Genomic DNA, 288,358 nt, shown 5'->3' with positions numbered 1-288,358 from the left:
TTCTACGTTTTCTTAGAAGATTCAGAGCAAATTATATGTTTTTAAAATTCAGTTTAGAGAAAGATGGCCCAGTTTCGCTGTGGAATTGTCCTTCCCCTGTGAAGATAGTCTGCAGTAAAACCCAGCCTTTGGCTCTGCGTCATGTAGGCAGGGCAATGTGAGGGCAGGGGGAAATGGTTTAAAGTACCCTTGAAGGCACACACGGAGAGAGAGAGAGAGTTCAAGATCACCTAACTGCTGTTCCCACAACACAATACTGAGTACATCATGTAACCTGTTAATACACCAAGATAGCTGAACGTGGGTATTTTTCCCCTCAATCTTGGATTGCACTCTGCCTCTGTAAATTTGTCAACAGAGTGACCAGCATATCTCCTAAATTCTTGAGCTGGTTAAGTTGCTGTCTCAGATTTCAGTAAGGAATGAACTAGGATTCCATTCTATAAGAGTTCCCCTGCAAAAGGGCAACTGAGTTGCCTTGAACTTGAGAGAATGGTCATGACAGTGTTCTTCTGCCTGAAGAAAACCAAGAATAAACACAAGTAAATGTTGCTGATTTTTTAAAATAAAGCAAACAGGAAACTGTACTACATTCCTGGGAGAAAATGACATGACCAGGAATTTAGGTATTAGTCTAATGAATTATCAGTGAGCGCTATTACTTACACTCCTGGAAGTTATTAAATTTCCTTTCAGTGCTATTTCAAACTTAACTCAAAGCCTGATCTTTGAAATGTAATAACCAAATTGCCTAAACTGAACTCTTTCTTTTATCTGTGGTTTATCCTTCTTATACACAGGATCATTTTCAGTCTATGAATAGAATTATGGTAACATTAAAGCTGAAATTATCCTAACTTTTTTATGGAGAAAATATTGTTCAAAATGTTAAGGGTGCAGTTTTGAGAATGCTTAACTTAGAAGTCCCATTTAAATCAGTCCAAGCAAACAAAGTTAAGTCTGGCTGTTAGCTTTACTTGGGGCTAAAAAGGATACTTTTATACTTGGTGATTAAAGTCAGACAAAAATATGAATAAATAGTTTTTTTGGAATACATGTTCTAGAATTTCCCAGTCAACATGGCTACTGCAGACTGGTGAGTTCTGGGATTTGTAAAAAAAAAAAAAAATCCAGACCAGACTACAGCCCAATTTTCCATTATTGAATGAGTTGTTAAAGAGTCCTAGTAGAGGAATTTGTTGTTAACAGTCCTCAAGTCAATCTCAACCCACAGCGACCCCATGGATGAGACATCTCCAAGACCAGTGGCCTCCTTAATAGAGTCCATCCATCCAGCATGCAGAATGCCTCCCTTTCTACTTCCATCTACCTTTCCTAGCATTTTTGTTTTTGCCTTCTCATGATGTGACCAAAGTACAATAACAGAGGGGTTCTTACCTTTCTAACAGTAGAGGGGTGGAGAGGCATTATTGGGAGATTTGCTGCACCCATGTTGGAGGAATTTAGCTAAGTCAGCTCTTAGGACTGCAATACTCAAGATACCAATATGTGAAATGTTGAATAAGGATTATTTTGTCACCGAACCAACGTTTGGGTCACACAGTATACAGAAAACCCACACATACAGACCGATACCTGCACAAGAACTCCAACCATCACCCAGGACCAAAAAAAAGCACAATCAAAACACTGGTAGACCGAGCAAAACGCATCTGCGAACCCCACTTCTTAGAAGATGAACTGAAGCACCTGGACCGGGTTCTACAAGCTAATGGTTATTCCAGCTCCAACATCAGAAGGGTTGCCAGGCCCACCCAAAAGGAAAGTATTTTTTACCATACATTAAAGGAGTCACAGACAGAATAGGCAAAGTGGTGAGGAAGCACAACCTGCAAATGGTTTACAAACCGACAAAGAAAATCCAGCAAATGCTTCGCTCAGCCAAGGACCAGAGAGACCCTCTCACAGCCACAGGAGTTTACCGCATACCATGCAGCTGCGGACAAGTCTACATAGGGACCACCAAACGCAGTGTGCAAACAAGAATCAAGGAACACGAGAGACACTGCAGACTGGGCCAGCCAGAAAAATCAGCAGAACATGCCACAAACCATCCTGGGCATAAAATACTGTTTGGAAACACTGAAATTCTGGACCATGCCAACCACTACCATGTCAGGATGCACAGGCAAGCCATTGAAATCCACAAACATCTGGATAATTTCAACCGGAAAGAACAAACCATTAAAGTGAACAAAATTTGGCTACCAGTCCTGAAGAATAGCAAAATGAGGACTCAGCAAATGCAAATGGGAAACCACTCAGAGTCAGGGGCTTTCCCAGCAGATAATGATCACCAATTAGCAGACACTAACCCTCTTTTGCATTAGCCTCCGAGCCTGAGGCCTGCCATCAGCACAGAACAATACACATGTAAATCACTCCTGCATTCCCAGGCTCACACAGTATATATAGACCCACTTTTTTCCAGACAAGCATTCTCTGAAGATGTCAGCCACAGATGCTGGTGAAACGTCAGGAAGAAAATCTTCTAGAAATGGTCACATAGCCCGAAAAAAACACAAAAAACTAAGGCAGGCATCAGTTTTCAGTTGATAAATTATAAGCCAGATGTAGGTTTAGAGGTGCAGTGTTGTCATTATTGTTGATTTCAGTGTTGCTGTTCTATTTCCAGCTCAACTTCCACCTCCTTGTATAACTTTAGATTATTCATAGAGATGTGATATTTCACATAACTCTTGTGCTTCACAAGTGTTTAAAGATTACTTTTTTACTGTATTTATTTAATGTTTTAACTTTCTCCCAGAGCTGGCTCCCAGTGAATATGACAGTTCAACTTTTTTAAAATCAAAGTTCAACTCACAAAAGGACTTTTTATAGCCAATAATGCTGAAACATTTACCAGGAAAGCAGAAGTTTGTGCCACTGGTGTCCACATCTCTTAGCAAAGAAAAAAAAGTCCCATAACTTTTAATGTCCCTCCTATGTTTGATAAATTATTTTCCTTATTATGAGAGAGAAGCTTTATTTTTTATGGCAAACCAGCCATTTTTAAATGAAAAACATGCCAAAATGACCAATTTCAAATCTTAAACAGTAATATTAATGTTATGTAAAGTTATTACTTTTACTTACCATAAATGACAGCTGAAAGAATTGTTCCTTACTTTGAAAAAAACAAAAAGGAGAAGTTAGCTTCTTTTCTTTTGTAACCTGGCTGTCGCTTTGTTCTGTCAATGTGAGTAGGTGACTGTGATGGAAAATGGCCCAAGTATCTATAGCCCACACCTAGCTTCTGCCAAAACAAGAGAGATAAGAGAGAAATCAGGATAGTGAGAGCCAGCTCACTATATTATCTACACAGAGGTTTCTCAGGATGGTATAGGCCCAAGTAGGGAATCTGATGAGTGTCACAGATGCTGTTCTTTGGACCAAGGGCAAAGGCAATCGAAGCCAAAGTAAAACATTCTGAAAACATTTTCAAATAATCTAGCATAAAAGTTAAGCACAGGAGACATTCTGTAGTAATTGTTCTCACTGGGCTCATCCACACTGGCAAAAAAACCCTTGGGATTTGGTAATCACTGAACTTGTTCTGGATGGTTTTATATATAAATATATACATATTTACATATACATATTGTTACTGTGTGCCTTCAAGTCTTCTCCAACGTGCCGTAGGGCAACCTTAAGGTAAACCTATCATGGGGTTTTCTTGGCAATATTTGCTCAGAGTCGGTTTTCCCTTGACTTCCTCTGAGGCTGACAAAGTATGACTCACCCAGTGTTATTCAGTGGTTTTCCATGGCTGAGCAGGGATTCAGACCCTGGTCTCCAGAGCCACAATCCAATGTTCAAACCTTTACACTATGCTGGTTCTCATATACATATGCATATGCACATACACACACACACACACACACACACACACACACCCAAATTGTTTATTCCAATATCAGACTCAACTTCTCAAACCCAGGGAGGGGTGTGGGTCCCCCCCCCCTCTGTTTTGGGAGTTACTCAGACAGTTGCTACTGAGACAGTTAATTTTTTCTGTCTATTTCCATTGTCTCAGTTTTCTCTCCCATTGATGATGTGTTACCTGGGGGAGGACACAGAGGGAAGGAAACCAGGACAAAGAATATCGACAAAACCCTCGGTATAATTACAACACAATTGAATATGGGGGCAGGAACAACCACAATGAGACATACAGTCAAGATCACTTTGCAGAGCATCAGGCACAGAAAATTTCAAGATTTTAAGGAAATGATGAACAGAAAGCAGTTGTGATCCCAAAAGACTTAGAAACCATTTTTATTTATTTATTTATTTATAAAGCGCTGTAAATTTACACAGCGCTGTACATACAATATTTTTAATTAGACAGTTCCCTGCTCTCAGGCTTACAATCTAAAAAGACACGACACAAAAGGAGAAGGGAGTGGTAGTGGGGAAGGGGATGAGGTCCAGCAGTTCTTCTCTACCCCCAAGGCCTGGACCAAGGCAGATGGACTAGAGGGAGGGCTTGGCTTCTTGGAGCTAGCCTGCCTCTCTCTCCCTCAGGAGGGTGGCTGAAGGGAGGGCTTGTGTTTGATAAGATGAACATTTTGCAGAACCATAAAAAATAATGGTGGTCTTTTGGCAGGCCTGGGAAGTAAAGATTTAGGTCAATATTAGTGATGGCTGTTCCCAGGGAATTATACAAAAACTGTCATGACATATTTCAAAGTTTGTTAACCCATTTTATATTGTACATTTTTTGTTATTTGATGAGATAGACTGAATAATCTTAGTTCACCTCCATATTCAATAAATCGCTACAGTATGTAATATACTCAGTACTTGGTAAACTCTTTTCTTAAAATGTTTAATTGCCTTGTTGAATTTTGAAATGAAAGATAGACTTTAAAAATGGTGCTGCATCATCCAGATGTTTTCCTTTCTTGGCTCTCTTCTCCTCTACTGCTGTCGCAGTTTCCTATTTGTATCTTCTGCCTCATCCACTGATGTCTCCGCTATGCTCAGTTTATCACTCATTTACCTACCATTTTTATTTTGGGTTTTAAAAAAAGAATAAGAGTGCTACATATGGTAGGAGCATGATTTGGCTAAAATGTTAAAGGGGTCTATGGACTTATACCTTTCCTCCTATTGGAAGAGCACTAAATACTGTATTTGCCTGGTGGATGGCTGCTAAACCTCAATTACAGTTCAGTCATTTTGGACCATAAGAGGAGAGATAAATATGGCTGCTACATATTAGTCAGCTGTTTAGCACACTTAAAAAAATTGCATTCCACTGGCCTATTAAAGCAGTTTTCCTCAAATTTATGTTTGAATGTGGAGAGAGTGGTGCTGCGTTTGTCAGTACACATAAAAGCTGGTTTCCTTAGCCCACATGCTACATAAACAATCTCTTAAATTTTCAATCTCTTAAATTTGTGAGTCTTTGAGAACTCAAATTTCACTAGAATTGTTCTTCTAACTGTTGCAAAAATATCAATTCAGGATCAAAACACTCTTTGAAATCCAGACATATGTACAGTTCAGGCTGCCAAACGTAATTAGGGCTGTGGAACTGTGCTGCCCTTACTATACTGACTCTCCTCTTGCATTTTTTGTAATAGTTTTGTTAGAAAACAACAGATAAAATTGTTTAAAATATGGGGCATCTAGCCTTCCAAGCTCTCTAAAGTGAGCAGAGTTATATCACCATGGAATTTTTTTTCAAGTCCCTGTGTGTCTTGGAAAACAACATCTTTGGTTTTTGGCATACCATTTTTGGGTGGAGTAGTCGTCTCACTTCAATATTGTTACTTTTTTAAAAAAAAAATGGTCATACTAGGAAAAGGACACAGAGTAACCAAAACCCAAATTTTATTTAGAACAGCTTCCAGCCTTTTCCACAGTTCTCTTAGTAAATTTTTATTCTTTCAAATTCAGACTTACAGATTCAAATAACTATCACAGATCAGTGAGTGTTTTTGTTGTTGTTATGTGCCTTCAAGTAATGTCTGACTTATGGTGACCCCAAGGTGACCCTATCACAGGGTTTTCTTGGCAAGATTTGTTCAAAGGTGGGGGTGTGTGTGTGTGTATTTGCCTTCCTATGTGGCTGTGAGTGTATGACTTGCCCCAGGCCACCAAGTGGGTTTCCATGGCTGAGCAAGACTTCAAACCCTGATTTCCAGTGCCCTAGTCCAATGCTCAAACCATCAACTCACTGGGTGTTTACACACACACACACACACACATGCATGTGTTGCTTTCCTACAAGTCATTTCCAACCTATGGTGACTCTAATGTGAACCTATTACAAGGTTTTCTTGGACAGTTTTTTCAGAGGGGGTTTGACATTACCATCCTCTGAGGCTAAGAGACTGTGGCTTTCCAAAGTCACTCAGTGAGTTTTCATGGCTGAGCGAGGATTCAAACCCTGCTCTCTAGAGTCATAGTCCAACACTCAAACTACTACACCATGCTGGCTCTCATATATCTATTTAGGGAAAGCTATTGCTAAAGAAAAAAGTCTCAATTCTCTGGATGCCATGGACTCTGATCTCTTACGGGCCCACTTTGTATCTGTCTTCTCACATGCTGCCAAATAAATCTCTTTTTACCTTACTGAACTAGCTTTCATCACATGATTAAATGAGATCATTTCAACGTGAGAAGCATCCTTTTGGCACTTAGACTGGATTCAGTACACAGTTTGGGTGCTGTTTATTACCATGAAGTCCTAAACCTCTTGGAACCAGGTTCCTTTAAGGATCATCTCTTTCTGCATAGCCCTGCTCCTCCACTAATATTTCTTCTTAGGAAGGTCTATTATTATCTCTACCATCAGTAGTACAGTCTATGGGGACACTGGCTTTCTGTTCTATCACCCAGACTGTGCTGAATATGCTGCAACCACAAAATTGCCCCCTTCTCTCATGTTCTTTAAACACCATACCAAAGTTGTTCTATCTAGGAAGCTCATCATTTGTTTAAGTTCTAAATCTCAGTGCTGAATAATGTGATGCTGTTGATCACCTGCTGTGTTATTTGTTTTGTTTTGCTGTTTCTAGTTCTCTAGCCACAGGACAGACAGACATTAATAGTGTCACTTCAAGAGAAGCAGAGAGCCAGTAGTTCTCAACAAATATGCAGTCTATCCATTCAAGTCCTGACTTCCGGTCAGTTAGTTACCACTAACTCACCATGTTTTCACTCATTTGACATTAATTTGTACCTTTCATTCTTGTGGAAAGGGAAGCATTTTGAAAACTGCAATTTTGCTCATCCCCCTGTGACCAAGGATGTCTGCTCAGTTTCCCTCTTCCCATTCAGATATTAAAGGCACTACATCCTCATTTGTCTTTCCATGGTTTTGCCACTCAGTGCCCAGCTGGTGATGCTCACTCACATACATGAATTAAAAGTCTGGCCCTGTGGTTCCTAGGATGGCTTCCCAGGTGCCAAAGGATATAGTGCAGAGCTCTGACTTCTTAAGGGGATGCCTGACCTTAGATATCCACACCTTGTCCCACAGATATAACTGTGGCTCCCAGCCTTCTAGTGTCCAAGTGGAAGAAAAGAAGGATTGGAAGTATGCTGTGTGGATGGCAGATGTAGCTCAAGATCCTCCACCAACATGGAGGAACATTCAGATCAGAGGCCAATTCACAAATTATAACACTATATTTCACTTTAACTGCCATGGCTTCACCCTATGAAAACCTAGGATTTGTAGTTTGGTAAACCACTAGCTCTCTGTAGTTGAGAATTCTAAATGCACGTACACCCCATCTGCAAAAGCTAGGATTTCATAAAATAGAAACAAGGCAGTTACAGTAGAATCATAGTGCTATAACTGTGTGATGTGAACAGCCCTTGCATTGGCATTGGTCGAAAGGATTTTCCTCCTAGTGTGGTCACAAGAAATTGGGGGAGAGGGAATCAAGTTAGAGGGAAAGCAGCAGGCCTTTGAAACTGTCACTGTGCTTTGGCTGAACTGTGCTAGTAGTACTAGTCAACATGCTTGTTCTGAAAGGTCTCAAAATGACAGCCATAGTTCAATATATGTCTTTTAAAATCATCATCATCATCATCATCATCATCATCATCATCATCATCATCTATGGGCCAACCTATAACAGAAACCATATGAAATCACGATGATATTCAGATCTTATATAACCCAAGGATGGACTTTAAAAATATCTTCCTGGACTTCTCAATATACACCCAGAAACAGAGAGAGGATTGGATCAGTTCCCAAAACAAATTAATCTTAACATCACAGCATTTGTTACTGAGTTCCTGGAACTTTATATAAATATCTTAATGAACTAAATGAAAAGTTTCTTTTATTTTCCTTCTCCCAGATAAATTCTGTTCTTGCTTTACCAGCTATGACCTATTTTTTAAAACTGTTCTTGTTAAAAGTCTGTAAACTGTGTTGTCCTGAAAGAAAACCATTATCCAAACATGTGCTATTTATAGTCAGTTCCCATTCCTTAAGCTTTTTGCAACATGTTTCCTGCTCAGACTGCTAGTCATCAGAAAGTGCCCCATGCAATATAGCCTGTCACTTCCCAGTCTTTGTGACAAGGAAAGGCATCCCAAACAGTGCAACCTTTTCATTTATATGATTGCCTATGGGAACTACTGTCTCCTTCAGATACCTATTTGTACATTTTGTGTAGGTCTAAGAGATGGTTTTAGACAGTTTTGCTATAAGCAAGGAGGTAGATGAACCAGAAAAGCATGTCTCCAATACAGATTTAGGAACGCTTTTAAAAACAGCACATAGCCCTTTCCTGGCTTGTGTTCATGTACTGCATTTTTAAATGTCTTTTGGAGCCAGAGAAGAAGAGTTCATCATATTCTGGCTCATGAATCTAATTATTTTTCTTCAGGACCAATCCCTTTCTATTAAAAAGATGCATTGTGAGTGTGGATCATGGGGATTCACACAAGCACTGAACATGTGACAATAGTGTGCTTCCCTAAATTCCACTTTGATCATAGGAAAGGGGTGGTGTGAAGATTTCATAATTGGCCCAGATTGTGATGGGATGTCCTGCAGCAAAACTTCCAAAGAGGGCTTGACCCAGCAAACCATCTGCTACCACCTGGGGCTGGGGTTCACCTTCTATAGGGTTTAGCCAAGCATAAAAGTGAGTGGATACGACCTACTTAGGGAGTAGCTATGGGAAGTGGTCTGGAATCATTTATCCATGCACATTGGAAAGAACATCTAAGAGGAAAATATACTCCATTACAGCCTCTGGAAACTTTTATTGCGAGCTGACTGGAAGAGTAAATACTAATGAAGCTTGAGAGAAGCTTGAAATGGAGAGTGAGCAATTGAAGCCTCCAGAGGTTTTTAGACCACAACTTCCACAATCCCTCACCATTGGCTATGCTGGCTAGCTAGGGTTGATAAGAGCTATAGCATAAACATTCCTGATTTAAAGTACTTACTTGCCACTTTTCAGGGCAAAGAAAGGTCTTACAAATGATAATTAGCTTCATCATCACAGCAGGATAATCTCACTTCAGGAGGACTGTGTATCCTATGCATGGGTTATTTGTACCAATAAGGAAACCATGGTGAAAGGAACACTTATCCTCTTACTTCCTCACTGTCACCAAGTTCTGCATTACCTCTGAAAAATCAGGGTTCTAAGTGATGCAAGGAACCATGAAAAATATAGAATTCCCTCAATATGGCAACAGCAGTGGCAGACTGAAAGAAGCAGCATGTAGGGCCCATCCCTGCTTAGGGCTCATGTTTTCAAATAATTTATGGAAGAGGTTCTTCTGGCATTTGATGTGGGGGACTAGCAGGGTCCCTTCCCCCTCAGTATGTCAGGGACTAACAGCATATTTGTGCCCATTGACTACAACAGTTTCTTCCTTTTCTAGAAACTCTCCATGGATTGGCAGCTGATGGAAGAGGTCCACAGACCGCCACTTTGAGTAGCATTGATTTATAGCAAAACAAACATAGTACTGCCTCCAGCTCAGGCTCCCAGTGATCCTCCTTTTTCACTTATACAGCCGGGACGCTTTCTCCCATGTCTGTTCTCTAGGATTCCCCTCTCTGATGCCTTGGGTTCCATGGCTCCACTTTCCACATCAGATGGATTATCTAGATCCAGTTCAATCTGTCTTCAGACATCATTATGGAATGGAGAGAGCTTTGGCCACCTTGGTGGATAATCTTTGCAGGGAAATGGACAAGGAAAGTGTGTACTTTTTTGTTCTGCTGGAGTTCTCAGTAGGTTTTGATACCATCAACCATGGTGTCCTTCTTGACTGACTGTCTGGGATGGAATTTGGAAGCACTATTATGTAGTGGTTCTGGTTTTTCATGGAGGGTCAAACTCAAAATGTGAGGCTAGGGGACTGATGTCCTGTGGGGTCCCTCAGGGCTCTGTTTTGTCCTCTGTGCTCTTTAACATCTATATGAAAACACTGGGAGAGGTCATCCAGAGTTTTGGGTTATGGTGTCACCAATATGCTGATGACTCCTAACTCTACCTTCTTCCCATCTGATTCTAAGCAAGCTGTCTTGGTACTGAACCAATGTGTGTTGTCAATAATGGAGTAGATGAGAACAAATTGAAATTTAATCCAGACAAGACAGGTGCTCCTGATCAGTAGTCCAAATGGAATGTAATCAAGGCATGTGAAAGACCCCATCTTCCCTTGTAAACCTGCCAGAGTTTGATATCTATATATCGAAGGAGGACTTTCTCTCGGTCCCACTACTATCACAGATGCGCAGTGAAGACACAAGAGAGATCCTTCTCAGTGGCTGCTCCCACCCTCTGGAACTCCCTTCCATGGGATGCTAGCCTGTGCCACTCTCAGCTTTCATTTTGCTGGCAGGCAAAGACCTATTTGTTCAAGCAGGCTTTTGATGTATAAGCAGGCAAGCTTTTAAATTGGAATATTTTTTATCTTTCTTTTTAAATTTTGTATGTCTTTCAAATAATTTTATATTGTTTTATATGATATTGCAACAGTTTTGTTTGTTTGTTTGTTTTAAAATTTCATTCTGGTTTTCCAGTGTCTCATTCTGACAGTTGCCTTGGTTTGTGGAAAGGCATCATGCAAATGAAAATCAATCAATCAATTTTTTAATGCAAAAATGAGCATCCTGTTGTTGTTGTTTTGAAAAATAAAACCACTATTTTTTTCTGCCCGTAAAAACCCTTTGAACTACTTCAGGATGTTGAAATATGGGGGGAGAACTGTGTAAAAATATTCGTTTTCTCCTGCAGTAGGAAAAATGACAGTACAGTAATTATTAGAACTTTATGCAAGGATGGGATAGTTGAAGATTGACATCCTTAGTATCTGGGAGGTGTTTGGAATGTGAGTAAGACAGATCTGCCAGGGGCCAGCCTAAACTAACTTTTTACAACCAAGGCCTGAGGACCAAAACAGAATATTGCAGCATGGTTTGGAGAACCTGGGAATTTTTCCTGTCTCTTGGATGAAATTGCAGAGTGACTCTAGATAACTGGGGGAAGAACTAGATTATTTTCCAAGGAGAGACTGAGTAAGCTGATATCAGATCAGTACTAGAAGCTGGACAAACTGCCTAGAGGGGAAAAAAATAGACAACACAGCAAGACAACTCAATTTGTCTTTTGACTACATAAGAACAAGCTGAAATTCTGGACTTGTGCTATTTTTGAAGCTCCAGATTCTAACCAAGGCTTTGCCTTAAGAAAATTCATCATCTTGTTCCAGATTAGTTGATTTACTTGGGGGCAAGAGCCCAGGTTGCTGAATTATCTCTGGACCACCACAGCTGCTCAGTTGCAAGAAATATAACATGCTTAAGACCCTGGGAAAAGTGGGGGATACACACACACACACATTATCAGTCTAATATTGTTCTCTGTAACATATTTTAATGAAGGAAACATATGGTTGCTATCATACTTCCCTGATATGCAAGTGAGGTAGCTGGTCAGGCAAGTGAGAAAAATCATTTGCATTTATGAACCTAAACCCTTTGGGTGGTCTGAAGGTTTTACTGTACACACAAACACACACCCAGTTTTTCACTCACACACACACTAACAGATGGGCTCCAGACGAACAACTACAGCAGATTAACAGTAACCAGATTTCTAAATTCAGTCAAATTTTAAACTTTGCATTTTGCTACAAGATAAGGCCTTATGATACTATTCAAGATAGTCAATTCTGGAAGGAATAGATGGTCTCTGTGATAATACTATTTCCCAAACCCTTTGATAAGAACACTCACCAGTGTAATGTAAGCTTTGTTTACGACTCACTCTCAAGATGTTTTACTGGAAGGGAACAAAATGTCATAATTAAAGGTGCTTCTTACTGCTAGGCATGTTAAGATATTAAGTGGCTTATTCCTGCACCTGTTCTTAAGATATTCAAAGGGAAACAAGGCAGCACATTACTTGTAGACAATGAGGATAGTATAGATTTTAGATTCTGCTATTGATTTAGAAGAATGGATGGAACATCTGCTACTTTCTTTTAGAATCATCTGCGTGATTCATCACAGCCTTCCTCAACATTGCATAATGAATTAAGAGGAAAAATATGTTCTCTCTTTTTTACAGCAGCAAGAGGCAGCACGCCTTCATCCCTGGATAAGAAGTTCTTCTAACCACAAACACTTCTGATTTGTTTGGATTTAGCCTCACTTTGCTTTCCCACATCCAGTCTGGTGCTGATCTCAGATCCCCATTCTGGAATGTCACAGCCTTTCTGGACCTTATAGAAAGAAGTGGGATATATTCCACATGTTGATTACATCACAGTGCAAATTTCCAGACATCTTATCTGAGTGGTTTCACATATTTGTTGAACTGTTATTGTTGTGTGCCTTCACATCAGTGCTGACTTATGGTGACCCTAAGGCAAACCTATCATGGGATTTTCTTGGCAGAATTTGTTCAGAGGGGGCTTGCCCTTGCTGTTTTCTGAGGCTGAGAGAATGTGACTTGCTCAAGATCTGCCAGTAGGTTTCTGTGACTGAGCAGGGATTTGAACCTTGCTCTCACAGTGTCCTAGGAGTTTGACAAGTCCTATCTAGTCAAACCACTACACTATATTAGCTCTCATTTGTTCAATAACATGAGGGGAAAGATGGAACTATGCCAGCAGTTTTCAGCTATTTTGTATTTCATTTTCTCGAAATACTAGTGAGAATGTCCTACGGTGAGGGTTCTGAAAGTTCTGGAGAACCAAAGGCTGAGAGCTCCTGGTATTGGCCAACACCCAGTTAGACTAATACCTTCTGAAAGTTCAACCAAGAATTATTTCCTTCTAGGTCAGTCCTACAAAACTATGGAACGACCTGCCAGAGGAGATACGTCACATTCCCACTCTGACAGCTTTTAAGAAAGCACTCAAGATGGATCTCTTCCAGCAGCCCTTTCCAACTTAGTTACCCTCCCCAGATATAGAGATATTTGTCCCCTCATCTGTCTATTCTTCCCCACCTATCTTTCTGCCTATTTTTTGTTTAATGTTTTTAATGTTTTTATACTATTACTGTTTAATTATGTTTTAGTACTGGGAATAGGGGGTAGGTCTAGGGTTTGATTTTTTTAAACCCTATTGTAATTTGATGTATTTTACTGTTGTAACCTGCCCAGATTCTTCATGATTGGGTGGGCTAGAAATAAATTATTATTATTATTATTATTATTATTACAAAGGACTCCAGGAAAACACTATTTTTTTGCTTGCTTGCTTGTTAGTTAGTTATCCCATCTTTCCTCCAGCACAAGATTTATGTTTGATGTATTACAAGTCCCTGAAGTACAGACCCCTGATCCGGCTCCCCTTAAGGTAAAAGTGTTGTTACAGCCCCTAAACTGAGGAGTTTATCAGACAAGGGAAATTGGAAGTATAATCCAATGGCAATCTGAATGCAATCATGGGGTTTAACGTTATTGCGTGATAGACTACCACATGCAGTTTCAGGCAATGGGAAGTCAGTCCAAATGCAATCATGGGTTTCATTTTATTGTGTGAGAGGTGATCACACGTAATTTCAGGCAATGGGAAGTCAGTTCAAAAGCAATTCGAATTCACGTAAATTTGCTAAACTAGCGAATTCACATGAATGCATTCTGGCCCCATTTTCTTTTCATTCGAAATTAAGAGAAATTCCTCCCATGTGATAAACTCCTCCATCAGAAAGAGACCAGACTGAAAATAAAACAGATCCAAACAGGATCAGGAACGAGTTTGGCAATGTGCTCATCTAGGTGAAACTCTGAGTGAAAGATGAATGGATTTCAACCCTTTCTGAACCTAACTCCCACCCTCCATTCTGGTAGTCCTGTATCTTGTTTTTAAAAGACCTTCCACCATTTTCAGAGTAAAATGAGGGGTTGAATATTATTTTGTTAAAACCTGTCTCAGAGTTCTTGTTTTCTTTGTCGGTAATGCACTTTCTTATCCATACACAAGAAGGATTAAGTCGTTAAGCCTATAATAATTTTACAATTTGCAAAGTAAGGGCCTGCTCAGCAGAGGCTGATATGAGTGATGTAGCATTTAGATCAGTTTCCATCTATTTATATTTCAAATCCTTTCCACTCCTGGAACATATATCTAGGATTGGGCTTCACTATGAACTGAGTGATCGAGCTTTGAGCAAACAAAGCATTCAAACTCACACCTGTGAGTTGTTTCTCCAAATCCATTCACATATAACAAATGTAACATGGGTTTAAAGTTGGTTATTGGCATCCCTGGGGTCTGATCCTTCAACACTGAATCCTATGGCACTGCAATGGGCTCAGTTTGTGGCTTACCCTTTTATCAGAAGTGCCAAGCCATCAGCCACACCAACAGCTCAGCACACTAGTTTGCAGTGTTTCGTTGTAGTAAAATAGTGGGGAACCTTTGGGATGTTGTTGGACTCTACTCTCAGAATAAATAAGGGATAAGCATGATGGGAGCTGCAAGACCCCTTCCACCCTCCCACTGAGTTAGCTGAATGCAAACTACTTTGCATTTTGAATTCACTTTGCAGCAGGTGGAATAAGTTGAGGACAAAGGGGGAAAGTGAGAGGGGGGGGGACAGAGAGATTGGGATATTTTAAAAGCAGCTGGGAAAAAGGGACAATTTACTTGTTCTCATGTATAGATTATTCCTTTCTAGATTAAGACCAGTGGCTACAATCCAGAAAAAGTGTATTAAAACATACCCACCAACTGTCCTGACTAGTTCTCTGTTGTCCCTATAATTATGTAGTGTGGCTATGCCAAAGTAATAAAAAGTTGTGACTTGAACAGGGGACAGAATTATTGCTGGGAGGAAGGGTGGATTTGAAATTCAGCCTGAAGGAAATCTACATGTGGCATTTGGTTTTCTGCCTCATTGCCTTTTTGCTCAATGGGGAATATTATCTAAATCTTGCCAGTGATTAACAATCATGCCAGCTGAGTTATACAAGGGCAAAAAGATGAAATATTATAAATGCTTCATATGTATGCTCCAATCCTGTATACAATGGGGAGGGTTATTTCAACAAATGTAAAAAGAATGAGTGGACCTGAACGCTTCTCAGTGTTCTGGCTAGGATTCCTTCCAGCATTAGAGCCGGGCTGGAAGAAAAGTGGCAGATGCAGCAAGATATGAGGGGGGTATCATAAAGTTTTAATTATCACATTTTAAAATATTGACTGAAAGTTTGTTTTGATTTGTAGTTGTTAACATATCTCTACATAGTTGCCATCCAGATTTAAACATTTTTCCAGTGTTTCTTAACCCTCTGAATATCTGATATTGTAGAAGTCTGCAGATTGCGCCTTATGAGGGGATATCGTAAAGTAATAATTATCACCTGGAAGTTATTATGGTATATTGATGGAATTTTATCAGTGTCATCATTGGTTCCTAAGTGCATGATGTTGAGAAAATCAGCTCATTGTGTCTTTTATTTTTATGACAGTATTTGGAGGGTCAAGAAACGAAGAGATACATCGAAACAAACTTTCTGTGAGATTTTTTTAAAGGTGATAATTGAAACTTTATGATACTCCCTCATAAAGTAAGGCAGCGGGGAAGGTAAGATAGAGAGGAAGGTTCATGCCATATGCACCGACATTCTGTTACATACCCTCCCAATTGTTCCACTTTGTCAGGTATAGTCCCAATTAATCCCCTGCCTTCCCTCTTTTTCAGATGCTTTACAAATATCCCAGTTTCTTTCTCCTTCTCCCACTTTCCCCTTTTGTCCTTGGTTTACTTAGTGGTTAAGATGCCAGTTCTGATGATCAGAAGATTAGAAGGTTGGCAGTTCGAGACCTGGGTGTCACATGATGGGGTGAGGTTCCATCACTAGTCCCAGCTTCTGCCAACCTAGAAGTTTGAAAGCATGCAAATTCAGGTAGATAAGTAGGTACCACTTAGGTAATCGCGTTTGGTGCAGTCATGCTGGCCACATGACCACCAGAGCAGTCCTTGGACAATGCTGGCCCTTTGGCTTAGAAACAGAGATGAGCACCACTGTCTACAGTTGCTTCCGACTAGACATTCACGTCAAGGGACTACCTTTATCTTTTTTTCTTTTTACTTCTGTTGCTGCAAACTGAGTTTGTAGTGGAAAAATCATTTGTATCCAATTAACAAATTTTGTATCCAATTAACTCAGCAGAAGAAGAAGAGATGAGGAGCAGAACCTTGTGCTTCCCAGTAGATTCAGTTAAAAGCAAACCACTGCAACATCTCCTACCTTGTGTATTCCTCCTCATTGGTAACTTTTGCCATCTTGACCCATCTCTGATGTTGCTTGGCCACACATGTCCTGATTTACATCTGTGAAATGTTGGACAATATATTGTTGAATAAAGTTGCCCCTCCACACCCTGTTTCAGACGTCAGTGGATCAGAAACATGAAGAATAAATGTGGTTGCTGCCGTCATCACATCTTGTTTGGCTCTTTGCTGAGGCTCAGAATCCAGTTTCTAGGCCAATAAACTGATTGTTAGATCAAATTGACCACATTCCTCCTGAAGCCATTTATTACAGAGTAACAGAGTGTACACAAAAGCAATACACTGTTTCCAAATGGCAGCCAAGGTTTGACAGATCAGCCTGATAAAATGTTCACCTCCAAGCATCACTGGTTTGACCTTTTACTCACAACACCATCTCTCAATCCTTCTGCAATGTTCTTCTTTCTCAGTTCACTTTTGTCTACTCTGTCCCTTAGTTCCCCACAGAAACTGATTTTTTTCAAAATATGTGATCACTGCAAATGTTAACATTTAGACTTTTTCCTCCCCTTCCTAACATCTATCTTGTCTGCTCCAGAACGTCATCTTCTTTGAGGGTGGTGGTAGCAGAGGTCGCTCTAGTTTTCCTTATAAAAATCTGCCAGGTGCCATACATTGATAGCACTGTATAATTAAAGGAGCATTTTTAAAAAAAAATCTGATAACTGTAATGTGAGATGAAACAATCAGAAATTTCTCAGTAAATGTACAGTTAACGCTGAACATTCTCTTTACAGCTCTTGTCTGAGATCGAAAATTGGGTTCAAGGAACCCACAGGATTGCTCTTCCTACTTCCAACCCTGAAATGCAGTACTTAAACAGGTGAGATTTTCCCAATTGTATTAGCAAAAGGTGAAATTCCTAATTTTCTGGTGATAGGGTGGCAATTATTAAACACAAAAGAAAGAACAGGAAATAACTAATAATGAAGACTGATTCTGTAAACATGCTGTAGCCTGGAATTTTTTGATGCAAGAATGAAGACTCCTCGAATACTTAAAAGATGTAGGGTTTATTTTTCTGTAGTTGTTTTCCTGTCAGAGCCCACAGGACAAATGTTCTAACCTTTCCAGGTACCCAGCAGAAAAACTGAAGTGCATTTTCTGTGGCTACTTAATCCAGGATGTTCTAACTAACCTGGTTTGGATCAAGAAATGGATCTGCAATAAACATTACACTCATAAGGAGATATTTAGCCTATTCCCATGAAAACAAATGTGGGGACAGGGCACTGTCTTTGTTTTCCCAGTGGTACAGGAGAAACTTCCAAAGCTACATACTGGGAAAGAAAACCCTTTTACACAAACTATTTCTAGTGAACAGTTAAATAGCAGCAAGGCTACATTCTACAGCTAAGTTTTACTGTCCACATTGGAAAATATGAGCTAATAAAAGGAGTGGGGGGAACCACATGAGGAGACTCCATGTTTCCAATTGGCTTGGTCTGACCATTAAATAACCTCAAGCAGTTCCCACACATTTGGTGCAAAGGGAAAGAATGTCCCGGTCAGAAAAGAAAAATCTCCCAGACGAGGATGTCTCATTTTTAAATTTAAGCACTTCTTACATTTGATGACTGTTCCATGCAGCTTTCCAGCTCCTGACCAAAGATTTGACCATGTTTGATACTTCAAAAGCTTCAAGGTGGTGAGACAGAGCAATGACTCCCATGCTGGTGCTGTGACACTCCATTTTTTGCTCTTTCTTTATACATCCCAAGTAACTGGAATGACACTTTTTGCTTCACTGATGCTTTTTAAAAAATCATATCCATAGATGTGCAATAGAATAAAAAAGCAGATCTGATTTTTCAACTAGGGTGAGAATCATGTGACCCTCCAGATGTTAAGAACATAGGAGGGTATCTTGTACTGAGTCAAACCAGTGATGCATCTTGCTCAATATTGTCAACTCTGCCCCAATTGGAGGTCCCTGGTCTTGCCTGATAGCTTTCCATTCAAGTATTAGCCAGACCTGACTCTACTTGGTTTCCAAAATTATAGTATCCTGTTGAATTGCAACTCTCAAGATTCCTCACAAGTAGGTATTTCTGGATATATTTGCAATTCAACATCTGGAGGGGCACATGGATCCTATGCCTGTTTTTGACTTTCATGTAAGTACACTAACTTTGTATTAGTGGTCTGATTTATTGGAAACACCAAACCATGATTTGACACTATGTAGAACTGCCCTGTGCTTACATTTTCCTTTGCCATTCACATATTTCACTTTATTGAATTGTAGCAAACCACAATTAGTTGTTAAAGCAAACCAGAAAACTATGGTTTCCATTCAGCTTGTAAACTAGAATCCTAATGATGATTTAATCCTGATTTACAGAGGCTGCATCTGCACTGCAGAAATAATCCAGGTTGACACCACTTTAACTGTAGTTTGTTGTGGCACCAGAACTCTCTGCCACAGAAGGCTAAATGTCTCACAGAACTACAGTTCTCAGAATTCTATAGCACTGAGCCATGGCAGTTAAAGTGGTGTCAATCTGGATTATTACTGCAGTGTGGATGCAGCCAGTGCAAACTATAGTTTGGCAGTTTAGTTGTAATGGCAAAGTATGGTTTGCTGCAAAACGGGAAGTACTATAACTGATTAAAATAAGTTTAATTCCCTTAGTATCAATGAAGCTTACCTGAGGTCCATGGCTTTCAAATAGGTGTGGACAATTCTGAAATGCCAGTTGCTGAATAGCAATTCCCATCAACACTAGATCTCACAGCAATTGGTGAATGATTCTGTGCGATGGGTCTAACCAACCGCTAGAATGGCACAGTTGCCCACCCCTGATTTAAAAGCAGTCCATGGTACATGATTGAGAATATACTGTTTTTCCTTCTCAGATTACAGACCTGATATTTGCAAAGTATTCTGAGAAACAAAAGAGGCCCTTTCTTCCTACATCTATAATAACCGTGCAGAAGACAACATTTCAGCAGGTGTAGATTTCCTCATTCCCAAACTACATGCTTCATCTTTCAATGTTTCTGCTTCTAAATCAGGGTGGGCAATTGCTGGATGATAGAGGGGTTGTGTTAGCCCCCCTCTCAATAGTTTGGAGGACAGCATCCCCTGGAAAAACTAATCTAAGACGTGAAATAGACTGCCCCAAAAGTCCGGGCTGGCGGTGGCCGGTTTTTCTGTGGAGGGACACCTCAGCAGCCAAACTGCCTGGCGTCCCTCCGTCCCAAAAAGGATCCGGAAAAACCAGGTTCTTTTTTTGGATGCTATGCGCACGTCATGAATGCACCATTGGCACACTGATGATGTAAGTGATGTGCAGCGACGTCTATATGCTGTGCATCACTTACGTCAATTGGCCTGAGGATGGCCAACATGATGGCAGCGGTGGCACATTCTAGGGTTCCGGAGCATGCGATTGCTGCGCGCTCTGGAACCCTAGAATTGGCCTGAGGATGGCGCTTCCTGCCTGTCTGTCCTGGGCCTAAGATGTTTTCCTCCCAAAGCTCTCTAGGGAATGAAGAGCATTTCCATCACATTTTCAGCCTCCACTGGTCTATTTAGGCATGGGAGAAGGCTTTTTCTCTTTACAAGAGGAAGTGACTTGAAAAATAGAAATGACCTGTGAAAAATAAAATATCATCACCTATAATTAACTAACCTAGGGCCCTTTCACACTATACACTTATAGTGTGATCATGCTGTTTTAACAGCCATGGCAACATCCTGGGGGTTTTAGTTAAAAGAGGGGCATTTAGTAGTCTCAGCCAGATAGCTCTAGTTTCTCACCAAACTATATATGCCAGGATTCCATAGGATGCAGCCAAGGCAGTTAAAATGGATAGTAGCACTATAATTGCATTGTATCCTCCAGATGTGACTCCCAATGCTGTACAGTTCACAGATTAAAACTGAGACACATGAGCAAGCAACATCATGGCAAACGTTATTAAAAAGAAAGAACAGACAAGTTGGGACAGCAGTTTGTTTTTATTTGAATCTACAAGGAACAGCAAGGTACCACCCACTCTTCTCTTCTGCTGTCCTCTCCTCGTTGCTGAATTTATTGAGTGGAAATTAATTTGCACTTTGGACTCAGTTTGCAGCAATTGAAGTACACAGATTTTTTATACACGGATGCAAGCATACATGTTTTGAAAATGTTCCAAAAAAGTATAAATTTCAAATATCAAACCTTGATTTTCCATGTTTTATAAGGGACATCATTTTACTATGTCATTATATTTAATGGGACTTGAGCATGCACAGATTTTGTTATACACGGGGAATCTTGGAACCAAACCTCAGTGTATAACAAGGGTCCACTGTATGCTAAAACCAAAGTGAGGAAGTGAGAGGAGAAGCTGGAACATTTTAAAGGTAGCCAATGAAGTGGGACAACAGAAGATTAGTTGGGGCTGTTCTTGCCAAATGAGGATAGTTAGAGGATACCCATCATCACAGACAGCTTGGAAATGGCACAGCGCTTTTGGAGGGCACCAAACTGGGAAAGACTGGGCTAAGTGTCTCTGCATGACACTTCCATGGAATTAAAAATGTTCTGCAAACACTCTAATACTATTATTTTATTTTACTGGGCATATAATGATTTTAGTCTTGTAGTTCAAGAGATTTTGGCTGAACATATTCTTTTATGTTAGGTTTGGAAAGGAGCCAAACTTAAATTGTCTCAGGTCTTTCTCTAGAAATAAGAAAGAGGGAGAGTGGACTTTGTTTTTTAAGCAACCCTAATAATAAACGTAAGGGAGAAGAATGGAAGGATCTATACAAGCACTCATTTATTTTAACAGTATTAGAAAATAAGGATTTGGATAGGTATTTGAGCTAATCACATTGTAATTAAAGTGCTGAACAATACACCATTCTGTTCAACATGGGGAGCCAAAGCCAGGCTGCTAGTTTGGAAGAGGGCCAACTATGGATAATAAGAAAAAGGAAATGTACTTCCATTTTGAAGTTCACATACAGTATTTTATTTTAAGGCCCAGTCTTGTGTATCAGCACTCTAGAAAAAAGAAACCTGTGAAATGGTGTGGGGTACCAAATACCCAATTTGATGCTGCCCAAATGCTTTGGACTACAACTCCCATAATGCCCCAACCAGCAGCTGTACACATCTATAGGACATCAGACCAGAGGATACTGCACTAAGATATTGCCAATGATCTCATCCTTAGCAATGTGTTGTAGATATGTTATTGTTGAGACACTATTTAAGGTCATTTCCTAAATGGTAACCAATAAGGAAGGAACTGCAATGAAATAGGTTGGCTAGAAATGAAGGCAATGCTTAATATTTTTTTTAAAAACTGAGTGAAAAATTCAGTATTATGCCCCAAATGGCAAAAACATTTTTTTAAAAAAATATAATGAAATGTTTGAAATATGGTTGTCATATGAGCAAGGTCCAAAGTAGCTGGATGTAAGTAGCTATCAAAGTTATCCCAAATAAAGTAAAAATAGAAATCAGTAAATCAGTAAATTTAGCAAGATTATATTTAGCAGTCTTGAGAGTCGCCAGTATTTTTTTTTACCATAATGAGTAATAGCTGAATTTCTTCAGTTCAACAGCACACAGACACAGACCACCAAAACAGATTATAAAATAATTCCTTTAATTGGTAGTTTTGTCTCTTTGTGTTTTTGTTTTGTTTTGTTTTTGCTCCTGCTTTTAGTTTGTTTCAAATGTAGTTTAATGTTTGGTTATTATTTTAATGGTGATTACATTTTATAGGCTGCTTCTATTGACTCCATTTTTCAAGGGGGGGGGGGAGGTAGGATATGCTTTTTTAAAAAACCAAAATGCTAATAAAAAGCCATTGCAATTAGAGTTGTTTACTTTATGTGAAGATATTTTTTGTTATAAAAAATTAACAGATCATTTTTGTCAGAATATTGGAATATTAAAGGAACTTAAATTTGCTTCTCTATAATTTACACATTGATTATGTTCAGCTATGCTATTACTCATGATCCATAATGGCAGGAGGGGGGGGAGAATCTCTGCACATTTATGCCAGTGATGCAGAAGATAATGAAGACAAGCACAAGATGGAAAATCATTTTTTGCCTTTCTGGAGAATGAGGGAGTGCAACATTTTGCTAATACAGGTAGGTGCCTCTTAAAAGACTTGTTTTGGGGTAGGTCACCTGTGGAGGGGTGTTGTTTTTGTTAATAAATGTTTTGGATTACAATTCTCATGAGCAACAGCCAGCATGACCAATAATTTGGATTCTGGGCATTAGGTTCTATTACTTAAGAATGGATCCAGGGTCATTAAAAGGGCCAGAAAGTCCCAGATCTTGTTCGTTCTTTCCAATTTTATTTTGGTGATCCATACATTTTTGTTTATCTTGGAATATTTTCTGTCTGCTCCTGGTAGGATCAGAGACTTTTTGCATCAGCTCAATAGGCAGGTTTATTTTTAACCTGGTATGAAATCATACTCACAGTGGCACTGCCCTTCTGTGGTTGTGGTACTGCATATTTGAATAAGACAAGAGGCTTTGCTGATGAGAGCTTGCTGGCATGGTCTCCCTTTTGCTGAGAAGCCTGACTAAATGTGCCAAACAATTCCTTGGCAGCAGCACTGGGGGGGGGGGGGGGGGGAGAACACTGGCAGAGGCTCTCTCAGAATCAGTGGCACCATAGCTAATGCTTGTTAGTGCTGCACAGAAGAAGGCACCAGTAAACCTGTTTTTGCCATAAAATCCTGAGACAATCTAAAATTAAACAAGAGATACTGCCAGAAGATGAGACTCCCAGATCTGAAGGCACTCAGTGAACTAATGGGGAAGAGCAGAGGACAAGTATGAGTAGCACTGTTGCTACACTCAGCTGGACTCAAGCCAAAAGGATGTTCAGTTGTTGATGTGTCCAGGGGTGAAAGGTAAGTCAGAAGCTATACAACACATATTAGAGGAACATGGAATGTGAGAAACATAAATCAGGGGAAGACAGACATTGTAAAAGAAGAAATGGAATATATAAACAAAAAAAGTGGACATGAATGGTACATTTTAGTCAGATAATTACACAGGGCTTGACTCAGAAAATAAAAATCTAAGAAGAAATCGGGTAGCATTAACAGTGAGGAGAGATGTAATAAAAGTAGTCAAGATATATAATGCAAAGTCTGACTGAATAATATCACTAAGACTTCATGGAAAACCCATCAGTATAACTATAATCCAAGTTTATGTTCCAACTACAAAGGCAGGAGCAGAAACAGAAAAAAATGAAAAATTATGTGCTGGAATCTAGGAAGAAATTGATCACATGCCAAAACTGGGCATGTTTCTAATCATATGCAACTGGGACACAAAAGTAGGAAACAGAGCTGAACCAAAGATTCTACAGTGGGCCCTTGGTATCCACTGGGGTTTGGTTCTAAGACTCCTTGTGGATACAAAAATCTGTGGATGCTCAAGTCCCATTACATACAGTGGAATACTAAAATGATGTCCCTTATATAAATTAGCAAAATCAAGATTTTTTTTTTTTTTGGAATTTATATATTTTTTAATATTTTGAAGCTGTTGATAGTTGAATCTGTGGATAAAGAATTTGTGAATATGTAGGGCCAACTGCAGAAGAACTGAAGCAGGAAATTGACTGATTAAATTTTGCTGGCTAAAACAGTTATATATACAATTTTCATTAGTGGTATCATCCATGACAGGTGAATTAATCTGTCTTCAAAGCTACTGAGTCAGTCAGAGTCAAACTCCTAAAGCTTTTGTGTTTAATGACTGTGTCCAATTTTTTTGCTGTGACATGTTTAATTTTTGCTTAACAATGAAAGGGACTAGCAACATTAATGATGTAAATAGCACCACTTATTATATTTGTGATATAATGAGTACAAGCAATTTCTCTTGTCTATCAGCAGTTGGATTGGACTGTAATGCTATATACACAGAGGTGGGCATAAGTCCCATTGAATTTAAATGTGGTTTACTTTTTCAGATGTGGATATTGTGCACAGTTACAGTATATATCACCCATTTTATATTAATTCTAGAAATTGGTGATGCCTTCCTTGGAGATGGTGTCCTTTTCTTTCTCTTGCTACTGATGGGACTTTCAGTAGCAATGAAAGCTAAAAGGAGCTGATTGGGCTGCATCTTTAAAAGAAAATTATAATACATTGATCTTCAGCCTTTCCAAATAAGCTACTCATTATATGTATCTTATAGCTTCCTTTCAGTCTTTTGGGATTGTGCAGAAGTTCAATATAATGATCCTGGCACAAGGGTTCTTGGCTTTCCCTAATGGCCAAGGAGTAACAGAAAAGGCTGTCGCCCGACTCACCAGGCAGGCAGCATTGCCGCTGGGGGTTTGGTACCACGGAGGTCTGGCGCACCCCAGCATGCTTTGCTGGGGCGCACTGGCCTCCAATTGGCCGGCCGAGGGGGGGAAAGGAGGGACTTCCGCCTCCTGAGCGATGCTCTAGGAGGCAGATAGTCCCTCTCTATGGTCGCCCCGGTCCTCTAGGGCAGCCGATTGGCTGGCTGCTCCTGGGGGTGGGGCGACTCCCCTCCTCGGCCCCCACCTTTGGAATAGGCCTATATATAGGCCATGCGGCATCCTGCTCGGTGACATTTCTGCTTGGCTCTGCTGCTGAGCAGAGCAGAGTTTCAGGGAGGCAAGCACAAGGGGCTTGCCCCCTCCTCCCCGCTTTGGAATTAGGGTCCCTGCGGCCCTGCACAAGACTGGTGGGGGCTTCCTTCCCCTCCCCCACCTTTACTGCAGTCTTGGGGGATAGAGAGCTGCAGCGGCCGCCATTTTGGGCTGGGCTCCCTGCCATGGGGCCCAGCTAGTGAGTAGTTTTGGCTGTTTTCCCTTCCCTCCTGTATTTGGATAGGGCTTTTGGTTTTGGAGAGTGTGTGGCTTGCTCAAGGACACCCTGTGTTGGGCTTGCTTGCTGTTCTCTGTCCAAAAAGTTTCAGCCTGGTCACACTCTCTCAGCCACCTGTTTTGTTATTTGCTCTTTCTAACTGGCAATTGCTGACTGTTTATTCATCATGCCCCACAAAGTGGGGCACAAAAAGACATCCTCGGCAGTAGCTATGCAAATTACATCTGGTCAATCTGAAGGACTTCAGCGTATGCCGGCCTTGAATTTTAATGCCACTTCCTCCTCTGATACTACGTTGGGCTCAAGTTCAGAATAGTTTCTACATCAGGATCTTCACATGTTGGGCCATCGCCAGCTGTTCATTGTTTGTCTCAATCGGCAATGTCGGAGCTGTCACGTTCCATTGCTGAGCTGATTGCAAAAGCCACTTCACCTTGCCAGCCAAGTGATCCAAAATCTCCTTCACTTCCGACAGTTGCCAGATCTCCTGGAGCCTCATCTTCCAGCCACGTACCTTCAGCAGACCGTGACAAGACCCCTGTGGCAGCAAAGCATTCTGTTGTCTTGACATCATCCAGCTCCAGTTCGAAGTCGTCATCATCTTCCAGTTCGGACAGCGAGGCATTCGGCAATGTTGATGGTGAGAACAGACGTTGACGGCGCAACAAAGGTCACAGAGCCAAGAAAAGACAGCGACGGGCTGAATCCTCACAAACTGCTCAAGATGCTTCCAATGCTGTTAACTCACCTTTACCTTCTGGCAGAGATCGCTTTTGGGTTGAGCATGCCTTGGCCCCAGGCCTGCCACACTGGGCCATCAAGTGTTGTAACTGGCGACCCGGTCTTCAGGGGGTTTGGGTCGACCAGGAAACACAAGGGTTTCCAGTTTGCACACCTGGAGAGTGCCCTCCTGGCTCTCATCTACCTCGCAAAACCAGGAAGCTGATTCTCAGAGGCTGTTTCGTTGATGTCTTTGGTTTGGTTCCTCCCACAGGTCAAGCAGCTTTGGCGGTTACCTCGTCCAAGGGAAAAAAGAAGGCCCCCTTTTCCCCTCCATTTGACCGCAATTTTGACAATTGGCTAGAAGGTTTCACCGTTTTTAGGGCTGTGATTTCCATGGCCTTCCCTGAACGGGCTTGGCAGCTCGACAGCCATTTGCTGCATGTCCTTAAGGCCAGAGAGTTCACCGGCGAGGCAGCAGCCATCACTTACAATACGGCGTTCCGCCAGCATGCTTCCCAGAATTCTAGAGAGGGATGGGATCACCTTCATTCCGAAATTTGGCTATTGGAAGTTGGAACTCAGGCTGTGCCGCCTGCATCTTTCACTTGCTTTGCTCCTTCCGATAGTCCAGGCCTTGTTTGTCGAGATTTCAATGTTGGCAAGTGTTCTCGCATGCAGTACAAATTTGATCACCTTTGTGCCTCTTGCAGAGGTCCTCATGCTAGGCTGTCCTGCCCTTTAAGCCTTCCCAAATCTCTGGCCTCGCAGTTTCCTTGCTCTGCCTCTCTGCACAGCGGGGGAACTGGCCCTGCTCCTAAATAGCCATGCTTGAGCTGTGGTTGGTTCACCTGGTTCACGTGGGTGTTCCTATCCCTTACCTTTCTCATGGCATGTTTGATCACTGGATCTTTGTACTGTTTTGCTTGCTGTTTTGCACATTGTTCAGTTCTTTCACTTTCAGGTTTGGACTGAGCACTATCATTGCGGTTTTAGGCTGAGCCGCTGCCCAGGTGGATGACTGCGATTACTGGTTTCCACTCTGACGGTGTTGAGGTTCAACCTGGCTTTTCATTGGTGGACATTATGCGTTTCTTCAATGTACATCCACTAGGCTGAACGTGTTGATATGTTTGCAGCTTCAGCTGATTTCGACTTAATTTTTTTTTTTGCATGGGTCAGGCCGGCTTGGCAGCTTCTCTGAACCCAGTTGGTGTTGCGTTCAGGGTAGGGTTGGCGGTGGCATTCTTTCGGAACGGCCCTTGTGGTGGCAGCAGAGGTTCTGGATCGGGTAGGCATGGTCTAGAAGGTTGCATAGCACTTTATCGGGAGTCCCTATGACACACAGGAGTGATGAAGGCATGCATTGTGGTCATTGCGGGGGCCATAACATAACACCGCTTCCAGGTGACTAGGGGCTTTAGTTAAATGCAATCTGTGGGTTGCATGAATACGAGAGGGCATTAATCTAGCCCCTAGCTCATCCCGATGCCTTGCTTTATATGACATGCCATTTACCCTACAACGGCGGGTTGTAAGATGATCCAGAACTCATGCTTTTGGCCAACCCTACCTTTTGCTGATGCTTGCGTTAATAAAGTTGTGGCCTTTCCTCCACATGCGGCTTTGCATTTTATTGTGGCGACGCCCTCACAAGCAACAAGAGTGAATGGATTGGTACTGGGTAGAAATTATGAGGTGCAGGCATAGATATATGCAGGACGACTAAATGTCATAACCGCAAAGGAGGACAAAGCACCACAAAATGTAGGACATTCAAGAGAAATATAGGACATTACAAAATACAATCTGAAAACACAAATATAAATATAAATTCATTGCAGATAGCTTTCATTTACAGCTATATTACCTATACTGTATTTTATTATGTACGCATCCATATTTTTCTGATGAACTTATAGTCATTTAAATGCTTTGTTGACTTGCAATATACTTATAAAGCACTGAACAAGACAAATGCTTAAACTTATACTTTACTAGCAATAAACCCTTGACTGAATCTACATTTAAATTATATTGCAGTGAAATTAAGGGAAAAAAACCTTTCAACTTTTGCATTGTGTCCTCAAGCAGCCTATTGCCTAAAATATTCCTCTCTGAGAAAGAAATGTGCTACTGCTGCTCATAGAAAAAAGAACTTTAGAAAGATCCATCCTATCCTGCCGTTTGCAGCAAAAACAGCCTGCCAAGTAGACACATTTCTCCAAAGGAAACAGCAAACATGGTGTTACTCAATGTGCTTCTTAGTCATGCTCAAATGGGGGGCATTTAGGAATTACTGCTGGACAGTAGGCTGAAACATAGGACATGTCATGGAAAAGAAGGGCATCTGTTCACCCTGGGTATGTGCAGAAATGTACCCATTTTGTCATTTCAGAGTGTGCAGATTGCTAGACCTAAACTAGTAGAATATAGATGAATCTGTACTATGTGGTCAGACTATCCACCTTTATCATTGGCCTCAGTTTGCATGTTTAATAGTCAGATCATAATCTCAGGAACATGCAGAATGTCCTCCATGATTGCACAAAGGAACATACCTTTCATTTTAAAGAAAGTTTCTAAGGAAAGGAAATGAGCAGTGGCACCACTGGTGCTCCTGGAGCTGTCAGGTTGGCTGAGAAATTCCAAGAGCTGTAGTCCTCTCAAAATAACTTTTCCAAGCTCTGGCTCTATTCCATATTAGTTCGGGCCATGAGCCGTCAATTGAAGACAATTGTGTGTGTGTGGGGGGGGGGGGACTGCTTTCTGTGGAAGACTTATTTGTGTGAGTGTTGTGTAGGTATGTTGTCCCAAGTTTTGGAATGGGGGTACTATCAGGTTACCTTTAGCATGGCTCTTTCTCACGATGAGGAAACCTGCTTCTAACAACAGTTGAAACAGATGTTAATAAAAATTTTACAGGGTCCCACACACCATAGCACTGTACCATGACTAAAATAGTAGATAGTGTTTTTGCAAAAAGAAAAAAAGGGAAAAAGTAGCATATAAACACAGTGACAGCTACTGGAGCTATTATAAACCATGAATGTTATGTTTATGTAAAGTGTAGGTAAGTAATAACACATGCTGTCCCACTTGTTCCAGTAGCTTAAGAAACACTCTGTGCTTGACAGAACTAGTTTATTTAAGTCGCTTATAAAACAGTAACTTCCTTTACTAATAAAGACTTATCCAATAATTCCTCTGACTTAAAGAGATTTCAGATCAAGCTTCAATAATTACTTAAAGCTTGTATTCACAGCCACGTATGCTGTGTCTCTTAATCCCTAGCATTGTTCAGGGCTGTTATTTTGTTTGTACATCAGATATTTTTTGAAGCCCAATAGAATAGGGAATTGTTGGCATCTCTTTGTAAAGTATGGTGGGGAATGTGTGTTGCACTGTAGGCTGCATATGTCTGATGTTGTTGTTATTGATGATGATGATGATGATGATGTGGAAACCTTACAACTCTGCTTCTTACAATATTGCCAGTTGAAACAGATGTTAATAAGTTGATTCTGACTTATAGTGAGCTTATCCTGGGGTTTTCTTGGCAAAATTTATTCAGAGGGAATTTACCTTTGCTTTCCCCTAAAGCTGAAAAAGTGTGACTCACACAGTAGGTTTCCAGGGCTGAGGAAGGACTTGAACACTGGTATGCTGGAGTCCTACTACAGCATTCAAACAACTACTCCACACTGAGTTCATAACCTTCTGATTATCTGGACCCATTTCAAACTGGCTTCAGGGCGGGATATGGAGTTGAGTCTGCTATGGTTGCCTTAGTCGATGATCTCCGTCTGGCTACTGACAGGGGTAGCGTAACCCTGCTAGTGCTCTTGGACATCTCAGCGGCTTTCGATACCATCAACCATGGTATCCTTCTGGAACGCCTGAGAGAACTGGGTATTGGAGGCACTGCGCTCCAGTGGTTCCGGTCCTATCTCTCGGGAAGGTTCCAGATGGTGAGGCTGGGGGACAGTTGCTCTCGCAAAAGAGAGCTAACATCGGGTGTCCCTCAGGGCGCCATTCTGTCCCCCATGCTGTTTAACATTTACATGAAGCCGCTGGGAGAGATCATCCGGAAGCATGGAGCTCGGTGTTATCAGTACACTGATGACACCCAGATCTATCTCTCCATGTCTCTGACTGATACAGTGACTAAGGAAGGCATCTCTCCTCTGGATGCCTGCCTGGGGTCAGTAATGGGCTGGATGAGGGGAAACAAGGCTGAATCCAGAGAAAACAGAGGTACTTGTGATAGGTACCCCAAGTCCAGGCAGGGAAATTTGTCATCCAGTCCTGGACGGGGTTACGCTCCCCCTAAAGGACAAAGTTCACAGTCTGGGAGTACTCTTGGATTCATCCTTACAATTGCCATCACAGGTGGATGCGATGGCCAAGAGTGCTTGGTACCAGCTTCGGCTGATACGCCAGCTGCGACCCTGTTTGGACCAAAAGGACCTTGAAACAGTAGTACATGCACTGGTAACCTCTCAATTAGATTTCTGTAATGCGCTCTACATGGGGCTACCTTTGTACCAAGTTCGGAAGCTTCAGTTAGTCCAAAATGCTGCAGCCAGGTTGGTCGTTGGAACATCTAGGGCAGACCACATAACACCGGTATTAAAATCTCTTCACTGGCTGCCCATTAACTTCCGGGCTCAATACAAAGTGTTGGTTATTACCTATAAAGCCCTATATGGCCTGGGCCCGAGCTACTTGAAGGAGCGCCTCCTCCCACACAATCCGCCCCACACTCTCAGAACAACAGGGAAACATCTCTTAGAGTGCCCGAGAGTGAGATTGACAACAACTCACAAAAGATCATTTGCGACAACAGCACCGACTCTCTGGAACAATCTCCCTGACGAAATTCAGGTCTGCCCTACCTTGGATGCCTTTAGGAAGGCTTTGAAGACACATTTATTTAGGCTAGCATACCCGTCTGACTCCTTGTAGATATCATTCCTGATAGAAGTTTACTTTACGGTTGTATTTTTATTATGCCATTGATATATGAAGATTTTATATTTTGTAAATTGTATGTAACTGTCTTTTGATGTAAACCGCTTTGATCATCGGAAAAGCGGTATACAAATAAAGCTTTATTATTTATTATTATTGTTATTCCACTATCTCCAAGTCCTGCCTGAAGCCTCCAGACCTACCCAACTGAACTGGAGATGTTTTAAAAAAAATCCACTTAAAAGGCCCAAAACTCTGCCTAGAACAGTGTTATGTATCAAAACAACCCTACAAGCCATCTGACACCCAGAACTTTTTTAAAGAAATGTACAAAACATTTGGGATGAAACCACCCAGAAATCAAAACTGGGAATGATTTGTAGTCAATTCCAAGTCACTTCTTCAACCAGCATTTAGCTAAGAATGCACAACTGTGGACTGCCTCTGCTGTACAGTGTAGAACAATAATGCACAAACTAAAAATGGTGGGAGAATGGCTTAAGTGCCTTTATGAAGGAAGTAACACACTGCATTTCAGCATCTCCGTATGATGTCCTGATCTGGCCTTGACTCCTTCTAATCCACTTTCCCAAGGTTAAGTAATTCTGCTGTGTCTCAGGAACCTTCTGCAGATGAAGTGAATGAGGACATACTCATTAGCTTCTCCCTGGGCATCATGCACAGCAGTTTCTTCTCTTCATCATGGCCTGTTACAGACAGCCAAAATAAATCTGCTTCGAGTCACAGTGGAGCTATGGTGTTTCAATGATGCATGTGTCCTAAGAGTCCAGAAGCCACACCAAAGCCACGCTCCAGTCCTTAGGGGGGGAGCGTGGCTTTCGTGTGACTTCTGGACTCTTAGGACGCATGCATCATTGAAACACCATACCTCCACTGTGACTCGAAGCAGATTTATTTTGGCTGTCTGTAACAGGCCCATGTCTCTATGTAGAGGGTTAACAAATTGAGACTGACAACTCTTGATATGCAAAGAGGGTCCCAAATCTGTGAGGAAAGGAGTCTTCAAAGAAAACATTAACTTTCACTTCATGAAGACAAAGGGAGGGGATATGCTCTGCTAAAGGCTGGAAAGACTAGCAGGCAGACACCTGAGAAAAACATTTTGCTCCAGGAAAAGCTTTGCAGAATTAGTTGCTGCCAAAGGATTTTTATTTATTTATTTATTTATTTTAAGGGGAGGAGATTATTGGCTTGACAGATAAAAGAGGAAAAGCCTGTTCCAGGTAAAGGAAACAGAGTGGCAGGAAGCTCAGAGGGAGAGCTGAGAAAATAAAGCAGAAAGGGAACTGTAACCCACACACACCTCCATGGAAAAGACAGAATGAGAGAGGAAATGTAGGGTGGATTCACATAGTCATCTTTTTCCTATTTATAAGGTTCTACATTTCTGGGGCTGCAGGTTAATGCAATCACAGCAAATTTATCATAAATAGTTTTACAGAACCTTTAGAATACTGACCTGTATGGTTCCCAACACAAGTTGGAACACTCCTGTGGCATACTGTGAGTGTGTCTACCATTGCACTTATCTGGACAGCCAGTTAAGCTATAACACTTCCAAGCTTCTCATAGAATGGTTCTTCCAATATATTAGAATATGCACAATCCTCCACAGTGAAGAGATGGGCTGTGAGAAGCACCAGCATTTTTCATAGAAATTGCAAGGTGTACTGCTGCCTGAGATTAAAGAGAAATTAAAGAGAAGGTGAGAGATTTGCCTTGCATCAGGACATAATTGCTTGCTTTGTTTTATACATTGCAAATGAAACCCATGGAAGCTTGCCCTTTGGAATGTATGCATATGCAAGTTAGGCATAGGCATAGGCATAGGTCTCACAGAGAGCAAATAAGGCAGTAAATATACTTCTCCATTGTTTGTACCTGGGATCAAAAATTGTTCAGAATGGGGACTGCACTCAGAAGAAGACTAGGAATGGGAAGGGAGCTATGAAAGAACTAGACATGATCCTAAAGAGTAAAGATATACAGTGGACCCTTCCCTTATGCGGGTGATCCATTCTAGACTCTGCCGGGTAAGAGAAATCCAGAGTATGCTGGAGCCCCATTAAAAATAATGGGGTTCATGTCTGTGGTGTGGTGTGGCGTAGCGTGTGTACCATGGGCACACACACCATTACTTCTTTCGGGACACGTGAGGGCTTTTTCTGGCACGGCTTTCTGTGTATGCTGAAAGTCGCATAAGACACACCTGCGTATGACACGGATGCACTGTACAACTGAGCACTAAAATCAGAACTGTTCATCCCCATCACCATGTACAGATGTGAGAGCTGGACATTTAAGAAAACCGATAGGAAGAAACTCAACTAAAAAAAAAGATAGGAAGAAAATCAACTCATTTGAGATGTGGTGCTGAATACTGCAGACAGCCAAAAAGACAAAGACAGAAGATCAAGCCTGAACTCTCCCTGTAAGTCACGGTGATCAAATTGAGATTGTCATACTTTGGCCACATAATGAGAAGGCACAACTTATTAAATGATACAATGATGCTAAGAAAGGTAGCGGGCAACAGAAAGAGAGGAAAACCACATGGCAAATGGATAGACTCAACCAGGGAGGACACGGGCCTGAGTTTGCAGGACCTAAGCAGAGCAGTGAAGAACAGGGTGCCTTGGAAATGTCTCATCAACAGGGTCGCCATGAGTTGGAGTCAACTTAAGGATAGCTAATAACAACAAATTGTAGTACTTTAGACTGTGCTGGGTAGGGAATATAATTCAATCTTCTTCATGCATTCCATCCCAATTCATATCAAAAGCAACAGCATGCATCAAATGTCAGGCATTGTTTTCACTTATGCATTGGGACTTCATCCTTCCTTCTGCCCCATTCTCAATTTGAACAAGGTTATCACAGGTTACCTGAGCGAGATGAAGGAAGAAACAGGGGAATCGTCACTGGTCACTCCAGAAGTCACTGCAGCAGGTCAGTAGTCTAGATACACAAAGCCAGGAAGGGGGAAACAGAATCATCAAAATGATGACTAAGAGAGTACTGCTAGTCAAAAAGATAAGAGCATTGTCAGCACCAAAGCTGAGAGGAAACGGTTGAAATATTTATGTATTTTTTTTTCACGCCACAAGTGTCTAATTAAGTCAATGTCTACTACACAAGTCATGGAGATCCCCGTTTCTCTCGTTGTTGCTTAACAAAGGATAGGGGATGTCATATTCGGTGTCTTTAGCCTCTACCATCTCCTGCTGGCGAGCAAGGTCCCTCACTGTCTAAGCCCCAGGTCTCCAGCTCTGTGGGAGCTCTATTACCAGGAGCTGCAGATTCCTGGCAATCTGCCTCCTCCTCCTCCTCCTCCTCCTCCTCCTCCTCTTCTTCATCTGAGTCCTCCAAGGAGTGAGTTATGACATAAATTAAACACTCAGTGTATTATGGTTTAATTTTAAACTGCAGTAGTTGCACCCTATGGAATCCTGGGATTTGTGCTTGGATGAGAGGGTACAGCTCCCTGGTTGACAATTCTAAATTCCTCTCTTTAAAATTGCAGGTTCCAGAATTTCATAGGAAGTTGCCAGAGCAGTTAAAATGAAATTATAGTGCTATAATTATATAGTATGAAAGGGCCAAAGGGGCAGGTATGCATCTTATGAGAAGTCTGTGAGAGTTTGGTTTTGGCAAGGTTGGGAAGTTCAAAGTCAACTTTCCAATGTGCTGCTGATACAAATCTTTTGAATCCCTACTTATTACAAAATTAATCTCCACACCCTTTATCTGTAAAACAAATTATATAATCCTATGCTGGGGTTTGCAAGTTATGTGGCTTATTAACAGAATCTATTTAAAGCAATCTCTGTTAGATTTCTTTAAAAGATTAACCCATATGTGTTGGGCTTTAAAGAATCAGAGGAAAGGGGATGTCAGTCATTCAAAACAGTACCTAACTACAAACAAAGTCAGCTTGACGTGTAGTGCCTACCGAGTTTTTGATAAAATTAGCCTCATGCCAAACTCAGAGGCTTTAAGATATGACGTTAGAGATCCATCCCAGCAGCATTGCGTGTATATGTTCTGTTTGTATGTGTGTTTAATTTTTCGTTATGTGCCTTCACGTCTGACTTATAGTAACCCTATCATACAACCAACTTGGTAGGTTTTGTTCAGAGAATATTTGCCATTACCTTTCTTCTTAGGCTGAAAGAGTACATGATTGGTCCAAGGTCTCAGAGTGGGTTTTCATGGCTGAGCAGAGACCTGAACCCTGGTCTTCTAGGGTCCAACACTCAAACTATAACACCACACTTATATTCACAAATACATACATAGATATATACATGCAAACACAGACAAGAGTTTCTTTCATTCACTGCATCTTAGACCTGAAATACAGAGCTGCAATTTTACTCACGCTGACTCATGTGTACTCACACTAGCAAGCCCTGAATCAGCTGGATTGGCAAACATGAAAGCCAATGTCAAGCAATAGCATTCCCTTATGAGTAGTAGCTCTTGTCTTGTGCCTGTGGGTGTTCAGGAGCCTTTTTGCTGATCTGGCAGGTTTGAGAGTGCATCCAGACAAGTGACTTTTATTCTGCGATCACATCACCTCATTCATTGAAATTTATAGGATCTCAAAGTGATGCTGTCTTCAGCTGGCAGCCTTTTTGTGTTCTCCCTTTGTTTCTTCCATCTTATTCTCTTAAGGAAAATCAGCCAGGAGAAGTGTAACATTATTTGTTTTGATTTGTCCTAATATGTGGCCCAAAGCTGCTGCTGTTGCTGCTGCTGCTTCTGCTCCTCCTCCTCCTTCAATGGTGCCACCACTGTACATAATGTTTTATGTGAGTGGTTTACTCCCTGCCCTTAGTCTTACAATCTGAAAAGACACAACACTCAAGGCAAATGGGATAGCAGTGGAGGAGGGGATTAAGTCCAGTGGATGTTGACTGTTCTTCTCTCCCTCAATAGCCACAGCAGGAGACAGGTAGATGAAAGGAGGGCTTTCATCTCCTTCTGGGCTAGGCATTATGGACCTGTGCATACCTGTTCTTCTCTCCCTCTGGAGGCCACAGCAGTGGCACAATATAAATAAAAACAAAACACACCTAAAACAATTTATGATACATGGGTTTTTCTTTAAAAGCAGCAAACAATCCTATTAAAATATTAATTTAAAACATTTAAATATATATTGAAAGCATTAAAAACAGTCTTCTGCCACAATCAGTTAAAACCAAAGGCCTGTCTAAATATAAGGGTACTGGCCTGGTGGTGAAAAAGGAACAGAGAAGTAGTGGCTGAACCTTCCATGGAGGGTAATTCCATAAAGTGAGAGGAGCCACCAAAAAGGCTCTCTTCCATGTCATCACCACCTGTGACTATGAAATAGTCCAACTAGGAGAAAGCTCTCCCCCAGAATCAAAAGTCAAGATGTGCAAATCTACAGTGCTATATTAATAATAATAATAATAATAATAATAATAATAATAAGACTTAGCCAGGCTCATGTGGGAAAATACAGTCAGTATCATGCTGTCAGACGTACACTTATACAATGTGTCTTCTTTTCATTTTTTTTTGTTATGAAAAAAAAGTGAGTAGTGGCACATTTGTGAGTGACAGAACACCTGTATATAAAAAGATGCCTTAATTTTCATCAGGGATGGGAAATATGTAGTCTGCAGTTGTTGGGTTGTGCTGACAAGGACTACAGAATTATGGGGCAATGACATCTGGCGGGCCACAAGTTGCCCATTCCTCATGTTAAATTTAGTAGTATTACAATAGGCTGAATTCATACATGACCTCACCCAAGTTGTGGGTCCAGGATTTGGATATAATGGCTGGAGTTGTAACATATGAAGTTTAAGTAACGTTCAGCTTTTAAAAAACAAAACATGCTTTCAAAACTGAAAGATTGTCAAATAATTTGACAGTTTTATGTTTATACACACACACACACACACACACACACACACATTTTTCTAGGATATCCTGGGTGCATTTGCCAGTTGCATTTAAAGAATTGAATTACGTATTTCTAATCAATATTTAAATAACATAGTTGGGGAGAAGGCTGAGGCTGCTACATCTAGAATTGGCAGGTTGGGGAGAGATGGCATTAAAATAGAACTATGTTCATGCCAAAGGGGAGAATTAGTTCTACCACTGTCTATGAACCACTAACTTGTTCCTCAGAAAACAGAAATGCAAAAATAGCTTTAGTCAAAAGTAAAGCTCAGTTAAAGTTTGCATCCGTATCTTATTAATTGAAATAGTTACATAATATTTATCAACCATAGAATTTACTTGCGCACAACCAACAGGTGAAGCAAAAATGGCTTTGCTGTATCTTAAAGAATACCCAGAAATGGTGGTTTGTTTAATCCCAAAATGACTGAATTCTGTCAGCTTTAAAGATAATTCATAACTGTTGCATAACAGTCTAAAACCTTTTTATAGGCCGCAGCGCTGTGTTACTTGTAAATCTAAGGTTATGAAACATCATTTCACAGCACCATGTGCCTGCTATCGGAAAGTCGCTTCAGCAGCAAATTCACATCTAAAAATGTCTTCTGCGTATGTATATATTGATTTCACTGCTGCTTGTAGCAGAGTGCCTGTTCACTTTAGGTTTATGTCAAACTTGGCTTCATGACACTGATAAACCAGTTATGCAATATGTTGTGTGTTTTGTTCAGAACAAACATGCAGTGAACTGTAGCAGGAAAACCATTAACTGTTATAGTATGTGTGGAAATGCTAATCTTGATTCCATAAGTCCAGTACAATTCCTTTATTATTTACATAAGAACAGCTGCGTAGACCAGATAGTCAGCCACTTGCCTCAGATGTCAGGGAAATATAAAATAAAATAAAAATAAAATAGAAACAAAGAAGAGGAAGACTGCATACACTTTTGACTGCTAGTGTATGAGATAAATACCTTTAACTATTAAGTATATAATGTTTAACAATATTTAATTGTTTGTACAATATTTGTCCAGATTTTTCATGTACTATCTTGATGTAAAGCTATGTTTTAGGACGATTGGATATAACACATTTAGAAAATAATGTAACACTTCTCTGGCCTGAGCATTTTGAACATCTGAAAAATAAAAATAAAGTACTTGTGCACACATAGCTATTTATTTATTTGTTTGTTTACTGTATTTATACCTTGCTCTTCAGCCAGAAAGGCTCTCAAAGTGGCTTACAGATAGTTATATTTTGTGGGTTTTTCGGGCTATGTGGCCATGTTCTAGAAGAGTTTATCCCTGATGTTTCGCCAGCATCTGTGGCTGGCATCTTCAGAGAGTGCTGACCTGGAAGAGAATGGGTATATATGATCCTGAGTAAGGAGGAGTGATTCCCATGTTAATGTGTATTGTTCTGTTACAAATAGTTAGACATTTTAAAGCCTTCTGGCTTACAATCTAAAAAAAATATGTCACTAAAGGAGAAGGAAATGGCAGTGGGAAGGGGAATATGTCCAGCAGTTCTTCTCTCCCTCCAAGGCCTGGACCAGGGCAGATGGACTGAAGGGAGGGCTCTTCTTCTTACTTTAGCCCAGGCCTGATAGAGCTGGCTGGCATTTCTCTTCCTCTGAGGCTATACAAGGTGAGCATCTTGTCTGAAACCAGCCAACAGTTTCTACATTAGAACATTGGTTGATATGTTCCCAGGCCTACCTTCCCTGGTGTATTAATGCTGTTTGTGGAGAAAGCCAAGTGGCACTGTTGAGTTTCTTAAATACACTTACCTAATCTGCAATGCAGAAATAATGCAGTTTGACACTACTTTAACTGCCATAGCTCATTGGTATGAAATCCTGGGATTTGAAGTTTCCCATGGTACCAGCACTCTCTGAGAGAGAAGGCTAAATATCTCACAAAACTACATATCCCAGAATTCTATACCATTGAGCACTTAGGGAGAAAGAAAAACATAGCAGGTCAAGGTATTTGGAGGGGTTAAGGCCAAAAGAAGAGCCAGCATGGTGTAATGTTTTGAGCACTGGATTACAACTCTGGAGACCAGGTTTGAATCTTCATTCAGCCATTTAAACCCACTACGTGATCTTGGGCAGGTCACAGTCAGCCTCAGAGGGAGGCAAGGGAATCTTATCCAAAAATCCAGTAATGGGTATGCCTTAGGGTCACCTAAGAAATCACTTAGAGGAACACAACAACAGCAATAGCATGTACATTTCTATACCACTTATCAGTGAAGTTGGCACTCTCTAAGTCAGGGGTGGGCAACCTGTGGCCGCGGCCCGGATGCGGCCCGGCAAGGCCTTGGGACCGACCCCAGCCCGGTCCTGCCACCGATTGCCGCCGGAGCCTTTGTCCTCTCGCGTGAGGGCCAGGGGCCTTTGGCCTATCAGGAGGAGGCGGGCAAGGGGGGGCAAGTAGCAAGCAAGGGGGGCAAGTGGCGGGCAAGGGGGGCAATAGTCTATAGAAGCCTCCGAAACATGCATTTATATTAACATTTTTTTAAAAATCAGCAATTTTTTTTTGCGTGTCCTCCATTTTTTAAAAAAAGTGTCCTCCATTTGAAAATTTTGTCCTACATTTGTCCCAGTTTATTTATTTATTTAATTTTTTGAAAAATTATTTAATTATTTATTTTTTGGCTTCGGCCCCCCAGTTGTCTGAGGGACAGCAACCCGGCCCCCGGCTCAAAAAGGTTGCCTACCCCTGCTCTAAGTGGTGTACAATCTGTAAACCAATTGCCCCCAACAAGCTGGGTACTCATTTTACCAACCTACGAAAGGATGGAAGGCTGAGTCAACCTTGGAGCCCTCTGGGATCAAACTTACAACCTTGTGGCTGCAGTACTGGCATTTAACCACTGCACCACCAGGACTTAATAAAAGGATGCTTGGGGTCACATAGGGCCCCAGGCTGCACTTTGCTCATCCCTGGTCTAAACCAATTGCTTAGACTTTAGGATTATAAACTTTGGGCCTTTTTTATCTATATTAGAATAAGTTGAACAGGCTATCTATTTTTCCATACATACCCTCATGCATATATGCTCAAGTCCAGCAGCTTATTCTTCATGATGCAGGGTTGCTTTTGTGTAATGCTCAGAATTTTGCCCTTATCAGTGATACAGTTGGATCTTGGTATCCATGGGAGGGGGTCTGTTCTGGACCCCCCACAGATACCAAAAAAAAAAAAAAAATGTGGGATCTTAAGTCCTGTTGTCCCTGATGAAGGCACAATGTGCTATGCCTGGTAGCGCAGCTGCGTGCATGAACTGTCATTGGGGACAACAGGATTTGCCATCCACAGATGCTGAAATCCGCAGATGGCAAACTTGTGGATAATATGGCCCAGCTGTAATTACTCTGGAGGTCCTCCACATGGTCTTGGAATCCAGTTCCCATTGGTAAGGGATCATGGGAGTAGCAATTACTCAAACCTGAGAAGTGGAGGCACAGGTTCTCTGGTGCTGGTCTGCCCTTTGACTGGAAAGGGGGATGTTTTAGAGGTGCCTTGAGGTGCTGCAACAAAAAATGTGCATGGTCAGGGTTTATAAATCCAGTAGTTTCATCTCCTTGTCCTACTTGCCGAACTCTTTATCTCAGCCTCACATGAGATGTTTCTACCATGCGAGAACTCAGTTGAAAGGTTAGTACCTTCGGAGCTAAAAAAGTGAACATACGTACTCTGTGAATTGTTTTGTCCAAGGAGAACAACTCTGGGTTCAATGCTGGACAAGATAAAAATATGTATATGTGTATTATACACTATAAATTTAGGACTGTCTCATCATAGGATTTTCATGGTAAGATACATTCAAAAATCGTTTACCATGTCTTCTGGGGAGTGCCAACAAGTGTTAGCTATGGTGCCACTGCCATTGTATTTGAGAGATCCTCTGTCAGGCCCCATTCCCACTGGGCAAAAAAAGTGGCTTATTTCACTGCAATTCTGACTCGGATTCTGACTCGAATCTGACCCATTGTTCCCATTAAAAATGGGTGCAAACAGACCCGGGTTTTTTTACCCCTGTTTTCGTTCCCATTGGTATTTACCCTATGGTAATTTGAAGTGGGTTATTTTGCTCCCTGTTCCCATTGCCCTCTGTAACCTCTTTTTTTTTTTAAAGCAACTGTCAATCAAGTGCTTAAGCGCTTGACATCACAGCCAATCAGTCGCTGAGGCGTTTTTCCCCTCCGGGAAAGGGAAAAGGGAGCCTCTATTCACGCCAAATCCCTTTGGGTCCCAGGCTCTTCTGTGTCTTCCCATAGTTCCTCTGGGAAAGAGAGGATAGGAGCCTCTCTTTGCCCCCAATCCCTTGGTGTCCAGCCTCTTCTGTGTCTCCCCAGACTCCCTCTCAGAAAGAGAGGACAATCAAGCAGGCATGTACTGCAAAGCCCATCTGCTGCTCAGGCGCTCAGGTGCTCAGGCAGAGGCAAAAAAGAAAATAATAATAATAATAATAGTTTAAAATGGTGTTCAATGGCTCTCCTCACACATTAGTTTATGAATGTGGAGCAGGGGGGAGGTTGCAGGGGGCATGATGTGTTTACTGTAGCACAATCACCTTACCCTGCTTCCCAATCCACTGGGGGAAAGGCTATGCGAATGGGAGAAAATGGCGCCTGTAATGCAGGAAAGAGAACAAGCAGGTGACACCCCCAGGCCAGCCCCTTGAGCACTGCTCCTCCCATCCCCAAGATCCCGAATCAGACACCCTTTCATTCCCATTCATTTGCCCTGAATCAGACTCAGGAGGCACAGGAAAACTCGCTAAAAAGCCGCTATTTTTTAAACCAGTTTATCAACCAATAATTCGGATTTTTCAGGATAAATTGATTCAGATTCGAATTCCAACGGAAATGATATAGGAGCAATGCAGATCAAATGAGTGCTCAAATGGAAACAATGCACCTATGATCCGCATCCTGATCCGCGTTATAAGCCAGTGGGAATGGGGCCTCAGTGTCATTCTCCCACTATTCCTGCTTCCCAGTAGCTGCTTGGTATATTTTAGTCTGGCTCCTCAGCAAAAGCCTGTCTGACATAGGAGGCCATACTAGCAGCATTGCTACCATCAGCATAGCCATCTTTGCTTATTTTCAAAGACTGCTGAAAAGCTAAGTCATACACATAACTATCAAAGGAAGTCAGTAAGCCTCTCAGGGACCTGAAGAGAACATGTACATGTTGCAGCTTTTTTCTGTATCACAGTTCTCAGATTTCCTCAGTTGGGAACCCCCTCAGCTGGAGGTTGTAGTCTTTTTAAAAGTATTTTTTTTACAAGATCTGAATCTGAGCATCTACCAAAGGTGAATAATAACCATTTAACAATTGGTAACTAGTGGTGCAACATGGCCTAAATAACCTAAAGGCACCAGATCCCATCTGATCTTGGAAGTTAAATGGGTTCAGCCCTGATTAATACTTAGATAGGAAACCATCAACGAATACCAGGTGATGTAGGTTAAGTTTCAGAAGAAGAAACTGGCAAAGCCACCACTAAGTATTTCTTGCCTGAGAAAATACTATGAAATTCATGGGGTTACCGTAAGTTGCTAGCGACTTGAAGGCACAAACACACGTAACTAGTAATGTATTGAAGGTAGATGGGTGTTCAGAGCCCCACTCAAGGTAATAAACATAGGCTGTATGCAAATATAGCAAGATTGTCTCACCATCTTTTGAAGTAAGTGATATGTTATGCATTACCATCAAAAGCCCAGAGTCAAAAATCCCTAATTGCACTACTTGTGCTAACTTTACTGTTGGCTTAGTAAATTGTCATCTACATTTGCTCAACTGCATGAGAACATGTGGAACAATATGATCTTCAGCACTGTTTGCTTGTTTTCACTAGCAATTTCTGAATATTTAAAAAAAATTATTTACTACCATTCCGTCAGTGAGAGAGAAAATTAAGTAGGCAATAAGCAGGGACTGTACTGTACACAGCAACATGAAGAGGAAAATAGAAAAGTAATCTGAGCAGGTGCCACTTTTATTGACAAAATTACCTTGAACCCTCATCACTTGATATCTCTCAAGTGATCTAAATAAACAGGCTTCATCAGTCACCAAGCATCCTGCAGCTACTGCAAGCTCCAGTACTCTCTCGCAAGCCAAAGGGAGAATTCTTGCCCAAGAAATGTGTTTATCAGTTTCAGTTGTACATTGTTTTTATCTTACACACTAAGCTCCATTTGGTTCCACAATGAGAGAAAGGCAGGATGATTGATACATACACACATACACAATGTAACACATGGTTAAACCATAGAATACATAGATACATGGGCCTTTGTTCCCACAGATACAACTCTTCTTGCGAGCTTCCATTCTTATGTAAAACATCCAGAATACCAGTAGCCTGGCTTTGTAGCAGTGGGATGAAGCAACCCTTCTAGTAAGCATGGCCCACTGGCACCCTTGAACTTTGTGTTTTATTCCTTCTTTCAGTGACACAGGGAGCAGCCACTACCATCAATGGGGAAATGCTACTCAACTGAAAGAGTTATTGATCTGGATGGCCATGTGTTGGTATCTCTTCAGTTGTTGTATAAGTTGACAAGTCACAGAGGTCCAGCCACTGGATCCTCAAGACCTCAGAATAAGAAGGGTTTCAGCAACGGTGCCCAACTGGCTCTTCTGAACTTTGCTGGTATGGAGTAGTCTTTGGGAAGAAAAAAAACAAAGAGTCTCCTTCACCCTTCTGGCCCATCTGCCCTGAAGCAGTGTGATGCATCATTTATTTACTACTTGTAATTACTTGTAATTTTCTGGATGTCTCCACACATTGTTCAAAGAATGCTGGAGAGTTAAAGAAATGCATAATGTGTAAGGTCTATGAAAGTAACCCACCCAATATTTAATGTCAATCTTGCCTAAACTCTGATCAGATATGCTATTTTGAAAAGTACTGTACACACATATTTCAATGAACCATAAGCCCTGTGACTATTTACACTTCAGGTTTTACTTTATGTTTGCTTGTTTATCCTGCTTTGTTAGTAATGCCTATCTTATAATGTCTTTAAATCTAACTTGTCAGTCACTGCATATGACTGTGGCCCAAGTTACAACATCAAAAGAAATTGCAACGCATACTTATTCTTCACCTTGAATTCTAGAGTTTTGTTTATTTCTTTACCTGTCCTTCAAACAGGTAATTTTGATGTTATATTGCCTGTTTTTATCATATAAAGAATGTAAAAGCATCCCTGCTGGATCAGACCAAAGGGTTATCTAGTTTAATCTTCTGTTCAAAATGGTGGCCAACCAGTTTTGTATTAAAAGCTCACAAACATATTATGAATGCAACAGCACCTGCTGGCACATGTGACCCAGAAGTTGATGCATGGAGACATACGATCTCTGATACTTGAGTTAATATATACCCAGATGACTAGTACCTACTGGTAGTCCTATTCTTCATAAATTTGTCCCATCCCTTTTTAGAGCTGCCCACTTTGGCAACCATCATCACTTTCTATGTTAGCAAATTTAACTATGTGACCTGTGAAGAAAATGCTTTTATCTGTTCCACCATTCAGCTTCTGTGGAGGATCTTGCCTTCAATATTTTAATATTCTGAGAATCTAATAATATTTTGAGATTCTGATATTAAATTATGGGTTCTAATATCATGACAGAAAAGCTCTCCTTCTCCACTTTCTTCAAGCCATGCAAACCTCTGTATATCTCCTATGTGTCCCAACAGAGGGGTCAATATGAAGTGGGAGGACATGGAGGAAGGCCTTCTTGGTTGTAGCACCCCACTTATGGAATGCCCTCCCCTTTGAGGTCCAACTAGCACCAACACTAGTTTCTTTCCAACACCAAGCCTAAATGTGACTTTTTACTAAAGTTTTTGTGGACTAACTAGCTTCAAAATTTACATGTACACTTTCTTAAAATTGTTGTAGCCTTTAAAATTGTTTTAACTGTTGTTCTGTTTAATGTATTTTCATCTTGTTTAAGTTATTAACAGCTTCAGTCTGGAAGTGTGTTCTGTTTATAACAGAAATAGTTTATAACATAAACTTTTTAATATTATATACTGTCCATAGGTCTCATGTTAAAGAGTGGGATAGAAATATTTATTTATATAAATAAATGAATACATAAATAATTGCATACTTTTCTTCCTTGTCCCAGTTTTCTTCTAAACCAAACTGCCTCTAATACTGTCATGCTTCCTTGTGGGGGGCTTGCTCTCACCCCCCAATCATCTTCATCGCCCTTTTCTGCAAAGGGCAAGCATTGCACAACATACAATGTGATATATCCTGCTGTGGAAAACATTAAGTCAGTAGCCGGCCACTGGCCAGAAAGTAAGTCTGACATGACCTTTATAAAATCATCACACCTGTGGTAAAGGCACCACATGAAAGTCAGGATGCACTTAAGGAGCCAAAGCTGATCTCCCACAGAGACAGACAGGCTTCATCACCAGTGAAGAAGTTATCATAAATAACTTTATTGAGAGCAAGTCTAAGAAAGAAGGGAGGGTCACTGCTTCCTTCCTTTAACCATGAGAAATGAATATAGCACTAATAATTGACTATGGAAAACAATGCAGTTCAGGTGTAATCCCTGGTTGATCAGTTATTAAGTGAAAGAAATATAATACTCCTCTTACTTTTGTTTTTCCAAACAAAGAACAGCAATATCTTCTTATTAAAATATAGATTAGTAAGGTTGTAGTCCTATACACATTTACCTGGGAATAATCTTTAGTCAATGCAAGTATACTTCTCAGTATAAGTACAAAAGAATGAGCTCACTGTAACAAAACCTATTGCCACCCATATTAAACATACTCAAGATCCTGTGCTGTGCATCAGATAAACAAGCATCTGATATGGCAAAAGAAATACCCAAGAATTCAAAGTCTTGCAAAATAAATACTCAAGAATGAAAAGCATGTAAAATGTATCCAACAACAGTAACATTTGAAGAATGTAAGAAACCGTCTTGCGGGATCACTTCTGTCTGTTTCCAATAGTATCTTGCCAGCTGCCTCTAGGTACTAACAAACAGACTAGGAAGGGACTCTATTTACAGACTATGGGGCTGTGCAGAGCACCCCTAAGGGGCAGACTGCAGGCACCTTCTGCTGCACCGGATGCATATTTAAATGTATTTCTAATTTTTTCTCTCCCTCAAAACATTTACTTCAAAATCTGCTTTGTTCTAACATGTGTTTTAAATGCATTTCAGTACACACACACACACACACACACACACACACACACTTTTATTTGAAAAACTGGAATCTGAAGTACAAAATTCGGAGATGTGTGATAGCTGAAGGATAATTTACATTCCAATCCATGAATTAGTCCAGGAAGTGTGGATCATGTAGATTCATATTGGAGTTGGCAAAGAGCAGATTCCTCAGGCACTTGTAGTTAAGGTGCTTTCACTTGATACTCATCTCCAGTATCTGGTATTTTTGAAGTATGAAGGCTTCATTGAGCTTTTCTTACCAAGTAACTCTTGACAGAGCTTTCATCTACTAGTTTGTCTTTTGAAATGCTTTCTGAGCTTGTGTCCATCATCTTATCTCATTATGACAATGAATATCACATTAATCATATTCTGGGAGAAAACACACATTATTTGGTTGCCTTGAACTAGTGGCTTCTCAGCTTCCTTGAGTTGTAAGCAAGACACAAGAATTTTTTCATTTCCTCTATACAGTACTCTGTTCACATTTATAAAACATTATTATAGGCCTCTTTTGAGTTGTTTCCAGCTCTAAAAGTAAAAAGTTGAATTTTTTTAATACTCAGTTGTTTAGGGGTAAAAAATAAAATAAAGTGAATTATCTCATAGAATTTTTGTAAATAATGGATGAAACTTGATGGACCCCTCCTTGTTGTCCTTCCATTGGCAGGGTAAAACCTTTTTATACTGACAGGCTTTTGAAGCAGAATGTTTTTTTTAAAAAGCAAGCTAGAGACTGCTATATTGTTTTAAACTGGTCTGTTTTTAATAACATTTTACCTTTTTAATTGCATTTTATTCTTTTAACTTGATACTGTGTTTTAATACTGTGTTTTAATCCTGTGGATAGTTTAATTCTATTTTAATGCTCACTTTTTGTGCATTTTTAATTGCATTGTTCTTTTAAATTGTAAGCCACTTTGAGCCTCAGGGTTGGGGGGAAGTGGGCTAACAACAACAATTGTTTCTTAGCAGGACAAAGGTTGAATATAAATAATAAAATATAAAATAAAAAAGTGCTGCATAATATCTGCACAGCAATCTTAGCTGCTCTTTATAGAAGGGATGATGCTAATTCTATCTGCAAGCAAAGATGGTAAAATGATTGCAAGTTGTGTTATGGAGGGGCTATAGCAGCGAGGGTAAATTGGTCTAGCAAGTGTCACTAATGAGAACACTACATTTGCTTCAGAATGTATTTCAATGCAACAAAAATTGTAGCTTTCCAGTTATTATTTGGCACCACCCACTGGATACTTTGCGGAACTTGTTGTCTAGAATTTTACTATTTAAAACTTGGAATGCAACTGCACAAGTTTCTTCTCATGTTTTACTGAGACATATGTTGGCATCCTATGGTGGTTGTGTTGAAGTGTCAGCTGTAAACACTAACAGAGCCCTGTCTAAAGTTGGAATACTTTGCTGCATGTTGGTAACTGTGCTGAATTCTACAGTCGATTGAAATCTTGGAGGCCTCTACGAGTATTTCTCTAGCCATAACTTCAGGGTGCCAGATGGACTCTCAGGTATCACTGTTAAGATCTAGTGACATTCAGGGATTATTTTGTGTGTTCCTTGAGCACAGATTGTGTATCTCAGCTTGGTCAGAATGGTAGAAGGTAAAGTCAGGTCATAATATATATGCCCCTCTCTGCTGGTTTCTCTCCTCCCCTCCCCTTTTTTTTTCCTTTTTGTGATGGATTTTGCTGTGTAAACAATGTAGGCTTTTGCAAATTCTGTTTTCCCTGCTTCATTGGAAATGATGTTCCTTGCCTGCATGCTTACTGACAGCAAGCACCTGCTACTCAAAAGCATTCATTAATCCAAGCTTCCAGTTGACAAGCATGCTTTGTTAGTAAAGTATTACTGGAATGCACATGGTATGATGTTGTTTATGGAAGGTTTCCATGGCCAAAGTTGTTCAGTTTGCTGACAATATATAGAAGAACGACTACTCCAGATACACATCACCATCAAGCTGATATTTTACAACTCTGGAAGAAGAACCCATGTCTAGAAACTTTCCTGAGAAAAAAAATAGCTAAGTATCAATGATACTTTTGTGTATCTAACCATACCCTGACCTTTCCAGAGAGCAGCTTGTTATAGAATATATTGCAAATTAATAAGGTTGGAGTCCATGCTATACTGAAGCTGGTTATTGATGGCTATCAGTCATTTCACATCGTAATGGAATGTAAACATCTATAGATCTGTTTGTCCTCAGCTCATGTTCAGGAAATCACCTCTAAATGTTACTTCTTCTCAGAGGTGTCTACTCTGTTTTCCTTGAATGGTTTATTTAATGGTTGTACAGCAGCTCCAGATGCACCTAGACCAATGCTGGCCTGGCTCTTGGCTTGGATATTGCACAGAGTTTGCATGACTGACAACCTGTGCTTGAAGACTGACAGAACAGAAACCTGTTGGTTTTATGACACCAGTCAGCTGCATTTGATACTATTTGATCATGAGGTGCTGTTGAGAACATAAGGACCCAACAGCAGTTTGTGGAACTGCTATGAGAGGAAGAGTGAATGAGTAGCAATTCACCATGCTTTGGGGAGATCCTCTTGTGCCATGGGGGTCTCATTTGTTCTTCATCATGTTACTTGTGTATATGTAGGATGAGAGCACATGAACAAATGAGGAGCCATAATAAACTGACACTCATCAACACATCATCTTTTGCGACCATTCACAGCCCTGGCTTTTTCTTTATGTTAACAGGGCATTCATAGCTTTGCAGATTCAATCCATAATACACAGACACTGGTCTATGAAGAATTTCTCTATTTTACCATTAAAGGCTGACTCTCTGTGAACATTTATGAGCCATAAATACTGTGCACACTCTTCCCTGCACTCAGAAATTAAGGGCCAAAATACACTGGGTAGTTTTTGCAACCTATTATCATTTATCAAAGACCAGAATTAGTGTGCATGTGCATGTTTTGAAATATTTTGATTTATTCTCAGATATATGGGCATATTTGACATGAACTAATTGAAAATATACCTGAGAGTCAGTGTGGTACAGTAGTATGAGCACTGGACTACAACTCTGGAAAGCAGTACTTTAATCTTGGCTTGGCCATGGAAGCCCATTGGATGACTTTGGACAAGTCACACCCTCTCAGACTCAGAGATAGGCAATGGCAAACCCCCTCTGAACAAATTTTGCCTTAGGGTCACCATAAGCTGAAAATGACTTGAAGGCACACGACAACTGAAAATAAGCCATGAAAGGAAAATGACTATGTCTATCTTTATTTTGAACTGAAAAATCTTTCACAGTCTGTGTTCAAGTGCTGTAACTTAACCACTTTCGTATAATGATTAGAATATTGAACTAGGACTCTGTGAGGTCAGGTTTCAAATTCCCACTCAGTCATGGAAATCCACAGGTTGACTTTGGGCAAATCACACAATCTCAGCCTCAGAAGAAGACAATGACAAATCTCTTCTGAATAAAATCTTGCAAAAAAATAATAATGATAGGGTTGCCATCAGTCAGAGTCAGCATGGAAGCACACAACAAAAATGACAATAACATTAATTTAATGATAACTTGATAAATTAAATTGGTTTAATCTAGCCAAAGTGGTATATTGGGTTGAATGGTGGACTAAGAAACCCAGGTACAAATGCTCATTTAGGACATGGTGAACATGTAACCTTTTGGACTCTGTTCAAAGCAATCCAAGATACAATCTTGCTGATAGTGTCATTCAGAAAAGCATGTGTAAAGCACGGGCAATCATAGTTATTTCTGTTCTAAATGGAGCATTTGAGAGCATTGGAAGAAATACCATTTGGCATATGAAGGCTGGGGGATGCATAGTCTGGATGCCATAGATGGAGGCAGATGTGCTTTGGCAGAACTAAATGGAGAAACTTGCATGGCACCTGTCTCATCTGCTGAATGTCAAACATTCATAGCAACTAAATTCACACATAATGGTCTGGACAGAATTTACAGATGACATATAAGCCAGTGCAAGTAAACACTTGCATATCAACTCAGACAAATACAGACCATAAATTATACTTTTGCACATAGAACATGAGGGAGGACAAATACAAAGCTGCAAACAGGATCCTAATCCAATGTCTGGTTCATTTATATTAAAGATGGGGTAAGTGCATTCCTAGAGTCAGTGTGGTGTAGTGGCTTGAGTACTGGACTACGCTTCTGGAGACCACTCAATCTTGGAAACCCACTGGGTGGTTGCAGACAAGTCATACTTTCTCAGCCTCATGTGAAGGCAAAAGAAAAACCCCTTTATACAAATCTAGTCAAGAAAACCCTATGATAGACTTGCGTGAGGGTTGCTATATGTCAGAAATTACTTGAAGGCACACAATAACAAAAGTGCATACCACCAGAATCCTCCAATTCATCTTGTGAATTCTAATAGAAATTAGTTATACAGTTGCCCCCCTAAGTCCGTGGACTTGAAATCCACGGCCTTGAAAATCTGTGGAGGGGTAACTGCTATTAACCTCAATGATTTAACACATAGAATTGGGTTGGGTTTGTTTTATTAAAGATAATTTTAGGCAACTGTTATAAATTAAATATTAGTACAATTGCTTGGGACAACTGAAGCAAAGAACTTCATGTGCCATGCTTTCTCTTTAAATAGACATGCATACTGCCTATTACCAATAAACAGGAAGGTCATATTAAAGTTCAAGAGTTGTTAAAGTTCAAAATCCATTTAGACCTGTAACGTGCAAAATCCACCAGGTGGCACTGAATGCATTCCTGAAATTAAATAATATAATAATGCATTCCAAAAATGTTTTAAAGCTACTCTACTTTCTTTTCTTTTATTATGCTGCAATTTATTACCTTTATGTTAGGCTCATAGTTGGCATGTGTTTGAAGGCAGCACAAAGGCAAAAACATCCACCTCCTTTTACATGTATGGAAGGGCTATCTTCCTTAACACTTTCCTACCCAAAAAAGTGGAGCATGCAAGTTCTCCAAGTTGTAGGACTTGTATGTTGCTCAAATACAAAGAAGAGCTGAAAGCACTCCACCAGTTTTGTATATCAACTTCTGTTGCAGCTAGCCACATATTTCTTCATTCCAAGCATTCTGGCATTAAAGTCTTTTTCACTCTACATAACTATAATACAAAGACTCCACCTTAACTTTGATGGTTCCATTTTGGGATTTGCAGATTAGGGAAGCATATTTAGACTTCTCCTCCAGAGAGTTCCTCTAGTGCCTTATCATAAAACAACCCCCAGGATCCCATAGAATGCAGCCATGGCAGATAAAGTGGAAATATAGTGCTATAATTGTGTAGGGTATGACTGAATCCACACCTGCAAAATAATTTGTCTTTACTTGGATTCCGCTCCTGTTTGAACACACAATGTTCCTCGGGTTTCGAATGTTCATAATATTCCCTTTTTACTCCATGGTTTTAGGGGAGAAACAGCTTTTTGCAATGTGTGTCTTGTGGCCTGAATTGGGATTGGGGTGGAATGCGGGGGGTGAGGTTGTTGGAGGGCAAGACAGGTTGATGGGTGGTTACCTTGATACTCTTGCCCAGCAAGTGTGGTATTACCATTTGTTGTTGTTGTTCAGTGTATGTATGCAGATAGATGCATATTCAAATATCTGAAAGTATGAGTTTTTCTGCTCACTGGAGAGGGTATGTGTTTATTTTATTAAATCTAACGGGAATTTAATCCTGGTTCTAGTAAAGATGTCTTGCATCAGGTTATGCTTTTAACCCATTTACTTGGAAGGAAGTGAAGTTCATTATCCCAGGCACTTATGCCCAGCTAAGAGTCAGAGAGAAAACATGAATGCTCAGTGCTTCTGCCCTTCTGTTCATTCATGATTTTATATGTTCCTACACAGTAGGAAGCCCAGTTGAGTTCAGTGAGATTTAGGAGATTATTGGATGTGAAATCTGCATTGGGATAGATGCCGGTTGTAATAGTTCTCAGTGGATCTTATCACACTGTCCTGTGCCTGGGCAGTAGGCAGCCCCTATCCAACCTGGGCTTCTCTGACAGCTTTTCAAGAATGGGAAAATCCTGGGCATGGGGCAGTATGATAAGATCAGTCGGTAATGGTTACAATGCACATCTATCCTGGCATGGATTTCATGTGTGATAATCTCCTGCAATAATCTCCATTGCCTTTCTGCATTCCATATGAAAGCAAGTAAGAGGGCAGAGGATTACATCTTTATTGGAGAATAAATTTCTTTGTACCCAGTACGAAATAGTTTTAAAGAAACATAGGGAGGATCAGACTGTGGTTTTTGCTGAACTGGAGCTGATAGATTTACAAATTTGGGTTTGTTTGTTTTTTAAATAAATCTTGTTATTCTCGAGGGAAGATCATGTGGGTGACTTTAAATGTTGTGACTAAACTGAATGATGAGGCATTAAGTTCTCTGAACAAACAAACACACATAGTCACTGTGGGGTTACAGAAGAAAAAGGGAAGGAAAGCAGGCTGAGGGGACCCAGTGAGAATAGCAAGTTCAGTCAATAAACATTGTTCTCAAATGGCATAGATCTCACTGAACTCAATTAGATTTACTTTTGAGATGACACAGATCAAATTTCTCAGATCAAAGGTTCACTTGAAAAATTGGGTCAGACTGTGATGTCATGCATAATCACTTACAGTAAATACCATTGAATTTGATGAGATTTACATCTGTGCAGATGTAGCAAAAGCTTGTGTGTTTGATGCACTATTGCCCTTCTGCATCCCATATGGAAGCAACCTTCCCCTAAAACCTGTACCATTCACATCAGAAAAAAATGATCCATATCAAAAGGAAGAACAGTGTCTCTGTTTTTTTTGTTTTGTTTTGTTTTTTGTGGACTACATAGCCAAATGAGGGATTCTGAGTTGTAGTCCAAAAGAGAGGGGGCGTCTTCCCCAGCTTTGCTAAGGAGTCAACAACTCAAGACAGGAAGAAAAGTCAACTTTAGCCAGAAATTCACAGTAAGCATCAATATTTGGGCTTCCATAGAAATTTGTCCTGTCTCCAACCTGAGTATTATATTTGGGATGCATGTTGGAAATCTTGTAATTGCTCTTAAAAATTTGGTTTGTGCTACTTCGAATGAGTTGTAATCATTAAGCGTGTACAGCTGACAGTCATACAGCATCTGGGAAATTATTTTGCTGATGAATACTTGGATGGCTGCAGGGACATACTGGCCACCTTTAGAATAGAAAAAGGAAAGAAGTGCTTTGGTACTTCTTTGGGCACTTGCAATGGCATGCTTCATTTGCAGATGCCATGATCCTGTTGACTGGAAGGTTATCCCTAAGTATTTGTATGAGGTAACCTGATCTATTTGATGGCCGTCGATCTGTCATTTATGTTTGGTCTTTTTCTTATTAAATACCATAACCTTTGTTTTGTTGTAGTTTATGGTCAACAGTTCATCTTTACAGTAGGTAGCAAGAGTGCTTAAGAGGCGTTTCAGACCTATTCTTGTCTGCGATAGAAGCACCATTTTCATTTCTAGTTGGCAGATTTTTATCCCAAGCAGCCTTTTTATGTGTATTATTTTATTTTTCTATGTTATATTTTATATTGATGCTGGTCTTTGACCGTAATAAAGAATTTCATTTCAACAACTTAAGACAGGAACCTGGAAGGGAGCGATATAAATGCCATTCAATGGGAGTGCAGCTGTGTGACAAGATTGACAGGAAGGCAAGAAAGGCTATTGGTTGATTTCAATATGCAGATCTACATATATTTGCATGCATGCTGGGAAGAAATATAATGCCACTGCTGTGGTCATGTGACCTAAAATAATCTGATACAGTGAGCATGTGAACATGGTAGAAACATCATTTTGTATTGTGATTTTGGATGGGGGAAATATATGGCTTTGAAGACCTATTTTAGTTCAGGTTATAGCCCTTGTGTGGATTTAGCCTATATTTCAAAGGCAGGAGCTTGCAAAACCACTTCTGAGTGTTGCTGAATAAACCCTATGAAGTTCATAGGGTTGCTGTAAATTAACAGTAAACTTGAAGGCACATATACACACACACATATAATTGTGTGTGAGAAAGAGACCTATACCATTTTATTTCAGACTAGGTGAAATGTCAGTGCTAGGGAAGTAAATTGCTGTCATAATTCTTCTCATTCCTGAAGAAGGGCAGTAAATATATTTATTGTTTCCCCACAAGTGAAGTGTGAGATAAATTAAAATGTTTCTTCTCTGACACAGGGCGGGACTCATCCATCCATTTGAAATTTGATATTCTGAATGTTTTTATTGTTTTATTGCTTCAGTACTAAACTGAGCAGTTAAACAGCAGGGACACAATTGAGTCTGTCTCTCACATGAGTCTAGTTTTGTTGCTGGTGTGTGCCTTCAAGTAATTTCTGACTTATGGCGACCCTAGTGCAAACCTATCACAGGGTTTTCTTGGCAAGATTTGTTCAGAGTTATTATTATTATTATTAACCTTTATTTATGAAGCGCTGTAAATTTACATAGCGCTGTATATGCAATCTTTTTAGTTAGACGATTCCCTGCCCTCGGGCTTACAATCTAAAAAGACATGACACAGAAGGAGAAGGGAGTGGTGGAGGGAAAGGGTAAGAGGTCCAGCAGTTCCTCTCTACCTCCAAGGCCTGGACCAAGGCAGATGAACTGGAGGGAGGGCTTGGCTTCATAATGGATGGTTAATCATTTTCCAGGGAAAATACATACTCTCAAGTAGGATAATGCATATACAGTACATAGCAATACAGGAAATGGTTTGATAAACAGGCACCGAAAGAACATCAAAATAGTAAGTGACAATTATGCAATGCCTGGGAAGGCTTCTCTGAACAGGATGGTTTTCAACTCCGTTTTGAACCTGGTTAAAGAAGTGATGGCTCTTGCTTGTGGGGGAAGAAGGTTCCAGGAGTGAGGGGCAGCAAGTGAAAAGGGGCAAATCTGGGATGGGTCAGAGGAAATCCTGGGCTGAGACAGCAGACCTTGACTACCAGAATGGAGGGCCCTGGTGGGAAGGTGAGGAGAAAGAAGGTCTGATAAGTAAGGAGGGGCCAGTCCATGGAGGGCTTTAAATGTCGACATCAGGAGCTTATACTGAATGCGGAAAGGGAGGGGGAGCCAGTGAAGGGATGCCAACACAGGAGAGATGTGGTCAGAGCGGTGGGTGGAAGTGATAATGCGTGCAGCTGAACGCTGAACAGAGATTAGAGGACGGAGGTGAGAAAGAGGAAGCCCAGCCAGGAGGATGTTACAGTAATCAAGTCGTGAGATCACTAGGGCATGGACCAGGATCTTGGCAGTAGAGGCAGAGAGATATGGTCGGATTTTGGCAATATTGTACAAAAAGAATCTACAAGCCTTGGCTATGGTCTGGATCTGAGGGATACACGACAAAGAAGAATCAAATATAAAACCAAGACTGCGGGCTTGCTGGACTGGTTGAATAGAAATGTTGTCCACAGAGACAGAAAAGGAGAGTTGAAGGGTGGGCTTAGGAGGAAAGACAAGAAGCTCTGTCTTGGACATGTTGAGCTTCAAACGTCGATGGCGCATCCACTGTGAGACAGCTGTGAGGCAAGACGAAACTTGCTGTTCAAGCCTTGGAGAAAGGTCAGGGGCGGAAAGATACAGCTGGGTGTCATCGGCATACAGATGGTAGGAAAAGCCAAGAGAGCTAATGAGTTTTCCTAAGGACAGTGTGTAGAGAGAAAACAGAAGGGGACCCAGAACAGAGCCCTGGGGAACTCCAACAGATAAGGGAACAGGAGAAGAAGTCTGGCCCCCTGCAACTACTGCAAAAGATCTGCCAGACAAGTAAGATCTAAACCAGTCGAGAACAGAGTCTGAGAACCCAAGGTCAGAAAGTATATCAACTAGAAGACAGTGATCAACAGTGTCAAAGGCAGCAGACAAATCAAGAAGGATGAGTACAGAGTAAAGGCCATTAGCCTTGGCCTGTAAAAGGTCATTCGAAATCTTAGTGAGAGCTGTCTCAGTAGAATGCCTTGGGCGGAAACCACACTGAAAGGGATCGAGGATGGAGTTGGCTTCAAGAAACTCAAGACAGCGAGAATAAACAACCCATTCCAAAACATTAGAAAGAAAGGGAAGAAGAGAAACCGGACGATAGCTAGACAAAGAGTAGGGATCAAGAGAAGGTTTTTTCAGAATTGGGGAAATGAGAGCATGTTTGAGGTCCGAAGGGAAAGAGCCTGTAGAGAGAGAGAGAGATTGAAGATATGGAGAAGCGAGGGCAGGAAGGAGGGAGCTATAGAGATTAGAAGACGAGTAGGAATTGGATCAAGAGAACAGGTTGCAGGTTTGGAAGAGTTCAGAAGTGTAGAGAGTTCACCCAAAGAGGCAGGAGGAAACACAGAAAGAAAGAGTTGGCCTTTTGTTTTCTCTGAGGCTGGGGAGTTTATCAGACAAGAGAAATGGCAATACAAATGCAATCATGGGGTTTCACGTTATTGCATGATAGACTATCACACGCAATTTTGGGGAATGGGAAGTCAGTCCGAATGCAATCATGGGGTTTCACGTTATTGCATGAGAGGTAATCACATGCAATTTTGGGCAATGGCAAGCTATTTTCGGGTAATGGGAAGTCTGTTTGAACACAATTTGAATTCATGTAAATTCGCTGAACTAGTGAATTCATGTGAATGAGTTGTGGCCCCACTTTCTTTTCATTTGAAATTAAGAGAAATTCCTCCCATGTGATAGACTCATGTGAGAGCATGACTTGCCCAAGATCTTCCAGTGCACTTCTGTGGTCTAGATTACCTAGTGCTTTTTGGAGCCACAGACTGAGATGAAGGCAATGTGATGTGCCAGAAGTCATAAATGACATAAAGGCACACACCAGCCACAAACCTAGAGCCATGTGAGAGACAGACTCGATTGTACTCCTTCTAACTGCTCAATTTAGTACTTAAGAAATAAAACAATAAAGCCATCCAGAGCACCAAATTTCAAATGGTCATTCCTGCTCCATTCGTTCATTTTCAAATGAACCATCTGAAGATTCTTACACTTGCTTCAGAACGTAGCAAATTTCTCAGCTCATAAACAGAAATTTAAAAGGGTTGAGCAAACAAAATCCATATGTTTAGCAAACTGGAATGAATGATTGTCACATCCCTAGTCAGTGCCCTTTTGTTGGAGATTTATTCTGCCAACAAAGGAAAATCCATTTATGTTGTTTTAACAATATGAGTTATTGATGTGAGACTACAGAGCTGCTAGTCTTGCCTTTGGTGGAAATTCTGTAGAACTGGACAATTCCATTTTCTATTCTCATACTTTTCAAGGCTCATAAGATCTGGAACTAATTGTGTAAATACAGTTAATACAGGTGAATACAGTTAATACAGGTTTTTTGAATTTTTTTGTTTATGTAAAACAAAGGAATCAAAATCTGAGGAGCAACAACCTGCAGAAGAAACTGGACATAAGGTGCTCAATTGATAGATGTTTTTATTGGTAAAAAAGCTCAACGTGTTTCACCTTGTATATGCTCACAAAGGTCTTATTTAGGGACTGTTTGAACTTTATCTTCAGAAATGTCTGAAGCTGAAACTCTCATGCCATTGACTGTTTCAGCTCCATATTTCTGAAGTTAAATTACAAATAGCACCTGAAGAAGGCCTCTATATATGCCAAAATTAAATGTGTTAGGCTATTTATCAAGAAATCATTCCTCTTTTGAGCATTTTGAAAGTGCTCCTGCCAGGGAGAAAGCCAGGGAAAGGTGAGGCAAGAGAATTTTGCATTTTCTTTTCTTACCACCTTTCTGACAAAAATGGGCAGAGGAAACTTCTCTGAAACTGCTATTTCTTTCTCAAGGGAAATTTGCCCACACAGCTTCAGAGAGGGGAAACAGGAGAAAACTCCTTCACCCCATCCAGCCCAGTCCAGAAGCTGCTAAGGCTTTTCCTTGCCTGCTGTTTATATAATGAAGAAATATTTACATTCATAACAATGAATATCATGCCCAGTTGGCCAAAGTCATAGTTAATGTGGGAGAAGGGGTGCAAATTGTAAGCATCTTTAGAAGGGGTTAGTTTTTAACTGACTGACAAATACAAATGTAATTTTAGTATGATCATAGACCAGCTTTTACAGTTCAACAATAAACAAGTACAAAATGAACAGGTACAGATTACAAGTCCAAAAAAATGTGACATAGGTCCAAAACACATTGTAGAAATATTCCAGTTTGAGACCCCTTTAACTGTCCTGGCTCAGTGGTAGAGAATCCTGGGAATTGCAGTTTATTGTGGCAAAACTGTCTGACAGAGAAGGCTAAATGTGTCACAAAACTACAGTTCCCAGAATTCCCTCATTAAAGACATCTCAAACTGGATTATTTCTGCAGTGTTTTTTTTGGTCCATAGGTATATGCAATAAAAGAAATGTAGCAAACCGAATGGATTTAATGGGACTTGAGCATCCACGGATTTTGATATCTATGGGGGCCCCTGGAACCAAACCCCAGCGGATGCCAAGGGATCACTGTATGTTAAGATACGAAATGAAACCACAATACAGGCTGTGACAAATTATTTACATTCAAACAATGGTGAAAGGACTTATTTATGTTTATATGGCAAAAAAAAAAACAAGAATGAAATTTATAATATTGCAAGATAATAATAATAATAATAATAATAATAATAAATTTTATTTCTATACCGCCCTTCTAGAAATCAGGGCGGTGTACAACAAAGCAATCCATACAATCAAACATATTAAAATACATTAAAAACATTACAATAAAAACAAGCAAACTCATGCCAGCTCAACCAGCTGACGAAGGAGGGGTGAGAGAATATACCGGGGGGTAGAGTCAGGGGTATGTGAAGCAAAGACAAAATTTGGATTTACCTAATTTGAAATTTAATTTTGCTGCCTGTTTAGTTTTGTTAAAAGAATGGATGATGCTGAGAAATAAAAGAGTAATTGAATTAGAAAATCATAACTAGAAGTTTGAATAGTATGGATTTTATGGTATGATAAAGTTAAAGCGAATGTAGATTTAATAATCGTTATGTGAGACATACCTTGCTTAGAATATGGATTAGAAACCCAGGTCATGTCAGAAAATGCCTTTATGGGTCTCAGCACAAAAAGCTTTCTATAGAAGAGAAACATCAGGCAAAGAAAAATGGTTAAGGTACCAAGAAATATTGGAAAATTACCATGGAGAATATACTATGAAAGAAGTATCTGTTAATGGAGGCTGTAGCTCCATTCTCAGGAATCCTGGGATTTGTAAAAGGTCTTTAGCCTTCTCTGCCAAAGATTGATGGTGCCTCACAAAACTACAAATCTCAAGATTCCATTTCACAGAGCCATGACAATTAGAGTTGTGTCAAACTGCATAATTCTTCAGTGTGGCAGCAGCCTTACTTATCATGATTTGAAATATTTAATATGGATAGAAATATGATCTTGAACAAAATAAACCACAGTATGAACTGCAATTATGTAAAAATGATGAACAGGTGACTGGTAAAATGTATGAACTTGTGTTGAAATGTGATATGGAAGAAGTTTAAACAGTAGAGAAGCAAAAGTTCTCTCTAGGCATTTTCTAGCATAATTCTTTGATGTCCTTCTGGTGAAAGTTGACCATAGTGTTATGTTCTAGGGTAACTCTATGGTCAACTTCTGTCAGAAGTCATTCACTGAAATACATTTGCTACTATCTGTAGTTTCGAGCTTTCAAACTATGTCTGGGAACATGTATCCTGTAGATACAGGGGCCATACTGCATTTTATTTGTTGGTGAGATTGTTTTATATCACAGAAGAGACCATAGTTGAGTTAGCTGCTAAAGGTAAAGAAGAAAAGTTTCAGTAAGCAAAATAAGCTTTTTATTTTTTAAGCCCCTCTTTCTTTGTGTGTATTTTTGTTTGGGGTTTACTGTATAGGCAATTGGTATGCAATAACTTATGTACTCTAGCTGAAAGGATTGCTCAGAAACTTTCAAAAAAAGTGTGCATGGGAGAGAAGATGGGGGAGGAAAAGAACATTTTTTTTTAACCTGCAGCAAAACTCTACCTATGTCACTCTGTCTAGGACAGGAGTGAGAAGCATGTAGCCCTCCATGTGTTGATTATTTTGTGTAATTATATAACAATACATAAACAATTGATTTTGAACACACAAACATCTAACGTATATAATATCACCACCATCATCCATTCTTCTTCTTATTACTTCTACAGTGTTTCTAAGATTGAGTACCCTACTCTACTTGTTGACTAAAAAATGAAAGAAAGGAAAAGAAAAAAAATAAAGGAGAAAAAGAAAAGAAAGAAGAGAGAGAGAGAGAGAGAGAGAGAGAGAGAAATCTAAACATTTTCTTTAGATCAAGATTACCTTCAGATTTCGTTCTCTCTCGGCCTTTATTTGCTTTAATGTCTTCTTTTATCTTTCTCTCCAATTCTGACTTTCTAAGGCCCTGTACAGACCGGCACTTTGTGTGGGCCTGTGGGTGGACTCAGGGTGCAGCGTCCTGCCACTGGATGCCCTGACTGCACCCCAGGGCATCATGATGCTGTGTGTAGTTCCCGACATTGCATCATGGTGCAACTCCAGCGCTGCATCCAGATGATGCAGTGCCGAAGGGGCGCCATACAGCCATGCTGCCGTGGCTATGGTACCACTTGGAGGGTGCCGAAAGGAGCCACTTTTTGCAGCTCCTTTTGGCACCCTCCACTGGCCAGATTGAGGCCGCAGAGTGAGGTTGCCATGGCCCCGATCCAGCTAGGAAAGGGTTGGCTGCAGCCCCCCCCTCCCATGGGGCAGTCTGTATAGCCCCTAAATCTTTCTTCCTTACTTCTTCCACTTGCCCCTCTTTAATCTTCTTACTTCCACCCTACCTTTTCTTTATTACTTACTCTTACCTCCTTTCACTTACTAACTTCCAACTCCATTTTCTCTGCTTCTGGAGACTAGATCTGAAGGCTATATTGGCCTACACATATACATATACTACGTATCACACTACAGCAATCATGCTTCGTTATATTTATATGACATATCCTTTGTATCTTACAGGTGTGACTATTTCCCATTATTTCATTTGTAAACCTTTTTGAATGCCTTTTAACAGATGTACTACTTCTTGATTTACTAAATTCTAAATAACTCTGTCTTCTAGTTTCATTAACTTTGTCTAACATTATTATTTCATCCCCAGCTTTGTCACTCTGTAAAACGTTCTATTCTTAATTGTCCTCCTTCCTGATATAAAAAAGTTGTTACACATTTCCAATCTTTTTCAAATTGTTCTATATTTCCTTCTGTCAAAAGTCTTGCAAGTTTGTCCATTTCTGCAAAATCATAAGTTTTTGTAATCCACTCTGCTATTTCAGGAACAACAACTACTTTCCAGTGTTGAGCTGGTGTCATCCTTGCTGCAGTAATTAAATAAAATAATACCCTACCATATTGTTTTTCAGTGTTTAAGTCTAGAATATTTAACAGATATATTTCAGGCTTAAATTCTAATTCAGTGTTAAATATATTACATATTGTTTTGTGAATCTCCAACCTCTAACAAAGCTCTACAACACTATGCTCATGTCACTCTGTCTAGGATAGGAGTGAGAAGCGTGTAGCCCTCCATATGTTGTTGGACTCCAACTCCCAGCATTCTTTACCACTGGTTGAGCTGACTGCAGCTCTTTGAGTTGCAGTCCAACAACATCTGGAAATCTTCAGTATGTCTGTCTTTGCTCTAGAGTTAGCAGGTATAAAGACTCAGAAGGTATCTGCATCTTTACATTGCATTGAAGGGAAAATTTAAGTAGATGCACCCTCTCCCCCATTTCAGTGCTACAGTGCTGTGGAAAACAATATGCCCTACACAATGTTCCCTTTGATCCAAGAGGTTGATCAGAATGTAGAACTGGCAACCATATTTTTGGAACACAAAAACTAGAAACATGATCTTTTCTGAAAGAATCTTTACAAGGAAATCAACATTTTTGTTTGTTTGTTTATAAAGCCAAATCTTGTAACTAGGTCTAAATTTTCCAGTGAAGCAACGTAAGAGTGACAAACATAAGAGAGCTGTTTTATATGAAGCCATCCAATGAAACTTTCAAAGACCCTGCCTCTAACCACTCTCTGATGGTCACATCATTTCCATGTGTATCTCTAGTTTATTTATCTATTCATAATCCAATGGCTGAAATCTAATGCTTTCACAGTCTTTCCATAAAATATTTCCATTCAATGTCAGATGCACACTTTAAGAGTGCTCTTATCTTATACTTGGCCTTGTAATTCCTGCACTGGATATTTTGTAAATTATCTCATAAACACAAAGTGCCTTTTTAACAGGAACACAGTATACATTTTGGTTGACTATTGGGATATTGGGTAATGGTCATGAATTTACACACTCTGATGCTTGAAGTATATCTAGGTTAATAGGTTAAATTGGGTATAATCATATATATGTTTGTGTGTTGCCTCCTCAAAGTTTTACTTTGGCTGGCCTTTACTAGACCAGCTGTTCATGCTCTTACTTAGTAAATTTCTCATGTCCTCTGGAAATCTTCCTAGATCCCAGTTCATTCATCCATTCCCACATCTATATGAATATGCTTAATCTGAGGCTTTAATGCCATACTGTCTCTGCATCTGAGGACTGATACCCACAAAAATTCATGCTAAAAATATAAAGCCGTTAGTCTTAATGGTGCTGCTAGATTCCTCTCCCTCCCTCCCCTTCCCTTTTTGGAATTCAGAAGAGTTACTTCAGAGGGGCAGGCAATTGCTGTTCTGGTTGGTCCAGGGCCAGTCCAGGGCATAATGTCTTAACTTGTCTCAGATTAAGCAGCCAGTGTAGACCAGTCAGTCTGTCGGTCAGCCTGTCTGCCTGCCTGCCTTCCTTCTTAATCAGTTTCTGTTTTTTTCAGTTTCTGTTTATATCCTTTTCAAGCTGTTGATGTCAGAGCTGATGTCACAGGAGGAGCAATGGAGACATTCATCCAGTCCAAATAATTGTTCGAATGGAATCTCAGGCCAAAAGCATTGGAGTGCATAAACATCACTGCATGAACATTTACATGTTTATTTTATCCTATCCCATTATATCCCTTGTGCTGATTTGGGTGGATTCTAGCCAGCCAGGAATAGTTGCTATCTCATATTTCAGAGATAACTCAGCTTAAGAAGGAGGTGGTGGATGTTAAACAGGAATTATGAATTGCATGGCCACTTCCCACTCACCCTCACCTCCAAATCTGGATTGTGTTGCCAATGTGGAAACATATATTGACAACATTCTCTAACTAAAACAAACAAACCATGGGCTACAATGTATTCCTGAAGTGTTGTTAAAATGGCTGGAAAAAAAAAAACCCTTACTTACATGGTGACTTTCTACATGTGATGAAGCTAGACTAAAATCAGAGGAAGTTACATGAGTTTAAACAGGATCCTATTTCTACTCAGAAAATCCCATTATGTGCTATGGGATTTATGTGCCTTTAAGCTGCCTGTTGACTTAGGGTGAGCCCATGAAGTTAATAGGGTTTTCTTAGGCAAGGAATACTCAGATGTGATTTTGCCAGTTCTTTCCTCCAAAATATAGCCTAGAGCACCAGGTATTTGTTGGTGGTCTCCCATCAAGATACTGACCCTGCTTAACTTCCAAGATCAGTTGGGATCTGGTGCCCTTAGAGTATCCTTACCTGATAGCAACTGACGTTAGATTCAGTGGGCTTTTTTTTTTTCTGAGTAGACAGGCATAGAGTGACCCTATAAATTACACCAAAATCAGAGACATGCAAGCATTTAATTCTAAATAAATCTGAATGCAAGAACAGTGAAGATTTGACTCAATGACAATATGTACGACATTTTTGTACTATGTTTTCTTGACATGCTTGCCTTTGCAGTTAAACAAATCTATAACCCTGCCTTAAGAAAGGAGCTTTATCCTTAAGTTCTCTGAGTCTGTTCAGGCCTTTCCATGTATTACGCACTGTCCCATTCCCTAGCTCTCCCTCTCTGCCTCCTCACTCCATGACCCTCCTGCACTGATAATCAGATATCATCAAGATATCCTCCAACTGTTCTTATTTGTCAGGCACAGTCCCAAATTTGTCCTCTCATTTTTTCAGCTGTTTCAAATTGTCCCTGTTTCACCTTCCTCTTTGTTTTTGAGCAGCATACAAGTCCCACAATTCTGAAAATTTCCCCCACCCCCATCCCCCAGATATGGGAAATATATGTACCTAGGATTCTATAGGATGAAACCATGGTAGAGTGAAATGACAGCACTATAATTGTGTAGTGTGAAAAGGCACCAAGGCACTGAAGGATTATAGTATGAAAGTTCTTAAGTATGGAATGATGGCTCAGAGAACAACTGCATCAATGCTCTGATACATTCTATGAGAAATGTCCTTATTAGGCCATCATTATGGTGACAGATTACAGGGCAATCTATTAATAGGGTTTCACTCTCTATTTTTGACCTCAGAGATAGGGAATGAGGTGCCAGTGTCTCTACAATAAGAAAGATGTCAACAACACTGCTGTCATCAGTAAAGCTTTGGTTGGCTGGCCTGTACCTTCTGAGTCATCTTTTGAGCATCATACTATTGATGCTGCTTGAACATCATATTATTTCCTTTACATTTTGATGGTGATGGTTTTTGGAGATATGAAACATGCAGTGAGAAATAGTGTTGTGACCTTGTGGTCATCTTCCCAATGGTTTTATCAGTTATCTTTGTACATTTGACAAAAACTTAAAGTGAGTAAGGCATACATTGCAGAGGAAATGATTATATTCATATTGTTGCTATGCTTAATCTTCATGGATAAACAGTGCACCCACATTATACGGAGAATGCTTGGTGCACCCCAGAAGGGGTAATGGCGCCCATGCCCATGGTGCACATGCCACACCACCGGCAAGAGCCCCATCCTTTTGAATGGGCCTCGAGCATACACGGAATTCCCCTTATGTGGGGGGATCTGGAATGCATCCCCTGCGTAAGGGAAGGGCCCACTGTAATAAAAGGAAGCCATGTCTTTTGGACTATCACAGTATGTTTTTCCAACATCTCTCATGTATACACTGCCAGTAGAGATTACCATATTTTTTAATATATTTTCTCTAAATATTTCCTGGAAGGTTTTCTGGGTTTTTCCCTTTCATTGGCAAACAATATTTTTGCTGCAACCTTTTTGCACCGTGCAGCGGCACCTTCTGATACTCCTTTTGGCGCTGTGTCATCTGGGTCAGGCACATGGTGTGACGATGGCATCAGGGTAGTGTTGGGGCATGCATTGTGTGGATGCCACATGCCCACTGTGCTGAGGCTGGAGTTTATTGCCAGTTGTCGAGGCTGTCTGTCCCACTGAAACTAGTAGGGTTGTCTAATATGCATATGATTTCACTGTAAAATTCAACTCAGTTATATCACCAGGCACCATATTTAGCTAACAACCATTAAGGAATCAAGTTACCTATTGTTTCTTTTATTATTATATTTTGCAACCATTGATATTTTAAGCCTTTGGCATTAAATTATTTTAGGGGTCTCTTCCTACATTGGTTACAAAGTAGGTCCTTTGAAGAATTAATGCATAATAATCTCTCCAATTGTCAGCTGACTGGTTCATGTAGTAAGCCATCCTAATATTCTTTTGTAGTTTTGCCCATGTACCTATAAATTCCCAGAATTCCAAAGCATTCAGCCAAGGCAGTTAAAATGGTTCAAACTGGTTTGTTTCAGCAATTAAGATTTCACCTTAATCTGAATTGTTACTTTGTCCATTTCAGCAAGTAGACTACCTTTGTTCAGCTACAGCCAGTGTGCCAGCTGCATTCCATCATGAGGATTTATCAAAAATTATTTTTTGATTAATTATAATAATGTTCTCTGTGTGGCTGCTCCTTGAAAGTGTTCAGAAGCTACAGCTAGTGCAAAATGAAGTAGCACTCTGGCGTGTGTTTCAGAGACCATCTATCAGTCCAGAGACCTGAAATTATTATTACAGTGGGCCCTCGGTATCCGCTGGGGATCTGTTCTGGATCCTCCCATGGATACCAAAATCAGCAGGTGCTCAAGACCCATAGTACTCAATGGTGGTGCGGCCTGCCGCCTCCTCCTCCTCCTCCTCCTCCTTCCATTGCTGCTGCCATGGCTCTTTCTCCTTTTCCTCCTCCTTTCTCCTCCTTCTCTTACCCCCTCTCATCACTGTTGCTGCTGCTCTTCCTCCTCCTTGTCCTTCTTCCTCTTCCTTCCTCCTCCTCCTTCCTCCTCCATTGCTGCAACTCTTCCTCCTCTTTCTCACTCCCCTCCTTTCTCCTCCTCCTTTTACCTCCTCCCGGTCACTGCCACTTGTCTTCCTCCCACCTCCTCTGCCGCCCACCCCCACAGGCTTGCCATGTGTGAATGCTCAAATCCGCACATGTCAAGTCTATGGATATGGAGGGCAGACTGTATGACTCTCAATTTGTCCAAAGCCTAGTTTAATGTTTATAGGGTGTGGTGGCTTAGTGGTTAAGACACTAGTTCTGATGAGTGTAAGGTCAGAAGGTTGGTAGTTTGAGGCTCAAGTGCCACATGATGGGGTGAGCTTCCATCACTAGTCCCTGTTTTTGCCAACCTAGCAGTTAAAAAGCATGCAGATGCAAGTAGATAAATAGGTACCATTGGAGTGGAAATGTAACTGTGCAGTCATCCTGGCCACATGACCATCGGAGTCGTCTTTGGGAGACGCTGGCTCTTTGGCTTAGTAACGGAGATGAGCAATGGCCTCTACTGTCGGTTATGACTAGGCATTCTTGTCATGTGAAAACCTTTACCTTTTATTTTTTAACCTATATACAACCCTAAATGACTTGGGGTCAGAGATATCAGCCTCCTCCCACATAAACTCATCTGGCTTTGCAAACACATGAATGTGGCTTTTAGTTTTTAAAACTATTTTTTTAACATAGCTTTTATCCTGTTTTTAAAGTAAGTTTTTTAAAAATACATATTACTGTACACTGTTCTAGTGAGCATAAAAGAGATATATGAGTACTTTAAAGAACAACATTGGTAAATGTAGTCTAAGTACCTCTGGCTATCTCTAGACTTAACCTATGATTCTGATGGTGCTCATTACAGTTTTTATTTTGCATTGATATCTGAGTCATGCATCTGAGAACAGGAGCTATGAAACTCCATGAAAACATATAGCAAATAAAACATCTCATTCTTTCAGGTGGCACAGGACTCCAGTCTTCTCAACACTTAAGCCCAATTTCCTGACTGCTGTGACATACTCAAAAGGCAGGCTGATGTGTCCTGTTTCTAAAATTTCAAAATCATGAGGCTGGTTGCCATAAAAAGAGCTCCTTTCACCTTGGCTACACAATGGCCAGGGCTGATGGGAGTAGACTAACATACCCCCCCCCCCCCCGCTCCGCCCAAAAGACAGAAGTGTGTGTTGTGTATACCTTATCTCATCTCCCATTTGTCCTCTGTGAAATAAAACTGCTAACTGCCTGTCTCACAGGATGCCATGTAAATGAATGATGAGATAATAAGTGTTGATTACTTTGCATGCCAAAATGGACAAACAAAGCTGGCAATAGTAATAAGAAGTCTGAATACTGTAATTAAATTTTTGTTTGCATAGAATGTTTAAAATGATCTGCTTCATTAAAACAAATAAAAAATGACTGCTTCATAACTTGCTCATGGCTGAAAACCAACCAGTGTCAAGTTTCTCCATATTTAAAAATCACATGTAGAGAGAAACGTTTTCTTATGTCCATATTTGAACTGCCAGGTTTCCATGGTCTGGCAGACAGAAAATGATTCAGAGGTTTAATGTTTCCTTGCTGTTCACTGCATAGCTCTTGTAGTACATAATGGGTGACTCATTACTGTGTCTCCCCATTCCGTTTTTTATGCCCACCAGGATCAAACTCCTCCATCCAACTGTGTTTTATCTTGCCCTCAAAATGTGAATTGGGGAATATAAGATCTTGAAAAAGCTACATTTCTAGGAATAGTGAGAGTGTGCCCCCCCCCCCATTTTAACTATAAAAGGCTCATTTCAAACACATAACAGATTTTTAATTACCTCTTGTGAAAACATTAGATATGATATGGAGGCCCATGGGTGCTATAATTATATCTGAATAATGACATGTGTTGTTACAGCATATTGTAAAAGACAATTGCACAATTTGTGATTTGAGTCACAGCTCTTTTCTGCATAAATTCTACACAATTTCCTGACACTTTTTTCACATGCTATCAATTTACCCTGAGGGAGTCTAAAAAGCAGTAAATCTGTGAGGTGTATGAAACAAACATCATGATACCAGCCTTTTAAAAATCCTTTCTAAATTCTGCATTCTCTGTTTCACTTCTGAAAGAGAGAGATGTTACAATCTATTTCAATGTTTATTAATATTTTTAATAAACAGTGGAACTGGGTTTCTACTCTAATGTCCAGAGGGAGAGATACAGAATAAATGATAAGCCCTGAAAGCATTTCTCCCCATACTGGGTATTGGCCAACCATAGTTTTGAAAAGCTGCATGTCCCTCTGCATTTTTCTTATCTCAGTCCTCAAGTTATCTTCGAAATATGAAGGTTAGTCCCACTGAAATCAATGGATGAAGTTGGCACATCTTACACATGTGATTAGCTTGATCTCATGTATGAAGTAAATGGAATTTAGAACTATGATAAGTGGCAACAAGATTCAAAGCTCTGTATTTCTTTGATACTAGGCAATGGAATTATCTTTGATATCCATGAAATTTTTAGCATGTCAAACTGAATGCAGTTTAAAACACCTACAGCTTTAGCTAAATCTGATCACTCAAAAGGAGCTAGTTGGTAGTTCTTAATTTCATTGATCTAGAATATGTTTAGCTTTGATCCTGGTTTGCAAGATTAATTAACGGTATTACAAATAATTAACTGTGGAATGTTCGCTACAGCTCCCTTGATTCCTTTGTTGGCCTGCCAAAGGGAACACATTCTCATTAATATTTTTGAAATGGAGTCTTGGCTCCTACTGATACATGTTGCCTGCAGAACTTTTCTTGCCCATTTCTTACACCACTGGGCAGTTACCACTAGGATTACTGTTTTCAGATACTAAGAGGCTTGCTTGTTACCTGTTGTGTTTATTCCTATTCTAACTCTCTTCCATAACAAATCCTAATGCTTGTTGAGCATTTAAATTATGCTTTTAAAAATAGACTTGATAGCACGGCCATATAACCACACCCCCTCCTCCCCAAACAGCAAAAGCAATAGCAAATTATCCACCCAGGAGTTAAACCCCGTGGAAACCAGACCCACAACCCTATTATTCTGGAATATCAGTATGCAAAGGGATCTTGTAGCACCTTTGAGACTGAGCAAAAGAAATTGTCGCATCAGCTTTTATAAACTAGAGGTGTGGATCTACACTATTGAAATAATGCAGTTTGATACCACTTTAATTACCAGGGCTCCATCCTAAAGAATCCTACAATTTGCAATTTGATGAGGCACCAGCATTCTTTGGCAGAGAAGGTTGAAGATCTTGTAAAACTATCCCACAATGCCATAGGATGGAGCCACAATACATAAAGTGGTGTCAAACTGCATTAGTTCTACTTGCTTGAGAGCCAGTGATGTATCCAAGTCTTTTACTCCAAGTCTGAAGTCAGGTCTCTACCTTCAACTCTCAATTCCAGTCTCAAGTTCTTGCAAGGTACAGTAGTCATTTGCTATATGCAGGTGATCAGTTCCAGACCCCACCCTCATGGATAGCAAAAAACATGGAACCTTTAAGTGCTGTTCTTTTCAATGGGCACCCAGGCAATTAAAAAGCTTCCACAGTCCACAGAAGCTAAAATCAATGGGTGGCAAGCCCACAGTTGGCCCAGGCATGCTGTACTTTCAAGTCAAATCTTAAGTTGAATCTCAAGTCTGGGAGCCAACTTGAAACAGAAAAAAATGGAGGCAGGATGTATTTCTTGGAGGGGAACAGCAAATGCATTAAGCAATGGGCTTGAGGTGGGGGTTGGAGTCTGCTTAGCAGTTGTCCCTGCTGCACATCAGAGGAGCCTGTTAAAGATTTCAAAAACTTTAGAAGAACCTTTCTGCCTCAAGCCCATTGCCTAACACATTTGCTGTTCCCTTCTGAGAAATGTGCCCTACAATTTGGAGGTGAGGCTTGCTGCTGCTTGAAGGGAACGACACCAGCAAGTCAGTCACTAAAAATATACAAGTCTCAAGTCAAGTTGAGCCGAGTCAAGTCAAATTCAAGTCAGGTCATTGAAATGACTTGAGTCTGATTTGAGTCGAGTCAATGGATTTGAGACTACATCACTGCTGAGAGCATCTGAGGAAGTCGACCAAGTTTCTGCTACAACTTCCTTAGCACAGGTAGCCTCACTGGGACTACAAAAATCCCTTGGCATGAATGGAACTTTCCTCCCCAGAAAATTGGCACAAGCCTGAGGCCTGGTCACATCAACCTTCTGTCCAGGAGGGCTTCTAAAACATCCTCCATTTTGAGCAGGGCTAAGAAGCATGCATTTCCATTTCTAGGAGTGTTTTAAGCTTTTACTTAGGGCTTTATCACACGGTAGTTTATTCAGCTCTGATCCAATGTGACTGCAGGTCCAACAATGTGAATTCACACGATAACATGATGTATTATCACACGTGATTGCTTTCTATGGGGGGGTTGTTCCATGACGCTTTTACAGCGAATCCAAAGTGACTCCTCATTTTGGTAAATTCGGTAACAAGTGAATTCACAGAAGTTGCTTCCAAGGTCACTTTGATTTCACTCTGAATTGGTCTGGTGTGGAATGCATACTAAAACAAATGACAATTCTTGTCCATAAGGAAACCATACTTGCCCTTAGAGAATCATTGAAGAATATTTGCCCATATGGGAAAATACTTGCCCTTAGGGGAAACATTAAACAATGCTTGCCCATAGGGAAACATGGGAGAAGACTTGCCCATAAAGATAAATGGGGAAACGCTTGCCCATAGGGAAGCCCAGGAGGGTGCATGCCCATGGGGATACGTAATGGAACATTCGGCCATACTGAAACATTGGATGATACTTGGCCTTAGGAAAACATAGGGGGAAACTTGTTTATAGGGAAGTATAGGGGGAAACCTGCCCATGTGAAACTTAGAATAGTTTTTTATGGGTTTTTTGGGCTGTGTGGCCATGTTCTAAAACAGTTTGTTCCTGATGTTTCGCCGGCATCTGTGGCTGGCATCTTCAGAGAATGCTGGCATGGAAGTAAGTGGGGTGTGTGTGTGTGTGTATGTGTATATATATATATATATATATATATATATATGTAAATGCACGTATATACATACATACTGTGTGACCTATAATAGGGTTTACTTTATACAGGAGAAGTTATATTGCTATGGATCTCCAACATATGAGATTATACGCCTGGGATGCAGTGGCTTAGAGGTTAAGATGCCAATTCTGACAATTGGAAGATCGCAAAGCTGGCAGTTTGAGGCCCTGCTGCTGTCACTTAGTCCCAGCTTCTGCCAACCTAGCAGTTCAAAAGCACACAGATGCAAGATGCCAGCCACAGATGCGGGCAAAACATCTTCTAGAACATGGCCACATAGCCTTAAAAAAACCACAAAAAACGACGACAACAACAACAACAAAAACCCCAACAACATGGATGTTGGCCAGGAAAGCTTTTGACTTGGGAGGATCCACAGATGAATAGGTCTGTTTCCCTCTGGGCAAGTGTTCTCCAATGATTCTCTAAGGGCAAGTATGGTTTCCCTCTGGGCAAGCAATGTCTTTGGTTTGAGGGTGTCCATTGTCAGCCCCTCTTTGCTGGTCACCAGCCACCTGGCCCCTCCTTCTCCATCCTCCTCCTCCCTCAGTCAGCCTTCTTCTTCTTCTTCTTCTTCTTCTTCTTCTTCTTCTTCTTCTTCTTCTTCTTCTTCTTCTTCTTCTTCCCAGGCAGCCAATAGCGGCGGAGGCTACGCAAGGAGAGAGAGAGAGAGAGAGAGAGAGAGAGAGAGAGAGAGAGGCGCTTCGGTTGCTGGAGCTGAAGGGAGGAGGAAACCTGGAGCAGCAGCAGCAGCCTCCCTCCCTCGCCGGGTCCCTTTTCTTCACCATCATCATCTTCTTCTCCTTCAGGAGCTTGCAGGTGGGTCCCCCAGTCAGCAAGGAGCAGGAGAGAAGCGCCTTAGCATCCCTGGGGGCTCTGGGTACCACCTGAAGAGAGGGAGTGTGTGTGTGTGTGTGTGTGTTTTCTTGGCAAGATTTGTTGTTGGGGGGGGGGGTTGCCCATGCCTTCCTCTGAGGCTGAGAGAGTGTGACTTGGTCCCAGGGCACCCAGATCTGGGAATCGAACCCTGCTCTCCCGATTCCTAGTCCAGTGCTCAAAGGATTAAGCCACCCTGGCTCTCGTTTTTGTACTTGTTTACATCTACTTTTCTGATTCTACTTTTGTACTGTGCTTTTAAAAAGTAAGCCACTTTGAGGGGGCATGAAATTATTATTATTATTATTATTATTATTATTATTATTATTATTATTTCGACAGGTGACTTGGGGGCACAAGGGAGAAGAGCCTCCCAGACCTCAACCTGGGGCACTGCTTCTTTTTGTTGTGTGCCTCCAAGTCATTTTTTAAAAACTTGTGAGGACCCTAAGGAGAGCCTATCACAGGGTTTTCTTGGCAAGATTTGTAGAGAGGGGTTTGGCATTACCAACCTCTGAGGCTGAGAGAGTGTGACTCACCCAAGGAAATCCATTGGGTGTACATGGGTGAGCTGGGATTTGAACCCCAGTCTCCAGAGTCCTAGTCCAATGCTCAAAGCATAACCCCACGCTTGCCCTCCTGCCTGCCTGGGCCTGTCACCCGGGGCCCCAGATGATGCTTGGGTTGGGGTTCCTTTACGTTCCCTGACCTGTGTCTGCTGTAAAGTGCATTTTGTGTGAATGAGCCTCAATACCATTCTCCTCTTCTATCTGCCAAGGCATTCTTGTGGTTCTAATACAAGCAGTGATGGAGCAGAGTCAAATCCCAGGATTTTGTAATCGGCAGGAATTGGGACATCGTCTATCACCACGCTTTCCCCCAGAGTTTAGCTGCAGTCCCACAATTGCTAGAATGGAAATAGATCTTTTTAGCATCAATGCACTGTGATGAGCGATTGTTATTGCTGTGTGGCTTGGTGTTGGATGGACGATATCCATTAGCTTTACAAAATACCTACTGCCTGTGGAGATAAAAACAACTAGACATTTTGTGTGTAGGTCAACATAAACACCTGTACTTTTGGACTCTCTTTTGTTGCTGTAGGAAATTTTAAAACTGTGGACCTGCACTCAAAATTTACCATGACATTTTCTGAATCCATGCAGCGAAGGAGGTCCTTGCCTCTCAAAGCTGCGTCCACTTTGTCCTCTTAAGGCTGCTACCTGAGGTAGCCAAACTTTGAAAGTAAAGTCTGCCGTCCTTTCAATAGGAATTCACAGCACTCAGTCTCTAGAACAAGAAGACTAGTTTTGGGATGTAAGTTTGGATAGCCTCGAAGGCTGAGAGGCAATGGGATACAGGGGAAAAGTAGAGGTGGGACATAGGATGGAGTGGAGTATCCTAGAATATGACTGGAATCCTAGATCAAGAGCATCCCAATATTTCGTTTCAGGTCCTACTTGTGAGCTTATTTTTTGCTTCTCAGGATTCCACCAAACTCTGTCAAGACAGTAGTTTGTAGACAGCAGGATTACTGCTTCCTGCTTATACATGGAAGGTTAAACAATACATTTTCCAGATGCAGTGGCAGCCTTACAACTCTAACCTGCCGTCTTTCTCACTATCAATAGAGGTATTCTTCTTTCAGGGGCATTGCTAGACTTCATCATGTAGGCCTCCAGCGCCAATTCTATTGCTGCAAATCTCCGATAGCTTCAGAAACCTTAGTATCCTTTAGTGTTACTGGAAAGTTCCCTCCTGACCCACCATCCCTTGCCAGTCTAATTGCTACACAGGATGAGGTCTTTATTTCCTTTTTATTGTTTTATTTCTTTTTATTAAACTTATATTCCTATTCAGTTTTTTAAAAAGGAACAGTAACAATGGCCACTAAAATAGAGCAATACAGAAATAAACCACTCGCAATAAAGCCTATGGCCCTAAACTAAAGAAATAGAATATTAACCACATTAAAAAAAGACTACCAACTTACACCTACTACAAGTATATAGCTTTATATATAATTACAGTCCCGCTAACTTAAACATCGCTTTTCACCAAATGATTTCTAAATCCTAAAATCAGTGTAAATATCACCTAAATATCAGTCAAGTTATACTTAAAAACCATTTAGAAACGAAATATAATAACTATACATCAACTCAGTCCTTCTAGTCATCTATGTTAATTCTTACTCCTCAAACCCTATGTGCACTAAAGTTAAGGAGTCAATTTTCAAATCGAGATTGAAGCAACTGAATTTTATTTTCTAACAGTGCCAATAGATAATCATTTTTCTGTGCTCATTTGCCACTTGAAGGGAAGTCAATTGGAAAGGCCTTTCTTGACTGCTCTTTTCCCCTCCCAGCTTACCTCCATCCATGGTAACTAAACTTCAGGGGTAGACAGGGGTAGAATCCTCCAGGAAGGTATGGTGGGGTGGGAAATAAGGGTGAGAGAAATGGAGGATGGGACAGAGATTACAAACTAGCAACAGAAGATGATCCGGTTGTTCTGAGCTTTGGTGGAAATTACTTTATTTTTTTATTTCAAGATGTGTATACACACACCTTCAAGTTACCTGTTGACTTATGGCAGCCCCATGAATTTCATAGGGTTTTCTTTGGCAAGGAATACTCAGAGGTGGTTTTCCCAGTTCCTTCCTATGAAACGTCATTTATAACACCTGGTATGCATTGGCAGTCTCCTTTCCAAGTACTAACCAGGGCTAACCCTGCTTAGCTTCCAAGATCAGACAAGATCTTGTGCCTTTAGGCATAGCGGATAAATTAATGAGCCATCCTTGCAATTTAAACAAGCCGTAGTAATTATTTATGTATCTGGATCTAAATTAACACATCCAAATCTTACACAAACTGTGACCTGTTGCCTGGGTTCAGAGCTCTTCAAGTGCCAAGCAGAACCCGCCATGCTATGAGGAGTCTTTGGGCATTCATTTAAGCTTGTTGGGAGGGGTGGGTTCCTGCTCTCTCAAGAATGAGCCCAAGTCATCTTAGGTTTGTTTATTTTTCAGGGACTCAGTTCTCAGGATGTTCCACCTTGGCTTGAGACTCCTGTTCCTACCCATCCTTCTTCTTGGGATGGTGTATGCTGCTCCTGCTTCAGATGCTGATGGAGAAGAGCAGCCCAAGGAGGAGATCATTCTAACCTTTCCCAGGGATGAAGCCAGTCTGAATGAAATGTTCCGTGAAGTAGAAGAGCTGATGGAGGATACTCAATATAAGCTGAGGAATGCTGTCAAAGAGGTATGACTCTCCCTACCAATCAGTCTCTATAGCATTGAGTTGGAGCAGACTTGGGATAAAATGTTTGCCTTCCTCAGTTTAGCATGTGTGACCCCTTGAAAAAGAAAAGATGACAGGACTCATGTACTTTTAATAACTATGTGGAAGTCAGGCTTTCAGCAGGGATGCTTGTACGATAAGCCGGACTTGTGCAGTTCCCCTGTTCTATGTATCTGTTAAAAGATACAGAAGTCCTGTTCTCTTTTCACCCCTATGTATCCACCTCCATTCAGAGTTCTGACTTTTTAAATAAAATAGACTATACCAGTGTTAATGTATATAACATGCCTACATCCGCACTGCAGAAATAATTCAGCTTGATACCACTTTAACTGACTTGGCTCAGTGCTATGGAATTCTGGGAATTTTAGTTTGTTGTGGCACCAGAGCTCTCTGATAGAGAAGGCTAAATGTCTCACAAAACTACAGTTTCCAGAATTCCACAGCACTGAGCCATGGCAGTTAAAGTGCTGTCAAAATGGATTATTTCTGCAATGTGGATGTAGCCATAATAGCAGGAATGGGTGTGTTTAGGCTAATCAGGGTAAAGGGAGTGTGGTAAAACTTGGTGGATAATTGAATTAGAGTTCCTTAAATAGGTTTTGTTGGGCCCATACAGACAGGCCAAAACAAAGCTGCTTCGGGTCACTTTGGAGGTATGCTGTTTAAATGCTGCATGTGTCCTAAGAGGCCTGAAGCCACACCAATGCCATACTCCAGTTCTAAGGACTGCAGCATAACCTTGGCACAGCTTCTGGCCTCTTAGGACACATGCAGCATTTAAACAGCATACCTCCAAAGTGATCCAAAGCAGCTTTATTTTGTCCTGTCTGTATGGGCCTGTCAATAGCAGGACTAATATGTAAGGATGGGAATTCTTCTGGTATGTCTGTTGTCTCAGTCAATCGGTTGGTTCTTATGAATGATTGTCTGGACTCAGAACAAGCAAAATAAGCATCTGGGACACTGAAGTGGATTCTGACTCGTATCAATTGCTCAATACCACTGGCATTAATAATTTATTTGTTCCACTTCTATTCATTTTATTTTAGTCTTCTGTGAATTGTGATGGAGTTCATGTTGTAGGATTGAATTTTGTTTGCTCTGTAACTTTAAGTTCTACAGGGTAGTTTCAAGGAATCTAATAGAATGTCCCAGTGTATCGTTTGTCATTAGAAGTCATACATGCTAGAATCACTTGAGAGGTAAGGGAACAAATGGGAGAAAATAATACAGCAGCTATAATTCTCAAAACGTACATAAACTATGGAATTTGGATATCTTTTACAAATAAGTTATTCAGTTTTCTCCACATGAATCCAGGTGCAGACCTTGGAAAGAGTATGTTTTAGTCTCATTCTTAGAATCATCGAGTTGGAAGAGACCACAAGGGTCATCCAGTCCAACCCCCTGCCATGCAGGAACTCTCAGTCAAAGCATACCCGACAGATGGCCATCCAGCCTCTGTTTAAAGACCTCCAAGGAAGGAGACTCCACTACACTCCGCTGAAGTGTGTTCCAGTCAGGACGTTCCTCCTAATGTTGAGGTGGAATCTCTTTTCCTGCAGTTTGCATCCATTGTCCCGGGTCCTGTTCTCTGGAGCAGCAGAAAACAAGCTTGCTCCCTCCTCAATATGACATCTCTTTATATATTTAAACAGGGCTATCATATCACCTCTTAACTTTCTCTTCTCCAGACTAAACATCCCCAGCTCCCTAAGGAGTTCCTCATAGGGCATGGCTTCAAGACCCTACACCATTTTAGTCGCCCTCCTTTGGACATGCTCTAGTTTCTCAATGTCCTTTTTGAATTGTGGTGCCCGGAACTGGACACAGTATTCCAGGTGAGGTCTAACCAAAGCAGAATAGAGTGGCACTACTACTTCCTTTGATCTAGACACTATACCTCTATTGATGCAGCCTAAAATCGCATTGGCCTTTTTAGCTGCCGCATCACACTGTTGACTCATGTTCAAGTTATGTTCTTGTTGTGTGTCATCAAGTCACTTCTGACTTACAATGACCACAATGGCAACCTTATCACAGGGTTTTCTTGGCAGAATTTGTTTAGAGAGGATTTGTTATTGCCTTTCTGCAAGGCTGAAAATGTATGACTTGCCCAAGGTCACCCAGTAGGCTTCCATGGTCAAGCTGGCAATCAAATCTTGGTCTCCCATTGTCCAACACTCAAAACTCTATAACAGTGATGGAGAACCTTTTACAGACCAAGTGCCCAAACTGCAACCCGGACCCCACTTATTTATTGCAAAGTGCCACATCCCTCTGGCTTTCTAGTAAGAAACTCTGGCAAACTCTGTGCTAGGGTGACAGTATGTGTGCCCACAGAGATAGCTCTGAGTGCCACCTCTGGCCCGCGTGCCATAGGTTCGCCATCACTGCTCTATAACATGCTGGCTCATTCTTGCCTTCTTCGAATCTCAGCTTTCATTTTGCACAAAAGGAGAGTGCATTAGCTGCTGCTCTTATTCCAGTTTTCTATACTTGTAACTGAATGTCTGTCCTCTGGCCAGTACTCTTAGGGTGCGGTGTAGTTTGAACTTGCTTCCCAGCCTCATTAAACATTTTGATAATGCGAAATATTTGCTGCAACCCTTTAATGCACTTTCACACTTTGGAAAATTTGTTTCGTGGCCAGCCATATATTGGTGCTCCTCAGTGCTAATTTCATGATGTATGTAATCAGTAAATGTGGAAAGATGTCAATTTGCTTCCTAAACTATGTTAGCAGGCTTGTTACACAGCCTAATTACATTTTACATGCATTTTAAATTGACATTCAGTTTTGGAAATTGCAAAGTGGCAAACAAATATTGTGAACATTGTGAAGTCGAAGGCTTTCATGGCAGGCATCCATGGTTTTTTGTGGGTTTTTCGGGCTAGGTGGCCATGTTCTATAAAATTTTCTTCCTGACGTTTCGCCAGCATCTGTGGCTGGCATCTTCAGAGAAGATTCTGTGCTGGTGAAAGGTCAGGAAGAAAAATTTCTAGAACATGGCCACATAGCCCGAAAAACCCACAAAGAACCATTTTGAACATTTTCTGAAGATTATTTGAAGGCATCCAAGGATTACTTTTCCTTTCATCAGCCTCCTCTTTTCTTATGATTTCTGTATTTATGAGCAAACTTATAAATCTGTTTTTAACTTGTTGGAGATAGCTGGTGAGAGAGGCTTACCTGCTCTCCTGCTTTCTTTCTGTTTTTCTGTCCATGCATGCTCAGTAAGGGATTCTGGAGCAGCTGATGTTTACTTGCCTATTACAGGCAGGCACACATAGCTACTGTACATTAGGATCAGCTAGAGTAATAATAATAATAAACTGTTTATTTGTATCCCGCTTTTCCTTTGCAGATCAAAGCGGGTTAGAGCTTTGTAGAATCCCACTCTTTCCCAGCTCAAACCTAATCACATTGTTTGTTGCAGACCTACTGCTGCAACAGGACTGTATTTTCTGTCCCTCCTTCACCATTCTCTAAATGTTTATGCTGCTAATAAGCTTCCATTCCATCTAGACAAAGGACAAGGAAGAAAAGGCAAATGGGCAAGCATAAAGAGACTTGTCAAGGGGATTGCTTTCTGGTGTTCATATTAGTAGCAATAGTAGCTGCAATAGTTCCACTTGTTCCATCAGCGTGTATGTTGACTACTATACCAAATGAGCAGCAGGAAAAGAGTAAGACCACATTTCAGATGGATAGACGCAATCAAGGAAGCCATGGCCCTGAGTCTGCAAGACCTGAGCAGGGCAGTTGATGATAGGCTAAATTGGAGGTCACCATAAGTCGACTTCAACAAATCTAACAGCAACAATAAATGGAGGTGAGAGTCCAGCAACTCCTAGAGGGTCACATGTCTTCTGCTCCTGGTCCAAATGTTACTGTTTTAAAAACTCATAATCTACTTAACTACAGAACAAGACCTGCTTCTGAGAAAGCAGACATAGGATTATATGTATGCGCCTTCATGTCACCTGTTTACTTATGATAAACCCATCAATTTAATAGGGTTTTCTTAGGTAAGGAATATTCAGAAGTGGTTTGGCCGGTTCCTTACTCTGCAATATAGCCTACCATACCTAGTTTATGTTGGCAGTCTCCCATCCATGTACTAACCAGTACTAAGCCTGCTTAACTTCAAGATCAGTCAGGATCTGGTGCATTTGGAGTATTTATTAGCCTGTAAACGAAAAGATACATAAAACAACCTGGGGCAGTTGCTTGCAGTATGAAAAGGTGATGGTTTTTCCTTTGAGATGTATGAGTACATGAGTTGTATAGTAAATAAATGCTCAGTTCCCATAAGATGTGCGAAATAAGATTCAGTTTTTACTAGTCATTTTTGTAGCAGTTGAACAGCTTGCTACTAATCACACTTAAAGAACAGTATTCCATAGGTGTTTGGCCTTTTAACAAGAACAAGGAAACACCTTTTCAGTAACAAAAAATATGAGAGTGCTGGGAATATGCAGTAAACCTGTGTCAGTAGCACTTCATGGAGATGGCATTGCCCTGTTGCCTTCATCTCCTTTCCTCACCACCCACAACAAATTCAAAACACCAGCACTTTTATTCTGCTAGAAGTTGGCTGCAAGGACACTTACTGAAATCTTAAAACATTGATCTCTGCTCTTCGTCAATTTCTTGTGACGCTGTCTGTGGGAAACCTCTTCGCTCTGTACAATGAAACAATTGTGGAAACAATTATTCTGTTTGAGGTAGTACCACAGTGTTTATTTCTCCAAGTTTAGATTGCTCCACTCCCCCTTTCCTGCAGCTTCATGGCTTTTTCTTTGGTTACAATTGTTTATCAAAGGACCTCTGAAAAGAATGATATGTTCTTCAAAAGAAGCAAGAGTCCAAAACTGTGTTCCAAATTTCAGTTTTCCAAGCATTAAAGCTAACTATTAGGAGAAGATTCCATATCCATGTTGTCCTTTTTCTCATTGATCACAATTCATTGAAGCACAGAGGGAAAATACTCCTAGGCATTTGAAGAGCATCTAAGGTTTAGAGGTGGGGTAAGAAAAGAGGGTGAAGTTTTACTGTGTGACCTTCAAATACTTTTGTTTTATAGAGTACCAGAGTTTGTTCTTTTGAGAGATGCATGGATGCTGTGTGAAGAGGGAAAGCTGTTAGTTTGTCTTGTGGAGCTTGGTAGTTGAAGTTCAGTATTTGATTAGGGCAGGGGAGGGAGAGAACAAGGCTCTTGTTTGTATAGCTGAAAGTAATCCAGCTGTTTCAGATTTGTTTTCCTGAGAGACTGAAATGAATATAGTTGCTCTTTGTGCTGGTAACTTACACTTGCACAGTTGTATGACTGGAGGTGGTTCATTCATGGATCAAGCCTCTAATCTTTTAAATTTAAAGCATACACATTTCTTATTTGAAGCCATACCATTGCTAGATATGTGAAACACTCAATGTTATCGACTTATAGGCAGGGTCATCTTTCCTTTTGCAAATGGAAGAGCATAGGAAAAATCACTCCTATGTTGGAGGACATGATGTCCAGGCAGGGTTAACACTTGGCACCTTGTTTTAGACATTAAGCACCAAATTCATGCCAGAAGCACAGGCTTCTCTGTACCTATAAACTTTCTCTGTGTGACTTTTGCTTCTGGCTGTCTTGAAGCATTCTTTACTGACATTGTGGTGACAGATCTTTGTTGCCCTGCTTTCAGTTACTGGCACTCCATCACTGACATCAGTGGACTTGTTTTGGGAACTGAAGCATGAAGTCCGTTAGCTATGGAAATGAGGAACTCTATTGGCCTTCCTCTCCCATTGTCCAGTATTGCCAATGGTAAAGAAGAACAATAACAGCACTTCTCCCACATTTTATTCTCTCTCTCCTTTTGTCATAATTCACATGAAGTAGATTTAAACCGTAAAACAGATAATAGTTTAAAATTCTCCCTTGAACAATTTCAGCCTGTTCTTTAAGAAAAACGCTGTTAGTTTCTAGTCTTTATAATGTCCTGCCCTGTTAGCATAATCTGATTTGACAGCGTTAAGTTTTCTCCCTCTTTCATTTCAGTAGATGAAAAGGGTTCAGGGTAACAATTGTGATGTTTGTTCTGAATTAATGTTCAATATTATAATTGAATTACTTGTTCAGGCATACTTATACACTCCAGTTCTTTGTTCTGTTTGCTGGATGGCTAGGCTTTTCCACACAAATTTGAAAATTTTGCATTTGAAGTGAATGTTGAAAATGTGCAAATAGCAGCCCTAAAATTAGTTTGTACATTGTAAATAAATAATACCTGTCTGTAAAATAAAATGTGAAACAAAGCTCCAAAACACACTGCAGAAATAATCCAGTTTGAGACCGCTTTAACTGCCCTGGCTTAATGCTAGGGAATTCTGGGAACTGTAGTTTTGTGAGATATTTAGCCTTCTCTGTCAGAGATCTGGTGTCACAATAAACTACAATTCCCAAGATTTCCTAGTACTGAGCCAGGGCAGTTAAAAGCGGTCTGAAACTGGATTATTTCTGCATTGTGTTTTGGATCAAAGTTATCCTGAAAATAATTGTATTTTTTTAAAAAAATAAGGATTATTTCTTTTAATTTGTATGCTGCTTTTCTGCAGATAGTGTACAAGGCAGCTAATAATTTTGAAGTCTAACAGTGGTTTTTAAAAGTCAATTATCAATAAAACAGAGAAGGTAGAAGATATTTTGAAACACATTAAGATGAGCCACAAATCAAGTCAGTAATGGGTCAGAGGCCTAGCTATACAAAAAATCTTTGCCTGGAAGCAGAAAGGTATCAAAATGGAGTCTAAGCAGGTCTCTCAATGGGTGTTCAGCCTCTGAGCCACTGCCAAATAACTGTCAAAGACTGAAGAAATATGAAAATCACTCCAGAAGATCTCAAGATTAGTGCTAGTTCATGCAAGAGGAGGCTGTCTTTCATATAGTTTAGGTCTAAGCAATTTAGAACTTTGTCATAATCATAACTTTGGATTGTTTCTGGAAGCAAACATGTCAACCACAATGTGTTAAAACAGAGGAAGAAATTTAGCTTATATCAGTGTTCCAAGCATAGTGAATTATGGATAAGGATAATGTATTCATTTAATTAAAAATTCAATACAAATCAATTAATTAAATAGGGGAATTTGGAAAAATGTAATTTCTTGCTTGTGTTGTTTATTTGTTTCTTGCAATGTGAAAAACACACAGATAAAAATGGAAGCTGCATTGGAGAGAGCCCACAGACTAGAAAAGAGAATCTTTATGGGATTTGAGTAAATTCTGTCAGTACATCTCTAGTGTAGAAGGCTATACATACTTAAAATACCCAGATCATAAGTTATGTCTTAATTTGTGTAAAGACAGTGCCAAAGTATCTGTGGCTTTAATACAGTTCTTCCCAAAGTTTCAGGGCTTTATCTCTACAAATTGTTAATACCCAAGGGCCATATCTGTGTCATTGGGACAATATATAGAGAGATCTTGTAGCATCTTTGAGACTAACTGGACCATACTGGGAATAAAGGGTTAAAGACCAGCTCCCCAATCCCATCCTAGGTTTCTGATTAAATCAGGTGTCTGTGCTGTCAGTTCAGGGCATATCCTACACTTAAATGCAAAATTAAACAATAGGGATAACCTTAATTTCTAGTAGACCAATATTTCAAATTGTAGCATAAAGAAAAGAAAAGGGGTGCAGAATTAGAGCAGGGAACTTAAACTTTGGAAAATACAATCTCCATCATGCTTTTCTTTGCAATCTGAAAAAACATAACTGTGCTTGACAGAATCTGCAGACTGCAAAAGAGAATCTTGATAAGATTTGAATTGTTTGCTTTTTAATCACTTGATGGAATCTAAGTAAAGCAAAGAAGGATAGCTTGACACAGCTTCTCTACCTACAAGAACACTTTGAGGTACATCTTATGTATAGTGTTGTAGCTAACCTGTGCAAGGTGTTAAAGCATAGGCATGCACATGGGCAAAGGGGAAATGTACCAGAGAGAGGATGCCAAAGTACAGTTCTTTCCAGGTACACAGCATTTAAGAGCCTTCTTCCCACACATCATTAGATTAGATTAATAAACAGCAGAATGGATTAAACTTGGCAAGGAATAGGTCAGTGACTGGCTTGCTTCATGGCATGAACCAGGTTAGCAAGAGCACTTTGCAATAACGTTAGTATAATGTCAAACAGTGCTGAAAATAATTCTTCCATTATAGAATCTAAAGCAGAGCTAAAAACAATTAAATAATCTGGGCCCTACCGAGGTGTATACTTTGTGTGCAAAGAAATAATATATATGTGCTTTTAATGCAACAGGAATTCTCATTATGTATCCTTAAATCAGTCACATTGCTAAAGGCATCTGGCTTGATTAAGTTTCACATAAAATGTTCTTCTTTATAATGTGTAAATTCTCTTGCTGTGGAAAACAGACCCCTAGGCAGAGTTTCCTGTAGTGTGGCCAGAGCTGGGTATCATTAACCAGTTGCCAGAATTTCCATCACATGCTCCTTCAGTGTTTCATGTTTACATTGCAGGAACACTCTTCTCCCCATCCTTCTTTGCTTTAACACTGAAGCCTAGTTTTGAATGTTTCAGCAGAAAAAAAACAACACCATATGTCATACCAGTAAAAGGCAGGGAATATATCTGATTTATTTATAACACACTAAATGTGAACTCAGCATAGATGAATGTTTCCTTTCTTTTGATTTTCCTGGCATATCAGTGCTATGCTGTGCATGCAGACCAAACAGGGTTGGGCAGACTCTGGAGCTCCTGAGGAGGGCTGCAGTGCACCACTGTGGCTGCCACTTTAGGTGATTGGAAGTGATGTAGCATTCCTCCTAATTGCCTTTCAGACCTTTTTCATGTTGTTTTCTTATTTTAGGTGTTTGAGGTGTGTGTGTGGGGGGGACGGGGCAGCATTTTAAAGTCCTACCACAACAGTCTTTTTAGGTTTTAAGATAGTTTTTCAGTTGAAAAAAAATGGGGAATTTAGCAGGGATTGGCTGCTAAAAGGCAATACTACAATCCACAAAGGCCCATGGGCTGTACTACTATTGCCACCCCTGTGCTATGTGGTGGGGATTGGCCCACGCTGATGTGGAACAGTATTCCTTTCTGCTCATCTTCCAGTATGCCTGATTGGTATGTGACAAGTTAATGCCTGCAATAAACCCCTGAGCCAGCATGGTATAATGGTTTGAACATTGTTAGGAAACCAAGATTCGAATCCCAGCTCAGCCATGAAAACCCACTGAGTGTCCTTAGGCAAGTCATAATCTCTCAGCCACAGAGGATGACAGTGGCAAACCGCCTCTGTAGAAACTTGCCACATGATAAAACCACATGATAGTTTAGGATCATCATAAATCAGAAATGACTTGGAGGCACACAACAACAACAACAAGGTGGCTAATACATTGGTCAGTATGCTTTGGATTTCAGCTTGTCCAGATCATTACTCCTGCTTTGTTCCCATTGGAGATTTGTATAGCCGAAAATCTGGTGGTGATTTTGAAATCACCTTTTTAAATAATTTATAGTTTGTTTATGGTATATTTACCAACACTTGAGTTTCCTGCAGCTGCTGTCTGTTTCCACTCATATAATAAAGATACTTTGAGCATTCTAATGTGTCTTTCTGCTTCATACTCTCATAATTATAACATTTCAGTATTAAATACATGGGATTTGGTATAGTTCTATCAATTTAAATGGATTTGTAATCCTAATGCTTCTTTTGGCAAAGCCTTGTATTCTGGTGCTGTCATCAGTTATACACAATTTTGTATACAGAGGGCTGTGGGCTATAGTGTTTGTGCAGTTAAAGTAGACCCACTGGATGAATGGGACTTGTTAAGTCAACACTTACATAAGTCCCATTGATTCAGTGAATCTTCTCTAGTTAGGTCTAAAGTTGAGTTTTGCCTTGTGAATTGCATTCTCAAAATTTTCTGCAATCCTGAGGGAGAAATTCTCCTTTGTGTAGCCTGTGCTAAAAAGAAAAGAAAAGAAAAAGAAAAAGGACTGGTCTTTTACACAGAGGAATATGATAATGTTTACCTATGGGATGAGTTTGTCTCATGTTTGGTAGACGTATGTCATAGCTTTTTGGAAACCTTCCAGCACCCCCAAAATTTGAATCTCTGTTTAGGTTATTCTAGGTACTCCTGGCCTGAATAGTATAGTCATCAGTATGGTGACATCAGGGAAACAAGTCATGGCTTATCTGCTTATAAATGCATTTGAGGTGAATATCAAACTTGACTGACCTCTGGTAGTTTTGCCTGTGCTCCATGCTTCCAATAATAGAGAAGCTTACCAGCTTCTGTCCTTGGGCCATCAGAGTGGTAGTTCCTGGGACTGGCTTGTGGCATGTGATTAGCAAGAGGTTTCCTGGTGAGTGGATGATTTAGGTTGACTCCTGAATGCATTTAATCAGCTGCTCTAAACTGATTACAGGTTTACTTTATATTTGCTAAACGCAAACAAAACAGTATTCCTCTGTTGTCTTATGCCAGAATATTCAGGTACCAGTTTGTGAAAGTACATGAGCAGAAAGCAAATGGAAGAAAATGATGTACTGTTCTCTCATTTTAATTAGGGTTGCCATAAGTCAGGACCTCCAAACCGGGACAGAATTTTCAAATGTAGGACACATTTTTTTTTAAATGGAGGACACGCAAAAATTTGATAGTTTTTAAAAAATGTTAATATAAATGCATGTTTCTTAGGCATGATCAAAATGGAGGACATTTTGGCATTATTCCTGGACAGGTGGCAGAAATGTTCTTCCCTTTCTGGCCAACCCCCCCTCCCCACATTCCAAACAGCACATTTGGGCATTGAACATGGCTTTACTTAAGATGGCCTCTTGCATATTTCAGAGGCTTATTGCATAAACAAACCCCCATGGGTTTCACACTGAACATGGGTTTACATGACTATGCATATTGAACATGTCCAGGTGGTTTCACAAGAAGTGGATTTGCTGTTTCAGGTTTCTTGAACCAACTGTACTTCTCAGAAGTGTGTATTTGGTCAAGGGAAAGCACAAAAAATACACGAAAAACACACTTTGGAAGGTGACACTGTCTCACCTTCAGAAAGAGTGCACTCATGCCTCAGAAGCTGTTTGAACCCAGAGCCAGTAGTAGTAGTTCCAATCTCAGGCCACACCCTCGAATCCATGTAACATCTCACACAACCATTTGGATAAGGACTTTGGTAACACACAGAGAAAGGTTAGGGTAGCCGCAAGTGCTGGAGAGAGAGAGGAAGGTGACCTATCCTGGGGTTTTCTTGGCAAGACCCAGGGCTACCTGCTTGGCTGCCTGTCTTCAGGACAGCCCTGTGAGGTAGGCCTCCCTGGACCTTCTTGACCCTCCCACTCTGCCCCTTCCCTCCTGGGCTCCATCAGCTTTAAGACTGATCCAAAGGAGGAGGAGGTTTGGGAGGGTCCCTCTTTGGGGGGCTGGAGCAGGCCCAGCTCTGACAGCTCAGTGCTCACCAGCAGCCTGACAACAACACGATGAAGTTTGGGGAATGATGGGTAATTCCAGAGGTTTACAAATACAAAACACACACACCCTTCAGTCACCTGGGGAAGGGAATGAACCAAACCCCCGTATTCTCTGCAGAAGCCTCGTCTTGAAGGGAGGGTAGGGCAAGACAAAGAGCCCTTTCCCCTCCCTCTGGCCCAGAGTCATCCTCCGCTCCTCCTCCTCTTCTGAAGCTCTGCCTCCTTAAGGGGCCAGCTCCCATTTTAGGCAGGCACGTGGAGGAGGAGGAGGAGGGTGGCGAGCCGGCCGCATGCGGCCCTGAAAGGCAATGGGTACGCGAGGAGGAGGTTGGAGAAGGGGGAGGAGGCGGGTGGCTGGCCGGCCAGAGGGAGCACGCAGGGGGCGGAGGAGAAGGAGGAGGCAGAGGAGGAGGAGGCTGAGGCGGAAGTGGGTGGCCGGCTGGCTGCATGAGCAGCCGCGGCCATAAAGAAGGCGCGCATAGGGGCAGAGGTGGCTGCAGGCGGGGCGGTCCCGCTTTTGGCATGAAACCGGACCGTGACCGGGGCAGCACCGCCAAAAGCGTGATTGCCCTGCCTGCAGCCAGGTTATGGCATCCCTAATTTTAATAAATGAATAACAGGATGATTGCTTTAAAAACAATGATAATAGCATGGGGGGGGGGGAGAAGAGAGATATTCATGCAGAATCTGAATTTTGATTCTTACCTGCTCAGACAGTTGCCCCACCATGCATAGCACAGCTCGCAATGCATACAGTATATGTATTCCAGAATAACTGTAAGGCCACAATTTCTTCTTGCAAACAGGTTTCCTGGACTAAGAGATGTAATAATCACCATGATCTTTTTACAGAGTCAAACTTGCAAGCTACACCACAAATAATTAGTGTGTGTGTGTGTGTGTGTGTGTGTGTGTGAGGGGGGGGGGCAGATCTTGATACTTAGTGTAGGCAATGAGACCAGTTTCTTGTAGTGTACATAATGAACTTATATGACTTCATTGATTTAGACATTAGATGTTATTTGTAACTTATTTTGAACATAATTTTGCTAGATGGAGGCAGAAGAAGAAGATACTAAAAGGCTAACAGTTGATTTTGAGAAGCTGCCTGCCAACTACCACAATGAATCTCACACAGATACAAGAATTGGAAATAAAACCATACATACTCACCAACAAATTGATAAAGTAAGAATTGGCATTTTGTCATCAGCTTGTTTCTATTTATGCATTATGCTTACTGTCCACTCAGATGCAACAACCAGATTGCTTTAATTTGTTTTATGTTGTATTGCCCTCTGCAACTTTGGTAGGTCTAAGGGCCAGTTGTTGTTGTTTTTTCCTTTGGAAACCACATGACATGCCAGTAATGCAAAATGAATAAAAACAAAAACAAATGTCCAGAAGATGAATTCAGGTTTTTAAAAACTAGCATGGGGAGGGGGACTGTTACACAAAGTAGGGGGGTGGTGTTTCAAATTATCTAAAAAGTGAATAACCACTTCTTGAGTTGTCCAGGAGAAGCAGCTCAGGAGTTCTGGTGGTGCAGTGGTTAAATGCCTGTACTGCAGCCACTCACTCAATACCAGGCAGGGGTTCCTGGTTGACTCAGCCTGGCATCCTTCTGTAGGTCGCTAATATGAATACCCAGCTTATTATGGGCAATTAGCTTACACTTTGTAAACCGCTTTGTACATCAGTAAGCGGTGTAGAAACTTCATTGCTATTACAGTGTGCCCACATCATATGTGGGTGCACTATATGCAGATTTGAGCATACGCTCAAACCCGCGTAGAGCCATGCGGGAGCGCGCGGGGTGCAAGGGGCGGCTTGTCCCATTGGAATGAATGGGACACGTGCCTATGGTATCACCCAAATGTATTTAATTGGAAGTAACCTTGGAATCTTGTGGGTGGGGGAGGAGGGTTCTGAGGTCCACAAAAGTGTGGTTCAAGAGCCACTTGCAGCCTGTGGGCCATACTTTCCCCTTCTTTTGGTCGATGAAGACATATTCTATATCAATATTCAGTGTGGGGTTTGCTGATTCAATCAATTTGAAGACTAGCTGTTGCTATGTTGGTATGTGTTTATGATGCCATTTTTTAAAAAAAGCTAAGGAGTATTTGAGTGGAAAAAAAACTATGCAAATTTGAAAGGCAAGAACTCAGAGTGGAACAAGTGAGCTGAAACCCACAAGAATAATCCTATGCATTTCTATTTCAAAAAAGATCTCATTTTCTGCTCAGTAAGATTGCCTTGCTGTTTTCATCTTAATTCATACTGAGGGCTGTGAGAAGTAATACAAAGATACTATAACATATAATACTTCACAGTTGCCATGATGTCCCCATGCTGAATAGATATTTTATGTCTTTGTGTTGTTTGTTTAATGACTGTATTTTTTCACATGCTGGGTGACTAGACCTCATAATAATAAAATGTCTTTTCTTCAAATCTTTATATATGGCCTATTTTCAGGGCATTTGTGGTAGTTACAAAGTGATATTTTTGTTCATGGAAGTAAAAACTACATGAGCATTGTTTCACTGAAATTAATTAAAACCTGACTTAATATATTGCGTTTCTTTGCAATAATAGGCAACAGATAACAATACAGGATCTACTAGCTATTCTGAAACAGTTATTACGTCAATAAAAGAAGGAGAAGAGAACAAGAGGAATCATGTAAGTAATTCCTTTCTCAAAGTCAAGTATGAAACAAATAATTTTCAGAACAAAAGCTATCAAAACCTGTGTAGAATGACTAAAATCTGGGCTTGTTTTTGATGGTCCATCTATTCCTATGGTTCATATTTATCAGTTGTTTTATGCCCTGTTTTGAGATTTCTAGTCTGAGCCACGTTTGGCACAGTACTGGAAAAGGCCATCTTTGTGATTTCTGTGTCTCCTGAAAAGCTGATCTGGAAGAGTGAAAGACCCTCTGGAGTAGTATGAGAAGTGATATAGTTGGGAAGGAGAACCAGCTGAGATCATCCCCTTGCCCTCGTGGTTTATTAGGCAGCCTCTGTTGGACTCCAGTGCTTTCTGGGAAGAGAAGACCCCTTCCATTCATGGAATGGCTGTTTTAGGTCCAATCCAGAGAAGCCAGTAAAGTGCCTAATGTCCAAAGCCCAGTACAGATATCTGTGGGGCCTTTTCAATGTGCATGCCTAATATGACATGGATGATATGTATGTTAGATAATAGTTCCTACATATATAGTGAGAGTGGGGTTGAATACTGAAAAAAGATGGGGATGGCAGACCTCCATACAAGCTTCTTTGGGCTGGATGACATAAGGGTGTCCTTCCCTGATGTTCTATTCTTGGCTAAAGCCAGGAGTTTTTCCCCCAAAGTTTATTTATTTATTTACTTATTTAACATTTACGAATATAAGAAGTCTCGTTGACTTGTGACTGGAACAAAGGTTGACTTGATATACATTATCTACCTTCCATCTATTCTTAAGCCCAGAGTTCTGCTACTTTCTCCCATTTTTTCTTGTGCTATTGACCTGGCACTTTGACTGAGGACTGGCTGTGTCCCTCCTTCGCCCTTCCTTATGCAGAGACAAGGGAGGAAGAACAAAACCAGGAAGGGAATTCATTCTAGGGGATGAATTCTGTGAGGTTGGATGGGGAAGCTTCCAAACCAAAAAAAAAAAACCAACCCTTTGACAGTAGCAAAGGCTGCCAAAGGTGATGGTCTTTCACTGATCCTTTTTTTTAAATTGGAGAGCACTCTTTTAGGGGATGCTATCACCCCATTCCACTATTGCAGGATGAGGCACCTCTGCCTCATTGGGACAAATCACCATTGGATACCAGTGGCATTTGGTGGCTCCAGTGTCAGTGGATGTTAATGTTAGTGTCACTAAATCAAGTGCAATCTGCTAAATGCAGTTTTGCAATTATAGCATCCACTATTGGCAGCTGGTTCCATCTATATCAGTGAGGCAATATTTGTGGAGCAGATTCACTGTTCTGCTTACATCAGAGCCACCAGTCACCACACTGATGGATGCTGTAAATGCAAGATGTGGATGGATGGGTGGGTGGGTAGTGGTGGTGGATTGAAGTTCCATTTCAGATTTGACATTCTGTCAGAGCAAGGACAAAGCCATGTTTTTAGTTCTTCATCACAAAAGAGTGTGCCCCACACCACATTGTAACTTTGGTGATAGGCCCTTCTAACCCTGAAGTGAATATATTTTCTCCTGCTCCCTAGACCAAGAACTGGGCCTTTTGCCAATACTGGCTCAAAAATCCAGTTCTTAGAAACTGCTGTGCTATTGAGAGGCGCCATTTACATACTCAGACTATTCCTTACTCAGATTTCAGCTGGGATTGATAGGCACTAACATAGATGTTAGGCTGTCATCCAAGAGTTTTTATAAACTTGACTGAGAGATCTGGAGTAAATGCCCGGCTCAGAATGCTTTCCTTTGTCTCTGTCCCCTTGTCTTATATGTACCAGAAATAATATATAATGTAACTTGAAAATATATGAATTTGATATTTTTAATTTCATTAAATGTTATTTTATTATATAAAACAATAATATTATATTTTTATATAAAAATTGTACTCATTATTTTTAATTATATGAAGTTGAAGAATTGGCTTGCCCTTTACCCTGTGTTCTCTGACTGCAGACCTTAGTCTAGTTCTCTGAAATCCAATACAAGCAATTTAAATTTTGCTTGCATTTAAATTGGGGAAAAATGGGTTAAATCCAAAGACTGTGGGAGTGGAAAGTTACTTTTACAAGGATTTTTTTTCTGTCGCCTTCTCCTTCATGCAACTTTTTGTTCCTCTTTTAGAGTTCTTTCAGGAGGTCTGGAAGCATTGCAGTGTTGACTGTGTTTTTGGGCAGCTCCCTGACCTTCTGAAGAGGCTTTGTGTTAGGCTGTGCAGAATGTGGATGTTGTGAGGAGGAGGATTAAAAGGATCCAGGTGGGAGCCTGGAAAGCCAGTACTAATTAACTGAATATCATTTGATGAGATTTTATTTAGGAAGAACTTATGGGTTACTACCATGTTTCTAGAGAGGTTTACTAAAACTTTGGAGTGTTATAACAGTTTCTTTTTCTGAACCTGAACTAACAGGGTAATGTGGTGCCACATTATGGCTTTCCTTTCCCACAGCTATTTATTATTATATGGCTCAGTCTGTTCATAGGCCACATTCTTATTCTACGAGTTTAAGTAGAATTAACTAGAAGCTATGCTGTCTAGTTCTTCTACCTACCTACCTTCTATTTACCTTTTGCAATATATATATATATATATATATATATATATATATATATATGTTTTAATTCCCCACAAAATGTGCATGGAAATACCTTTAGGGACAGATTCCCACCCCCCCAACCCTATCTCTAGGTAAGGAGGGATCCAGACAGGCTAAATGTTGTGATATTTGCATCTGTATTTCTTGGTTCAAGAAACAGACATTCTCCTTATCTTGGAATAAAGAGTATTCAGCAATGGTTCCTCTTCATCCTGGAAAGAAGCGACCAGTGGGTGCCACAGGGTTATGTCCTGGGCCCAGTGCTATTCAACATATTTATCAGTGACTTGGATGAAAGAATAGAGGGCATACTTATAAAATTTGCAGATGACACCAAATTAGGAGTAGCAGCTAATACCGGATTAAAATTCAAAATGACTGTGATAAATTAGAAAGCTGAGTAAAAACTAACAAAGTTATTTTCAGCATGGAGAAATGTAAGGTTCTACACTTAGGAGGGATAATGAAATGCACAGTTATAGAATGGGGGATACCTGGCTTGACAACACTACATGCAAAAGGGATCTAGAAATACTAGTAGACCACAAGTTGAACCTGAGTCAACAGCATGTTGTGGCAGTTACAAAAGCCAATGTGATTCTAGGCTGTATCAATAGAAGTATATTATCTAGATCAAAGGAAGTACAGTGTGCTACGCTGTGCGCTGGAAGGAACAATGGTGTGCGCACCCGTGGCACATGCCGCCATGAGCATGAGCCCCATTACTTCTAATGGGGCTCAAGCATACACGCAATTTCTTTTATGCGGGTGGTGGTTCCGGAACGGATCCTCTGCGTAGAAGAGGGGACCTCTGTTAATAGTGTCACTCTGTTCTGCTTTAGTCAGGCTGCACCTGGTATACTTTTCACAGTTCTGAGCACCACAATTCAAAAAGAATGTTGACAAGGTGGAGTGCGTCAAGAGGAGGGTGACCCAAATGGTTAAAGTTCTGGAAACTATGCCCTATGAGGAGCAACTTATGAGCTGGGTATGTTTAGCCTGGAGAAGAGAGGGTTAAGAGGTGATATGACAGCCCTGTTTAAATATTTGAAGGAATGTCACATTGAGAATGGAGCAAGCTTGTTTTCTGCTGCTCCAGAGAATAAGAAATTTATCGCACCCGTTTTTGTCTCTGTTATGGGTATGAAAAGAGAACGCTCGTGTGCGCACGCACGTGCAACTGGCCAAAAATGGATTTTATTGCATGCCAAAGCATCCTCCAAAAGGCCCTGTTCTGTCCCCTGGCGCCAAGCCGTCCTGGTTCAGTGCTGACGGGCACCATTTTGCTCAGTCGGAAGACTTCCGACCAGAACATTTTACACGCCTCAGCACTGAAACAGGACGACTTAGCGCTGGGGGATGGAACGGGGCCTTTTGGAGGACACTTTGGCATGCGATAAAATCCGGTTTTGGCTGGTCACGCACGCACACGAACGTCCTCTTTCCGTACCCATAACGGAGACAAAAACAAGTGCGATAAAGTTCTAAGACACAGAACTATGGGTGCAAGCTACAGGAAAAGAGTTTCCACCTCAGCTTTAGGAGGAACTTCCTGACAGTAAGAGCTGTTTGACAGTGGAACACACTCCCTTGGAGTGTGGTGGAGTCTTCTTCTTTGGAGGCTTTTAAATAGAGGCTGGATGGCTATCTGTTGGTGATGCTTTGATTATGGATCTCTGCCTGGCAAGAGGTTGCACTGGATGGCCCTTGAGGTCTCTTACAGCTCTATGGTACTTCCCAGGAACTCCAAGGAGAGATTACACTACTTTATTTCCACACTTTGTGAGCTTCCCTCCCCCCACCCCAGATCTTTTGTGTCTCAGAATGACTTTGGTTCCAAACAGTGCTGAAAAGGAGTGGGGGATGACAGTCCCTGTGTACATGTGAAGGTGGCACCATCAGCAACAGTCCAGTACAGTATGATCTGTCCCAGCATGATCTGCAGTCTTTGCTGGTCTGGATCTGGCCAAATTCTGCTTGTAATTTTCCAAAAACAGCTACACTGGAATCAACATTCGAGTGTATATATTGACAGGGGAAATGTCAACAGTTGTAGACAGATCTCTTATAATGATTTAGTTTGTTGTTGTTTGTTGTTGTTGAAAAGCTAGGATCTTAAACACTGTACTAAACTCTATTACTTTGTGTGAATTTCACACTATCTTTGTCTTTAGTACCTAGATGGTGTCTTACTATGTGGAAATATGTACAAAGAAATTTTAATACTTCCTTCCATGTTGTTCTGAGCAGTGTGGGGTTCTATTAATATTAAGGAAAAGTTGTGACATGCGATCATGGGTGGAAAACAACATTTGTACAACAGCAGCACTCCCTGCAGAGCAGTTGCTGACAGCAGAAATTTGATAATCTTTCCTCTTTAAATCTACAATTACATGGTAAGTAGGACAAGTGCCACAGAACAAACTCTCAGTCTGAAACCTAAAACTAGTATTAACATCATTTAAATGGTTCGAAGTTGCATTCAAAGTGGCTTTATATATCTAGGAATGGGACGATATGAGCATAAAATAGAATTTTAAAGCCTTCTTGAATTACCATGGGATTGTGGCAACCTCTGAGACTGTGGATCCTCTCCATGCAACTAACTAAAAAATCATCCAGTTTTTATTGGTTTGAAGAGGTTTATTAAAAAGAAGTCCTCTGTTTTATCTTAAGCTTTTACATGTGTCTTATAAAAACTTGTCTGTTAGTCATCTGCCAGTTGTTTATCAAACTTACAGAAATGCTTTACAGTTTCCAAGTCTATTAAAAATGTGTTCCTAGTTCATTATGTGAGAAGGTAACAGAGGTAATAGAATAGCTTTTGAAGAAATTCCTTGAAAGAGGTTTTCCAAGAAACAAAATCTATTTCTTCTTTTTGTATGTAGTCACATCTCTGGATCTTATGCCTTTCTGAATTTGTGGTCTGCCAGTTGCTGTAAGAATGTGATGGGTTAAAAATGTCACTTGCTTTTCAAAGTGTGGGGGGTATCATTTGGAGAATTATGCATGGAATGATGTATGCCAGCTCTGGGAACTATTGGTATACACACTAATGTTGTTGTGATGGGAATGGATGTGTGACAGTGACACTTTATTTTCCACACACTCCTTTGGGTGCTTGCTTGCTGCTGATACCAAATCATCGTGGCAGGTATAAACAATGTGGAAACCTACAGCTGCTGGAGCCCATCAGAAAGAATGCTGGCACACTAAGAGGAATGATAACTTTAAAAAGATGTGCATTTGATAGGGGATAATTAATTCAAGTAGCTTTGAGAGGAGAAACCAAATAACTTGCTAAGTAGAAAGGTAGTTTATAATTGGTTCTGGACTCTTGCTTGCCTGAGTGTGCTTTCTGAACTCCAGCCCCCATATGTCCTCACTGAGCTATGATGGCAGGAATAATACAGCAACATCTGGCAGGCCTCAGATTTCACAGATCTACTTTAGAACTTTGGGCCCAAACAGACAGGCCAAAATAAAACTGCTTCGGGTCACTTTTGAGGTATGCTGTTTAAATGACACACTCATCTTAAGAGGCCAGAAGCTGTGCCAAAGTTATGCTGCAGTCCTTAGGACTGGAGCATGGTTTTGGCATGACTTTTGGTCTCTTCGGATGCATGCATCATTTTAACAGCATACATGCAAAGTGAACCGAAGCAGTTTTATTTTGGCCTGTCTGTTTGGGCCCAAATTTGTCTCCAGATGGACAGCACAGGTTGAGTTTTCCTCATCCAGGATTCCAAAATCCAAAATATTCTCAAAACCAGAACATTTTTCATGGGTGGCTGAGAAACTTTTGCTTTCTGATGGTTCAGTGTATACTAACTTTATTTCAGTTGTTGTATAAAATTACCTTCAGGTGGTGTCTGTAATGTGTATATGAAACATAAATATATCTCCAAGATATCTCATTATGTATGTATATGCAAATACATGTGTTCCAAAATCCAAAGAAATCTAAAGCATCTCTGGTTCCAAGCATTGTATAAGGGAGACTCAGCCTGAAGGACTTAATGATACTAACTAACCCTTGCTCATTCTGGTGCTGCTTCAGAAAACCATGCTAAATCCTGTTAACCTTCTGTCAGCATTTTGTGTGGGATACTCACCTAAAAAGGCCATAAAGCAGGGATATATTTGCATGTTGAACTCTGTATGTTTGTTGTCAATGTATGTACTTGATGAGGCTAAGAGGAAGCACATCCATTTTAAAGAACACTTACTCAGTTCCGATTATTTAAACCGTAACATAATGAAAGTTAATTCAGCATAGCCAAGGCTATCACATGATGACAGAGACATTCAAAACACTTCTTCTTGCTTTTTTTTGGCTTTATTGGTTGGCTTTAACAGATGCTTATTCAGCACCTTTGCTTGAAAGCCTTCTGACAAATTAATGATTTAACTGGACGTATAATAGAATCATAGGATCCTAGAGAATATTTAAGTAGATATGATAGTAATGTAGTACAGTGCTGCACTGTGTTTTAAGCTAAATAACAGAATTTTAATATCCTGCTTTTCATATACTTTTGATTAATGCTGCATCCTAGATTTAAGTAGCACATTACTGTTTCTTTAATTCATCTCTCAGAATGTCCTTGTGAAACTATTATTTCTTGGATTTAAATTAGGAGGTTTAGCATTGCCATAGATGGACACCTAGCCTCTGAATCTGTTTGATTGCATCATCATCAACCCATCAACAACAACTTGGGGATTATAGGAGTTGTAGTTACACACAGAGTACAACACATCAGGAACATTCCAGGTTACATTATAGAGACCTACTCATTGTCTTGCAGAAGTCTCTTAAATGAAATATTTTTCTTTGCTACATTGACATACACAGATATTATGCTCAAGTACGATTAAGCTTCGCTCCCCTCTCCCCAGAGTGCAAGCTCCCTCTCCTTTGATTCTTGTTATTCTCTGGCAATAATGGTAGTAATAACAGCCATTAAGACTACCCAATGGAAAGTAAGTGGGAGGGGCAGTGTAGCTATGGTCTATATAGCACATTTTAACCTGACTAGATTACCTATTAGGGAGTTGAATCACATCTTCATTCCTATAAAGTACCAACATGCAGCCAAGCAAGCCATCTTCTCTGCACTTGTTGCACCTGCAAATTCACATCCAGCTGAACTATTTTGGGTTGTGAAGTGTCTTATCAAAGAAACATTCCCTCCTGTATACAATTATAACACCTTCATTAATTTGCTGTAATGCTTTTAATCGTCATTTCACAGATGGTCTTGGATGAGAGATGGCTTAGACACTGTTGTTATAGCAGAGGTTGACACTGGGGTTGCCAGCAATTCCATGAATAGGATTATGTTGGATCAATTTTAGTTGGTAGGTGCCGTAGATGTGGACAAGCTGCTAAGGCTAGTACGGAAGACAACTTTGCCCTATTAATCCCTGTCCTTCTTGGCGGGTGATCCAGGGAAGAAATGCAGTTAGAGCTCAGCTGCAACGTATTATTAATGCATCTCTCAGGGAGGGAAGCTTTCCATCTTGTTTAAGAGAAGCAGTGGAAAGATCATTTCTGTAAAATGAATGAATGAATGAATGCTCTTCCTGGACAACCTGGAATTGAACAACTATGGACCAGTACCAAATCTGGACAAAGTGGTCAAGAGGGCATTTGCCTTTCAACTCTAGACCGTATTGAATGTTACAGGTTTTCTAGACTCATTTCAAACTGGTTTCAGAGCAGGATACCGAGTTGAGACCACTATGGTCGCTTTGGGGATAATGTTTGCTTCACCATTGATGGGAGAGTGTGTCCTGATGATGTTTTTGGACTTCTCATAGGAATTTGAGACATTCTTCTAGTATGCCTGAGGGATTTGGAAATCTGAGGCCCTATGCTTCAGTCGTTCTGATCCAATCTCTCAGGCAGGTCCGAGATGGTGGTGATTAGGAATAGCTGTTCCTCAAAAAAGGAGCTGTTATGTGGCATAAAACAAGATGCCATTCTATCTCCAATGGTGTTTAACATCTACATGAAACCATTGGGAAAGATCATTTGGAAGAGTGGAGCAGGGTGCTATCTGGATGCTTATGACATCCAAATATATTTCTCCATGCTTTCAAAAACATTCTCAGCTAAGGATAGTGTGTGCCTAGAGGAGACAATAGGCTGGATGAGGAAAAATAAGTTGAAGCTGTATCCAGAAAAGATGGAGGTGATTTCTGTCAAGTGTCCTAATGTCGGTTTGGAAGTGTGTCAGCCAGTGCTGGACTGGGTTATAATCCCCTTGAAATACTATGTTCCCAACCTGGAGAAGGCTAAATGTCTCACAAAACTACAGTTCCCAGAATTCCCTAGCATTAAGCCAGGGCAGTTAAAGCAGTCTCAAACTGGATTATTTCTGCAGTGTACTTTGGACATCTGTTTTATTTTCCCATTGATTTTTCCTGTGTTGTCCTTGTGATGTTTTCCATATTGTGTGATGCATATATGGTTATGTACTTTGGGAATTGGTCTTTTAGCTTTGAATTTCCGCATTTTAGGAAGTACAATGAAGTAGAATGGAAAGAAGAAAAAACCTTGTAACAAATTTGTTTACTGCTGCGCGATAAATCATAGCAAGAAATTAGAAAACAAAAATAAATGTGAAGTTGGAGGATTGGTATAAAGAAGTTTGGAAGTTAGCAATTAATGACAAATTAACATGTAAATTGAAAGTAAAAAAAGGATTATGGAAAAGAAATAATTTTGATGAAATATGGAAAAAAATTATTGAAAATGTACTAAGAAAAGAAGATGGGAAATTACCTCCACAGGAGGAGTTAACATTTTGGATGGAGTATAAAGAAGGGAATGGCTCCGGGGGTGGGGTGCACTGAGGGGATAAGATGCAAAAGTACATGTATGTATGGAAAGAATATTAAATCTGTTTTGTTTTGTAAAATTTCAAAAATACTAAAGGAAGTACTACCAAATAGTACCTAATTTGGAAATTTCATAGAACAGAGCTTGGAAAAGATGGAGGAAAGCTGTCTCTGGATAACAGATGATGATGATGATGATGATGATGATATGCTTTTAGCAATTTCATAGGGTTTTCTGAGACAATATTCAGAGTTGGTTTTGCTAGTTCCTTCTTCTGAAATATAGCCTCTTGCACCTGCATTCATTTGCGGTCTCCCATCCAAGTACTAACCATAGCTGATAGTGCTTAGGCTCCAAGATCAGACAGGATCTGGTGCCTTTAGAGAGTGTGTGTGTGTGTGTGTGTGTATGTGTGTGTGTTGTGTTCCTTCATGTCATTTCTGACTTGTGACTCTAAAGCATATCTATCATGGGGTTTTCTTAGATAGATTTGTTCAGAAGATTATTGCCATTGGCCTCATAAAACAGATGGCAGCTATTAAAAAACAAGATTAATCTAGGCCTCTGTTGGAAAATTCTATGAAGCTTGATAGCACTTTTCCTTCCTACTGCATGTAATTTATTAGTGGAATCCATTTCTAATGTGAACCTTCACACTTCATGCTGTGAAGCACATTGCTCAGTTTAAAATGCCAAAAATCCACATGACAAAATTCTCTTTGATCTTCAGAAAACTAGCAATAAAGATTTTAAGTATTCTCACCATGTTACTATTTAAAAGCAGAATACAGTAGTAGTGGAGAGCAGACATCATGGCTCAGTGCCAGAGTATTTGTTTTGCTTTCTGAAGAACTAGGTTCAACCTCTAACAAGCGGGAGTGGGAAAGACTTCTTCCTAACAACTTGGAGAGTTGTGAAGTCAGAGTCCTTGGTTAGAAGAACCAGTGGTTTAACTCAATATAAGCAGGCAACCTTGGTCTATGTATGCGGAAAATGTAGGAAATTATTGATGTTTAATGATGCAGAGTATTCAGCGTATCCCTAGTGCATCTGAGCTTCTGGTAAGGTAAACATAAGACTTCCTTTATTGTTACTAAGAAATCCATCTAAAATAGGAAAGAAGTCAATAGAAAAAAACTATACTTGGTATAAGAGTCCCTAAAAGCTGACTCTCAAGCATGGGTGTGAGAGCAGGGTAGCATCCTGAGGCAAGAACCTCATCCCAACATCCTTCTCAAACATATGGACAGGAAGAAGAGAGTGAGTGAACGAACAAAGTTGTGAAACACTAACTCTTAACTTTGAGGAGAGAAGGCGGAGGAGAGAGGAAATGACGTCTTCAGGAATTATACTGACCCGAGAAACAGAGAAAGCAACAAGACAGGCAATTAAAGAAGTTCCCTCTCTACTCCTAATTACACATCCTAAAGACAAGCATTGATGCTGTCTTCACTTCCAACAGAAAATACAGCTGGCCCTCATCGTCCATGGATTTTTCTGTCCACAGATTCAAGCATCCATGGATTGAAAATATTCCACGATGTGACATATGTGGTGGATGCCATATAGCAGAGGGTGACCTGAGCTGTTCACTCAGTGATGTGCCGGAAGGCAAGGCAGCGACGAATTGCAGACCTGAGGTTGAGGAACCTGTCGTGAGGAAGGTATGCTCTGCAGGTCATTGAGTCCAAGGTGGCCCCTATGAAGTGAACCTGCTGATTTGGGTAGAGGGTGGACTTTTCCTTGTTGATCGTGAGTCCCAAGTGGTGAAGGAGAGAGAGTGTCGACTCAAGATAGGAGAGCAGCATCTGCCTGGACAGGGCCATGAACAACCAGTCATCGAGGTAAGGAAAGATGATGATGTTTTGCTGACGGAGGTATGTGGCTACGACTGCCATGCACTTTGTGAAAACTCTCAGTGCAGTGGAAAGTCTAAAGGGCAGTACTTGGTACTGAAAGAAATCGGGGCCAACAGAGAAGGCGAGAAGGTCCCAGTGGTCCTCTTGGATGCTGATGTGGAAATAGATGTCCCAGAGATCCAAGGTGGCAAACCATTCTGACTCCTGCAGGAGAGGCAAGATGGAAGCCAAAGTTACCATACGGAAATGCTTGTAGGCAATGAAAGAGTTCAGGAACTGCAAGTCCAGGATGGGGTGGAGGCCGCCTGTGGCTTTGGAGACAATGAAGTATTGAGAGAAGAGGCAATGTTGGGTCCAGGACGGAGGGGCAGGCTCGATAGCCCGTTTTGAAGCAAGGAGTACACTTCGTTGAGAAGGGTGTCTGAAGAGGAAGTGGTGAGAATGATATCCCTTGCAGGAGAGGATTGCAGCTCCAGGACATAACCCCAATAGACAATGGAAAGCACCCAGGAGTCAAATGTTATGGAGGCCCTAGAGTGGTGGAAGTGGGCCAGGCGATCCCCAAAGGGAGTTGACAGAATGGAGTGCGCTGAGGAGCTTCAGAAACGGCACTTTGTTGGCGTTTCCCTTGCTGTTAGGGAGGGAAGCGCTGCTGCTGGTAGTCCAAAGACTGGTTAGATCTATCCTGGTTGGGGGTGGGTGGGTAGGGGGGTCTTTTCCATCCCGAACGACATTGAGAAAAAGGAGAGCGAGAAGTGGAGGAAGAGGACATACCGTATTTACTGGCTGTATTCTTCATTTTGTTTTTGAAGTCCAGCTTCTCATCAATTTCCTTATGGAAGACTCCCGTGGCATGGAAGGGGAGCTCTTCGACGGCCTGTTTGTGTTGAGGCATTAGTTCTGAAGACCTTAGCCGGGCGTGGCATCGTAGGGCCAGGGCGCCCGAGAGTTGACGGGAAGCACAGTCAGCCGAGTGTCAGGCCGCCAAGATCTGGTGCAAAGCCAGTGCATGAGCTTCTGCATGGATGGCCATGGCCGTCCATCTCTTGTCTTCAGGGAGGTCTTCATACAAAGGAAGAGTTTTCTTCCAGAGTTGCTGTTCGTAGGCAGCCATACACTGAGTAGTTCTGGATTTTGAGGTCCAGGACTGCACAGGCATAGGATTTGGTGTCATGCTTACAACCCTCTTTGTCATTGGAGATCAAAGCTGTCTTCGGGGCCGAGCGAATTTGCGAGGCTTCCACAACTGCCGAATTCGGGCGAGGGTGCTCAAAGAGCCAAATCTCTTCTGAGGGTGTGATATTGTAAAGATTGTCAAGTTTCTTGGTGGAAGGTTGGGCCATGGACAAAGTGTGTCAAGAATTCTTTGCAATCCTGGACATTGATGCTAGGAATGCAGTGGAGGTCAGAGTTGGGACCTTGTCCCGAACCCTCTCATCAATGGGATCAAGGGCTTGAGAGTCTGCATGGAGGACTTCAATGTTCAGGGCTCTGCCCATCTGGATCATTTGTTCCAAAAAAGAAAAAATGTCATCTGAAGGAGAGGGGACCTCAAGAAAGGCAAGGGCCTGCAACTGTTGAGCCGGTGCACAGTCGGAGATGGAGTGGTCTGCGGGTTCAGCGGAAGGTGACCTGGTCCTGGTGCGAGCCGCGAGGGCCTGAGTGGTTATCGGTACCGGGAATGAGGGGCGCACTTGCAGGGAGACAGCAGAAGCCGACTGTATGGGTCGGACTGGTTCTACTCGGGAAGCCGAGGAGAAGTGAGACCGAAGCGGGATGGATGCAGCAGATGACCTTGGAGGAGGTAAGACAGGTTCAACAGGTCGGAAGGTTGAAACAAAACGGCTTCCATGGACTTCAGAAGGATCAGGAGGAAAAAAATAAGTGCCTGTGGCTTGATCAAACACAACATTCCGTTTGGAGGGTTCAGCTAGGACAGAGGATGCATCATAGTCCTGTTCGTCCTTGAAACCAACGACCTCCGAAGTCTGGGAGAGTTGTTCCGGTATCACCACCTGGGTGAAAGGAGAGGCTTCCTCTTCACCCTCCGAGAGTTGTTAGGGTTCAGACAAGGAATGCAAAAAATGTTGTGTCTGGTCGGGCCCGGGAGTTGGGACGAGGAGACAACTGAGGTCGAGGCTCTGGCTGGGTGCATGGTACCAAGCCCAGTTCGGTGTCAGTGGGCTGGGGGGGGGGGGTGTCGGTACGGGGCTGGCAATCCTACTTGGAGTCCGGGCAGAGACAGGACTTCTTTCCTGAATGATGGGATGAGTCTTTGGACTTGTCCTGAGATTTGTGCTTTCTCTTCTCCGGTTTGGAGTCTGAGGATTTCTTCTTCTTTGGTCTGAAGATATCCGTTTGTCTGGGGTTGACCCAGAGACTTCTGAAGAGGGTTTGCCCTCGGCAGCAGTAGCCTTGGCAGGGACCTTCATAGGAGACAAAGGGGTAGTGCCCTTGGCAGCAGTAGCCTTGGCAGGGACCCCTGAGGCCAGTGATGGGAGCTTGCCCTTAGCGGCCATAGCCTTGGCAGAGGCTCTAGAGGTGGAGGGAGGCTTCATAATTTGCACATAGAGCATGGATCTCAGGTGCATCTCCCTATTCCCCCTGGCCTGCAGAGTGAAGGCCATGAAGTGAGGGCAGGAAGCAGGGACGTGGCCCTCACCCAGGCAGAAGAGGCACAAGGAGTGTCTGTCAAGTGCTGGGATGTTTGTCCCACATTCAGTGCACTTTTTAAAAGAGTGTGCAGACATCTTTAGACCAAAGCCGAGGGACGAAGAGAAAGAATTGTCAAGGAGTCTGTCAGTCAGAGTCCAAAACCAAGTCCAAATCCAAAGAGTAGTCAGAGTCAAACAAAGTCAGAGCAAAAGACTTCCCTAGTGATTCCAGTAGGATCTGGAAATGCTGTGCAGGCGGAGAATAATCCATTTGTTGGCTTCACAGAGACCACAAAGAAGAAGTTACAGTTGCATCTTTAGTGCTGGATGGTGAGAAATGCATTGTGGGATTTTCTGCCTCCTGGACCAAAGGAACTTGGCTAGATTTGCAGATTGCCAAGAGTTACTGCTGAGTAGGGAAAGAAGCCATTTACTCTTCCACTTGAGGCAGCAAAATGTCTAGGACAAGCTACTGCAGTGGAAGCTTTTAGGTTGTTACACTGTGGTTGTTGCTATTGTTGTATGCCTTCAAGTCAACTCTGACTTGTAGTGATGCTGTGTTGGGATTTTCTTGACAAGATTTGTTCAGGAGAGGTTTGCCCTTGCCTACCTCTGAAGCAGAGAGAGTGTGCCTTGTCAAGCTTCATGGTGTGAGATTCCATAGCTAAGCAGGGTTTTGAACCTTTGAATTATACTGGAGTAGAGAAGATTAAGAGGTGACATGATAACCATGTCTAAATATTTGAAGGGATGCCATATTGAAGATGGAGCAGGTTTGTTCCTGATGGTCAGAGCTGTTCAACAATGGAATACGCTGCTTTGGAGTGTAGTAAAGTGTCCTTCTTCGGGGGTTTTAAACAGAAGCTGGATGGATGACCATCAGTCAGGAGTGCTTTGCGTCTTTCTGCATGACAGGGGTTGGACTGGATGGCCCTTGTGGTCTCTATGATTCTGGGATTTTTTTTTTTACTCCAACACTCTACCACACTACAAAGAACAGTAAAGTCAGTGCGGTTTAGGGGTTTGAGTGTTGGACAGAGACCCCTCTACAACTAGTACTCATTATATTTCAATGATTTAATTATATGGATTGCTGCCTATTGTGAAGTTCTAAGTATGAAGTTTAAATCCATACCTTTATTAGCAATAACAATGGATTGTTATATTGACCCTGAAAACTGGGGTGCAATTCAGGTTGGTTCCTAGACTTTGACAGCCTTGCAAGGCAGGGTATTGCATGTCTTTCGGAGCCCAGGTGCCATTAGGTGAGGTTTCCTTCCCTTCATCTGAGTTAGGAGAAAGCTTAATTTCTTTTCCTCTTCAGTGTTTTTCCTCCTTTCAGCCTGTACCAAAGGTGAAGCAGTCTGTTCAGTTTACCAGCCTGGAGAGGATTTATACCCCCACTCAGTTCACTTGCTTTCATAACATAAGAGCATCAGGACAATGTGTTGTCCTCATCCTCCTAACGGGAATGCCCCAGAGGAGTCTTCAGACATGCATAACTTTGCAGTGGTCTCACTTTTGCTTTTTTAAACCTACTGGCACAAGGTTATAGGTTTAGATTTTGCTATATAGAAAATTATGGTTAATCCTGAGAACTAGCATGGTGTAGTGGTTTGAACATTGGACAAGGACACTGGGAGACAAGCTGAGCCTGGGAGCCAACTAGCCACCATTGCACAGCCAGGGAAGAAGGATTAGGCTTCCTTACCCCCTCCCCCCCAATTACTAGTGTGCAGTAAGTACAGTCTTGGCCATTGTGTTTGATCAGGTGAGTTTGGCCTTGGCTCTAGAAAATCTATCCATGCCTTCCACAACATCTAAATGTTTTCCTTATACAAAGTGAAGCAGTAGTATCCTCTTACACAGTTGTTAGGTATAATTTGAAAGTAGTTTGTATTTTACTTCTTCATTTCTTTCAACAGTGGACAATTCATAAATGAGTGACTCTGCTCTAATAGAATGAGTTCCTGAAATGTAGAGTTTTGTCAAGTCTGACTAATTAAATTCCTTATTATGCAACAACTTATATTCTTTGTCAAGAAGTTATCATCTCTACATGACTGAATATGAAGGAGAAGTTTCTAACAGTGCAGTAGTGTTCTTGTTATAATGCTACTATCTATATAATTACAGTGGGATAAATGGGTCCTTATACCCTTTTTTTCTGGCTCAGTCAGCAGTTTTTACTGTCTGCAAAAGTACATGGAAAATATGTCAACTAAAATGTGTTAGATGAAGTTCCTAGTAATATTTCTAAAATGTTAATTCTGAATTTTAACTTTTGGAAATGGCTGAAATTGAAGACTTCCCCAAACCTAGGCATGGGACAGATGTCAGTTTTAAATATGCACTAAACTGCTGTTCAAACCAGAACATTGAAGAGAATGTTGTTCACAATTGGTGCAATTAGTGTGTCACATAGCAGTTTTTTGTTTGTTTGTTAACTGCATTTTTGCACCATGCAATAGGTGAAGTGCTCTGGTTGGTTCCAGAGATGAATATGGAATCCATAAAATACACCAATGTAATAAAACACATTTTTAAAATTTAAAATAGCTGCAGAAAATATGATGAACAATAGGGAGCAACAATAGTATAAGGGTCTTTTTAAAAGGACCAACGCATCATTAAGACACCTTTTTAAAAACTGAAGATTCATAAGATCTTCAGTTGGTGCTGAAAAGTCCTTAAACTGGGCCCCAAGCATTCCTTTTGGGGGAGGAATTGTCACTGATGTGGGGAACTATGACAAAGGCAGCTGTCTAAGAAAGCTGCCAAGAATGCTGATAACTGCTCTCACACACTGGCAGATATTTATAACAAAGCAAAAGATCTTTGCAAACAAGAGAAACAAAACATAGTTGCAAAGTACCAAGTCAAAGTCCAGTTACAGAGTGGTCAGGCAGTCCAAGGGTCAAGGGTTCCGACAAGGCAAGAGTCACCGGCATTGCTAACCATTAAACCCTCTAGGGCTTTCTGGAAACCAGTTGATTCCATTAGCCTTTGAGGGCGCACCATTTTAATAGGTCCTCCACCCCCGACGGGGCGGACAGAGGCCCCTTAGTTCAACCTTGACCAGGAAATGATCCATCCATGACTATGCTGTAGTATTAATTACCTCTGCCCGTGGGTATTACTGTTCCATATTAAAGACCGCATCAAGGTTATGTCCTGCACCATGCGTCAGCCCAGTGACTAGTTGGGATAGGCCCATGTTTGTCATGGACTCCATGAACTCCCGAGCCACAAGTCTCAGGAGTTCATGGTCTCAAGTGGGATGTTGACTCCAACAGCAACTCTGAGACCAGTTGTGTCAGCTCAGATAGGGAGTCTGTTAGGCTACGAGGTGGTTGGTATATCATTCCCCAGCCAGATCTCTGTAAAACAAGCCAGGTCGGCTGTTTCATCCACAAGGAGATTGTGGTTGATATGAGTCTTATTTTTGACCGACCTGGCATTGCAGAGGAGGAGAGTAAGGTTCTGTGGTATGGTTGGCAAGCTCTCCAGCCCACTTTGGGTAACAGGATGAACTGAAGGCGAGATCGCTTTCAAACATCAATCTCACCTCCTTTTGTAACACCATTTCAGCCTGTTGTTGCCATATCTTCCTCTGCCTCGCACAACCTCAATTGCCATTCCCAATTCATCCTCAGATACTAAGTTATTAGTATTATATCATTTGCATATCGTAAATTGTTGATGTTCCTTCTTCCAGTTTTCATACCTCCTCTCTTTAAGTCTAGTTCTACTTTATGTATGGTATTTTTGGCATACAGGTTAAACAGATAGGGTGATAAGATGCAGCCTTGCCTGACCCCCTTGCTGACTGGAAATCATTCCATGTCTTTGCATTATGTCCTGAGGGTAGCCTCTTGTCCTGGGTCTAGGTTAATTATCAAATAGTGTGGCACTCCCATTTCTTCAGGAGAAATCCATAGTTTTTCATGATCTACACTATCAAAGACTTGCTTGTAATCTATAAAGCACAGACTAATCCCCCACCTGAAATTCTTTAGTGTACTCAATTGTCCAGTGTATATTAGCAATGTGATACCTAATGCTGCTTCCTTCCCTGAACCCCCCCTTGGACATCTGATATTTTTTTGCTCCATATAAGGTTGCTCCATATAATTCTTTGTTGGAGAATTTTGAGTATCCCTTTGTTTGGTTGGGATATCAGTGCATTGGTCTTATTTTTGTTTTAGTAGTTCATGGTGTGTGCCACAATCTGTTCCTGATCTTGTTTTTGCAGTGAGAATGGACCTTTTCTTTCAGACAGCAGCTGGTATTTGCTGGTGGTATCACATTGAAGTACTGAGCAGGACTGACCCTGCTTAGCTTCCAAGATAAGATCTGATCTGGTGCCTTTGGGGCATTTAGGCCTCCCTCTAGTCTATGGCAAGGCAAGTTTTATGGCTGCCTTTGCAAGTGAGAACCTTCTCCATGGAATCCAGCCTGGGTAGGTTTGTGAAATGTTAAAAGTGTTAAAGCAAAAGCGCTTGTGTTTCCAACATAAAGAAAGGCACACTTCCAAGATAAAAGAGAGAGTAGCTAAAAAAGAAAAGAAATGAGAAGGGGAAAGACATTAAGCAACAAAGAGTGGGAAATAGTTATATAAAGAAATCAAGTTGGATGAGTGGAAAGCTAGCAATGGGAGGCTTCTAACCTTGGCAGAAATACTGTAAAACGTTAACATTGAGATCTGACTGTTCCACTTCTGTACTAAAGAGATGTCTGGAAAGACTGACAGCATGAAACTTGGCTATAGAATGAGAGCATATGGAATACTGCTAAAACGGTGGCTGCTTCAAACCCACTTGGGAACAAACTTGGTATTGCTCATACTTGCTGCTTTTCTAGCAGACCCAGAAAAACCACAGAAACAGAAGCATGCCTCAATAATAGTAACTGGTGGTATCTCCAAGGATGGGAAATAAAGTTGTAAAGAGTATGCCGCAGGCCCACACACAGAGCATAAGGCTTCCCCCTCCTCCTCCAGAAACTGAAAGAAATGTGCCCTAAGCTCCCATTTTGCTCATTTCTCATCATTAAATCACTGGAAAAACTATTACATACTTAATAAAATCAAGATACCTAGGTCAGCTGTCTTGGGCATAGCCACTCGGTTGGCCTCTGATATGAATGGTCTTATTTGCTTCTCCGGTGAGTAGAATGGGATTTTTAATCAGAATTGCTATTATGAAATTGAGAAATTGAGTCTCATCATCACCAATAATAAAAAAAAATCATTGTAATGAAACCAAAATTTGGAGTAATTTTGAATTTAGCATTTACTTGAAAGTTCATTTTGAGGGCCTTTACTGGAGAATAATGTTTCCATACACTATGCACAGGTAATGGCTGTAGCTTTTCTTTTTCTTTTTCAGTGCTATTTTCAGAGACACTTTTTTCTTTACTACACTAGTTCCCAAATATTTCTAAATATTGCTAAGGCAATGGTTCTCAAACTGTGGGGTTGGACCCCCCTGGGGGGGGGGGATGAGAATTGGTCAAGGGGGGCACAAGATTTGGAGGCCCTGCTCCTCCGTCATCGTCTGCCTTTTCATATGTAAAATTTAAACATGATGAGTTAAATATTGAATTTACTTAAATAAAACTGTTATAATTTGAACAATGTTATTTCCTTATAAAATGTTAAACTACAAATATACATGAATATGTGAATGAAAATATGCACATTAAATAAAATATTTTTATTCATATACTGTCCAGAGGAGGGGGAGTCTGCATGTAGTATAAAGTGCAGGTTCGAAGGGTAAAAAGTTTGACTATAGCTGTACTGTATGTGTGTTGTGGGCCTTCAGGGCTCATTTCCATTTATGACAACTCTTATCATGGGGTTTTCTTGGCAAGATTTGTTCTGAGGAGGTTTGCCATTGCCTTCCCTTGAGGCTGAGAGCATGTGACTTGCCCAAGGTCATCCAGTGCATATCTTGGCCAAGCTGGAATCGAACCTTGGATTCCAAAGGAAGGAAGGACAGAAGGAGAGAAAGATTTAAAATGGTGCATATGTTTCCAACACCATTTACAAATTACAGTGGGCCCTTGTTATCACTGGAGTTTGGTTCCAGGACCTCCTGTGGATAACAAAATCTGTGGATGTTCAAGTCTCATTAAATGCAGTGGCATAGCAAAATGGTGTCCCTTATATAAAATGGCAAAGTCAAGGTTTGCTATTTGGAATTTCTGCTTTTTTAAATATTTTCATGCTGTGGATGCTTGAGTCCGAGGATAAAAAAATCTGTGTATAAGGAAGGTCAACTGTACAAGACAAGTGACAGATGAATAAAAAAAAATTAGGTGTATACTCTGCTGATAGGACTGTATGGTTTGATTCACCACTATGCTAAGGGAATCAAACTATACAGTATTATCAGTGGAGTATATACCTAACATTTTTTTACTAATTTGTCACTTATTATGTAATTTTTAAATGATGTTGGAAGCCTATACACCATTTTAAACCACTCTCTCCTTCCTGGAGCTGCTGTTCATATTTTTTCTGCAGTGGGGAATGTTTTGTGCCTGCAGCAGGACTTTACATTCGACAGACAGCTGGCTGGAGTAGGAATATAGAGTGATGCATAATGATTGAGAACAATTCACATCAAGTGGCCTTGAAAAGTAAAGCAATTCTGTATGTCACCACCACCATGCCACCCCCAACACACCTGGTCTTACCAGATCTCAGAAACTAAGTTGGTAGGGACTGGTGAGGTTTGTTTTTTTTTTAACAAGAAACCACCTGGAAATACCAGGTAGGATTAGGAAGAATTTAGACAAAACAGTACTGGGCTGTACTGTATAGAATAAAGCAGTTTCCTAAATTCCTGTGTATGTTGCTGTATGACTCATTGCAACTAAAAAAAAAAGGCACTTTCCAGAATAAGGCTAATCTCATGGCTCCATTTTACAAAGCAATGTGTAAGACTAGGATGCCAATACAGTTGCTAAAGCATTAAGAGGAGCCCTTCTGCATACACCATAGTTGGAAGAAATGCACTATACACATTAAAGAAAAACAGGGCCTTCTTTGTGGTGGCACAACTTTGAAAATCCCTCCCAAGGGAGAAAGTATGACTGTCAACTCTGTTATCACACTGAAATGTTTCTGTTTGTTCAGGAAGGCAAAATAGAGTTTAAAAATGAGGTTAAATGCACAATACCAATTGATTTTAAATTGTTGCTGTTTTCTAGTTTTATCTCTTTGTCTCTTCTTTTTCCTGTTCTATTGTTTTTATAACTTTTACTATACTACTTTGGTATTGTCTTTGGTGATAAAGGAGCAGCACAGAAAGTTTTAAAATACTATATATACTTAACTATAAGTCGACCTCATGTATATGTTGAGGGCAGGTTTTGGGGCCAAAATTATGGATTTTGATATGACCCGTGGATAAGTCAGAGTTAAAACTTAGGAGCACATAACAAAGGACCTAAAGAATGAAACAAAAGAAAACAATGCCAAAGAAATTACAAAATTCCAGCAGGCATAACTGTTTGCACTCACATTAAAGACTGGATGGGTGAGGGAGCAGAGAGGGCTCAGTACTTCCAGGACAGATAACACTCTTGCTTTTCAGCAGGGGATAGTTCCTTTTTTAAAAAGAGTCAAAGTACAGTAGTAACATTGACCCATAGATAGATTGACTTAAGTTTTGTGGGTTAATTTTTTTTACTAAAATTTCTAGACTTATACAAAAGTATACGGTAATTAAAAATTTGAGTAAAAAATGTTTCCAGAAAAATGGAACTTAATTGTATGAAAGGTTTAATAATATTTCTTTGACTAAAGTTATGTTGTTTCCTCTTTTTTTTTTCCAGGAGTGCATTATTGATGAGGACTGTGAGACTGGAAAATATTGTGAATTCTCTGGTTTAGAGTACAAGTGTCATGGTTGCAAAACCGAACACAAAGTGAGGATTGTTTTTTTTTTAATAAAATTCTCAATCTTTGGCAAGCTGTTGTTGACATAGTAGGCTGATATTAGTTACTGAATTCAACAATGAGTTGCATTTATTGCATGATGGTTGGACAATACCAGAAGCATTTTTTTCATTTTCAGGGTCCAAATGCGATTGGTTTTATATTTATTTCCATTTATTTGAAGCAGAATAGGGTACTAATCATGTGTTTCCTTTAATCCTCCACAATGTTTGATTTAATGATTGGATTGGGGCCCTTCTTTGGGATTAATATACATTAGAATTAACACAAACTCTTTTTTATAACTAGTTGATACTTTATATTTCCTGGATAGATGCTTTGATCTTTCTGATTTATTCTAGAATGCTATCCATTTGTTAAAACTAACTGGAAAAAGACCATGGTTAGATTGTAGACAGTATCCAATAATTGGATAACTGACCATTCTTATTGGCCTTGATTAGTATTAAATACCTATCTCTCCTCCTCCTTAGACAGATAGTCCACAAAACCTTGTACATACTTATATTTGTGATCTTAAAAGATGCATCAGATGCCTTAATATTTTCATAGCCACTGTTTGTTGTTGTTGTTACCTGCCCTTGAGTTGAACTCAACTCATTGCAACCCTGTGGATGAGATATCTCTAACACCCCCTATACTCTACCTCTCTTTTGAGGTCCTGCAAGTGCAGGCCCATGAACTACCTGATTGAGTCTAGCTATCTGGCTTGCAGTCTTCCTCTTGCTCTGATGCCTTCCACTTTTCCAAGGATCATTGACTTTTCCAATGAGTCTTTCCTTCTCATGGTGTGTCCAAATTATGACATCCTCAATTTAGTTATCCTATTTTCCAGGAGATCTTGGGCGTTACCTTTTCTCAGACCCATTTTTCCCTCTTTTTGGCCATCCTTGGTATCCTCAGCACTCTTCTCCAGTAAATCTCAAATGAGTTGATTTTCTTTCCATCTTCTTTTTTTACTGTCCGGTTCTCACATCCATACATCGTGATGGGCAATACAATGGTTTGGATGATCCTAACTATAGTATTCGGTGTTATGTCTTTGCACTTTACAAACTTGTCTAGTTCTTTCATCACTGTACTTCCTATTCCTCGACTTCTTCTGATCTCTTGACTCCAGTCTCCACTGTGATCAATGGTTAATCCAAGATATGGGAATTCTTTCATTATTTCTATTTTATTGTTATCTAGATGAATTCATGTAGTTCTTCCGTGGTCATTATTTTTGTTTTCTTACTATTCAGCATTAAGCCTACCTTAGCACTTTCTTCTTTGATTTTCTTTAGTAATTGTTCCAGTCTTTGTTGTTTTCTGCTTGTAGTATGATGTCATCTGTGTATCTTAGGTTGTTAATGTTTCTTCCTCTGATCTTCACTCCTCCTGCCTCTAAGCCTGCTCTTCGTATGATAGTTTCTGCATACATGACAAACAGGTAAGGTGATAGAATGCATCCTTGCCTGACCCCTTTACTTCTAAGAGCAAGCCACTGTACCTGCTGCTTTTTTCCCTTCTGCTGCTGTCACCCATGCTAGCATATGCTAGCACTGGTGTGCACCTACAAAATTTTGGCCAAATATTTTCTTTCTCAGCCAGTCCAGCAGAGCTTGAGATTCTTCAGAGCTTCCATCAGACTATCTAGGGAGGAATGTTCTGCAAGGAAATTTTCATAATACTGTAGTATCAAACCTAAATTGTAATAGGAGAAAAATAAATTTCCCCTCTGTGTGCATGGAACTGTCTTCGTTTTTCCTGCTTTCTTTACTTACCTGAAACCCTTCTTCAAAAATATGTTTTCATTGAAGTCTTTGATACAGCCATCCAAACTCCACGCCTTTCTACAAGATTATCTTCACTCCATGTAACCAGTTAAATAACATATTATTCCAGTGGCTCTCCATTTCTTTTGGTGTCTTCTGTTGTCTTCTAAGTCTTCACCTCCCATTATCCTTTACCATTGGCTATGCTGGCCAGTACTGATAGGAGCTGAATTCCAATAATATTGGGAGAGTCACAAGTTGCCTACTTCTGTTCTAGCTTGTAAGACCCACAGGATAGGGATCCTTCTCAATACTGTACTTTAAAGGATATTTTACATGGATGGGGTGTGTATTTCCATGCATGTCCCTGTGTGAGAGATTGCATGCATGCACACATGCATGCAGATTGATTATTGCTATTTGTGTACTGCAGCAATGATACTTTTCTGAACCTAGTCTACATAAAGACAGGTCACCTCATTGTTTCTTTAACCTGCTGTAATCAAATCATTTGTGGGGGTGTGCTTGCTAGGCAGACTGCCATGATTTCATTTTAAGATGTTATATAATTACTGAAACAGTGGTGGGTGTGGTTTCATAGTGAAAGCATTATAGGATTATTGTTATTAATAATAATAAGTTTTATTTCTATTTTCCCGCCTCTCCCGACGGATCGAAATGGGATTACAACAATATTTCAATAACAAATTATCTAAAATTACAATTTAAAAACAATATATTCTGTATTTAAAAACAATATTGTTTAATGCAGTTCTGTGAAGTTTTTTTTTCACTGTAACCATAACTTTACTGTCACTGAGTTCTCATGATTGTCTTGACAATGATCACTGTCTCTTGATGTTTAAGCTTTAATTATTCATGTTTATTTTTCTCTCTCCCTACCCCCACCCCCCAAGCGTTGTTCTCGAGATGTGGAGTGTTGTGGACGCCAGCTCTGTGTCTGGGGTGAGTGCATGAAAGCTGCCTCCAGAGGAGAAAATGGAACCATTTGTGAAAACCAGCATGACTGCAGTCCTGGAATGTGTTGTGCATTTTCAAAAGGTTGGTGACATTGCCATACTTCTGTTGTTTAATTTCATTGCCATTTATGAGAGTACCCCACCAAGTCATTAAAGTGTGAGTTCATATTTTAACCACGTCAGCTAAACTGTGTCTGTAAAGTGGCTGGTACTAAAGAATATTACACTGGCCATAGAATACACATGGTATATACATGGGATAAAATTTGAGAAAATAAGAAAGTATTGCACTTGACAATTGAGCATCATACGGTCAAAAGAGAATACAGTTGTCCCTCCATATTCATTAGAGTTAGGGGAACAAGACTCCCGTGAATATGGAAAAAATGTAAATAATGAAAACACCATGTTTTTCCCTGAGAGGACACCTCTCTAGGAATCTCTAGGTCCTCCAGTGCAACTCTGTGGTCAATGTCCAACATACACTGACCATAAAATGGCACTGGAGTAGCTACAAATAGTCTTTCAGTGCAACTTTTAGTTAAACTTGACCACAGAGTTGCACTGGAGGACCTAGACAGTCCTAGAGAGAACATATTAATGAAATCCGTGAATGATCAAATCTGCAAATATCAAAGCCGCAAATATGGAGGGATGACTGTATTTTACTTCTTGGTAATTCTTCTGCGATTTTTTTTTGTCAGAAACTACTTTGTACTTGGAAGATATGCTATTTGAGTTGCTGTGGTCTGTTTTAACACTGAGTTCATATCCTATGTTCAGAGGACAGCTCAGTGTTGAAAAGAATTAAATTGTTTGACACAATTCCTTGTATGGACACCCAAAAAGAAATAAACTTGTCAACAAAAGTGATTTCATATACAAGCTATTAAAATATGATGCCTTGGAATTAGGAGCTCCCTCTGTTTCTTACCCTCTTGGCCATCTGTAAAATGGGAATTATGCTATTCTTGTGAAAAAGAAGCAAGACAGTGACTGTAAAGCACCTTGCATTGTCATAGTTGATGACAGTGTTGAGAGAAAGTGGCTTGAGTTTTCTGTAAATCTTTGTAGACATCATCTGTCCCCCTTCTTGCCTGTACCTTGAGCAGGAAGTGCTGTAGGAGGGTTGAACTTGTAGAATTTTATTTATTGGATTTATATCCTGCCTTTCTCCCAAAATGAGAATCAGTGTGGCTTACAGTAATTTTGAAAGGATACAACAACATTGTTTTATTAGTTGTTGCAGAATGGAGCCCACCAGCCCTTTGTTCCTATTCTTGTCCTAACTGTACTTTGGGTACCTCCTAGTTTGGTGACTTATTGAACGGAGGGTAGCATTAAAGGCCAATTTTAACAGGAGAAAGGTAGATGAATAACATTAAGAAGTGCACACATGACCAGTTACACTTGTGTTACCATTTCTATCATTAGTTTGAACCCATGTGTCAATTGCAACAAAAGTGAATGCTGAGAACTTTTTAAAAGGCTGTAGTTAGATTTTGCAGAAAAAGACAGCCATTAGTTTGAAACCATGGTTTTACCTTAGAGTTTAAGTATTATACATCTATATATCCTCCCCATGCAGTCTACATTTGAAATGGAAGAGATCAATAGCAATAGCAAGTACATTTCTATACCACTTATCAGTGAACTGAGCACTCCCTAAGTGGTTTACAATGTGTAAGCTTATTGCCCCCAACAAGCTGGGTATTCATTTTAGCGACCTATGGAAGGATGCAAGGCTGAGTGGACTTTGGAGCTCCTGGGATCAAACTCATAGCCTTGTGGCTGCAGTACAGGCATTTAATCACTGTGCTGCCAGGGCTCCTGATCAGAAGCATAATGGAAATCTCTCATATTTGCTTACAGATCTTCTGTTCCCTGTGTGCACACCATTACCTGGAGAGAGAGAGCCTTGCTATGACCCTTCAAACAGGCTTCTCAACCTTATTACATGGGAGTTAGAGCCAGATGGTGCCCTTGATCGCTGTCCGTGTGCACATGGATTTGTCTGTCAGATACAGAGGTAAGTCTTGAGAAAAAGCAGCACCAGCCTATTTGTCTGACCAGAAGTGCTGACCTAACTGGTCCTTTAACACTATACAATTTTAGCAATATGATTCTATTTTAACTACTTGGCTACATCCTGTGGAATCCTGTGTTTTGTTGTTTGATGACTCAAGTGGGCAATCTGGCTGAGAATTCTAAATACCCCTCCCTAAACCATAGATTCCATAGGATGTTGTCATAGAAGTTAAAATGGAATCATAGTGCTATAACTGTGTAGTGTGGAAGGGCCCCAAAATGTGTATGAACTAGGGGCAATTTGTTTGTGAATTGTACTGACACAGTTCACTAACAAAGATATATACAGGTTGAGTCTCCCTTATCTGGATTTCTGAAATATTCCAAAAATTGTTCACATGAGTGGCTGAGATAGTCACACCTTTGCTTTCTGGTGGTTCAGTGTACAAAAACTATGTTTCATGCACAAAATTATTAAAAATATTGTGTAGAGAATTACTGTCAGGTAGTGTCTGTAAGGTATATATAAACATAAAATCAATTTCATGATTAAACTTGGGTCTCAGCTCCAAAATAGATAGAACTGAGTTGGCAAGGGTTCCAAAAGTTCCTTTTCCCTATAACAAAAGTAAAAATATTTATTCTCTCTCTCTCTCTCTCTCCCTATGTATGTATGTAGAGGCCACTTACAACTAATTAAAACAAAGTACAGCTTAAAAATTGTTAGTACAAAGGTTTTTTAAAAATCAACCAACATTATGTTAAAACAAAAAGTTAAGAGTTTAAAACATTTAAAATATAATAAAAAGTTAAAACCACATGCTATTAAAAGTCCTTTCTACTGCATGAATTAAGGGGTGTGTGTGTGTGTGTGTGTGTGTGTATTCCTCTTGATGGAAAGTAAGCTGAAAGGAGGACAGCAGAATCTACCAAGGGAGGAAGTTCTACAACCTGGGAGCAGCTGTCAAGAAGACTCAAACATGCCTGTGATGGTGGAGGGACTGAGAGGAAGCCCCCCAAAATTTAAAGAGTTGAGCAGGCTTTTAAAGGGAAATGTAGGGGCTTGACAGATGGGTGGCTAGAAGCCCCATGTCTGTGCTGCAGCATCCACATGCTGCAGCACAGACACGCTCTCCAAAAGGAGCCGCTCTAAGTGGCAGCCCTTATGATACCTCTTATGCCCAGAGGTGTATGGGTATTCGGGCGCCCATACATCATGAGGCTGTGCCTCATGTGGCCGGGGCTACAGCCTTGTGATGTAAGCCCAGCAATATTAGGGCTTTGGTGCATATGGATGCTGAACACCATCAAGCCCTAATATTGCCACTAATGGCTTATCTGTACCGGACCATTCAAATAGTCTGGACCCAGGTCATCCCATGTAGGTGTTTTAAAAGTCATAACCAGCACTTTGAATTCTGCCTGGAAACTGACCAGCAGCCACTAGGGGAGTTATATGATCCCTGTAACCAGCCCCAGGCACTGGCCTCGCCAGTGTTTGGACTCACTGAAGTTTTTGAGCAGTTAACAAAGGTAGACTCCCATAGAGTTCATTACAATAATTCAACCAGAATGTAGTCAAGGCAAGTGTCACCAGATCTGACAAATCGAGGAACAGGCACAGCTAGTGACCTAGTTTTATCTGTACAAACACACTCCTGAAACCTGGGCATCTGGGCTTTTGCTCCAGATCCAGCAGAGGCCCTATTCCCTGGTCTGCAATCCAACTGACCAGGAACACATCTGTCTTGCTTGGATTAAGCTTCAATGTATTTGCTCTCATCTAGTCTATTATACCAATTTAGTACTAAAACAGCTTCTTTGGAGTAAGACTTAGAGGAAGAGCTGGCTATCATTTGCATACTGGGGAATTCCCAAATGCTAGATAACCTCTCCCAGTGGTTTCATGTATGCTGATTCCTCCACCAACTACAATTGTAACTGAATGAGGGACAGGCTCACTACCTTTGGTTTTCTGACTAACTTTAGTTACTTTTAGAGTTGTGCCCTTATTAGTTAAACTGAGTTCTTACTCCTAATATGCATCTTTGTACCCATGCCCATACAGCTGATTGGATAGAAAATCTGAGTTGGTGATACTAATAACTGGGACTTGTGCTTTTCCCCACAGTCAGAGCAGTGATTCTCTTTGTGAACTATCCTTTAACAAGACCCAGATTGAGGATGAGAAGCCTTTGGTAGAAGATGAAATATCACTTCTGGATTTTGTAACAGAAGACATTCCTGGTGATTATGAAGAGAGACTGATGGTGCAGAAAGGTTTGGAGGAACAAACAACTGACTCAGAAGAACTGGATATAGCTAGTGATCTGCTTTTTGGAGATGAAATGTAAATTAGTTAAGCAAATTAATTGGTCATTTGCACAGCTTTAACCATCAAGATGGCTTATTGTTTCAGATCCTTAAACAAACCATATCCATATGCACACCACCTTTTTTCTGTGCTGGATAGAAGTGCAATAATTGATAATATATTTTACATAGTTTTCATCCTCTGTCCTGCATGATCGGATGTTTGTTTGGTTTTTATTTTTTATTTTTTATTTTTTATTTTTTTTTTTTTTTGCACAGCTCAAACTGCATTTTGCATGGAAGCATCCAATATTTGCATTTATATTCTTTACAGCAAATGCCAAAATCCTGTATCAGCTTGTATCTAAGTAACTTCTTCTCACCCATTCTCCCCAAAACCTGACAAAGGCATCATTCAGTGGTGCTGTGATTATCAGAATGGCCCCCCTTCTTCCTTTCAGCTATGTCCAGTAAGGTTACAGTCAAGTTACTCTCATGACAATAGTATCAAAATTGTGACTAAGTAGTGATTGTGAATGTAAAATAGTTAACTCAACTGTAATTGTTTTGCATTCATAACTATGTAGTCATGATTTTGACAATATTGTTTAGTGATGTAGACTTGAGTCTACATACTCTGACTCGAGTCAGCAATAAATGATGCACTGACTTTTCTTGACTCAAGACTTGGTCTAACCTGCTCCAGAAACAGCAAACGCATTAGGCGGTGGGCTTAAGGTGGGGGTTGAAGTCTACTTAGGAGCTTGTCCCCATTACACATCAGAGGGGCCTTCTAAAGATTTTGAAAAGCTTTAGAAAAGTCCTTCTGCTTAAGCCTGTTGCCTAACACATTTGCTATTCCCCAATAATATTTTGTTTCCCTAACTTTCTGCACATTTTGCTTTTCTCATTCTTGAAATGCTATCCCCCCCCCCTTTCAACACATACCACCAGCACCTCCTTTTTCTGTTAAAGTTAGCTCCCAGACTTGAGACTTGACTTAAAGGTATCTTGCAGAAACTTGAGACTTGGGAGTAAAAGACTTAAATACATCACTTGTTCCCCAATCTACTTTACTGGGCATTAGCTGCATGGAGAGGAGGGTTATTCTGTCATCAGTCAGAATATGGTTGAATTATGTTTTCACATATTTTTGGGGTTCAGGCCAGAGGTTACTTAGGGACGAAACAGACAGCCCCTACCAGATTGAGGCTGTGGCAACCACACGCCTCAGCCCCAATCCAGCCAGCTACCGCCTCAGATAGGAGCGGGGGGAAAAGCACCCTTTCACCTCTAGAGCCAGCTTTTTGCCGGCTCTGGGACAAGTGGCATCTGAATGGCACGTCCTCAAGTTGCCTGGAAGCCAGCTGACGTGTAATCACTGGTGCAGCTTCTAGACAACTTGAGGCATGGCATGTCTAAACGCCTTGCCCCCAAACCTGGTAGAAGCCAGTTTTACCTGGCTACCTGTTTCAGCTCTTAGTTAACTACTTAGATATAAGCTAATACTGGATTCCAGCCAAATTCCTGAGTTTTAAGCTTGTTAATCAAAAGATTAATTTAAGTCTATTTAAGATTATTGGTGATGGTTTGAGGTCTTCATTTTCTGTATATATTGTTTGCTCTTCTTTAAAAAAATTCTCAGAGGAAGAATCTTGATTTTTTAAAAAACTGGACCATGTTTTTTAATTATGTATTCTTTTTCCTTAAAATATAATCTGTGGACTTGCAATAAATACCAGAATTGTGTTGTTTTTAAATAGAATCTTCAGGTGAACTTGGGGGTAGAGTAACTTGGATGTTTCTGCCGTTTGGGAAATGCAGGTGGCAGCATGGCATTTCTTTTAGCAGGAGGGAAAAGAAACTGCTCTCTCTGATCCTTCTGTGTGGGAGAGAATTTTAGGGTTAAAAAGTGATGGTGGCAACCACTCCTCTTGCTTAGTGGTTCTCAATCCCGTATATCTTTCCTACTTATCAAAACCTGTAAAACCAAAATCCTAGGGCTGTTATCAAAGGTCCATCATTCCAAGAAAGGATAATTACTATGTTTACAGGCATTCTCTTACTGTAGGTAAGAGCTTACATCATGGTGGGGGAGTGCAAGTCCTCGCCATACATACAGGAAGCAGTAAAGGCTGGTCCCTCAGTGAGTAACAACAGCTGGGAAGGGCTGCTCTTGAGAACTGAGGGAAGGAGGAGCACTCTCACCTGCTAGCAAATAAGGCTGCTCTTTCTGCAGAATTTACTCTTGACTGAGTAGTCAGTGACTGGAGAGACATAGCTGTGCTTTTCAGCCTTCCATTTGTAGGGAATACAGTGGGTGAGGTGATCCTCCATAGCTGCTAAGGCTGGCCCAGCAGCAGCATGACCTTTTATCTCGCAATGGCTGTGTGTCCAATCTGGGTCTGGATTCCAAGTCCTCAAATATGGGACATCCTGTATAAAATTGAACACCAGGGAACTCGTTTCCAGAGATATTCAAATAGGGAAATGTGCCTCATTTCTCAAAAAACGAATACAATCAGAAATTCCAGGTCATGCTAGAGGCCATCATGTAATCCAATTTTTCCTCCTTACTCATTCTAGTTTGATATTTATTTGAACATTAAATATTATAGGAATACTTTATTTTTTAGCAAAGAACATCCCAAAACTGAGAAATGCTAATCTGAATGTTGGATAACCAGTTTTAAACAGAGTGTTTTCAATAGTGCTTACCTTTGGAAATAGCAGAATTCTTGCACTCTCACGTGCTAATGCTAAGAATGGTGAATAGCCAGTGGAAAATAGCTGAAACTCCGTATTAAGGGCCATGGCAATTAGGCTCAATACTTTATGCCAGAACTTGTCTTTTAACGCACACATGAGATGGCCTTGGCCAGAGTATAGGTTGGCTGCGTTGGTACCCAAGCCAGCAGCATTAAGCAGCCACTTAGCCTATGTATGTTTTATAGGGTTCAACTTGTATGCAAAAAATACTATATGCAGAGCAGGTTGTGACATGGAAGAATGGAGAGTGAAGATCGGAGGAAGGAACATTAACAATCTAAGATATGCAGACAATATAATTCTACTCACAGAAAACATCAAAGACTTGAAATAATTACCACAGAAAGTTAGAGAGGAAACCGCTAAGGCAGTCTTACTGTTGAACAATAAGAAAACAAAACCCCAGAGGAGTTAAAGAAATTTGGTTTAGATGAGGAATATGAAATCGTTAAGGATTTCCTACTCTTTGGCTCTAACACTGATCAGAAGGGTGATTGGAGTCAAGAACTCAAAAGACTAGGATTGAGAATGGCAGTTACAAAAGAACTAGATAAGATACTGAAGTGTAAATGAACTGCACCAAAGTGAGGATCATCCAAGCCATCGTATTTCTCATCACCATGTATAAGAGCTGGACAGTGTAGAAAACTAATGGTAAGACAATCAATTTATTTGAGATGTGCTAATGTGCTAAGGTACCACGGACAGCCAAAAAGAAAAAGAATAAAAAGGATCTTAGAATAGATCAAACGAACTTTCCAGAAGCCACAATGACTAAACTGAGGCTGTTATACTTCAGCCACATCATGAGAAGACAAGACTCACTAGAAAAAGTGATAATGTTAGGAAAGGTGGAGGATGGTAGAAAGAGAGGAAGACCACAAACCAGATGGCTAGACTCGATCAAGGAGATCACGGCCCTGACCCTGCAGGAATTAAACAGAGCAGTTGAGAGAGATTTAGAGGCGTCTCATTCATGGGGTCTCCATGAGTCAGTCAACTCCAAGGCTGTTGACAATAACAACATTAATGACATCCCTTTGCTCTTCTGATATTTAAAAAAGATCAAAATGTTCTTTTTGTCATTCCTATCAAAGGGACTAGATTGTTATTCTAAGTGTATTATTGATTAGGTAACAAAAGACACATGGAACATCATAATGATAGAAGACAATTTGGAGGAGCAACTAAGAGGAATTGCAATAGATGTGCTCCTATCCATCTTGATAAGGTCAACATTTTGTTGACATTGAACAGTTTAATACAAACTTCTAATATCAGTTTCCTTTATGAACTGCCATGGCTCCCATGCTAAGAGAAAGGATATAAAGTAAATAAATAAAAATATGGGAAAACAGCAAAAGTAATTCATCAGATGAGAGCAGCATTCATGAGGCTACACATGAATGCAGCTGTAAATGTTTGCACTGGAGTAATCTACTCCTTCACATAGTAACAATGTTGCTAACATTTACTACCAAAGAAAACTCAATACTTGACCCAACTCAATTCATTACTCTTAGATTCTGAGGTAATAACGCTTAACAACCTAGTGTTCTAATTACTTGCATAGCAGAAAAAGGGTGGCTTACCCCCCGTCCCCAACAAAACATGGTGCTAAAATCACTTTAAATTTTGCATTTGCTTGGACTCTTCAAGCCAATAAAGGGAAAGTGACTGACATTTGCCAAGTTTGACCTGGTTCTCCTTGGAAGCCATGAACACAAAACATGATGAACATATAAGCAGCAGCACAAATCTGCATTTTACATTTTTCTACAGCTGTGTGCAGATCATCAATGATTATTCAATCCCAGCCAGGGGATCAGGGTTGACTCAGGCTTGCATCCTTCCGAGGTCGCTAAAATGAGCTTGTTGGAGACAATTAGCTTACAGTTGTAAATCACTTAGAGATTGCTTAGTGTGGTATGAAGCAGTATATAAATGAAGCTGCTATTGCTATTGGCAATTGCTGGTAAAAACTGTCCAGAACAATCCTGGCTGACACTCTTGTGATTCCAAGCACTGTATCACTGGTATACACTCAAGAAAATAGTCACTTTTAGGTGCACTGTGTAGTAACTGGCAGGGCTTACTATATTAAATAAAGGCCCGATACAGATGGGCAAAAAGCACCGTCACGGGGCCGATTTTAGGGCTTGGGAGTGCGGAGCGTCTGCACACCCCTGAGCCCTACTCCGCACCCCTGGCGTCATCATGGCTCGCCTCCATCCACACGGGGGCCTTCATGATGACGTATGCACAGCACCACCTCCAAACGGCATGGTGCCACGGGGACATCATCGCTGCGCAAATGGGTGGAAATGGTGACATGCGCGTGCCCTAAAAAGGAGCAGGTTCTTTTTAGGGCTCCCAGAGGAGCCAGGAGAGGGTTCTTTTTAGGGCTTTCGTAGGCTGCAGCGTTTGGTTGCTTCAGCCTCCATGTGGGGCAGAAAGGGGCAGCATCTCAGCGCTCCTTTCTGCCTGTCTGTATCGGGCCAATGTATCACCTGCTGGTCTTGCAACCTATATAACTGAATACATGCATACAGTCCCTGGGAGAAAACATCACATATTTGTGTGCATATTTCAGGAATCACAAGTCTGGAGTTTTGACCAGGCAGCTTGAACAACCAGTGGATAAATATTTTAACCTGGAAGATCACAACCTCCCTGATTTGCCTTTGTTTCAAACTGAAGTGCCATTTTATTCAAGCACTTTGGATAAATAGAATTTCTGGATCCACAGACTCAAGATCTTAGCACCACATGGTCTTAATCTAGAGGATAATATCATGGATACTGATTGCTGTTATTTTGAACAAATAACAGCAAGAATTTAGAAGCTGAAATGTTCTGCTAATTCATATAAAAACGCTTGTTAAACACTCTCATAGTATATATTTTAAGTGAAGTATATATTTTAAGTGATTAATTGCATCCTTTTGGGAACCAGAACAAACTTACTAGAAGTGCTGTTTGTTTTCAAATCACCTACAAACACACACACACACACCACGAACACTAGAGAAAATAATTTCATCTGAAAGCCATCTTTTTTGTTAAACAAAACCATTATTTTTAGTGTTAAAAGAAATCCAGAGGTATGGTTAAAATAACAACAGAATGAACAAATATTTTATTGGCATGTTCATTGTTGTAAACATCTGGCATGGATAAAGTTTACCAAAACCGTTAACTGATTGATATAAATTAGACGGTATGTTCAAAACCAAAACAAAAATGAGATTGAATCCTCTATAGAATTATTTATAATTGATCTTATAATGTAGCAAAGCAAAATCTTACTTGTCTAAGTTTTGCAATGAAATCATGTTTACTGCATCAGTCTGTACCACATTCTGAACTACCAGAGTTTACTGGGAGATGTTCAAAGATGTCCAACTTAAAAAAAACACCTACATATAAAAGCTATGAATCAACTCCAGGAAAAATAATGTATGACTTGCAATGGTACTCCAAAATGCAAATTTGCAAGAGCCTCAAGACAAAATGTACAAAAATAAGTAGCTGACCCAAACAAAAACAAAAAACCCCAAAAACTCATTAACAAGGGAAAATTACAAATATAAGTACCCAGCATTGTCAAACAAAATGAATACAAATTTAAATAGGCAGCTATACTTTTAAATGTACACAGTGAATATTGATATGTGAAAACAACATTGTAAGCTGATGAAGTTCTGCTAATTCAGGAGGGCAGAGTTGTATTTACACACTGAATGAACAGGGAAGAAGTTGCCTGTACTCATAACCTAAATAAAAATCAGTTACAACACTTCTGCAAAATGAAACACCAACTGCTGGTATAAGTTTTGCTAAAAAATACTCTCCCCCTTCAGATATCTTGCTTTGTGGAAGAGAAATCCCCTAAGATTCAGCTAATTTTTTTAACTTTTCAGGGGCTGGGTTCCATCAATGTCATCACCTGTTCAGTCAATTTCCATTCCCATGCTTTTAAAAAGCCACCATCACATTTACTTCAGAAATCTTCCATGAGGTAATGTGTGTATTAGTGAAACAAACAAAAGATTCATTCATGGCCTTTGCACAGCTTTTATTATCAAGCTATGAATATCCTGTTTGAGGCTAGTTTACTAGCTACTGCTGTGTGCACACTGTCCTCGATTTTTGCTTATTACCCTCCCCACCCCGTTTTTGTATTTGTCTTTTTTTATTTGCACATCCCTTTTCTCTTTACAGTACATTGACTATAGTGCACAACATGATTCCGAGTCAAACAGTGACCTGACTGGGCACTGAACTTGATTGGGCTGCAGTTTTACCAATCAGTGCTGGTGTCTTCTCTTTACACCTAATGTCCTGCCATAATGGCACTACACAGTAGTAGTGTACCTCTCTCACACTTAACAAAAATAGTTCCCCAGAGAAAATGCTGAAATAAATATCAGTCTTGAGTCAAATCTTTATTTGGCGCTCCGTCCAGATATATCTTTAGTGCTTTTTCTTTACGAGGGGAGTAGGTCACACGGTGTCCAGTTTTCTGAAGTCTGCTACTTTCTTTTTTCATTAGCTCATTTCTTTGTTCTTCTGTCAGTTCCACCACTTCTTCAGTTTTATCTCTGGGTAAACAAAAAACAAAACAAAAAAATCAGCTCCAAAATAGTACCATATTTTTATCCTGCCTCATAATGAGAAGAGAGCCAGAGTTTTAAGAACATGTTCCTTCTATATAACCTGGGATGCATAACTATGGCCCCATACAGACAGGCCAAAATAAAGCTGCTTCAGCTCACTTTGGAGGTATGCCGTTTAGATGTTGCATGCATCCTAAGAGTTCAGAAGCCATGCCAAAGCCACGATCCAGTCCTAAGGACTGGAACACAGCTTCGGCGCAGCTTCCAGACTCTTAGGACTCATGCATCATTTAAACAGCATACCTCCAAAGTGACCCGAAGCAGCTTTATTTTGGCAGTCTATATGGGGCCTATATAATTCAGTACCAGAGCTGGATAATATACGGTGAATTTTTTAAAAATTGTGAAAATAAAGCTGTTTTTACTCAGTTTTGCACCATTCTTTTTGAATCACCCTGTATAGGCTGCTTTTCAAGTGGTTACCTTGGAACTGGCAGCTCCAATGATAAATCCAGAAACACGCAAGTGCTATAGAGTGCCAGATGAAAGGTGAAAGGAGGCTGTTGCTAAGACACTCTGCACTTTGAAAAGGGGCCCTGTGCCGATACTTATCTTCCCCCGAGCCACAGGTTCAAAAGGAGTCTGCCAGCAAACTAATTACTGACTAGTGCCTGCTGGGGAGACAAGCAAGGGAAGAAGTAACTATGTGCATCCAGTTCAGAGTTTCTAACAGGAACTGTCTCATTCTAAACCTATAGAACCTGGATGCCAAATGCTCAGTTAAGATAATTATTGGACATGCTACAGTGCAGAGCTGAGGAAAACACACATTATTGGCAGTATAGGAACTGGCACAGTTAAACAGATATGTAACATTTCCACAACTGCAATGTGTGTTTTAATGTATTTTGAGCATTTTAATCTTTTAAGCTTGATTTTAGCATTGAATTTGTTTTAATTATTGTAGTAATTTAATTCTATTTTAATGTACTATTTTTCTATTTTTTTAACTGTATGGTGGTTTTTAATGTTATAAGCGACCCTGAGTGTCCCAGCCTTGGGAGAAGGGTGGAATATAGATGATGGTTTTTGAGCTAGTGAAATAGGGAAAATCAAGGTTTATACACTCCCTGAATAGTGGCATTGGTTTCCAGAAACTTTCTCTTTTAGAGTAGTTATACCCTGCTTTTCAGCCACAAAGAACAAAAGTTCTCAGGGCAGTTTACAAAATATTAATCTGGCAGTCCCCTGTCTCAGGGCTTACATTCTAAATAAGACATGACACACAAGGGAAAAGGGAATGGCAGTAGGGAGGGAATTAAGTTGCAGCCTTCCTTAGCTGCAAATCCAACCATAGGCAGAATGCATTCTAAGGTACTTTTAAAAAGGTGGTATTGTGTTAGCCCATAGATATCAACATTATTAAAACAAGATTAGGAACAAACAGGGTTAGCAAGTCCACGTGGAATACCAAATTTAATCAGAGTGGCCATATCCACAGCACATTCCTGACAGCCCTAAACATCACTCTGAAATGCCAAGCTAAAAACTTACAGTATGGAAATTTAACATTAAAAAACTGATATACCTATAAAATATCACTGCTCCATCATCACAAATATAGAGAGGCCATACATTCAGTGTAGAAACCTTAGGATTCCAGTCCAAATCCTGATGGATTTCTAGAACAGAGATCTCACATGGAAATGTTCCTCTGCCCTGGAAAGAACAAAATGTACATTAACAAACATGTCTCTATGTGCACATGCACATATGTACAGAATGTAAAATGTGGCCCAATCCTACTACAGATGCTCAAATGCAAGCAAGGTGAAACCATATCTCAAACCATACTTTCACTTACTCTCCTCCCTCCCTGTAAATCAAGGGTGGGGAGGTTCTGACGAACTCCCATTCTCATCATGCGTCACCACCAGCCAAGATGAAGGAAGTTTTATAGTCAGGCTTATGACAGCATGGTTGTAGCTCCTCTCCTTATGGTGAGTCATGATGGAAATGGTAGTTCATCAGAACCTGGAGGGTGATAGATTCCCCACCCCTACTCTGAACACTCAATTCAGCCTACTGTCCTCTACTGTGCAATTCAAAAATCAACTCTTTGGCATAAGCAGAAGCACATGGGGTCAGTTTTAAGCTACTCACAGATATTAATACTGTGGGTGTTCAGAATAGCAACACTCCCCCCCCCCCCCATTACAGTGGAGTGTCCTGTGAGTGGAACTTAATTCACTCGCAGAAAGACCAGTAACTTTAAGAAAACAACTCACCTTTGCAAACTCAATACTTTCCAAAGGGATTCCACTAATTTCACTCAGCTGTTTAAAAAACAACATACAAGAATCAATTTATCTGATGTAGGTAAATGTAAGATAAACAGTTTCAAACAAATTGACTTTTCTTTGTCTTATTTTATAATATATAAATTTCCACATAAGAGGAGACATTTCAATTTATGTACAAATCTAGTTTTCATTTTTTAAAAAGCACATTCCTAGAATTTACAGAGATACCCTTAAAAAATACAGAAATAGGGACTAAGAGGATTAATAATGTACTCCTGTCAGGCCTTATGCTTTCCATTTAGCTTCCGTCTTATATCCTTTTGTTGTTATACAGCTTTTTTCCATTTTCAAAAAGTACAAGCAAAAACAAAATTCACCAATGCCCATTTTATCATATACTGAATATAAGTTGTAAATACTGGGTAAAATATTAATTGGGAAAATGAAAGCCCAGTCTTTAAGAGGAAGCATGATTTCATCATAATAATAATAATAATAATAATAATAATAATAATAATAATAATAATAATAAATAATAATAATAAAATGTATTTATATCAAGCCTCTCTACAAAATGCAATCGAGGCGGCTTATCAATAATTGCTGTGTCTTTCTCTGAGGGAATGGAAGAAGAAGGAAACACAACATGCTGCTTCCATCCAGCTCTCAGTAGTGACTCCTTCTGCTTCCAGAAGGGCAGCTGAGGAGCCATCTTTCCTGATCTGAAGGGGTGGGAGATTAGAGCACATGATCAGAAAGCAAAGGCTAAAAATAGAGGAAATTAAAAGTAGAGAATAAAGGGAACAAGGGGGTAAAACAGATGGGCCAAATAAAGCTGTTTCAAACTGCTTTGAAGGCGGGGCGTTTAGATGATGCACACCTCCAAAGTGGACAGAAACCGGACTGAAGCTGCACTCCAGGGCTAAAAACTGGAGCAAAGAGAACCTGCGATCATAGAATCATAGAGTTGGAAGAGACCACAAGGGCCATCCAGTCCAACCCCTATTCGGACTTAGCCCAGAAAAGGCACACCCTCAGCCCTGCATATAAATGTCCCGACAGGAAAGAGTGATACATCCTAATCCTAAAGCAAAATGCACCACTTCAGACACACATTTGAAAAGGACGGGGCTGAATGGCAATGTAAAAAAGTGAAAATGTGACACCTCCAATGGATAAAAGTACAACATACACAAATCAGACAATCCAAGAGAAAGCATGAGGTGAAGGGATTATACAATTGTGCTTTTCTAGTGTTTTACTGGGCACACCGATGCTCTGATGCCCGTAATGGTGGAGGATTGCAGGTGTGACTGTGTGGCAGATCAAAGGGGGTGGCAATCCAATGGGATGACATCTAGGCAGCAGGTAGTCGCTGGCGGTGTGTTTATGTAATGGTGTGCATTCATGGTGGGGAAATGGCAGAAAAATTATTACCCAGCGGCACAGCTTCACATCATGAGCATTTGGGCCGCCTTGGGAGTGGCTGGTGCATACAGGGGTTTTTGAAATGCTTCCAGAAAATGCAGGCTCGAGCTGCTTTTCCTGCCCATCTGTTCCGCCCTCACAGTCAACAAGTAATACACCAGCCCATAAGAGAATATAGTGTAAATCTGAGGTATATGTCCAATCATCTGGCCAATGGAATTCACCCACCAAATCTTGCCTTCTTTTTCTTCTCATCCCTTACGTCTTGTGTCTTTTAGATTTTATACTTGGAAGCAGAGACTAAGTACTGTAAAGCTGCTCTGGAAACATTTTTGGGTTGACAGATGGGATACATGTTAATGTATTTAAAAAAAAACTCTTTCCTTTACACAACAGCTCACCATTAGAATTTGTCTTGTCTGGATTTAGTTTCACAAGAGAATGGAACAGATAAGCCTGTAAACATACATTTAATTACCTTTTCTTTTAATTCATCAACACTACTACTCTCCAAAACTATTTCCTGAAAAGGTTCCAACTTCATCTCTGATGGCCTCCATCTTCTTGACAGAACAGCAAGTTGTGACATAGATTTCATTTTTTCTGCTCCTACAAAACATTTTAGAGGTACTGTTAAAATTAGCAGAATGAATACTCATCCTTCTGAACTACCACTATACTTTAACACATAAGAACTGTATATTGTCCCACTGAGGCTGTAATTTTATGTCCACTTAGCTGGGAGTAAGCATTATTAAATTTAGGGGATTTAATGTTAAATATGGTACATGTGTATAAAATTGGGCTCCTTAAAAAACTGCTTCACTTTAGATAAAGTTGTTACATAGTTTTTAATATAATTTAAATAGATTTCCATTAAGAAGCCAAGCCCTTCCTCCAGTCCATCTGCCTTGGTCCAGGCCTCGGAGGTGGAGAAGAACTGCTGGACCTGATCCCATTCCCCACCACCACTCCCTTCTCCTTTGTGTCGTGTCTTCTTAGATTGTAAGCCTGAGGGCAGGGAACCATCTAACTAAAAGATTTTATGTACAGCGCTGTGTAAATTTACAGCGCTTTATAAATAAAGGTTAATAATAATAATAATAATTTCTGACAATTACTATCATTAAATACTGGCAATGATAAATCATTAAATGAGCAGTACTATTACCATCAAGTACTTCTAGGAAAACCTCCAAGTTACTTGAAATATTAATATCTTCTTCATAAACATGGTAATCCAGAAACACAGTTCCTGGATTTTTCCAGGTTTTCTTTCTTAACCGGAATCTATAGGAACAAATGTAGAAAATATTAGTAAGTATTCACAAGTAATATATTTAGGTATTATAACTACTTGGTAATATTAATATCTAATGATCAAGCACCTTGAATTGATTCTAAGTTTCTAAGACATGAACTTCATTGTAATGTTCATTACCTGTCAATGGTCAGATCTAGCCCACATTGTTCCCTGAGTTGAGGAAGTAATTCCTCTTTTGACTGTCGCACGGTCATTCCTTTAGCAAAAACAGAATCTAAAAGAAACTTGCAGGGCTGTGAAAACAAATTTTGAATAATAATTGTTCAAAACAAAATAACAGTTTTCCTCTTTCACACACAGTACACAACTAGAAAAAGCTACTGCATCTCTAACTTTCTTCTTCTACAGAGACACAGGAAAATGGATTAAAATGGATTATATTATAATTTCTGAAATGTACAGCAAGAATACATTCCACTGAAGTTGTGCTGCTGGCAGCTACTACACAACTACTCTCACACTGGAAAATATGCCTGGGAGCAGGACTTCCTGGGGGGGAGGGACAGAAATTCCGGGGGGGGGGGCAGGACTTCTGCCTTCCTGGGACGGGACTTCCCCAGAGGCAGCTGAAGACCTGGGTGGGCAGGGGGAAGAAGAGAAACATGCTTCTTCCCGGGCCTTCAGCTTCCTTCCAAGAGACAAGTAAAGACAAGGGAAGGGAGGGGAAAGTTCCTCTTTTTCTCCTTGCCCTCTCGTGCCTTTAGCAGTCTCCCGGGCGGCAACTAATGGCACAGGAGGGTGGGGGAAGAGGAGGAACAGGCGTGCACCTGCTCCTACTCTTCCTCTGCCCTCCTTTCTCTCTGCATGCTCTCAGAAATGGCTTTGCGTGCCAGAGAGTGCACATGTGCTATAGGTTCACCACCACAGTATTAGACAATCATAAGGTGGGGAGTATGTAGATAAAAATTAAAGGGGAGGGAAACAACAAGGATGTTATGGTGGGAGTTTATTACAGACCCCCCCCCCAGTCAGATGGAGGAATTTGATGACACCTTTCTAGAACAGATGACTACACACTCAGAAAGGAGAGATGAAGTAGTGATGGGTGACTTCAACTATCCTGATATTTGCTGGAATTCAAACTCAGCCAAATCCTCAAGGTCTAGCAAATTCCTCACTTGCCTCAAAGACAATTTCATTTTCCAAAAGGTGGAAGAGGCAACAAGGGGGTCAGCTATTTTAGATCTGATCCTAACCAACAGGGATGACTTGGTTAATGGGGTGCAAGTGGTGGGATCCTTAGGTGGAAGTTACCATGTTCTCCTGGAGTTTCTTATACAATGGAAAGGAGAAGCCAGGCATAGTCAGACACGCATTCTAGACTTTAGGAGAGCTGATTTCAGTAAACTTAGAGAAATATTGGGGGGTGATCCCATGGTCAGGAGTACTAAAAGAGAAGGAAATTCAGGATGGATGGGATTATCTCAAAAGGGAGATACTGAAGACACAATTTCAAACAGTTCCAGTGAGGAAGAAAAATGGGAGGTGTCTCAAGAAACCAGGATGGATAACTAAGGAACTTTCAACTGAGCTAAGTTTTAAACGGAACATGTATAAGAAATATAAAAAACGGGGAAATCACCAAAGGGGAATTCAAACAAATAGCTAGCCTGTGTAGGGGTAAAGTCAGAAAAGCTAAAGCGCAGAATGAACTCAGGCTTGCTAGAGAGGTTAAGAACAATAAAAAGGGCTTTTTTGGATATGTCTGCAGCAAAAGGAAGAAGGAAACATTCGGGCCACTGCATGGAGAAGATGGCAAAATGCTAACAGAAAAGAGAGAAAAGGCAGAATTACTCAACATCTTCTTTGTCTCTGTGTTCTCAGAAAAGGAAAAGGGTGCTCAACCTGAGGATAATGAAGCAGAGGACAGAATAGGGGAATTTCAGCACATAATAAGTAAAGAGATAGTACAGGAATACCTTGTTACTCTAAATGAATATAAGTCTCCAGTGCCAGATGAACTATATCCAAGAATATTAAAATAACTGGTAAATGTAATATCGGAGCCATTGGCAATAATCTTTGAGAACTTTGAGCAGACTGGAGGAGGGCAAACATTGTCCCCATCTTCAAAAAGGGGAAAAAGAGGATCCCAACAATTATCGTCCAGTTAGTCTGACATCAATACCAGGAAAGATTCTAGAGCAGATCATTAAACAGAGAGTCTGTGAACATTTAGAAGGCAATTCCATAATCACAAAGTGTTAACATAGGTTTCAGAGAAACAAGTCATGCCAGACAAATCTTATCTCTTTCTTTGATAAAATTACCAGCTTGGTAGATGAAGGGAATGCTGTGGATATAGTATATCTTGATTTCAGTAAGGCCTTTGACAAAGTTTCCCATGATATTCTTGCAAACAAGCTTGTAAACTGTGGGCTAGACAAGGTAACTGTTACATGGATTTGTAATTGGTTGACTGGCTGAACTCAATGGCTCCTTTTCATCCTGGAAAGAAGTGACCAGTGGGGTCCCACAGAGTTCTGTCCTGGACCCAGTGCTGTTCAACATCTTTATCAATGACTTGGGAGGACATAATTAGGGGCATACTTATCAAATTTGCAGATGACACCAAATTAGGAGGACTAATTAATACTCCAGAGGACAGGACCAACATTCAAAATGACCTGAATAGACTAGAAAGCTGGGCCAAAGCTAACAAAATGAATTCCATCACAGAGAAATGTAAGGTACTGCACTTAGGGCGGAAAGATGAAATACACAGATATAGGATGGGGGACACCTGGCTAACAAGACCACCTGTGAAAGGGATTTGGGAGTCCAAGTAGACCAAAAGTTGAACACGAGTCAACAGTGTGATGTGGCAGCTATCAAGGCCAATGCAATTTTAGGCTGCATCAATAAAAGTATAGTGTCTAAATCAAGAGAAGTAATAGTTCCACTCTATTCTGCTTTGGTCGGGCCTCACCTGGAATATTGTGTCCAGTTATGGGCACCACAATTCTAAAAGGACATTGAGAAACTGGAGCGTGTCCAAAGTAGGGTGACTAAAATGGTGAAGGGTCTGGAAACCATGTCCTATGAGGAACGACTTAGGGAGCTGGGGATGTTTAGCTTGGAGAAGAGTAGGTTAAGAGGTGATATAGTGGCCCTGTTTAAATATTTGAAGGGATGTTATATTGAGGAGGGAACAAGCTTGTTTTCTGCTGCTCCAGAGAACAGGACCTGGAACAATGTATGCAGGCTACAGGAAAAGAGATTCCACCTCAATATTAGGGGGAACTTCCTGACAGTAAGGGCTGTCGGAGTGTGGTGGATGGCCATCTGTCGGGGATGCTTTGATTGAGAGTTCCTGCATGGCAGGAGGTTGGACTGGTTGGCCCATGTGATCTCTTCCAACTCTGCAATTCTATTATTCTAAGTGGTCCCAGTTAATTAAGAGCTGTTGTACCATCAAATATATAAACTATAGAAAGCCCAATCTTTTGCACGGTAAACTAATGAATTTTCAGAGCTTTCAAGCCTTACTTACCTCAGGATCATTTACCAATAATTGATAAACTTTGACTCTGTATTCTCCTTTCTTCAGTGCTCTACCAAGCCTAATTGTTATCTGGGGGGGGGGGGGGAGGGGGGAATTAAAAAATCCCAACAAATTAGAGGGCAACACAGTCTTAACATCAACACAGAATGTTGTCAATACAGTTAAGAATCTCAACAACCACAGAGACTACATACTTTTCTGTTTGTGACAATACCAAAAGGCATGGGAAATGGCTGAACTGGAAAACTAAATAATCATCATTGAGTGAGAAAGGAACAATTACTTCATGTATGTGACTGAGAACATATATGGTACCAAGAATTCTGGACACATCTATTCCTTTACACATTTCAGTCTCACTGAGCATTTCAAGTCAAGATTAAACTTCTATGAGATACAAACAGTAGGATCCAAAAAAGGATCAGTGAAATTCTACTTGTGTGACCAGACAGTTCTTGGCACCTCACACCAACTGTAGCTCCTCCAACCCCTTCTTGCATGCTAAACCTGCAGCTGAGGGACAAAGGCACAAAAGTGAGCAAAGTTTGACTTGCAGGCGGTCTGTAGGAGTAGAATATATTTTTCCCTCCCAAATGCCCAGTGCCCAATGATCTCTAGGGTTATGGAGGGCATTTCTACCATAGTTGGTGCCTATCCTCCTGACCCCTAAGGGTCAGAGCATTTTTTTTTCCAAAAAATTTTCTTGTTTGCCCTAAAATACCTTCTAGAGACCCAGGAAGACCCCAAAACATGCCTCTGTGTCCCCTAGAAGATGTATGGGAGAAACTGAGAGAATATCTATATAGACAGATTGATAGGTGTGTGTATGAGGGGGGGGGATGGCCCTTCAAGGTCTTCTGGAGGGCTAATGCAGCCCTGTAATCTTCCACAATTGCCATCAAAGGAAACTGTGGAATGCTTCATGATATGGCACTAGCAGCTGCAGCGCAACTTTATTGTAACCCGCCTTGAATCCCATTGTGGAAGAAAGGCGGGATATAAATCCTGGAAATAAATAAATAAACTATGAAGCTGAAGAGTATCCAACTGAGTTTCTTTGCAAGTCAAAGTGCCTTTTTCATCCACACAAGGTAACTCTGCCACCCAAGTTACTATATGTACCCAAGATAACTGACCAATCTTTTGCTAAAAGGAGGTTGAACAAGAATGTTTTTCAGTCCAATGTTCCTGAATAGACTATTGGTTTGTACAACTCATCTAGCCCCCCTGAAGAACAATATGGTCAAAAGAGTTACAAGTTAGTAATGTCACATTAGTAACACATACACTGGAATAACCAGTCAATTTGTACAAAGTTTCTTAGATAACTCCAATTATATATGGTAAATATTTTATAGATACTGAGTTGCTATTATATTCACAATATAAAGCCCTCTATTCTGGTCTCACTATACATTTTTCAATATTCAACAGCAGAGGTGCTAACCTTGTTGTCATCTGAAAAGGATGAAAGTGTTTCATTTAGTCGAATACTCTCAAATTCCTGATTGTTGGCATAAACTCGAAAGACCTTAAACTGAGAGGAAGGAACACCAACAAATGGCTCCAATTGTAGTTTAAAGGCAGAAAGCGTAATTCTTTTATCAACATGAATCAACAACCCTGGGTGAAAAGAAAAAGAAAAGAAGCTAGTATTTACAGCAGCCACCTGTGTTAAGTAACCATTGTTTGTAATTTGGTGCTACCAAATTGAAATGTGCATGGCACCACTGCAGTGATATCCCCACAGCTGCACTGGAACAACTAATTGTAAGGTCGCAGGGAAAGCTAGTCTGGAGAGTTTGTTGCTGGACAAGGAGAATGGCTTAAATGAAGAACCAGACCTTACAGTTGACCTTGAGTGCTATCACTGTTGTTTCTAACATAAGCTACTTTGATGCCTTAAACAGTAAGTCTGATATTACTTTAAGTAATCAAGATCCAACAGTATGAAACATCTAGTCTGTGTATCTCCTCCCTTGCCATCAACCAAAGTTACAGGGATCTGGGGAGGGCTTTAAATTTCTTAGGCTACTGATAGTATAAATCTGTACTCTCTCACACAGCTTACAACCTGGACACAAACAGATGGTAAAACATTCATACTGGCTTCTGGTTTTATTCTTTATTAATATCCATTAAAAATTAATGGTTCTGAGATGAAATACTACAAGATGAGCATCTTCGAATTACTTAAGTTAATTAGAAATGAAGCATTGTGACCACAAAATAACACACCAAGATCATTAATGTCTACTGTGAATGGCAGTGGCTTATGGATACAGAAACAGTTAAAATTACAAGACCAAATCAAACAAGCAAAAAATGTATGAAGAATCCACTACATATCATGTTTTCTGGAAGACCACAGATAAGCAATGATTCAATCATCTATGGATCAACATATGTTGGTTTTTTTAAAAAAAAAAGTCTTGCCCAAGTATGTCAAATATTCCTGTGACTTTTTTTTTTTTAGAGCTTAGACAATTTTCTCCAATACATTATCTCATATTTATATAAACAATAGCAGGATCCTAATCTCTTCTGCCTATGGAAGAGCTCCTCTCATCTGTAAAAAGGAATCAATGGATGTATCTCAAAGATGCCTCCCTCATTTCCCCAGAGGGTCCCCACATCCTCTGGAGCAGGTTTGCTCAGAATGTAGCGAGCTGCAAGAGAAGGGAAACTGGGGAAATTGTTTTCCCACATCTTTTACTGGTGGGACCATTCTATAAGCAGAACCCTACTGAGGCGACAGTCCTGCTGGAGTGTGATGTCACATCAAAGCATATGCACACCCACATACTCTCACATACAAAAAACAAATACAGTGGGCCCTTCCCTTATGTGAGGGGATACATTCCGGATCCCCCTGCATAAGGAAAATTCCGTATATGCTCGTGCACTCATTGTAAACATGGGGCATGTGCGTACCATTTGTTTACTTGTTGCATGGCTTCAGCCTAAGCTTGAAGCTGTGTATAGTGTGCCCAAGTATGGTGCACTGTACTTGTATATATGGTGGACTGGATCCAGAGTTACTCTTCTGTGATCAGAATTTACTAGATGGTGGGACAGATGAGAAGAAATGGCAATTTTTCGCAATCATTTCCCTCAGCGCACAACACTACCTTGTATACTGCTACAAAGTTTCTCTTGTGCCTCCAAAGCAACCTTTAGGGGAAACACTAAAGGGTGCTATAGGAAGAATGAACTAGAAAAAAGAAATCACCTCCTTCTGTCAATAAAGTCTTATAAGTGAAATTCCTCCCAAAGATAGGGCTTTGGAATAAGGAACAGGCTCCTTTCAGTAGTTTGTCATGCAAGTAACACCTACTGAAATCCAAGAGCGATGTCCCTTATTTTACCCTTATTTCTGCAGGTAGCTTGGATCCAATTTATTTTTCTAACACGTCTATGCTCCCACACATTTTGAATACCTAGACATGTCTTTTTGTTCTCTATGCTGTGTGTCTATGTTTGTAAATTGAGAAGATTTGTAGAATGACATACAAATGTAAATTACAGGTGGCTTTTCATATCCACAGATTCTTTATCCACAGATTCAAACATCCATTGCTTGAAAATATTCCAAAAAATAATAAATTCCAAAAAGAAACCTTGATATTGTTATTTTATATAAGGGACATCATTTTACTATGCCACCATATTTAATGGCACCTGAGCATCCATGGATTTTGGTATCCAGGGGGAGTCTTGGAACCAAAGCCCCGCAGATACCAAGGGCCCACTGTACATAATTTCTAGATTCATGCCCTACATTGTGTTTTTCTTCATACGTACATTTTTGTCCCTCTCCTGCACCTTCTTCTGCGATGTAGGGTTGTGCCTTGAAGTACATATATTGAGTTTCTCCCCTGCTCTTTCCACTTTCATCATATTCACTGTCAGTTCCAGAATCCTCTTCAGCTGTATCCCACGTCTCTTTTTTCCCTTCATTGGCTTTGGATCTCCTGCTGCTTGTTATGCTGTGTGAGTCAAGTCCATTAGCCAAGGGCATAGGGGCACTGTCTACATTGCACAATGTGTCACTGCTGTGGCTAGAACTAAGGATATCACTGTCCACTGAACTTGTACTTCTGTCATTATTCAGATCAGAATCTGACCTCTCCTCTGACTGAAAATTATCAGGATCAGAAACCTGAATTTGGTTTTCAAGTTCTCGGTTTTCTGTTGACGTTGATGAATCTGCTTCATTTGAAGGTGATTCAATGTTTTCAAAGTCACTTGCCTCTGTACTCTTGCTGCTGTCCCCATTATCCCCCTCTTGCTGCTGCTGCTGCTGCTGCAGAGACAAAGTTTTAAGTTTTTCAGTGCTCTCTTCTAGAATAGCTTCTACTGATTTCATATTACCTAAAGGTCCTTTCACTCTATCACAAATTTCATCTAAGTTGCCAGAATCTCCACTGGCTTTCTGAAAAACTGTCCTTCTTATCTGTGTTCCAGGAGACTGTTCTGGTAATGAAACATACAGTCTAATTGTATTTGCATGGCGATCCAGGAGTTTCCATAACTGTGACTCTGTAAATGCCAGCTGTCGATCATGTGACTCTGAACTTTCAATAAATACCTAAAATGTAAAATCAGACATGATTGGTGAAATTCAGAAAACTGTCACACCCTGTATATTATACCATTTAATTATTTTAATATGTTTTCACAGACAATTTGAGATAAAGGTTATTTTAAACAAAGTTGTGTGATAGGGTGGATTTTTTTTTTTAAAAAAATCAAAAACAAATTGGAATGAAAAATAACTTACTTTATTGCTTCTAAAAAAGCCTTCAGTTTTAAGAGTTTTGTTGGCTACATTGAGAAGACGCAAATCATTGTAGCAACGCTCCAGCACTACTCGCATTGTTTCAGCAGGCAAATGTATAGCCTAAAATGGCAGAAAGAAATGAGACATACTTTATTTCTGTAATACTGTATTTCTATAAACTGCATTGGTCATGTTTATCTACCAGAGGGGAGAGGGGAACAATACCATGGGAGACCAAATCAATACACTACTCTGAGTTCAGAATCAACTGTATAATACAAGAGGATGTGATCAATTTACCTTTGAAATTAGATGCTTGAATTCTGTGACTGTCTGGTTCAAATATGCACGAACACTAATAGGAGGAGCCACAGTTTCTTGTTTAAGGTCAACAACATGAACTTTTACCATGACTTCTGTCAGAATAAGAAAATACATATTATATGTGAAGTTACATTAATTAAAAAGAAGAGTGCTGCTATAAACTTCAACAGTTCCTTAAGTTGTTTAATAAGTAGCTAACTTAATACCTCGTCAGAGAAATTACTTATGTTGTATGCCCTCAAGTCATTTCTGATTTATGACAACCCAAAGACAAGGCTATCACAGGGTTTTCTTGGCAAAGCTGGTTCAGAGGGAGTTCACCAGTGCTTTCCTCTAAGGCTGAGAAAGTGTGACTTGGTCAAGTGGGTTTCCATGGAGATTTGAATTCTGGTCTCCAGAAACCTAGTCCACCACTCAAACCACTACACTACATTGGCTCTCACAATAAAACACTTAGGCAGGTTACAGACCGCCCGTTTGGGGTGGCCTGCACCCGCCCCTTTCCCCGGAACGGCAGCCTCCAAGGCCCCGATCCGCCGCTTTCCAGGCCGCTTCCCTGCAGCCTGGAAAGGGGTGTCCTTGGGGCTTCAAACCCCAAGGACACCCGATGGCGGCAGGGAGGAGGAGAAAGGGGCCACTTGACCCCTTTCTCCTTTGCGTCGCTGGCGCAGCCATCTGAAGGCTGCGCCAGCGACTCAAACTGCAAAAGGAACTCCTTTTTGCACCGCAGAAAGGGCGCTCTAGTCGCCCTCGCGCGGTGTGACAACATCATGTCCGCGCTACCTCATTTGGAGGCGGCGCGTTCGTGATGTCGTAATGGCGGCGCCTGTGTGCATAGGGCGCTGCCATTTTGTGCACGCTCCATGCGTGCTAGGATTGGGGGCGTCCGGAAAGGAAGCCCCTTTCTAACCCAAGGATGCGCGTAGCGCGTACTTTTAGGCCCGTGTGTAATGGGCCTTAGTGAACATTTTAAAACTGTGTGGAGTTGTGTAATTTAGAGATCTATTTAAAAGAATTTGCTTCCCTTACAGTCTGCCCTCTGTACTCGCAGATTTGCCATCTGTAGATTTCAGCATCCGCAGATTGAAGACAATGGGACCCGAGCATCCATAGATTTTGGTATCCATGGGGGGTTCCAGAACAGATCCCACACAGATACCAAGGGCCCACTGTACAAAAATAGAACAATTTTATAACACATTACGTACCACCAGGTTTATAGCATTGGAAAGTCTGATCTGGCCGCCTTGTTTCCAGGAGAAGGTCAAACATATACGTTGACTTAACACCTCCAAGCAAGATTCCCATTGGTGTGTCCTCTTCACCTTCATAGGATCGTTCCAAATAATCATGAAACTCATCGTATTTAACAAGCCGACAGCAGTTCAAAGGAACTGCCTCTTCTAAATCCATTATCTAAAACAAATGCAAAGGTGAAGAATAATACATCCAGATGCTGTCATTTCTGATCAAAATTTACTGGATAAAACTAGAAGAAATAGTGGATAAGGAAATAATAAGGAAACCTATTATTTCCATTTTGCAGTTTCAGCAAGTAAGTCTAGCTACCTTGTTTCCTCGTTAAGGAAGTTAACTTTTAAGATACATATTCATACTTTCAGAAGTAGAAAAACAGTTATTCTGGAATCCCCACCATAAGAAGTGAATGAGAAAGGTTGCAAGGTCTCCACTACAGTAGAGCCTTGCCTTACGCAGTGATCCATTCCGGACCTCCCCTTGCGTAAGGCAATTACCGTGTAAACTCGAGCCCCATTCAATAGAATGGGGCTTGTGCTTGCAGCAGCATGATGCGTGTGCGCCACATACACACACACCATTCAATGCATTGCAGAGCGGCCTACGAGTAAAGTGGAAGCCACATATGGAGTGGGCACGTTGTATTTAAAATTCAGACTTGCATATTATTTTCCTCATTCAGAAAAAGTGTTGTAGGTAGCTGAGTTAGTTGCACAGACTACTAAGATGGTATCTTAAATTATGCAAGTATGTTTATCATTACATTTGATGTTGATAACACTCATTTACTCCTTTTTCCAAACAGACATGAGATAATTAAAAATATATATACTATGGTCTAGAATCAAGATCAAAAGAGCCCAACAACACAGGTATGGGAAGCACTTTCATGATCAAATGCGACTTGTCACAAAATTCCTCTCTTCTATCTACATAGCATTCTGCTACTAATGATTCCTCTACCCCTTAGATTGGCAGCAGCCCCTGCCCCCACAAAAAGAGGGAAATATAAAGGGTGGACTAAACCACTCTCCAGACTCATAGGCCAGAATACTGTTTGCAATTTATGTTGGCATAATATACTATTAAACCAGTGCATATACTTTTTCATTTGTTTTGGAAAGAAGTATCCACTACCTCCTGGTGCAGCAATCGCTCCCCATGCAACCGCTGTTTAAAAAGGCCAGGGCACACCCCCATGGCCAATCGGTGACCAGGGGATGGAGACACTTTGAACAACCTGTGGCTATACCTGTTCAAGTAGAAACAATGAAAAACCACTGAGTCCCTGGAATGCCATCAAGTATGCTGGAGGTCTAGGAAAGTCATAGGGCACGTTCCCACCGTGAAATGAATCAAATTGCTGATTGGTGTAAAAAAACGTTGTTCCCATTTGAAACTAGTTCCTGTCATATTTAGATGGATTTCTGTCGTGATATAGTGGGGCAATTTTCAAGAGAGTAGTTTTTTAGCGGTTTTTTAAAAAGAAGAATTGATTCTGAAGTGTGTTCAGCATGGGAACAACAGATAAGAATCACAGCATTCTGGAGGGGAGTGACTAACAGCAGAGGGGTGTTTACCATCCCTCCCCAGTTTTTTGCAGATCCATCATTTCCCCTCCCCGCCTTTGTGGTGCATTATGTTTTTTTTTTTTAAATTGATAGAAAATTCTATTCATTTGATTTTGCAACTACATACAAAGACAAGTGGTTGTTATACCAATGCACCAATTCTTCGATCCATTTATTTAAAAAAAACGATTGAACACGCTCTGCCCCCCTCCTCCTGCCTCCTCCCTCTCCTGCCCCTCTGACCCTTTCTCCTCCTAGTCCCTCTTTGTCCCCCTTGTGCTGCTCTGACCCTTCCTTGTCATCCTCTTCCCCCTCCTCTGCCCCCCCCCGGCTTGTCAAGAGACCTCCAGTGCCTGCCAGCGCTGCATACGTCACTAATGACTGACATGGAATTTGAAGTGGTGCAAACTAATGGGGATGACAATCATGCCAAAAAAGAAGCAATTACAAAGGGGTAATGAAAAGATTCAGTTCCACAGTGGGAACAAGAGACCTTTCAAATCGATTCACTGACACGGAACAAAGCCGAATCGTAATCTGGTTTAAAGTGTAAGTGGGAATGGGCCCATAGTGTTCCTTTTCCCTGGCCTGCTAAGTACAGCCATATAGCACCTTGAAGCCTGGCCATTGACTGGTCATAGAGGGAGGTGGTGTGCCATGGTGACATCAAGTGATATCATTCAGCTGGAAATCCAGAAGTGCAGCAGAAGTCTCAAAACACTGGTGGATATTTACACACTGCCAACTCTTGAACAAGACCTTGGCCACAGAGACTAGTGTTTGCAGCCCTTGGGATCCTGGTCAAAGTATCAATGAACCCAATGAACTTTATTAATTTACCTTGTAAGCTATCTCTACAGCTTCTTTCAGAGTCTTGTCCTTGTGGACTTCTAGTTTATTCTCCATCATTATTTGTTTCACAGGATGCATACAGAATAATTTTATCTATGCAGCCATGAATAAAAGGGAGAAAGGCAAACAGATTTTCACAAAAATAATAATGCTAAGATGACACAAATATCAAGAAAAATGCAATCTCAAACTCCACAACAAAAATGCAGGTAACCAACAATTTACAAGAAAATTGAAATAAAAATTAAAGAACAGCAAATTCTGTCTTATGGTACACACATACACCAAAGGACTTTTCAGATATTTCACATTTACCAGCATAAATGTTCTGTCTTTAAAAAAGTGATGCTACTAAAAACTGGAGGTCTAGAATTCAGACATAGTGCCACCAGACAAGCAAAAAAATCAGAATAACATTATGTTATCTAGGTTTTAATGATATGATTTTATAAATACATACAGTATGACCCCTGTATCTGTGAGGGATATGTTCCTAGACTCAGTCTCCAAAAAGTGAAGTATACAGATATTATCCAGAAAGTGAAAATACCAGATAATAGTTAACCCTCTATTTCCAGCAGACAACTGGTCCAGAGCACAACCAAGAAAAGATGGTTCTTCTAGGCATCTGGAGGTGCTCCAGCACAACTCTATGGCTAATTTCCACATCTTAATATCTGAAGAGACTATATTTGCTTGAACACAGATAAGTGAAACAACGTGTAGCAGTCCTGCAGAAGTGGGGGGTAGAATTGTACTGTATTTTACAAATGGTACATTAAAACTGCAATACCCAAACCCAACATACTAGAGGATGAAAGCAGGATGCTAGAAATGTTCTGATGGTTTTTCCAGCTGTGTGAGGAGTACAACACTAATCCTTGTAAGCATACCACCCTAATGCTACGCTACCACTTGTGCCACTAGATATGTGTCCATTTGTAGAAAAACAAATGTATCTTGAAATACCTTCACATGAAAATACTTTGACATAAAAGGTACTAAATTATGTAAAGTTGTACAGTGCTTAGATGAGTTAATATGCATACTGATCTTAATTGGAAGAAAATGAGATATATTGAATTTAATTAAGAGACAATTATAGCTTGTTGGTAACAGGAAGGAAGCCTCTGTTAATAGAATGACCACATAATCTTATGTCTAACTGCAACCAAAATTAGTTAATCTTGTTATGAGTTGCCTTGAGTCCCAGTTTTTGGAGAAAGGTGGGATAATAAATCAATAAATAAAATCAAGTGCAAACCAAAGACTTTTAATTTCCTCTTTTCTTCTACATCACATGAGAAGGAAACGTGCCAGCCTGAGATTTGTACATGTAAGGCAAATGCATAATTTAGCAAATGGAAAAAGCAAGAAAATGTGAAAAAAAGCCAAGGTGGCCAAGAAGAAAGACAAAATGAAAATCACTGAAGTCCAGAGGTTCATGAACGCATGTTCACTCTGATGCAACCGCTGCAACAGATGAAAAGGGACTGTGCTACATGTGCTGAATGGAGGAGGGGGGTTATCATGAAAAGGCAGCTTAGCTGTATATGTTTCCAAAACTGAATAGTGCAAGTGCATGTGCTTCAATATGTGTGAATCACAAGAGATCAAAATGAAGAATCACAGTTCCCTAGAGGACAGAAGGGACAACAAAGAGCACATGGACACATACCTTATTCTTGGTCTGAGAAAATACATTTCACTGGATCACAATTGTTAGTAACTAGCACAATGAGCTGAGAATAGGCAGATAACTCAGATAACAGTCAGCTCTAATGTAACTTCTCTAAATAATTTACACCTCTTCAGTATGAAGAAAAACCACAGTATGCAAAAATAAAACCTCTTCATTCTATTCTGAGCAGAAATTCTCTGAGATGAAACAAACCTTGCAAGTATTGCGCTCTATTTCCCGTTGCCTCTTTTCTTGTTCTTCTAACTCCTTTTCTTTTTCTACCAATCTTTTAATATGCTCTGGATATTCATTCACATCTAGAAATTCTATCAATGGAAATAAGAATAAATAAATAAATTTTAGCTTCTTTTCTGGAATATTCAGTGTTCTTATTAATTTATAATCTGTTCTTCCACTAAAGGAGCTCTGGGGTCTTACATATGGTTCTCCTGCAGCTACTCAATCTAGATGGCATCCAGACACACAGCTTGAGAAACAGGGTTGCACTGTGTGCTTAGACCATTTCTTGAAATTTATTATCAACAGTTAGTGTGTAATTTCATTTGTTGTATCATTCATTAAAGATAGTTAAGAAACATTAAAAATGTTGAATCTATACTATAACAGATTGTATACCTGTAACTGTAGTTCAAGTGGTCCTCTGTGAATCCACACAAATAGGTTATCCTGCACCTGCACAATGCATCTTTCAGAACCTTCTATATAAACATTTTCGGAGTAGACCCATCCATCTCCAACAGTCCTATATAGGAGCCTTCCTATTGAAACCATCAGTGCCATGGATGCTAATGCAGCAATCCATAGGACAGGCAGAACACAAAAAGGGAAGGATGGGCCAGGTTGTGTAAGTTCACAGAGGACCACTCAAAGAACTACAATTACAGGTAAGCAACCTGTCGTTCTTCGTAGTCTCTGTGACTCACACAACTAGGAGAATAGCAAATACATGTAGGAGGTAGGAGTGTCATTGGAAACAAATCAGAAGTTTACTGAACATGAAGCAGTATCATAATGCCTCCTAGCCATATCAGGCAATAATGGTATAGGCCAGGGATAGGCAACCTTTTTGAGTCGGGGGCCAGGTTGCTGTCCCTCAGACAACTGGGGGGCCGAAGCGGGGGGTGGAGCTTCCACCCTCCAGGGGTGGAGCCACATGCCGGGGGTGGAGCTTCCACCTTCCAGGGGTGGAGCCACATGCCAGGGTGGAGCTTCCACCCTCCAGGGGCGGAGCCACACACTGGGGGTGGAGCTTCCACCAAAGCATCATCATCATCATCATCATCATCACCACTACCACCACTATCATTGTTACAGCAGACCTTTGTTACAGCACTTTGGAAAGTCACACTGTCTCACCTTCATAAATAATAAAAATAATGAAATGAAATAAAAAGCAATAATAAAAATAATGAAATACAATAAAAAGCAATAATAAAAATAATGAAATAAAAAAACAAAAATAAGTGTTATATATTTTTAAAAATTAATGGAAAAAACCCAAGGCAGACCTGAAATAACTCACCTTTCCACCTCCTCCCCCTCTTTCTCATCCTCCTCCTCCTCCTCTTTCTCATTGAGAGGGCATTTTGCAGAAAGAACACCCAGGGCAAGTAGTAATAATAATAATACTAATAAAGTTACAAGCAAGGAAATTACTAAAATGCAATTGAAAATAAACTGCAGCAAGCATGCACACTGTGTCAACTTTTTTTACTTTTTTTTCTGCCTCTCCTCCTTTCCCTGCTCTTAGGGAGGAGGAGGGCAGAGGGCAAGGTAGAGCCTGCTGCAGGCCCGCTGCAGCCCCTGGAGCCCTGTTGGAGTGCTCCAGGGGCTGCACCGGGCCTCCTAGATGGGCGCCGCCATTTTGTTTTTCAAAATGGCGGCCGAAGTCTCGCGTGACCTTTGCCATCCTGAGGTCACGCGAGACTTCGGCCGCCATTTTGAAAAACAAAATGACGGCTGGAGTGGCGCAAAAACGGGGGCAATCGGCGGCAGGACTGCGCAGGGGCCGGTGGGAAGGCCTTGGCGGGCTGGATCCGGCCCGCGGGCCGCAGGTTGCCGACCCCTGGTATAGGCAATACCAGCACAGAAACATTTCAAGGGATGAAAACACTTAGAAACATCAGTATACAGTACAGAAGTCAAACTTCAATGATATATTCAACATATACTGGAATGAAGTACAGCTCTCCCAAAAAGCAGTATCAGCTCAAGACCCAAAGTTCACCCTGCAGTGAGTAATGAAGGTAATGGGCTGCAACCAGATAGCCACCTGACAAATGTTCTCTAGTAGTACAGCTGCAAGGAAAGCAGAAGATACAACAACAGCTTGTCTGGAATGGGCTCAGAGTCGAGCTGGCGGGTCCTTTAGAGTCATTTTACGCAAGAGGTTGAACCACTCCCACTCCAACAGGGGAATGCTGTGAATCCTCTGCTTCAGGGATAGGTGACTGCACTTGTGGAACAGGTCAGGATTCGACTATTCCTTTGAGACTGAGGGATGGCTATGATTTTTCTCCATGGAGTACTTTTTCTTCTTGTATTCAATTTCAATTCATTGACTGCATTTTGACCTCCAGTGATTTATCCAGTATAGATGTGTATATGCAACTCTTTGTCAGAAACAGCCCATGCAGCCTTTGATGGGGCCAAGATGGATTCCACCAATGAACATCTGGCTCCATGGTGATCAGATGAGCTGGTAGCTGGAACTAAAGCGGACTTTGATATTCCTTCTGCGGCTTCCATACCGATGGAAGCAGATGGCCTATCAGACAGCATTTGAAACCTGAAGGCCTGCTCATATAGGAGTGCCTTCAAACACTAATCTTTTTTTCATTTTGCTTGGGATGTAAAGATAGTACAGTGGGCACACGAGGCAGACACATGAGGCTTGCCCAGACAACTAGGCCACTTCATGAGTTCATCTCATTTTAGCACCAGAGAAGACACACACTGTTCTGAAGAATACCAGCAAGGGCAAGCACGGTTCGACCCCCAAAACTAGGCAACTCATATCCAATGAACCCAGTAAGAAGCCATGACAAGTCCAAAGATAGAACACAGTTCCTATTGATGCTGCAGTGGGAAAAAAGGAACTGCCAGTTTGGGCAGAAATGCCCCTATATAAGGCTGCTAGAGGTGGACGGTACTACCACCAAAATGCTTATGTAAAACTTGAGAAGATTCCGAAAGATGCACTGCACTAGTGCAGGCTAACCCACCTGAGTCACAGAGACCATGAGGAAGAACTTGATGTGCATGCACGTTAAACTACTTGTGTACATAAACATATTGCACTTAAAAAATAATAGTAAATGCTTTAGCTCAATTTAATATCCAGTAAGAGCCTAAATACCATAAAGCACCAGATCTTGACTGATCACAGAAGCTATGTAAGGTAAAGTACTTGGATGGGAGACTACTAACACATACCAAGTGCACACAAAGTTAATTCATTGTAACACACACAAAAGCTAATTCACTAGAGCACACATTTCATTATGCTTCCATTCTATTTCAGCCCCCAAAGGAGAACTGTATCTTGGCTCATTTATAAGCTTGACTTTTTATAAAACGGTTGTATTTTAAAAGCAATATTAAAATGTGAACTATGAAAGCATGTACTTACTTGCATTTCTCATTGTATCCTTCAATCTGTATATAAGCATATATGCATTTGTAGAGCTATTGGGGAAATTATTTTTGAAACAGAGTCAGTATCTTCATCTTGCATGTCAAAATAAAATATATGTTCATAACATATACAAACTAAACATATATATAAACTATGTCTTAAAAATAAAACGACTTCAAACTTTTTGTCAAAAGATCTGTAACTGGCATCAATTATTTAAATGCAAAAGTATTTAAGTTGAAATCAAGACACTGTAAAAAGGCCTGCAAAATTAAGAAGAAATCCTCTTTGCTCTTGTTAATTACCTCGAGATTAAATCATTTGGTGGCACATAAATGTGAAATGTAACAGAAGATACTGTGATGCCAATTATTCATCATTCTGAACATAATATGCATTCAATAAAGGTGTATTATCTGGACTATATATGCTATAGAGCATTTAAAAGTTTCCTAACCTTGCAAAAGCACTGGAATAGTATCCTCTGCTTCCAGATGTTCCACCATATGTTTTCTTTATGTCTTCATGAGTTATCTAGAGTGATGATTAAGAAAACATATACTCTTTCATCATTTTATACATGTACTTTAGAAGAAAATATCAGAAAGTATACATGCTGTGAACCAAAATTAAGTCTGTATTTTGGGATCTTCCTTTGAATATGGACGATATGTGAAGGATGAAGTGAAAAATATGTATCTTGTATAACACAAGCACTGCTGAAAATGTTGCTAGATCTAGCTATTCCCACGCTCTTTCTTCATGAGATTTAGCATTATGCTACACACACATATATCAATAATAATACAGTGCCAATTTAAAAATGAGACATGAACTATTAACAGTATTGAATGCTCCTATTTGATATTCTAGCTATTTAACCATTTAACTATTCCCTTCTCCTTCTTCTTTTTAATGCTAACAGCTAGATAACGTTTGATGCCAAGGGAGTATGTTCACCCCTAATTGGCTACTGGGTTTGGGGGAGTTGCCTCCTTAGGTTTTATTCTTTTTCTTAAAGATTGCTTGCATTTGTGCTATCTTTAGCATTTATTTTATTTTATTTTATTTTATTTGTATCCTGCTCTTTTCCCAGGATTGGGATTCAGAGCGGCTTTACAGTATTTTAAAAATAAATAAAAATAGTACAATAAAATAAAAAGTACATTGAAAAGAATTTTTAAACTGGTCCAACATTGAATATCCCAGCCTGTCCTTATAGTAATTCCCTAAATGCCTGTGCGAACAGGCAGGTCTTCACCTGCCAGCGGAAGGCCATCAAGGAGGGAGCTGTTCTGATCTCCCTGGGCAGGGAGTTCCAGAGTCTAGGGGCAGCCACTGAGAAGGCCCTCTCTCGTGTCCCCACCAACCGTGTTTGTGATGATGTTGGGACAGAGAGAAGGGCTTCCCCAGAGGATCTTAGAGTCCGGGCCAGTTCATGCCAGGAGAAACAATTTGCCAAATAGTGTGGACCTGAGCCATGTATGGCTTTGTAGGTAATAACCAGGACCTTGAATTGTGCCCGGAAACAAGCTGGCAGCCAATGAAGCTGTTTCAAAAGGGGCATTGTATGATTTCTGTAATCTGCCCCTGTTAATAGCCTGGCAGCAGCATTTTGAACCATCAGAATTTTCCAAACACTTTTCAAAGGCAGCCCCATGTAGAGCCCATTACAGTAGTCCAAACAGGATGTAACCAAGGCATGTACTACCGTGGCCAAATCTGGCTTCTTAAGGAACGGGCGCAGCTGGCGTACAAGTTTTAAATGTGTGAAATCACTCCTGGTCTCAGCAGAGACCTGGGCCTCCAGGTTCAAAGCTGAGTCCAAGAGTACCCTCAAACTGCGAACCTGTGTCTTCAGGGGGAGTGTGACCCCATCTAACACAGGCTGGATCCCTATTCCCCGATCTGTCTTCCGACTGACCAGGAGCACCTCTGTCTTGTCTGGATTGTTTCAACTTGTTTGCCCTCATCCAGTCCATTACTGAAGACAGGCACTGGTTTAGGACCAGGACAGCCTCCTTGGATTGAGGTGGGAAGGAGTAGTAGAGTGTCATCTGCATATTGATGACACCACACCCCAAAACTCTGGACAACCTCTCCCAGTGGTTTCATGTATATGTTAAACAGCATAGGGGACAACACAGAACCTTGAGGGACCAGACAGGTCAATGGCCAGGGGGTCGAACAGGAGTCCCCCGGTATCACCTTCTGAGTTCACCCCTCCAGGAAGGAATGAAGCCACTGTCGAACAGTACCTCCAAGCCACATCCCAGAGAGGCGATTCAGGAGGATGCCATGATTGATGGTATCAAAAGCCGCTGAGAGGTCCAGGAGAACCAACAGGGACACACTCCCCCGGTCCAGTTCCCTGCGTAGGTCATCCACCAAGGCGACCAAGGCTGTCTCTCTTCCATAACCAGGTCTGAAACCAGATTGAAATGGAGCTAGATAATCTGTTTCACCCAGAAATCCCTGGAGTTGGGAAGCCACCACACGTTCCAAAACCTTGCCCAGAAATGGTAGGTTAGACACTGGCCGATAGTTTTTCATTATTGTGGGATCCAAGGATAACTTTTTTAACAGAGGTCTCACAACAGCCTCCTTTAGGCAGGATGGAATTCTGCCTTGTCGTAAGGATGCATTGATTACCTCCTTTACCCACTCAGCCAGTCCTCCTCTGGCCTGTTTAACAAGCCAAGAAGGACAAGGGTCCAAGATACATGTGGTGGCTTTTACCTCTCCAAGGATCCTGTCCACATCATCAGGCTGCACAAGTTGAAAAGTTTCCATTAACACTGGATTGATAGGAGCCAAGGTTACATCCACTGACACTGTATCAACTGTAGCATCCAAGTCGGAGTGAATCTGAGCGACTTTATCTGCAAAATGCCGTGCAAATTCTTCACAGCAAGCCTTCAAGTGGTCTGTATCCTTTATTTGAGGGTGAGTGTGTAAAAGGCAACTGACCACTCAGAACAGTTCTGCTGGCCGTCTCCTTGCAGATGCAATGCTGGCAGCAAAAAATGATTTCTTTGCTGCCCACATTGCCACAGAGTAGGTTTTCAAATAGGCTCTAGCCCGTGTTTGATCACATTCACTCCGAGTCTTCCGCCAATGTTGCTCTAGTCTCTGTCTCATTCGCTTCATCACCATCAACTCCCTGGAGAACCAGGGGGCTGGTTTGGCTCAACTCCGTGAGAGGGAACGCTCAGGAACAATTGTGTCCACCGCCCTGGCCACTTCCCCATTCCAAAGGTTGGCCAGGGCTTCAACAGAATCGCCTGGCAAGGTGACAGGAAACTCCCCAAGAGCCCTAAGGAATCCATCTGGATACATCAGCCTCCTGGGGTGGACCATCTTAATCGGTCCCCCACCCCTGCAGAGGTTCTGAGTCCCAGTGAGTCTAAATCTGACTAGATAATGATCTGTACATGACAATGGAACTGTGGATTCACATCAAGATCATCATCATCCCCCCAGTACAGAAAACAAGGTCCAGAGTGTGTCCAGCAGCATGAGTAGGCTCAGATACCACTTGGGAGAGACCCATGGTTGGGATACCACATGGTTGGGATACCACTCAGATACCACTTGGGAAGAGCCCTGGTGGCGCAGTGGTTAAATGCCTGTACTGCAGCCATTCACTCAAAACCACAAGGTTGCGAGTTCAAGACCAGCAAAAGGGCCCAAGCTCGACTCAGGCTTGCATCCTTCCGAGGTCGCTAAAATGAGTACCCAGACTGTTGGGGGCAAATTAGCTTACTTGCTAATTAGCTTACTTGCTGTTCACCGCTATGATCTTTGGAATAGTGGTATATAAATAAAACAAATTATTATTATTTTTATGGTTGTCATGGAGGCCATGAAGTTCTGAGCCATTCCTGAAAGGGCAGTCTCAGCATGGATGTTGAAGTCCCCCAGTTCTAACAGACGTGGAGACTCCAACACCAACCCCAATACCATCCTGGTTAGCTCAGGAAAGGAGACTGTTGTGCAGCGGGGTGGGCGGTACACCAACAGAATCCCTATTCTGTCCCAGCCACCCACCTTTAAATAAACACACTCAAAATCTGTAGACTGTGTGAGGGGGCATCTGGTCAGGGGGATGGAATCATGATAGACTACTGCAATTCCACCTCCCCACCCCCCAGGCCTCGCCTGCTGCTGTACTGAGAAACCTAGTGGGCAAAGCTGAGAGAGTTTAACTCCTCCAGTCTCATCCAACCAGGTTTCGGTTATACATGCCAGGTCAGCTTGTTCTTCCAGGATCAGGTCCTGGATGGCAGCTGTTTTACCATTCACTGATCTAGCATTCAGCAGCAGCAGCTTCAACCCAGGGAGACTGTTACCAAGGCTATTCATACTATTTGGATGGGGAGACCCTCTTGAGCATGCCTTTCAGTATGCTGAAATGAACACATTGTTGTTCATGGGTTGTGCTTCCCCTTCCCTGCAAAATCATAGCTGCTTGGAAAAAGAGTTAGCTCTTATTATATGCAATGTAACTTACCTTGCTAACATGTTGATCATTGAAACTGTACCACTGGTCATCACTAAAAGATTTAATGCATGCATAATAATGGCCACCAGCTGCACTTCCCGAATGGACCATAACAGAAAACAGTTCATACAATAATGAATTCTGTGAAATTGGGGAACAAACCAATGTATCGTTCAGAAAGGCTTATGGTTACAAGTATCTATATAATTTAAATGATTATATAAAACAAAATTTTAAAATTCCAACAAAGCATTTTATTCATCACAAAGACGAAGACTGGCAGCTTTTCACCTTATGAATACAGAAACTATGTGCCATGAAGTTAGCATCAATGTTTGCCATTTCACCTCACACAGCTATCCCAAATAGCTCCACTGTGGTCTAAACTGCTAGTCACAACTGCAAGGCAGTGAGTGAATAAACAGCTGAACAGTAAGTCAGCACCAAAACACTTCAAGAACAATCTTTCAAAACTGCTCAAAAAGTTAAAATTTCAAAGTTATCTTAATCCCTTTTAAAAACAATTGCACAATTCAATTTCCTCCTGCAACCCATACATTATTTAGTCAGATCAGACTATTTTGTTCATCTTGAAGTGAGCTGACCACACATTTATAGTGTTTTACAGAAAGTAATCCAGACAGTTGTCAACAATTTGTATGAAAACATTAATCAATTTTCAGGCTAACAACCAGTTTTATGAAGAAGGCATGTCTTCTTCCATAGCAGGATGAGAAATGTTAAAGCAATATTCCTGTTCACATCCAATCTTCCCTCTTGCATTATATGAAATGAATGATGGCTGTTAAAGATGTATTTTTAGGGGTCATACTAGCTAATGACTTTGCTATTCACACACTATGCACCTTCTGTTTCATTTTAGAATACTTTTAAGAATAGCCTTGTCTCTTTTCCAAAACCTGAATATATATACTACTCAGTTAACACAGGCAGAAACCTCTTTGTAATTGTTGTTTTTCTTCTCTCTTCTCAGGCTACATTAGGCTTACTTTACACTGTAAGATTTTACACAAACTTGGAATTATCTTATTTTGGCAATGTGCATTGTTCGTTGATAGAATAACAGTATTCCATCAATAAAACTTGAATTTCGAAATATTTCAAATACTAGTGGAACAAAGATAATAACACTGTGTCTTTAAGACACAGTAAATAGCCATATAGCCATTGTTAAAATTACCTTTTCATTGGCAGCTTTCGAAATCCTTTCAACAGTACTATTGCTTTCAAGACATATTCCTTCATCAACGCCATCATCATTAGAAAAATCATTGCTCATCTGATCGCTGTGACAACTGCCTTCATTCTCTGCTCCACTGTCAGTGCAACTCTCTGTTTGAGGGGACTTCTTAAAACAAGCCATAAGAATTAGTTTTAAGAATTACTAAGCTCCTGTCTATCAGGAGAAATATTCATATCTAACATACAGTCAACTCTGCATACTCATATACTACTGAACATTAAGTACTTCTTCAAAAGTTGTTATGTTCCAACACAAAGAATTCTCAATCTAGTTCAAGTATGGATTGTTTCTCCCAGGACTCAAGAATCTCCTTTCCCTTACCTACATTCATATAGAAAGAGGCACACACAGAAAGGGACCATTTCAGGAAATGGAAAGTTTGCGTGCTTCTCAAAATTCACTGCAAAGGTTCCTTGCTCTAACTGCACACATGCCAATAAGTGTCCAAATGTAGGAGAATGAGAAAGGAAAGAGGGCTATATATAGACTAGTTGGAACTTTGAACACATAGAAGCTACATCTATACTCAAGTATAGATCAGGATCTATAATGTTCAAGTATAATATAATATTTCACATTTCACATAGAAAGGTTCACAGCTCTCTCAGGTCTGCCAATTCCTGTTTTAGTACATACTGGCATCCCCTTTTAAACCTTCTACGTAGCTTTTTTATGCAATAGGGGTTTCTACAAATACTAAAAGTATTTGCCTTTGTTTTACAACCCCCAAGGTAACAAAGTAATCAGACATGTTGCAAATTTAGAAAATATAGCATGTTGTTTGGACTACTTCCATTAGGACAGTCATTGCCCAGAAAGCTCACAATGTAAAGCACAACGTAAAACATCAACCTTGAGTTACCATTAACTTGAGAACATCCAAATCACAGGAAGTCACAGATTTAGATTTTCAAAAATGAGCACTCTCAGGTGTCACAGCAATGAGTCAATGTTTGATTTATGATTAAGAACTTTAAAAGACCAACCAAATGGGAACAAATTCACACTGCTTTGTACATGATACCTTTGCTGACAAAGTTACATGTAAAGAGATAATTTGTACATGATACTTTTGCTGATGAAGTTATATATAAAGAGATAACAACAACAATAACTCCACAAAAACCCAGCTGCACTTTCATAATTACCTCATCTTCAATATCAATGAATGAGCCCATGTCTAGCTCTTCAGGAAATGTCATACGATCATTCAGTTTTATCCTGTGCATGGTGGTATAATCAAAGTCAAATCTCTTTAGCTGCAAGGTTAGCAGATATGGAAAGTGTAAGAATCGCAAGCCCTGGAAAACACAAAAACAAACCCGTAGGCAATGATTAATTTCATTTTGGTGCTATAGGTTCAGTCTTTTCATAGTGGACTCAAAAGTTTATTTACCTTTCTGGCATCACATTTCTTCTTACACCGTTCACAGAAATACTGATTAGGGCCATCAAGGATCTCAGGCTGAATGAAAGCATGTAGTGCTTCCTCCTAATTAGATAAAAAAGAGATTTTAACTACTGACAAAATACAGATTATATGTACAATCTGGAACAGCGCAGCTTGAAACCAAAGATTCTTGAATTCTATAAACTGAAGAAAATACTAAAAAATGAGCAGAGAATGAAAAGCAGGGGGGAAAGTATAACTTTTTTGGCTTTTGCCTTAGGTAAGCAGCTAAATCATGATCAATAACACATTGGATTTTACTATTTGGTTGATGGTTCCATCAGGATTAGATTTTGTGAACGACCTCAAGAAAAATCAGTCTGTTATCTTGCACATCACATTAAGTCAGAGGGTACAGTCAGTCACAAAAGTAAATCAGTTTCACATCCTTACCCTGTTGATGAGAAATGGCTTTGTTCCTTCAGGATCAAATGCAACATTAGAGATAGGGTATGATTTAAAATATACATTACTACTCTATTGTCTCTGACAGGTATTGCCATAGCGATCTGACAGTTTTGTTTTCAGCTTTGCACATGGTCCATTGTGTGCACGTAAGTCATAATGAATTCAACATGCACATGTCAATGTACAAAATGCCAAAAGCATAGCTGTAGGTGTTACTTAATACTTTTCTTTTTTCCTTTTGTTGTTGTTGAAAACACATATATTTCATGTAAGAAAATGTGTATGCCCTGTCTGATACGAAAAACACATTAATTTTGCTGGCATGACCACTGGACTTCTGCACTGTTCTGTGCTTATCTCTTCTCAGTTAGGCTTTACTGAGGGCTCCCAGTTCTGTCCTTTGTCTACGTCAGGAGCAATTACAACTCAATCTTTCCTTAAGAAGTAATGTTACGGAATGAGTCACCTAAAGAAGAGAATAACAAAAAAACTAGTCATAGCTTGGCTTGCTTCTCTTCAGCTAGAAGCCAAATCAGATTGGTGAGTCATACAAAAGCGTAAGGGGTAGAATTCTGTGATGACAGAGAATTCTTACTTCTACACATTATATATGTAAATCCTTTTTTGTTCAAGTGAAAGTTTGGAATTCAGAAAAAGACTGCCTCAGCTTTCACTAATTAAGCTATAGTAAGAACATGCTATAATTGTACTTTGCCATTCAAACAATGCACTCTTCTGCGCTTTGCCTTGAGAGAAAGGGTTTCTGCTCTGAAATTAATTGACTAATTAAGAGTTTGAGCTTTCCCATTCCTGAACTGGATCACACATGGTTTAACATTTGATCAAAAATGGGTGATGTGAGCAAGACAAGAGGACAGCTATTTCCAGCAAACTTAAATGCATAGTTATTGCATATTTGTTATGCACCCAGTTCTTCATAAAGTACTCTTTAAGCTTGAGGACTATAACTATCACTGATCATCAGTACCCTCTTCTTAAGTAACATCCATGAGCAGGTGATGGCTGTGCAACCTTGGGCACTCTGTGTGTAGCTGACTGATACTTCTTTCAACATCCAGGCAGATAACCTTTGCAAAGAGAGGGAGAGGGAAGTGTGACTCTGCTGGATCTCCTTGACCTCTCATTGGCATTGATTACTCTCTTGGTAAGCTTTGCAAGTTAAGAGATGGAGGTGCAGAGTTGCAGTGGTTTTCTTAGCTTCAGTAGTGCTTCCTAAAGATTGTAATTAGCATCACTACTCTGTCCTAAAGCACCCATAAAGTTCTATTTTATCTGCTGTATTTTTCAATACATATAAGAAGGCTATTTGAAATTAATAGCATTACTAATGGCGATGGTATCGAGAAATATTTCAGTTTCAACCTCTGAGCCACTCACAGTGGTGAACTGAAGACTCAGATCTTCAGAGGGATAGATGAGGGTTAAAAAAACATAAGGGTTCAATCTCAAAAGTCAAGGTAAATGGTTCTTAGGGTGATTAGGTACAGGCCACTTTGTATGGTACCACATTTCCTCCAATGGATCATGTAGTCAGTCTGCAGGCACTCCTAGATCTAGCTTTGTCACTAAATGCTCAAGTAACTTTCAAGACTTGGAGTACCTTTTATCACTTTATGCACTTAAACTAATGAGACATCTGGATAGGGACAGGTTTGCCACTGCTGTCTAGATTCTGGAACCTTCCACTTCCTGTTCTTTAAAATAGCTGAAAAAATCTTGTTCACTAGTATAGGTATCTTGTTTTGGAATTATATAAGATCGTCATATATAGCTATCTGGCTTTTACTCCCCTCAAAATGATTTTGTTTTTGAATACACTTATGACTTGAAGTTAAAAAGGAGCTTTAAAAAGTTTCAGAATACAGATCATTTCCACAAAAGAGGACCAGTACTGCAGTGTAGGAATATGCCAAACAGATTCTTCCTGCAACACAGTAGCAAAGTCTTTTCATGACAACCTCCTACTCTTCTTGCCTGCTTCAGATTCTTTTCACTTTCTGTGGTATGTTAAACTAATGAATGTCTTGAAATATACAAATACAAGAAAGAAACTGACATGTAAAAAGATAGAAGCAGCTTGTCTCAAGGGCAAACCTTCTGTTTTCAGTTGTCCATGAAGATTATAAAAATGATATAGGAGAAAGGGGAAAAACTGCCTATAAAGGATTACTCAGGCCCTGTACAGATGGGCCAAAAAGCACGTACTCAGTATGTGCTAGGGTTGCCTGGGAGCGTCCTTTTCAGATGCTCCCTAATCCTAGTACGTACTTAGTATGTCAAAATGGCAGCGCCCTGTCTATTTGGGCGCCGCCATTTTGACGTAACAGCCGCGTCGCGTCCAAACAGCACGGCGTGGCCATTACATACTGGTGCCACTGAAGAGCCTTTACGCACAGCCTTTACACGTATCGCTGGCGCGGGGAAAGGGGCAGGTGCAGGCCACCCCAGAGGGGCAGTCTGTATCCCGCCTCAGAAAATGAGGCTGGCTAGAGAGATTCATTAATAAAAAATACTTAATGTCTTGGGTTCCCCTCCTAAGGTCTTTCTCTGTCCTGTATAGTAGTTCTGCAAGGAGTATTAAAAAGCATTGCATACTTTTCAGTTTTCCCAGGAATTTCCATTATTTTCTAGAAAAGTACATACCACATTACTAAATTTCCAGAAATTGTATATTCCTAGATCACATATTACAGTTAATACAGAATGCATCTCACAGAATATTACCTGAGATTGGCAATCAAGAAGACATTTTGCTGAGATTGAAAGAAAATCACTAGTTTCCAGTCTATTCCAGTTAAAGATCATAGTGTTTATCTCCAAAACTACACCAAGGCTGATCCTCAAGTATCCGCATAAAGTTTGCCCCTATGCATCCTTGGCCTACATAAATACTTTCCTCTTGAAGTGCCCCCTTCATCTAAGTGAGACAATGCTATAATTTTGGCACCAGGCAAATAACTTTTCTACTTCCCATAGTCTCTTAAAATGTGTTTTAAAAGTTTTGCACCTTTGAATGACTATGCTACTTTTAATGGCTTTTTATATTTTGACTGCAATTTTGTATTGCTATTTTGATCATTCTGGCTTAAGATTCTATTGTACCCTTTTGTCAGCAAACTGCCTGTGTAATGGACCACCCCACCTCCTGATCAGAACTGCCAGGTGCAAGAAGCATGAAAGGATGAGGGATATCCACTGCATGTGTGGAAGCCTGTTCACAAGACAAGGGATTTAAGTATTCACTTGTATACCATACCAAAAATGAATGCTGAATGATGGTACAGGAATTTGTTAATAAAATACTGAACTATACTGCCTTTGAAATGAGACTTGAATTACTATCTCATAAAACATTAAAATGCAACTGTGACATGTTTGGGGCATATCAAGGCTCTAGCAATATTCTGAACAAAAAATTAAGATTTCCATTTAGTTCTAAGTGCACTATCCCATTTCTTTCTTCTTCACAACAGTATTTTCAATCATGTAAAAGCTGATGTAGTAATATGCAAAATTATGTGACAAATTTAATGGAGGTTAAAATTACTTGGAACTTTTATATAAAGATTTTTTTTAAAAAATCCAACTATAGCACTTGACCAATTAACTTGAAAACTAACAGGAGAAGGGGTTCCATGAACTCATAAACCACCTTCATAGATACACTTTGCTATTTTATTTTATGACTAATTTGAAAGGCAGATAAGGTAATTTTTTTTAAAAAAAAAAAGGTTCTAAAAGTCCATTTCTCTCAAGGTCAAAAGTTGTTCCTTGATGTCTAAATAAATAACAGGGGGCTTAGTTGGGCAGTTGACTCACCAATTGCAAAATGACTGGTACACAGCTTATAAGATTACTATCTAAAGCATGTTGTTTGATGCATCCCACTTGGGAAGGAGATCAAGGATATGGGAAGGTCTTCAAAAAGCCTCCAATTCATCCCTTCTCCTTCCATTTCTGAGAGCTCAGAGAAGCACTAAGAACAAACAGAACAAAAGTTTTACAGTCCTGGCTTTTCCACATGAAGAAAAATTCTGTCACTGACAAAAGAGATGAAATTCTTTACAAAAAGACTGTGCACAAGACCACAATGGCTCACCAAGATGTGGGAGAAAGTTCAGACAGACTACACAGTGAAATGAAGTATCACACTTCTCTATTTCACTTTTCCATTGCCCTTTTTTAAAAAAATCAAGAAAATGTCTGAATATTTTGGCTAAATACTTTAAGAGTCTAAATCAGCCCTGTATTAATTTAAAAGCAACATTTACATCAGAAGGGCATTTACAGAAAAATGTTACATGGATGACAGTTTCTCCAGTTTGACTCCATTGTATATGCAAGAACAATCCGAAGCAAGCATGCACACTTCCAAAACAAACTGTAGTTTTAGACAAATATGATCAGGGTGTCTTTCCAGGAAACAGCCAGAAATGTTATAAAGTCTATACCCAAAAATTCCTAAAGTATATTTTCTACAAATTTCTCACCATTATGTTGAAACCATGCAACATAAAATGTTACATCTCTTTCACTAATAAATAAATGGCATGGGAATGATTGACAAAAGTGATCATGTAAAATTTATATAGACTATGTGTGATGTGCAAGTCAACAAGGAACCAATCTATTCTACATATAACAAAAAGAAGTGATATTCCTATGGACCTTTAAAAACTAAATGAAAAATCATGAATGGTAATGTATTATTTAATGACTTTATTGCTTACCAAGGAAGAAATGATGGTTAAAATAATTAATATAATGACATTTTGATAGCTCAGGTTTTTTTAAAACAAAAAACTCATTTATTTGACCTTCAAGTTTTTAAATTGAATTTAATTAAATGTTTTCATTTTGCCTGTTTATTTTCTCTATAATTTGTATAATGTTGCTTCTGTCTTCTAAAGATTTATATTCATTTGTACTAGTATTTTCCAGTAGAATGAATACTATTTCCCACTAAAACATTTCATAATATTAATATTTCATTCTAGGTATTTACTTTCTAATATCATTGTTCACAAGAAGGGGATGAATCCAGACCAGCAATAAAAGTACCAATAAATACTTGCAGCCAAATTCACTTTCTCACTGAAAATCAATGGTACTAAGCCTAATTAATTTGAATGAAGCCTTCTACCTTTTTACCTGGTAATAAGGACCATTATATTCAACAGGGTTGACTTGTAAGAAAATATATCTAGAACTGTCTCATTAGCCTGACCCTAACCTAGTGACTTTCCACAAATTATCATTACTGATAGTATCAACATACAGAAGACTACGAACAGTTGTTTAGGACAGTTGCTTCCATTGAACTGTACAGTAATAAAGATATTTTTACAGAAGCATGGAGACATTTTGAATAACACTATCTGATTACAACAGCAAAACAAAATGTCTTCAGAGATACGTTATCATAGATTTATAATAAAGGAAATTATCAGACAGGGGGGAAAGCCAGGAATAAAAGGCATACCCACAGCATAATTGCACAACCACACTGAAGATTTTCAGACACATCACGCTCATCCAGGACTTATCCCGTGAAAATCCAGGAACACTCCAGCAACAAACTATTCACAGGGAAGTCCCGTGGTTTGTTGCTGGAGCATTCCTGGATCTTCATGGGATAAGTTCTGGATGAGCACGACGTCATCTGAAAATCTTCAGCACGGTCATGCGATTATGCCAAGAGTATATCTTTTATTCCTGGCTCCCCCACCCCGAACTGATAATCTCCACAGCATCTACAAGCTACTGCAGTTTTGCCATTTAAAAGTAACATCACATTCTGACTTTTACTATGGGGTGAGGTAACTTTAAGTAAATGTTCCCATCACATTGAAAGGGGGATGGCATCATATCTAAGTTGTTATAAATATTAATTACCTTCAGAAACATCTGTACAACATTAGACAAAGGTAGAATGGAAGAAATACACAAGGCTGGTACAAGAAGCTGAGCCTAAAGTACTTAACCAGTTTATTTGTGCAGCCCTGCACTGAAACAGATCTTAATTTATGTCTTCCCACATTTGAAGTCAGTCTCATTTTATACTGGAAGATGTGATTACAATATATTAGAAGGGTGTTAAGATTCAAGCACAGAGTTTTTGTAACTCAGGCCCGTTACAGATGGGCTCTTCCGGCGCCCCCGTTACGTGCTAGGGGTTGGCCGAGGACCTAGTGTCCACACCGGCCTCACCCCTAGCACGTGACGAGGGCGTAAAGATGGCGGCACCCTATACACACGGGCGCCGCCATCTTTACGTGCTGGATACATAGCATCTGCACGCCGCGAGTGCGCGAGTAGCGCCTCGCGGCGTCTCATCCGGGGCGGAAGAAGAAGCACCATTTCAGCGCTTCTTCTTTGCTGCGTCCAGGAACTGTGCGGTTTGGATGCTGCGGTTCTCAGACGCAGCAACCAGCAGCAGCGCGTGACTGCCCCTTCTGGGCGGTCTGTAATGCGCCATAGATACTAAGTAATGTACAGCCTGCAGTTTGGATATAAACCATCTCTCCTAAAATAGTTGACATACACTGAACTTTATTTTTTTTTAATGTAAGCAGCAACATACTATCTAGTTCACACTGAGGCAGACACAGCCAACTTACAACAGCAGGACTCCAACTGTAGTCCCAACTACAGTAGACCTATTAAAACAATGGGATTACATAATGGTTGATTTAACATTCAGTGACTGATTCAGTGAGTACTTTAGCTGGCACTAACAATTAGGCCATTTTTTTTTCTTGGCAAAAGAGGCATTGTGACAAACATCCTCCTTGAGATTTTCTTCAGGATTTATATTTGTAAATACATCTTGATTAATCATTAGTTAACCAAATGAGGTATTATGTATTTTCTTTAAAAGTACAAATAATTTTTTAAAATGGCTCTTTTACCTGGCCTTGAATGGAATACAAAGACATAATTTCAATCACAAATGAGATTATAGCTATACAGTTGTTGCTCTATATCCACAGATTCCTTATCCATGAATTCAACCACCCACATCTTAAAAATATATATATTATATAAATTACAAAAAGCAAATCTTGATTTTTCCATTTTAGAGAAGGGACACCATTTTACCATGCCATTGTGTATAATGGGACTTGAACATCCACAGATTTTGGTATCCATGGGAATTCCTGGAACAAAATCTCAGCAGATACCAAGAGCCCACTATAATCTCTGAGTTGAAGAATAAGCAGCAAGGTAATGGATGTCTTAGACCTATACATTTTATTTTAAAATTCCCATTTAAATTTTATTACAAGTACAAACTGTTCATAGACCAGAATTGCCAACAGTGACAAAACTGGCTTTTTTGGTAAGTTAGGCAATGACATATTGTTAATATCCATTCTGTAATGTTTTGAAGAAATGGGAAATCACTTACCTCTAACTGGAGGCCTCTGAAGGTAGTATCCTCCTTAGATTCCCTATTTTGGGTAGTGTCGCCTGTGGCAAGCCCCCTGAGGAACTGACTAGCAAGATCAAAAGAAGTTTCACAATCCCTTCCATAAGCCCTATTAGCGCATGTATTGTTCTCATTATATCCTTGGTATGATCTCAAGGCCAAATACCTATTCTTATCAATCAAGGATCAATGGAGGATATTACCTTTAGAGAATTTTATTTAGAAACAGGCGATTTGCCCCTTCTCCAAAAGCAAGTATCCTCCATAGTTCCCAACTGTTGAAAGCTAACATCTAAAACATTATGTACCACAAGAGAATCAATTTTGCAATCCAATGTGGGGAAAAGTATAAGCTCAGACAAATGGAGCATCAACAGTTTCCACCATAACAATATTACGAATAATGTCGTATATCATAAATGTGATTCTGTTTACATATTCATAATAGAAACAGATAATACCTACACAGGATATGGAGTTTGATATTTGTGCAACCTTCCTGTAAAGATATGTATTTACACATCCTGTGATATTTAATTAAACTGCTCCTTTGTCCTATCTAAAAGCAAGAGTTTTCTTAACAATAGATTATTACACTTTTTAAAAATGCAGTTACATCAAAGAATTCAATTCCTATCTCTCATTATCCAAAAAGATCCATTAAAAATACAGGGTGGTTCAAAAAGAATGGTGCAAAGAAAGTACAACTTTAATGGTGTGCTGAATGCTACTCAAAATATGGAAGCAGTTCTATTTACTGAGAAATGTACTCTTTATATGCCTACAAATTATCATTTTCTAAACTGCATGCACCTGAATTGTACATTAAAGTGGTTTAAGCTACATAGTTCCCAACTGATATGAACTAGAGTGGTCAAAAAGTAGCTCGTTGTCCATAGCCCAATGACCAGTTTACTACATAATTCCTGCATGCTGTTGTATTCTTGCACAATGTGAGCCTTGCTCTATTCCTATAAGTCACTTAAGTCAGAGGCAAACATATACACTTAGGCTCACTTCTGTTTTAACTGTGAAGAAATGATGTGAAGTATATGTTCATGCTTTCTACATTCAGATAACCATGCCTATTCTATATTTGTTTTTTTAAAATGCAAGCAACTTTTTTTCTTTTTACAAAAAGAAGCATAACACAAACACTCTGTTTCTTGTTTGCAAAAAAGCAATAAACCAGAATTTAAACTTTTGACACTGATGTGCGGGGGATGTGGGGGTGAAAACAAGAATCCATATCAGAAGAAATGTTAAATCTTTGTAGGATGTTGTAAAGAGTCTTAAGATATTTTAATCACGTATGGTCCAAAGGGATAATAAAAAGCTAGATCCATTGGTACAGTTAAAATCCAAATCAAATGAATATACAGAACTAACATGTTCATTGATCTTATCACACTTAACATTTAAGTCTGAATGCTACTGTGTTGTACGGTAGGATTCTGTAAATATATATTTTCTGAGACTTGAATCCTCCTGATCCCCACATAATTTCATATTAGAATTAGAATTCCTAATTGTTATTGTTCTACAATAGCTATCACTAGCTTCAAGATAATTAATCTGAAAAGCAAGGCCCAAACAAACATACCTCATTTTTTAAAAAATGCCCTTCTAACAAAGAGGGAGAAATTCTGTTCCTAACACAAGACATTGGACCCATACAGACAGGCCAAAATAAAGCTGCTTCGGGTCACTTTGGAGCTGTGCTATTTAAATGCTGCATGCGTCCTAAGAGGCCAAAAGCCACGCCAAAGCCATGCTTCAGTCCTAAGAACTGCAGCGTAGCTTTGGGGCAGCTTCTGGCCTCTTAGGATGCAGGCATCATTTAAACAGAATACCTCCAAAGTGACAGAAGCAGCTTTATTTTGGCCTGTCTGTATGGACCCATTGATGTGCTTTTCTTACAATATTAAACAATATTAAAACTTTAAATGTTCATGAAAATACCCATGAGAATACTAATGTAAAAGTAACACTACATTCATGAAGTAGTATGAAAAGAAACTTAACCGGTATACCATAATCACGAAATTCCTTGACTGAACTACCATCCCCTTAGACATGCACCAGTAGGACTCATCGAAGGGTTAAAAGCCTTCCAGAACTTGCTAGCTGGTTTACTGCACAAAGACGGACAACCCAAGATGGAGTATCTAGGATGATACTTGCCTTTCAAAAAAATGATATCACGGTTGCATTATGTATGTAATGTGTGCATAGATCTACTAGCAGTCAGTTTTAACAGTACACACCACGCTTGCAAAAGCCTGATTGGAGCCATAAGGTCGAATGACCAAAGGAATATCCAGGTATGTATCAATTCTCCAACTCTCATAGCCGCATTCCAGACATCTTACATAATCCTTCAGCTTGCCTTGATAAAGCTGATTTATGAGATCAGCCTGCAAATGAGAAAGAATGTTAATATTCAACATAGCTTAAAGAATATAATGTTTTACATATTTTGCTTTATCCAAGATCCTTTCCCATAGCCTTTAAATATAGCTAACTTAATCTCTTTCAATTGTGCAAGTAACACTTATAGGGATAAGTCAGTAGTTCAAAATATATGAATTTTGATAATCACTTTTGGTTCATCCTTACATTACTTTTATGCAAAGACTGGAACATACTCTACTGTAGATCCATTATGATTTCCATTCCAGACTCATGAAGACTATTGCCATTCTATGCCAATTTTGCACGTGCTCATCATAAGTCTTTCCTCTTTCCCCACGAAGGGCATTTTCAATAAAATCTGCCCCAAACATTTTGATATAAATGATTCCCAGGTTCATCAATAACTCTAACTCATAGATTGTTTTTAAAAGGCCACAGACCACTAGACAGAAAGAGATGAGGATCAGATTCCCAACAATAGCAAATAAGGGAATGTTTGCTACAAAGTTTTAGCTGCAGACCTCCTTTTTCTCTGTCTGGGAGGGGGAGGATGTCTGTACCACCCTCATCCATGATCAATAACATCACTGGTAAATTATTTTTAATCATTTGCAGGAACTGTTCTTCTGTAGCCAGGAGGGTACACCCAGCGAAAAAGCTTCATAAGGCCCTTCTCAGTAGACTAAGGTGTAAAACACACTGCAGAAATAATCTAGTCTGAGAATGCTATAACTGACCTGACTCAGTGCTAGGGAATTCTGGGAACTGTAGTTTTGTGAGACATTTAGCCTTCTGTCAGAGAGCTCTGGTGTCACAATAAACTACAATTCCCAGCATTCTGTAGCACCAAGCCAGGGCATTTAAAGTGGTATTGAACTGAATTATTTCTGCAGTGTGTTTTGGACCTAAGAAGACTTGGATCATAGTTTAGGAAGAGAGAAATTGACTAATAGAGCCATATTACAATGACTATATTACCCTCTGGTGGCCAAGGTTAGTAATGCAACAAAGTTCATCTCAAAGCAAAAAGCACATGATTTTCTCATAGAAAAGCAGAGCTTGGAAGTACAATACTAACCCAGTACCTGCACTTTCACATCCAAAAAACATATGTTCTCTCTATGTATTTTTAGGTCCTCCAGTGCAATTCTAGAGAAGTGTTCTCTCTAGGTCCTCCAGCACAACTCTATGGCCAACTTTCTCTGAAAGTCATTCATTTCAGTAGGGTTCAGTATTAACAGCGGTTTCGTGTTTCCATGGTAAGTCTAGGAACATATCCACTGCAAATAGGGGGTTGTACTGTACTGTGTCACTTTTCGGGGCAGCAATGTTATTTTTGAAAATAACAACTGGTTGGTTGCATTGTACTGTAATTATTTTTAAGCATAAGAATACCCCCTACTTGGTATGGCTAATGTACTGTTTTGGAGATGCTGTTCTTGTTACTTTTGCTTTTAAATTAAAAACAATAACTAGAAGCAGCATTTTAGTAAAAGAATACTCCTTTAACAAGCAAAAAATTATTAAATATATTTAAAATAATTACTTTTTCAAAAATAAACTGCAAAGCTCTGCAAAGCAAAGCAGAAACGATATGCATGAGACCGGGGCCTTCTCTTCCCACAGTTTTTCTCTACTTCACTGGGGGATTGTATGTGGCATCCCCAAAAAGCCATGATGGCTCTAGCACCAGGATAACCTAACTCACTGGAAGGGTATACACTCTGTCTACAGCTGGAGTGGAAGCTTTGTGCTTGTGTTCAGGCACTATCAAGTGCTGAATTGTTGCTTTATTTTTAAAAACTGGCTGTTTGCTTTGATGCCAGGGCCACAGCCCACATGATGAAGGAGAGAGGCAAAGGCAAAAGATGGGACAGAGGGGCTTAGGAGAGGAGGTAAAGGAAAAAATGCTGAAAAGAAAAGTGGTCAAAGGTGCAAATGGTAAGGTGGAGAAGAGTAAGAGGAGGTTTTATATAGGAGAGAAGGAAGAGGAAACACTATCCTGGGTGAAAGCAGAGGGAACAAACAACAGGGCAGAATTCAGACACCAGTCTTAGTATCAACATTTGGGTTACACAATTCCTCCCTTTCAGTAGCATGACACAATCTATGCTCCCAGTCCTTCTTCACAGAAAATGGAGAACTACATTACAAAATTAGAGAAGTATAAATACACATTACATTGTTATCCACATTTCACTTTAGGGAGTGGTGGATCAGTTCAGGTCTCATCAGAATTTGCAAAACATCTAATTCTTTAAGTATTCCAATTAATCTTCTAGCTTCCTCTCTTTATTCCCAAGTGGCTGCCGAGAGATGCTGCTGCCCAGCAAATTCCTCTGCTGGTTCTGCATGTCTCACAATGGTCCACTCTCCACCAGCAGATCTATTGTTTTTCGCCAAACTGTTTGAGCAAGGCCACCCTGCTGGGTGCCCTAGTTCCTTGGGACCCATTTGATGTGTGAGGACTGTGTCTAACCCTGAAAAACTGCTCAGATAGAATTATGGAACTGGAGCTCCCCTTTGATCTGTGGCCTGTTACAGACAGCCAAAATAAAGCTGCTTCGAGTCACAGTGGAGGTATGGTGTTTCAATGATGCATGCGTCCTAAGAGTCCAGAAGCCACACCAAAGCCACGCTCCAGTCCTTAGGGCTGGAGCGTGGCTTTGGTGCAACTTCTGGACTCTTAGGACGCATGCATCATTGAAACACCATACCTCCACTGTGACTCGAAGCAGCTTTATTTTGGCTGTCTGTAACAGGCCTGTGTTTGCCCACCTCCAACCCAAACTGGAAGTCCTAAGTATTCCTACTATTAACAAAGTGTGATATAGATTTCTCCAGTCCCACTTTACCTTTTAAACCTAGCTCTAATAAACATTCCCTATCGTTCTACTATTATTTCTAGTATGCGCATTACTGGGCACTTCTCTAAATTCTATTAATACGAGAATAAATATAAAGAATTATACCTGCTCTGTTTGTTTCCATTTTTGTTCCAAAGCATCAAACATGACTCTACAGAGTTCTTGTACATCATGTTGCTGCCATGCTGTTATAGAATAAAATTGTTTCATTTAGTCAACAATACAATTACATGTTCTAACCTATTTTCCATTTTAGCATCAATAACTTAATTTTGAAAATAAAAAAAGTTAGAATTACAATAAGTGATAAAAAATAGTCATGCACTTTACTTCTGAATTCATTGTAACATCTGAACAGTAAGATCTTGGTATCCACGGGTGATTTCATAGAATCATAGAGTTGGAAGAGACCACAAGGGCCATCCAGTCCAACCCCCTGCCATGCAGGAATCTCAATCAAAGCATCCCTGACAGATGGCCATGCAGCATCTGTTTAAAAACCTCTAAGAAAGGAGATTCCACTACACTCCGAGGGAGTTTGTTCCACTGTCAAATAGCCCTTACTGTCAGGAAGTTCCTCCTAATGTTGAGGTGGAATCTCTTTTCCTGTAGCTTGCATCCATTGCTCCGGGTTCTAGTCTCTGGAGCAGCAGAAAACAGGTTAGCTCCCTCCTCAATATGACATCCCTTCAAGTATTTAAAGAGGGCTATCATATCACCCCTTAACCTTCTCTTCTCCAGGCTAAATATCCCCAGCCCCCTAAATCATTCTTCATAGGACATGGTTTCCAGACCCTTCACCATTTTAGTCGGCCTCCTTTGGACACGCTCCAGTTTCTCAACATCCTTTTTAAATTGTGGTGCCCAGAACTGGACACAATATTCCAGGTGGGGCCTGACCAGAGCAGAAAAGAGCGGAACTATTACTTCCCTTGATCTAGACACTATACTTCTATTGATGCAGCCCAAAATCACATTGGCCTTGTTAGCTGTTGCATCACACTGTTGACTCATTTGTGGTCTACTTGGACTCCCAGATCCCTTTCACACGTAGTCTTGTTCAGCCAGGTGTCACCCATACTATATCTATGCATTTCATTTTTCCGCCCTAAGTGCAGTACCTTACATTTCTCTGTGTTGAAATTCATTTTGTTAGCTTTGGCCCAGCTTTCTAATCTATTCAGGTCATTTTGAATTTTGATCCTGTCCTCAGGGGTATAGCGATTCCTCCTAATTTGGTGTCATGGAGCCCTGGTGGCGCAGTGGTTAAATGCCTGTACTGCAGCCATTCACTCAAAGCCACAAGGTTGCAAGTTCAAGACCAGCAAAAGGGCCCAAGCTCGACTCAGGCTTGCATCCTTCCGAGGTCGCTAAAATGAGTACCCAGACTGTTGGGGGCAAATTAGCTTACTTGCTAATTAGCTTACTTGCTGTTCACCGCTATGATCTTTGGAATAGCGGTATATAAATAAAACAAATTATTATTATTATTATTATTATTATCTGCAAATTTGATAAGTATACTCCCTATTCTGTCATCCAAATCATTGATAAAGATGTTGAATAGCACTGGGCCCAGGACAGAACTCTGTGGACCCCACTGGTCACTTCTCTCCAAGATGAAAAGGAGCCATTGTTGAACACCCTTTGGGTTCGGCCAGTCAACCGATTACAAATCCATGTAACACAGTTACGTTGTCTAGCCCACATTTCACTAGCTTGTTTGCAAGAATGTCATGGGGAACCTGTTAAAAGCCTTACTGAAATCAAGATATACTATATCAACAGCATTCCTTCATCTAACAAGCTGGTAATTTTATCAAAAAAAGAGATTACATTTGTCTGGCATGACTTCTTTCTCTGAAACCTGTGTTGACTTTTTGTAATTATGGCATTGCTTTCCAGATGTTCTGTTTAATGATCTGCTCTAGAATCGTTCCTGGTATAGATGTCAGACTAACTGGACGATAATTGTTGGGATCCTCTCCCCCCGCCCTTTTTTAAAGATGGGGACAACGTTTGCCCTCTTCCAGTCTGCTGGGACGTCTCCTGTTCTCCAGGAGTTCTCAAAGATTATTACCAATGGCTCCAAAATTACATTTGCCAGTTCCTTTAATACCAGTTCCTTTAATGTAGTTCATCTGGTCCTAGAGATTTATATTAATTTAGATTAACCAGATATTCCTGTACTATCTCTTTACTTATTCTGTGCTGAAATTCCCCTAGTCTGTCCTCTGCGCCATTATCCTCAGGTTGAGCACCCATTTCCTTTTCTGAGAAGACTGAGGCAAAGAAGGTGTTGAGTAATTCTGCCTTTTCTCTGTCCTCTGTTAGCATTTTGCCATCTTCTCCGCACAGTGGCCCTACCATTTCCTTCTTCATTTTGCTGTGGACATACCCAAAAAAAGCCCTTTTTGTTCTTCTTAACCTGTCTAGCAAGCCTGAGTTCATTCTATGTTTTAGCTTTTCTGACTTTACCCCTACATGTGCTTGCTATTTGTTTGAATGTGTGTCTGACTGTGCCTGGCTTCTCCTTTCCATTGTATAACAAACTCCAGGAGAACATGGTCACTTCCAACTAAGGATCCCACCACTTGCACTCCATTAACTAGGTCATCCCTGTTGGTTAGGATCAGATCCAAAATAGCTGATCCCCTTGTTGCCTCTTCCACCTTTTGGACAATGAAATTGTCTCCGAGGCAAGTGAGAAATTTGCTAGACCTTGAGGATTTGGCTGAGTTTGAATTCCAGCAGATATCAGAATAGTTGAAGTCACCCATCACTACCACATCTCTCCTTTCTGAGTGTGTGGTCATATGTTCTAGAAAGACATCATCCAATTCCTCAGTCTGACTTGGAGGTCTGTAGTAGACACCCACAATAACATCCCTGTTGGTTTCCCTCCCCTTTAATTTCTATCCAGATGCTCTCCACCTAGCTTCCACGATTGATGTCCTGGATCTCTTCACTGGTATAAATGTCCCTGACATATAATGCTATTGCTCCTCCTTTCCTGTTTGGCCTGTTTCTCTTAAAAAGGTTATACTCCTCTATTTCTACATTCCAATCATGAGACTCATCCCACCAGGTTTCAATGATACCTATTATATCATATTTGCTTTGTTGTGCGAGGAGTTCAAGTTCATCTTGCTTATTTCCCATGCTCTGTACATTAGTATAGAGACAACTTAAACCATGGGTCCCCCCTGCTTGCTGTTTGTGCAAGGTTTTTTGCTTCCCACTTTTGGGTCCTTGCACTGTTTGTCTTGTTCTCTCTGTGACAGTTTGACTATTTTCTCCAGCCCTTTTGCCTTCCAGAATACTGTCTCCCTCCCCAACATAACTCAGTTTAAAGCCCTCATGATCAAATTTTTGAGACTATTGGCAAAAACATTTTTGCCAACTGGCGTGAGCTGCAACCCATCCCTTGCCAGAAGTCCCTCCTCAGACCATGATCCAAAAATCCAAATCATTCTTTACGAAACCTTCTACAGTGCCAGTTATTTACATTCACTATTTTCCTCTCCCTTCCTGGACCATGCCCTTCAACTGGCAAAAGAGATGAGATGACAACCTGTGCATCCATCTCTTTCAGCTTCCTACCCAAAGCCTCATAATCTCTTATGATATTCTGAAGGTTGTGGCTTGCGGTATCATTGGTTCCCACATGATTTGTTTGTTCCAGGACACTGCCCCCCCCCCCCCCCCCCGCAGATACCAAAATCTGAAGGACCTCAAGTCCCATTGTACCGAATGGTGGCATTTATATGCGGCCATGCTGTTTTTGTTTTTTTTTTTTTGTTTGTTTGTTTTGTTTTTTTTTATTTATATACCGCTATTCCAAAGATCATAGCGGTGAACAGCAAGTAAGCTAATTAGCAAGTAAGCTAATTTGCCCCCAACAGTCTGGGTACTCATTTTAGCGACCTCGGAAGGATGCAAGCCTGAGTCGAGCTTGGGCCCTTTTGCTGGTCTTGAACTCGGAACCTTGTGGTTTCGAGTGAATGGCTGCAGTACAGGCATTTAACCACTGCGCCATCAGGGCTCCTTTGCTGCCATTAGGTACAACCACTGTCATCCCCAGTGGGAGCATGTGCATGTGTATGTATCGCCATTAAGGACAGTGAGACTTCACCTGAATGGGGCATATACAAATATTTTACAATATAACTTTAAAATTAGCATCCAAGTACCAGCCTTGACAATCAAGATTTTCTTTTCTTTCCTGGAAGTATCTGATTGGCCATTGTGGCCAGTAAACTACTGGGTTAGATGATCCAGGAGGGATTTTTGTATATTCTAAAAATTAAACAATTTAAAGCAGTACATAAGCTAGCAGAATGCTTCCACCTTACAGAGTTTCATCTATTTCTTGAGACAACTGAGCTACTTCTAATTATGGCTTGTTTGGGATTCTTTCTAGAGGACATAAATGTCCTTGTGCATGCACTAATTCAAGTACAACCTTTGTACAACAGCCATCCATCCACACAACTGCTCCACTGCCGCCTTACTTCCTCTTTCATGTATATGAGCAAACTTATAAAGTAATTTCAGTTAACTTACTCTTACATGTGAATGGAGAACTCTGGTTAATTAGCTTCCAAACAAGCTAGCATTCAGAAGCCAACATAAACTCATAGGTTCATGCCCTGGCTTATTTGAAATCAATTAGCTATCATTTTCTAGCTCAGATCAAAGCTTTGAACTGTGGCTTCTTTGTTTCTAAGCACATGCAAAAGAAGGAACAAAGCAGCAGTGGAAACCTCATGAATCATGTACATTGCTCATGCATATCCTGGTTGATTAAATGAAGATGTAATTATTTGAACAGAATCAATAATAGTTAATATCTAATTTTTCACCAAGCAGTTTAACCAAATATTTTGTTTTAATTACCCTCACTACTATCCCATCCAAAGCTTCTTGTAACATCTGTTGTTTCAATTGCTCTCTTTTTGCTGGTCTGTAATAAAACAAACAGCCTTTGAAGCTGGTAAGGGATGCTTGTCACTGGATCTTCTTCAGATTCCTCAAATTCCCATCTATTAACAAAATGAAGCATTTTAGTACCACCATGAATATAAAGCATTTAAATTATAACACACTGTTTAAAAAGAAATGCTCTTCAAACATACATTCATAGATGTTCTTTGGAACAGCAGGTTATATGGAAATATTAGTTCAAGGAACAGATATGTTTATTACAGTAGTAGGACGTCGTTTAAGAAAACGTACCAAATCACATTTGTACAGTTAGTGCTACCAACAAGCCTGCAGCCTGTTTCTATCCTCTAGAAGAAAATAATATGAAGTACTGCTTTAATACAGTAAACAAAAGCAGAAATTTGTAAAACATAAAACTATAAACTATTTATTGGTCAAGTCAGGTTGAACTCTTACATAAACTCTTGGGAACACTGATATAGTATGATTAAACATGGGCTAGTATTTACACCCAGAACCATACACTGAAGAAAAACTAATACAAATGTTTGTGTTCTGGATCCCTCATGCACCAACTATACTGTTGGAGGAAAAATATCATCAAGAGGAACATAAAGCAATTTGGTCTCCAATATAGAATGCAGTTCCTTTTGTAGAATCCTCTTAATTTTATTATCAAGGACAACACTCGAGAATTAACATATATTAGCTACAAATAATTTCTAGAACTTTATTCAGTGACGCACCACCTAAAGTGGATATTAGAAAAATGGCAAGAATATCATTATCGAATAGGATGGACAAAGGGTGCCTGTCAATTGCATTCAGCCCCACAGAGCCATTTCTGAGACCCCCAGCATTCTTAGAGGTCAAACAGTGGCCACTTCCTGCTGTAAAAATGTTCCTGCTAAAATGGCCAGGGGCCAAAAAAAGTGGGAAAATCCCCCTGACAGTATCTGGGAGAAAAAAAATATAAGTTTTTTGTTTTCTTTTTGTTGTTGTTGTTGTTTGTGAGTAGAGTACTGCAGGGGAGTACGGCCCTCCACGGTCTCCTTGGAGGCCTTGGCAGTCCCTAGCCATTGACTCTTGTTGCAGAATGTATGCTTATCAAAGTACATTCACCCATAACCCTGCGGAACAATGTGGCATTATGGTCCAGCCAGTAGTTTTGACCCATATTTCTGTGTACCCTAACCTATAGGTTCTTAACCTGTGGCCCAGAGCATGGCAGGGCTGCAATGCCTTGGTCTGAGAAGGCCTAAAGGCCTGTCACTCTAACTGTGCATGAGGTAGCTGAAGTCACTTGCCATGGCAGCTACAGCAGCAACCAGATGCTAGTTGTGTGTGTGTATGTCACACACACACAGAATATATTAACTATATAGTAACTGAATAGAGGGAAGGGTGAGAGTGAGCAGGAGGGAGAGCGGACAGTGTATGCTGGAGCAGGAAGTGGGAATGAAGTAGAGATACATCTATTGGCTCACATACTCCCTTTCTTCTGTGCCACCCTAGTAGTGATGACCAAGAGAACAAGAGAGACTGTGTGCATTGGCAACGGCTTTGCCAGGCAAAGGCAATTTCTCTCTCTCTCTCTCAGTCTTCGTTACTGATTTAGGAATGAGTGAGTGTACAAGCCAGACAAACACAGAATCATAGGCTCTTAGAAAAACCAATTCGTAGTTTTGAAACCTACTGCAGTAGTGGTAGCTGCATTCAAGCCCACTTTACTTATGAATACCTGAAAATTTGTAAAGCTGCCTAAAGGCATAATCATTTAAGAATAAAATGCTATTTTTAATAGGAGTTATCCATTTGTCTTCTAACTTCTTTATATTAATATGGTTTTTATCTGTACTTTTAATCTCTGCTATGAGCCATATAGTACAATATTAGGAAAAAAGAGGGCTATAATAAATAAATGGCATGTTTCAGTTCTGACTGCCACTCACTTTTCAATTTTTTTATTGTTCTAATTATGTAGTATTGGGGGGGGGGGGGGCAAGCGCACAGGCAGTGGGCACCATTTTACCTCTCAGTGCCTGTCTAGCAGACAGCAGAGAGATTCAGTGTGCCAAAAGTGATATGATGTCACTGTTAACTACCATTCTCATTGATCTTTAGCCAACTTTTCTCTTTTTTACTGTTTTGGGGAGGTTTGAGGGGCTTTGTAGGAGAAGAAAAACATTGCATTTTAAGATAATTTTGGCCCATTTGGGGGTAAAACAGCCTGAAAACAGCCTCCAATTTTAAAAAAAATTGTTTGGTGCTGCTGGGGGCTGATGAGGTCTTCTGGGAGGGTTATTTCCAAGGGCTAAAATTAGAGATCTCAAGGGCTGCATTTGATGAGCGGACTGCACTTTGCTACTCCTGTTGTAGAGTGCACAGGTCATGCTATTTCAAACAGAAATTATTACACAAACATGAATATACACTAAACTAGTTGTATTCACTAAATGCTTCAATGAAAATTCAGAAAGAGCTCACTGCTTAAGGTAGGAAGAAGATTTCAAACAAATATACAAAACAAAGCAGCCCAACAAACACAAATGCAAACAACACAGCCTGCTTAAATTAAGGAACTATTTTTTATCCTGCAATAACTGGTAAAAATGGGTGACACAGTTTTAATACATTATATAAACAACCACAGAAATTTGTATCTCAGAAAACACCAATTTTAATAATAATAATAATAATAATAATAATTTATATTCCGCTTAATCACTTGGAATCCAAGCGGACGACAAGAATAAAACAAGGTACAGTTAAAATTCTAAAAAAAACCCTATCTCCCCCCCAGTATAAAAACATAGTAATACTAAAAAGAGATTAAACCAGAGAGCTATTAAAACAATAGAATAAAATCACAGTTAAAATCAGTAGAAGATTTGTAAAATCTTCTACTGATAATATATAATACCTCTGAAAGGCAGAATACAAGAAATACTAATAATAGCATTTATGACCTCTTGGACTTACTTATATAATGCATTTCTAAATTCAGGAGTCATGAAAAGGGTTTGTAGAAGGCTGTTCAAATAGCAGGTCATTGCTTGATTTACCAGACCTACATATCCTAAAAAAAATAATAAATTTGCAACAAGATTAGGTGTTGTGTAAACTTCCCTCCCAGCTCAACAAGAGTTAAAAACGGTTATCCTAATAGCTTCATTGTAATTTGAAACATTCAGTGTTGTCTATAATCATCATCATCATCACCTTCTTCTTCTTCTTCTTCTTTCTTACCCGCCTCTTCTGAAGGCTCAAGGCAGAGTACAACATAGATTAAAACACATAAATCATTTAAATGCATAGGCTAAAACATATAAATATAGGATCCATTAAAATCATAAAATTAAAAATATATCAGTTTAAAATTCATAGTTTAAAATCGACTAGGTAGGCTTGCCAGGAGAGACAGCTGTTTAATACCTTTTAAAATTCAGAGAGCATGTTTAGCTGTCAAATCTCTGCCAGGTCATTTCCATGTCTAGGGGCAGCTGATGAAAATGTCCTCTGGGTGACAATGGCCAGTCTAGTCCTGGCCAGCTGAATGTACAAGGTGGATTATATGGGAGGAGGTGACCTTACAAGTAACCTGGACCCAAACCATGTAGGTGTTTAATGCTAATAAGCAACACTGGAAGTCCACTACCTATCTACACTGCAATTGCTGACAGTGATATTTCTATGCAAGACAATGATCTCTACGTAAGTAAATGAAAATGCTAAGTAGATTTTTGGTCTACAAGAAAAAAATTCCTTGAGACCTCTGAAGTCACAAAATAATGGGTTAGAGCTGTCTGACTCTTTGTCACAACTTTCAATGTAACACAAATACAGTACTTTTTACCTTTTGATACAAGTTGCATGTAGCCTTCAACCAAACCACCTGCCAAATGGTGAAATGCATTTCTATACCAACAGGGAAAAATGTAGCACATAGGCAACTGTGGGGGGAGTGGGGATCAGATTTTGCCCCCACAAGCCCTCCCGGTGGGCTACACTGGTATATCAAAGCCTCCAGTCCTCATAAAAAATAAAAGATTTATAGTCAATTTTTCACCCAACCATTTTTCATGGTTCAAAACCACGTAACATCAGTTTGTTCCCCTAACCTTGTTAATATATTGAAGGTGAAAATGTTCAGATGTGGCAGTGGTTGCAGAAGCCTACAGCTGGAGTCCAGAGCAGCAGCCTGATGCTCAAGGTCAACTGAGCTGGACTAAATGTAAATATGCTATGTCTTCAGTCTGAAGAGGGATTGGTGTCTATGGTGCATAGCAATTTGTGTAAGAAGGGGCTGGGCTTAGTGGTTGCCTTGTGATAATTCTGTATATAAGCAAAAACGCTGTGCTGTGGGATTTGGTTAGTAAGAGTTTTTTTTTATAGTGGTGACTAGCTTGTGTTATTTGAGACAAAGTAATAAAGCCCTCTTAGGAGTGAACTGCTGGAGAGTGATTCTTTGATCTAGCAGCTGTTTCTCCAGGCATTCTTCCAAGCAAGCCGAAAGCTTGTGTTTGGAGCTTTGCTCTGTTCCTGTGTTGGAGAGATAGCCGACGTCTTCATCCATCAGCCACTGGACCGGAATCACAGGCAAGATTCATCACCCAAATATCAACAAACCTCCCCATACCTTAAAAACCTGCAAAAACAACCCCCCAATCACTTAGAAATTGATCAAAACTGAAACAGGAAGTCAGAAATACCTAAGTGCTGGCAGCTAGAACATCTCACTGTTATCCAAACAGCCAGTATTAGCTGGCTGGACTATGACAGCTATGGGTTAGAGCTGTTCTCAAAACTGGCCTCAAATCAGTCTGTGCTGACCTCTGAGCACCTTAGATAGAACAACTCCAATGAGACTTCCTAGGTAATGCTCTAGCATCACTTCTGGTTTCAATTTCACCATATTTTGGGCTCATTGGGGGGGGGGGGATATCAAGCAAGCTTTTAAGGTATGTGGGTTGGGGAAGCAAACTGACTATTTTGTAATGTCTGTGAGCCATCTGAGGCATTTGGGGAAAAATCAATCTGGAATTTTTATTTTTATGGTGCTGGGGACTTTAGGGGCTTCAGGGTATGGCTTTGCCCCAATGTAGACTGATCAAATGACTATCTGCTGAGGAGCCTGATTCTACAAAGAGTTAGGCATTTTTAAAACTACTGAGTTCTATAGTGTTAAATACGGCAGTGTGAGTTGAGGGAACTGGCATTATAGGAGCTAAGCTGTAGAGGAACACTGATACCCAATTATCCTGATGCTGTAAACTGATTTCTGTTAAGACTGTTTTCTGGCTCAAATTTGGTAGAGTGGTTCATAAAATGAAATGCTCTCTGTGGTAAAGAGAAGGAAAGTAGTATTTGAATTATGAAGAAATACATCTAGGAGTTCAATCTCATTTTATTTGAGTTAGTGTATATACTTGAGCAAAAATAATAAAATACATTAACTAATTTAAAATACACTTAAAGAGATAGGGGGGAAACAGACTAGATTTTAGGGAGTGGGATCTGTTTCATATAATTGTGGTAGGGAAGTGGCAGCAGTGCTTCATTTCTAAATAAAGACTTGTGGGATAACAACATCATTTGGCCTATAAGGCTTTTTGCCTTAATTCTTTGGTAAAGATAGGGACGTTTGTATTGGCTAAGTAGAAAGGGACACTCCACATGTATTCCAGCCTCTATTAATGCATTCCTACTGACTAGGAGAAATAATTGTTGGTTACCAAATCTATCAATAATTTAAAAATCCCTACTCAGCTCCATATTGCAGGATATGGTCCAGGAAATGTACTCATTCAGTTCAGGTATCAAGCAGTACTAAACATTTGTAAAATGAAACAAATGACCTACCCTTCCAAGTGGCTAATCTTCCATTATTTCCTGCTCACGTACACCATCTTTGTCATCAGTGGTATCAATGCCACTTCCTCAGCTCTTTTCCCTAGTCCAAAATTCCCCATGTAGAGTGGACTGATGTGCTTGCACTCCGTCTTGTCAACACATATTTGTTTTAACACAAGCTACCGTAACACTTCTATATGAAGTATAAGGGGATAAAATAACCAATCATACCTGTTTCCGATTTACTCAAAATTGATGAATAGGAGTAGTTCTGACTGACATAATCGCTGGAACAACCAACTGAACCTTCTCGTGGAAGAGGACCTATAAACCTATCAGGATTATGACCATCTGCTCCACCAGACTCCTCCTAAAAATTAGACACATTAATTGGAGGATTTTTAAGAGGCATAGTAAAAAATAAATCCATCAACAAGAAGTATTTTACAGTATTTAAGAAAATCCACAGTTCCAGACTGTGTATTCATATAAGACATGGGTCAATTTCATCCATAGGTGCTTTATAAAGCCTTTCCACTGAAAGATGATGAGTTAGAAGGAAAAAAAGGAGCATGAGCCTAAACTGAGTCAGGCTATCATGTTTCTGCTTAATTAGTCAACACAGGTCAAATGTAACAGTTAGATCAAATCTTCTCCTTTCTCCGGGCCTCACACTGTGGCCTATGATGCTCCCATTTTCTGCACCTAAATGGCACTGGCTGGATCAAGAAATTTTTTGTGGTGGGAAGAGATCAGATATCTGCGAAAAGGAGTGTGTTATTATGTATAAAATGAAAACAGGCATCTGGGCATTTGAAAGCTATAGTGGCTTTGATTCTTAAAGATATGTAGTTAATTGACTTTTACTTATCAGCATAAACTTTAAATATAAAACTATTTATATGGCTGGCTAGATTTTCACAACACAAAGCAAAAGGGGCAATTTAGTTGTAAACCATGAAGGTGATGCACGCCCTGAGGAACACAGCCTTTTTTCCCACCCTTAGCCAATAAATCAGACCAGCTTTAAGCAAATGGAGAAAGCAAGATGCATATTTCCCCATACAGTAATAACACTTTAGCAATCATAATTTACTTTAGCCTGTATTCCAGAAAGGGTATGGTACAGAAAGAGTAATACAAAAACTACTGGAAAAGATATCATTGCACCTTAGGTCTATTTCCACCCAAACAAAACAAACAAATACACACACACACACACCCACACACACCCAGCAGGCACAGCAGAAATTCAGCATGACTTAATAGATTAAATAGCACATGTGCCTCTGGGAAGGTAGCATTTGGTATGCCTCTACTTTTTTATTTTCAGTTTAGTAAAGTATGGTTATGATTTGGTGTTGCTAAAATTCTCACAGTGCATGAATTATTGATGTAAATAAACCAGCAACATCATAAAGTATATAATCAATGTAATCTCATTATTATATAGCACTCTGTAGCAAGAGACTCAGAAGCAATGCTTGACACTGACAAGAACAATGTTGGTACCTAGAAAACTCAAACATTGTAGTTTTCTTTAGACATAGTACATGAAAATACATAACATTAATTACAATAAGCATTTCAGAATTCTCTTACCAAGGCTATTTGAGGTTGTTCTCCATCTTTATCTGTTAGATGAAGAAAATTCTTCTTCCCAGACTCAAAACCAGCATCAACCACAGATTTATCACTAGATTGATCCAATGGCGTCTATAATAATCAGCACAAAATTGTTTACCAGATAAAATTAACTAGTTTGAGGAATTCAGCCAACAGGAAAACAGGTGGACAATTCTTTTTAATATCACAGACTTCATATGAAATCTCAGTACAATTCTGAATATTACTATTTATCAATATATTTGTTTATAGTTAGCAATGAAGTAAACAAATGCTTCTTCTTAACAGAAAATCAGGATTTTTCAAGATTCCGCAAACAGTTTGTGAACCACCTAAGAAGTATTAGAATAAAAATTTGGAAGTTAGCAATTAAGGACAAATTAACATGCAAATAGAAAGTAAAAAAAGGATTATAGAAAAGAAATGATTTTGATGAAATATGGAAAAAAATATTGAAAATATATGAAGAAATGATGATTGGAAATTACCTCCACAGGAGGAGTTAAAATTTTGGATGGAGTATAAAGAAGGGAATGGCTCCGGGGGTGGGGTGCACTGAGGGGATATTTAGGATATTTTTGTAAAAAAAAAAAAAATGAATAAGATGCAAAAGTACATATATGTATGGAAAGAATGTTAAATCTATTTTGTTTTGTAAAATTTCAAAAATACTAAATAAAAAAAGTATTAGAATACTGTATGTCCTCGTCAGGCACTCCATCCAGAATGGCTATATAAAATATTTCATACATATTCATCTATTTCAAATTTTTCCAGACCACTGCCATCCAGAAGTTTTGGACTGTGATCGGCATAATCTGTGGTCAGAAATGCTATTGAGCTGAAGCCTAGTATTCAGCTCCAGACTTCACTATCCAGGGGTCATGAGGCTGGGATGAAGGCTATTTAACAGCAGTAGTTCACAAGCCCTAAGAACACTCTACTTAAAGCTTACTATCTGTAACTTTTTAAAAAAATAATAATAAAATGTGGAAAGCAGGAGAGTTAAAGTATAAGAAAACAAAGACAGCCGTACCATCAACTTATAATTACTTTTTTGTGTTTTACTAAACAAGATTTCATGTTCATATGTGGTACCCAGGCCATAACAAAAGCATCATTTAAATATTTTAAACAGGAAGGCCAAGATCACACATGGCCTTCAAGTAGCATACAACTTCATGAATGCATTTCTGTGCCTCCCTCTAACTGGCAAATATGGAAGGGGAGGCAGGAACAGCCTTATGTCATTTCTTCAAATCATTAACAGGAGAGAAGCAGAGAAACAACAACCTCATTCCTTTGCATCGCTTTCAAGAGAATTACATTTGGGATAACAGACAGGCCCTGCTGCTCAGTCACCTCCCTGCTTTCATCTCTCCTACAGCACAGCTCAATGGGGCTTAGCAGCTATTAGGACAGCAAGGTGTTAGAAGGAATACAAGGGGATAGAGAGTATGTTTTTGCATCACAGTCAAAATAGGACATATGTCACCAACAGGATCCCAACTGAAATCTGTACTCCATTCTGCCAGCACTTTAAAAGTGTGCAATAGGTCTTTACACCATGTGTACAACCTAGTATTTCCAATATACAACCGCTAAACTTTTAAAAACATCTGATGAAATTAGAAATCCATTTCAAGAAGTATTTTCAAGAAAGATTTTCAGCCAGCCTGATACACTCATAAACAATTCAAGATGAAGTTTTCAGTCTCAGTACAGGCTGTTTTCCTATACGATCATCCCTAGACTCTGAGATCTTCAGGGAAATCCTTTCTCTTGCTCCAACCACTTCCAGAGGACTTTCTTGGTGGCTATTCCCAGGTTGTGGAACCCTTTCAATGAAGCCTAGGCTGCTCCACCCCACCCACTCCTCTTACTGCCCTTGTGCTGGCAGGAAAAGGCCTTTTTTCAGGAGGGATTTCCACACCTACCTAGCTGCTAAGGAAGGGCTTTGTAACAGATTGCTGCTGTACTTTCTAATGCTATGTTTCTAAATGGATTTTTAATTCAATAGTTATAAGTTATTTAACGGTGTTTTAACATGCTAATTTCAGTCTTAAATGTACTTGTTTTTTGCATTTAAAAATCATATCTGCTTTAATCTTGCTATGAGTGAACTCTAGTTGCAGTTGTGGGAGAAACGTGAGATATAATACATGTTAGATAAATATATACACTCTTTCAAAATCAACCAAGTATCAAAACCTCAGAGAGTAAAGCAGAAGTTAATTTTATTACTGGCATATAACTCGGGTTTTCCATATTTTCTAACGCCTCATACTCAAACATCGTGGGAATGTTGTTGCTGCCATTCTACTTCTATTCTAAATCAAGTATAGAGGACTACTAGATGGCAGACTTGCTACCAAGCCTTTCTCTGCAATAGAAGTGAGCAAGCTATCCACTATGGAAGGCTCCTTTTTCTTCACTTTACTTATACCTTGCCCTTCTTTCAGACTGGGCACTTCTGTCCCCAGCCACTTCTTACTGGAAATGTCTGGACTGACAACAAACAGAAGGCTTTTGAAAAAGTCTGCCTTGCAGTAGCTACAAACATATGTTCATATATTTTAAAATAGTATACTAGATTCAAACCAGTAGGTTTTTTTTTAAAAAAAAACCTCTTTTTTCAATAGCCAACCTGATAAAATTAAATACAAAAGTTAATCAAGCAAATATGGCTTATTATAGTGATCTAATGAGTTCTTACATAGCTGAGAACTATTTTAAATGGTGGAAAAAAACACTGCATCCAGTGCTTCAGAATTTACACAAATACAACATTTCTATGCTTTTCATTAAATGAAATAGCTGTTTTTACCGTATCTGCAACATTGACTCCATTTCCCCAAATTAAATCAAATGTCCCATTAACATAGCCCACTTTTGTGGCCACATCCTCAAACAGTCTTTTTACTGGAGTGGAAGCTGGTAAGTTCAAGGTGATGCGCTCATTCACTGTCTTAGAATTAGTAGTATCTTGTATTATACAAAGCACTCTAGGTTCATCAGCAGCACTTTCTATCTGTAATTAAAAAAAAAAGAAAAGAAATTGCAAAAATACTTCCTGTTTTGGAGATATATTGGTCAGTAACTTTTTTCAATTTCAATTTTTAGCCCAAATACAAGCACATTTTGACTAGTTTGCAAAAACAGCAGAACAACATATACAATGGATTCTATTTCACACAGTAAAATTTTCATTCTGGATCTGTTTGACAACCATGCTAAAGCTAAACCATCCAAGTTTCATAACCTCTAAAGAAACAGTTTATACATCAGCTTTGTGTCTCATGTAATCCTTCAAAAGCTCAGTGATACATGCACTAGTTACATCCATATTAAACTATCCCAGGCTTGGGAAATCTCTTCTACTAGAGGCTAGTTATTTCCCTCTGCTTTCCTCCCACCAGCAGGCCAACACCTCTGTAGTTAGAATAAATTTTGGCTATTAATTATTATTATTATATTCATTTGTATCCCACTTTTCACCCAAAAGTGGCCTACACTTTAAAAGCACAGTACAAAAAAAATCTACAAAAGTGACAATTAACTATCACTTATTATTAACTGTTTGTACAGAAGGATACTTTAATGAGTGAAGTTATACTCCTTTCTCCTTCTTATTATATTATGTTTTGAAGTATTTTAATCTGTTTTTTTTAATTCAGTGCTTGGTTTTAATTTATAGTTTATTTAATTGCTTTTTAAACATATCTAACTTTATAACTGATTGGTTTTAGCAGAATTTCTTCTTAACTTGTATTATAAACCATCTTGAGACCTATGACAGAAGTAAAATGGGTTATAAATTAAATAAATATATACAGAATGCAGCTGTTCAAGTGCTCACTGGGTCTGGGTAGTAAAACTAGATTACACCAGTTCTGTAACAGCCACACGTTACCACTGTGTTTCTTAGGCCTGAAGCAGATGGGCCAAAAGTGACAGCTTCAGGCTGTGTTGAGGGTGTGGCATTATACATGATGCACACCCTGAACACAGCTGGAAGCTGCTCCAAGCCCACTCCAACCTAGAAGAGCTGGCACGAAAAGGAGCAGCAAAAAGCCGCTGCTTGCTGGCAGCCAGGCTGAGGACCAAAGTGATGGCCCGGATCGGGGCGGGGCATGTGCGGTTGCCACTGCCTCAGTGCAACTGGCACAGGCACAGCCACACACCGCTCTTTTGGGCCCATCTGCATTACCTTCTTTGTCCGATTCAAAATGCTGGTTTTGACCGACAAAGTTCTAAATGATTTGGGATCAGATTATCTGTAAGAACCCTGTGTTTATTCAAATCTGTCCATGCTTGAGATTATCATAAGAAGGACCCTCCTGCCCTCTCCATTATTGAGCACTTCAGAAAGATATTTGCAAAGATAAGGCCCGGTACAGACAGGCAGAAAGGAGTGCCACGACACCACCCCTTTCTGCCCCACACAGGGGCTGAAGCCACCAAACATTATGGCCTCCGGGCGGGTTGTTAGGGCACGCAAGTGCAGCGCCATTAACACCCTCGCACACAACTATGTCGTCCACGCGGCACTGCACCGTTTGGAGGCACCACCACACGTATGTCATCATGGTGGCCCACATGTGAATGAGGAGGAGCCATGGTGGCGCCAGGGGTGCGCGGTAGGGCTCAGGAGCATGTAGACGCTCCATATTCCCGAGCCCTAAAAACGGCCCCATTACAGCGCTTTTTGCCCATCTGTATTGGACCAAAGTCTTTTTCTGCAGTACTCCCAAGGCATACAAGTGCTGGTCTCTTCAGTTTTCATGTTCAAAAACACCTCTCTGTTCTATGTCATGTGTGAATGATCAATCAATCAATTTGTTTTAGTCATACACCAGAACATACATGTTTAAATGATGTGATTTTACTGTTTATGCTGATATATCACTATTTCTGAGGTTAACAATAATCACTTTATATTAGCTCTTTATACTGAAAAACACTGCTTACCTTTAAAGTGTTGTAATTTTAAAGATTTTAATGTTACATGTTTTCTATTTTGTGTTTATATCGTTGCACATTGCCTTGAAAGGCCTTTATACTGTTAATGAAGCATTTTGTACAGTTTGGCTACAGAGGGTTGTACTTATTGGCCTCTTTAGTATAGGTGTCAGAGGAAGATCTGTCCTGGGTTTACTAATCTTTAGAAATGTTGCAGCACAAGAATAATTTTTAACAAGCAATTGGGGAAAAGGAGGAGAGGATGTTCATATATACCTGAAGCTTGAATATTGTACACCATTAACTCATCTGAGGAAATGAATGATAATCCACAAAAACTCTTGCTAAAATAAAACATATAGCCTTTAGGGCTGAAGGGCGGGATATAAATGCCATAAATAAATAAATAAATAAATAAATGCCATCGGACTGCTTTCTCTTCTCTGCGCATTTTATAGTAAAATAAACCAACACAACTATGAGCAAGAACAGACTGGCATAAATGCATGAGGCACGCCCCCAAGATGCCTGAAAGCCAGCTTCATGCCCGCCCAGCTGCCCATATGTGGGCCAGCTTCCAGATCACTTTAAAACCACGGCAGGGCAGGAAACTAGCTTTTTTCCAGTGCAAAATAGAGCGGAATTTTGCAGCTTCTTTTGGGGCTTGCAAAAAGGAGGATTGGGGCCGTGCCGTGTGGTTGCCACAGCCAGGTGGCTTCAAGCCATCCCTTCAGAACAGTCTGTTTCGCTCCTGTCTTTCAGCCCTTTCAGCTACATAGCACTCAGGAAATTGTTTAAAGCAAAATCACACTTCTAATGGCTTTGAGTGAGGGGGGGACATAAAAACAGATGGAGGGAGAAATATCTGACCAGAGAGAAAGAGAGAGACAGAAATTTAAAAAAGCAAAAATTAGATTCTATTCAATAAAACCCATGAGAAAAAAGGAGGTGTGGTGCAGAAGCCTAAAAAGATGGTCTTCACACACACATCATCATCATTATCATTTTTGTATCATGCGATGTGTCTCCTTTTTTTTTCCCCAGGCAGACATACTTGGGCTCTATGTTGCCCATGCCATCTAATACTTATTTTTATTTTTTTTATATGGCCTAACTGGAGATCTCTTTGAAAGCAAATCAGAAGTGTGCTATCTGGGGGAGGGGGGCATGTGGAATATTCATGTCCATTCACTGACAACAGTATTTTATTTAAACCACATCTGCTAGTGCTTTATTTAAGATACTTCTACACTATCCTATGGCACTCAGTTATGTATACATTTTGCGCAAAAAGTTATTTATACATTTTTGAGCAATTTAGTTTAGTTGATCTGTTCTCAACTTGTTCTCAAACCATCACAATGAATATATAAGGTATTCATCGCCTTTCTCTCTCTCTCAAATCTCTTTTTTTCTACAAAGCTGTTGTATTTATTAAAAACTCACGCTATAAAACAGGAAGCCAAGTACTGCTCAAGGAGCCATTTAATTACAGTTCACCAGTGAGACAAAGTACCTGGTCATTTTGCAACCTACATAGCACAGCAACTCATGGGGTTGTTAACATGCTTCACAAACTAAAGGGCTGCTGAGCTGTGCTAGACGTGCTGGGTTTCAAGTCATGCATGCCTCACTTCACCCCTTAATCCTTACCTGCAAGCTTAAGTATGTGTAATGTTTTTTTAGATTGTAAATGCCTTTAGAATATAAATTTATTTTATACTGACTAAAGCTCTGTAATGCTTTACATCAACCAACAGTGCAGTATAAACAGTAAATAAATATTTGTTGTCCTTGCATCTAAGAAGGGCCACTTTGGAGGTTCTGGCCTCAAATCTCTCTCTATCTCTGTGTGTGTGTGTGTGTGTGTGTGTGTGTGTGTGTGTCCCTCCCTTTTTTCCATTTTTGTTCCCATTAGAAATATTAAAAATATTTCAAATAAGCAGTGGCAACTGAAAAGCTGGTAGGGCACAATTGTCAACCACATGGTGGGCCACACTGTAAAACTGACTAGACATTGCAACAAGAAGTCATTTCCGATTTTTAACTTTCAGGGTTTTGACAATATTTTCAGGCTTTTCAGATTGGGCTTCTATCAGGCCTACAAAAGAAAAAGATGACACTTCTCGAAAGTGCTAAAAAGGTGCTTTATTTTAGCCAATAAAATATCAAGTTTTTAGCATCCTGAGACATCTCTTTTTTATGGATTTTAATGGATATCTGCCAGTTTTTGGTTTTTTTGCTTTTATCTGATTTGCAAATCACAGAGATCTCTCTGAGTGGCACCTTAAATTTATGAATAAATTAATTAGCCTCAATCCCACTTATTGTACCCTTTTAGGAGCAAAATTTGCCTTCCAAATTGGGGACCGTGGGTTATGGCACACAAAAAGGGGACTAGGGAGCACATCCTACAGCTGCATGTTCCTTAACACTGTTCTAAATAGACTTATTACTTAAAATAACTACCTGGTGTTGTATTTTGAACTACTGTTCCAATTATCTTTAATTATCATTCTAAAGTGCCAATGGATCAAAGCCACAGGGTTATGCATTTAAAGTCAGATGTCCACTAGGCCCTCCAAGAGCTCAGATTTCTCTCAGGGTGGTGGGGTGACCTCCATGGGCTTGCACATTATACGAAATATACAGTCAGCCCTCAATATTCGCAGCCTTGGGACTCACAGTTTTGATTACTCACGAGGTCAAGGTCGATAAAGTGGGAATTACTCCTTCCTTTCCCTCCCCGATCGCTCCCTGGACTGCCCAGGGAGTGATCTGGCCGGGAAAGCGGCAGGAAGCCTGTTAAAGAGACAGGAGGGTGGGACAAAACGAGTGCAAGCCCATGCTCCTCTTCCCCTATGCACCCCTCTCCTTAACTGGCTTCTGAATGGGGGGGGGGGGAGGGGGAAGAGTTATTCACATTTTTCCCATATTCACGGGGGTCTTGTTTCCCTAACCCCTGCAAATATGGAGTGAAGACTGTACAATATACAAAACAGAAGCTATGTCCCCATCTGAACAATTACTATAGTACAGCACCCTGCTGGCACCAAGTTTCATACTAATACTGAAACTGATCTTTCAGCTGATAATACTGATTTTTCATTAGCCATGCCTAGCTTTTAACTTGGTATAACTGCATTGCTAAGTACTGAAAAATGTTAAGAAGCAAAAGAGATGAAGAACTGGTTAAATGGCCATCTTTGAGAGTGGTTTAGCTTTCCATTCCTGCATGGCTGGGGACTGGGCTAGTTGGTTCTTGTGGTGTCTTTTAACACTACGATTCTATGAATTCAGTTGGGGAGAAGGTACGTTTCTTGCAGAAGACTCACCATGGCTTCTGTAATAGGAGGTCTTAACTCACCAAACATGTCTGTGGCAGCAAGTCTACAGACGGACTGATTTAGTAAAGGGTAGAAGCAAAGATCATTCTCTCAATGGTGGGATGCAACCAGCAGAACCTCTTGCCTCCCACAACTATTGGGACTGAGGCCATTTAAATTCTTCATACATAATCTGAAGTCAGATTAGACATATTTGCAGATGACACCAAACAATTAAGCATGGGAAAGATTTAAGTACCCTTTAACTTTCTAGGTAAATGGGCTACAAGTGAGAAACAAATAGTCAAAATAAATGTAAAGGAAAAAAAATACTGGGACAAATCTCTTAACTTCATGTAAACCATTGCTCCCACGAGCCCAATCCATGGTGAGGACCTGTGGGAATATAGTCCAAAATCACATGGAGATCATCCACCGCTGATGGTTAGGGATCTCAATGGCTGTGACTAACCATGGAAGACCCTGGAACTATATTTGGTAGATTATTTAATGAAAACATTAACACAATCTAGTGGGAAAAAGGAGAAATTTTATGCCATAATTGAAAAAAGGATTGTCCCCCCCCCCAAAAAAAAAAAAAAAAAACAGCCAATATAGCTGGCTCTTATACAGTGGGCCCTTGATATCCTCTGGGGTTTGGTTCCAGGATCAGTGGACTAGTGAAATCAAGGCTTGACAAAATCAAAGTTTGCTTTTTAGAATGTATTTATTTATTTCTAATATTTTAAAACTGTGGATGGTTGAATTCATGGATAAAGAATCAATGGAAGCCATGGTGAAGGCACATTTAAAATATTATACAGAGTTCTGGTTGCCCCATCACAAAAGGACAGTAAAGTTTAGGAAATTATGTACAAAAGGTACAAGAGATCAGACAATGGGTCAACTACCCTACAAAATAAAATTAATGTACTTGGGACTTTTTTTCTTTTTACTATGGTGGATGTTTGGTTAAATTATGAATGACATTGAAAACACTAGTTTCTATTTCCTTTTCTCTTCCATCTAAATACTAGGATTCATTTTTATATGACTCATTGGCAATCAATTCTGAAATAAAGAGAAAACAAATACTTAATACATAATTAAGCAATTAGCTGTCACAAGATATGGATGTTAGATGGGTTTCTGGGGGGGGGGGGGGATATACTGTAGGAAACTTATCCATGAACCTACAAGTCACAACATCTAAATGAAACATCATACTTCATATAAATATTCCTCTGAATACCACCTGTCTGGGATATACATAAGTAAGAGTAGCTTTTCAGCCCAAAAACTGAACATAAACTCATAAGAATTCATAGAGGCCATATTCAAGAGCTGGGCAGGTAAAAGGTAAAAGCATAGGACTAGAAATACTAGCTTATTTTAGCATGGAAACTACTAAATGACTTTGTTATGCAGAAGGGGAATGTTCTTCTAGTGAAGCCCAGAAGCCTAAATTGGGATCACAAGAGGTCCAGACTAAAAAAATGTCCTCTTAGCTATAATGAAATATACTGCATTCATTCAATGATTTATCCACAATTCTTTCTAAGTTTAAGTCAGTACCATAAGTCCTGCTGCAAGACATTACACTGTCTTATGTTCACTGAAAAATATTATATAAACACCCTATTCACCAACTAAGCATTTCCTCCTGACTCTCAGGTTGTATAAATAAGCAAGAGTTATACTCATAATATTCACTGACCAACACACCAGGGGCAAGATAGTCTTTGATCTTGGTGACTAAGACAGCTGTCCCAAGGGAGGTTGCATTGATTACAGCAACTAAATAAGGCTGACTGGAAAACCTAGAATGGATGTTGTCAGTGGAATGAATTTTCAAGTTCCAAACAGCACAGGCAAGAGCTTCATCTCCGTTCTCTGTCCAGAAGTACTGTACATTTGATTGATGGGGATGGTGCTTCTTTCTACTATTAAACCAGTAAACTAGGTTGTGACACCAGCTCCTGATGCCTAATCACTAATCCTACCATGACACACTGTCCTCCGAAGACTTCATTGTCTACATACTTCTATGTGCTCCTCTGCTGTTCTCCAAGATGAGTGCATTCTGGCAGGGGGGAAAAACCTACATCCAATTCTACTTCATCCACCTTCAGATTAGGATAAAGAGAAGAAATAGTAGCTTTGCAACAACACACTCCAGCCTCTTTATTCTGACCACATGACAGGCTGATTCACTCAAACACAGAAACACAGAGAGAGAGACATGGAAATTGCTTTAAGGAAAGAAGAAAAACCTGGAATTTATTCCATGGATTTGGTTTTATTGGTTTTTTGTTCTAATCTTCTGAAAAAAAGCTTTATAGAGACAGGGATGTGCAGGAAGCAGATACTCAGTGTCCACTTTGTTGAGAGTGCAGACTGCAACTCTTGAAAACTCTGATAATAGCACTGAAGAAGGTGGATTTGTGATAAGCCCAAATTTGTTGGGCTTTTTAAGATAATAAAGTTTGTAGACCATCAACAGCACGTGAGACTGTTTTCTTTATCTTTTCCACAGGAAACAGAAGCTGCCTAAGGCAAGGGAATCATATTGCCTTAGGCTGCCTCAAACTATGAGAACAGGCAACATATGGATAAACAAAGGAGCCATTAGTTGTAGGGAAAATATGTTTGTTGCAAAATACTGAACAGTATTTGGAGAAAAACAGAACTGTTTAAGCTTCAGGGTGACAAAGACTAAGTTTATTCACTGTGTACTTGCTAACAGAGGTGAAGCATAGAGTGTTAAACATGTGTAAAATGCAAATTCAGGAACTCAGGCTTAAAGGAAGCTATGGCACCTTCCTCTAGTCTAAGCCCTTCCTTTAATTGAAAAAGGAAGCATTTCACCATCTTAGGTAAAGGCCCTTACTACAGCAGTAAAGAGACTTATATTTCAGGATTGTGAAGGCAAATACTCACCATCTATTGTTTAACGGCCAGTTTTATTCATACATGAAGATATGTTTTTAAAACGTCTGCATCAAGCAGATATATTTCAGGGCATGCAGTCAGCGTGTATTAATTTAACTACCTAGACCACTATTATATCTTATGTACCCCCTCCTCTTTTTTCTACATTGTTTCCTTCACAATCAGGTCAAATCACTGTCCTTGTCCACAGAAGATGGGCTTCAACAGTACCAGTGAAAGATGAAGAGAGTGTTCCTTTTTAATCTTTGTTTGCCCATCAGGTATCCCCTAGGGTTTGGTTCCAGGACCACCCATGGGTACCAAAATCCATGGATGCTCAGGTCCTTTTATATACAACGCGGTAGTAGAACCTCTTATATAAAGTGGCAAAAACAAGCTTTGCTTTTTTATTATATAGTAGGCCCTCCAAATTCACCGGGATTAAGGGTACAGGACCTCTGTGAAAGTGGGAAAACCGCAAAAAAAAAAAAAAAAAAACCCTACTTTTTTTAAGCTGACAAAATACCACTCTAGGAATATCTAGATCCTCCAGTGCAACTCTATGGTCAACATCTGCCAGAAATTACCCATAGACCCATGCTGGAAGATCTACATGCCTAGAGAAGTGTTTTCTCTAGTAATCTTGAGGTCCTATAGTGCAACTCTATGGTCAACTTCTAGCAGAGTTGAACTGGCGGACCTAGAGATTCTTAGAGTGAATTCATGAATCAAGGCCACAAATGTGGAGGGCTGACAGTATAGCATTACCTTGACACAGTGGAGCCTTGCCTTATGCAGAGGATCCGTTCTGGACCCCCCTGCCTAAGGCAAATAATGCATATGCTAGAGCCCTAAACAGTATAGTGGAGTTCATGGTTGCGGCAGAGTGGCACACGGGTGCCAGCACCATTCTTGTGATTGCCTCACGGCTTCCACATAAACCGGAAGCTGCATATGGAGTGGGCACAATGTATTATATGTTTCACCTTTACTTTCTGACAACTACATTTTTTTGGACCTAGTTCCATCAACTACGTTCTGTTGTTTTCAGGAGACAACTGCTGTTGTGCTACTTATATAAAATGGCAAAATCAAAGTTTGATTTTTGGGGGGAGGAAAATCAATACTTTCAAGCCATGGGTAGTTGAATCTATGGATAAAGAAGGTCAACTGTACTTGTCTTCTTTTTACTCAGAGTAAGTAATAAACAGGGAAGTAAATTTGTTTGTTTGTTGTTGTTTCAAGTCATTTCTGACTTAAGACATGCCTAAGACAAACCTATTATGTGTTTTTCTTGACAGGATTTGTTCAGAGGAGGTTTTCCATTGCTTTCCCCTGAGGCTGGGCGTATATGACTTGACCAAGATCAAACAGTGGGTTTCATCGATGAGCTGGGTGGGAATCAAACCCTGCTCTCCAGCGTCATAGTCCAACTCTCAAATCACTATGCCAAGCTGGCTCTCAAATTTGTTTATGGGATAATAATTTTCAGGGGCTTTATAACAAGGGTGAACTATACAATAAGAAGTATTTCTAGGATGCCTTGTAATAAAAATAAATCTTGGTGGATTGCAACATAAAACATGTTGCACATTCACTGTCAATAAAACACAAAAGCATAGCAATAGCAAGTACATTTCTATACCGCTTATCAGTGCACTTAAGCACTCCCTAAGCGGTTTACAAAGTGTAAGATAATTGCCCCCAACAATCTAGGTACTCATTTTAGCGACCTCAGAAAGATGCAAGACTGAGTCGAGCTTGAGCCCTTTTGCTGGTACAGAACTCACAACCTTATGGTTTGTGAGTGAGTGGCTGCAGTACAGGCATTTAACCACTGCACCACCAGGGCTCATGTTTCAAGTATCAATAAAATAGAAAATTTTCCACAACAAACATATACATAGGCATACTTATTTTTAAGTCTGAGATGTTGTACTGCAATCAATTCTTGAGTGAAATAGAATGGTTAACTAATTGCACATTTAACTTCCACATATAACTTTTAGATGTGCCTCATCAGATAACATTCAAATCAAATCAAATGTGTCAAATCAGGTTACATTCTCTAGGGCACTGGAAAATTTTCCAGAATATTTTCTAGTTCTGCTTTTTTCTGGAAAACCCACACCTCTGACAAAAGGCAGAGAGCATACTGTTTTATATTAAATAAAATTGTAATATTTAAAATGAGCAATATTTAATAATGTAAATATGCAATGCCTTTAAAATAATAATTAATAATTATTAATTAAACTTATCCAAACATAATGAAGCTTGTAATCACTAACTTTAAAACTAGAATTCAAAACCCAAATTAGTTAGCTGTTTGTAGAGAATGACTGTAAAGGATTGTTTACAACTGGCCATTTTTTCTAGTATAGATGTATGACAGGAAATAGTTCTTGGTATAAGTCAAGTAAGTTTTTTGGGGTCACTTTTCCAATTCAGTGGACAAAGCAATATACAAAACATGGATAACACAAATCATTACATGTTTTGTTTTACAAGGAAATTAAACATGCACAGTAAAGAACAATCCTGTGAAAATATCTATCTAATTGATAGTGCAAAACTATGGGGCTGGGTGCTGCTCCCTTCTAAATGAACAGCATGTACATACATCGGCAGCCTCCTCCCGGGCTCAGAAGCAAAGGGCACGCAATCCTGATTTTGCACTATGGAGTTTTTCAATAGGATTTTTAAAAAGTAGCTTAGCATCTACAAAGAGACAATACCTCCTTAGAATATTTGGTTATGGTCAAATAGCAGCTAGGCAAATTACAATATTTGACCCACAGCCCAGTCCTAAAGACAGTTTCATTACAAACATACATAAGGATTACTTGTAAGATATCACGTCATACCACACAACGCATGTATAAATGTTACTGTTAGGCCATTAGAAACATCCCATTCAAAAGATATTTAGTGGAGAAGAAGCAACATACCAGGTAAGTGAAGAAATACAGTCGGCCCTGGGTATCCGTAGACTTGCCATCTGCAGATTCAAGCATCTGCACATGCGCAAACCCACATTATCCCCATTGGCAGCACGTGCACATGGACATGCCACCATTAGGTACAGCCCCCATTTTCCTGTGCAGGCAGCTGCATTGCCATTAAGTTCTGCTGTCCCCAATGGCAGTGCGGCTGCATGCACACGCCACCATGGGACAATGGGGGCTGTCCCTAAAGGCAGCACGGCTATGTGCATGCGCTGCCATTGGGGACAACACGGGCTTGAGCATCTGTGGATTTTGGTAACAGACAATGTTTGGTAACAGACAATGTTTTTAAGATCATATTGTAGTAATATTTGATTGTTATTAAAAACATGCTACCAACAGAAAGACAGACATGTATCCATGTTTACTGTCTACCAAACAAACTATCTGTGTAAACACTGAAACTACAAGATGAACAGCAGATATGACAACTACTGTTTTGGAGGAAAGAAACTGCAAAGTTCCTAAGCCACAGGGACAGACTACTTTATAAGAAAAATAAGTTAAATGCAATGCAATTTTATTTAAACATCAGTAAAATTATTTTCTTCTAGAACTCAACACAACTATGATTTTAACTTTTGTGGATGCTACATACATAAAAATCCAGTCAAACCTTATTTTAAACAACACAAGATACTCAAATCCACTTCAACTGTTAGATCTCCAGTAAGAATTAAAGTTCAAAATTCTTTGGCAAGTTCATGTTAACAAGGGCTTTGGCAGGTGCATGTTAACAAGTCCCATGCTGTTAGTACAGCTGAGCCATCATTTTAAAATATTTAGTTCAGCTAACTACCTGTGAAAATTTCTTCTTCATTTCATCAAATATACTTTGTCTGCATCTCCAAAGCATATCCTAAGGTATATAAACACAAAATAATCAAATTATGCTATCTTGAAGAAAGCAACTATCTTGACATTGTAATTCATTAAAATCCACAATCTTTAAAGTTATAAGTACACATCAGTATTTTCTTTTTAAAAAAAATCTTTTAAAACAATGAATACTTGAAATCCTAGTTCAATTATTTAGTTGAGGATCTTAAAGATTAGATAAGGGATGGGAAAACTCTTGCTATCCATTTCCGACTTATGGTAACCTTAAGGTGAACCAATTACAGAGTTTTCTTCTAGGAGGGGGTGCCTTTGCCTTTCTCTGAGACTGAGAAAGATCACCCAGTGGATTACCATGCCTGAGCAGGGATTCAAACTCTGGGGTGCATCTACACTGTTTGACACCGCTTTAATTACCATGGCTCCATACTACAGAATTCTGGGATTTGTATTTTGAAACATCAGCACTCTTTGGCAGAGAAGGATGAAGACTGTGTAAAACTACAAATCCCATGACTCTACAGGATGGTGCTAGCACATTTACAACAGTAAATAGGTTTCAAAATTCCAAAAGGGCACATGGTTGGGGATGATTAATTGTCTTCCTTGCCCATGAGCACTTGTTGCTAGATAGAAAATCCTCCTTCCCCTTGCATGGATGTGATACCAGAGAGCTTGACCAGAAGAGAAGTACATACCTGGATAGTTTAGCATTATTCACCCTTTAGGGCTTTAAACAGCACTATCTCCACCCTCGTTTTAGGTGACCAGATGATGTACAGAGATAGGTCTGCATAAATATGTATAACTTGGGTCGAAAAAACACTGTAGAAATAATCCAGACATCTTTAACTGACCTGGCTAAGTGCTAGGGAATCCTAGGAACTTAGGCCCATTACAGACTGGCCTAAAAGTACGCACTCTGCGCGTACTAGGGTTAGAAAGGAGTGTCCTTTCCGGACGCTCCTAACCCTAGCATGCGCGGAGCGCGCACAAAATGACGGTAGCCATTCCACACGGCCGCCGCCATTACGACCGCACTGCCTCCAAACGAGGCAGCGCAGACGTGACGTCTTTGCGCCGTGCGAGGGCGCCTAGAGCGCCCTTTCCGCGGCATAAGAAGGAGCTCCGAAATGGAGCTCCTTCTGGGGTTTGCATCGCTGGGCGCAGCCTTTACATGGCTGCGCCCAGTGACGCAGAGGAGAAAGGGGCCAAGCAGCCCCTTTCTCCTCCTCCCCGCCGTTGCCGGGTGTCCTTGGGGCTTGAAGCCCCAAGGAGACCCCTTTCCAGGCCGCGGGGAAGCGGCCTTTTGACAATTCCCCACGGCCTGGAAAGTGGCGGATCGAGGCCTCGGAGGCTGCCAGTCTGGCAGCTGAGGCCCCGATACAGTGTGGAAAGGGGTGGGTGCAGGCCGCCCCAAACGGGCAGTCTGTAACCCGCCTTCGTTTATTGTGGTACTGTGACAAAGAAGGCTAAATGTCTCATAAATGTACAGTTCGCAGCATTCCCTAGCATTGATCCATTTAAAGTGGTCTCAAACTGGATTATTTCTTAACCTCAGGAACCTTCTATAAAGAGGTGAACAGAAATGCTCTTAGTTTTTGGGTGTCCACATACCTAGTGAGAAGCTTTAAAAAGTGCACCCAGCCTATGTCAGTTCTAATATGCCAGACAGCCACGGTATTATGCTACAGGGATCTGAGGAACTAAGCTCCATCTCTTTACTAAAAAGGACTCTTATCACATTGTTATTGTTGGTCAAGTTCTCCATCATGGACTTCTGAAGTAAGTGTCCAGAAGTAGCACAAGAAAGATGGCACTTACTCTTGTCACTACCTGCTTCTCAACAAGAAAAAACTCAACAGTATGAAACCATTATGCTCCCAAACACACCCCAGCTCCATTAACACAAAACATTGTCTGTATAAAAGTCTATTTAATCCCAAATCCCTTGCAACCTGAAGATGTAGTCAGAAAGAAAAACATGCACAATGAGATCTTTCTAAAAATGTTTTTAAAAAGCCCCTCCACTTCAAAACCTCAAAACTTGTTTCTGACAAATGAGAGGCTATCAGTTGCCATGTGTGAGCTGGAATGTAAAAGAAGTGGGAGTAGGTCTTAAGAACTCCACCAAAGACACACAAGCCTCTGCATACACAACTGAGCTCTCCAGGGAACCCTTATGTTAATTCTGTCCCTGGAACAGACTCAAGATTCATGACAAATATTGTTAGAACTGATGTAATAAAATGGATCTGTCTACAGATGAAACTATTCTGTTTAACTCAACCAACTGTTGCTTTTACCATGAAGAAATCAATCAGGAAGACTCTAGAATCCTTATTCTGCCCACTGAAAGAAACTCACTAGACTATTTACCAAATTATATTCATTTGGAAGATCTAGCTAAAGCCAATAGAATAATTCAAATTTCTCTCCTCCCCACCATTTATATGCACACTATCAAAGGACACCCTCAATTTGGTCCCCAAGGTCATGGAGCACATGCACCTCCACTATCCATGCATTTAGCATGGAATGAGTGGTGGAAATGTGCACTCTGGAAACTCAACCTTGAATGGCTGCAGAACTCATGGGAAGCCCATGCCCAAAAAGCACTGCTTTGTCAATCCATGATCAACCTTCCTTTTTGATATTACTTGTGAGTTTTGTGACCGTCCAGAGTAGCCAACAAGTTTTCCAGCCAGGAAAAAAAAGATCCATTAGAAACAGATGCATATTTTACTGGCCATACAGATTTCAGTTTTCATGTCAAACTCCCAGAGTTTAACAGAGTTTGACTACCTGCACAAGTTCCAAGATTGAGACGGGAGCGTGTGTGCAAGAAAGTATTTATCCGTGCAGAAAGTCCACGTTTTAGAATGTCTAGTTGTAAGTAATTTGTTATTATTATTACACCTTTAAAGTCTACTTCAACTTACAGTGACCCTAAGGCCTGTTACAGACTGCCAAAATAAAGCTGCTTCGGGTCTCTTTGGAGGTATGCTATTTAAATGATGCATGGGTCCTAAGAGTCCGGAGGTCGCGCCAAAGCCACACTCCATTCCTAAACACTGGAGTGCAGCTTTGGTGCAGCTTCCGAATTCTTAGGATGCATGCATCATTTAAACAGCATACCTCAAAAGAGACCCGAAGCAGCTTTATTTTGGCAGTCTGTAACAGGCCTAAGTCTTCTTCACAAGAGTTATTCAGTGGATGTTTTCTGTTGCCTTCATCTAAGGCTAAGACTTGCCAGAGATCATCACTGGGTTTCCACAAATGAATGGAGCTTTGAACCCTGGCCTACCTGGGCCTTGTCCATACTTAAAAGAGTATTCAGTCAAGGAGTCTGTGAAAGCTAGACCTGATACCTACAATGCCATTATTTCCTTAGCAGTTAATATACATGAAACTAAGTTAATATAGAGAAACTCTGTCCATATTTACAATTCTGTGATGTAGTTCAGAAACAAGGACTGAATGGCAATTATTAGACTTCCAGACTCAGTCTTGTTGAATCACTTCACTTCTAGACCAGGAATTAGTTTCCCACCTGCATATTCTATTGTTTATATTTTCTGCACTCTGTATATATTTCAACCGAGGAAAGAACCATAGATCAACAGTAGAACACATGCTTTGTATCCAGATGGTCTCAGTTAATTTCCTGGAGTGTCACACAGCAGGGTTGAAAAAGATTTCTGCCTGAAACCATGGAACAATGACACTGCTATGCAGATCAGAATGTACTGAATCAGACGGACCAACTGTCTTATTCAACAGAAGCCATCTTTATATAACTATATTGTTTTCATGAACCCAGATTTAAGCCTATCACAATTCTCTAGCACTTCTATTACTCACACTCTGTTAAACAATCTTCAATTTTAGTCTCAGTTATGAGATCATCTCCAAACCAGGTCCAGGTGGAGCGTACCTTATTCAAAATGTTTGGGACCTGAAGTAGTTTGGAATTGCATATATGTATATAATGAGATATCCTTGAGATGGGACCCAAGTATAAACACGAAATTCACTTATGTTTCATATACACCTTATATACATAGCTGAATGCAATTTTACACAATATTTTAATAAGTTTGTCCATGAAACAAAGTTTGTGTACACTGGACCATCAGAAAGCAAAGGTGTCACTATCTCAGCCAGCCATGAAAACGTTTAGAAGTTTGGAACACCTGGCCCTCCCACCTAAGATCTTCTTCCTGTAGGGCCCCATTTATATAATTTATTGCTAACCAAAGTGTGCTAAAACTACCTTGGAAATTATTGAATTTAAGTGAAAATTTCGGGTGGCTAATATTCTTGCCTTAGCAACCAGTTTAAGCAGCAGGAATAGTTGGCCTTCAACTTTCAGAGGGGCTAGGGGTGCAGGATCCCAGCAAAAGTGGAAAAAACAAATACAGGCCCACTATTTTTTTTACCTGAGAGAACACTGCTCTAGGCATTTCTAGGTCCTCCAACATTATTATATGGTTAACTTCCACTGTAGGTTGCAAATAAAGGAAGTTGCCATAAACATCCCATAAATATTTGAGGGGACTTCTATAAGCTTTGAATTTTGTTCATTTTTAACACAATGCTATCATGGTAGGAGGACCCCCCTCCTCCAAGAAAACTTTGGAAATGGACGTTATAAGGAGAATAAGATTCAGACTTCTAGGGAAGCACACCATACAAGGGGTCAGATGTGACAAACTCTGGACACATTTGGCTTTGTCTCCAAAAATCTAGTCATTTTTCTCCTATAGTAGTTTAAATGAATCTATAGACTACACAGTACATATTTATTTTAAAAGGAAAACCTTTCAAACTCTCTAACAGAATACCAGTACAGAGTAATAATTATGAAAGGAAAGGTTCCTGTAAACTATACACTTGTCAGAATTCATAAGGCTGAAAGATTTTCAGAGAAATCTGCCACTGTATTACAGAAATAATGGATAACGCAGTCTCCTTTTTATTTTACATATAATGTAATATAAATTATGTTTACACACAAATGATAAAATACAATATTAGATTTACGTACAGGTTGAGAATCCCTTATCCAAAATGCTTGGGAATTTTGGATTTCAGATTTTGGAATACGTGCATATACTGTACATAATGAGATATCTTTTAGATGGGACTCAAGTCTAAACATAAAATTCATTTATGTTTCATATACACCTTATACACATAGCATGAAGGTAATTTTATACACAATAACTTTGTGCATGAAACAAACTTTGTGTAGTCAGCTTTTCATATCTGTGGGGGTTCCATTCTGGATCCCCCTTGTGGATGGCAAATTTTGCAGGACCTCGTCCCATTCTCCTCAATGGTGGGGTGATGTGCATGCAACCATGTTGGCACAGCTGCATGTATGTGCTATCACTGAGGAAAAGGGGGCAGGCCCATCTGTGGATGCTCCAAACCACGGATGGCAAGCATGAGCACAGGAAGAGCTGATTGCACACTGAACCATCAGAAAGCAAAGGTATCATTATCTCAGTTAGCCATGTAGACAATTTTGAATTCTGAAATATTTAAGATATCAGACCTCCGAGATACTCAACCTGTAGTAAAGTATCATATTTATAACATTAAGGCCTAAATCTACAGTTAATCTAAGTACTAGTTCCCATTAGACCAGATCTACTCAATCAATGCAAGTTACAAATGCTGACTTACAAGGATGGATTGATTCTATGCATCTATTCTAGTTAAATCTAGCAACTGGATTCTGACCTAGGGTTGCAATTTTATGCACTTACTAAAAATTCAGTACCAGTGAAAACACAGGCATTTACTTCTGCATGAACATGTTTAGGATTACACTACAAATAGTGTAATCAAATCATCTGGGGAAAAAATAACTTATATTACATGGCACTTGGTGCACTGCAGGCTGTATGTCCAAAAACACTATTAAATGCAGAATGATAATACTATGAAAAATATTGTTCATAAATACAGAGAAGAGGTTTCTTCAAAACATGAGCCAAGACAAACTTATCTTCTTGTTCTTCCAGATCCCTTTATATATCTAAGAAAATGAGGAGCATTCACACTCTGGAGAGCTCAAGCTGTTAAAAATAAGCTTCTAAGTGTATTTTAATAACTACAGGAATGATGATCACAGTCAGCCTCTGCCATTAATCATTCTAATCTGTAGTAGTTATCTATAATTACTGCCAAAGGCCTTCTGCTATTAGCTCCTTTTGCTTCTTGGCTGGCACTGGCATGTGACACTGTGTTATCATTGTTCACTTCGCTATAATTCAGAAGATACTGTATCTATGAATAAGGTATCATACATTAACTCTGGGAAATTATTTCACATCATTACAAGCCCTTCAAAAAATTATACAGAACAACCAATAGTTCAAGAATTAATGACACTGCCACCAAAAAATGATAGTGTTTTCGCTATTGTATCATTTTTTACAATGGTGGTGAACATTGAAGCAACACACAGTAATCATGAACTGGGGTTTGGAAATCCCAAATTGCTATATCATCAAGATATAAGAGATACTGCACTAGAACATTAAAGAGAAGAAGTGAACTAGGTATAAAGCAGTTTTCAACAGATACATTTCTATATACAAGCTCTTATGGAAGGCCACATTTGCATGAATGTATCAAAAGAGATCTAGACAGGTGAACTGTTGGAAATGTTTGACTGAATTAATTTTGGTTCAAGACAGAAATGCAGCAGTATATTGTTAGATGCTGTGTCATTATCCTGCAATGACAGTCACATTGCCTAAGTTAAACTTCTTAATCATGTGGTCAGTATTAAAACAATGATTGCAAAAGACACATTAGAAAAAAAATATTTACCCCAACATGACCCTCTTACTTTTCTTGTATTATCAAGCTGTTGCATAGTTTTACATTGCAAGGTTACCCTTACAAGTAACAAAAGTTAACAGAGGGCTTTTGCCTATGTGCACTGAAAGAATCTACCAGTATTTCATTATAGCTAACGATGCTATTCTCTGCAGTACAATATATTAAGATTAAAGCCATATTATATATTAAGTTATAAAATCTACTTGTAGGAGCATTCCAGCAACCCAATCAATAGTATAAAACTGACTAGAAAATAGAAATTTCTTTCCTTTCTCCATAAAAAGTTACACTCCTATGCCATTTCTTCAAGCTCAAAATTTATGAAGGAAAACGGTGTATCTCTTCCCTAGTCCTCAAAGGTCTTTATACAATCCTTAGTACTAACAAATACCAAGAGTATCAATTCAGAACACCGTCAGTGATGCACAAACTTGGTTCCTGAGATGCTGTTCGGTTATTACTTCCAGGATCTTTGATCAATGGCTATGCTGGCCAGGACTTCTGATCCTTGAAGTGCAACAACATCTGGGGCTCAAAATTAGGAACCATTGTTCCAGATGGTTCCGGCTACAAATGTCCAGCTTCTCACATCTCTGTGGTCCCCAAACTGTGTCCTTTAAGAGACTTTGGACTTCAGCTCCCAGAAGCCTCATCCATGCCGGCCAATAGTCTGGGATTCTGGGAGGTGAAGTCCAAAATCCCTTAAAGAGAACAGTTTGGGGAACACTGTCATATCTGAAAGCCTGTGTCAATTGTCCTTTTGTATTTTCTTTATTAACATAAACATTCACTGGTTTTCAAACCGTGTTCAGGTGAATGTTTATCGCTGTTTTCTGAATGACAAGCTCCATTATGAAAAAAGATTATTCAGATCTTCCCCTGTAATATACAACTGGAAAAGAAAATAAACAGTCTTGCACATGTTCTGTTCACAAAAGGGAACTGTGAACCCAGTATGCAGTCCACATGGACCAGATGTACATGAACCACATAAGGTCCCCTAGAATCCCCTGCAACACACTGAGGTTTCAGGGCTGGGAAGTCAATATGCAGAGACAAAAAGTCTGTTAACAGTTCTCTGTACAGGCCGAGTCTCCCTTACCCAAATTCCAAAATACTCCAAAACCCAAAACTTTTTTCAAGGATGGCTGAGATAGTGACATCTTTTCTTTCTGATGACTCAATGTCCACAAACTTTATTTCATGCACAGAATTATTTTTAAAAGTATTGTATAGAATCACCTTCAGGCTGTGTATAAAGTGTATCTGAAAGTTTGTTTCATGCCATATATATATATATATATATATATATATATATGTGAAGTATTGTATAAAACTACCTCCAGACTATGTATATAATGTGTATGTTACACATAAATGAAGTCTGTGTTCCGACTTGGGTCCCATCACCAAGATATCTCATTATGTTCTCCAGTGTGGCGTTGTAGTTTGAGTTTTGGACTGTGACTGAAGACCAGGATTCAATTCTCTGCTTGGTCACGAAATTCACTGGGTGACTTTGGGCAAGTCACATGCTCTCAGCCTAAGGAAAGGCCAAGAAAACCCCACAATAGGGTCACCATTAGTCAGAAATTACTTGAAGGCACACCACAACAAACCAATATGCAAACATAGCTATTCCCAAACCCCAAGCATTTCAGAAAAGGGAGATTCAACCTGTAGACAGGTCTGTTCTCTTAATCACAAAACCCAGCTCCTAACTATACTTGGACAGGAAATTTTCCTCCACTTGAACTTTTGCCCTTTGAACATTCATCCACACCTGTCACACCACTCCCGACACTTACCAACATTGCAAACCCTGGCATGAACCTACACTTCCAGAACTCATGCTCTCTGGTTTTTAACTCTCTCAGGTAAATCTTCTATTGAGTCCCATTTCAATTGAAACATGGCAATAATAAGGATCCTCCGCCATCGGTTGCCTTCGTGCAAGGCTGTATGTACACTGGAGAAATAATCTGGTTTGATACCACCTTAACTGCCATGGCTCAATGCTGTGGAATTCTGGGAATTGCAGTTTGCTGTGGCATCATCTGGGGCTGCAACGAACTACAGTTCCTAGAATTTCACAGCACTGAGTCATGGCAGTTAAACCAGGGTCAAACCAGATTATTTCTGCAGTGTGGATGCAGCCCAAGCTGCTCTGGCTGACCAGGGGAAATGGGAAATCTTCCAAGGGTTCCTTCCAGAAAGGAAGGGATCCTTCCTCCCTTCTGGGATGATCCTTTGCCCCAGAGTGACAGATCTGCCCTAGATCCCTCACCACTCCTGCATGAATACTTGGCAAGCTGTCTTCCCTCTGGCAAGGCCTGGAAGGACCCAATTCAAGACACCTGAGAGCTCGACTCACATGCTTCCACGTGAGACCCCACCACACACACACCCCTCCAGCCAACTCCACTCACTAAGACTGTCACAATTTCCCCTTCCCCTCCTGTATCATTTCTTTTGAGTGGGGCACCACTCCCCTGAGCACCAAACTGCAGAAAAAGAAAAGAAATGCTGACATAAAGAAATCAAGCAAAAGGATGGCAAGTGTATTGATACAGTAAGGCAAAACTGTCCAGTAATACACCAGTGGACACCCAACAATCTCATCCATGTCAACAAAGTGTGTACTCCAGAGGGAAGTTTAACAATCAGATGCAAGTTATCACAGAGTGCAGCCCTTCCCCCCAGTCTTACAATCAAATGCTATTCACCACACAGTGCTCCCCTTGTTTATATTTTTACCATCAAATGCAAGTTTCTGCAGAGTGTGGTTCCCTTTTTTATATTCTTAAATGCAGGTTATCACAGTGCAGCTCCCTTTCCCCTAGTTTTACCATCAAATGCAGCGCAGCTCTTTTTCCTATCCTTAAAATCAAAGGCAATTCACCAGAGTGCAGCCCCTTTTTTACAACCAAATGCCATTTATCACACCATGCCTTCCCTTTTTGCTATCCTTTCTATTCTATCCTTTTTTCTCTTCTTGATCTCATTTTCTCTTCTTATACAGTACTCCTTTTTAACCCCTTTGCCTGATGAAGAGGCCAATGGACCTTCCAAAGCTTGTGACATACATACATACATATACTCTGTGTGTGTGTGTGTATATATATATATTGTATGCACACACACACACACACACATATATATATATACTCTGTACATGTGTGTGTGTATATGTGTATGTACACACACACACACACACACACACACATATATATATATATATATCTCACAAGATTTGGAAGTGCCACTGGCTTCCCTCCACTGCCTTTGGGTTGTCACAGTGCAGTCCCCTTTTCCCCCTGTCCTTAAATGCAATTCCTCACACAGTAAAGCCCCTTGTTACTAACCTTTCTATTCTATTCTAATTTTCTATTCTCATACTGCTTTTTAGCCCCTTGGCCTGACAAAGAAGCCAGTGGGGCTTCCAGAGCTTGCAATGTATATACATATACATACACACATATATATACTCTCTCTCTCTCTCTGTATATATATATGTGTGTGTGTGTGTGTGTGTATACATATATACTATATTTATACTATAGACACAGATATATATATGTCGGAAGCTTTGGAAGCTCCTCTGGGTTGCCCGAGTGCAGTAGCCCCTTTTCTCCAGCCCTGAGACAGCAAAGCCCCTCGCTGCCTTCCTTTCTATTCTAACTTCCTGTCCGCATTTCCTGGTCTCCCCTTTTATTCCCTGACTGACGGAGAAGGCTGGCTTCCGAGCCTTGCGAGAGACATACGCCCCCCAACGACCTATAGCTGGGGCCTTGTAGCCCAGAGAGGCCTCCCTCCCAGATACGCGGCGCCTGGGCCCCGAGTACGTCGTGTCTGGAGGAAGAGACCGGGCCTCCTCCACCCCAGGGCCCCTGTCCCCAACTTAGGCTCTGGCTCCGGGGAGGGAGGCTCACCTCTTTGGGGACCAGCTGGTTCTCCTCGCTGGGCACCATGGCCAGTGGCGCAGGCGGCCCGGGGAGGCGGCGGAGGCGGCGGCGGCGGCGAGGAGTTTGGGCGGGGAGTCGTCGTCAGCAGCAGCCGCCGAAGGAAGCGACGGAGGAAGGAGGCGGCGGCAGAGGCAGAGGCGGAGGGGAGGGAGGTCGCGGAGGGGTCGCTGCCGCCGCCGTCGTCATCCTTCCTGGTCCTTGTCCCTGTCGCCGTCTCCCTCTCTTTCCCTGCCCTGGGCCTGCTCCTCTCCTGCCGCCTTCCCCTCCCAGCCCCGCTGCCCCCGCCCTTCCCGCCGGAGAGGAGAAGGAGGAGGAGGGCAGCAGCAGCAGCAGCGGCGCCAATCGACGCCAAAATGGCCGGCCACGGCCCCCGCCACCATCTTCTCGCGAGAACTCGCCTGAAGCCGACGCTCCTTCGCGGCCGGCGGCCATGGTTTCTGTTTTCTCGGGCTCCGAGGCCTAGTTCTTCTGGAAGGGTTCATTCCCGTCGTTTCGCCTCAGCGGCTGAGGGAGCGTCGGGAATAAATGATTCCGTAACAAGGCCACAGAGCCCCCAAACCCCCTGGCTAGCAGCAAGAGTTCTTGCTGGTTCTTGGTTACTGGTGCTCTTAAAGCCAGAATTTTAACCAGAAATCAGCAGGAAGACCAAGGAGCTCCATCGCTTCTGTTCAGCTGCAGAGGAAATTTCCCCAGAGGAAATCAGAATTAGAAATACATCATAAAATAAAACTTTCTCTTAAAACAACCAAAGCGACTTACAACAGTTAAAATAGCACATCCGGATATACAAAGTATCCCCACCTGGAAAAAAGGATTAAACAATTAAGATTTAAAATTACACAAGGATTAAAAAGCAATAACAGTGGCATGTTCCAAATTCTGGGGCCACAATTCTGAAATGAACCAAATTTTTATTGTATTTTGAACAAAGGAAACTACAAATCACATTTTCACTGGTTGCACTGAATTAAACGTTTACACCTCTGTATATTCATTGGATGTCTTAGCATACGTCTCTATCCCAGTCCATCAGACTTTTATCTATATGTTGTTTTTCACTGTCCTTAGACAGTCTCTTGCAGTACTTGCTTTTATTTGGGTTAGAATCTTAAGTTAGGAGTCATTTCCAAATTGAAAACACTGAAATTCTGGACCATGCCAACCACTACCATGTCAGGATGCACAGGGAAGCCATTGAAATCCACAAACACCTGGACAATTTCAACAGGAAAGAGGAAACCCTTAAAGTAAACAGGGTTTGTCTACCAGTCCTGAAAAATAGCAAGATAAAGACTCAACAAATGCAAATGAGAAATCTCCCAGCAGACAATGAGCACTATCAAGCAGACATTAATCCTCTTTTGCAGGTCCTCCCACCCTGAGGCCTGCCATTAGCAACAAAACAATATACATGCAAATCACTCCTGCCTCTCCAGGTCACACAATATATGTACCCAAGTCCTTTCCAGGCAAACATTATCTGAAGATGCCAGCCACAGATGCTGGCGAAACGTCAGGAAGAAACTGCTAGAACATGGCCACATAGCCCAAAAAACCCACAAAAAATTATGGCTGCCGGCCATGAAAGCCTTCAACTTCACATTTCCAAATTGTTTATGTTCCAAAGGAGAGAATTTGACATGACCTGAATCTTTCATCCTGATAAACATTGCCCTCAGTTCATTTCGGTACTATAATTTTCAATTCCTGAGCATAAGTAAAATTCTGAATGTTAGCCACTCTACCACAGAGTGTGCCCTGTTCCTCATGGCGCCTCAGGACTCCTCCTGGGCCCTACTGTTGTCATGGCCCCTCAGGCCTCCTCACTCCCCTTTGGCTCTCTGGACTGTGGGCATAATAATAATAATGATAATGATAATAATAATAATACCTCACTCTCCCTTTGGCTCTCTGGACTGTGGACATAACAATAATAATAGTAATAATCTCATTCTCCCCTTTGGCTCTGTGGACTGTGGACATAATAATAAAAAAATATTTGTACCCTGCCTCTCTCTGCGGACAAGACGGCTTACGTACATAAAACATGTTACACAATACAAAGAATTAATAAAATAACCACTAACATAAATTAAATCCTCTATCCCTGTATCCAAACAATCTGTAACTAAAATTCCATAAAAATAACAGAATAATGACTTTAAAATATATTAATGATGCAGTTCCACACTGCTTTTAAGCGTCACGGCTGAGTGACATTAGCCCCCTTATAGTCAAGAAAAAGCACAGGGATTTTGTAGCAGCTCTGTTGACCAGGCAAGTGTCCTCCTTTTACAGGACCTGTCCTACATTCTGACCCCACATTCTGTTGGCCTGTAGAAAGAATGCAGTCTCACGCCATGTTTTTAAGTGGCACGATTAAGAGACATGATAGTGGGGGGGAGAAAGAAAGTATGCATAGAGATTTATTGATTGGTTTATTTGCTAATTATTTGTTTCACCTTTCTCCAAAAAGGGAACTCAAGGTGGCTCACACACATTGCAGTAAAATTCAAAACAATTAAAATCATCTGACAACATTTAAATATTACATTAAAAATATACCAAAAAAGACATAACTAAAACAGTCATATTCCATCTTTTAGTCATGTTGATCAGACATCCTCCTTTCCCAGGACCTGCCCTACATTTCAACCTCTCCAAGACAGGATGTACAGGCATCCTCCTTTTCCAGGACCCATCCTACATTTCAACCTCCTGTCCAGGAGGAATTCCGAAATGTCCTTCATTTTGAGCATAACTTAGAAGCGTGCATTTCTTTCTCCTTTCACCTGCCGTTCTACTACTCTGCCCCACGCAGGGCAACAAGTAGCTTTCTGTCCCAACAGGGAAGGGAAATGGGGCAATACAGTTGGCCATCCACATTTGCAGCTTTGACTTTTCTGGATTTGATTACTTGCTGATTTAATTAATATCTTCTCTCTAAGAATATCTCGGTCCTCTAGCGCAACTCTGCCAGAAGTTGACTATAGCATTGTGCTGGAAAACCTAGGAGTTCCTGGACAAAAGATTTCTCTAGGCATTTCCTAGATTTCCCTAGCACCAAGACAGAGCAGTTAAAGCGGTCTGGAACTGGATTATTTCTGCAGTATGTTTTGGACCCATCTCTCACATCCATACATAGTAATGGGAAATACAATGGCATGGACATCCCTAACTTTAGTATTCAATTAAATATCTTTGTACTTCAAGATCTTATCTAGTTCCAGTCTGTGGACCATGACTCACTAGAAAACATGACAATACTTGGTAAAGTAAAAGATGGTAGGGAAAGAAGACCACATTCCAGAAGGATAGACTCAATCAAAGAAGTCAGAGCCCTCAGTCTGGAAGAACTGAGCAAGGCTATTGATGTTAGGGTGACTTGGAGGTCTCTCATGGGGTCAAAGTCATCTTGAGAGCAGTTAACAACAACAATGCAGTGGAATTCTCCTTGAGGTCAGACAATACCCCCAGATTAAGACACTTAAAAAGTGGTCTTTTAAAAAAATCTACCTTCATATACTCACACATATCATCAATAGTTTTTATCCTGTATTTTAATATATTAAGATTATCCTATGGCTGCCATGCTGACAAATGGTGACAGCAGCGTATTTATTTTTCCTTAGCTTTCTTCATTAGAATTCAAGGTCATATCCAAGGAGTGCCTGGAAGTCTCTCATCCAGGTACTAACTGGAAATAAAGGTTTTTGTTGTTGTTCTGCTTTGTTTCAGTTCTGACAAAGTGCCAGAATGTTAGAGGCAGAAAGGGGGGTGGGGGAGTGGAAGGAACGAAGAAGGAATTTGCATGCAATACATATTATCTGTCTTTCTTTCAGCTGGAGAGGAAAAATCATAATATTTCCAACCAAATTGCACATACACTTGTACATGCACGGTCATAGTGCCCTTATGCATGATGGGATGGGCCTTTGGTCCTATTCAGCATAGTTGTTGAAAGTGATTATAATATTAGCTGTTATTCAATGTTATTCAGTACAAAACTGTCCAAAACACCCAATTTGTGATCAAAATGCAACAGCAGCAGCAGCAGCCACAACATTCCTACCAGTGCTTCCAATATTACAACTTTACCTTGGTTCTTTAACCTGACAATTGTGTTTAATTTGTCTTTTATATCCATAGAAGGATCTGAACTGATAGGTACCATGAGGTTTACTTGAAACTCACCCTGTACTGAAAGAATGTAGGAAGCAGATTGCACAGCTTTTCAGCTAAAGGTGTGTGTGTGTGTGTTAGAGGCTACCCTTACCCATCACAACATGCCTCCAACTGCTATCACACATTGGAAAATGTTTCTCTGCTGTCTCTGCATCCAGATAGTGGAAGAAAGGCCCAGCTAGTGAAGGAAAGTGCATCAGCTAGGACTGAATGCTATTTCTGAGAAGAAGTGGACACTTTCAAACCAGTTTGATTGCTTTTTGAGGCAAAGTGGGCTCTTCTCCCCAGCCACCTCTTCCCACTAACATAGCTGAAACTTGCCTCAACTGAAACATCCTCCTCTAATTTAATACTAGCAACGCCCGTATATTTCTATGTAAAACATGCAGAAGAAGGGAGTGATTGAAAGGTCCACTTGTGAATCCTTAAGCATGTTGTACAAGAATTTCCCCAGCTGCTGTGCTCTGGGGAAAAGATGTGAGTAAAATGTCTATGAGCCTCCCCATTTCTGTCAGTTAACATCATGCTGTATCATGCTGAGAATTGGCTTTCATTTAATGTTAGGTAGTGTGGAGTGGCTCCACGTTTTGCCCTTACTTTGTTAGTGGTTTTCTTTTTGTTCAGTCAGTCTTGTGCAGGCACAGGAGTTACATTTATTCATCAGGCCTTTACATTTGCTAATGTTTAGTTCCAGGACATGGGGTGGAATTCTTATATTAGGTCATGAGTCCATTTCCTTTTTCTGGGAAAAATAAATTATATTTATATTTGTGTGAGTATTTTATTTTCAACAAAACTTTGATTTGATGTATTACTTTCTAACACAGTGTTTGAAAAAGACTTCAACTAGATTTCAAGCATTGCAACAATTCCGCCCATCCACTTATCTTTCTGAATCTTTGCATATTTCTGGTCTGGAAGCATCTTTCTATTGTCCCAAAAAAATCAAAAGAAGTAAATCACTCAAACTATTTTATGACTGTCCTGAAATGCCTCAAGCTCCTCAGTTTGAGATATCTCTGTGCTGTCTGTTGTCTTCATACTCAGCTTCACAGGGCATAAGCTGCCTTGGTTCCCACCCTGGGAGAAAGACAGGATATAAAATAAATAAAGAAACAAAGAAACAAACAAATAAAGTGAATATGAGGAGATTGCATCCTTTTTAGAAACTGCTGCTCCTGCACAAAAATCCATCTACCATAAAAGGTACTAGTGGTTCCATTTTTAAAAAGTGTATGAGCACGTGGCACAAAATCATCCGCATCAAACCATTTGCGCTTTAAGAAGAATACTTCTCATCCTAAGTTGATCCAAGCCTGCCAGTGTCATCCAATTTATAACAAAACCAAAACAAGGATAACTTCTTTTATATATTTCCAGTGGTAGCCAGTAGGAGGCATACACTTTTGTGTTTCCAAATCTGAACTTGGATGTGTGGCCTAAGAGTGGTCTGCCTCTAAATCACTCTGAACCGAAGCTGGCTACTTTTAAAAGCACCAAATTATGTTCCAACCTGAGGCTAAGATCCTGTAGGTTAACTACATGACTGAAGTTATTTCACGTTATTTAGGCAATTCACGTTATTTGTTTATTCATTACACTTTATTTCACGTTATTTAGGCAATTCACGTTATTTGTTCATTCATTATCCCTTATTTCACATTATTTAGGCAATTCATCATCAGTTCAAAATCAGTCCAAAGCAACCGCATTGGACTATGGCTCTAGAAGGCAGGGATCGAATCCCACTGGGTGATCTGGTGCAAGTCACACTCTCTCAATCTCCTCAGAAAATGGCAATGGCAAACCTCATCTGAATAAACCTGCCAAGAAAACCCTGTGGGAAGGTCGCGAGAGAGAAAGAGAGAGCCCTGGCCAGTCTCTTCCCTCCAGTTGGAGAGGATGAGTTTGCAAAGGGAAAGAGCTGGAGGAGGAGTGAAGGAGGCTGTGTGTGTGGGGGGGAGTACTGCTTCATCCCCAAAACAGCTCCAGAACAGTTCCGAGAGGCTGAGAGAAAAGCCCCCCCACACCCGGAGGGAGGGAGGAAAAAATTGCAGTCAGCAAAGGAGCTTGGGAATTGTAGTCTCATCTGAAGGCAATCCAAGGGCAACCAAGACATGTGTTCCATACCTACCAAATTAGAATTGAACACAACTTTGGAGTGGAACAGGATTTGTAAATTCTGTATTTCCACAAATTTACACTTTTCTCAGTTGCCCCTGGATTGGGTTCAAATCGACCTAGCATTGACTCGATTACAGATTGTTAACCGGCTGGTAACAGGGAGCATACAATTCCTTTGGAGATTACAGCACTACATTCTTATAGTGCTGCTATTCCACTTTTACTGCTCTGGCTGCCTCCTGTTGTATTCTGGGGTTTGTAATTCATTGAGGCCTAAGAACTCTCTGGCTGAAAATTCTAAATGCCCCTCCTTAAACAGCAAATCCGAGTGTGCAGTAATCTAACTAGTTTCAACAGTTCCACAGATGATCGTCTGTTTCTGAGCACAATACAAGGTGCTGGATATAACCTATAAACCCCTATACAGAATGTATAGGTTACCTAAAAGACTATCTTCCCACGTAATCTTGTCCAAATTTGAAGATAAATGGAAAAAGAACTTATCTCAGTCCTACTATAAGTGGGAAAGGGCCTTCTATGTGTCTGTTCCTAGACTCTGGAAATTCCTTCCTGAAGAGGCTAGGCTGGCTCTCTCTTTGCTGTTTTTCTGTTGTCAAGTGAAAACTTTTCTATTCCTGCAGGGAACTGATTGTTTTCTGTAATGAGTTTTCTGTTTTAGTGCTGGACTATTTTTAATATATGCTTTTAAAACAATGTTTTATATGATTTTAATTCTATCGACTGTTTAATATTCTTAATCTTAACTTTTTGTATCTCTTTAGCTATATGTGTTTTTACTTGTACTTCTTTTATTCTGTAAGCTGCCCCACTTCTGGGGAGAAAGCAGGATATTCATAAAGTGAATGACTGACTGAAAGCACAAAGCAAATATAATGCGAGAAAGATTCAAACATTATGTGCAAATGGGAGTTGTGTGGGTTAGAAAAGAAGAATGATTTGCTTCCTGGGGAAAAGAACATTTGTATAAGACCTTTCAGTAATAACCAGTTAAACCATCTCATCATGAGTACCTCAGCTCAGCTGCAAACTCAGCTAGCACTCATCCACAAGAGAGGTGCATTTCCCGGAGTAAATGACAGGCCCTGAGAGACTGATTTTTACCAGGCATTTGGTGCCAAGAAGACAAGTCAATAATTGATTCCAAGTAATGCATCCAGCAAGCTGTAACATTCTTTCCTTGCAGCTGAATGACGCAAAGCAAAGTGTGACATTCCTTTCTACCGTTCATAAACATCAAAGAAGAGCCCTCTTTTCTCAATCTTACAACAAAAAGCTCAACTAACTAGTGGAAGGAGGAGTAAACATAATCCCAGACAAGGGTATACGCAGCAATGGCGTAAAGAAGGTGAAGCTGTTTATGATACATACAACAGATTCCCTCCCCCCCCCCACAGGCCATGTTGTTGGAGCCAAATTCCCCTGTAATCCTGCAGTTAGAATTAAGAGTCTAGTGGCCTAGAAACTGTAACACAAGCAGGCAAGTAAGTACCAAAGATGCTGCTAATGATATGGAAAAAATCCAAAATATACTCAGTGTTCATCAAAGACATATGGGCAAGATCACAAATCAATTTTCTTTTTAAAGGTAATTTATCATGCAGTTAATATGACACTTATACAAGAACCTTGTTACTTTTAATGTTACATTTTAAAGGTTACTTGTTAGATCACTTATTACTGTATCTTGTTCTTTACCTTTTGTTACCTTTTTGTTAATTTCAGGAGAAACCACTGAAGAAGGTAAAAAGTTGTAATAAAAACCAGCAGAAAAAGCCCTCAAAATATCCACATGCGTTTTACAAATTTATTTATTTTATTGGATTTATAGCCCACCTTTCTCCCAAAATGGTAATCAAGGCGGCTATCCTCTCCCCAAAGTATCAAAAAATATTATTATAAGAGGGACAATAGAAGCATTATTATATTTCTTGAACCATCAAAAGTAATATGTTGTAGCCGGCATTATTACTTGTAATACATTATTTCCAGATTCGGAAAAGAAGTGGTAAAAGTCTTATGTAATGATAAAAATTGTCTGTTGGCAACAGGGATGGGATACCAGGCTATCAAAACACAGTGGAAAATGAAAAGGGAATAGTTATTAAATTTTATGTATTAAGGCAAATTTAACATGACCTTGAGGGCAATGATGCAATGCACTTATTTTATGTATCTGGAACAGAGGCTGTTTGTTTTACTGCAGTTGCAGTGTGATCAAAGCCACTACTTTGTGGGCATGCTGTGTCAAGATAAATAGCTAACTGTGAACTTTTTAGAATGCTCTCAGTTATATATATGAATCAAAGATTATTGAAGTATCTTGTGCAAATATGAGCTAGTTTTTAAAATACACATGCGGAGTCAGACATAACATCATTCTGAAAACTATTCTTTATTGTATTTTGATTCCACATGGAAACAAAAAGAAACAGCGGCAGATTACATTGCCAAAAGTCAGAAAAATTAATGGAAGTGCTTGTTCAAAGGCTACATTGTTAACTTGAATAAGAGAACATCAATCTTTATTATTATTATTATTATTATCCCACCTTTCTCCCAATACAGGGACTCAAGACAGCTAACAACAAATTTAAAACAGTGAAAGTTAAAAACAACACAAAAGCATTAAAATTGAGATAGGAAGTTTTTTTAAAAATTAAACAATTTAAAAACTTAAAAATACTATGCATTAAAAATATTTAAACATATTAAAAACTATGTACAAATATTGATAGCAAAGGATTTAAAAGCCCAAGCCTTGCCAGTTTAAAAAAGCCTGACAGCACAAAAATGTTTTTACCTGCCACCAAAAGGATAGCAGAGATGGAACCATCCTGGCCTCTCTAGGGAGGAAGTTCCAGATCATGGGAGCTGCTACTGAGAAGGCCCTCTCCCTTGTTCCCATCAAACAAGCCTGAGCCTTTTTGTTTTGATTCTACTGGCATAAACAAGGTTTGCACTTTCTTGACATATCCCATGTTTCCAACACCCCCCCCCCCTTCCTTGTGTGCTTCCTCTTCTCTCTCCTGCTGATCTCATGTAGATTCACATAACATTTCAGAAATTGTTTTTTACCAGTTTCCACTGAACTTTCTTTATTCAGGAGTTCCCGTCAAAGTGCTAAAATGCTTTTGCAATAATGCGCTGGTTAAACATTAGGATCAATTTGTTTTGGTGCAAACATTCCTCTTTCCTTCGTTTGATCTCTTCTAAGTCTTAGAAACAATAGCTGTGTTGACTGGTGGCAGCCATCTTAGTTTTGGGATAATACAGACAGCAAAGTAGAGACATGTTTCATTTCAAAGAGAATTGGTTTAAAGTGACTTGGGAAGTCAGAATGAAAAGTCTTTGATAATACTGGGAGTTCCTAGGAAAAATGTAGGGATAAAGAATGTGTCATGTAGAGCTCAAAAATAAAATTGGTTTGTACAGGACCCAAACCTGGAACTTTCAGAGACCTTTTGCTTTGTCTTAAGGGGCCCAGTATCTCACCAGTTCTTGTAGATGTATTACCTAATCTCTAATGCCTTTGTAATTTGCAGTTATGTGTACACACACACACACACACACACACACACACATTATCCACTTTATTGATATCTTCCAAGGGCATCTCCAGTATTTCAACAGATAAAAACCAGCAATCTACTTTCTTTCATCATCTGATATCTGCCCAGCAGATCTGCACTAACAATTAGCTTCATAAAAAGCTTGTTATTACTGAGGGAACATAATCCAAGAAGTAATGGAACTAGTTTCCTAATTATATTGCCTCTTAATTATATTCTGTATTCATGGTCAACATTTGGAATTGTTGCCTTAAGTGCAACAATTTCAACATTTCTATCCATAGGCTTTAAAGGTGGAATCCAGTCGAGGTCTCTGACCACGGAACTGAAACATGAGCTCCCTCTCAGTTCCACAGAGATCTTGTAGCACCTTTGATACTAGCTGAAGAAAGAAGCATTAGCTTTCGTAAAGTCTCCTTCCTCAGATGCATTCGTAGACTTAAGTCTCTGAAAGCTCATGCTACCAACTTCTTTCTTCAGTTAGTCTCAGAAGTGCTACAAGATTTCTACATACTGACTCTACAGACTAACACGACTATATATTTGAAGTTCCAGAGAGGTAAGTATTCTGTTGGTTGGAGGACATTAGTTGCCTTCTTTCCTTTTTGCTAGTAGTACCGAATATTCCGGCATATTAAGACGACTGGGCATATAAGATGACCCCCAAATTTACAACTTAAAATAGAGTGTTTGGGATATACTCACCGTATAAGACCACCCCTCTCTTCCATGATAAGTTAGAAAGGAGCTGAAGGCACACACAACAACAACAACAACAACAACAACAGCAGCAGCAGCAACAGAGGAGAAAGAGGGGGAGAAAGGAGAAAGAAGAAAAGGAGGGGAAGAGGAGGGAGACTCCACTACACTCTGAGGAAGGAGTCTGTTCCACGTTTGAAATAACAGCATACACAACATTATTTCACCCGCCTCGACAACTCCTCCTGCCCTTCCTCTTGGTGCATCTACACTTTAGAATTAATGCAGTTTGACACCACTTTAAGAGCTGCTGCTCCATCCTATTGGAATCCTAGAATCTGTAGTTTTATAAGGTCTTTTGCCTTCTCTGCCCAAAGAATGCGGGGAGGGGCACTGATCCAAACTACAAATTCCAGGGATTCTGTATGGATGGAGCCGTGGCAGTTCAAGTGGCTCCTATTGGAATCAAAGCCCAGGAAGCTTTGTGCCAAATAGAAACGTGTTCGGCTACAACTGCACTGCAGAAATAATCCAGTTTGACACCCCTTTAACTGTCCTGGCTCAGTGCTATGGAATCCTGGGAATTCTAGTTTTCTGAGATATTTAGCCTTCTCTCTCAGCAAACTTTGGTGTGACAACAAACTACAATTCCCAGGATTTCATAGCACTGGGCCATGGCAGTTAAACGGTATGAAACTGAATTGTCTCTGGAATGAAGATGCAGCCTGAGTTGGATCCAAGACACACTTCAGAAATAATCCAGTTTGAGACTGCTTTAACTGCCCTGGCTCAGTGCTAGGGAACCCTGGGAATGGTAGTTTTGTGAGACATTGAGCCTTCTCTATCAGAAAGAGCTCTGGTGCCACAACAAACTATAATTCCCAGGATTCCCTAGCACTGAGCCAGGAGAGTTAAAGTGGTCACAAACTGGATTATTTCTGCAGTGTGTTTTGGACCTTGGTTATTAAAAATGCTCAAGGTCCAATCCATACTGCAGAAATAATCCAGTTTGAGACCGCTTTAACTGCCCTGGCTCAGTGCTAGGGAACCCTGGGAATTGTAGTTCTATCAGAAAGAGCTCTGGTGCCACAATGAACTACAATTCCCATACATCTGAGGAAGTACGCTTAAGTCTAGGAAAGCTGCCAACTTTTCTTTCAGTGAGTCTCAAAGGTGCTACAAGATCTCTCTATCATCATCACTATTATTGTTATTATTAAATCCAAATGCACCTGCAGAAGTGGACTTAAATTGGCAACACTGATTTACTGTAGACTCTATCTCTGGGGCTGGGATCTGGAAGCATGGAGGCAATTCCCTTGAAAAACCAGGGAATCCTGGGAATTGTAGTTTGTGAGGGCGGGGGGGGGCAACCACTGTCCTCTCTCTGATTGGCTGTTAGTGTGACTCCATCCAAACAGGATTGGTTGCTCTGTAGCCTGGCTCTCAGAGGGACTCAGGGGCTAAGAGAGAGAGAGAGAGAGAGACCCTTTTCTGAGGGTGGGGTGGCGACCACTCTCCAGCCCTCTCTCTGATTGGCTGAAAACTGTGAGTGTGTGACTCCAAAGGATTGGTTGCTCTGTAGCCAGCCTCACTCTCAGGCTGCTGGAGCCGAAATGGGCAAGTCACCAAATCTGCCCTGAAATAGAGCCAGGCACCAAAATCACACCCAAAGCTCTTTAAAACCCCCATTTTTGTGTGAAAGTCACCACATTGGCAACACTGCGAGTCAGGAGGGAAGGTAGAGAGACCTTCTGCTGTCCGAGGACAGGAAGGGAAGGGAGGGGAGGGAGCAAGGAAGGAAGGAAGAGAAGAAAAGGAAGAAAAAGGGAAGGAAGGAGGGGGAAAGAAAGGGAGGGAAGGAAGGAAGGAAGGGGGAAAGCAAAGGAGGGAAGGAACGGAGGAGGACGGTCCTTTGCCTTTCAGAGAAGGCTTCCCTGCTGAGGGCTCTCTTTAGGACCCAGGGGCTTTCCGGCATACAAGACGACCCCCGACTTTGGGGAACATTTTTCTGGGCTAAAAAGTCATCTTGTAGGCCAGAAAATACGGTACTTGGATGGATTTACATTTCACATCAGTTGTGAAGACAGGTTGAAACTAGCACTGTTTGCCACAAGTTGCTGCCCTCCTTTTTTCACCCAGTGAAATCAGAGGGTCTGTAATATAATTTCATTAGAAATTGTGAAGTCAGGGTTATAGAGTAGCCTATGATCGTCACTTGTCTGGTATTTTTTAGCTGTTTTAACATGTATTATAAAAAAAAATAGAATGGCCCTGACTGTTTACTTTAAGCTACCGTTTTATAACACTTTGAAGAGTGTCTGAGGATTGTAAAATACTTAAAGTACAGTGGGCCCTTGTTATCCTGGGGTATCATTCCAGGACCCCCTGTGGATAATAAAATCTGTGGATCCTCAAATCCCATTAATATAATAGCATAGTAAAGTGGCAAAATGAAGATTTGCTTTTGGGGATTTATACAATTTTAAAAAACGCATGGATGCTGGAATCCATGGATAAAAAAAAAGAGGGCTGACTGTAAAGCTTCAAAAATCCCTTATATATTTATTTGTGCAATTGTAAGTGTATTTCTAAATCCACTCCTAAAGCCCACAGTGTTTGCAATATCAATATGTGCAAACTCTTTGAATTTATTAAACACCTTGCGATGTACCATATTTTCCGGCGTATAAGATGATTGGGTGTATAAGATGACCCCCAACTTTTCTTATTAAAATATAGCGTTTGAGATATACTCGCTGTATAAGGCTACCCCTCTTCCAAATCAAAGAAGGGAGCAGGCCAGTGGCGCTCGTGCTGGCTGCGGCGCTCCTTCCTGACCCCTGCGGAGACCTCGGCCTCCTCAGAGGCTTGGAAGAAGGGAGCGTGCCAGCCACGGCGCTCCGTCCCGGCCCCTGAAGAGGCCTTGGCCTCCTCAGAGGCCAAGAAGGAGAGAGCCGGCCGGCAGCACTTGCGCCAGCAGTGCCACTCATTCCAGGGCCCTGCGGAGGCCTCGGCCTCCTCAGTGGCCGGGAAGAAGGGAGCAGGCCGGCAGCGCTCACGCCAGCGGCACTGCTCCTTCCAGGCCCCTGCGGAAGCCTCTGCCTCCTCAGAGGCGGGGAAGGAGGGAGCAGGCCGGGCTTAAGCTGGCATATAAGACGACTCTCAACTTTGAAGAAGATTTTCATGGGTTAAAAAGTCGTCTTATACGCCGTAAAATACGGTAGTATAACGATGATATCTTTGAAATGAGATTTATTATGGTCAATGACCAGCACAAAACAATACAATACAGTACAATATTATACAATATTATTACATGTCATGATGTAGTATAACTAAGATATCTTTATGCACTGCATATTATGGAGATAAAGAGGACAGGCCATTGTGGATTTGATGGTATGTGTCTGGGAATCTTGTGGTTTGTGCCTGGGGGAATCTATATCTTGTGGAAGTGAGCTGGATGAATTGGGAGCAAATATTTTAGGGAGAGGACCATACCTTCTTTGGTCCCTGAATTTACCTTCCAACCTTAACAAAATATATGTCATACATTTAATGAAAAAAGTTACATGAGTTATCTAAAAAGACAGAGAGAAGGGCCACTTTGTAGTCCAAGTGCAGAGTATTCCCTTCTAGCTTAAGCACAAATAATGGTATAACATTTGTGAGATTCAGCACATGAATGAATGAGATCACCATTTTGCACACTGCTTACTATATGCCATCTGTAAAGGTGTGTATGAAGAGTCCCTATTTTACAGATTTGGTCCAGGACTTTACCTTCCAAACCAAATTATCATAAGCTTACCATTTTGTTTTATTACCAATACATTTTCTTACAGAAAGAGAAGAAGAAGAAGGTGGTGGACGAGGAATTGTTCCTGCATTTTTTTAATTTTATTTTTTTGCAAACATTTCTGCAAAAACACTCTGTTTTCATACCTTTTTACTATCATGACCAGGATGTACTTGCTGGGAAATGGTTTTAGGATATACAGCTACATCTTGCTTCATGATTACTGGCCTAATAATTTCCTGGTCATTTAATATTGCAGGGGAATTATGATTAATTGTTACGTTCAGAATGGATCATCTATTGCCAGCTATTTTTCTTTTCTGAAATTGGTTTCTAACATCACTCTCAAAACAGCAAGCATTCTAATGATGGCCTCTGATGTATGAAAACATTAATATTATCTATCAATTCCCTGAGAAGATTAGGATACATTGTAAATACTACCAGGAAAATAAAGCAGAAAGTTGAGATGGTGGGAAGAATAAATAAGTGTTTACTGGTAAAAATATCTTTAACTGTGTGATCTCTCAATCTGATTTGCCCATTTTCCTTGCCATCTCTATTTTGTCCTTAAATATACAGTGCTTTTATTGATAACGGAAGCTTAAATAAAAACATCACGCATATACTGAGTTTACCCTACACTTGTTTATCATTGGCCTTGTTCAAGACCACATTTTGCATTATATTGAAGAGAAAGCAAAACAGAAATGCTGGCTGATGATGCATCCAATTTCAAAGAGATTCTCATAAACACAAGCCGTATTTAAGTGTATAGATTACTCACACCATGAGGAAGAGTGGTGGCAAGCATATTAACAGCATGAGTAGCCTGCAGAAATAGAAAAACCTCTCTGCTACATGTATTTGGATCCAGTTCACAGATGAAATGGGACAGGGGTTGCAGTTCATCCTTCCCTCCCTCACTGAAGACCTCAGTAAGGATCACATCACATGGTCAAACACTTTCTGATGTAAAATGATGATGTGGATGTATGTTTTGATGTTGTTAACTGCTCTTGAGTTGATCCTGACTCATGGCAACCCTGTGGATGATACATCCCCATGTGTGTGGTCTTCCTACCTTTTTACTACCTTTTACCTTTCCTAGAGTTATTGACTTTTCTAATAAGCCATGCCTTCTCATGATGTGGCTTACAGAGAGAGTTTAGGAATGATCTGGTCAAGGACCCATTTGTTTGTCTTTTTGGACTTTTCTAGCACCACATCTCAAATTAGTTGATTATCTTTTTATCATCTTTCTTTACTCTTCAATGCTCTGTTCTAACTCTTTAGGATCTTGCCTAGTTCTTTCCTAGCTGCCCTTCCCCTTCCTATTCTTATTTCTTAACTGCAGTTACCATTCTGATCAGTATTTTACTCTAAGTAGGGGAAGTCTTTATTTGGATTTCCTCATTGGCTAGGTTGAATTTATATATTTCTTCCGTGGTCGGTTTTTTCGTTTTCTTTATGTTCAGCATTAAGTGTGTCTCTGCACTTTCATCTTTGACCTTCCTTAGTAATTGTTCTGAGTCTGATATTTTCTGTTAATATTATGGTGTCGTCCACATATCTTAGATTGTTGGTGTATTTTCCTCTTATCTCCACTCCACCTTCTTCTCAGTCTAAACCTGCTTTTCTTATTATATTTTCTGCCTACAATATGAACTGACAGGGTGATAGAATGTAGCCAACTGGGAACCATTTGTTTATCCATGTTCTGTTCAAACAGTAGCCTCTTCTCCTAAGTATAGATTCCTCACCAGGACTATCAGATGTAGTGACACTCCATTAACTTTAAGAACCATCTGTAGCTTTTCATGATATATACAGTCAAATGCTTTGCTATAATTTGTATAGCACATGGTTATTTTTCCCTTTGCAATTCCTTGGGGCATTCCATTAGCCATTTTATATTTGCTATATGGTCCCTAGTGTCTCTTCCTTTCCTGAACCCCACTTGCACCTCTAGAATTTCTCTCTCTGTGTATGATGAGTGCATGCTGCATAATTTTTAGCATAATTTTGCTTGCATGGGAGATTACTGCTATGGTCCTATAGTTGCTTCAGTAATTTGTATTCGTGTGTGTGTGTGTGTGTGTAGTGGGATGTATATTGATAGTTTCCAATCTGTCGGCCACTTTTTTGTTTTCCATATTTATTGACATATATTAGTTAGCACTAGAATTGCTTCTTTCTGTGTGAATTGTAACATACAGTAATCTGTTCCTGGTGATTTATTTTCCCCAGTTTCTCTTATTGGAACTTCTACATCACTTTTTAGAATTTGGGGTTCATCTTCATATGTTTGTTCTTCTATGTGTCATTCATTTTTTCATCTCTTTTATATAACTCTTCAGTATATTGCATCCAACATAGGTATGTCTATCAAATCTATTATGTTTTCCATGGAGAAGAGACCACTTCATGTGGTGCTCACAGTGTTATTCTACACTGGGGTGTACTTACATGCATGTTTGTGAGAGTGAACCAGAGAAAAAAGAGGAGTCCATGATTATTGCACTGATGTTTAAAAATCTGTAATATAATTTCACTCCATGCATCTCCATGCATCTGAGAAAATAGACCAAGTCTATGAAAACTTATGGTACAACTTTTTCTACACAGTTAGTGTCAAAGGTGCCACAAGATCCATTTACATATCTATATAATTGTTATAGATGCCACTCAGAAAGCAGTATTGCAATTCAGAAACATACTAGAATAAATCAGTTACAGAACATTGCATTAGAAGAAAAGGCCATTATCTTGATTTAGGGGCAAAGCACACAGTGGCAAGGAGCAGACTCTGGCCAGGACCTTAGCAACCACATGTCCTGCTTCTAGAGGAGACCACAGCTGTGGTCCCAAGCCACCCGCCATCAGGAGCTGGATTATTCTGGCTCTTTTTTTATCCAGTCAAAAGGATCTGATTGCTGCATTGGAGTGGCTTCCAGCCACTTTGGGGATGTGTGTCATTTGAACACCATGCCCACACAGCTGCTAGAAGCAGCTTTATTTGGCCCATGTGTTTTGGGCCTGTGTTCCTTTTTTGTGTTTTGTTGAAACCTGTCTCTTTTCCTGGTTTGGAACATAGTAGGGCATTGATGAAAGACAACAGTGTATATATCACATTGACAAATGAGCAGGTATACAAGATCAGCTATATACCACAATCAAAATGTGTTTTTCTAGACTAAATCTTGCATGGATCCTTGGAAGTAAGACCATACTTCTAAGATCCATAATAATTTAAAAATAAATAAAGTGGGCACAAGAACAAGACAGGAGAGGAAGGTTTTGAGTGAGTGGCTGCAATACAGGCATTTAACCACTGCGCCACCAGGGTTCTGGTTTAGCTTTCTCTGTCAGTTCTGGTGCCACAAAAAACTATAAATCCCAGGAGTCCATGGCATTAAGCCATGGCAGTTAAAATCCCCACCCTCTACACTCAGGTCCTCTGGTGGACATATATTTCAGTCAACCAGGACTAGGTTGGCAACTGTCAGCCAGAGGACTTTTTCTTCAGCTCCCACTGGACTGTGGAATGACCCACTATGCTGTCTAAATTAAAAACAGCATTAAAGACATCTTCCAGCCAGCATACCCAGACTATTTTTAAATTATGAATTTTAAACTATAGACTTATTGGTTTAATCTTCTTCATATATATATTTGCAGTTAGCAAAGTATGTGGGATCTTAAGTCCCATTGTTCCCAACAGTGCATGAGGTATGCACAACCACATTGGAATGGCAGCTTCCATGTGCCACCAATGGGGAGAACAAAGTGGGGCCATCTGTGGATTCCTGAATTTGCCTGAAGAAGCAGAGAGCCAACTGCATTTATATTCTGCTTCTCCCCCCCCCCCCCCAAACTTGGGACTTAAAGCAGCTCACTGTTCAAAAGAACAATATAATGTTATTTTAAACTGATGTTATTTGTTTTTAACTGATGTTATGTGTTGCATTTTAATCTTTTGCTGTTCTCTGCCACAATCTATGGGGAAAAGTGGGTAAAAAGTCATCATCATCACCACACCATCATACAGGCTATAGTGGAAATGAGGGATCCAGAAATTTGACTTGTAGTGAATGTGCAATCTATACCCATTGTACACACCCTTTAGCATTTTGTTGTTGTTGTAGTAACAAAGCAGCTAAAGAGAAGGAACTCACATTAATTGTGACTGACTCTGCATGTTTAGTCTAGTCCTACACAGGAGACTTCCCCATATGGGAGTCCAATGGGTTCTCAACAAGTAAAAAGAAACCACTAAAGCATGTAAGTAAGTGAAAATCTATTTTTAAGATTAAGCAGGCCAATCCATTAACAGGTTGTATATGAAACATGGCATTGGGATGTAAAATCTACATCCTCAAACAGTAACTCCTAGAAAATCCAAACAAATTCAGATCAACAGGTAGAAGACAAAGAACCTTCGATCTTCTACAAGATATAGGAGTGGAATAACCATGCATGTGTCTTTAGCCCCCTGACAACTATCCTGGCATTATAGGGTACCATACTGGCATTATAGGGTACCATCCACTACAGGGTACCATTTTGTCTCCAATGTTGTTTAACAATCTACATTATTTTCATTAGATAAGCCATTGGAACCTGTCATCATGAGATCTGAAGCATTATCATTAATGCCAAAACTCAAATCTTCTTCTGTGTTATATCTGAAGCAGATACAACTTTGCAAGTTCTAAGTCAATACATGGATGCCATCATGGACTGGGTGAGGTCCAATAAACTGAAACTGAATCCTGACAAGCCAGAGCCCATGTAGGCAAACCATTCTCATGTCTGTAAAACAGCAAACTACCTGTTTTGGATGGGATAGCATTCCCTCTGAAGAATCAAGCTGATATATATGCTGCCTTTCCCCATTCTTTTGAACTGAAGGTGGCTTTCAAAAATTGAAATAGAAAAAGCTAAAAGTCTACATCACACAAACATTAAAATATAATTAAACAACTAATCCTGTTCACATCTTCAGGCTGTACAAATTAAAATGTATCCATTATCACTAGACAAGCATTCAATGGATCTATATTACAGAATTACAGAATCCAGGTCACATTGATTCACTATCTGGGGTTGCTTCCTAGATCCATCTGGATCCATCACAAAATATTATGTGGAGTACAAAAGTAACTTTAGGGCGGGATACAGAGTTGAGACTCCCATGGTTGCCCTAGTCGATCATCTCTGTCTGGGCACTGATGGGGGTAGTGTGGCCCTGTTGGTGCTCTTGGACATCTCAGCGGCATTCGATACCATGACAATGGTATCCTTCTGGAGCGCCTGAGAGAGTTGGGAATCGGGGGCACCATACTTCAGTGGTTCCGTTCTTGCCTCTTGGGCAGATTCCAGATGGTGATGCTGGGGGACAGTTGTTCTCATAAAAGAGAACTGACATCTGGGGTCCCTTAGGGTGCCATTCTGTCCTCCATGCTTTTTAACATCTACACAAAGCCTCTGGGAGATCATCCGGAGACATGGGGCGCGGTGTTATCAATATGCTGATGACACACAAATTTATTTCTCTGTTTCCAACTGCTGCAGTGACTAAGGATGGCATCTCTTCTCTGAATGCCTTTTTTGAGTCAGTAATGGGCTGGATGAGGAAAAACAAACTCAAGCTGAATCCAGAGAAAATGGAGGTGCTTGTGATAGGTGCCTCTGGTCCAGGGAAGGAGATTTTTCATCCCATCCTTGACAGGGTCACACTTTCCCTGAAGGATGAAGTTTGCAGCTTGAGAGTACTCCTGGACTCGTCTCTACAGCTGACATTTCAGGTGGAGTTGATAGCCAGGAGTGCATGGTATCAATTTCAGCTGATACTCCAACTGCGTCCCTACCTGGCTCAAGGAGACCTTGAAACAGTAGTACATGCCTGGTAACCTCTCGTTTAGATTTCCGTAATGTGCTCTACATGGGGCTACCTTTGTACCAAGTTTGGAAGCTTCAACTGATCCAGAATGCTGCAGCCAGACTGATCAACAGAACACTGAGATCGGAGCATATTACACCAGTATTGAAATCTTTACATTGGCTGATGATCAGCTTCTGGGGACAATACAAAGTGTTGGTTATCACCTATAAAGCCCTATATGGCCTGGGCCCGAGTTACTTAAGGGAATGCTTCTCCCTACATAATCTGCCCTGCACTCTCAGAACATCTGGAACAAAAATATTAGAATAACCTAAAACCAGGTTGAAAACTACCTCTTGTAGAACATTTTCTGTTATGGCCCCTAGACTTTGGAACAACTTACCAGAAGAGATCCATCTTATCACTTCTTTGGAAGCCTTTAAAAAGGCACATAAGACTGATCTCTTTCAGTGGGCCTATCCAACTGATCTCCTTTAATCTGATTTTGAATAATATTTTACACCTAAATATGATGACTCGATCCTCATGATTGAGAGCAATACTGTAACAACTCTTCCTTTTTTTCTTTTCTTTGATTGATGTATTCCAAATTATATATGTATTTTTATGATGTTTTTACTTGCTGTAATCCCACTTCGATCCGAAGCGAGAAGCGGGAAATATAAATTAAAAAAATATTATTATTAATATCACACACACACCCATGGTGAAACATAGTAGTTGGCTTCACTCCCCACGGTGAAGCATGGGGTGCTTTTCCTCTGCAGGGATTGGAAGGCTTGTTAGGACTGAGGACAAGACAGATGGAGCCAAATATAGGACAATATTTTGAGAAAAACCTGTTTTGGTCTGCAAGGGATCTAGGACTGAAGCAGAAGTTCACCTTACATCAGGACAGTAACCCTAAATGCACAGCCAAATTAACCCAGGAGTAGCTGAAAAAGAGGCATCTGAATGTCTTAGAATGGCTTAGACAAAGCTCCCCAAATCAATCCTTTTGAGAATCTATGACAAAATTTGAATGTTGCTATTCTCCAACAGTCCCCACCCATCCTGGCACAGCTGAACAATTCTGCCAAGAAAAAAGGACAAAAAGTATAGGACTCAGATGTGCAGAGCTGATAGAGACACCCAAGAAACTTTGCAACAGCTGTTATTGCTGCCAAAAGTGCGTATATCAAGTATTGACTCAACAGGGTCAATGCTTATGTAATCAAATGTCAAATATAGTTGTTTACTTAACTTTTTAAACTGTTTTTGCACCTTCACAGTATTAAGTATCAAGCTGTAACAATGCCAATGAAATCTGCTTAAACTCCAGGATGTAACACTACAAAATGTAGAAAAGTCAAGGGGTGTGTACATGTACTGATGTTGTTATTGTGTGCCTACAAGTTGTCTACGATTTATGGTGTCCCTAAAGTGAACCTATTATAGGTTTTTCGTGACAAGATTTGTTTAGAGGAGATTTGTGATTACCTTCCCCTGAGGCTGAGAGCATGTGACTTGTGCAAGGTTACCTAGTAGTTTTCATGGCCAAGTGGGGAATTGAACCCTGGTCTCCAGAGTCATAGTCCAACACTCAACCACTATGCCATGCTGGCTCTGTGTACACGTGCAAACATGTGCAATATTTCCTCAAGGCACTTTAGTAATTGTGGATACAGAGAATCCAGCCGCACCAGTGGTTTTCTGACCCTGCTAAAACACTTTAGGCATAGTCCATTTCCATGGTGGTCTAGACTCTAAAACAGCACCTAGAAGAACTGAGTATTCAGATCCCTGTTTTATCATTACATTGGGCCAGACACTTCTCAGCCTAACCTACTACACAGGGTTGGTTTAAAATCGGAATTATTCATGTATAGCAGGAGTTGGCAAAGTGTGGTCATGGGTTGTATGTGACCTGTAGGGCCATTTTTATGTTTGCAAATAAGACACCCAGAAAGCCCCCCAAACATTAGGAAATTTATCCCCTCCCAGATGCTACCTCAAGATGCTTGACTGCGATTCGATTAAGATACTCAGGACTTTTTATATGATGTTTTTAAATATGTTTATGTTATTCTGTCTATTTTATTCTGTTTTGTAATGGCTATTTGATATTTGATGTTGTGAACCGCTTTGATCATTTTAAAAAAGCGGTATATAAATAAAGTTTTTTTTTATTATTATTATTAGAATGCCTCCCATGTACCCTAGAGGGACAAATGCAATGGGGAGTGTTGCAGCCCTCCACTATCTCCTGAAAGGGGCTGATGAGTCCCCTTAGCCTGCCACAGTTGCCCATGCCTGAGGTATAAATGCCTTGAGTATTTATGGGATGAGGGCCAGCATGGAAAAGTGGTCTGAGTGTTAGACTGTGACTCAAAATCATGGTCCAATTTCTGGCTCAGCCAAGTAAACCCGCTGTGTGACCTTGAACAAGTCACACTCTCTCAGCCTCAGAGGATGGCAATGGCAAACTCTCTGTGAAGAAACTTGCCAAGAAAACACCTAGATAGATTCAGTTTTGGGTCACTATAGGTCAGAAACTACTTGAAGTCACACAACAACAAGCAAAGAAGGATAGATGCAAAGAAAGATGGGGCTTGTTTTTTCCTTGTGGGAAGAGGAAAGTGGAATAGTTGGACTTTTGAAAAGGCAATAACAAATTTCATCTTCCTGACTGCAAAACAGTCAGCCTGGGAATACACCCTACAGAATTCAGTGGAGCTTGTTTATGTGTGGATGTGGAAGGAGTGGCTTAAGGCTGTGATTCAGAGCACACTCGATTAGATTTTGTGCTCAGTAGCAATTCAATACCAGGGTGCTGGGCAGGTAGGAATGCCTTTGAAATGCGTGTTCAACTCTATAGGGGCACCTACTTTTTGTTTTTTTCTGACTTCATCAAGTCACCTTCAATTTATGGTGACCACATGAATGAAAGACTTTCAAGTCACTCTACATATCAAAAGTCTTGCACAGGTCTTACAGGCTCAGAGCTGATTAAGTCTATCCACCTGCAATGCCCATGTATGCCCATAATGCCCAGACATCAGATCTCCCCCCCCCCCCCGAAGTGTTTAAGCATCTTGAGGAAAGATGTGCCATGTGCATCAAACTTTGAGGTCAATATGTAGAATAGCATGTAAGTTTCATGGCTCTAGGTCATTCTCTTGGTCTAGCTGAGAACTTTTCAGCACACCCTCATATAAAATGTTTAAGTGGATCCTAGGGAGCTAGAACACAGAAAAATAGTTTTGCTTTACATGCCCCTGTATAAGTGCAAAAGATGAATGGAAGGGGTTAAATTGAAGAGGAGGTCCTTGGCTTTAGGTATCTTGTGAAAAAGAGGTGCTTAATTCTGCATTATGTAGGTGGCGTAAAAAGGGGCTTTAAACAGAACAGAAAATTGCATAAGAAGTCTTGCACAGAGAGCTGTACGGAAGTAAACAGCTGTACTGAGAGTACAGAGTCCCTTTTATCATCAAGTCCAAGGGCACTAAAGAATAAAACTTTGATACTGCAGAAGAGTTCCATATGGGAAATCTAAAGGAGAACAGTCTTTCTAATATTGGTTCAGATCTGGAAGCAACAAGGAGAAGCTTTGATAGTCTAGTGCTTTTTTATAACTCAAGAGGGCTCTCTTTCCACTACCGATTCCCAGCAGTTTCCCAGGAGATTGCCTTTTCATCCACCAAACAATGCTAAAGAGGCTGTTTGGGAAAGGCCCTTCAATGGCACTAGCTCTTCACAGGTGCAGTCTTCCCAGTTGTCTGCTAAGAAATAGACGTTTAAAAAATTCTCTTAGTTCATTCTATGCTGTTTTGTCCCCCATATGGGGGAGGGAGTGATTTCCAGAGACACAAGAATGTACAGTGCAGACAGATTTCTTCAGTACAATTCAAGAAGGATGTTGACAAGCTGTAATGTTTCCAGAGGAACAGGACCAAAATGGTAAAAGGTCTGGAAGACCTCCTAATGAGGAGTGGCTTAGGAAGCTGGGTATGTTTAGACTGGAGAAGAGAAGATTAAGAGGTGACTTGATAGCCCTGTTTAAAAATCTGAAGGGATGTCATTTTGAGGATGAATCAAGCTTGTTTTCTGCTTCTCCAGTAACAAGGGACCTTATTGCATGGGGTTAAAAGAGTGGCTTAACTTTCCTGAATTCAGGGTTAATTTGGGAGGCATCCAGATCCTTTCACACCTAAATTGCTGCTGAATCGCCACCCGGGTCTGTCCTGGATGCAGCCAGGGTCGTCTAAGCCACTTCCACAGCCATTTTTAGAAGTCAGAAGGATTCTGTAAGATGAAGCTGTGATAGTTAAAGTGGTGTCAAATTGCATTATTTCTACAATGGAGATGCACTCATGGTCTTCCTTTACAGGAGAGGGTTGGACTGTGGCTCTTGTGATCTCTTCCAGTCCTACAGTTCTATGATTTTTCTGTGGTTAATTCCCTTTTGCTCATCAAAAGGAGATTTGCAGATTGCTGTGTGACCACTTAATTTCAACTCAGCTCAAAGGGATTTCAGAATCAGATGGTCCTCACAAATCCTTCAAAAGTGTTCCAGAGCCTACCATCATTGTTCTTGATGATAAAAGATAAAACTCTATGCTCTGAGACCCAAAATTTGGGTGATTAAAAAATGTTCCAATGTGCCTTAATTCATCAGACTTTTTTAAACTGAAAGGGGTGGGTTGGATGCTGTGACATCTCGAAATCTACCAATGAAGCTGGTGGTAAAAAGGAAGAAAAGATAACTGTAGGTGATGAATGGGAAAAAGTATCTTGATAATGTATTGGCATCTGAAGCTAGTGCCAGAATATGTTTATAGGTGAACTCATTGTGGAAAGTTTACAGTGGCATGCGAATTATTGACAGCCTGGTCTCTTGAGTTGCTCCTGTAGCTTGTAGAATTAAACATAACAGGCTCCAGTGCTGCTGCAGGGAGGTACCCCCTCTTATAAGGCACTCAGACCCAACTCCAGCACATGTCTAGCCACAGCTCTACCATATAATCAAGTGCAAGGCAGAGAAGGAGTAGACTAGAAGGAACTCCCTTTAATGTTCCACGTAAGTTCTTCATTACAAGATATGTTCCATGGACTTTTGTTTGGAATTCTTATGGCAGCAGAGTTGCATTTTCAAATGTAGGTTTGTCCTGTGCTTGTGCAAAATGAGAGGTAGAAGTGTTGTTGTTCTTAATTACTGTTTATAAAATTAAAATTATTAAATTTTACAGTCTTTTGTTCAGGTCCATGGCATTGTAAAAATAAATAAATACATGTACACCTAGGTACAGTTGTCCTCCATATCCGAGGATTCTGCATCCATGGATTCAACCATGGATTCAACCACAGTTTGAAAATATATTTTTTTAAAAATCCAAAAAGCAAAGCTTGATTGTGCCATTTTATACAAGGGATATCATTTTACTACACCATTGTATATAATAGGACCTGAGTATCCATGGATTTTGGTATCCACAGAATGCATGGAAACAAACTAAAATAATATCAATGTCATTAATTTATTCTGTTACTGATATTACATATAAATAAATCAGTAAATTATATACAGTCTGACCTCTGTATCCATGGACTCTTTATCCACAGATTCAACTATCCATGGCTTGAAAATATTCTCATATATATATATATATATATTCCGAAAAGCAAACTTGATTTTGCCATTTTATATAAGAGGTACCATTTTACTATCTATTGTATTTAATGGGACTTGAACATCCATGAATCTTGGTATCCACAATGGGGGAGCTCATGAAACCAAACCCTGGTGGCGCAGAGCAGCCCTGATGGCGCAGTGGTTAAATACCTATACTACAGCCACTCTCTCACAAACCACAAGGTTGTGAGTTCAGTTCCAGACAAGGACTCAGGATCGACTCAGCCTGGCATCCTTCCGAGGTCGCTAAAATGAGTACCCAGATTGTTGGGGGCAATTGGCTTACACATTGTAAACTGCTTAGGGAGTGCTTAAGTGCACTGATAAGCGGTATAGAAATGTACTTCCTATTGCTATTGCTACAGTATAACCCCAGCAGATACCAAGAGCCCACTGTATACAGAAATATAAATACTTTACACTTTTTACAAATAAAATATGCCTCATATCCATACCATTTGCCTCATGTTTTATTATGATCTGTTGTCAACTTTCCAACAGGTTGTCTGAAACTTTCTAATTATTTGATTTTCCAGATTTCTCTTTCTTTAGCTATCTCTGCACCTTCTATTCTTAATGTAACTCTAATGCCCCTTATCCTCCCTTTGCTTGTTGTTATGTGGTTGTTGTGTCTTCTTCTAGTTCTTCTGAGTATTTGTTATTTAAAAATTCTTTTCAAATTTGTTATTTAAATTTCTATGTATAGGATCCTTTGTCCACATGTTCCTTTTGCCCCCTACTACAACACTGCTACTCTACATTTCAGTAAAGGCCTATATTTGAAAATACCAGTTCTACCAATCCCACGTGCATTGTAGGCCCATATTAGACCAATACTGTTTTGAAATTTAGTTTTGACTTAGTTTGAAATGTGTAATTGTAAGGCAACAAAATGAACACTGTTAGCCTTTGAAGTTCACACCCTTTTACATAGTTCTGTTATCAAAGTCCCATTTTGGGAGAAAGGTGGGATATAAATCCAAATAAATAAATAGACATTTAAATTTAATGCTACATGTGTTGTACAAGTTAACTAACAAGAAATACATATTTTTTATAAACTCTTGTGGTCTATTAAGTACCCTTTGTTTAAACAAGTCTATAGAATACTTTGTTATCACTTTGGCTCCTGAACATGATAATTGTTTTGAAAATGGCAGTATCCTGAAAAAGATTATTTGAGGGGAATCTAGTTCTTGCTAATAAGCCTGACAACCAAGAATGCATTCTCTCATATGCAAAGAACATTAAACCCCTACCTTCGTGTTGCAAACTGTTTCTGTTTTTGGATGTGACATTTATAGAGGAACATTTTTTTATATGCAATGATTGTGGAAGCTCTCTGTGACTGCAAAGTGTTATGTGACCAAATACCACCACACTAACAGTGTACATCGTTCTTGAAAATGACATTTACCTGATAGTGCTGTTTACATGCAATAAGTAGTGTTTAACATAAGGACTGAATTAATTCTCAATATATAATTCAAGCCGTATGTTAACATTTCTTATTTCATGCATATAGCACTATCTCATAGATAGCATTTTCAAGAACGATGTATTAATTAATGTGATGCTACTCAGTCATTTAATACTGTTGCATATGAAGTAGTATGAATATGAAATGAACTAGTTTGGGCCTTGTCATGGTGCAAACTATAGTCCACACTATTACAGTTTCACTGAGTTTGATTAATACTAAAGGTTTCACCAATCCATTCCACTAAGAACCCTCCTTTTGCCATTATTTACAATGAGGTGACAAGCATGGTGGAAGTTTCTCTGCCAAAATGGAAGGCACTGCATGGAAGTCCTACCTTTGTAGAAGCTGAGGCAGACCGACTGTATAGCTTATGGCTGCTTCCACACAGCAGAATTAATGCAGTTTCACACCACTTTAACTGTCATGGCTCCATCCTATGGAATCCTGGGATTTGTAGTTCATTGTGGTACTATGCACTCTGACGGAGAAGTCTAAATATCTCACAAAACTACAAACTCCAGAATTCCATAGCATCGACCGATGGCAGTAAAAGCAATGTCAAATTTAATTAATTCTGCAGTGCAGATGCAGCCTAGGAGCCCTGGTATAGGTGGGATCACAGGATTATAGTCTGAATGGATAAAAAAAAGTTTTAGTTCACTCTTTAACAACACTTTCTACACATTAAGGATAAATGCTTATATTTTTCTTTTAAAGAAAAATGTTGCTTGTAATAAATTGGAGTAAACACTGCCAAGTTATCCCCCTCCCCTTTGTAGACTTGTAGACTTCAAATTGCCTAGCATAAGAATAGTCTTATATGTTTTGATATGATTGTAGCATTTCATTAAGCACTCTGATTTGAGTGAAAAAGATTTGTGTGAAATTCCCAGCCTATCATACCATAAATTCACTGCTCACTTTTTGTAGCCTTGGCTGTAGTAAAATTATGATTTGTTCCCTCCCTGTCTGATGTAAGCCAAAAGGTTTGGCCTAGTTTATATCCCTAGCCTTGGCTCCTATTATTAGAAAACATTCCAAACATAATCTATTAATCTTTGAGCAGAACTCTATCCTTTCACCCTTTGCAATATTTTTCTTGTGCTGCTGACAGTGTAAAATCTTGGAGTACAGAGACAATAAGAAATATGAGGCCTCACTGTGTGGTTTCCACTCATGATAACCTGAAATAAAAAGTAGTTATCGCTTCCAGTGCTTGATTATATTCTGCCTATAATCACTTTTCACAGAAATTGCTTGACAGGTGAAGGGTTTTCAATGTTCTGTTTTAGTCCATGACAATGTACACCTAGATACAGTTGGCTCACTGTATCCACACATTATGCATTCACAACTTGAAAAATATTTTTTTTTAAATACAAAAAGCAAACTTTGATTTTGCAATTTTACACAAGGGACACCATTGTATAGAGATACAGGTAAGATAAACAGCTGCCCCAAGATTTCCAGCAAACTTTCTGAGCATATATGAACAGTATAATAGAGAGACAGAATGTGGAAGAGCAGATAAGCTTGTCTCATCATTTCCTCTCAGCAGGTTAAAAGAAAAATAGAACTGTCAGTCTGGGTACCAAAGTGGAAATCATAAGAAAAGTAGATGCTGGTGAAACAAAAAGTAATCTCGGGATACATTTTGAAAGAAGCCTTCAAATAGTTTGAAATGTTTTTTAATGCAAGGTTTAATTGGTTACCTGGTTGTTTAATTTCACATGTGCATACTGATAACTTTAACTTTAAAAAAATTGCTAGAACATGTTGAACTGCTTTTCTGTTTGTTTGGTTTTTCCCCTGCTATAGGAATCTATTCTTATTCTTTCTATGGTACCAAATTTTCTGTTAAAGAGGTAATTCCCAGGCACATATCTACTTCATTAATTGAAATATACCTGTATGTTTCTGTCATGTGAGTTAAAAACCAGAGGGCTTAATTCATTAATATATATAATCCCAACAATGTCTTTTTCTTCTCTTATTGTTAACCAATTGTTTTGGGCATAGCACTTCAAGTCAAGATGCATCCAACTGCATGCTTACTATAGTGAAACTGATGTTTGTATATTTATTTTTTGAATTGGATTTGTTTCCCTCAAGGCAGCTAAGAATGATAAAATCACATAATGTAGGTTAAAAATCATGATGGCTTTTTAATGAGTACTGAGATTCCAAAGTGAAAATGTGATAGGTACAATAGAAATGACCCAGTCGTAAATTGCACTCCATGGCCTGGTCAGTTTTTGAGTCCTGTCAGCACAAAGAACCTGGCCTTAAAGATATATAAAGGGAAGGGGTGTAGAAGAGACTTGAGGGCAGGAAACCTGGCTGCAGGTATCCTTAGCTTTAGACATGAGGTAACAAATGTAGTGTTCCATTTAGGGGTTTTGGCTGTCTTGCTTGTCAAACTGGAAAAGCAGTCAAGGGATTACCTCTGAAGCTCCATGTAAATGATCTTTCCTTGTGGATCATATGTCACTGACAGAAGTATTCTGCTATGGATCTAAGAATATCATGGAAAGTGATACGATAGCAGCCAAAAATAGATTATCTGGCACTTGATCGGGGGAAGAACTAGAATTAGAAGACAATTGCTTCTTAATTATACCCATAAGTCAACCTTCTCCAAAATGGTGATTGGACGTGTTCACTGGGAATGATGGGAACTGCAATCCAACATACCAAGATTGTCCGGTTGGGAAAGCCTGCTAAAAGCAACTTGTAAAAAGAAATACAACTTGAAATTCTGTGATTGGACATTACTGGGAATGATGGGAACTGCAGTTCAATGTACTAAAATTATCAGGTTGGGAAAGGCTGCTAAAAGCAACTTGTAAAAAGAAATACAACTTGAAATTCTGTGGTTGTCTGTGGAAATCAAATTGAATGCAATTAGGTAATGTGTATTGCCCCACCAAGAATACTACTTTTCCACAGTGGTGGGAGGGACTGCATATTCCTGAAAGGCAAGAGACTATGCTGATGGCAGCACTGTTGCTAGTAAGGTCTCTATCTAATATACAACTGACTAGTCCATCTAATATGCAGCCTTCCTCTCTTTCTACTACCCTCTGCTTTTCCTAGCATGATTATCTTTTCCAGTGAGCCTGTAGGGTCTGAGCAGAGCAGCTGAGAACAGTGGGGCTTGGAGCTCACTCAGGGGGCCACCATGTGTCAACGCTGACTCGAGGGCAGTAAACAACAACAATAACAATTTGGAAGAAGAAGGAAATGAGAGAACACCACCTATATAGCATGCTGGGGAAACAGGCAACAATGGGAGAAAAAGGTTGTTCATAGGAATAGTGAGATTCTGAAATGTGGTCTTCCTCTTTTCCTACTGCCTTCTACCTTCCCAAGCATTATAGTCTTTTCTAGTGAGTCATGTCGTGACATGATGTGGCCAAAGTACAACAGCCTCAGTTTGGTCATCTTGGTTTCTAGGGAGAGCTCAGGCCCAATCTGCTTTAGTAACCATTTGTTTGACTTTTTGGTTGTCCATGATATTCTTAGCACCCTTCCCCAGCACCACATCTGCATTCACATTCTATTTTCTTCACTGTCCAATTTTCATATCCATACATGATGAAGGAGAAAATAATGGCTTGGACTATCCTTACTTTAGTGTACAGTTTTATATCTTTGTACTTTAGGATTTTCTCTAGTTCTTTCATAGCTGCCTTTCTCAATCCTAATCTTCTTGACTGAATTTCTTAACTGAAACCTCTTTCTGTCAGTAATGGATCCAAGGTATGATAAATCTTTAACTATTTATATTTCTTTGTTGTCTAGATAGAATTTATGTAAATCCTCTATGGTCATTTAAAAAAACACATGTTCAGCATTAAGTCTGCTCTTTCAATAAATTCCATGTCTCTTCATAACTTACTAAAAATTTTTATTAAGAGCAACAAAAACAGTTTTATTTATCCATCTTTTCCTAACAAAAGACTTTGCATGTGACTTCTCATGCACAGTGTTTGGGAGGTGGGATTTTTTTCAAAAAATAGCACTTCACCATTGTTACACATTTCAGCTACTTTGAAATACTACTGGGTGCACATGAAACCTAGTGTATATGAAAAGAGATACAGATAGGGTCTGGCATACAGGTAGGAAAACTGGGTCTTGCACTGAAAAGTGTGGTGGTGTAAATCTTGGCTTATTGCTTGTTGAGTGTCCTGTGTACTGAGTGGCAGAGGGGAAGAGGGATTTTGGCACTAAACAAAATGATCCTAATGCTTAACTAGCATAAAACAGTGAGCCCACGCCATATGCATGCTCACTATAGGCGGCTTCCAGCTTATGCGGAAGCCGTCAGGAGAATGGTCAAATGGCGGGCGCACACGCACAGCCACGCAACATGCACGAGCCCCATTATATCTAATGGGGCTCAAGCATACATGCTTTTTGCCTTATGGGGGGGTGTCCAGAACAGATCCCCCATGTAAGGCAAGGGCAGACTGTTCAGTGGGCCCTTGGTATCCAGGACCCTCCATGGATACCAAAATAATAATAATATAATAATATTCATTTACTTATACCCCGCTCTTCAGCCAAGGCTATCAAAGTGGCTTACAAATTGTTAGACATTTCCCTGCCCTCAGGCTTACAATCTAAAGGATGCTGAAGTCCCATAACATACAGTGGCATAGTAAAATGGTTTTGTTGTTAACTGCCCTCAAGTCGATCTCGACTCATGGCGACCCTATGGATGAGACATCTCCAAGATCCTCTGTCCTCCACTGCTCTGCTTAATTCCTGCAACCCCATACCCGTGACTTCCTTAATAGAGTCCATCCATCTGGCATATGACCTTTCCCTCTTCTTACTTCCCTCCACCTTTCCCAGCATTATTGTCTTTTTCAATAAGTCTTTCCTTCTCAAGATGTGTCCAAAGTATGACAGCCTCAGTTTAGTCATCTTGGCTTCCAGGGAGGTTTCCGGGTTGATCTGCTCTAGGACTCATTCGTTTGTCCTTTTGGCTGTCCAACTGATCCTCAGCACTCTTCTCCAGTACCACGTCTCAAATGAATTTATTTTCTTCCTATCATCTTTCTTAACTGTCCAGCTCTTACATCCATACATGGTAATAGAGAATACAATGGCTTGCATGATTCTAATTTTTGTGCTCAGTTGTATGTCTTTGCATTTTAGAATCTTTTCTTGTTCTTTCATAGTCATCCTCCCCATTCTTAATCTTCTTCTGATTTCCTTACTGCACTCCCCATTTCTATCAGTGTTTGATCACAGGTATGGGAATTCTTTTACAATTTCTATTTCATCATTGTCTAGGTTGGACTTGTGAAGGTCCTTGGTGGTCATTATTTTTGTTTTCTTAATATTAAGCTTTAAGCCTGTCTTTGCACTTTCTTCTCTTAGATAAAATGGCAAAACCAAGGGCCTGTTACAGACTGCCAAAATAAAGCTGCTTCGGGTCTCTTTGGAGGCATGCTGTTTAAATGATGCATGCATCCAAAGAATCCGGAAGCTGCACCAAAGCTGCACTCCAGCGCTTAGGAATGGAGTGTGGCTTTGGCGCGACCTCTGGACTCTTAGGACCCATGCATCATTTAAATAGCATACCTCCAAAGAGACCCAAAGCAGCTTTATTTTGGCAGTCTGTAACAGGCCAAGGTTTGTTTTTTGGAATTTAGATTTGGGGGGGGGGATATTTTCAAGCCACAGATACTTGAATCCATGGGCAAAGAACTCATTGCTATAGAGGGCTGACTTATTGCTAAAGCTATTCAGCATTTTGACCATACTTCCTGAATTTTATAAAAGGCTCACTAGAAATTGGTGCAAATGAATTCCTGAAATGCTGCATGAGACTGAGATCCTGTCTGCATGGCCAAAGATACTTTTGGAGGGGGAAGACCATGAGGGAGGCAAAGATGGAAACCTGTTATATTGCAAGAGAGTACTAGTTGCAAATACATGCATATGCAGGTACAATCAAAACAAAAAAGACTGGAAACGCAGTACTTTGAGTTAGTCTAGCTGGGCCCAAAGATACATACATACACACATATGTAAAAAATTCAAAGATATAGCTGTGTTAGTATGTAGAATCAGTATGTAGAGAGATCTTGTAGCACTTTTGAGACTTACTAAAGAAGACTTACTGTAAGTCTACTTCCTTAGATTCATTTGAGGGAGTAGTGGAGTGGTAAACCAGGGTCAGGACCTTGAAACTGTAGCACATGCACTGGTAACCTCTCGCTTGGATTTCTGTAATGCGCTCTACATGGGGCTACCTTTGTACCAGGTTCGGAAGCTACAGTTAGTTCAAAATGCTGCAGCCAGACTGGTTGCTGGAACTTCCAGGTCAGACCACATAATACCGGTACTAAGATCTCTACACTGGCTGCCTATTAGCTTCCGGGCTTAATACAAAGTGTTGGTTATTACCTATAAAGCCCTACATGGTTTGGGCCCGAGTTACTTGAGGGAACACCTCTCCCCATATAGTCCACCCCGCACTCTCAGAACATCAGGGAAAAATCTACTAGTACATCTGAAGGTGAGACTGGCAGCAACTCACAAGAGAGCATTTACACCGACTGCACCAATGTACTGGAATAAACTTCCAGAAGAGCTTCGGATGACCTCTACATTGGATGCTTTTAAAAAGACTCTAAAGACCCACCTCTTCCGATTAGCATTTCCTTTGGACTCTTTATAGAGAATGTCTCCTCTGATAGAAAAGGTTAACTGCGATCGATAGATTCCATGTTTGTTTTATATGTTGTTTGGTTTTATTAGTTTTACTGATGGATATTTTATGATGTGCATTTTTATGATGTATAATTTTTAAAGATCTGTGAATCACTTTGATCGTTCCGGAAGAGCGATATATAAAACAAGTATGTGTATATGTGTATATGTGTGTGTGTGTGTGTGTGTATATATGCCCTAGGTGTGTGAGAATGTCAATTTGAATTCAAAATCTTTTGTGTATGGAAATGAAATGGTAAGCCCAGTTTTAACGGTGGTTGTGAACAAAGGCATTGTAAACTAGCCTTTGTGCATGGACATTAAGTGGCAAATCCAGTTTGGCAATGGAACTAGCCTGTGATGAAGAAAAGAGATGAGTGTAGGACAACCCCATGAGGATGGGGTCAAATAATGTTGAAATGTGTGTAGTGTGCCAGGAAGCCATTATCTTTGTTCAGTCCATTGCTGAAGGACTGTAGTTTGTGGATAAACTCTATTTTGCTGTTTCTGTTTCCAATCTACCTATGTAGTTCTTTTGTTCAATGATTGCTGTTCTGAAGTCTGAGATATTGTGTCCAGTTCTGGGCACCACAATTCAAAATTGACATTGAGAAACTGGAGCGTGTCCAAAGGAGGGCGACTAAAATGGTGAAAGGTCTGGAAACCTTGCCCTATGAGGAACGACTCAGGGAGCTGGGGATGTTTAGCCTGGACAAGAGAAGGTTAAGAGGTGATATGATAGCCCTGTTTAAATATTTGAAAGGATGTCATATTGAGGAGGGAGCAAGCTTGTTTTCTGCTGCTCCAGACAACAGGACCCGGAACAATGGATGCAAGCTACAGGAAAAGAGATTCCACCTCAACATAAGGAAGAACTTCCTGACAGTAAGGGCTGTTTGACAGTGGAACACACTCCCTCAGAGTGTAGTGGAATCTCCTTCCTTGGAGGTCTTTAAGCAGAGGCTAGATGGCCATCTATTGTGGATGCTTTGATTGGATTTCCTGCATGGCAGGGGGTTGGACTGGATGGCCTGTGCGGTCTCTTCCAACTCTATGATTCTATGATTCTATGGAATGTCCAGGGAGACTGAAAAGTCCCTGTTTTGTGGGTTTGAGCAGATGAGATTGTATTGGAGGGCTTGGTTGTAGACTGTGGATATGGTGGTGTGTTCAGGGTGGAAACTGGAGGCATGTAAGTATGTGTAGTGGTCAAATGAGTTTGAGATATAGTGTGGTGCTTAGATCTCCATTTTGTAGTGTCTAGAAAGTGAACTTGTTCTGTAAATAGTTCCAAGCTGAGATTGATGGTGGGGTGGAAGTTGTTGAAACTCTGCTAGACTGTTTTGAGTGAGTCTTCTCCATGAATCCAAATTATGAATATATTATCAATCTACCTCAAGTAGAAGTCTGGTTTCTGGGTGCAGGAGTTAAGGAAGCGTTGTTCTAGGTTGGCCGTAAAGATATTGGCATATTGTGGTGCCATGTGCATGTCCATGGAGGGACCATTTACTTGAAGGTATATGTTGTTACTAAAGGTGAAGTAATTGTGTGTGAGAATTTCCATACCCAAAGGATTATGAATTCAAATTGACATTCTCACACACCTAGGTCATACATAAGTCTGTCTCTCGCTTACCACTCCACCAAATGCATCTGAGCAAATAGTCTTAAATCTACGAAAGCTCATAGTATCAACTTTATTCTTTAGTTTGTCTCAAAGGTGTTACAAGGGCCCCATTCCCACTGGCGGTTTTGCTCCTGAAGGAACTGGGCAGATTCAGGGGGGCTCCTCCCGAATCTCTTCGTAAGCGAGTGCCCACTACAAAATGAGGGGCATTTTAACCCGAATGCCTTCTTCAGAAATAGGGTTTAACATGAAGGCGCCTGTTGTCAATCAAGCAATCGTCATAGCTGACGTTTGCAGCACTCATTGGGGCATCGGAAGTGTGCTTCCCCCCTCCTTTTTTTTTTAAAGAGCCAGGCACAAAATGCACCAAAATGCACACATTTTGTAAAATTTAAAACCTCTTTTGTGTGTATGTGTGTGTGTTATGGGCATTTGGGTCAGTGCAGGTTGTGATCTGCCCTTGGCCCCATTTTCAACCCCAAAATGCAAGCTAATGCATCCTGTATCCCCCACTCCTTGCTACCCCAGAATGCTTCTTACACATGTAATAATAATAATAATAATAATAATAATAAATTCCTCACCTCGGAAATGCCAGAAAAGGATGCGATTGCCATGCATTCTTTTTTGCTTTTAAAAGCAATTCAGGGCTACCCCTGAATTCCTTAGAGACAGTAGCAAAAGCATTTATCATTTTGCCAATTTACCAAATTGACAAGAGCAACAAATGTGACATTTGAATTGTAGCATTTATTCGCAAGTCTTGCCCTTTGCAACATTTCCCCATTGCTGGTAGCGAGCAAATAAAAGAGAAAGGGAACAAGCTGCTAGCCATGTTCTATCCATCTATATATCTGCCTTAAGAAAAAAAAAACATGTGCATATTTTGTCAAAAATAATTTTAAAAAATAAAAAAGGGGGCGGAGGTGCCTGATGCGAGCTCCGTTCGCGCCCTGCCTGTGACCTGACCTGAACTGACCCCTTTCCTTCTGCTACATTCTCTTCAGAGGAGCTTTGCCATTGCCTTCCACTGAGGCAAAGTGACCTGTCAGTTCCAACTGACCCATGGAATCAATTGGGAATAAAAGGGAAATGCAGTGCAGGCATTCTGACTGTAGCATCCTCATATAACACTAATAATAATAATAATAATAATAATCCAGGAGCAAGAGGAAATGAAAGTAGCACAAGCAAGCACACAGACATGTCACCCAAAAAATCATGCGCATAAATTGTCAAAAATAAAAGAGGTTCCTTCTACAGCCTGATTTCCCTACATCCCTCCTCCGGCTTGGCCCCGCAGCCCAATTTCCCTTGGCAATCCTCCTCCTCCTCTTTCCTTCTGACCCTCCCCTCCCTCTGAGCTGCCCTGGCTCCTTCATCCTCCTCCTCCTGCTCCGTTATAGAATGCCCTCCAGGGCTCCCTTCTTCCCACAACTCCCTCCTCCTCCTCCTCCTCCTCCATCACTTTCTCCACTCCCCCCCTGCCCTCCCTCTGACAGCCCTTTGCAGCCCCCGTCAGTCACTCTGATTTCCCCTTTTAGCCTCCTGTCACCCTTTGCCTCCAGATTCCCCTTTTTCCTTCAGCTCTTTCCTCCTCCTCCTCCTCACCTCCGATGAGGGGAGGGAATGCTCTGCCCTCTACCCGCCCTCTGACCTTAATCCCTAGCTGAATTTGCCCCGATCATGATTGGGGGCAAGTTCATATTTCGTGGAACCCGGGTCTTTTCAGAAAAGACGGATTTTAGCCCGAATCTCAATACCCCATGCTAAGGGGCATTTCCTTGTGCATGCCTCGACATGGATTGTGACAGAATCGGGGTCAATATGAACTTCACATGGAAGAATCAATTTCAAAACCGGGTTAAAAGGTAATGTGAGTGGGCCCAAGATCTCTCTACATACATATATAATTATATTCTTCTCTTCTGATGCTTACATGCCAATAAAGACAGCTAACAACAATTAAAAACAACAATAAAATGCAACAAAATTCCAGTCGAGTTTTATATCAAATGAAAATGCCCATGAAGTATATTTGTATGAACACAGAGCTTATCCATACGGATCCTTTTTGGTGACATGTGCCACTTCTTTCTTTGCCATTTGATATTTCTCCTGGTAACTTCTCCTTCCAAATGCTGCTGCATTCTTCTCCCAGCTTCAGTAGTGTGGTTCATAGAGTTTACTCATTTTCATTCATTTGCAATTGCAGGCATCTGTGGGTAATTGGTGGGCTGTTTGTTGCTGTTGTTAATCACCCTGAAGTCAATCTTGAGCCATGGCAACCCTTTAATGAGACATCTCCAAGACTCCCTGTCCTCTACTGCCCTGCTCAGTTGCTGGGGGCATAGCTAATCCCTTTGCCCATCCTGACTTTTCCTTCTGTTTCAAGTTGTATTTCTGCTTTAGCATCTTCTGGTGCTCCTTCTCTTCTGCCAATTACTTCCCATCTCACCATTTCAGTGATCTAGTGCTCTATATAGGGAAGGGGTGTTGAAGTTTTATAACAAAGAACCAGAGCAGGGAAGAGATACCATTTTAGCTGTATGATTAGATGGAGGAAGATAGATTGAAGCTGTATAATTACTGCCCTGACAAACAAGAGAATTCCAGTATTTCAAGTTACCCTCTTATCATTAATACTATGGATTAAAAAAAGAAAAAAAGAAACAGAAGCCTTTGGAGGTGAAAAAGGGTGTGAACTTTCTACAGTCAGAAATACAACCAGAAACAGAAAGAAAAGTCAGGTGGGGCAAGTGGATTAGACATATTTACAGCTAATATCCCAACCCACATCACCAGAACATGCCCGCAAAGACATGAAGATTAATAAAAACCTTTTAGAACCACACCATTTTAATTGCTATTGGAACAAAATCAAAGCGTTAATTTTGTTTTTTAAAAATTAAATTGGTTTAAAGAAAACAAAATGAAATGCATAAATGAGGTGATAAAGCCTATGATGAGCAGAATGTCATTGGGATTGGAGTGGTGATGATTTAAGTACAGCAAAGAAATCTGCTTGAGATGAATTCACATAAGCACAATATACTATGAACTGCTGAGAGTAAGCACTGGAATGAGATAGACAGGTACTTCCCAGATGTTATTGGACTTCAATTCCCAGAAGGCTCATCCCAGAAGGCTTGTGGGGGCTGTAGTCCAGGAACATCTGAGGACTCAAATACAGGAAGCATGGACAATGGTGGAATTAACCGTGAGCCAATCAAACATGGGTTTTGACTTAAGATGTGACAAGGGCAGTCAACAGCAATAGCAAATGCTAGTAGTTAGGAGAGAGTGGATGATGCTTGAGAGGAAGCAATACAAGAATGGCAATCATGGCTGCTCTTGAGAACTAGCCAACAGTGGAATCCAGCAAGATGGAACAGCAGCAGAGTCCCCTTATGAGACACAGTGGTGTGTGGGGCAGAGAAGGATCAGCGATGGATGCCTTACCAGCATTCCCTGGTAACAAGGGCCACCCTGGATACAGATCAAGTGGTCTCTCCTGTAATCCCTGTGTTCCAGCATCAGGCTGGGGTGAGGTTCATTGATCAATAGTCAAGTTGGTTGATGGCTGGATCCAGACCCATGCATTTGGCCAACTCTGTCTTCAGCTGTAAACAATAAAGGTTGTGGCCTTTTTCTTCCATATCACTGTCCTGTATTGTCTTTCTTGCCTTGAGACATCACCCTTGTATCGGCAACTAACCAACAGTGGAATCCAGGAAGGTGGAACAGCAGTACAGTATTAGTTTGAATAGAACCATAAAATGTCACTCTGATAGTATGAATTGGACTAGGTGTTGCTCTCCACTGTTCAATGAACTGATGAACTTTCTTTAATGCTTTCTGCTTCCAGTCATGCCTCCCTTCCTCGGTTTTTGTAACTTGTTCACAGTCAATGCCCTGTGAAATAATGTATTGCGGAATGCCACTGCCATGCAAGGGTCAACAAGGAAGGATTCTTGGCTTGTTCTATAAAGACAGCAACAGTTCACACTTTACTAATATAGAATAGGGGTGGATCACACACACATCAGCATGTTAGGAGGGAGATATTCAAACATGGTAGAGAGAAATGTTTGCATTTTGTTACAATCTGTTTATGCTTGAAGGTTTTCCACACATAAGGTGCATCCACACTGTATACTGTATAATAGCTGATTGCTCTTTAACTACTATGATTTCATCCTACAGAATCCTATGATTTGTAATTTAGTGAGGGATCAAAAATTCCTTGCTAGAGGGCTCTAGTCCAGTCTCCTGAACTACAGCACTAGAAGTCCCTCTAGTAGGGAACTCTAAATTCTTCACCAAGTTACAAATCCCAGGATTCCATCAAACTGATCCATGGCAATTAATGTGGTATCAAAGTGGCTACCATAACATACAATTCCATACCAGATCAGACCACAGCATACCATACCAACAAACTTTAAAATATAACTATTAATTTCAATTTAATCTAATGGGAATTTTACCTGGATGAAACACAAATATAAACTTGATTGTAAAAGATTTATCAATTTGCCTATTTAATTCCCAAATACCAAAGCGATCTTAGATGTTTTCTTATGAACAGGTGTGGCTACCATTGCTTTTTATATTTAAATTGGTCGTACCTTAGCTAACAAATATTTGACAAAAGGTTCTTTTTCTGAAGCTTTTTAATGCCTGTTCACCTCCGTCTTTCTTTCTTGTCCTTTGACTAGCTATAAATTTACAGCCAACCCTCCATATCCACAGATTCTTTATCCATGGATTCAGCTATCAATGGCTTGAAAATATTAAAAAATATAAAAAACAAATCTTGATTTTGCCCATTTCATATAAGGGACACCATTTTACTAAGCCACTATATTTAATAGAACTTGAGCATCCACAGATCTTGGTATCCATGGGGTGTCCTGGAACCAAACACCAGTGGATACCAAGGACCTATTGTATTAACAGTAGCAGCATGGCGGGGGAGTAAAGAGACACAGACTTTCTGTGTTAGGTTGCAATAAAAAAGTGAAAGAATGGAATTCTGCTCTATCTAATCCTATTGTAGCCATGTGTGCTGCCTACAACATGTAACACAGGAGGATCGCTAGGGGATGCAGAGAATGCAGACTACACTAGGTGACATCATCAGAGGTACCACTGCTCCCCAAATATCTGCCTTTGGGCAGAAACAGGCTGTGGTGTTTGCCTGCATATCTTTAGAATACTGTAGCTCAGTGGAAAAGATGGAGTGCGTATGGTGAGCCTTAGTGGGAGGAGAAAGGAGAGACTCCGGATTTTATTTTTAAATTAAAATTAAAATTTTATATTTTATATTCTAAAATGTTTATTTTTTGAAAAAAACATTATTTCTAAATTTTCTTTAAAAGCATCATATGCTACCTGGCTAGACCAAAGCAAAATGAATTTCAAAAGGGTGAAATGTAGGATACTACTCTTGAGCAGTAAAAATGAAATGTACAGATATAGGTTGGGATACACCAGGCTTGGCAACAATACATGTGAAAGGAATCTATGAGTCTTAGTGCACCACAGGCTGAACGTGAGTCAACAATGTGATGTGGCAGCTAAGAAAGCCAATGCAATTCTAGACTGTATCAGTTGGAGTATAGTGTCTAGCTCAAGGGATAAATAGTACCACTCTATTCTGCCTTGTTCAGGCCTCACCTGGGCACCACAATTGAAAAATGATATTGAGGAGCTGGAGTGTGTCCAGAGGAGGGCAACCAAAATGGTGAAGGTCTGGAAATCATGCCCTATGAGGAGCGGCTTAGGGAGCTGGGTCTGTTTATCATGGAGAAGAGAAGATTAAGGGGTGACATGATAGCCATGTTAAAATATTTGAAAGGATGTCATATGGAAGAAGGAGTGAGCCTGTTTTGTGCTGCTCTAGAGATTGGAACATAGAACAATGGATGCAAGATACAGGAAAAGAAATTCCACCTAAACATTAGGAAGAACTTCCTGACAGTAAGAGGGGTGGAGTCTCCTTCTTTGGAAGTCTTTACACAGAGGCTGGGGGGCCATCTGCTGGGGCTGCTTTGGTTATGTATTCCGGAATGGCAAGGGGATTGGACTTTATTTATTTATTTATTTGATTTCTAGGACATCATTCCCACTACAATATAAATCGCAGCAGGTTTGAGGTATATGACCCTAATTCCCATTTGAAATTGATCCTGATCCTTATCAGATCGATTTCAAAGGGGAAAACGTGGGGTAAACCCCAAAACCCCGAGGTTTCCGGACACCACTTCCAAAGTGGTGTTTTTTGAGATGAATCATTTTATTGTAAAATAAATCGATTCAACCCAGTGGAAACCACTGGCAGATTCACATCCGCTGCTGGAGACAGAGAATCGGCAGGGGAAGTTGCAATGGCCCCTGCCATCTCCCTGTCACCGGCCTTCCCTCACTCCCTCCTCGTCCTCCCCCTCCTTCCCTCCCTTCCTCTGCCGACCTGCCTGCCTACCTGGGTGCTGGAGGCTGGGACCCAATGGCGGCGGTCATTTCCTCCTGTCATCCTCCTCCATCTGGACCATTCCCCACTGCCCAGCTTCCTTCTCCTTCTCTGTCCCATAGGCCTATCTTACAAAGAGGCCGGGACAGAAGGAGAGAGGCAGCAGGCCCGGAGGACGGAGGATGCATGCATATGTGCTTCTGTACTTCTGGCCTGCCTCTCTCCCCTCCTTTGTGGGGGTCTAGAGGCAGGCTGGGAATACAGAGGCACGCATGCATGTCCTCCATCCTCCGTCCTCCATCCTCCAGGCCGGCTAGCTCTCTCCTTCCACCTCGGCCTCCTTTTAACGTAGGCCTACCGGGCAGAGAAGGAGAAGGAGGCCAGGCAGTGGAGAACAGTATGGAGGAGGAGAAGGAGGAGGAGAGAGTCAGCCTGCCGCTGCTGCCATTGCCGCTGCTTCCAAACCCCACACCAGCAACCAGGTAGTTGGGAGGGAAGGAGGAGGAGGAGGAGGAGGAGAGGGCAGCAGGGACTTTGGGGGTCCCTCTGGGGCCAGTGCCACCCCAAGAGTGGCACTGGGGAGGGAGACCTTTGGGGGGGGAGGAGGAGGAGGGCCCAAGAATTTTTTTTTGGGGGGGAATAGAATTGTTTGCAAAAGCACTCTATTGCAAAAGCAAGTACCCGTACATACTCGACTATAAGTCAACCTCATGTATAAGTCGAGGGCAAGTTTTGGGGCCAAAATTATGAATTTTGATATATCCATGGATAAGTCAAGGGTAAAACTTAGGGGCATGTAACAAAAGATCTAAAGGATAAGGCAAAGGAAAACAATGCTAAAGGACTTACAAAATTCCAGCAGACATAACCGTTTGTGCTCACACTAAAGGCTGGATGGATGACAGAATAGAAGGGGTCAGTGCTTCCAGAACAGAGTATGCTCTTGCCTTTCACCAGGGGATGGTTCCCCTTTTTAATAAGAGGTAAAGAACAGGACTTACACTGACCCGTGGATAAGTCAATACAGGTTTTTGGAGTCAGTCTTTTGACTGACTCCAAAATAATAGACTTATACATGAGTATATACAGTAGTTGCTTTTGCAATAGACTGATTTTGTGATCAATTCTAGCCCCCCTTCCAAAAGATTCCTCTGCGGGAAGGGGTTAGTGGGGGGTGAAGAGCTGCCACCTTCCCTGGCCTCCAGTGGGAACGACAAGCACTCCCAGCTAACAACCGGTTCCAAACAAGGCCCCTTTCATAGTCTGAACAAGAGGCCTTTTGGAACCATTTTCAATAGCAGAGCAGAGCCAGGTTTCAACATGGATTTTTCTGCAAGTGGGAATGGGCCCTATGGCACCTTTCTCCTAGAAAGGGATCCAAGGTGGCTCACAAATAAACATTCTAGCAAACATGTTACAATAAAGCAATTAAAAACATCAGCTAAAAACAATATAAAATTACAAACTATTAAACCCTAATAAAACCACAATACCTACCCCAGCTGATGGCTCTTGGGGTTTCTTCTAACTCTACAATTGTATGATTCTATTATTCTACCAAATTTTCACTTTAACCACACGAAACTATGTACATGCAAAAACAATTAGACTGTACTTATGATATCATAATTTAAAGCTATAGTTGTTTATGTTACAACTATTGCCATAGCATTCAGTGATACATGGGAATTATAATTTATGAGTAACATTAGTACAAAAAACTTGATTAAAGATTCTGTATGATGTTGTATTGGAGGAGAAGTCAATGATGAGTTACCACACCGGGTGAAGCCACTTCTAGTAATGCCACTGATGCAAGGAAAACAGTACCTGACTCAACAGGCCATGTGTTAACAGCAAAAGAGAAAGAAAGGGGGAAAGCTGGAAAGAAAAAGGGAATGTTTGCTTCACCTGCTATCCCCATCGTGTTAAAAAAAAAACACAAAAATATACAGTAGATCAAAGAGATGGACCTCCAAAATTGAAAAGATAAGAAAAATGGGGGCTGAAAAAAAATCAAACCAACAGTTCTTGGCTACATTTTGGAAGTTTTCAGGTGATTCCTAGCAGGTTCATGCTGAACTGTTCATCTTTTCTTGTGGTGTAGAGACCTATCCCTATTCTTTCCATGTTAATTCTGCCTCTGGTACCAAATTTTCTGTTAAAGTGGTAATGCTTAGGAATACATATCTATTGGCTGAGATATAACTCTATATATTTAAGTTAACTAATTTCTTGTCCACTAGATGGCACCAATGTTATTGAGAAAAAAGTTAAGCACAGCTATTCAATCCTTCCTACAGTGCAAATGAGGTGATACCTTTTATTGGTTCAAATAATATTTGAAATTCTCGAAGTGCTAGCTTTTGATATATCCACACAGCTTTATAGTCTCACAATGGAGAGATTGGAATTTTAGTTTCAGTTGAGGGTGTGTGTTCATTTCATTTGTAATATTAGCTGGAAAATGATACTTTTGACAAATTCAGATAGATATATTGCATATACTGTTATTTTTATGTCTGCTGTCATGAAAATGACATCATTGGGAAACTGGATTGGCATCCATTACAGCTCCTACAGCTTTCTTTTAAAAATGAAAGATGACAGAATTCAGATCACAACAACTTTCACCTCACATCTAGCTGAACTTAGGCAATAATGGAAATATACACATTATTTTCCTGGCAAACAGATATTATTTATATGCAACCAATGAAGTGTTCAAAATGTGTGTGCATGAGTGGTGTAAGATGACTAATGTTTTGTGTTACAATGGTATTTGCCGCAGTGAGAAACCATGGCAATATGGCAGCAGCATACTTTATGGGCCATTCCTTTTGAAAATATGATCATCATAATGTACTCTTATATGTATACTTCAAAATTAGTCTGTATATTTTTTAATTTTAAATTTATAAAGGAAGGAAAACAGGTTTTTAGCCATGTTCAGGGTGGTGGTGTAGCCATAGAGATTGATAAATGTCTTGTGAACCCAGTATCAAGGCCAGGATTCAGAATGAAGAAAATGATTGGACTACCCTCCCCCCCCAAAAAAAGGCTTACCTTTCAGCAAAAAGAAAAGGAGAGAAGGAGACATAAACCCTCCTTAGATCTCTTTAGAGGAAAACAAGCTTTGTGCAATTCTACAACATTTCTTTACCTAATCAAAATGCAGAAATGATTGAATCCTAAGAAAGCTGGTTGTAGTTCCCCCTAATTCTTGAACTAGAAAAATGGGGTTAAAATCAAGGTGTTATAGGTGAACTGGAATTAAAAACTTAAAGACTATGAGATGTGTCTAGTATTCTGTCATGCATGGCGCTGAGCTTTTCCCCATACAGAAAAACTCACAGAGAGGTCTTAAAAGGGCACCATTTTCTCAGCGAGTCTAATTTCACAGCAAGAATGGCAAAATCATTAAGTGTAAGTCATATTTGCTTTTGCTTCAGATTCTCTGCTTGCCAATAACCCAAACAAGATGATGCATTATGCACACTTGAATCAGGACAGTGCATTTCAAACTGTCTGGGAAAATTATCTTTCTTTTCTTTTCCTTTCAGAGAAAGGCAGGAAATTGACTTTTAAATCCCAAAATGTAAAAATCATGATCTCCCAGGACAAAACTGAGTGATACCCTTAAACATTTCAGTCTGTGTTGGTTAAGCCAACTGAGAGACGTATGGATGGGCTACTTCTATATTTTACACTATCAGAACAGAATATAATTCATTTCCTTGTAATTTTTGGATTCCTTTAAGGAAGACTGTATATTCTGTATCAGCCAAGGGGCAGAGTTAAGAATCTACTTTTACAGGATATATTTCAACTATGATTCAAGAAGTAAAGAGTAACTATTGCTGTTTCTTCTCCACTACACTAGTGATAGCATCTAGTCTGATTAAATAGTTAATGGTGAAAGAGAATAAAATGCTCCTGCTCCCAAGCAAAAATAGTCATATCCCTTGGGATCTTGGGTAAGAGAAGCATTTTCAAATGCTGCATATCACACACGTTTACATTTTAAACCACTGTTTTTAAATGTTTTTTATATATACATGCCATTCTAACCAGACTTCTAGTTTCTTCTATACTGTATTTACATAATTAGAAATACTGCAGTGCATGCTTTTGGAATCTTAAATGGTATCATATTCTTATGTGCAATTTGTGCTGGCTCTTTTATTCAGCAATAAATAGATAAATACGGAGATTATTTGATTTAGAGACTTGCACATTATAACTAGCACTAGAGAGCATAGGGACTGACCACAGAGTATGTTATATGTCATAAGATCAAACTGGAATGGGCTAAAAATCATTATTATTTAGTAAACTGTGGCAAGGTAATTTGTACAGATTGCACTCAATGAATTCCATTTGTAACACAAGTTACAGTCATTCTGAGAGCCAGTCCTCTCTTAATTGATCTTTGGCAGAGAAAATTATGCTGTTATTCCTTCAATGTTATTATTTAATACACTATTTTGAAAGCACATGCCATCTATACTTTCATTAGCCTGAATAATATGCACAGTGAAAGGTATAATCTAGCCATTTTGTGGACAATCTGTTATACATTATGCATTACTTTTGATTTTCTATTAATCTTTTATGGGCACATTTAGGTTCCTCTACATAGATTAGCTAAATAACTCACGGCAATATGAGGGCAGTATGTGCCCTCTCGTAAATAATCAATTTAAGGCTTCAAAATAACAGAAAAGTAAGAAATATATAATAAAATGTTGAAAGCATATTCCTTATATAGAGAAAGATATCATATTGGAAAATGATTGTGGCAGATAACAGCACAGATGTAGCAAATTTGGAGATGAAGGATGGTTTGAGAGAAACAAAGCCACAAATTTATTAATGCTTAACTTGTTTATTTGTCTTTAATTTAATTTAATTTAGTTCAAATCACACCTTTCACCTCATACAGGTTCCAAGACAGCTTCCAAAGATTTCAAAAACACAGTACAGTTAAAATAATTATCTCCCTCTACCCATTATTCTGGCACTGACTGCTCCCTGGATGAATTCTTGTCCCATAATCCCCATATAACTTACTTTTGTTATTTTACTTGCTGGCAAGCAGAACATTGTATGATCACAGCTAAAAACTTAGTGTTGTTGTTTTAAAACTTTCTTCTACCCTCCAAACAGGGAGACCAGCCCTCATCTTCACTCTACCCTCCAAGCAGCTCCCTGCAAACAGGCAACCCCCCTGTTGGAATTGTCCCTCTCAGAGGCAACTTCAGTTGGTGGCAGACCGGCCATCGCAGGTGACTATCTTTTGTCCCCATGCAGAAAAGGAACAGGTGAAGCTTGCTAGCTGGCATAATACCTTGGTATTACCTAGTCCTATGTGGAGTAAATGTCAGGCAACAGTCTCCAATGAAAGAGAGGTGAAAACAGGCAGACCAGGAGTAGACAGGCAGACATGAGCAAGTCCTCTCTCCTGTCGAAGAAATGGCGATGGTGGCAACAAAACTGGCTCCCCTCATACTCTGCTGACTCTCCTCAGGCCACTTACAGTAATTTTTACCTTCCTTGTCATATTGACTACTTATAACACAACCCATCATACTAACTTGTATGATATACTGGGCTTGTACTTCAGGTGGAAGTATCAGACTAGGCAAACAGTAGTTCACTAATTGGAAAAAGATACGATAATTGCAGACCGAGTCCTTCCTTATTGTAAATGTTAGGACGTGAAGGACTTTGGATTTGGGATTTTTAAAAATTTTCAAATATTTGTATTTGCATAATGAGATATCAGCTTCGGCTTATTCGCCAGCTGCGCCCATACCTGGCCCAGAGGGACCTTGAAACTGTGGTACATGCCCTGGTAACCTCGAGACTGGATTTCTGCAATGGACTCTACATGGGACAGCCCTTATACAAAACCCGGAAGCTTCAAATGGTGCAGAACATGGCAGCTAGGCTGGTCACTGGCACGTCCAGGGCCAGCCATATAACACTGGTTTTAAAAAACCTCCATTGGCTGCCCATTCGCTTCCGGGCGCAATATAAGGTGCTGGTGATGACCTATAAAGTCCTAAATGGCTTGGGCCCAGGATACCTGAAGGACCGCCTCTCCCCGTACATTCCGCCTCGCACCCTCAGAACATCTGGGCAGCGACTCCTTAGGGTTCCCGGGGCGAGATTATCCTCCACCTCTACGAGGTCCTTTTCCATCGCCACCCCGGCCCTTTGGAATACGCTGCCCATAGAGCTCCGCTCAGTTACCTCCCTGGCCCAATTCAAACGGGATTTGAAGACCTACCTGTTTCAAATGGCATTCCCCGATTAAGTCCCTATAGGCCCCCTGCCGCACAGGCCGCACAGGCAATGGTTTGGCTAACCCGGGGGCTTTTGTTTTTGTTTTTGTTTTGTTTTGTTTTTGTTTGTAGTGTGATTTATGTAATCTTTGATATGGTTTTAACTTGAATTTTGTGTATTTTTAACTGCTGTAAACTGCCCTGATCTTATGGAAGGGCGGTATACAAATAAAATGTTTATTATTATTATTATTATCTTTAAGATGAGACCCAGCTCTAAACATAAAATTAATTTATGTTACATATACATCATATATGTATATGTATATACACACACACACACACACACACACACAGCGTGAAGATAATCTTGTAAAACATTTTTGTTAATTTTGTGCGTGAAACAAAGTTTGTGAACACTGAGGCATCAGAAAACAAAGCTGTCACTGTATCAGCCACCCATGAAAAAAGTTTTGTTTTTTGGATTATTTCAGATGTCAGAATTTCGTATAAGGGAGAATCAGCCTGTACTTGCCTACAGACTACAAAAGGGTGTGTAGTCTTTTGCAAGATATTATTACTTGTTGGTTTAGAGTCAAACCATGGTACGGTACAGACCACCCCAAAGAAGTGGCCTGCACTCACCCCTTTTCGCTCCGGATTGGGGCCAGGGCAGCCTCACCGGCAGCCCTGCAGCCCCAATCTGCTGTTTTTCCAGGCCACTGAGAAGAGGCAAAATGCCACTTCTCCATGGTCTGGAAAAGGGGTGTCCTTGGGGTTTCATGCCCCCAGACACCCCAGGAACCACAGCCATGGTTTTCTCCTCAGCATTGTTCCTGCAGCTGTTTGGTTGCCATGAGAACGGTGTGCGTGACGAAAAGAAGCTCCATTTCGGAGCTCCTTCCTGCACCTCAGCCAGGCTGCTGTAAGCAGGCTGGGGTGGCACAGAGACACCACGCACACGCCATGCCGTTTGGACACGGCATGTGCGTGACATTGTCATCATGTGCTCCATGTGGACGTACTAGCGTTAGGGAGTGCAATTGCCAGTTAGGGAGTGAGTACACCGCTTTATGGTGGTCTGTACCACGTCCATGTTGATTTTTAAAAGCTGTCATACAATTTCCTATATAGATTGGATTACAATGCAGATTTACAGGATGTTTTCTTTCAGCTGTTCAGGTATCCCTCTCACATGATCAACCACATAGCCACCATCACATCCTCCTCTCAGTTTAATGGTTAGATACATTTGTGGAGGGGATCTGCTTGAGGTGGCCACATCCCCTGAATGTGGAATGCTGATATCACCTGAAAAGTTCCCTTCTGTAGATAAATCTCTGTGATGTATGGACAACAGGGTCAACAGATACCAGCATCATTATAACCCTCCAGGTCTTGCTGAGTGCAAGAGAAGAGTGCTTGAAAAAGACTTACCTGATAATTACTGTTGACAATTTTGGTCAGAACTTGGGAAAGTTACATTTGGAACTCCCAAAAACCAATGGCAGGATATAAATAACACTTTCAAACTCTGTGTTTGGAGCTTTGAGTCTTTATTGAAAGACACATATCTGGAAAAAGAATGATGCTTCTGAACATATGAAGTCAAATATATCATCTGTCCCTTGCTGTTTAAAATGAACAAGTGGAGGCATTATTGGTGACAATAAATCTGTCCTGAATGCGTTCCTTATTTTCTAATTTTTGCTGCTTTATTTTATTTTTACCTTATAGTTTAACCTCTTGATTATATTAGGATTTATGCTCGGATTATGGAAGGTTATTCTTCTAAGACATTTTCTACTTATAGTATAGGAAGTGAAAATTAGATTGGTTTATAGTCTACCAGAGGTGCAATATCAGAAAATAAGTTCTGTGAAAGCCAACATTATGTTCATAAAAGGTCACAGAAGGTTAATGAAAATGTCTTTCAGTATCTTGGCACAGCCTTCACTTGCTAGAGATCTCCGAGTGACTTTTTAATGCAAAATAAAAATTTATGAATGGCAAAGACTTCCATTAAATGTTCCTGACCACTCCATTATGGTAAAAAGAAATCAAAACAGAACACATGATCAGAAATCTGCTGAGATTTCATAATAAAAAATTGAGGATTTTATGCCAGGCGTACCAGCTGTTGGATGCATGTTTTTCATTATACAAAAAGAGGTTGTTTCAATAAATAGGAATTTCGGAAACAGATGTTGCTTAGATTCCTATGTCTACAATTCCAGAGCACTATCAAGACATCCAGTGTTACTGCCAGTTGGTGCTAGGTTACAATTTATGTTTAAAGTAATTTGTATAATTTCATGAGCCAGTTTCCCAAAGGATAGTTCTAATGATCTGTTGAAAAAAAAAAAAGAACAAAGAACCTTAATGGCTAACTAACTTGCTAAAGTGTGAGCATTTGTGGATTATCACCCACTAAGTCTGATCCATGATTCTGTTATATACAGCCAGTCATTCCAACTTTCATACATGAGTAATGCGACATGGGCCTTGTTTAACACTAGTGATCTTGGGTGTAGTTTGTGTACATTCATAACAACCTGTATTGCCTCAGTTGCCCACAGGATTCCTCAGTTATTTTACTTAGTGCCAGTTTGAGTTATCTTTGAGTTATATTAAAAGCTCATCTACTTGTCCTGATTTGAGGTTTTCAAGATGTTGTTCCCTTTGCACCCAAATTGGGCCTATGACTTATAAGAAATCTCTTCATTACCTTTTCATTCTTTGAGAAATATTCACTTACCCATCATGTCAGCAGAATTCAAAGGAATAGCTATGTTAGTTTGGGTCAGTATGCAAAGAGATACTTAAGACTGAAGTCTACTGTAGTCTTAAGTAAATGTAAGCCTACTATAATCTACTGATGCATCAGAGGTAGTAGACTTGAGTCTATGAAAGCTTATGTTACCAACTTCCTTCTTTCAATTAATCTCAAAGGTGCTGAGAGTGAGATCCCGTTTCATCTTTTCAGTGGGGCCCATTGTCTGTGGTCATATCTAACAGATGCATGGTTTAGTCTTTCCAGGTATCCATCACAACACTTTTGTTAATTCTTTCCCTTTCTTCAACAGGTGCTGGACATGTTTGCTCCTCAGTGAAAAACTATGTTCACATCTCAAGACATACAACAAGTCCTTAATCTTCCTGAAGAGCCCTGGTAGCAAAGTGGTTAAATGCCTGTACTGCGGCCACTCACTCACAAAGCATAAGGTTGCGAGTTCAATACCAGCAAAAGGGCTCAAGCTTGCCTCAGGCTTGCATCCTTCCAAGGTCGCTAAAATGACTACCCAGATTGTTAGGGGCAATTAGCTTATAGTTGTAAACCAGTTGGACACTGTTAGTTCAGTATGAAGCGGTATATAAATGAAGCTGTTTGTTTTAGTTTGTTTTTGAAGTTCTCTATACCAATTTGGGGTGATCTGTGATATTATTTTGGCACACAAAAGCAAACCTTTACATGCCAGGATTTAGGTCCCACTAAACTTGCTTCTAGGTAAGGGGGGATTTTAGAGCTGCAATCATATATTCCTTTGCCTGGGAGACCACAAGACCAAACAAAACTTAATAAGGAGTAGATATACTGTATAGAGTTATTCTCTTAATGCTTTAAATTAATATATGTCACATTAAAGTTCTGAGATGTATTCATAGGAGACAATGATACTTAATCCAGGAGTTTGAGTGGATGGGGAACACTTTATTAATTTTAGATATTTAGCACCAAATTACATACATCCCAAAAGGGATATTTTGAAATAGCTTTCCAGGTATGTTGAGCTAATATTTCTTTTCTTTTCTTTTTAAAATTAACCATTCTAGCAGATGGGATTCCCCAGCCCCACCCCATAAACCAAACTGGGCAAAATGTATAATGCCATTCATAACTTCAAATCTATGAGCAATCCATTGACATAAATGGGCCCCTTTATATTTTAACATTACATATGCATTTAAATTGCTTTCTGAATTAAGGTCAAGTAAGTGCTCCTTCAGTTGTTATGCAGTAGTCTTATCTGCCTTGCCAAAGCTCTACAACAAATATCATTGAACCTCAGCTTTGACAGATGAATTTTGTCAACTAAACTGGGATAGAAAGATGCCAAAGAAACAGTGGCAAGAAGGAAACTGTAATAGTACTGGAAACTTGAAAGTTTAGAATACAATAGTTATAACAAAAGCCAAAGAAAATGAAGCTGAATAAAACTTCCTTGGAAATCCAAGAATATAACATTCATGAGACAATCTACCTTTAGTAGTAAAATAATAATAATAATAATAATAATAATAGAAAAATAACAGATTAAAATACAACAGCAGATTGGATACATAACACCAGTTAATTATGCAGAAAAACCAGGTAAAGGACACATAACAATAATAACAGTAATAATTTTTATGCGGATTGAGGTAGGATTACAACAATAGAAACAACATTACAAGATTAAAAACTACAATTTCATATCAGATATACTCAATAAAATAGTAAAACTGCCATCAATACAATACATAGAGTAAATCATCATTTAAAATACATATCTTTACAAACAGAGGTGGGGTATTTCTAACTCTCTTATAGCAGATTGGGTGGATAGGCCTGCCAGAAGAGATCCATCTTAAGTGCCTTCTTAAAGGCATCTAAGGTGGTAATGAGACAGATCTCCTCTGGCAAGCCATTCCATAATTTAGGAGCTATGGTAGTAAATGCCCTGTGGGAAGTTGTTGTTAATCTGGTGTTTACATACTCTAATATGTTCTTCCCGGTTGTTCTGAGAGTGCGGGGTGGATTGTGTAGGGAGAGGCGTTCCCTCAAGTAACTCGGGCCCAAGCCATGTAGGGCTTTAAAGGTAATAACCAACACTTTGTACTGTGCTCGGAAGCTAATCGGTAGCCAGTGAAGAGATTTTAATACTGGTGTTATGTGGTCTGATCTAGATGTTCCAGTGACCAATATGGCTGCCGCATTTTGCACCATTTGAAGCTTCTGAACTTGGTGCATAGGTAGCCCATGTAGAGTGCATTACAGAAATCTGAATGAGAGATTACCAGTGCGTGTACCACTGCTTCAAGGTCCTTTTGGTCCAGGTAGGGACACAGTTGGCGTATCAACTGAAGTTGGTACCATGCACTCCTGGCCATCATATTCACATGGGATGATAACTGTAAAGATGGGTCCAGGAGTACTCCCAAACTGCAAACTTTGTCCTTTAAGGGAAGTGTGACCCCCATCCAGGACTGGTTGACAAAATTCCATCCCTGGACTTGAGGTACTTATAGCAAGTACCTCCGTTTTCTCTGGATTCAACTTGAGTTTATTTTTCCTCATCCAGTCCATTACCGACCCAAGGCAGGGATCCAGAAGAGAGATGCCATCCTTAGTCACTGCAACAGTTGGAGACATAGAGAAATAGATTTGGGTGTCACCATTGTACTGATAACACCACACCCCATGTCTCTGGATGATCTCTCCCAGTCCCAGCGGCTTCATCTAAATGTTAAACAGCATGGGGGATAGAATGGTGCCTTGAGGGACACCAGATGTCAGCTCTCCCCTAAAAGAGCAACTGTCCCCCAGCCTCACCATCTGGAATCTGCCTGAGAGGTAGGAATGGAGCCACTGGAGTGCAGTGCCCCCAATACCTAATTCCCTCAGGCATTCCAGAAGGATACCATGGTCTATGGTATCCAAAGCTGCTGAAATGTCCAAGAACACCAATAGGGTCACACTTCCCTTGTCGATGGCCAGACAGAGATTCTCGACTAAGGCGACCATGGCCGTCTCAACTACGTATCCCGCCCTGAAGCCAGTTTGAAATGGATCCAGATAATCGGCTTCATCCAAGAGAGCTTGGAGTTGGGAGGCAACTGCCCTCTCGATCACATGACATCAGTTAAAAGATAAGATAAAGCCAATATATATAAAAAAGTCAATTTATACTTTAAAACTTTGGTGCTGTTTTAAACTCAGACTGAATATCCAGCTATTGAATGCCCTCTGGAAAGTCATTCCACAGTCTGAGGGTGGTTGAAGAAAGTGTCCTTTGGGTTACAATTGCCAGCCTAGTCCTGGCATACTAAAGTAAATGTCCCCTAGAGGACCTGAGTGTATGGGGCAGATTATATGGAAGAAGCTGATCCCATAGATAACCTGGACCCAAACCACTTTAGGGCTTTAAAGGTAATGACAAACACGTTGTACCTTGCCTAGAAACTAGTTGAGTGATTTTAATATTGGTGTAATATAATCATACCTAAATATACCAGTAATCAATCTGGCTGCCATGCTTTGAATTAACTGAAGTTTCCAAACATGGTACACAGACAGCCCAATGTACAATGAATTGCAGATGTTCAGCCTTGAGGTTACCAGTGCAAGCACTACTTTCTTTAGGTCTTTTACCTCTAAGAAGGGAAACACTTGGCATTAAGAGCAAAAGCTGATGGTTGCTACTTCTGACTGTCACGTCTATCTGCTGTCATTTGCAGTGATGGATACAGAAGCACCTCTAAGCTGCAAACACAATATTTCAGGAGGAATATAAACCCATCCTGGACTGGTTGACACTTTCAGACCCAGGTTAGGACTTTTGATAGTAAGCACCTCTAACTTGTCTGGATTCAGCTTTAGTTTGTTTTTCCTCATCCATTACTCCTCCAGGAATTCATTTAGAGGACATGCTATCCTTAACTGAGGCTGTCTTTGAAGGCATGGAGAAATATTTGGGTGTCATTGGCATATTGCTAGCACACTGAACTTAAAAGTATAAAGTTTTAACTCAGTGCATAAAATGTAAACCCATATTGAGCAATTAGATTCTAATTTATTCAGAACAAAAAGGACTCAAGACCCATCATAAGCCACTCTTTGTTCAAGGACACAAGCCCCCTGAAATTCCATCTCATTCCATCTTAGGATGCAGGCACTCCAGGCTGGGAGCCCCTGCACTAAGACAATCAGAGCAGCCTCAACTCCATATCTTCTAAAGCTAGTTTGAAATGGTGGTACAAAACCTGTATCATCCAAGATTGCTTGGATTTGGAATGCTACTACCATCTCAATCATCTTGCCCAGAAAGGAAGATTTGATACTGATCTATAGCTCTATCTTGGGGACCCAAGAAGGCCTTTGCATAAAGAAGCAGTTGTGCCACTGTATCTCTAAACAAGATAGAAAATTTTCCTCCATGAGAGATGGATTAATAATACATTGTAGTTGAGATCTAATGGAATCTCCCTCCCAGCTGAGAAGGAACGGGATCAAAAGGACAAGTTATCTTTGTTACATATCATATCAGCTTGCCCACATCTGTGGTGCTCACCAGCTGAAACTGATCCAAGTAGAAATGCCATTGGATGAAGATAGATATAACGGCTGAGATCCTGTACTGGGAGATGTTGCTACATCTCTGTAGCCATGTCTCCCAAATCTACATCACAACCTACCTTTTAAGAAGTTCAGTTCCCACCACCACTACATGCTTGGTTCTGTGTTGCCAGAGAGCAGGGGGATGAGCAAGGATTTATCCAGATCTTTTCCCATAGTGGCCCAGATGCCTCTCATAGCATATCCAGCTACAATAAAACACTATGTGTGTCCCCACTCATCATCTTATTCTCAAGCAACACAGATAAGGCCATGCTTGGGGAGAGGGTGCACTGCTCAAAAGGTAGTATTCTACCAGATATATTCAAGCTGTGGATGCTGGGGGATGGGTTGCGCTTAGCATAGCTTGTAGAGATGGTGATATGTAGTGCTAGGCTGGACCAGGTGTGAGTTATCTAGTGTCCTTGATAGGCTGGCTTGCAGAGACTTGGAATGTAGTTTCGTTTCTGTGGGAAGAGCAGCTCAGGGGATAGGGATGGAGGATGGGAACTAGTGATAGGAAGGAGAGGTCCTGCTGCGCGGGCTTTTGCTGGGGGTGGAGTACTTTGGCTTAGGGGAGTTTATGCATTGCTTTGGTTGGGAGGGGTCAGTCTCAGTTTAGAAGCCGGGTGATGAGGAATGGCTGATTTTGGAACCTTCAATAAAGTTCTGTTGTTTCCTTAAACAAGCTGACTGGTTGATTGTCCAGGATTCTGGTCCCACACTCTGACAGTTTGTGGGGAGTTTTGGCTGTGGTGTGATAAGATAGAATTTTTAATATGATCAACAAGCATAAAAGTAAATTGTGATTTCAGATTTAACACAATTGTAATCCATGAACAGGATGTCACCCAATATTTTAAGGGTGGTGGAGGTGATTTGATAGTGTTTTATCAGTTCTCCAAATGACATACACTTAATGCTATTCAACACTGAGCTTAAAGAAAGCTTCTGCAGGTATTCAGCATGGGTCAATCTGAATGGAAGGAAAGCTGACTCTGATGGGTGCCTATTGTGCAGCACCTGTAAAGTCACTTCCACACCTCCCACAGATTTTCATCTCACTTTTGCTATTCTATTTAATATATTTGTCCATTTTGTTCTAAGTTGAAACACAAATATTTAAATTGTTCATTCTGTATGCAGCAGGCCAGTATGAACTTATTTTTATGTGAAGCTCCATTCATGATGGACCAAAAATATTTTTTATGCCTGAGGTAAATGACAAGGTGGCTAGTCTCCATTCTATCTATTATACATAGAATACCATTGCAGGTTGTGAGCTGAATCTTATTTTAGTGGGTTTTAGAGGATAGTATCCTTTGCTGCTCTTGGTAGCAGTACCTAACTTAACCATCTCCCAGAATCATCCTCTAGCAAGCATGAGCACTGGTTTTATTGGATAAGTGACTCTGAGATGTGTAGCACCCAAAGTAGTGTTTCCAACATGAGCATATTTGGCCAAACAAAGCTTTGTCTCCTGCTGCCTGAGGTGCCTTCTTCACTCAATCCAATGGTAGGGCTGGCCCTATGCCTTATGCATATGTGCTCCATAAGTGGTGGCCCTTGCTGCAAAATGTACTGCTACGATTGTCATAAAGTTTGATACTAGAGAATCAAATCGTGTAATAATATGCACTTCTGAACCATCATGCCTTGGTCAAGAAGGATGCAGAAGGTGGATACACCTTAAACTAATGCATTAATCTAATTTTTGTCACAAAAGTGTAGAAAACAGAATGGTTATAGGGGAAGAAGAGGCTTGCCCTGAATGAGTTATTACAGTCAGCCCTGTCTATCTGTGGGCTTGCCATCCACGGACTGGAGTATCTGTGGATGGCCCTGCCCCATTCTAATTGTGGTGTGTGCAATACACATGGCCAGCCACATTAACATGGCAGTGTGCGTGATGTGCCACCATTAAAAAGAACTAGATTTGAGGTCCCGTAGTTTTTGGCATCCATGGAGGGGGAGGGGTCCAAAATGGAATCCCCATGAATATGAAGGACTAACTGTATTATGATTATAGGCAAGTAAGAGGGGTCCACAATCGAACCCCTGTGGATATGAAGGTCTGATTGTATGATGATTATGTCCAAGTAAGGAACAAAATCAAATTTCCCAACTAGAGCAGACCCACTGAATCAATGGGAATTTCACTTACACCAGTCCCATTGATTCAATAGGGGCCCATGTACACTAGACAACCATAGTGCTATTATTCCACTTTAACTGCCATGGTAGCATCTTATGAAATCCTGCTACTTGCAGTTTAGGGAATGACATTTAGAATTTTTATACAAACAGCTTTAATACCTAACCAAATTACATACCCTGGCAGTTAAAGTGAAATAACAGTGCTACAATTGTTAGTGTGAATAGGCCCCATTTCTACTCCAGCTGGGATTTACAATTTGATTTAACTCAGTATCAATAACTCAGTTCATTTTGACCCAGCTCAGAGGCTTTACTGCACAGAAGTAGTTATCACTCGGTTTATTTTGTATTTTTGTTGTCTGGGCCTTTGTTTGGGAAGAGTCTTGTATTTCAATTGTCCTGATAAAAAGAGAGGTTTGCTCTCTAGTTTCAAAGAGTATATTTGGGGCTGGGTGGGATATATAGCTCACAAGACAAATTTCTGTAATTTGTGTACTTGCTATGGCATAAAATTACTATTTAGTACTGCCAGCAAAATCAGATTAGCTTGGAGCTACCTCTCTGAAGACTAGTGAAGTATGCTTGAAGAATTCCACAGATTAGAGAGAAAATACCTTCCAGTGTTTTATTTAATGCTGACAACACAAATCACTTCATCTGCTTACATCAGAGGAATCTTAATTATACTTCTCTGAAATATTTTGAAACTAATTGAAGTTCTTTTCTTATCTCAAAGCCTGCCTGCATGTGTTAAAAAAATCCCACTTTGGTGGCATTTCTAACAAGATGCAGGGAATGTCAATAGAGCAAAATTGGTCAGCTACTCCCTTTCACTATACAGGCTGAGTGTCTCTTATCCAAAATGCTTTGGACCAGAGGGGTTTTGAATTTCAAATTTGTTTAAAAAATTCTGGATTACCTGTATTTGCATAATCTACTTTAGGATGACACACAACACAGATGGCGACACAGGTACTAAGCCCTGCCACAAACCAAGATGCAACTCTGGGCAAACAGACCAGTCCCTGCGCCAGAGGATAAATGGACAAAAATCAGGTATCAGGAATGGGAATACACAAAAACTGGCAGCAGAACATTTCAATCTCCATGGGCATTCCATCTCAGACCTCAGAACAGCGGTCATTGAACAAAAGAAATACAAAGGTAAATTGGAAAGAGAAACAGCAGAATTGGAATTCATCCACAAACGACAGTCCCTCAGCAATGGACTGAACAAAGATAATGGCTTCCTGACACACTACATGCACTTCAACACTATCTGACTGACCCCATCCTCATGGGTGCATCTTACATTCGTCTATTCCTCTCACCACAGGCTAGTCCCATTGCAAAACTGAATCTGCTATTCCAGCTCCATGCACAAAGGCCAGTTTCCTGTGTCTTTGGGCACTAACGACCATAGTTAAAATTGGACCTGCAACTTCATTTCCATACACAAATGAGTTGTAATTTGTCCTGACATCCTCACATACCATTGGTATATATATATGTGTGTGTGTGTGTGTGTGTGTGTGTGTGTGTGTGTGTCTTTACCTGGCTTCCACTTCACCAAATGCATCTGAGGAAGTAGACTGAAGTCTATGAAAGCTCATGCTGCCAATTCCTTTCTTTCTAAGTCAGAAATGACTTGAAGGCATGCAACAACCATAACTGCATATTTTACATGTTGTAAAGCAAGTCGAGGAAAGCACTTGAGCACCATTTTTGTGTGACTCATTGGAAAAGATTATAAAGCATGATAAAGTGGAAGACACTAAGAAAAGAAGAAGGCCACACTACAAGAGGACTGATTGAGTAAAGGAAGCTACAGCCTTGATTTTTCATGAATAGGGACGTTGATGACCACGAGTCTTGGAGGTCTCTCATTCATTAGTAGAAGTCAACCACTATGGACTTTATCACACAGGGGAAAATTGGGAGTTTAAACCGTCTCAAAGGTACTACAAGATCTCTGTATGTACTGATTCTACAGACTAGCATGGCTATTCCTTTGTATTTGCATAATGAGATATCTTGGAGATGGAACTCAAATCTAAGCACAAAATTAATTTATCTTTCATATATACTTTATATACATTGCCTGAAGGTAATTTTATACAATATTTTAAATAAATATTTGTATGAAACAAAATTTGTGTATACTGAACCATCAGAATGCAAAAGTGTCACTATCTCAGCCATCATGAAAATGTTTTGCTTTTTGGGATATTTCAGATTTTGGAATTCTGGAAAAGAGAGATTATAGGAAAAGAAACAACTTCCAGTATGATAATATAAAGAAAAATAGAAGCTCTGGTATTGAAGATAGGCTTTAATTCAGTTTGACTCACCATATTATTCCTGTGAAGGCTGATGTGCTAGTTTTCTATGGATAAGTAAGAGATTTGGACTAGGATTTCTGAATGGGATGTGCTAGTTGGAAATAATTTATTTTGCTAGCTTACAGTCTGTTGTTGGACATAATTCAAAGTGCTATTTGAATTAAATGGCTTGGGGAAAGCATATCTGAAGGATCACCAGCTCCCATATTTACTTTCCCTTTCTTTGAAATCAGAAACTATGCTCTAGTCTAGATAACCTGCCTTAAAAGCTGTCTCAGTGTTGTTGTTGTTGTTGTTTGCAGGGGCAACTGAAAATAAGGCAATTTTTGTGGTGATAGTGCTATAATACAGTGATCCTAGAAAGCAAGAATCAAATAATTTTGGCCTTTCCAAGAAAAGATTTCTCATGGTCCTTATAGCACAGCACTCAGGATCACAAATGGAGCAAATGAGCCAGGAGCCCACAGATCTTGGTCAGGACAACTACTATTGAAATTATCACACTGCCTTTCCTCCCAGCCTGTGCATGAGATGAAACTTAAAAAAAACTTTTTAAAAATGTCTGTTATCGCATGCCTCCATGCCCAGTCTGGAAGCATCCCGTACAGATCTTGGGACCCTGTATCTGATCCGTATTTTTCCTGTTCTTTCAAAAAGTGCCAGAGAAGTACAGAACAGGTATGGGATACCAAGATCAGTATGGGATGCCTCCAGACTGAGCATGGAGGCATGTGATAACATGAGTTTTTAAAAAGTATTTTAAAATTTTAGCCCATGCCGAGGATGGGAGGAAAGGCAGTGCAATAATCTCCTATCATAGTAGGGGAAAAATGAGTTGACTGGGGTTATAGCAGTCAAAATGTGTGGCTTCCTATAAAGAAGAGAGAACAGGGCTTCTGCTCATGTTGGCAAGTTCCTGAGCCTCTAATGGTTATACTGAAGAAGAGAATTTGGCAGGTGTTGCTTGTCATACAACCAGGCAACAAGCAATACCTCCTGAAATTTCTTCTTCTACACAATCATTAAGGCCAGTTCCAGCTTTCAGTCTGGGAACCCTACGAATCCTGCACTTGATGAAATTCATTATCTCAGACATTAAAAGTGAGAAGGTCAGTCATTTGTAATTCTTCTGTAATTGAAGGGTTGATATGACAGATGCTTACTATACAAGCACAACCATAGGAGACTTGTGCAATTGGAAACAATAAAATAAAACAAGTAATTGAATCATAGAGTTGGAAGAGACCAAAAGGGCCATCAAGTCCAGCCCTCTACCATGTTCCACTGTTACTGTCAGGAAATTCATGCTAATATTTAGATGGAATCTCATTTCTTGAAGTTTGAATCCTTCATGAACTTGCCAGACATTTGTCATCCTGCAACTTAAAATGAAATAAAATTCAAAAACAAAACAAATGCATTCCATTATTTTCCCTAGTGTTATTCATACCTTCTAAGGGCCTGTTCACCAATCATTCTTACCATCTACACATCTGCAGATTGGCCTTTTTCTTGCCCTGGCCAAACACCTGGTAAATCACGGATGAATTTAGGTGTGATCTCACATTCAAATCTTTGTTAAAAGAAGGAAGGAAGGAAGGAAGGAAGGAAAGAAGGAAAGAAAGAAAGAAAGAAAGAAACCCTGGAAAGCTGCAAGTCTGAGTTAAAAAATAACAAGTTAGGAAGGGGTGTTTAACCCTTTCCCCAACAGCTGTTTTGCTGCTCAGAATTTCTCTGAAGATCTGTTTTGGCATATCAGGGTCCAGATGTAGTGTTTACAAGAGTAATTAAGCACCCAGGGAATTATGCATCTGAAGTCTTGAGCAAGATAAAAGCAGTTTGGAGGAGCAGTATTGAGAAATGAGAAGACTGGTCTGCAGAGAAATGCTTAAGGACCTTGTTCCAGACCCCCCTCCCCCCAATTTTAAAAAAGGAAGCCTCATATTTAAAACAAAACCTGTCTGGGTTGCATATAACATACAGTATAATCTACCCTGTTGATAGAACAATTGGCAGTGTCACAACCACAACTGGTGTAAAAAAATGTCCTGGACCTGGGAATTTCATCTGGCTAAATTGATAATAAAGGTTCATGAAAAAGCAACAAAACCACAGTCCCTCAGTTGCAAATATGTTCTTAGAGATACCAATCTCTTTCTCTCTATACACACACACACACACACACTTCATTTTAGCCTTCTGTGTAAAAACTTATCTAGAGTGAAATTTTAATTAGTTTCCCAGAGATGCTTTTAGCAGCAAAGGAGCAGCTTGGTTTAATTAACACTGGTATCTAGGGCAGATGCCTTGTTTTACTGTACAAGCCTGAAGCATTCCCCCCTCTTCTCAACAACCCTATCTAATTTTTATAACAGTTTTGTTTGTGTGTAAATGGTTCCTCCACCTCTTTCTCATTCTTGGATCACAGGTTCTTCGAAAGAATAGACTGTGAACTCTTGTATCTTTCAGGTCAGACTAAGACAGGCTGCTGGAAAGATACATTGCCTAACGCAAGGCCTAAGGACTTAGCACATGAGCCCTGTTGTACCTGCAATTGCATCAGTAATAAAAATGGAAATATATCAGTTTCAGACCAGCCACGTCTTTTAAATTGCATGACTGGGACTGCTTCTGCCATCGTGCTTTTTTTCTGACTCCCCTTGACCTTGCTCCCCTGCCCTATGCCCTACCCAGTATGTCTTTTCATTTTTTCCACTTTTTCACACAATTTCAGAGTTGTGTTAATGTAATGTAATTTTTTTAAAAAGAAAAGGAATAGATGATGATAATGATAATGATGATGGTTGATGATGATGATAATGGCAATCAGGTAGAGAGGAGTGGACACTGTTTCCATGTAACTGCTAATATTTCAACTGCATTTTGCACCAAGGGACTAGTGTGATTACAAGCACACTGATGCATTCTCCTCGGCATACTATTAGTATCACTAAAGGCATTTTTTTCTTGCTGTAAACACAATTTAAATGCCACATGTAGTAATCTCCCAAAGATAAGTTTGGTGTGGTGTTGACGCTACAGATCGGGTGGTATATCCAAAAGTTATCTTTTTGCAAATGCTAGTGTAAAAAGATGACTTTTGGATTTAAAAAACCCAAGATCTTGCAAAAAAAAAAAAAAAATTCCCCGGACTATAACTCTCACAATCTTCTTGCTAGTAGTCATGCTCATTGTAGTTCATTGTATAGTTGGCTACATGAAGTATACCAGCCAATAGCAGGAACAGAGAAACCTATGGTACTCCATATGTTTTGGGACTCTAACTCCCATAAGCCACATGCAGTAAGGCCAATGATAAGAAATGGTGGAAATTGTAGTTCAGCAATTATCTGGAGGGTTCTCCACCCTTGGGGACCTGAGACTATGGGACTGAGTGCACATCTAATAATTTGATTATTAGTCCCAAACTGTCTTAATCTGATAGCCACAACCTCTTTCTCTAGGACATCATTGTTTAGTGTTTTGCCAACTTTTATAAAAAAAAAATCCTTTTAGGAGAAGCTTGAATACCTGTCCTAATACTAAGGTTCAAGGCACATGACAGAATTAATGCAATCTGACACCACTTTAACTGTCTTGGCTACATTCTATGGAATCCTGGGATATGTAGTTTGCAATCCCAGAATTCCATAGCATTGAGCCATGGCAGTTAAAGTGGTATCAGACTGCATTAACTCTGTCATGTGGCAGGAACTTCAGTATTTTAGCTCAATAAAATATGCCAATATGTTTAGTCTCCATGCTTCTTCTCTTGGCCCTGCCTGCCACTGGAATATGGACCCTCAAAATTTACTTGAAAATGAACATGTCCTTCATGCCAAAAGTGGACCCAAGGTACACTCTCCAGATAGTGTACCCCATTTCCATTCAACAGCCAAGGGAAGCAACATGGTTTTAAAGTAACAATTAGGTGTCCAAATGCACACGCAGCCCTGGCTTTTGAACTCCTAATAGGTACAAATGGACCCATAGAATTCAATCAGGGAACCACATTAATACCACCTCTGTTTCATGCCTTCTACAAATCACTGCAAACTTAAAATAAAAATAATCCCTCTATTTCTCATTCTTTCTCTCTTGCAATCCCAGATCAATTGTGGTTTTCAGCCAACTTTTGTAAGTTTTGATTAAGAATTTCCCTTTTTAATTCAGTTATTTTCTGGTGGTGGATAGGATAATAAAAAATGCTTGGCTATCTATGCATGTAAATATAATGCAGCTCTGTATTGACTTCCTCATCTTCCCACTTTTATTAATAAACAATAACCAAAAATTCAACATGATCTGAATATCAGCCCTGTATATAGTGGAGAAGTTTCTACTCATGAAGTATTTGAATGGGAGAATGGACATCCAGTAACTACTCCTTGAAAAGCATCGTTCATTGCAAAGATGCTGTGACAAAGGGTTGGCAAAGCATTTTTCTGCTGTACTCCTATCTTCAGCACTGCCAAGGAAGCAGGCAAAAAGGGCATATTGGGCAGAGGCAGAAGGTTAGTGCTTTATGCCCTTCAGCTATCCCCATTTGGCAGGGACAGCCCTAATGAAACCTCTGTCATCCCACTTTTTCAGCTGCTTTTAAATTGTCCCAGTTCCTTCGACCGCTCTCCTCCTTGGTCTACAGTGTATTTTAAATGCTGCAAACTGAGTTCAAAGTGCAGCATTAGTTGTACACCATTAGCTCAACAGGAGGACAAGGAGGGGAAGGGGCAGAATCTTACCATTCCCAGTAGATGCCAGCAAAAACAAATTGCTGCAGCCTTTCCTAGCTTGTCTATTCTTCCTCATTAATAACCATTGCCACCTTGACTACACTCTGATGTTGCTTAACCAAATTATCCAAGTTTTCATGTTTGAAATGTTGAAGGGCTTGAAGTCTTAGTATTTTTTTTATCAGCACTGCTCTACTCTGTTCTGCCCCTTCCCTTCAGCTTCATAGTGTATGCCAAGGAGTCCTGGGGCATTTTAAGATGGTGGCTCAAGACTAGCAGGCAAATTAATGAATTTTACCTGCTTGCAGTTGCATTTTTACACAATGATGAAAATTCAGAATACATTGGATTGAAACAATAACACACCAGCCAAAGCCATTAACAGTGTTACTACCATGAAGGCTGTGACAAAATAACAGACAAAATATTACAACTTAAGCCTAACATAACTCCGAACTTCTAGTTCCTAAGTGTCATGCCCAGCCTGGAGGATGGCTTGGAGGACTCAGAGGATGAGCTAGAGCCCCTGGGACCTGAACTTGTAATGGAGGAGCCAGAGCCCCTGGGGCTTGAACCTGTAATGGAGGAGCCAGAGGCTGGCCCTAGTTCTGCTGGAGCAGAGTCTATGGCCCCTCCAGAGGTTCAGCAGCCAGGTTTGCCTGGTGCCGAGGCTGTGGACATGGAGGAGGATCTGGGCAGTGTGCCTACCTTCAATGAGCGTCGAGCAGAAAGAGAGGGCCTTCGAAGATCTCGGAGGCTTTATCAGAAGCGTCTTCGTAATCAGACACAGCTGAAGGCCGGCTCCTTGCCTTCTTAAGCACCTGGAGCATGTGTGGTTCTTTGCCAGTGGATATCTGACTCTTTTAGAGGAAAGACTCTGTCTCTGGCTCCTTTGGCTTCTTGTCTTGACTACCTGGAAACCTTGACCTTGGACTGCTTTATCGACCTGCCTATCTGTTACCCTGAACCTCGGACTGTCTGACAATTCTCTTGGTAATCCCTTTTGGTAGAACTACTGTGAATCTCCAGGACTGTGTAGCTTACACTGACTTTGCTGTGCTGGGAGGGGGTTTGTTTGTTTGAGAACTAGCTGCCTTATCAGCCCTTTGGCTGCTTTCCCGGACACTAAGCGAGCTCAAATGCACAGTAATCTTGGTGGCCCAGTTTTTCTTGATCATTGGGCAGAAGCTCAGTCCCCTCTAGCCTAGTCCCTTTTTTGGAAAGGGGACCCAAGACCCCCACCCCTTTCCTGGGTCCATGTGTCTGTTAAGTTACAAGAGTTCATGCTACACAGCTGCATTCTTTTCTGTGTCTGAAGTTAGCTTTGAGGCCTAAGGACAACCATTATCAGGTGTGTCACAGGCTCAGGTCCATTATGAATTTTCTGGTTCAGGTCCTAGGGACTCTGACAACATCAGTAATTATTTTTGTGGGGAGGAAAATGCCAGCATTTTGACAGAGATGTGGAGGCGGGGGATTGATTTCGGCCTGAGGTATCTAATTTGTTCAGCATTGAACAGCACACTGAAATTACATTCTTCAGTGCTGTAAAAGAAATAGAGCCAGCATGTAGTAAGGGAAACATCTCTGGATCTGAGGGAATAGGTAGAGCACAAGTTTACGTAGAATTGGAATGTTCTGGGCATATAGCAAAACTCATTTCTTTTTGCATTCAGGACAAGTTTTTTTTTCCAAAAAAACAAAACCCAAAGAAACATGAATATGCAGCAAACTACAATAATTATGTAATTTTGCATGAGCACGGATTATAATGCCAAGTAGAAATGGGTCATTAATACTGAAGCACGAATATGCCAAATTCATTTTACAATGATGAATTGTTTTATCAGCTGCTACAGAATCAATATAACTGAATTTATTCAGTACAATTTTTGCTGCTGATTATATGTGACCCAGATACAACTTGGTTTCTTATCCTGCTATCAAAGAAAAGTGTGGCTAGGTGTGGGAAAGGACACTATCTAAACTGAAGAAATTGTATATGAAATTATTTTACTTGATGAAAACCCCAAAAACTGAATTCTTGAATTATTTTTCTGATTGAATCAACATCAAACATCCCATTTTTATTTGACTAGTTAAAATGACCAATAAAAGTAGTTTCTTTGGAGTAGTTTATACAAATATGTATAAGTTGTAAGTATGCATCTGGGAATTCTGATGTATCTCTGTGCATGCAATATTCTATTTAAATCGACCAGTTCAGACATAACTGATAGAATATGAAGGAATGATAGAAACACTTTTGGGATGCCTTGCAAAAGCTGATTATCTATCAGGACTAACATCTAAATTACAAACTTCTTGTGTGAATCCCACACCCTCCAATTGTTTTGAGGTGGCAGGGGGAGTTGGAATTAATCCTTTGCTGTCCCACTTTTTCAGCTGCTTTTAAACGTCCCACTGTCTCCCTCTTCCTTTCCCATTCCCTTCTTGTCCTCGGCTTTCTTAAATTGTGTTCAAACTTAATGCAAAACTTTATTATTTCAAACTGCATTATTTCTACAGTTTAAATGTACCTTGAGAAGAAGATGGGATTTTCCTCTCCCAGTCGGCTCCTTTTTGCACCCCGGAAAGGGCGTGATAGCCACAGAGGCATGGCTATTTGGCGCTCCTTTGGCACTGTGTCATATGGACGGAGAGCCGGAGGAGCACAGTGACACTGCGCACTGTGTGGAGTGGTGAACGGCATCCCTGCACCCTGGGGGCAGAGTCAGAGTGTGTGTCATGAGGACGCTATGCCCCGACTCTGCCCCTATGCTGGCCCAAAGTGCCGGTCTGTATAGGGCCCAAGTCACATTAAATATAGTGACATAGTAAAATTGTGTCCCTTATATAAAATGGTAAAACCAATCTTCACTTTTTGCAATTTTTGAATATTTTCAAGCCATGGATTCATGATGCAGTCAATAAAAAATCCATGTATCCAGAGGGCAGACTGTAGTTTCCCACTTTGAACTCAGTTTGCAGCAGCTGAAGTAAGTTCAAGACAAAGGGAGAAAGTGGGAAGAGGAGAGAGAATCTGGAACATTTTAGAAGCAGATACTGTAAAAAAAAGTGGGACAACCAGAGAATTAATGAAATCGGGACAGTGGGAGGATATGCTAAAAGAAAGGTCAGGCAGGCAGAAGGGCTTTTTGCTGCCAGTAGCTCAGTTGTTCTGGTCATGAGCAAGCATGCAGTAGTGAAACTGTGGCCCATAGGAAAGGCCTATTTCCACCCTCAAATACATTTCCTTTACTTCAAAGTGTAAAGATGAAAGAAGCATTAGCGTTACTTGAATCCATCCATGGAACGAGTGCATGACTTAAAAGAATGACACTGTAGAAAAAGGCCCCATGAAATTAACCCCAGAAGATCAGACATCTTAAAGTTGCTTCTTTAAAAAAAACCTTTAACATCCATAAACGACAGTGAAGTCCTCCAGTCTAGCAGTCAAAGAAAACACCTCTCTAAGAGTAAAAAAGTGTCATATTAATATATGTATTAATATAAGCTTTAGGCTAATTGAATATTAATTTCACTCTTAATATACTGATACTGAATAGTTTGGAATTAATATAGTGTAATTAGGAATAAATGAATACAGACTCCTTTGAATGTCTTGCAAATCAAGAGGCTTCCAATAGCAGGAATGAAGGAAGAGAAATGGAACAAGACTTCTTTGCATCTCAGGAACTGTGCACCATATACATTCTGTACCTCCTACAGAAGAATCATTTAAAATTTAAACCATGATTCTCAAAGAATTACTTTAATCCAAACCACTCTTTTCCCAGCTGTAAGTTTTGCTGCAGAAATGGAGAATGAGACAAGCAAAAGCTGTTATTGACCCTTCTATTTATAGCAGTCAGGATTGTGACAGGAAAAAGGCAATAAATACATTATTATAAATACATCTAGATACATCTAAATACATCTAAATAAATACATCTAGAAGAGTTTATTCCTGATGTTTCACCTGCATCTGTGGCTGACATCTTCAGAGAATGTCCCTTTGACTTCACAATACACTATTCTTTTTGTGAGAACTACCACACAACCTGTGACCCTCATAGGGTTGACAAGTGTACCTTATCATAAGGAATGTACCTTATTTGAGGTCCAGAAAGCTTGTGCCTTATAGGGTCGATAGAAGTCCCTTATCAGAAGGCATGTCCCCTAGTCAAGGGTTGGAAAGCTTTTTCTTATATAAAAAACAGAACATGCCCCATCCCATGTCTTGGGGTGTGGGCCCTTCATAAAGATGGAAATATGTGCATCATGCAATTTATAAATGAGGACACTGTGTTTGGGTCACACAGTATACTGAAAAACCACACATACAGACCGATACCTGCACAAGAACTCCAACCATCACCCAGGACAAAATAGAAGCACAATCAAAACACTGGTAGACCAAGCAAAACGCATCTGCGAACCCCACTTCTTGGAAGATGAACTGAAGCACTTGGACCAGGCTCTACAGGATAATGGTTATTCCAGCTCAGACATCAGAAGGGCTGTCAGGCCCAGGAAAATTCAGAGGAGTGAAGACAAGCAGCCACCCAAAGGGAAGGTATTTTTACCATACATCAATAGAGTCACAGACAGGATAGGCAAAGTGGTGAGGTAGCATAACGTGCAAATGGTTTACAAACCGATGAAGAAAATCCAGCAAGTGCTTCGCTCAGCCAAGGACCAGAGAGACCCTCTCACAGCTGCAGGAGTTTACCACATACCATGCAGCAGCAGACAAGTCTACATAGGGACCGCTAAATGCAGTGTGCAAACAAGAATCAAGGAACACGAGAGAAACTGCAGACTGGGCCATCCAGAAAAATCAGCAGTAGCAGAACATGCCACAAACCATCCTGGGCATAAAATACTGTTTGAAAACACTGAAATTCTGGAACCTGCCAACCACTACCATGTCAGGATGCACAGGGAAGCCATTGAAATCCACAAACATCTGGATAATTTCAATCGGAAAGTAGAAACCCTTAAAGTGAACAAAATTTGGCTACCAGTCCTGAGGAATAGCAAAATAAGGACTCAGCAAATGCAAATGGGAAACCATTCAGGGTCATATGCTTTCCCAGTAGATAATGATCACCAATTAGCAGACATTAATCCTCTTTTGCATTGGCCTCCCAGCCTGAGGCCTACCATCAGCACAGAACAATACACATGCAAATCACTCCTGCATTCCCAGGCTCACCCAGTATATATAGTCCCACTTTTTCCAGGCAAGCATTCTCTGAAGATGCCAGCTACAGATGCTGGTGAAACGTCAGGAAGAAAATCTTCTAGAACATGGCCACACAGCCCAAAAAACCCACAAAAACTATCAAAGCTAAGTCTGTTAGAGTCTAACTTTAAATCAGCAAAGTAGCAGAAACTGTCTTTGTCTAATTATGCTTTCCTAAGAACTGAGACTGACTCCAAAAACAACACAAGTAGCTTGTAGTTCAAACAAAACTTTACTAATGGCTTTAATCTAGATTTACATAGAAGCTATATCCTAATCTAGCTAGTGAATAGTTCAGGTAAAAAGAAATATTTATCTCACCATCTTTCCAAAGAAAGTTGAGGGATGGGAAAGATGGAAAGCATGCAATTCAGATGAAATGTCTACTAGTCTCAAAGAAGGAGTGACCTAAAACACATGGTTAGTTTGAACGAGAGAGGGAGAGAGAAGGTTGCATGTAGGAAATCCCTAGCTATCTAAGGATGGGGAAAGAGAACACAAAAATCTTCCAGCAATTTTGAAGTGTGTTCATCATGAATGCTGTCATTCCAAAAGAGGGTTTTTCAAAAATGCAAGTAGCTTTTTCAAGGTCTGGAAGCTGTATATGTGTCTGGATGAACAATTATAAATGTTTTATATAAAGTGTGCAACATACTCTAATTCACTTAATGATAGGATCTCTATGTTTACAAGCAATCCTCTGATTGCATTGTTGCACATCCAGCTTGCTTCCAAAGTGCATTAAGGTCAGTAATTTCTTTCATATTTCCCCCCTCCTAAACTGAACATTAATCAGGCCGTACAACTGAGCAATCTGACAGCCACTTAAGCTGCATGTCCATAACATAAATGGAAGCTACTGTGGAACCAAGGCGAGTTTACATGTGCATGAATCCTCACCTGTAATTGCAGAGACAGTTGTGTTTTAGTAGGATCACATGCTGAAAATTACAATTTAGGTTATAAAGTCTACGCCAATTTAAATACGGTTATTCAATCGGCTGGCATTGTTGTTGCTCTTTCCACTCCCACCATCAGATAGATGAAAGGGAAAGAAAAATCTGTCTGATCTCAAGCAGGAGTCGTGCTCTAATATATATTTATTTTTTAAAAAATACTTTATCTCTTTGGGAGACACAGTATCAATTGCCACCACTATTTCTCTGTACCTGATTATATCTAATACCTCATGTAGAAAATTAACCAGCAATTTCATAGCATGTTTTGAAAAAGTCCCTTTCAAAAGAGTAGCCTCAACCTTTATAAATCAGGCTCGCATAGGCAGCAAGCAGGGTGAAATGAAATATCAGTAGCTATAGCACAGGCTTTTATTTTTACAACACTGTATGGCCCTGATAATTACAAGATGAAAGCAAGAGAAATTATATTCTCTTTTCAGCAAATCAACAGAGTGTGCTCAATGTGGGCATCAAGTTATTTCTTTATGGAGAATCAGATAAGACATTTCCCTACCACATAAGCATTTTGAAACCCTTACATGATTCATGTAAGACATTTCCCTCTCTCTTTCTCTCTCTCTCTCTCTCTGTTTGTCATATTCTAAATATAACTTCAATATGTTAAAAAACTTAAACTGAAGGTCAATTATTTGGAGAGCTGCAACCTGTTTCAGTAGTTGTAAACTACTGTATCTTTTAGGGTCATGTCCTAGCAAATTGTTTATCAAACAAATCACAAAATACGCAAAACATGCTGGAAGATGTGCTTCTAGGCTAAATCTAGGTTGAATCTCTTTTCCTGTAGTTTAGTGTCTAGATCAAGGAAAGAAATAGTACCACTCTGTTCTACTTTGATTGGACCTCACCTGGAATACTGTCTCCAGTTCTGGGCACCACAATTTAAGAACTACTGTATATTGATAAGCAGGAACATATCCAGAGGAGGGCAACCAAAATGGTGAAAGGTCTAGAAAATATGCCCCATGAGGAACAGCTTAGAAAGCTGGACAGAGAAGGTTAAGAGTTGACATGATAGCCAGATATAAATATTTGAAAGGATGTCACATTGAATTTGGAGCATGCTTGTTTTCTGCTGCTCCAGAGACTAGCACATGGAGAAATGGATTCAAACTACAGGAAAAGAGATTCCACCTAAACATTAGGAAAACTTCCTGATGGTAAGAGTTGTTCAACATTGGAATACGCTGCCTTGGAGTGTGGTGGAGTCTCTTTCTTTGGAGGTTTTTAAGCAGACAGACCAGTATTACGCATAGTGGTTTCTGACAAGTCTCTAGTAGACATATATGAATTCAATAATAATATGGTACCAATATGGAATTGCTCCCTGACACATGTTGGTGGGGAGGGAAGCACAGAGCTAGAGGAGACTGATCCAAGAGATGCAATAAATGACTGGCTACAATGATCAGACAGTGAAATAAAGGTGGAAAATTCTTAATCAGAAATGTTTTCAGTGCTTCTGAAAATATGCAGACTTTTTTCTATACAACCAAATCACTGCATGCACTCTGCCTTTCCATATCCTATCAAGAATCCGGGGGGAAATCAATGGTAGTACACATATTTTTTTCGTTTAACTCATTTAACTCCAGGCAGCTGCAAAAAGGCCTACAAAAGAAACTGTACTTGATTGGGACCATTTATCTTATATGAGGGGACTATTTGCTAACAACATGATTAAAAGCTGCCCGCTATACTAAATTATCCAGATATCTAATTATTCAAGTCTCTATGTATTCTGAGAGCCAGCATGACATTGTGGTTTGATTGTTGAATGAGGAAACTGGGAGACCAGTGTTTGAATCCCCACTTCGTCAAGGAAGCCCACTGGATGACCTTGAACAAGTCACATTCTCTCAACCTCACAGGAAAACTGAGGCAAACTCCCTCTGAACAAATCCTGCCAAGAAAACCTCGTGATAACCTCAGTTTAAGGTTACCAAGTCAAAAATGACTTGAAGGCATACAACAACTGCATATGTTACATGTTGTAAAATAAGTTGTGGACAGCACTTGAGCACTATTTTTGTGTGACTTATTGGAAAAGATAATAAAGCATGGTAAAATGGAAGGCACTAAGAAAAGAGGAAAGCCACACTACAAGAGGACTGATTGAGTAAAGTAAGCTATAGCCTTGATTTTTCATGAACAGGGCAGTTGATGACCAACCACTATGGACTTTATCACACGGGGGGAAATCTGGGGTTTAAACAGGCATTTTACTGTTACAGTCATGCAATTGCAGCTAGGATTTTCACACAAACCACAATTAGAGAGGACTTATCCTGGGAATAACGAGAAATGCTCCAGCAACAAATCATTCATGGGATTTCCTCATGAATGATTTGTTGTTGAAGCATTTCTGGTTATTCCTGGGATAAGTCCTCTTTAATCGCAACATCGTGTGAAACTCTTAGCTGTTATCATGCAATTGTTGATGTAAAATGCCTGTTTAAACCTCTGATTTTCCCTGTGTGATAAAGTCCTTTGACTTTGATTAGTTGAAGTCAGTCATTGGAGTTTCTCTAAAGAACCTCAACTCCCTCCCACCTCTATTTATTCAGGGTAACTTTCAGATGATTTTTAACCTGAAAGTGGCCCAGATTATAACTAAACATCTTACAAACATGGAGGTTCAATTTGCTCACTCTCCTAGAATTCCCCCCTCCAAGTGCTCAGGAAACAGCTGAAATCAGCCAAAATGGTGGCATGTGCCTGGATAGTAGGAGCTCAGCTTGCAAGGGCGTTGTGTGTCTGAAGAATGTCCTCTCTGGTTCCTACCCCTGATATACAAGATATGGTGTGAGAGCTCACTAAACTCTTCACCTTTCTTCCAATCCCACTACATCACTGCAGTATGAAAAATACATTTTTAATGCATATGGAAGATAGGGATATGGTGTGAAGGTTGCTTTTTATACAGTTTCTTTTCTCTAAATAGAACTGCCCTTTAATGATGTATTATCTGCCAAATTTATCCTGAATATAAAAATAACTGAACTCAGACTGCCTCAGACTGATTTTAATCAGATGGATGCCTTTGTTCCTCTCCGTTTCTTCCTGGAAAAAAGAGAGTATGTAAGCATTTCCAGATTGAAATATTTAAAATATCATAAATAATTTCTCAGGGATGCATGGATGTTTGCATTACCACTTAAATGTTTGAGTTATGATGTTGACTCTGAGCTGTAGCTGGTATAGTAATGAAGTAAAGTACAGTTTAAATAGAAATAATTTCCAGGCAGGATCTGTTTTCTATTAAATAATTATCTCCCTAGCTGATGTCAGAAAGGAGGCACATCATGGAGCTGAGAAGCAAGAGATGCACATGAACTAGCATATGTGTTAAATTATGGAGATATCTCTTGGTAGTAGTTATTTTTTTAAAAAACAGTATTTTCTAAAGTCCAAATTTTTATTCATCTCTCCCCAATAAAAGCATGAATATGAAAATGGCAGTACTGTCCTGAATTTACCCACTCTATAATGCAACAAAATTTGTACCCCATCCTGTTATCTCCCACTCCATAAGATTAATCTATTTGCACTTCTCTCTTTCACGCTTACCCTTACCGTGTCCCTATTTGTCATGTGCAGTCCTGATTAATCCTCTGTTGTCTACTTTTTCAACTGCTTTTAAAATATTCAGTTTTTCTTTCCTCCTCCCACTTTCCCCCCTTATCTTAGCTTACTTCAGTTGCTGCAAACTGAGTTCCAACTGCAAAAGTAGTATGCACTTAATTAACTCAGCAGCGAGGAGAGAAGAGGGCAGAATGTAGGCTCAGGCAAACTGCTGCAGCCTCTCAATGTCTTATGTTCTCCCTCATTAACAACTTTTGTTATCTTGACGACACTTGGATGTTGCTTGGCCACACATTTTGGTTTTCACCATGAAATGTTAGAGGGGACTTTAGTGTTGATAGTGGTGATGAAGAACTTTCCAAAAGACGATGTTATTCTGTTGACAGCCTTGCATTTCTTACAACAAATAGTTCCTCCACTTTCAGTTTTAGTTTTTGTTGAAAACAGTATCTTGTCCCACTATCCCTTCTTTTAAAAACAGATTAGTTTTGTTTTTATTGCAAAACTCAAACATTTATACAGTTGGCCCTTCTTATACACGGATTTTTTTATACACGGATTCAAGCATACATGGTTTGAAAATAGGGATGCCATAACCCGGCGGCCCCCGTGACAATCACGCTTTTGGGGGGCCCCTCCTGGTCCCGGTCTGGTTTGGGGGCCCCCATGCCTTGTTCCTGGTTCGGGGTCCGCTCCTCCTGCGGCCATTGCCACTGCCGCTAATGTGGCTGGCTGCGGCGCCAACCCACCTCCTCCTCCTCTTCGTGGTGGGCTGGGCAGCGCCAACCCTCCTCCGGCTCTGCCTTCCTCCTCCTCCTCCTTGGCAGCAAAAGTGCCATCGCCACCTGTCAGGGCTTGAACACCCGCGCGCGCGCACGGGGCTCCAAAACAGGAGCTTGTCCCTTGCTTTGGCCAGCCAGCCATTGGCCGGCTGGCCAAAGAGGACGGGCTCCTTGGCGCGCGCTGCCCAGGCCTCAGCAGGGGCCAGCGGCAGTGCGCGCGCGCCTGCTCTACTTCCCTCTGCGCATGCGCGCACCTGCCCTGCTTTCCTCCGCATGCGCGCCAGTCATCCTAAGGAGGAGGAGGGGGGAGAGGAGGAGGAGGAGGAGGAGGAGGAGGAAGGAGCCGGAGGAAGGGTGCCTGAAGGCCAGGGCAGAATTGGGCCAGAGGAGGAGGAGGAGGAGGAAAGCTGAGTCAGTGGCCATTAGGTCTGCCTTGGTATTTTGGGGTTTTTTAAATTATATTTAAAAATATAAAATACTTATTTTATTTTATTTTATTAATTTTTATTATTGCTTTTTATTTTTATTTCATTAATTTTTATTATTGCTTTTTTATTTTTTTATTTCTTTAATTTTTATTATTGCTTGTTTTATTTTATTTCATTAATTTTTATTATTGCTTGTTTTTATTTTATTTCATTAATTTTTATTATTGCTTGTTTTATTTTATTTCATTAATTTTATTATTGCTTGTTTTTATTTTATTTCTTTAATTTTTATTATTGCTTGTTTTTATTTTATTTCATTAGTTTTTATTATTGCTTCTTTTATTTTATTTTATTAATTTTTATTATCGCTTGTTTTATTTTATTTTATTAATTTTTATTATTGCTTGTTTTATTTTATTTCATTAATTTTTATTATGAAATATATACACCCCTGCCTTGTTTTTTATTTTTCCCCCATTATTTTTTATTATTAAATATATGCAAGTGCATTTTCTGTGTATTTATGGCGCTTTGAATGCTAACAAGTCTGCCTTTCTTGGACAATTATAGTGATAATGATGATGATGATGATGATATTGATATCAACAAGCCTCTGAGGCACGGCCAATGTAACTTGCTGTGATTTTTACAAACTCATGCGCAGTGAAGAAAAACCACAGTCACTTGCCCAAGTACACACTTCTGAGAAGTACAGGGCAAATACATTTCTGCCATCTGTCTAGGAATAATGCCAAAATGTCCTCCATTTTGATCATGCCTAAAAAACATGCATTTATATTAACATTTTAAAAAAACCCTCAATTTTTTTGCACATCCTCCATTTTTTAAAAATGTGTCCTACATTTGAAAATGTTGCCCTACATTTGCCCTACATTTGTCTCGGGTTGGAGCTCCTGACTTATGGCAACCCTATTTGAAAATGTTTGAAGAAAGTATAAATTTCAAATATCAAACCTTGATTTTCCATTTTTTATAAGGGACACCATTTTGCTACGTCATTATATTTAATGGGAATTGAGCACACCTGGATTTTGTTATACACGGGGGGGTCTTGGAATGCAACCCCAGCGTATAACAAGGGTCCACTGTACTGCATTTGCTTGCACATTAAGAAGTTTAGTCATTATCAAATGTATATTTTTTTAACCAAAAACATTGTCAGATATGGTGAGGGGTGGCAATGGTTGTGCTGAGATAGCTTTTCTTAAACTCAGTCAGGAAGCCTATGAAAATAAAAGTCAAAAAGCAAAGTGAGAGTTGACCCTGAGTCACAGGAGAATGGGGATGTTCATTTGGAAAATGGCAAGTTTTGGGGTCACTTATGAAATGAAGGAATGGTTACGAATTTCAAAATTAGCTTTTTCATTTTACTTTTTAAAAAAGAGCAATGTCGATAAAGCTTTGAGAATCTTCTGAAGCAAAACAGAGACTGAGACCCTGAAAATCTGTGCATGCAGACAGAAAACATGATGCTGAGGGTGACTCTCTAAAACTTCACATTCTCTCCTGTGTAGTGAAGCCTCCACACTGTAACTGAGTTGGAAGGACTCCTACCTAAGCAGAGAATCCATGGGCCCAAACAGACAGGCCAAAATAAAGCTGCTTTGGGTCTCTGGAGGTATGCTATTTAAATGACACACACACCTTAAGAGGCCAAAATCTTCACCAAAGCTGCACTCCAGTCCTTAGGACTGGAGCGCAGCTTTGGCATGGCTTCTGGCCTCTTGGGATGCATGCAGCATTTAAACAGCATACCTCCAAAGAGACCTGAAGAAGCAGCTTTATTTTGGCCTGTCTGTTTGGTCTCCATGCCATTTAATTGTTTTAAGAAGCAGAAGGACTAGGGAGGATAAAAATGACCTTGGCTTCAATCCTCAGCATTTTCAGCCACCTTCCAGAGCCTAATGACATCTCCCCCCTTTAAAAAAAAATCAGGAGGAAATTGGAAACTTCCATTTTAAATCCCTCCCAAGCCTCCACTGCAGTGTCACACCAGAGCACTGTGAGAAATAGAGATCTCACCCCATCAATCAGCTGGTGCAAATTCAGAATATTTTTATGGATAATTGACCTACTGGTGGTGCCAGGGCCCACAAAGACAAAATCGCCCCCACTTGGGGACACTTTATTGGGTCATTCTCAATTATGGCTATGGAAGAAGCTTCACATACTTTTAGACAAGTGAAGAAAAATTTCCATTTGAAAATGAGATTTCCATACATGCCAAGAAATGACCATTACAGCCATGTCATGACAGGAGAAGGAGGTTAGAAAGGACCACATATACAAGGTGTGGAACACTAGCTGTAATATCTGCTGGGAAGGCTTTCCTCTGCAACATGTAATTATTCTTCCTTTCCTTGTGTCAGGATCTCTCAACCCATCTGCAGAAAGGAGCAAATTCTGAGGTGTCAAAATGAGAGTGCTTCCAAGACTGCTGCCACCACACTACAAAATTAATGCAATTTGTTAACTGTCATGGTTCCATGCTTTGTAATTTGCAGATAAGGCTAAATGCCTGACAAAACTACAAATCCCATAATTCCATAGCATTGAGCAGTTAAAATGGTGTCAGACTCCATTAATTCTGTAATAATAATAATATAATATAATATTTAGTTATATCCCGCCTCTTCCGTTTGGGGATCGAGGCGGGTAACAACAAAGTTTATGATACACAATATAAAATCAATAAAACCCACAAAACCCTGACCCAACCCTCCCTCCCAAACTATAAAATCAACATAAAACATGATTAAAATATATAACAATACAATGCAACATTACAAGATTATTCTACAATCCACGAATGACGAGGAGATATAGTAGGAAGGACGGATAGAATTGGTTCTGGGCGGTTATCACTCAGGGAAGGCCTGCCGGAAGAGAAAGGTTTTTGTCGCTTTTTTAAACGCCTCCAATGAAGATAATTGGCAAATCTCTTCCGGCAGGTCATTCCAAGCTTTAGGAGCCGTAGCAGAAAATGACCTCTGGGAGGTCACCGCCAACCTGGTCTCTTTTGGATGTAAAAGATTTTTCCCAGAGGAACAGAGTGTACGGGAAAGATTATATGGGAGGAGGTGTTCCTTCAAGTAGATTGGACCCAGGCCATGTAGGGCTTTGTAGGTAATAACCAACATCTTGTACTGAGCCCAGAAGCTAATAGGCAGCCAGTGTAGTGCAGATGCAGCTCAAGACAAGTCAGCAACTGACAACTAATTCTGGCTCAAAGCCTGGGACAGTTTCCTTCCTTCCTTCCTTCCTTCCTTCCTTCCTTCCTTCCTTCCTTCTTTCCTTCCTTCCTTCCTTCCTTGGACCACAGTTCCTAGAATTCTCTAAGTATGGCATTATATTGAACATGCAGAATCGGTTTCTTATTATCTAGGCAAGAAAAGACTGCTCAGTTATCTCAAATGGATCTAGAAAATCCAATCATTGATCACCTCTGTCACTCATGTTTAAAGCAATGCATTTGTGATGGTCTTCAATGCAGAAGCAAATTCAGATTTACTCATAAGACAGCTACAAATGAATGAATCAGTCTCTCTCTTGTTTGTGTCATTTTTGTAGGTATTCAGTCAGCAGCCCACTCTATTCTCTTTGCACAATAATCTGCAATTTTTAAAAAAATGTTTGAAAACTCACATTATGTGTGTGTGTGGGCACGTGCATGCGTGTGCCTAAATATATTGATTCAAAATTTATAGTTAAATATAATTTAAATTATTATTATTTTGATCCAAGAAGAATGTTATAGGGTTTAGTTGCTGTGTGCCTTCAAGTCATTTCTGACTTATGGCAGCTGTATCATTGGGTTTTCTTGGCAGAATTTGTTCAGTGGAGGTTTGCCATTGCTTTCCTCTGAGAATGAGAGAGTCATGGTCCAATGTTCAAGCTACTAGGCCACATTGAGTTTAGAGAAATGCAAAATCAAATGAACTCATTGTGCTTCAATCCTCACATTAATTGAGGAGCAGCAGATCAGA

General features: G+C 40.3%; 2 protein-coding genes and 1 pseudogene across 5 annotated transcripts; 1 reads left to right on the top strand and 2 right to left on the bottom strand.

Annotated features, from left to right (window-relative positions):
• Positions 1–72,643: 72,643 nt before the first annotated feature.
• Positions 72,644–121,114, top strand: DKK3 (dickkopf Wnt signaling pathway inhibitor 3). 2 transcript variants are annotated; one of them, XM_089521189.1, is made up of 8 exons: positions 72,645–72,781; positions 75,873–76,104; positions 88,730–88,864; positions 90,275–90,361; positions 112,183–112,275; positions 114,981–115,125; positions 116,916–117,072; positions 119,203–121,114. In XM_089521189.1, exons 2-8 carry the CDS (start codon positions 75,889–75,891, stop codon positions 119,423–119,425), a joined length of 1,056 nt encoding a protein of 351 aa, XP_089377315.1. In that variant the 5' UTR covers positions 72,645–72,781; positions 75,873–75,888; the 3' UTR covers positions 119,426–121,114. The 2 variants fall into 2 exon arrangements, with proteins under 2 accessions (XP_089377316.1, XP_089377315.1); XM_089521190.1 differs by lacking the exon at positions 88,730–88,864 and having other exon boundaries at positions 72,644–72,781.
• Positions 121,115–125,263: 4,149 nt separating this feature from the next.
• Positions 125,264–208,392, bottom strand: USP47 (ubiquitin specific peptidase 47). Of its 3 annotated transcripts, none has more exons than XM_089521186.1 (29): positions 208,103–208,392; positions 197,272–197,331; positions 185,073–185,276; positions 182,222–182,335; positions 180,851–180,989; positions 177,749–177,845; positions 174,719–174,864; positions 169,925–170,004; positions 166,805–166,954; positions 156,623–156,718; positions 156,375–156,527; positions 155,164–155,331; positions 153,972–154,103; positions 149,916–149,992; positions 149,453–149,508; positions 146,014–146,126; positions 144,108–144,212; positions 141,648–141,855; positions 140,416–140,531; positions 140,116–140,235; positions 139,137–139,923; positions 136,780–136,955; positions 135,321–135,401; positions 131,945–132,060; positions 131,675–131,793; positions 130,982–131,112; positions 129,061–129,108; positions 128,361–128,491; positions 125,264–126,757 (listed from the first exon to the last, which is right to left on the bottom strand). In XM_089521186.1, the coding sequence occupies exons 1-29, from the start codon at positions 208,139–208,141 to the stop codon at positions 126,583–126,585; spliced, it is 4,137 nt and encodes a 1,378-aa protein (XP_089377312.1). In that variant the 5' UTR covers positions 208,142–208,392; the 3' UTR covers positions 125,264–126,582. The 3 variants fall into 3 exon arrangements, with proteins under 3 accessions (XP_089377312.1, XP_089377313.1, XP_089377314.1); XM_089521187.1 differs by having other exon boundaries at positions 155,164–155,328; XM_089521188.1 differs by lacking the exon at positions 197,272–197,331.
• LOC149314477 (uncharacterized) lies at positions 150,688–153,823 on the bottom strand (annotated as a pseudogene).
• Positions 208,393–288,358: the final 79,966 nt, after the last annotated feature.

The sequence above is a fragment of the Sceloporus occidentalis genome, unplaced genomic scaffold (assembly GCF_023333645.1).
Source record: "Sceloporus occidentalis isolate IW3139 unplaced genomic scaffold, rSceOcc1.0.p SCAF_4, whole genome shotgun sequence".
Lineage (NCBI taxonomy): Eukaryota > Metazoa > Chordata > Lepidosauria > Squamata > Phrynosomatidae > Sceloporus > Sceloporus occidentalis.
The sequence above is the reverse complement of the archived record's forward strand: the minus strand, read 5'-3'. Positions and strand labels throughout refer to the sequence as shown.

What these genes read in the sequence shown, in the direction of transcription:
- DKK3 (XM_089521189.1), top strand. Translation starts at nt 75,889, where the DNA reads ATGTTCCACCTTGGCTTGAGACTCCTGTTCCTACCCATCCTTCTTCTT. An exon ending in CTCACCAACAAATTGATAAA is followed by an intron (nt 88,865 to 90,274) that starts GTAAGAATTGGC and finishes TTGCAATAATAG; the next exon opens with GCAACAGATAACAATACAGG. An exon ending in AAGAGAACAAGAGGAATCAT is followed by an intron (nt 90,362 to 112,182) that starts GTAAGTAATTCC and finishes TTTTTTTTCCAG; the next exon opens with GAGTGCATTATTGATGAGGA.
- USP47 (XM_089521186.1), bottom strand. Translation starts at nt 208,141, where the DNA reads ATGGTGCCCAGCGAGGAGAACCAGCTGGTCCCCAAAGAG. An exon ending in CTGTAGAGATAGCTTACAAG is followed by an intron (nt 141,856 to 144,107) that starts GTAAATTAATAA and finishes CATTTGTTTTAG; the next exon opens with ATAATGGATTTAGAAGAGGC. An exon ending in AAAGTATTGAGTTTGCAAAG is followed by an intron (nt 128,492 to 129,060) that starts GTGAGTTGTTTT and finishes TGTTCTTTCCAG; the next exon opens with GGCAGAGGAACATTTCCATG.